Raw genomic sequence first — 288,358 nt, forward strand, 5'->3', positions numbered from 1 at the left:
TGGGAAATAATTCAACAAACAGTGGAATACAACACAATGTAATGAAACACAATGAAATGCAACACAGTGAAATGCAATGAAACATAGAAATGAAAAATGCAGTTAAACACAATGCAACACAACCAAGCACAGTGAAATTCACTGAAAGCCAGTGCAGGAAAAACATAGAAATACAAAATGCAGTTTAACACAATGCAACTCAACCAAGCATAGTGAAACCAAGCACAGTGAATGCAAATACAGTGAAATGCACGAAAAGCCAATGAAAAAAAAAAATAAAAAAATAAAAATAAGTTAAACACAATGCAAAATAACCAAGCACAGTGAAAGCAAATAAAGTAAAACGCATTTACAGTCAGTACAGAAAATCATCGAAATACAAAATACAGTTAAACACAATGAAACACAACAAGCACAGTGAAACCAAATAAAGTAAAATGCACTAAAAGTCAGTACAAAAAAATCATAGAAAAACAAAATACAGTCAAACACAATGAAACACAACAAGCACAGTGAAATCAAACACATTAAAATGCACTGAAAGCCAGTGGAAAAAAAATGAAATACAAAATGCAGTTAAGCACAATGCAACATAGCCAAGCACAGTGCAACCAAATACAGTGAAACAAGCAAATGGAGCACAAAGAAATGTGTTGATGTGCAATGCAACAAAAAAAGTACAGTAAAACGCAATAAAACAAAATGGAACACAAAAAATGCTACACAATCCAATAAAACACATCCCAACAAAACAGAATGCATAAAATGCAATGAAATTCAATACAAAATACAACACAATGAAACAAAACACAACAAAACGCTATGAAATGCATCAAAATGCAAACATACAAAAAACAAGACAGCGAAATACAACACAAAGCAATGTAACAAAATACAAATAATGGAACAGAACAGAAAGTAAAATTCAAATATTAGTTTTTTCTCTAACTGTATTTAAACGGTGTTACTTGTTCATACTGCCAATACTTAATCTGTCTAAACTCCTCCATAAATCTACAGCACTTAGGAAATTACTTTTATTCTGAAAGAAATATCCAGACAGTTAACCTTGTGTGTAAAATCTACTGCTGTCCCTGCCCTTACTCTGTCCTTACTCTACACACACAGTCAGTTCTGCTAATTAAAATGATAAATGGTTGATGTTGTTAGCCAGCAGAAACAGCTGCCTTTAAAAAAAACAGCTGCTCCCAAAACGTAAAAACGTCCTTTTTTCTCCCAATTTAATAATTTAATCAATGCCCCAATTGCCCTATTTCTTGGAGAGCTAGAAATTGATCGGTTATACTATTGTATGAATCATTGTTTTATTTGTGTGATGTATATCATATATCATATGTAACAATTTGATGAAAGCATTTGAGACACCATGACGAGCAAACAGTACAGCGGTATGGTGAAGTTTGTCATGCAGCAAGACACTTCTAACAGCAGGACCAGTCAGCTCACACCTCAGGGATTACCCACAGTGCCCCACAGACGCACAGAGCATGTAGATAAACTCTCCATTCTGATATACACTCCGCACCCTGCGCTCTAAACTTAGACCCTGAACTGGCTTTGACAGCTTTCATATCTCCCACAGGCCCTTTGTGGCATGCCATGCACTTTACTGAGCTTTCTGACAGAATCTGTTTTTTTTACAGGTCACATCTTTAACTTATAAACAGGCTCACTAATTCATTTTCCTCTGCCTAACCCGCTTGTCAGCACCCGGGCCGGCTGCTCGGCGGACTGTACAACACAGCTGGGAACGGTTAGCGTGTGATCAGAGGTTTAGGCTTGTTTTTTACGGGTGAAATTTACATTTTCCAGATTATCGCTAAAGCCTGATCAGCCGGCGAATGGGCCTGAATGGATTGACAATGGCGAGGGCAAAAGAGGATAAAAGATTGGGAGAATTTAAAGAGTGACAGATATCAATTAGTTTTTTATAATTATTTTTTTTTGTAATGAAATGTTACACTGTTTAAAAATGTTGTTTTTTACAGGCTTTTCCTAGTACGTTCTCTAGTATTTTCTCTGCTCTGGAAAATCATCTCAAAATAATTAAATCAATCAATCTTTATTTTTGGCTCTGAAGTACATTAAGGGCAACCCTCATTTTCAGGGCTTGACATGCCAATGAAAACGATAACTCCATTTAATTTAATTTAAATTAATAAAGAAAATTTTAAATAACAGTGAATAAAAGTGGCCACTGTTGTCTTTTCTATGTATGTGTTTTAACTGCTTATTAATGGTTTAAAGCCTAATTAAACCATAAATAAACTCCTTTATAAACCCTTTATGAAGGAGACTTATTTTAAAGTGGTACTGAAAAAATACATAAAAAATAAAACTTGAGGATTAATTGAAAAGAAATTAAGATTAAAAAGAAGAGCAACAAATTAAAATAAGTTTAAAAGTAATAATACACAACTACTACAAATACAACAATAAAAGAAAGAAAGAAAGAAGTAAAACAAGCTAAGAATAAATACCAACCAAATTTCACACACAGCTCATTAAATGTGTCATAAGATTTTATGAAAAAATAATCTTTATAAATGGATATGTGTAAAAAAATGATTGTTAAAAATGTTAATTGTTAATTAATGTCTCAACTACTATTCAATGACAGTAGTTAACACATTATCAAACATTACTAAGTTTGAATGTCTATGAATGCTGTAAATAATGAACTGTGGCATTAGTTAATAAATGTGGTGATGTGAAGGTTAGTAAGTGTTTTTCCTCCACAATCCCCTGATCTAAACCTGATCAACTGAGATGGTGATTTGAGGTGATTTGAGATGAGCTGGAGCTTCACAGTGTGAAGAAAAAACAGCAACTATTGTTCAGCACCTCCAGGAACTCCTGAAGGACCTCATAAACACACTGTGATTAAAATACCAAGAGTGTGCAGATCTGTCCTCAAAGCTAAATGTGAAAGAATATAAAATATAAAACATATTCCGGTTTGCTTAATACCTTTTTTTCTTACAAAATAATTCCATGTGTGTTCCTTTAGTATAGTCTTCCTTTAGTATAGTCTTCAATATAAAAATTATAAAGTAATTACAAGTAATTACAATCATTAAAAAAATAAACACATTGATTAAGAAGTATGTCCAAACTAGCTTATTTTAAAAGTGTGCTTTTAGCTTTTACAGCTCTGTTTCAGCCATTTTTCCATTGTTAATTCTTTAATAAAATGTTGTACATTTTAAATAACAGTTCTGACCTGATTTCTAGAACAATATATTAAAATACAGGATATAAAATTGTTGTTGTGTCATTTGTGTCAGATCAGGGTTTTAGTCTTTTAATATTTACACTTATGTACCCACAATAATGACAAAACATGAATGAACTGCTTTGAATTTGGTATCAATATTCAGAAATGTATCTGGGCTTCTATGAATTATGTATCACTGCCTACAAACTGAAGGGTTCCAGAAAAAAAAAGTTTTTTATTTATTTATTTTTTTTTTTTTACAAAAAGTGACCAAAAGTGACAAATTTAGAATGTAACATATTATTTAATTAAAATCTCATAAACATGGCAAATAAATAGTTACTATACATAGTCACAATAGTTACTATATGCTAAATTCTGAACAAAAGTCTGTCTATAAGACTTGAGTTATTATGTACAGAGTGCTGTTTGAATATTCTCCACCCTGTGGTTCTATATCCCCATCTAGTGGCAGCTTCACTTCAGAGCATCCCATTTTTTTCTCTCTTATTTCTAGGCCTGGTTTCTGTCACCTCAAGAGGGACTAAAAGAAGGGAAAGCCCCTGCCATTGGTATGTTCCACTGCATACATCCAATAAATATTTATATAAATAATGTCAGAATCTTAAGAGTTGGAGTTGTAGCCACCTCTCTCGGTTAGTTTGTCCTGCTCCATCACACAAATGTGGCAAAATATTTTCATCTCTGTTGGTTCTCTAGGTGGTGTGGGACACAATGGTGTTTGCCAGCATCTCTAATCTGGTATTAGCAGAGAGAGAGGACTTCTGGCAGATAACACCAGGGAGCAGAGCGGAGGAGAACCCAGCTGATCTCTGTTTTTCAACCATGATCTCTCACCATGATCCCTCTGATCCTCCACCATGGCCCACCAACTGTCGCTGTCTCAGTTCCAGCTGCTTACAATGAAAAAATGTCTTTCATCAGCATGGGCTGCAAATGGGGCCTTCTGCTACTATGGCATTAATACAGTCCCCTCCAAAAGTATTGGAACAGTGAGGCCCATTTCTTTATTCGTGCTGTAGCCTGAAAACATTTGGGTTTGACATTAAAAGATGAATATAAGACAAAAGATTTACGTTTTAATTTTAGGTTACATCTGGATCTGATACACATTTCAGAAGAAACCACCAATTTTTTTGTGTGAGCAAAACAGATAAATTATAATATTTGTTTGCAGTAACTGCATCATGTCTGTGACCCACTGATATCACCATCATTCTGCATTCTTCTTCTGTGATGTTTTTCCAGGCTGCAGTGGGTTCTGGGTCATTGTCTCGCTGCGTGAAGAAGAATCTTCCAATCAGTTTGGTTTTATCTTTCTTTAAATTCACAAACAAAATGTTCCTGTAGACTTCTGAGTTCACTTTACATCAATGAAGATTAACACTTAACCCTGGTCACTGTCCGAAAATTGTATTGTCCATCAAATCCAACTGATCAGCTAATAAACAATCTTTTATTGAGTTTACCTGTTAAAATCCCTTATCCTTCTATGGACCATAAATCAATCATTATGTATATTTAGCAGTGTATTAGACACATCATATAACCACTTACAGTTGCAAGAAAAAGTATGTGAACCCACTAAGATTGTCATGGTGAGCACAGAATTGCAGACACGTGCAGATACTGATAAAACAATACGTTTATTATAAAAATAAACATATGTAAGACATGGTTGATACAGAAAATGGGTAATCACCAGAAACGAGAGCAATGTAGACAAAACCATACCATAAACGAGAGACAGTCCAGAGTTCATACACGAGATATCCAATGTCAGAGGTAATCCAAGAGGCAGTAGTGAAAACACAGTCCAGGTAATACACAAGCAATCCAATATCAGAGGCAAAGGCAATAATCGGCGTCGAGAAAACAAAAGCAAGGTCATACACAAGATAAACTGAGACAAGAGATAAAGTAACGCTTTGTAAAGAGGAGAACCTACAATACGCGGCGTGGGTGTTTGTGTGGAGTGCTCTTTTATAGTGCCAGTAATCAGTATTCAGGACTTCCTGGAGGAAGCAGGTGAGGTGTCACGTGATCAGGTGAGTGCGTGATGTCAGCGGGTGGTGCATTCTGGGTAATGTAGTTGTTGACCTGAGAACCTCCGTTAGAGCTGGGTGTGGAAGGGACAGAGGAGCTAACAGCACCAGACGTGACAAAGATTACTTGGATTTCTGCATAAATTGGTTATTAAATGTGTCACAACAATAGACAAACACAGTCTGCTTAAACAAATACCACACAACAAATGGAAAAAAGTTCAGAACTGTTGCCACTCTCACTAGGCGTGGCCATCCTGTAAAGATGACTGCAAGAGCACAGCGCAGAATGATCAATGAGGTGAGGAAGAATCCTAGAGTGTCAGCTGAAGACTTACAGAAATCCCTGGCACATGCTAACATTTTTGTTGAGAAATCTACAATAAACTAGAATGGAGCTCATGGGAGGACACCAAGGAGGAAGCCTGCTGTTTAAAAAAAAAAACATTGCTGCAAGTTTGAAGTTTGCAAAAGAGCACCTGGATGTTCCACAGCAGTACTGGTTAAGTATACTGTGGACAGATGAAACCAAAATTGAGTTGTTTGAGAGGAACACACAACGCTATGTGTGGAGAAAAAAGGCACAGCACACCATCATCAAAACCTCATCCCAACTGTGAAACATGGTGGAGGGGACATTATGTTTTTGGGCTGCTTTGCTGCCTCAGGGCCTGGATGGATTGTAGTCATCAACAGAAAAATTAATTCCCAAGTTTTCCAAGACATTTTGCAGGAAAACTTAAGAACATTTGTCCACCAACTGAAGCTCAACGGAGGATGGATGATGCAACAGAACAATGACCCAAAACATAGAAGTAAATCAACAACCGAATGGCTTTAACAGAAGAAAATACGCCTTCTGGGTATTGAGTCCTGACCTCAACCAAAATGAGATGCTGTGGCATGACCTCAAGAGAGCGATTTACACCAGATATCCCAGTATATTGCTGAACTGAAACAGTTTTGTGAAGAGGAATGGTCCAAAATTCCTCCTGACCGTTATTGCAGGTCTGATCTGCAACTACAGGAAACGTTTGGTTGAGGTTATTGCTGCCAAAGGAGGGCCAACCAGTTATTAAATACAAAGGTGAATCTTAAAATATGGATCAAATAAAGTGGATCAAAAGGCCAGTAAACACTGGCTGTGTGTGATTGGATGCCTAGAAAAAAGTAATAGCAATATCTTGAAATCAGGTTTCTCAGATACTCAAATACAGAATATACTTTACATATGTTGGAGGCCTTACTGGAGCAACGCTGTCTCCTTTGTGGGAGTTAAAGGACTAATAAGAGGTTTCAGCGCAGGCTTTATTTATTGAACGTGAGCCGGAGCAGACAGGGTGAGGGTCTGTTCATTCATATGAGGCAGTGTGGTGGTGAAAGTGTTGGCGGCGGCTGGGCTATCTGCGGCCCACACATAAACAGAACGGGCTGAGGGGTTAAAATGGCTCAGTGGCTGGGCCTCTTGTGTCTGCCTCCACTCCCTCCCTCCCTCCCTCCCTCCCTCACTCCACCACCTCCTTTGCCTCCTCCTCTCTCCACCTTTGCTGTAATTCAGACTCCCTCCATCAACACGTCCTTAATGACTCCATTCTGCTTCACACTCGTTTATCTGCTCTCCATCTCTGCCTCCGCTAATGTGGTTCTCTCAACAGACATGGCATGCAAGTGGGGGAATGGAATAACAGAAGAAGAGGGGGAAAGCAAGAGAGAGAGAGAGAGAGAGAGAGAGAGAGAGAGAGAGAGAGGAAGATGGACCTATGTGACTGTGTTGGTGCCATGCCTGTGTTTGTCTATAGTCTGTGAGGGGACCATTAGGCTCTGGGGGTCTGTCTGTAAGGGGTAATGGAGTACGGTGGGAGGTGTCTGGGGTCTTAATGAAAGTTTAGTTTAGTTTTGTGAAGGAAATGGGGGCAGTGGATGGCGTGAATAATGAGAATAGGAAATCTGGCCACATTTAGAAAGCTGAAGAAGTCACACACATTCCTTCCTTCCTTTACATACATAGTGTGAATAAATTACACAATCAAATATACCTCCAACTTCATATCAACACTAAGGCACTTAAATGTGCTATATGTGCTTAGTTTAGCTTTATACACAATGTCATACTAACTAAAAACTACAATTTAATCTCTGACATGTCCACATAGTTTTACATTCATGAACACTTGAAAAGTATAAAACTTGTTAAAGTTGACCAACAAATTAAATTGAATTAAATTACATTTTATTTATATAGAGATTTTTACAACAAATGCTGTCGCAAATCAGCCTTACAGAGATACAGGTCCAATCCGCTTATGAGTAGGTAAACACTGATAATGGCAACAATGGCAAAAAAAAAAAAACCTCCCTCATACTAAGAGAGAGAAACCTTGGGAGGAACCAATTAAGTAAGACTCAGTAAGAGGAACCCATTTCCAGAGAGCACCAACAAACAACATAACCAAAAAATTGTACAGAGAGTTAATGGGGAACTATAGCTGTATGTAGAAATGAACTATGTATGAGTAGATGATGGGCACATACTCAGTGTTAAAGTCCATAAAGTTTAAACATCCATAAATGGGCCATTCCACCAAATGGGTGCCATTTGCTTGTTGTAACTCTTCCACATTAAACTTATTTATTTATTTATTTAACTCTGAATTTAATAACACATGTATTTAATTATTCAAAACATTTACTGGTCAATCTCAATCTCTTAAAAAACTTTTAAAAGGTTTCTAAGCTAAAGACAGTTAAAAATAACTTATGTGTAAATTAAAAAGCCTGTTTAAAAGCAAGTCCACTAATTCATTTAATTTTCTCTCAAGAATGTCTTTATTTTAAAGAAATTGTTGACTGCATGTTCAAAAAATGTATATTTATGATAAAATAATTTCTGTTTTTATGTTTTGAGTAACAGGAATGAAAGTGACAGGAATTAGTTTTTAGCATATAATTAACAAAAACATGAAAAGCTAATACTAATAGCATGAGGACACATTGTAGCACATTCTAATGTTTTCCCCAAAATTTGGATTTTTAAAAATAAACAAATAAGATCTAAGAATTAATTTAGATAACAGGAAAGAGTATCAAAATTAACATCCTCAGATAAGATCACATATACAGAAAAACAGAGCGAATTTAGGTCTTTCCATGATCTTCAGAAGAAACAACCGATGTAACTTCCTGTTGTAGATGTGACTTGGAGAATGTTTCAGATGGGGTAATTTGTTACGGTAGCAGGAATGAGTGAAACCCAGGGACATCCATCCATCCATCCATCCATCCATCCATCCATCCATCCATCCATCCATCCATCCATCCATCCATCCATCCCTCCCCAAGTGAAAATGTGTGGAATGCAACTATTTTGCCAACTATTTGCTTGAAAATGAGTGCATACTGAATTTTCCCAATTCCATCTCCCTCACACTAGAAAAGGCAATGGGTAAACCTATCCTATCCTTTTCCCACTGTGCCACTGCTCTCACAACCCAGCCAAGAATGGCAGTTTAATGAGGTTATGAAAACATGGCTAATGACCCCAGCGACTCCTCCCTCAGCACCTCCGCACAGCTGGCTGACATGTCCACATCCATGTCATTACCATCCGCCTCATCACTCATGTTATGATGAAGAGTGTCAGTAATTAGCCGTTGATGTAGTCCGAGCAGTAGCTTAGAGAATAATGTAGTGGTCTCAGAGGAAAGGCCTGAGGACAACTGAGGACTCAGTGAGAGATCCTGCCCAGCCAGCGGTGGAGTCAAGAGAGGTGACGAGAGTGACACTGATTATCCCAGTTACTGACGGGGTAGCCTGTGTGACTGACACAGTAATAAGTGTTTATATTAATATATTATATTATTACTTCCTCTCACATCAAGAGTATTAAAAAGGGTATTAAAAATCCTGCGTTTGTTGGAGTAAATGTCCCTATAGTCCAGGGAAAATTTCTACTAGACTTTGGGTGGCTTAATGGTTAGCAAGTTTGCGTTCCAGTGCTGGGGTCTTGGGTTCAAGTCCGGGTGAAATCTGGGTGAAATTTCCATCTCCCTGTGTCTGGATGGGTTTTCTTCAATTTGAAAACTGGTAAATTGGATACTCAAGAAGATACTCAAAATTATCCTGGTGTGTGCAAGTATGTATGTGTGTGACTGTAGTGATGCACACTGCCTGGCCAAAAAAAAGTCGCTATCAAAAATAGGTGACACACACTGCACAAAGCCTTCTCCAGCACATCCCAAACATTCTCAATGAGGTTAAGATCTGGACTCTGTGGTGAACAATCTATGTGTGAAAATGATGATCTCATGCTCCCTGAATCACTCTTTCATAATTCCAGCCCCATGAATCCTGCCATTATCATCTTGGAATATGTCTGTGCCATCAGGGAAGAAAAAATCCATTGATGGAATAACCTGGTCTGAATTCAATATATTCAGGTAGCCAGCTGACCTCATTCTTTCAGCACATACTGTTGCTGAACCTAAACCTGCAGACCAACTGCAGCATCAACCTCACATTGTTTGCTTAGTTAAACACAGGTGGCGACTTTTTTTATCCAGGCAGTGTATGTTGTGTATGTGATGTATGTATGACTGTCTGCCCAGATACGGATTGGCACTCTGTCCTGGCTCAGCTCTTCAGTGCCCATCGCAGTCCTCCAAGTTGACGGTTGTTTCTGGTTGGGAGTGTGTGCAATTGGTTGCCACGTCTGACCGATGTGCTTGTAAAATAATTGGATTTGTAAAGCGTCCTTGGGTTTCTAGAAAGGTACTATATACGAGTAACTTTCTGTGAGTATTTGATTGCATTTAGTGACAATAGTGTTTGTGAGGTCAGGATTTTGGATGATCACCAACCAGACTCATCAACAACTCCCCAAAAGTACTGGATAAAACACCATTATGCCAGAGAACACTGTTCCACTGCAAATCCAAGCAAATTGCAGTATAATGAAGTAAATGTTAACCATGCGGGATGTACACAGCAGTTTATAGCTTACTTTTTACAATGGTCAAACTGACCGGGACAGTTTGTGTGTAATATTAACATAATTAACATATATAATATAAACACATTTTATGTTTATGTTTATTACACTGAGTTTGACACATAACAGAAGGGTTACATAAAGTCAAACAGGCAATAAAATATTTGCTCTTTATCCATTGCAGGAAAATGCAGTAATGCAGAGAGATAGATACAGCTCTGGAAAGGATTGTTATTTCAGCCATTTTTCATTTTATGCAAATAAATGCTCCAAATGACAATATTCTTTTTTTTTTGGAATTTGGAAGAAATATTGTCTGTAGTTTATAGAATAAAACAACAATGTTCATTTTACTCAAACATATACCTATAAATAGCAAAATCAGAGAAACTGACTCAGAAACTAAAGTGGTCTCTTCAATTTTTTCCAGAGCTTTATTCTACTTTCTCTACACCAGCGTTCTCTAATTTTGGGGGGAAATTTATCAGCATTCAGAGGGACTTTTATCTAAATTGAGAGTATTAAGATTTTCTAGCATTATAATGAATAAAATTTGAATGCATTGTTTTTATTAAACATCACAACTGCCCATGGATATGTTGGGTTTGGACATGTTTGGGTAAAGACCAAAATTGCCCATTAGTCACTATATCACACACTCTTTCATCACACAAATCTGAAAAAAAAGAAAAACATTTAAATCTGAAATTCTTATTCACTTGAGCACAGTTTCTCTGTATGTTTTTTTCACTCCTGCCTGTGTGCATTCTATGTAATGACTGTGCATGTGTCCCCTGTAAGTCAGCCCCTGATTACCATTGCCAAAACAGCTATCCATCACATTCATTGTTTTCTAGACCCCGTAAACTGAGCACGTTTAACTAATTGCTCAGCTTTCACAGGTGGAACTAATAACTCACTTTGGCAGAATAGGAAGTCTTCTTAAAACATAATAAAATAAATAAATACATTAATTAAGTATTTAGTTTGTTATAGCACCACTAGATTCCAGCTAAACAATTACTGTTTATACCATTATACAATCTTAAACTGGACCTATATAATATAAAATCAAGAAAATTTGCAATGCTATTCTGAAGGATGATAAAGGTCACCAAAAACAACACATGATAAGAAAGGACAGCAGAAAAGTTACTTCCTAATTATGTTCTCCGATAATCCATCCCATGCAGCTTGAACAGTGGACACAGATTCCACACACAAATTTGTTGGTTGTCTCCACAAAGACAATAGCAGCTTGGCTTCTGGCAAACTGCAAACGGGACTTTTTCTAGATTTCTTTTAACATTGGCCCTTTTCTTGCCACTCTTCCATAAAGACCACATTTGTACAGAACACGACTAATAGTTGTCCTGTGGACAGATTTCCCCACCTGAGCTGTGGATCTCTGCATTTCGTCCAGAGTCACCATGGGCCTCTTGGCTGCATCTCTGATCAGTGCTCTCCTTGTTCGGCCTGTAAGTTTAGGTGGACGACCTTGTCGTGGTAGGTATACAGTTGTTCCATACTCTTTCCATGTCCGGATAATGGATTGAACAGTGCTGAGTGAGATGTTCAAAGCTTGGGAAATCTTTTGGCCTGCTTTAAACTTCTCCACAACCTTATTCCTGATCTGTCTGGTGTGTTCTTTAGACTTCATGATGTTGTTTACTCCCTAATATTCTCTTAACCAACCTTTGAGGCCATCATGGAGCAGCTGTATTTGTACTGAGATTAGATTACACACGGGTGGACTCTTTAGGCAACTTCTGAATGCAATTGGTCGAACTCTACTTTTGCACATCACACTTTTAAGTTTTTTTCATTTTTAAAAAATGTTTTGAATCATGCATAATTTTCTTTCCACTTCACAACTGTATGCCACTTTGTGTTGGTCTTTCACATTAAATTCAAATAAAATATATTTGTTTGTGGTTGTAATGTGACAAAATATGGAAAAGTTCAAGAAGTATGAATACTTTTGCAAGTCACTGTATAGGAACTGTTCTGCTTCAAATCATGCAGAGAGAATGTGTCTTTGAAAAGTGACTCAAAGTCACTTCAACTATTTTCTCTTGGACTCAACTCAATAGGACTGCATATGATGGACTACACTGTCCTCTAGTGGGTGATGTGTGAACAGAACAGTTAGAATGAACAGTTAGAATGCACTAGGCATGCCAGTGGGACATATTCCAGCAGTGTCTAGACAGAGACAGAGATGATGAGCACTATCAGAATGCAGAAGGTTTATAGGTTCATTCATTCAGTTAATGGTGTGCACTTTGACTATGTGGATCTGGCACTGGCGGTGTGAACATGGAACATTTTTAGGAACAGAGATTAGCACACGAGCATAAGGTTATCATGCCCAACATTGGCCAGAGGGCTACAAAACTCCCCCCAGCACTGTTACTGTGTTCTATAGTGTGATGATGCTCCATACAGTATCCCTGAGATGGGCTGAGTGGCATTTGTGAACCAGAATTAACTGCCCAACATCTGTGCATGATGCGTTTGCGGATGAAGGCTATCAAATTTTTACAGCAGTGTTCTGAACAGCATAGAGGATGTTACTGCAGCAAATGAAGAGACAAATCAGATTGGAATGTGCAAACACTTGCCCGAGGTAGTTATGGGCACATTGTGGCCATATGGCAAGTAAGTAAGAACGCACACAATGCTTGATTCCAAATGATAATCTGGAACAGATGTTATTTAACAAACATAACGAATAATTGCTCCAACTGCACTTAAATATAATATTAATTATGTCAAGAGCTGTTGTTATTCCAAATGAATGTACATTTCTTTCTAAGATAAGATAAAATAAATAAACCTTTTTAATCCAACTGTATGGAAAATTGAAATGTTACAGCAGTGCAGAGGACAGAACAGAAAAAAGTGGAAATTGTACAGCAATTTCAAATAAAATCTATATATACAAAACCACATAAAGACACTTTAGATACAGAAAAAACTAAGATTGATGGAAGCATAGTTCCCTAGAGCATATATGTCTCATGGTAAGCAGTAATCAATGTTATTGCACATAGGCTGAAAGTAAATACATAACAAATAAATAGTAAGCAAGTGGTGATATTGCAAATATTGTTGGTAAACTGAAGTATTTTAGTAAATCAAAGAATTTAATAGATTATAAACTACAAAAGAATTGAAAATAATCCGACCTGTTTTGGAACCAGATGCTGTGATAAGTATCACAATACTGGGGATAAAATAAAATATACTGCATAATAGGAACCAATGTCAAGGAATCACTTTGTTTTGCAATACCCACTTGTTTTTTACTTTTTGTTTTGGTTTGTTGGCTGAAATGATTCAAGGGAAAGCTGGCTTGGAAAAATGTGCTAATAATGTTAGATAAATATAAATAAACTGCTGGAAAGATCCATTACTACTCTAAATTCTTAAATAGTGGTGAAACTGCTGCTGTTGAGGTTTAAATCTGTAAATAATGGTTAAACAGGTGACTGATGACTAGTGTGTAGTAAAGCTGTTTAACGAATGCAGTCTGAAGTAGCTACTTCTGTTGACACTGATCAGGATACCTGATAGCCGTACACCCAACACCCTGAAGCTTTGTAACCGAACCATTTCTCTGGGTGAGGATGTTCTGGTATTGTTTTCACCTCCACAAAATGGTAAGCGCAACAACATATGGACGTTTGTGTGGATAACTTTAGCTTGTTTAACCAAAAGCCTTACCTGGGCACTGTGTGACAGATGTCTCTTTATATCAGATTAAAATGTTTTTTTTCCTAAGAGCTGCTAAAAAAAACTTTCTAATAGGAAACCAGTGTCTCGTTGACATTTTGAACATAGCTGTTGGGAATGTGATTATTGGAAAATGTGAAACAAATTAGTTAAATAATCAAAACCTCTGCTACTTTTATAAAGTTAACAAAGATGGCCACCTATTGCTGCCATGGAAAAAAAACATATGCATAAAAGTCTAAGTCAATTTTTTGCAGTCAGAAAAGAGCAGAGAGATAGTCGTGGCTCAGTGCTTGGAGCACCAGTTTATTGATAGCAGGATTGTGGGTTTTCAGCAAACTGCCACTGTTAAACCTTAGAGCAAGCCCCTTAACTCTACCTTATTTCTGGGCAAAACAACAATGGCTGTCCACTGTTCCAGGCAAACATGCTCACTCTATGCATATGGTGTGTGTATGTGTGTTCACTTCACTAATGACACCACAATCCATCTGAAGAGAAAGTTGGAAACACTGCTGTCTGTCCACAACCTATATTTTTATGTAATATTATAACTAAAAATATTAATAAAATATATATATTGAACTTAGTTCCATAAGTTCATCTTGAAGGATTATGGAGAAATATGGGATAATGCTCTTTAACTAAGCAATTGATGGTGAAGTTAAAAACCTACGAATACACGCTAATATAGCAGAACATTTAATACACTGTACCTTAGTGTGTAAATGCATGAGTAGAGAGAATCATGGATGTTCCTACTTTGCTTTCCATTGCAAGTCTTAGTACTTAATTTGATTTAAATTATCCCATAGCTTTAACCACTCCTGGCCATATGAGCTGTATTAATATCTACCATCTTGTATCAATAAGAGTCCTCATTAGCTCTTTTGAAAGTAGGAGAGAAATCATTTCTGAGCAGACCGCAACCTTGTCCTGTCAGGCTGCAGAGAGGAACCCAGAGAGAGACAGATTGCCCTTGTCCTTCTTTCTCCCTCTCCTCATCCTTCAGGGAAGAAGAAGAAGGAGAGCTTTGTCTGTTTTGGCTGTGCCTTTGGCAGAGCAGAGGTGCTGGAGTGAGAGGTCAACCACTGCCAGGAAGTCAGAGGGAGAGAGGGAGAGATACGGGAGGGGCTGGAGCTTGCTCAGGGCTGCATGCTGACAATACCATGTGTCCTGTGATGAAAACGTTCTCAATCTGTCGTTTTCTCTCTCTCTCTCTTCTCTTTTTTTATTTTTCTCTTGTATTGGGAAAGAGGCTACACAGATGAGCAGGAGCACAAGATATGGGAACAGCCTGGTCAGTGTGCTGACTCAATAGGCCACTCAGGCCACCACAATGCCCTCTTCACGCTCTCTGTGACTCGGCAGCCTTTAAGCAGCCCAACAGCGAGCAGAGCCATCCGCTTCTCTAACTCTCTGCACAGTCTTGGTCTGTATGACAAACACAATAGGCCCAACCGTTGGCATTTCCTGGCCTCTGAAAAGACACTGCCACGTTCTTCTCCTGACATGCCCGCTCACTACACAAGGCTGTTGTTTTGCGTGGTCAGACAACGCGGTGTCTTGCTCATTGTGCCTGGCGCCATCCTTGCTCAATTCTGATTAAAGTGACTGTGTTGGGAAAAACCCACATTTGGCCTGTGCATAGTATTTTCTCTCTGCTCATGGTACACAAAACTGAGAAAACCTTAGTTAGGGTTTCCACCATCCCCAACACAGGTCATGCAGGGAATTTAAGGTTTGAGGCTTTGACATTTCTATCAACTTCTACCAAGGTTTTGTTTCCCTAAACACCCAGGCAGGCCACACCTGTGCAGCACATGTTTTCAGCTTAATGGATCAGTGGAGTTCTTTCTCTCTGTGGTAGTAGGGAGGATAGCGAACCATGCCGGACACCAATCATCCAGGAGCACAATTGAATAGCTGTGGATTACAGTTTTGGCCCTTTACTTTCTCACTCCTCACCAAAAGCTATTCAGTTCACTTTTCAATTCAGTTTCACTTTTGGGGTTCTACAGTTATAAACGGTGGAGGTTTTACTTCTAAAAACCTGTTCCTACACAGCATCTAATTAATTTTAGCTTGATTTAATTCTTACTTTATTCATGTTGAGACTTTGCGCCTGCTTATTTTAAGAAATCTTAAAAATTAATCTTTCGCAATGTAAAGGTTTCTTAAACCACCCACAATTTCAAATTGAAGAACCACAAGTTTTTTTGTGAAACTTTCTCAGTTAAAAAAAATTAGTTTTTTATGAAAATTCATTTTTTTTTATGAATTCAGCTGTGCTTGAAAATCTCCAAAATGTGCTTGACACTGGACCTACCAAGTCTGACCTACTGAAGCAAAAGGATCACATCGCAACACATATTCAATGATTTCATTGTAAATAATTTGTATTGTATGCTTTACAATAAAATGATCTCCACAATAGAAATAGTATAGAAAAAAGTAAAAAATAAATAAATTAATTGATTAAAAAAAAAAACATTTTTTAATGTTTAATTGAATGCCCAAGTATGATTCGAGTAACTGGACTGCACAATCTGATTCATTAATCATGCAAAGCTCACACAATGAAAGGAGCAGCTGCTGTTTGCAAATGGAATAGGAAATATAAAAAACACACAGCACAACAGGGACCATGTGTCAACAAGGTTATTTTTGGCTACAGTGGTGCTAAATGTATATAAATATTACTATTTCTCTGCATATCTACCAATAATAAGGAAAAGACTAACAGGACAACACCATAAACATATTAGTCCTATAGGTGGGGCTAAACTCTTACTAGAGCTTTGTTTGTTGCCTACGTTTACAATGTGTGCCTTTTGTGTGCCTCTCCCCTTTCCTCCCATCTCTTTGGCTCCACCTTAATACTAAAATGTAATATCTAAGGATTTGCAGGTTTGCTAATTTATTTAGTTTTATATACAGTCAGTGGTGTGTAGTAATACACATATTCACAGAGTTCGTAATATGTGGGTAAAGGAAAGATAGAATAAGAGGAATCAGGATTTTTTTTAACCAATACTTAGTTTGCATTAAAACACACTTAACTTTAATACTCAGCGTATGTGCATTGCCTCTGGTTTGGAAGGTCATTAAAATGCTGAGGAAATGTATTATTTATTTGAAAAAAAAAGTTTTGTGGGGAAATACTGTCTTATAAAAAGAAATATAAGAAGGATTTACACCTGATTCATACCTCAAATTACAATACATATTTTTTTTAGAACTGGGTAAACTTTGCATGTATTTATTTGTATTATAAATGTTTTTTTATAAGGCATGTGCTGCGCTCTGCTGTGGCTCGCGCTCTAGTTAAAGCTATATCGCGCGCTCAGTTCAATTCAAAATTTAACGGAAAACCAGCGGACCGGCGGTCAGACAGAGCTCGCTAGCTGTTAACAGTAACGAATGTGGGGCATTTTTATACTTTTTGACAGTGTTATATTGTCGTTGTTTTTATTGTTTTAACAGACTTATACTGATGTATGTTGATTATCTTATTTGGGTAGTTAGTCAAATTGAACCCATTTTAAATTACCGTGGTTTACCGCGAATGGTAATTTACTTACAGTCCTTGAAAATGTAGCTAGTTAGGATACTGGTTAGCTTAGTTAACATAGCTAACCTAACCTAACCTAACCTAACCTAACGTTATCTCTCCTAGATAGCTAACGCTAACTAGCTACCTAGCAATGTCTTTTAATGGGCCAGCTTACAGTAAATGTAGCTAGAAACATGCAAATTTGTCGTTAGCTTGTGTCAGTAAATGTAACGGCATTAAAAGGCTTAGCGTTAGCTAAGTTAACTGGCTAATTAACGTACCCCACCACGCAAAGTGATAACCAGCTAACTAACTAAGCTAGCTTGCTAGATACTTAACACGCTTTAGCTCGTCTGTCGAGAAGATGGAATTGGTTGAACACTGGGTGGCTGGTTAGCTAACCATAGCTAAGAGTGTAATGCAACAAAGACCATTCAGTTTACTAGGTAACGTTAAGTTATGTTCTTCCTCAGATTAAAGCAGATGCTCAATGCAGATGCTGTTGCTGTTAAAAGACTGAAATCACATACTAAACACTGAACTGTTATAGTAAACGATCTGCTTTAACAATAAACCAGTAACTAAGTTAAATGATAGACAGTAGACGGTCAGTCCCTTTCAATAGTTATTCCACAGTAGCCAGTGATGCTAATAGAATATAGTTAAAATATGTAACGTCATAAAATATCACACAAATAATTTTTGTGGTGGCCCACAATTTTCCTTCAGCAAATGTCAAATATTAAACACCAGTTTATTGTCTTATCAGGAAGAAATACTTCTTCCCAAGATGTTATTAGAGTGGGCTTCACAAAATTATGAATGTATTTTTTTTTTCATTATTAATGTGAGCCTATTTCTTCCTGATAAATCCTGAGCCTAGTCTAAACATCATTTTTTCTATGATGTATAATGTGCATACATCAGCTTTTTTGAGAGAGAGGTTTTGAATTAGTCAATTTACATCTGTGAATGTGAGGTTTTGCTAGTATTATAAAAAAAATATTAATTTATTAATTATGTATTCATTTAATTATTTATATTTTAAACGCTAAAAGCCAAACAATGCATTAATTTAACAAAGGCTAAACTCACTGTCGGTATAATCAATGATATGTCTACTCAAATCTAACCAGAACTCATTTGTATAGATACAGTATAAAAAATAGGTGGAGCCAGGATTCTGGGTATTCATCACAAATCACAATTTAATTTTTAAATTTAAAAAGCTGTTGGTTTACAGGGTATCATATATGTATAATTTTATAAGATTTTGTTTGTTAAAATAGATTTCGAAGAGAAAAACGTCGCAAAGCTGTGAGGGACTTGTGATGAACTTGACTCAAGCTCGGCGCTCGAAGGGAAGCCGCATGTGCCAAATCAGGCGGAGTCGGAAACGCGAAAGCCAGAACGGTGAATCTCTGCTCCTCCTCCCTCCTCCCTGCATCCTCCACTCCTCCCTCCCTCCCCCTGACGGAGGCGGTTCACGGTCGTGGAGCTCAGGGAGCCGCCGTGATCCAGTGCCCCAGAAAAGCGCCGCGTCGTCCTGGACAGAGGCTGACCGCTGCTTGCCTGTCCTTGTCCTCCCCCTAAGGTCCCACAGAGAGAGACAGGGAAAGAGGAGTCGGCGTGAGAGCAAACAGCTAACTAATCCTATCCTCGCTCTGCTCATCAAGGCCCATTCCCTTCATTCTTCTTCTTCTTCTCCAGAGCAGAGACTCAACCAGACAGCAGCCAGGAATATCTCCCCTCGGTGTCTGCTCTGACAGCCCCAGCTCAGCCCCAGACATGGACGGTTTCGCCGGCAGTTTAGGTGAGTGTGTCCTCGGGCTAAGCTACTATTAATAGCAATGCAATAGCACACGGCTAATTCAGACAAGCAAAGCTGGTGCAGGAGCTGGGGACGGGAATGCGGGGAGCCCCAATGTATACACGTGTCAGAGGGATAGTAGTAAAGATTTGCACCACAACCCCTCTGACATTTTCACGTTCACATTAGGTCTTGTGGTATGGTGGTATGGCGGTATGGTTGCTGGAAAAGCACGTTTTTTGGTGTGTCAGGTTAGCTATCGAGCTACGACACCGCCGAATGTCTTTTAGGCTCTGTTTATTTCCGTCGTTACACACAGCTCTTGACAAGAGGCTGGTGGAAAATGCCACTGTGCCGCTACCTTGTGGAGCTCACAGCTGTGGTAAATAAGATATAAATCCAGAGCATATGGGGCTTTTATGTATGCTCAGTCATGTATGGCTTAGTTTTTTCCAAAGCTGAAGCCTGCAATGTGTTTTATTCGTTGAGTGTCCCTGACAAAGGGAGATGAGGGAGACCGGTTCATTTATTTATTTATTTTTGCTATACCACCGAGCTGCCTGCAGATCTGCACCACAGTAAAATAGGAGCAGAACCGCAGTGTGATGTGTATTTGTGTGTGTGTGTCAGCCAGTCTGACAGACAGGTGTCACATGCTTTAAGCAAAACAAGAAAGGCCTTGAAATAGTGATAGATATTGTGTGAGTAATAATAGACCACTTAAAAATTATGAGTTTCTTTGATTTTACCAAATTGAAAACCTCTGGAATATAATCAGGAAGAAGATGGATAATCACAGCCATCAAACCAAGCTGAACTTGCTTGAATTTTTGCACCAGGAGTGGCATAAAGTTATCCAAAAGCATTGTGTAAGACTGGTGGAGGAGAACATGCCAAGATGCATGAAAACTGTAATTAAAAACCAGGGTTATTCCACCAAATATTTATTTCTGAACTCTTAAAACGTAATAATTATGAACTTTCGTTGCAATATTTGAGGCCTGAAAGCTCAGTTTTTTTTTGTTATTTTTCAGCCATTTCTCCATTTCTGCAAATAAAAGCCCTAAATGATAATATTTTTATTTGGAATTTGGGAGAAATGTTGTCCGTAGTTTATATAATAAAACCACAATGTTCCTTTTACTTTAGAGAAACTGATTCAGAAACTGAAGTGGTCTCTTAGCTGTATTGACTTATTTATCCAAATCATTTAACTCAGGTTCCAACATTATTGAAAGAATTTCCAATGTGGTACTGTGATAGAATACCACCAGTCTTGAAATTTCCTCACTACTAATTTTTTTACAGTCAATTATTAGTGCTATTATAACAAAGTGGAAGCGATTGGGAATGACAGCAATTCGCTCTGTCAATGGAAACTGTTAGAGGGGGGTCATAGTCTGCAAAGGTTGCCAAATATCTGCAGTCGGTCATCACAGACCTACAAACTTTGTGGCCTTTCTCTGATTAGCTCAAAAACTTAAAGAGCTTAAATAAGGGCATATTTGCTTTATTATGCTATTGTATTATTATGTCAGTGACCTGTAGTGGTCCTAAAAAAATAATATCGTTTCTCGCAATAATTTCTGGGATGATATATTTGTTCACAAAAAATCCTTATCGTGACAGGCCTAGGAGTAGACCAAATAACAATGTCTCTGGTATACTTCTAAAATTATATATAAATGATTTTTGAGTGAATTGTTTTAAGCCACATGTTTTTGTATTATTGTATGGCTCATGTTTACTATTTTATTTAACAGTCTAATTGTTTAGTTGACACTAGGACTGCACATCTTCCCAGTATAATTTACTTTAATTTATCTTTGCTACACAGTTTGGATTATTGCAATCAAAACATGTTGCACCATTGACATCTAGTGAACAATACTGTACTTATTATGTGACAATATATGCTATAAAAATATTGTAATTATGTTTATTTTCTATATTTATGCAGTAATTTTCCCTCACCTTCCCAACGCAATTGCCTTATAATATCACTTTTTGCTTCTAAAAACTGACTGTGATTTAAATATCAAGTCCGCCACATCACTTCCCTGTGTTATCTGCAGATCTAGAGAGTGCAGTGTTCATTACATAACTTCATTTCACCCTGTTGCTTGGTTACACTCAGAGATTGGTTGTGCATGCTGACAGTTTGCCTGTGCCCTTTTTCAAGTTGCCGTGGTGATGACATCCTGGCTTTTAGACTTGTGATATGAATCAGAGAGTGTGTGTGTGTATGTGTGCGTATGTGTATGCATGATTACAGGCTTCCCTGCACTGCCCTACATTGGGTCAGAAAATGCTGATTCAGTGGGTAAAGCAGTTCATTCTTTCTCGTTGCATCGTTTGCTTGCTGTCCCAGTTGACGCATCGCTCTTGCAGCTTTGTTGCGCTGCACTCTTTACACAGAAGCACACTTTCTCTATTGATATGGGTGCTGCAATTCTTTGTAGTTTGTGTCGTCATTTTTCCATTGAGGGGCAGCGTCTGTGTTGTTTGGCTTTTGACTTTTGGTTGCTAAGTGAAAAGGCCAGGTGAAAGGTACTCTGCCTGGCTGGAGATGCTGCTGACGCACATAGAAACTTGTATTAGGAACAATTTAGTGCAAAAAGGCCACATGCGTGACATAACGAAACCTGCTGTGGTATCATACGCACGCAACCTTCACTTAAACTTGAGCGTGTGTGTGACAGTGAGTCTACCACAAACTTACGTTCTGTGTAAGTGAAGGAAATGTCAAAGGTGCACATAATATTTTGTGGGCACTGAGTTCTGCATAGTGAGCATTCACTGTAAGGGATTCATATTGATCTTTCCTACTGAAGCTTAGGTGGTGATATTATATAGCATTCAAATAGAATTTTTAACCATGCAGCATAGTGACTTATACAACAATCTTAAAGGTATCCTGACTTAAAGCTGTAGTCACAAGCTAAAATGCAACCACAAAACGTCATAGTATCACAGTATACTGTAATAAATCTTACTGTGATATTTCATAGCAAGTTAAATCTTTACATTCGTGGCATTTACAGTTGTAATAAAGCTCAGTTCATGAGAGCTGTTTGCCTCTGCACTTTGGATAGAATTAAAGATAAACTGATCAAATTTGGTAATGTTTTATCATGCAGGGTTTGTAATGTGCCATGCACTGGCTCTCAAGATGAAATGTCCTTTAGTTTTTAAAATTAACCAGATTTAAAAGGCTGTGAAACACTTGAGCACCTGTGGAACTGTAAGCTCAAAGTAGAAACACAACTGAACTCGTTGCTTATATATTATTTTGAACAATATGTGTAGATAGCTATGCTTATTAGCTCTGCTGTAATGCATTTAATAAAAATTATTTGTTCTGTGTCCTCTATAAGACACATTAGTCTTACATATCTTATGAATATGAGTTTGAGTCAGCCCCCCCCCCCCACCTTGACAACTTTCATTATAAATAATGATTTATCCCCTATATCAGTAACAGACATCCTCTTCAGCCAGGTACAATCCCCACCTCTGCCTTTCTGTACCTACCAAAAACCCCTTTACTATGCATAAGTCAGTGTGGGTTACTGGAGTCACTTCTGTTGTTACAACACATTTATCTTAACAACTGTGTGCATTCTTATTTAATATTATAACAATGAAGAATGTTGCATCACTTTAAAGCAAAGCTATTCTTTTATTACACACATACTATCATTATATATTGAATTAAACAGCATGATGACTATGAAATATACTTTGCTCTGTATGTGTTGTTTTAGTCCCTGGCATAATGGTTATTTCTATCTTAATTTTGTGTGTATTTTTTGTGTTCAGTTCAGTCGCAGTTGGTGCTCTGTAATTTTATTTCTGTCTGTTTGTGTGTTTGTCTCTTCTGCTCTGTGAAAATTACAAAAACAATTTTACCTACTGCCTTTTGTGATGTCCTGATAATTGAAGCTCAGTTTGGATATACATCCCGATCAATTTCATTGCTGATGTTGCCTCTTATTAGAGGAAAAATTGTGTTTTATCTATACTATTACAACAAATTGGAGGAAGGATATGATAAAATCAAGCTTAAATATCTTCTCACTAGCTTGTCTTACAGAACCCTGGTTTGGATTGGAATTGATAGCCTGCTGCACATGCATTGATATCATGGTTCACACTGGCAGTCGACAAGTTGCTTGTGTTGCATTATGTTTGTCTCTTGTGAGTGTCTTCAAGGCTGTTTGCATTGCCACAAGTGGGTGTGTATTAGCTTGGCTGGTTAGCATGCTAGCTAGCTTCCTATGGAGCTATCCACTACTTTCTTCCATGCTTGAATATTTTCCAAACTGCCCCTGTATTAGTGAAAAATGCATCATAGAAAACAACTTCAAAAACAGCGGTTATAGATCTCTCTGTCGTGTTTAAAACCACACTGCTGGGGATATGATAGAAGTATGGTAGGAATCAGAAGTTCAAAAAGTAGAACTGCAGATCTCAAACCCCTGTGACTGTGATTGATCTGAAGAACTTGTTTGGCCAATCGGTATAGAATCAATAATTTTTATGCAATTGTTTGCATAAATTTGAGAACATATTAACTTCATTTTTGCTTTTCATTCTGTTGCTTTGTTGCTGTGTCACGGCTACAAATCATACAGGTGCTGGTCAACGAATTAGAATAATTTGAAATAGTGCAATCATGAAATTCTTTGAATGCATTTTTTGTGCAGAAAGCAAATCAGGTGTTCACCGCACCTGTCCTACTCGTTAGACTAATCACAGAACTCGTTACCTCGGAAAAAAATTTGCTCAGCTGAGCTTTCCAAAAGGCCCATTTAGGCCATTTAACTGTGACACTGTTGTTTTATTGAATTAGAATAATGGAGAAACCGTTTCATTGAATTAGAATAATTTTTATTATAATTACAATCATCACTTTCTCAGTATTTTGTGGCTGCCCCCTTGGCTTGTATGACTGCCTGAAGTCTCCGCGGCATCGATTTGACCAGCTTGTCACAAGTTTCCGCACTCACAGCTTCCCAGGCAGTGGCGATGTTCTGCTTCAGTTGGTCCAGCGTAGTAGGCTTTCTGTCGCGAATTTTCCGCTTGACGATGGCCCAAAGGTTTTCAATGACATTGAGGTCAGGCGAGTTGGCCGGCCATGCCAAAACTTCAAGCTGTTTTTTAGTGAACCAATCTTTGGTCGACTTTGCCGCATGAGCCGGTGCAAGATCCTGTTGAAATATGAAGTCTTCTTCGCCGAACTGTTCCTCAACAGTCGGAATCAGGAACGTTTCCAGAACATCTTGATATACGGCAGCATTGACAGTCTTCTTGAGGAAGCAGAGTTTCCCTACACCTCGAGTGGACATGCATTCCCCAGAAGTTTCTGGGGAAACTTGACGGATCTTTTCACGCACTCGTGGTTGTAGGTTTCGCCACCACGACGCCAGACACGAGGACCTTGGTCACCGAAGGAGATGCAGAAGCGTGATTCGTCACTGAAGACCACTTTCTGCCAGTCTTCAGCAGTCCACTCGCCGTGTTCTTTGGCCCACTTCAGCCGTTTCTCCATTTGTTTCTTGTTCAGCATCGGTTTTACTGCTGGAACGCGAGATTTGAAGCCGAGTTCGCGCAGACGACGGTAAGTGGTTGATCTGGAGACGTCAGCGCCGGTCTGCTTGTTCCACAAGTCGGTGAGCTCGGAAGTGGACTTGAACCGGTTGCTGACTGCGATCTTTCTCAGCTGCTTGTTGTCGCGAGCAGAAGTTTTTCGGACACCGGAACAGTTGGTGCGCTTGCTGCAGTTTTTCTTGAGAGCTTTGCAGACGGAAGACTGGCTGATGCCGAGCTGCTCAGCAATTTTAGTTTGGGTCAAGCCTTGTTGGCGAAGGGCTTGAATTTGAGCCACTATTCCGGTTGAGAGGTCGCGCTGCTTACCCATGATTGATTTTACAACTTAGAAATTCTACTCAACCCTGACTTTATACTGCACAGTGAACACTCTTCACAGAAAACAAAAATTCGAGCATTTATTCTAATTCAATGAAACGGTTTCTCCATTATTCTAATTCAATAAAACAACAGTGTCACAGTTAAATGGCCTAAATGGGCCTTTTGGAAAGCTCAGCTGAGCAAATTTTTTTCCAGGTAAAGAGTTCTGTGATTAGTCTAACGAGTAGGACAGGTGCGGTGAACACCTGATTTGCTTTCTGCACAAAAAATGCATTCAAAGAATTTCATGATTGCACTATTTCAAATTATTCTAATTCGTTGACCAGCACCTGTACTCTCCTGTAGAAAATAAATGGTCAACTTTAGCTCTGTCAAATGTCAGGTTAGTTCTTTTTTATGTGTTTTACATTAGAGGTGTCTGTGAAGTAAACAATTTAAAGGCTTATGGTTTACTGTGTTTGTAATGTTATGATTATTCTTTCATTTTGAATTGTATTGTTTGTCTTAATCAAGAATAAAATTAGATTAAATGTAAATAAATTATGTTGTGTTCTGCCTGTTGCTTAACATCTGGCTAATACAGATTGCCCAAAGAAAATTGCCTTCACTTGGGTGTAACGATGTTGGCATCAGAATTGACCATAAAAACACCTCTGTCTTCCAAGTGTTGGTCTTGTGACATTGATGTGACAATGCACAGTGTGTCTTTGGCATGTTGGCCTGGGAGTATATGTGCCATTTTCTCTCCATAAAGCTGAGTTGCATTATGAAGTACAAGCAAAAAATCAGGTTGCAAAATTGGAAATGAAAGCAGAGGAGAGAGAGAGAATGAGAAAGAGAGAGAAGGAAAAAATCTGGAAAGAGACGCACATGCGTTCGAGCACTTCCAGATGCAGGAATGTTTGCCTCCCAACTTTGCACATTCCTCAACCCGTTTTTCCCTCATAACAATGGATTACATTACATCTGGAATGAAGAGAAACAAGTGAGGGACAATGGGAGACAGAAGGATGAGAGAATAACAGAGTGTGTGAACAGTTTAGCATAGGATGACTATTAATTAAGGAGGGTTTAAAGCTAAAATGCCTGCAAATTGTTTACTCTTCTTCCACACAGTCAAAACAAACAAAAACAGCACTCCCAGATCAGGCTGACTGACCCTTTAACTGAAATTACATTACAGCTCTATTTGTCTATCTATCTAACAAACACAATAGCCCAATCCGGATAGAATTAGTTTCTCAGGGGGTCCTGGGGTAATTTTTTCTTTCATGGGGGTCCTCTGTGATTTTATTCCCATCCAGAGCAACCATGTATGTGTTTTTTTCTCAGACACCCTCTGAGAAAATTACAAGCTGAATTACCCACTGTTTTTTTTGCTGAACTTGTGGTAAGGAATTTTAGTCCCGTCCGGATGCAAATCTCAGAGTTTTGTATACTTGTGTTTAATAAAATAGCTATTTGTCCACTGCCATGTACTGTAATTACAGTTTGGGCGTGTGTTTCCATGGACATCCACGTAAACACCACAGCAAGTGGAAATGGAGGAGCTACTGAATGCAATGTCATGTGACCAAGAAAGACAAAAACTCCTGTTTTTTTCAATTGCAGTCTGAATGCGATAGTTTTATCCCCCTGAGAAACTTATCCCTTCCGGGCTAATGTTTTCTAGACAATACGTGTTGTAATATTTGACAACATGGTTATTTTTCTGGTATGTGCTAGTAGGGAGGAGCACAGTGTTTGAGGCCAGTGTTTGTAAACATTACAGCCAGATGGGGATCAGTGCCAAGCTTTGATTTGTGCAGTGTTTCAGCACAGCCCCCCCCCCCCCCCCCCCAATATGCTCAGTCTCTCAGAAAACCACTCTGCTGGTTTTGTTCTTTGTTTTTCCTTCTCTATCACTTGATTTATATCTCTATATGTCTCCTGCTGTGCCTCATCTTATTTTTCTGTTGACTTGTTCATAAAGTGCGCTGCATTTCCATGAGTCCTCAGTAGGGAAAGCAGGAAGTATAGTGGTTGAACTCAAGCCATGTCTGGTGTCAATTTCCTGACAAGCACACGCACACACACAACCACATAGGCACCTTATAAACAGTAAAACTAGGCATGTACTCATAATGCCTGTATTATCTGTTCTCAGTAGCAGTGTAGAGGAAGAGAGAGAGAGAGAGAAAGAGATGCAGAATGAAAAGCCATACTGTAATCAGGATTATTTAGGACGTGTTGCCTGTAAAGTGGGAGGAATTTAGTATGGGTGGGTGGATGAGTGGGTGGATATGTGTGTTTTAGCTATAATCTCTGGATGTCTGGGTCAGTAAGGGGTTAAATCCTTTCACAGCAGGAGGGACTGAAATTCAGTCAGCATGCAGAAACAATAAAGTGTATTTGTCATAAAACTGCCTATCTGAGAACTAATAATGTTGCATATATTTTTCTTGTATTTTTTGTGGTATATATTTTTTGGTTCTGACATTACGGGTGAATTTTACACTGCTATGTGAACCCTGATTTGCTTTAAATAAGCAGATCAAGACCCCCTCTGTGAAGCAGTCTTAGTCCACTCCCAAAAGAACTATGACGTGAGGAAGCAGTTCAGACGTGTAGACAGAATAAACGTAATTTAATTTTTTTGCAATGAATACATATTTGACACTGTTTTGCTCTTCATTAGTTCTGATTTAGATAAATATAAAGTTTTATTTTTAAAAGAGTACATTTATAAAACAATAAATATACAATTAAGTGACTGCATTTATTACTTGTATATCAGTAGGGGGAAACCAGAAAAATATTTTTGTCTGTAACTGAATTAAATAAAACATTTAAGAAGGCTGAATTTATTTTATACTTTTTTTTTTGAAAACTGAACATTTGTGCAGATACACCAATAATGCACAGTAATATCTAAAATATAATTAAACTTTAAATCTGCTGATATTTCCTGACTAATTCTGTAATCTATTGTATTTTGGAACTATGTTATCTGAATCATATCAATATCGGCATATCATTTCTTGGATTTCATTTAGAAAATTTGTGATACTATGCCAAATATCTCTATTCAGAGAACTGCATTTGGACCTGTAAATCTTTTCATTCTTTGTAATAAAAATCCAAGTTAGTTTATTTCACGCTTTAGATATTTGGAATAGCAGATGTGTACAAAAAAGATGAATTTTTAAGTTTTTCTCATTTAGTAAATGCTACTAATGTAATTTTACTCAACTTTATATTCAGTTTTATATGAAATGAATGTAGTATTTCAAAATAAAGTGTAATTTTCTTCATGAGAATTTTACCACAACTATTAATATTACCACAATGGATTAATTATCTAAAAGTATATACATATATGCACATGTGACAAATATATGTATAAATATTTTCGAATGCTGAATTCTTTGCTCTGAATGCTGAAATATTAAATTGTGCATCAGTCTTTAAAACGTAGTTAAGTGCTTTTGGAATAATATGCTCTTGGACACGCTGGTTGTCGTTCAGAGAGCAAACTTATTACTAAGCTGGTTGAAAAAGATGCGTTTGAATAGTGTGGCTTAAACAGATTATTGAATCATTTATTTTAAATTGAGTAATTCAATTATGTTGTGTTATCATGATGGCACATTACACACACCCTCACAAACACAGAAACACACAAACACTAAAATCAGACCATCAGAGTGAGGCAGAAATGTTTCTGCATTTAACTTTATGGCCAGATGAAGTGTGTGTGTGTGTGTGTGTGTGTGAGTGTGAGTGTGTGTGTGTGTGTGTGCGGCTTGGCTTGACTTGGATTCGCGTCCCACTGGAGGATGGGCATATGTCCACATTTTTGCACATCAAGTCTTTCATGAGCTGAGTCAGATAGTATGCACTGACTAAACTAACAATGCTGTGCAGTACTGCAGGCTTTACTGAACTGAAATTTAGACTCACTTTAAAAAACTTTCTCAGAAAAAAATGTATTGGTCCAACATTCTTTGTTTTTTTTTTTGTTTTTTGTATCTCCTACAGGCTTAACCTGATTAGCACTTTGTTATACATGATGAACATTTTATTTCTTATAACAAATAGTATGTTTCAGGGCAGTTCACAGTCCACTTCAAAAGAAATATGGTAAAATATCAGGCAGTATAAACGTTGTAAAAATGAAAGTGAATGACATAAGGAGAACATGGTAGTGGTATAAGGAGGATATGAAGGGTATGCAGAGGTTGTGGTGAGGATGTACATTATTATGCAGGCTTGCTGAAATTTATAGTGGATGGATGGGAGTCATGAATGTGTTACAGAGAGTCAAAAAAAAAGCTATGATAGTTCATAATTAAAATAACTAAATGTAATTTTCATGAGGTGAAGCTCATTTTAACTAGTTTATTTCTAGCTCATGTTTATTTCCATTATTCATTAATCTGTTGATTTCGTATAGTCATCTTTATTGTGTTTTTGACTCTGTAAACGCTAACAAGTTTGTGGAATCTCCCCATTATGGTATTTTGCAAATGAATTTAATGCTTTAATCTAATTTAAAATTTGAGAAAAATAATACTTTCATGTTCTGAACTCCTGTTATTCATGTTTGCCAAGAAAAACTGCAAAAAATGTTTTTTTTTTTTCCTGTTTGTACACCTTTAAGTTTTCATACATGCTTGTGTAATTGTGCTGTGAGATCGGTAGGTTTTATTGCTGTGACTAAATGAAGATGGCATATGTGGTATGTGAGTGCAGTGAAAGGTAGAGTATGTGAGTTTGCTAGTTATAGCTCTGTGTGGCTCTGCAGGCCTGTGCTGCAGCGACTTATTTTTAGATGTTTGTCACCTACAAATCATGAATGTGCAGTGTCGGCCATTTTCAAACGCCATGTGCCCCCACACTTTTCTTCTGAAATGTTAACCAATACTTCACGCTCTCTCTCTCTCTCTCTCTCTTTTTCTTATACATTCAACTCTTGAAAAAAATGAGACCACTTAAAAATGATGAGTTTCTTTAATTTTACCAAATTAAAAACCTCTGGAAAATAATCAAGAGAAAGATGGATAATAACAGTCATCAATACAAATTGAGCTGCTTGATTTTTTGTTATCCAAAAGCAGTGTGTAAGACTGGTGGAGGAGAACAGGCCAAGATGCATTAAAACTGTGATTAAAAACCAGGGTTATTCCACCAAATATTGATTTCTAAACTTTTAAAACTCTTTAAAAAATTAACTTGTTTTCTTTATATTATTTATTTTTTAAAGCATATTTTTTGATATTTCATCCATTTCTTATTTTCTACAAATAAATGCTCTAAATGACAATATTTATATTTGGAATTTGGGAGTAATGTTGTTTATAGTATGAAACAGCAATGTTAATTTCACTTAAATATATACCTATAAATAGCAAAATCAGAGAAAGTGATTCAGAAACTGAAGTGGTCTCTTAATTTTTTGCAGAGCAGTACACACATATACATGCACACACATACACATACAGTCTTACACTCTCAGTGTGATATAGTTAAAAAGCATGCTTCTTCTTCTTGTGATATATTAGTATGGCAAAATCCATCCAAAAACGTAGTTGCGCACAGGAAGAATCAATAGACAGAAATGAAACTTGGTGGGTAGCTGTGCTAGACTGTTATGGAGTGACTCAGAATTGAAATGGATGATCTTTAGTGACAAGCTTTTGTCTTTGTGAAGATGGCCAACAAATCTGCGTTTGGAGACACCGTGGTCAGCATCAAAATCTCTTTTCATTGCATACTGTTGGCCTTACAGTATTAATTACAGTAGTATTATTAAAGAATTGTTAATTATTAATTAATGTTCCATTCCAAGTGTTTTGAAAGGATCCTTAGTCTAACACACTAGAAGTTGAGGGGTTAGAGGTTGAATCTTCTGCAGCGGTCACAGATTTAGGATGGTGACACTGCAGAATGTACGCTTGGCAGAAACGTTAGTGTTTTTGCGTCGTGGGATGATGACCTCGTTCTGTCCCTGCAGTGCAGCAGCAGAGAGTGATGACTCTCCACCTTCAGCGCACTCCCAATCAGTGGCCTGGTACTTTTCCATGGCATCCAGCTCCAGCTTGGCCAGAGAAGCTGTTTCCATAACGACCAGGTTTACAGTAGCAGGGAAGGGTATGGCGTCCCGTTGATCACAGTTTTACATGAGGGGGAATGTAAAGGACAAGCAGGTGGCACTGTTTACATGGCTGTGGAGCAAATAGAATGGTTGCATGTAAAATCCATGTGATTCTTATGCTGAACATATGTTTTTTCCTGTATTATACTATCCTTTTACCTTGTTATTTAATGGTCAGGACCACTACAGAGCAGGTATTATTGGTGGATGAGAAACAGCAGTTCTGCTGGAGTTATTAAACACTTTGTTCACCAACTGCACCACTCCATTAGATACTCCTAGAGCTTTACATGAGGAGTGAATATAAATGACAGGCAGGTGGCACTGTTTACGTGGCTGAAGAATTCAAATTAAGTCTGCATGTGAAATCCTTGTGCTTCTTCTTCTCAAGTTACTTTTGCCCTATCTTTTGATTAAACACCTGGTGTTCTAATAATGTTCATACACTGTCCAAATCATATATCAGTTTGAGTGATTTGTAATACAGACAGATATTGCAGTTTAATCCCAGTCCTAGTTTTGCAAACATGATCCACCACATTCTCCAGTGTGTAGCTTTAACAGGCAAAGAAAGAGAGTGCAAAACTAAACCAAACGAGAAAAAAAGTCTATGTAAAGATATCTGCGAGGGAAAAAAATTAAAAGAGACAGAACGAAAGAACAGCTTTGAAAAAACATAGAAAGTAAAGAGACAAGACGGCCTCTGTTGAAGCCAGTCTTTCATTGGGTGTTTTTCTGATCTTCGGTCATCCATGCGACCTCAAACCCCCCCTCCTTCTTCCAAGCTTCAGGTCCAGATGCTTCTTTTCCGGGAATAATCTCTCTCTTTCTCTCCCACTTTCTCACTCTCTTACAGATACCTTTTGGCTTTCTTGTTTGTCTTTAAGAAGAGCTGAAGTATGACAAAAATCTAGCTTTTTGCTGCAAAGAGCGGGGGGGTGGGTGGCAGAGAGAATAAGATGACACTGATGGCAGCATTTCAGTTAGACGAGTGTCAGCATGTCTGTCAGGTTTGATGGGTACATTCCCCTGCAGCAAGTGGGCTGCCTGCTGCTTTTACAGGGCTGTAAGTCTCTGAGTCACAGTCTGCAGAGAGGGATCTGTGGAGATATATAGATACTTGCATATTTGCAGATCCCAAAGTTGGTGTTTTCTTCCAGCTGCTTACTGGTCTTTTTTTCTCTCTCTCTCTTCTTTTCTCTCTTATTATGCTCTCTTTTAGGGCTGCAACAAAGGACTGTTTTGGTAGTTAAATATTCTAAAGATTATCATAATGAACAATTGATTATTTGAATTATAAATAAATAAATAACTAAATAACCAACTTCTTATATATCGCTTAGCATTTGAATTTATCTTGGATTTCTCGCTTGTGTTAATAACTTGTACATTTTGAGGTGGCCTTTTTAAAATTGTATTAATCTCTTATTTTGACACAGTGATTGTATTAATGACTTTTATTCTGACATGGTTTGTTTTTGATTTAGGGTTGGAGTGGTGCAGTTGCTTCTCTCTTGCCCTTATTTGTTTTAATTCTCTCACATATTAAAGGTAGTTCCGTCATTGATAATGCTTTCACATGTTCGTTTAAACCATAATGTTTTTTTTATGTGAATGAATTATTGTAATAATTTACCAAGTGACATCTTAGCTATTTTATTTACTGATGTAAACACAAAGATGCTACTGACAAGTTCAGAGGGTAAAAAAGATTTTTGCTGAAATGCATTGCATTGGTAAATTAAATTAAATGACAATTTATACTTCTACCTCAATTAAACGGATGTGTATGGCATAGCCTGTGCGAGTGCCTTATGCAGTGTCTCACATTTATATTTCTCTGTGTGTGCGGGCATCTTTGTTGCTCTCAAGGTTCTTATAAAAAAAAAAAAAATCAAAACTACCTGAAATATTATGACGACAGTAAAATAGGTGAGTACCCTTTTTGCCAGACACCACATTGCACAATTATTTCTGTCTCCCTTCCAAAAAATACAGGGAATTAACATTTAATTGTTCACTTTATTGTGACTGATCACATAGTTTTTTAAATCATTTGACACTACCGGTAATTCAAAACATACTTCTGGGGTTGACTTACTGGAAGATTTTACAGTCATATGACACTTCTATGCCTCACACTAATATAACTCTGCTGTCCACTCACACCAGAAAGAAGGTGCTGCAGATGTGAGGCCGTGTTGCCTTGTGGTACTGCTTCGTTTACACTCTGCTCAATTCATGTAATAAGCAGCTGCTTAGTCTGTATGATTTCACTGCAGCTCTGCATTGAAAGGTATATTTTCTGGTCTATTTTCATACACAAGGCACAACGGATTATAAAGTGCTTTTTTTTAGTGTTTCTCTTCTAATTTAGCTAAGCTAAGTTAAGTAAACAAAACGAATTCTTATTAAACTACACAGATTGTTTCCTGAAAACTGTTTATTTGGGTAAGTAAAGCGCTCTGTTTATTTACAGTAAACTTTCCACTGATTTCCACTGAGGCAGGAGCATTAACATAAGCGGCTAACTGCTTGTGCTTAGCAGCCTATGCTGGTATTAAGAGCTACACTTAAAAACCCTGAGAACAGACTATAGGCCGATAATACTCACCTCTGTATGGCCAAATGGTTAGCGCTTAGTGGGTAATGCTAATATTGCTGGAGAACTAAACTAAAACTCCTGTATAACTGCACTTCAGCAGAGTGGCTTTACTGCTCCTTACAACCTGACTGGTAAAATTCCTACATAAGGCGCACCAGCTTAAAAGGCGCACAAGTATTTTAAGTGCGCCTTATAGCCAGAAAAATACGGTATTATTGTAAAAAATAAGCAGTGACAGAAAAGCTGTATGGAACTGTACAATCATAGTTACTGTGATGACTAACTGATAAAATTAAACTATAACATCAGTTGCCAATTAATGTATTATTAATTTATTTTTACTTGACTGGGTAGATTAAGCTGTTACACACCTACATTAATTAAGTATACATGCTGACACAGGCAAAGCGCAAAGCATTTAATCAGGACTTTTCTCCACATGCCCGCTAGCATTAAACAGCTTGCTCTTGTGTGTCATTTTGAGTGTGTGCATGTCTGTAATCAAGAGAAAGTGGAGTTGAGGAGTGATAGTTGAGTAGTGTGTTTGCATGGCAGTCTGCTGTGTGTCAACTGAAACTTTTACCAGATGCCAACCTGATCATTTGATATGCAGATGGTTTTTATTGCCTGCATTCATAATGCAGAATTGATTGATTTCTCCATTTCTTTGAAAACAAAAAAAAACTTGATAAAGTTTCTCTATGAATACAAAGTTGATTCATTCACGTTATAAAACCGACACACACAATCTGCTGCCCACGCATTGCTGCAATTTCCTGCTCAAAATGCCCTTCAGTCAACAGTACGAGTCCGCACAGTGCCTGTAAACCATGATACCACAAGGCCATAAACATTCAGGTCAGACAAACAACTTCTTCATGATCCATATTCCACTGAGAGGAGTTTTTTTTTTTTTTTAACCCAGTTATGCTCCACTCTAATTGGCCAACAGTATGCAATTTCAGATTTACAGACTAACCCATCATACACACACACATACACACACACAAACTCGCACACACAATGGCTGCACACCTGTGATTTCACTCAAACAGGGGTGTATGTAAGTAAGTACTGCCGTCAGCAGTTCCAATGAGCTCTTTGGCCATATGCCAGTCAGTTCTGTGGTGTGTGTGTGTGTGTGTGTGTGTGCGTTTGCAAGGTTGATCTGGATCTGCACAACTGGCAGTTAAGCGCATACAAGGACTTGTTCAAACACTAGTCCATCAGGTTTGCTTTTTTTCTATAACTGTATAATCATTAGCAATGCAGCAGAGGCTGGAGCAGCAGACCTGTTTGTTCTGCACAGAAACTACAGAAACATTTAAGCTATTGCTTAGTTTTCTTTTGCAATGTGTGTGCATGCAAAAGTTCAACACTCTTGACAGGCAGTCTCATTGCTGAAATTCTGTGCAGCATGTAGAATGCTGCAGTGCTCTGCTTCTAATGCATCTTTGTGTAAAAGGAGGCTTGAGGTACTGATGTCAGGATCATTGAGTGTGTTTACATGCCTGTGCATTATCAGATTACTGTAGCTATCTGAGTATTCAAGTAGAGTATTCTCTGATTAGTTTTTAGATCTGAGCAAAGTCAAAAATATGGTTAGGAAAAAAGTGCTGAATTTAGCTCATGCTTCTTAGTGCATTTATACTCTTAATTCAGATTTCTCCGATCATGATTAATTTTTTTAAATGCTGGTAGTTCAGTATTTTTGGAAGAGAGATGGTAATAATAGTGTACTGTGGTTAATTGTGGTCTGGCAGACTAGATGTAGACTATTTAGACTTGACTTTTTCACTTTTAAAACTAGTTTTAAAACTTTTTATATGAGAATAATGCGATATTCTCAGTTACTGAGGGTAACAGAGCTTTAATGGAGGAAATGAAATTAACGCTAGTGTAGCTGCATATATTACCTTATTTTTGTACATATTCCAGCTTGGAAAGAGGAAAAATGAAGAGTGGATAGTATGAAAGTACAGCAAGAGGTAAGAAGCACGCTTACAACATTAGAGACTGCCAGAGTCACTGCCAGTGTGAACGCAATATAGACATGCTCAATGTGTGCATGCAGCAAAGTCTATAGTGAACTTGTGGAGTGACGATTTAACATTATATCTTTTGAGATCTTTTCAATCTGATTTCGATCCTTTAAAAAATTGTGATCGGATATATGGATTATATCTACCTCTGCTAGTTGTGATGCGTGCATAGAGACTTCTGTTTGGCTCAGTCTGGCAAGTAATAGCCACTCTAACTGCATTTAGTAGCAAACGATCTCCACTTTTATTAGGTGTCGGTGAAATACCTACTGAGGTGCAGGCCTTTCCCCCTTTTAATGGAACAATAAATAGAGCTTGCAGTTCACACTTGATGAAATGTTAAGACAAAATTGTGTTCTTGAAATTAGTAGGTGCGGAATTTTAGCCCTTGCCAAACTCAGACTAAAATCTGTGAACTGAGGGAAACTTTTTCTTTGGGGTTAGGTCAAACATGTAGGTCAGTTCCTGTGTTACGTCATGATGCACATACTGAAACACTCCTTGTGGCTGGGCTTTCGACCAGCAGTGAGCCGGTAATATGTGACAGCAGTGGGACTCTCAGGTGAGATATGAAAGCTGTACTTATCGCTCCTTTAAGCACCACTGGTAATATAATTAAGTCTAATATAAATCAGATTTCACTTTACATCCAACATGTTGTGCATTGGGGAAGAACTTTGGGCATCCTACTTATTTCTCTTTTAAAACATTGCCTACATATAGACAGTCTGCTTTCACTCTTTTTTATTTTGAGCTCCCTATTAAAGTGCACTATATGGACAAAATGATTGGGACACCCCACCTCATTATCTGGAAAATCTGTTTTTATTTAGGTCTATGGTCCCAGGTGTATAGCCATGCATTCCTGGTGGATTAAAAAAGCTCACTGAATACTAGCATGATATTGTGTCAGGACATGTATAGGGCACTATGAAATTTGTTTAATTTGTATTTAATTTCTTTTTTTTTTTTTTTTCATTTTGTTTATCATAATTTCTTTTTCTTTACATTTCAGAATTTAAGTTTTTAGTAGTGCTGTCAGGTGAGTAAAAATTCTAATAAATTACATGTTGTGTGATTTTAATTAATCTAAACTAATCACAGTTAATGACATTCATCAATTAAGTATTTTAAACAATTCAATTACATTTTGGTTGAGGACCAAATTAATAAGTGAAATAATATCGGGCATAGACTTAAAACCTTCCTGTAATGAACATCAGTCAGAAACAGATGCTGTAAATACTGTTTGTCTTACTAGACCAGACCAATTTAACTAGAACAATTATTTATAGATGCACCTTTATTTACTTAAATATTTACAAAACTATTATAAAAGAAGGTTATTTTCAAGAGTTTCTAGGCTACTCAAATATGTATTTAAGAGTAATTACACTCTAGGATATTTTTTACAAATATGTTGCTCTATAATAAAAAAAACAGCCCTGCTTAAAATGCTTAAAAAAGATTTTTGACCATATTTTGATTAAATGTTATTTTCTGTTTAGTACATTTTAATATTATTTGCCATAAGACTTTTCATATGAAAACAAACTGTGGATTAATGGCTAAGGGCTAACTGACAATGCTAACTATTTTTGGAGCTGAATTGATGGCTGGTGTTTGAAAACAGATGGATTAATAGGTTCTGTGGTTTGATATGATGAGTGAACTATATTCATAATCCACATGAGTCATTAGATACAGAACTTAGAACAATGTTAGCTCAATGCTAGCTAACAGCTGAACTCAGGATTAGACTTGGAGCAAAAATAATTAATCGCTCATTTTTGTTATTAGAGCGATGTCCCAGTGCTGGTTAGATAAGTTCTGCTGTTTGATAAATGTGTATGATGTCTGTACATTACTCTGGTCTTCAGTTAAGTATTTTTTTTAATTGTCTGCTGTGTGAATTCTGGGTTTAAGACCCACAGCAGTTCAACCAAAAATGGGCATACCACTTCAGTTCCAAAGTGTGGTCACCTGATCCATATAATACAAAAAATGTCCACATCACTTAATAATTACATAGTTCAAAATTAACTCCATATTAATGTGTATGGTTTTAGAATTGGAAGTCATTGAAGCTCCTGTAGATATCCTAATAGTTTTGTTCATGTAGTGTACTTTGAAAGTCTAACACAGTTGCTTAGCAATACCGGTATTACAATAATGTATTACGTGCTAGTTTATGAAAATAATGGTATAATACACCATTACTGTTCTTATATACAGTTGCAAGAAAACGTATGTGAACCCTTTGGGATTACCTGGATTTCTGCATAAATACTTTTTCCACCCTGCACTATAAATGGTAACGTGTTGTGTTCAATAAAATCATGCAAATATAATTTTTTTGTGTGATATTAGTTATAGTAATTCCAAAGGGTTCACATACTTTTTCTTGCAACTGTAGATACATAAATATTAGAGAATAAAAAAATTGCTTACCATTTAGTCCCAACCCCCTCCATTTTTTCTGAACCAAACTAATATTTATTGCATTATATAAAATGATGAAATTATGAAATTAGCCCTTCTTTGCTGATTTTGCTAATGTTTGCTAAAGTTCTAAATGCTGAACTCTGCTCATGTCATTTTAAAAGACTGTACTGCCGGATATGGGGGTGTTTTAATGATTAGCTCTATGGGATCTATAGTATAAGGACGTATATCGTACCATAATTAGCAAGCTGCAAATGAGCCTGACCTACAATGATCCTAGTGGGACTTCCCAATAAAGACTGCAGTGCTGTATCTCATTAGGCATAGGTTAGATTTTATCTCAGGCTTGCATCGTCTAAAGACCTGAGATGCACGCATGCTCCTATAGTAGACCTCAGTAGATTAGTACTGTATGTAGCTGTGTAGAACTACTGATACTGTGACTCCAGCAGTGCTGGCTGTGTGGTGCTGTGTAGTAGTAGAGTTTCCACTCCAGTTCTGTGGCCCCTCGTCCTGCTGCTCTTTGCCAGGCTAATTGGAAGCAGAGACGGCAGGAATGTAGCCGACGCTGCCAAGGGGGGCAGCGGTGGGCGGCTCGTTGACTTGCTCGCCTGCCTGCCCACTCGCCCACCCGCCTGCCCGCTCGACCACTCACCCGGTCGGCTGCCTGGGTAGATCATTAAGCGTCTCTACTTGGATTCTCTAGCACTGAACTTGAAGTAGTTAATTGTGTAAAACATGAATGTTACATTCAATTTGATTTAATTTAATCTTACATTTCTCAACAAGCAAATACATGAATAGGACAAGATGTCACATCATATGTGTTTTGTTTCTAATTAAATAAATCAGTTTAAAACATTCAGAAAACTCTCTTACCCGTGTTTTTATTGTTTGTCAGCCTCTCTCATATGCCTATTTGAGAAACTGAATTTTGGGAGTGTAGTGGGAGCGTGTGGAACCAGAGATGATTTGCCTCAACAGTATTGAACAGAGTAAAACTGCTACTCGTTTCCTTAAATTAAATGACCATCTTTTCAAATGTCTGTGGTTGCATTTCATATTTAGCATCCATATGCAGAGATTACAAAATACTAAGGCATGTACAAAGATCTACATGTAGCTACCAAGTAATGGATGTTTATCCACTAATGGATCTTTGGCATAAAACTTGGCTTTATTGACTAGGGGTACACAATATGGACAAAAGATGCAATGTGCAATATTGCAGTTAAATATCCTAATATTGGTGTGAAATGCAATAAATTAAGATCCTAAATTAGTTTAAACTCCTTGAAGGTAGTTTGGTGCGTGAATGTTTATTGTGGCCTACCGTATTTTTGGAATTGTAGGACACTTAAAATCCTTTAATTTTTTTAAAAATCGTCAGTGCGCCTTTTAATCCAGTGCACCTTCTAAATACCAGTCAGGTATTTAGAAGCAGTGGAGCCACTCCACTAAAATACAACGTTATACAGGAGTTTCAGTTTAGTTCTCCAGCAACGGCTGGAGTAGCTTTAGCTTTAGCTGCTAACCACTATTTCCCCGTTCAGAGGTGAGTTTTATCGAACTGTAGCCTGCTGCATTAGCATTAGCCCCCCCACCAAACATCAGCTAGACCTTATAGCACCTTATAATTCGGTGCGGCTTACAGTGCGAAAAATACGGTAGTTATGGCACATAAGCACAGTCTGCAGTGTGAAAAAACTCCCTTTATTGCTGCATGTGGGTTATGCAGTTTGAGTTGCTGTGAGCAATTGCAGGACTTACGGGATCTGTTGCTATCCTGGTGCCAGATACTTTTTTAGTAATTCAACGCAGGACCAACAAAATATTAGGCAGACGGTTTTAATGATATGATATAAAATTTGAAAGAGTTTTCTTATGCTTTTTATGTATGTCAAATTCAGCAGCATCATGTGAACCTAGCAAAATCAGCGCAGCTTTCACAGCCCGTTAACATCACCTTTTGTACCACTAAAACTGTGCCTTTGTGCTTTTATTTCTGCAGGTTTTTACTACAGCTGTGCTACTGTCAGCTATTTGAATCCAGACACCTTTAATATAAGACTAGATTGCTTTTCAGCAACACATCGCTGCTTTATGGTTGTATTGAATCTGTGTAGAGGGACCTTGGAGGCATCCTATAACTGTGCTCTTCCTCTCCTCCGCTTTAGCTAGTCCTTTAGGGTTTAAGCTAGACTGAGTGCACACTTATTTCTCTCATAGGACCCACTGCATCTAGCTAGCATGTGGCGAGATCTGCATGTGTGCCTTTCCTATCTCCTTTTTCTGTCTCACAGTTATAATTAATGATAAACTTGATAAACCATTCAAAAAAACAAAAAAACTATCAGTTTCAGTAATTTTAGAGAAAGTTAGTTGTAGATAATTTTGAGAATGATTCTACATAGAGCTGCCACCGAGTAAAAACCTGCCACCAGACCAGCTCAGCCCTCCTGATCAGTTATATCAGCAAACACACGTCTATAATGACGGACATCACACCATGAGTGATGTGGGGAGGGAGCGCCTTCTACCCACCCTAAGTGAGCATGGCCAATTGTTCTCGCTCAGATCTCTGGCTGCTGATAGCAAGCATGATCTAGGCTTTGGATCATAGTGACAGCACTTTGGTGGACCACTTGTTGTTGCCCCTCATTGAATGCTCTTTTACCAAATATGTGATGTTTGAAAGCAACACTTTAGTTCTTAAAATGCACTGCAGTCCTGAAATCATTGTAAAATCAGATGGTGTTCAAGAAAAACGTATGTATCAAATCTGTGCCTGTCACAATAATTACAATATTGAAAAATTACACAATACATGTACATGACCTCATTTGTTTTTGCTGATGATTTAGTTTTCTTGCATGTTGTTTATTTCTGTGACACTTAGCAACTGGTGATAATGTTATCTTGACTGGCCTGGCTTTATGCTATTCATTGCATTGGTCATTAAATAACTAGAAAACATTAATAATGAATGTTTATTGATATTGTGTGCCTTGAAAGGGTTAAATGCTGATGTTATAAACCTTGATAAAAAGGCATATGCTTTAGGGACATCCGGATCCCATTTTTTGTGTCTGAGTTAGAGTTAATGCAGTATAAAAAAAAGAAAAAAAGAACACATGCAAGTTGTCCTTTTAAGGGTTTTTTATCATTTTTTTTATTATTATTGAAACAATCAAAACATGCCATTTTATCACTTTTGTCATTTTATAAGACGTATATTGCACTAGCCTACACTAATAGCTAAATTACAACGTTTCACTGAGAACTTTAATGATGAAAATTAATGCTTGTGTAGTTGCATATTCCACACCTTCAACAAGAGGAAACGTGCTAATCTTTTGTGCTAATCTGTATTGATAAAGTAAATCCCCCAGGATCAGACCCTGTGCAGTTTGACTTGGTTTGGGGCCATGCATTTGTCTGAGAGCCTGAGAGTGAGACCATGTGGTTTCAGTGCTGATATTTACTTCAGCCTGGCCTCTCAGCTCAGAATGGACTGATAACAGTGTGTCTCTACAACTGGTACCGTTTTTACTGTTGGCCAGAGAGCCGAGATGGCGGCAGAGCATTGTGTAACTCTCTTTACTACTAAATGCTGTCTTAGTCAGAGAGATTAGCAGAGAGTTGTCTGCACCTCAAGCAGGCCTGGACACATCCCATCAAAAACCATTATGCTGATTAAAACTCAGGAAGAGGAATCAGCCTGGCAGAGATGGAGAAGGAACAACATCAAACGCATGAGGGATAAGAGAAATCATAAGATGGCCATAAGTTTGGACAAATCTACAGATCTGCAGGGTGTTCAGTCTAACTTGTAGACCCTATACATGCAAATCTTTGCATTGCTCATAATTTAAGACCCTGAGTTTATGATCAAACTTGGATGTGTGCTTGAAATATTTATGGCTGCAAACATGTGCCAGGTTAGGCGAGTTATAATTATAATTATAAACTGTTGGTTTAGATTTTTGACTCACTCAAAACTGCGTCATCATTTAAGTCATATCTCATTGCACAACATGTAGGGTCATGCAGAAGTGCTTTTCCCCTCTTTTCTCCATCTCACTTTAACTGAGCTCTGAGCGCTTTGGGGGGCTGCCATTAAACAAGCTCAAACTCTTTTGGACTCCAATCAAAGGTCATTTCCAGGACATACTCGCTGATTCAGGCTGAGATGGATCATATGCAGTCTTTTATACTTTTATTAAGGAGAGCATGATTATAGACAAAAAATCTAATGTGGAATAAAACTGTTGGATATTAAGATATCAATGTGGAATGTAGAGTTCCCTCTGTTTCTGCACACAGGTAATGCAGTTTGAGTTAGCCCTTACTCACCATGTAATTGCATATTACAGATCATACCTTAATAACAATAAAAAAAACAATTTATATTACTTTTATTTTTATTGTCTTTGTTGTCTTCATGTTTTGTCTTCATGTTTATGTGAAGTATTTGAGTAAAAACTAAGACATGTCTGACATTGTTTAAATATTCCTTTAGCCCTACTTGCTTTACATTATTATTAACTATATTACTGGTTAAAAATTAGAACTGATCATTGTTTTGGGGATCATCTTTTAGCTCTTTGGGCTGATCACAGATCTAGATCTAAAGCAGAGCTAGATGCAACATTTACCTTATAAGTTAAACCTGGTAATGTCCTTCTGTAATGTTCTGTGCATCGTTTCTCAAGAAAAAAATATATATACTTTTTGCTATCAGCGACATTAACTGTGAGAGACCGTGAATTCTTATGCAGAACTACTCTCTGGAGCTCAGTGTCATTAGCCATCTTTGCTAGCTCTGCTGTTTTTTGATATACCATACTCACTGTACTAAGCGATGTAGTGATGTAGTCTCGAAAGGGGTATCCAGTTATTGATGTTACTGAAATCTTTACTATGCTTCCCCATAAGGAATGCTGCCTTTACAAATTCAACAAAATGTTTGAGTTTGGGTCAGATATGGTACAAAAAATCAGATCAGAACACAGAGGGGAGATTTCTCTACTGGCTTTAATGGTGTTCTTATTGATTGAAAGAGGATCTGCCGAGTGTGAACTATTAAATATTACTATTACAGGTAAACTATTGTTTTAAGAAAGAATAAAGCATTGCAAAACATAATTTTGACGTAATAATTTGATTGAAGTGTATGTGACTATCAATGAGAATGTGTACGTAATAATACATAAATCTTTATAAGGCCTGACTTTAAAATGGTGAATATTACTAAGTAATAAATAAAACGTTTGACATAATATCATGATTTTCTTTGCTATATATTGATATATATTTTCTTACACCCCTTACTGATACTGATTAATCTGCATGCTACACTAAATTTAAAAAGAGCCCAATGCTAATCTACTTCAGCATAAACAAACTCATGTTTGTACTTTAATTTACAGAATTGATGACCGAATTAGCAGTTGGAACCACACAGTGTACTTTAGCCTAGTTTCTAAGATCCCAAGTACTTCCTTGAATATAAAATAGTCTTGTTAGTTATTGCAGTATTTGTGTTTATTTGCATCTGTTCGAATGGAATCTGATGAAAGTTATATTTTTTCTCTTTTCACGTGTAACCGTGACTGTTCTAAAGTACCACAACGTGGCTTTGATGTCGCTATTGTTGCGTGTGACTGTGGTGAGTGTGTGTTTCGGGGAACGGGTTGGATGTTAATCTGAAAACATCTTTTGACTGTTTCTCGAACTGTCTCTCTTTTTCTCTGTATTTTTTATTGGTCCTCCCTGTCATGTCTTCTTGAGGAGTGTGGCACTCCTGCCCTGATGACTCTCTGTTTCGTCTCTGGATATGACTGTGCCCTCCGCTCTGTGGCCAGCCACTAAAGCAGTCTGTGATGCGGCCTGTCCCAGAGGCATGCTGGGATTCAGGGTGTGGCACATGCCTTGTGGCAGGAGCAGTCCAACACTAGGGGTTTTTTAGACCTGGCATTTTGAGTGTGTGTGAGAGAGAGGGGAAAGAACAAACGTCTGCCTGTAGACTGTCTTCCTCTCGTCATATATTCTTAGCTGAAATCATATGATACAAGGCAGCTACAACACTGCAGCTACTCATTAAACATTACATTGGCCATCAGTAAGTGTCTACACACAGAGGCTGATCACATGGGGAAAAAAGGCAGTTTTTACACATGAGCATGTGTGTGTGTGTGTGTCTGTGCATGTGTGTCTGAATACTATATTTCCCATTACAGTAAGACATTTTTTAAAATATGTATTACATGCACCAACAGCACTGAATATGTGTACTTATGTTACATGTCAAGTATTTGAATTAGTGCATCTGAGTGCGTGTGCTCTGCAGCTGAGAAAGTTCACTTCAACTCCACTTAAGCTTACCCTTAGGGCATCCTGCAGATCAGTGCACATACAGCACACTCACTCACCAAAACTGTGGGCTGAACTCACCTGACCAGATTATATCTGCTGTAAGTGGTCATGGCTGTTAAACCACAGTTTCAATTGTAACACATTTTAACAAGCCTTTATGGTGTCCTTCTTTAAAAATAGGGGGGTGCATGAGTACTAGGAGTGAGATTTTATTTACAATTATATTTTCCTTGTATAACTGCTTCTGTTTGTTTGTTTAAGCGTAAACAAAAAAAGGTACTGTTTTATTAACATGTTTACATGTTTATTAAGGCAATCTTGAGTGAAAGTATAATTCCCTAAGCAGACAGTAACAAATGATATATTTATTATTACTCTTCTTAAATAGTTTTTTGTATCTTTAATAAAGAATTTTTACTATAATTTTACTTTTCACTACACTACTTTTCTTGATCTCTTTTCTCTTCTGGCCCAGGAGAGTCAACACCTTGAAAGCCAAAACTTGTGCAGTGACCACGGTGGGACCCTAACCCCCCACCATAGCAGGGAAAAGTGCTTGCGTGATTGCGTGATATATCCTTCGCCCTTCGCTTACGCCCACTGGTTCACCCCTGGTGTTTCGAACTCGGAGCTCCAGTAGGACTCCCCTACTTATCACTAAGACCAGCACCAGGTCAGACCCGGTGAACCCAGAGTGGCGTTATTCCACCTTAAAGGTCCAATGGGAAATATCCACATGCAGTAAAAAACGAAAACAATAAGAAAAGTTAAATTTACTTAAAACACTGCTCGCTCTTTTTCCCTAAAAGTCTCATCCAATTGGCTGATGTGGTCCTGATGTCACATGATGATGCTGGGGAAATTAACATGCGTCCCTCAGAGGTTTGCCATATCGTGTCATACACAATAATATCGCCACAATATTATTCACACACACAAAAAAAAATCATATTGTGCCATCATGTGTTTCTTTCTGTTACTGTTTATGAAATCGATTTTTTAGTTTCTGCAAAATGTATAAAACTGGTATATTTATACTAAACACAACTTTAACATTTTGCTGCAGTAGTTTATTCTTTAAAGTAATATTTTTAAAATTTCAATGTTTTGTCATGTTGCCAAAAATATTGCTTTCGCAAAAACACGCTGAAATATTGTGATATTAATTTAGAGCCATTTCGCCCACACCTAACTTCCATAGAGTAAATCTAATCTCTATTATTTATCTAAGCTTGTTTTCTTAATTTATTTTAAATACCGTATTTTTCGGACTATAAGGCGCACCGTATTATAAGACGCACTATCAAAGAACGCCTATTTTCTGCTATTTTTCCATACATAGGGCGCATCGCATTATAAGGCGCGTTAAGTGACACTAGAAAGGGTGCCTATATCAAAGTGAACAGGGGTGGCGCCATGTTTCCCTTCCCCCACCGGGGGTGGTCGCTTGCCGGTGGAGCGTCTCAGCATATATAAATCTAGCTCTTTCAAAGTCAAACGAGTGCTGGATATTAATCTACACAGATTCCTCTCCTGAAAACTGTTTATTTGGGTGAGTAACGTGCTTCAGTTTATTTACAGTAAGCTTAGATTTCCAGATGTCCACTAAGGCTTGCTGCACCAGCGTTAGCATAGCTATCCGCTAGCACGCTAGCTAGTCACCTAAACTAGTAAAGTTAACCCAAACTTAAACGACAGCGTTACACTGAGTAATCCTGCGTGTTCTGGTAAGACAGTGAGATATTAGCTAGCGATTCGTCCCCCGTAGCTTGTTTTAACACTGTAAACAAGCAGATTACAGGCTGATAAAACTCACCTCTGAGAGAGTTAGCGCTTAGCATCTAGCTAATGCTAGCCAGGCAAAGCAGCACAGACTTACAGGCCGATAACTCACCTCTGAACGGTGAACGCTTAGCGATTAGCATCTAACTCTAATAATACTGCTCCAGCAGTATTAAAAGTGCTAAATTTAGAAAATACTGATCTCTGAACAGTGAAAAAGCTAGCTAGCTAAGCGGTTAGCACCTAGCTAATGCTATTGCTGCTCTGCACGGAGTGTGTGTTTACTGCTCCTTACACCTGACGGGTAAAATTTAGATAATACTGATCTCTGAACAGTGAATAAGCTAGCTAATGCTATTTGCTGCTCCAGCCTCGGAGCTGCACGGCTCTGGACTCTGTATAGCACTGAAACTCTGTATAACGCTGCACGGAGTGTGTGTTTACTGCTCCTTACAACCTGACGAGTAAAATTTAGATAATACTGATCTCAGTGAATAAGCTAGCTAGCTTAGCGGTTAGCATCTAGCTAATGCTATTGCTGCTCAGCCTCGGAGCTGCACGGCTCTGGACTCTGTATAGCACTGAAACTCTCTATAACGCTGCACGGAGTGTGTGTTTACTGCTCCTTACAACCTTTACGAGTAAAATCCATACAAAAGGCGCACCGTATTATAAGACGCACTGTCAATTTTTGTGAAAATTAAAAGTTTTTAAGTGCACCTTATAGTCCGAAAAATACGGTATGTTAATTCGGAAAAGTAATGTAAAAAAAAATTGTATAATAAAAATATAATACCTCATATAATAATAACTATAATAATAACTATAATAACTCAAAATTAACAAATTACCTACATTTACACTACATTTACTGCGTTGCACTACATTACACTAATAACTGCACTGTTACATAGTCACATCCTGAATATTTAATTCTAAGTAGGTAACAGTGAGTACACAAATTCATGTACACGTATTTAGATGGAAAAAAATGGTATTGGTGCATCCCTAATTAAAAGCATTCAATCTTTGAATTATTTAATTAGTTAATACATGTTTTTTCAGATATGCAGTCTCCTTTATTTAACACACATCATTTCATTCGCAGCCCAGACTGTTGACACAATTGCCAATTATACAGTGACTTTGAGATAATACAATAATCCCAAACAGGATAATACAATATAAACCTCCAATAATCTCCACCATAACATTCCCAAGGCCAGTCAACCATTTACATAGCTTAGTCAGCTTTAAATACGACCCAAGAATCCTCAGTGTAGTTGATCCCCCCTCAAAGCAAATCAGCAAGGCCTCAACTAGCTTATGCAAATCTCATACTTTTACTGTTACTTTAGGGAACTTCAGCAGGTCTCTGTTTTCTTTTGTTCTGATTATAAAGCAGTCCGTTGAAAACCCAGCTGTACGGCTCAAACACAGCCAAGCTGAAGAGCTAATTGTTAAGACTTAATGCTAAAATGAGGCGTAATACCAACATAAAATGATAAAAACACCCAAAACCATATACAATAATTTACCCAATTTACATCATATACCCAAGAAAATGTTATGTAGGTTAAAATGAACTCTCTTCAGACATGAGCTCTTCTAAGGCCTGTCTGAGCTTTACTGATGCCCCAAATACTGCCTGTTCATGCCCCCCTGTAATGTCAGGCCTGTTCTGCTCTAACCGTGCATTCAGACAAGCAAGAAAGAAAAATACACACCGCCAGTCATTTTGTATGGGAGTGCATGATTTTTAAATTGTGTTTTTTGTAACAAATGGAATGCAACAAAGTGACAGACATTTTTTTCCCCAATTGTCTTAATTCTAAACAGCTGGCTCCAGCAAATATATTGTACCACCCATACACACATTGGTTTATGGATCAACTGGAGCTGGGTAATATATCAATGTTTTCTCATATCATGATACATTTTCAGATTGTTTTAGCAATATGCTTTAATAAGCATGTCAGGCATATCATCAGTGCTGACATCAGGAACACTGACCCAGCTGTACACTTAATACAGAGAGTGTTAAAAATGCAATTAAATTGGATAATGTTTGGCAAAAATTAAGAACCTTACTCAAAAAAGCATCTAAATAACAAAATAGCAGAATGTTGATCAAAACATGAAATAGTCTGTATCATTAAAATGTCTTTGAATAAAAAACAGTAGCCCCACACAGTATTTGTTATTACAACTTTCTTGTCAGAAGCTGGACCTTGGAAGCTGTACATGCCCACACCCAACAAAATGTGCAGCCTTGAACACATCCACAAGACATATGTTGCCTGCTAGTGTAATAGTTAAGTTAGAAGGCACAGCTAACTCAAATTATTTTAGTTAAAAGGAAAAAAAAAAACATTTTCACTTCCGGACTGGTTTGCCTTATGCCAGTTTATACTTCTACGTTAAACCTATGCCGTAGCCTACACTTATCCAGCAGGCGTGAGCTTAGCAGCGGAGCACGATTATACTTAAATGTGTACACGTATCGGCGGCTCTGCACCGCTCTGCATTGGATGGTCACAAGCCAAGGTGGCCGAGGCCATAAATCCTTATTGAGGGGGTAACATCTGTGCGGGGTCTTTCCTGATTCACTCATTTTTCTGTCTTTTTTTCTTTTATTGGCTAATGCAGGCAATGAGGCTAGAAGAACAGTTTCATATACAGCATGCAAGTGAACTGTTGTATTTGTAAAAAGAGCAACAAGAAAAATAGTAGTGAAATGACACATTTAAGAAGTTTATACAGGTGTGTTAAACTAAAATATGCAGTCCAGGGGGGACTCAAATTTTAGACTTAAAGCACTGTTATTTTATACACCAGCTAAACCAGAATGTTTTTGTTTGTGTAGCTTTTATCCAACTGACAAGTCTGCATCATCAGCCATTTGTATATTGCTTAATTGCTTCATTGGCTCTGGGTGTGTTTCTAGCTCTGTCAGTTTGCACAGTCATTGTTTTTGCAAAAAAAAAAAAAAAACTTCTAACATCACACCTAATTTTCTTAATGTCTAATTCTTCACAAAATTGCTGTTGTGCTCACTGTGCTTATAAATATTGTTTTGTGTGAACAGCAGACATTAATTGGTGTGGGTGACAGTGTTTTGTGTGTGAGTGTGTATGTATGAGTGTGTACACTCAGTATCTGTGTCAGTGTGAGGGTGTCCATGCATGGCTTTTGACCTACTTTCAGTTTGTCCCCGCGCTGGAAGTGTATTGGTGTGACCCGCTCAGATCACACTGCAAGACATTCTCCCATAACCAATCCACATGCAGCTGTGCATTCCTTATGTAACAGAGGACCAGTCTACCGCTTGTGTGTGTAGCATTCCATGTTTTTATGTTTTATATGAAGGAGCACTTTGAGTGCATGCAGCTGTTTGCTATAATAATTAACCAATATCTCTGAAGCTGCTTGTAGAATTTGGAAATACATGATTATAAAGACTGCTGGGCTGGGAATATTTTTTTCAAATTGAATTGCATAAGAAAGAAGCTAATGTCTGTTACGTTCATGTAATAAAACCTTGCCGGTTACAGGCTAAATGACAGAGCATCAACTACAGATGGTCACATGCAAGTATTTGCTACTTAACCAACTCGTGAACTGTTTTGGTTTTATTGTCACTGTTTTTAGAGCTTGCCATCTGAAAGAGCTCCGTAACTCTCCTGTGTTTGCGCATTGTAGCATAAAGGCTAGTAAAGTTTCGCTAATTAAAATGAACACTGTGGAAATTAAATAGTTCTTAATAGTTCACTGGCGACCATAGTTTACTAAGCAGCTCCTCTTCTATACCTTCTGTTATATGTTTCTCAATGCTCTCGCTGCCTGCATGGGGAAGCAGTGGGAAAGTAAATTCATGTAGTGAGAGAGGTGGGGTGAGGTAAAGCTTAGCAGAGAGAATAGAAGCGAATTGACTGAGCTCACAGGAACCCAATATAGCCTACATAGATATAATGTGGATGTTTTATCCGTTTAAAGCTAATCCACTTCACCCACGTTTTGTTTTTTGCAACAAACCAGTAATTATACAGGTGTTAAACCACTCTGTAAAACAGACCTCTTAAATGTATTTTTAAGACAGTTACTGTATACATCCCAATCTGTTTAACTCTATAGACTGGAATCTCAGTTGCTAATTGCTTTTTGTTACTAGTTAGCATTTACACAAGCTGTAGTCTGACAAGTATGACTAATATAAAGTTAATAATACCCAACTCTGTTTTAAGGTTGATATAACTTTATTTGTAAATCAAAATTAGAACTTAAAATGTATCTTGTATATTATGTACATTCATTTAAAAATGAGTCTGCATTTAGACAAGCTGTTGCCAAAAACGCTAAAAACAGACCAGCTCCTTCCTACTTGATGGCAATGACAAAAGCCAGATCTGCACCAAGAGCCCTTAGAGCTTCCAGTACGGCTCGGCTTGATCCACCATCATTCAAGACCAACAGAAAACAAGCATCCCGACTCTTCTTTGTGCTATAGGGCCAAGGTGGTGGAACAAACATGGAGTCACTCACGGTCTTCAAACATCGACTGAAGACTCATCTTTTCAAAGAGTTCCTAAAATAATCTCCACAAAAAGAAACCGATTCTCATAGGGGTCTAAACTTTATGAGGCTTCATGAGTCTCTTGATCTTAGTCTCTACAAACTACCTGTGGATATTTTGAAATAAAAAAACATTGAAGCACTTTTTTAAAGCTCTGGTTAAGCGTGTCTGCTTAATACCTTAAATTGTAAATGGAAATGTAGTCTGATTGTTACGAATAACAAGCAGTTGCCACGTGTTACAATATGCACAGTCTTCACTTTTAATTGTGTAGAGATATTTGGAATGCCCATTCATAGTTTAAACAACCATTAGTAGTGTTGGGTCATTACAAAAACCCTCTTTTGCTCTCTTGCTCTCTCTTTCATGTCTCTCTCTCTTTTTCTCTCTCTCTCTCTCTCTCTCTCTGTCCTATTCCCACTCTATTCTCTGGCCTCCACTCCACACCAAGTCACTTTTGTTTTTGTTTTGCCTTTCAACTTGGCAATCTGTTATGCTGAAAGAATGCTTCTTTCTCTCTCTCTCTTTCTCGCTCTCTCTTTCTCTCTGTCTCTCTTTCTGTTTCTGTCTCTCTTTCACTCGTCACAGTCAAGTTCAGTAAAAATTGGTGTTGTTTTTGAACATGTTCCCACTAAGGCACAAGGCTAATGGCTCAGCTCAGAGGTCTGGTTTACACTGATATGCCAAAAATCATGGGATAGCAGCATGTAAACTAATCATGAAGTGTTTCCTCAGGCGATGGCTTGGGAATGCCCACACCTGTATAATTTTTTTGGTGTTATCTTGTGAGAGAGGTTAAACATTTGCCTGGTGTAGATGATGGTTTCCATGTAGATGGGGTGCCAGTGGGTGGTAATGATTGTGACTGGTGGCATCTGATTATAATTGTGTGTGTGTACAGACAAGTAACTCTGTCAGAAATCACATCCACATTTGGTAAAGGAGGCCCCCACATGCATGTACTGTGGTATGAGTGCAGCAGTATTTTGGGATGTGCAGTGGATATGTTTTCTCATCAGGGACTGGTGGTTATGGGGTTGTGGGGATCTGAGCAATTGCACTTAAATTTAAAGGCTGCAGAGTCAGGCAGCAGAGTGCCTGCATAGCACTAAAAAGTTTGACATTTCTGCAGCCTGAGCGGTAAACAGAGCTCAGAAAATAAAAAAAAGGGCTATTTTATTTGATGAAAGTTTATTTGATTCCCGGTGGGAGTTCCAGACTGCACAGTAGGTCTTGTTCTCTCTGGTCTTCTAGCTGATCTCACAAAACTGGTATTTAGCATTCTCCTCTCTGTTCACCTTGGAGCTGTGCAATGCTGGCGTTTAATAGTAATTTACTTGTTTTCTGGGCCATAACATTCTGCACAGTATAAAGAGACTTTGTAGCTTATATAATATAAAAAACTTGAAACTTCTGCATGTTTACACCCTTGCAGAATTTTGTGCTATGCCAGTGTGACCTCTGACATATATCAATATCGAGCATTTTTGACCGATGATGACAAACAGTTACAAACTGTGAAAATGGCCACAAATCATTAAAAGAAACACGTTCCATTTATCTTCTGACAAGTTAGAAAACTATGGATGTTCTGATCAGGTCATTTTGCCCAGATTAAATATGAGTCTCTTAATGCAAAATTTTAGCTGGTAACGATTCGTTTTTTTGTGTTTGTATTAATAATACAGCCACGCAGTTTAGATTATTTGTTTAATATCTTATTTGTAATTTGGTCTGAGTGACTTTCCTGACCATTAAGCTCCCAGGTGCTTAAAAACACTGCAGTCAGGACTTAGCGTGTGTTTATTAACATAGCGATAGCTTTCAATTGATTCTGAGAGCCCTGTTTAGGGTTAAGGGGTTTTCTATAGTGGCAGATATTACGCTGCCTGGCCAAAAAAAGCCAACACCTAGATTTCACTAAGTAAATGATCTGGGGTTGATGCTGCAGTTGTACAGGTCTTGGTTCTGTAACAGTATGTGCTGAAAGAATAGGTCAGTTGACTATCTGAATATACTGAATATAGACCAGGCTATTGCATCAATGGATTTTTTTCTTCCCTGATGACACGGGAATATTTCAAGATGTCAATGCCAGGATTCATGGGGCTGTAATTGTGAAAGAATGGTTCAGGGAGCATGAGATCATCATTTTCACACATGGATTGTTCATAGTCCAGACCTTGACCTCATTGAGAATCTTTGGGATGTGCTGGAGAAGACTTTGTGCAGCGGTCAGACTCATCAATGCTGCTGCAAGATCTTGGTGAAAAATTAATGGGAAACTGGATTGAATTAAATCTTGTGACATTGCAGAAGCTTTAAGAAACAATGCCAAATTGAATGTGTGCCACAATCAAAGCTAAAGGCCGCCCAAGAAATATTAAGATGTCTGACCTTTTTTTGGGGGGCAACTTTTTTTTTGACTGGCAAAGCAGTCTGTGTTATGTTTTCATGCTCAACTGTAAAATAGCTCCACTCTGCAGACTCTAAGCTAAACTTTTCTATTTAACTTCTGAGAACTCTTCTCAGCTGCTGGCTGGACAGTAATGTCCATTGATGTTTCTTAAGGACACCAGATTTCAGATTTTCAACTGGGAGAAAGAACTGGGAAATTGCGATTAACCCATTCCATTAAAATATTCCTTGATCAGCACAGATCCCGAATCACTGGATTGATTAAGGACATCCCTATGGACAACACAGACTTTACTATAAATAATATAGTGTAATCTGGTTTGCCTATGATTCATTTGATTTGATATGTGTGCTGAATCGTGTGATATGACTGAGAAACACAAGTTCATTCATAAGTCAACTTCATTAAATGCAGAGGAATCACATAAATCACATGCTACAAAAATCATGTTTCACACTGCAACGGAAACTCTTTCAAATCTCAAATAGATCTAGTTGATTTTTTTTTTTTTAACTGTGTCTGTGTGTGTGTTTTGTGGGAGTTTGACACCTACATGTGGTTTCCTCCTCTGTTCTATGTCTCCCCTCCCCCTCTTCCTCAAAGCACTATGTGTGTGTGTGTGCGCGTGTGTTTGTGTGTGGGGCGGGTTTCGGTGTATGTGTGCTCGAGTGTGTGTTCATATATACATGTATGTGGTGGAATGGCAGAGGTTAAAGATGTGTGAGCGCACAGCTTTGGCCACTCCCTGAGCCAGCCAATATTTTCTTTTTTTATCCTTTATCTCCTCCTCCGCCCGGCCCTCTGACTCGCTCCCTCTCTCACACACACTCTGTGGGCTTTGTGTGTGCGGGCAGACGTGTGCTGCGTTGAGAGAGAGAGAGAGCGTGCGAGAGAGAGAGAAAGGGCAGGATTAAGACACTGTCTGTGGAAGAGGAAAGAGACAGACACAGACGACCACAAAGGGGAGAAGACCATTTGCAAGTAGCAGAAAGAAAGAGGTAGAGAGAGATACACAGACAGACAGATTTCCGAGAAGAGGACGTGCAGCCGCAAGAAGACTGCACACACACATACACTTAAGCGTGTGCGCACACACTCTCCACACTCCACACACTGTGTAAGGAGAATGGAGGACAGCTCAGCGAGCGTGGCTCCAGCCTGCGCTTCTACAGCTGCACCCGTGCTGAACAACCATTGTGGAGGTAGGTAGATAGTAGAGGGTATGAGGAGGTGTGTGCATGTGTGTGGGTGTGTGTGTACCAGTTTGTAAGCGTGTGTGTGTGTTGTTATTCTCTTTGCCATTTGATATGTTACTGAGCAGGAAGAGGAAGAGTGTAGAACTGTAGATCTTGCACACCGGCATGGTCTGTGTGTGTGTATGATTGTGTGTGTGTGTGTGTGTGTGTGTGGTCAGCCCAATGGTGTTAAACAAAGTGCATCTTTCCAACAGGTAGTGCTTGTCCAATATCATTATATCGTCCTAATATTTATTAGTGATTCTGTACTGAATTCTGCATGCTGGCAGATGATTTCTATTGCACAGTGAATGTGCGTGTGTTTGTGTGTATGCGCGTGTGTGCCTGTGTGTTGTGGCTTCAGCGGGAAGCCACTTCTGCTCCCCATTGAAAGTCTGCTGATTGTGGTGTCTCATTCATAGCTATCTGGCCTGAGGCAACATGGGGGCCTGTCTGTGTTAAATTATGTGTGTGTGTGTATGGTTGTCTCGTTTAGGGGTGTGTGTGGGGCATGAGCTGTCTGAGTGACTTTCAGCACACAGGATATGAAACAGACACCAATATGTGTGTGCACGCACACACACACACACATACACACACTCATAAGAATGACTACAAGTTCATGATCTAGTGTGGACGAGGTCTTGTAGCCGGGTAGGGTGTTACTTCCTCTCTTTGTAATAGCATGGCGTGATATAGGAACTGCCGGTCAATGAGTAACCAGTGCAGCACGATCAGTTGAACGGAGAGATAGAGAAAGAGTGTGTGTGTGTGTGTGTGTGTGTGTCTGTGAGTTATGGCGGGAGTGTGTTTACCCTGCCAATATGTGTATGCTTTTGCAGTTCATTTGCATGCTACAGTAAACCAGCAGGTGACAAGTGAGTCGACTCATTCAGACGCATAGAATCATTCAGTAGCTTGTTTTCCATAGACCTAGGTTTTTTTTTTTTTTTACCATTCCAACTTTTTCCTCTTCTTTAATCCTCCCGTCTCTCCTCCCTCTCCACTCTCTCTCTTACTTTCATGTTCTCGCTCACTCCCCTCCCCCTCTCTGAGGTTTTTCCCGCCTCTCCTCCACCTCCCTCTTTAATTAAAAACAAACAAAAACACATGGAAGAAAACCAAACCTCACAGGCCATGTGGCGTGAGAGAAGAACGTCAGAGAGAAGCGGAGACTGTGCACTCAATGACAGTTTAATTCCAGAGGTTAGGGCTGTTCCGATACTCGTTGTTTGTATTGGCTCAGGTACTGAACTAAATAAAGTTATTATAAACCACAGAAATGAGCAGCGTTAAAGCAACATTATGTAGCAGCATTATTAACCTTAAAAGAAAAGATCATCACAGTCAGATCACAATCACTGTGAGGCACCACTACCTTGTAATACGGAGGAGACTAGCTTGTCTAACTACAGGCTACTCCAGATTTGTGCACTATGTAGCTTTGCTGAAGTGAGAAGGATATTTCTCACAAGAACTTTATTAGGCTGTATAGAGTTATTTGTGTAAAATCTTCTACAAATATTCTGCTGCTTCAATCCATATGGACTGTTTGCTTTCAGCAACAGTTCTATCTTTTCAGCTTGTCCAGAAATGCTTGTGTAAAGCATGTACTTGTCTCCACGCACAAATTAGCCTTCCTAAAGGTAAATTGTAAAGGAAGTTTACAAATGCTTTAAGCAAGGTGAAAATGCATGCATTTAGTAAAATACAAAATGCCTGACAATGGTAGCACCACCATAAACTCAGAATACAAGCAGAATATAAGCAAATTCACAATATTGCAGTGTTAATTATGTGCCAGCATTGAGCTATTTAGAATCAGGGGTTGCACATTATGTTGCTTTTCATTGTCATCACAAGGAAATATGGCAATATTTAGAGTTTTTATAAAAAATAAAAAAAAACTTTTAAATGGGTATTTTTTGGCTGAGAATAAGGCTCATATTTTACATGCAGAACATCAAAACAATGTTTCTGCCTTGTTTCGGATAATTAGCAATTGGATTTGTGGTGCTCTGGGTATTATCTATAGGTTATGTGTGAATGAGACCTATTAAATTTTTTATCTAGTATTATTATCTATGGGTAGTATCTGTAGACCTTCTGTGGATGAGGTAAATTATTTATGGATGAATCTTGTGTATTATCTGTGTGTATTATCTGCTCTCTTGCTTGTTACATTGTACAGTTTCTTGATTCCTTAGTTACAGTTAATACACAATTCGGGGGAATTGTTTTTCTTGTGTCTGTGTTTTAAGGTTTAAAAAAGTACCACTTTTGTCAGTCTGACACTGGTATCAGCATTTGGGAAAAGCTGTGGCTTCAGCTGTTTTTTTCCCCCTGACATCTGTCTCTCACACATCTTGTCATCACTCTTTATATGCATGCTGAAAAACACGACACAAAGATACCCATGGTGAAGGCAAGACACGGCACACATCTGCACAGAGGTGCTATATTGCATAAATCAGTTTGATACTATGGTTTTAATAGCAAGCCAAGATACAAATAAGGAGAATTCAGAAAACACTTGGCACGAATGCAAACAATATGGAGTGTTTGTGCGTTTGCGCACAAGCGTGAATGTTTATCTTCCTCGTACTGAAGGCCTTGTCTGTGTTGTGCAATAAAATTCTCCATCTTGTAGAACTGAGATGAAATCTTGCAACTTTGATGCTTCTTGCGTGTGATGCAATCTTTGCTTTGACATATGATACTAAATGGAGAATGCGTCTCCCTTTATTTACTAAACAGTACAATATAATGTAGCGTTAAATTACCCCTATGCTTGCCCTGTATGTATTGCACTGTAGGCTGTGTCTACAGTATGTAAGGCTAAGTATATATCTGTGGTGATGCTGTGTACTTTGGCAGTATGGCATGTGCTGTATTGTGTTATTTCTTCCTCTCAGATCTCAGGACTGATATATGCTTTATCTGCAGAGTCATCTCTTCTGCCTGTCTTTTAGATCACAGTGTTTACAGATCCATCTGCAGCACAGGTTTCTGTATATCCTTGTTTTTGTTGTAGTTGGCATTGCTTGATAGTCAATCAGATGATTAAATGCATTGTCCAGCAGATCCAGTCAAAGCAGGGATTTATCTTTATAGATCTTCACATGCTCCCGTGGGTTTGTTTTGAAAATGTATCTGCAGGCTTAGCGCTTGATCAGTAGGTTAAAACACAGTAAATGAAACTTAAGGAAAGCAGTGCTGAGGCTGGAGAAACTTTATGGTTTTAGAACTATTAAAAAAAAAGTAGAAATTCTTCTTGTTGTATTGAATTCATTTGTGTTACGGTAATTAAATTGCAAGAACCAATGGTGTGTTATAGGTGTGTTACATATCATATTATACACAATAATATCACCAACCTATCTGAAACAGCAAAAAAAAAAAATATCCATATCGTGATATTGCGGTATACTTGAAAGCAGTTCATTTGTTTATAAATTTGAGTGAGTGCAGCCTATTTAGTGCATATAAACTGCATAAAAACAAACATAAAAAAGTTTATACATTCATTGTATTTACTTTAAATAATTTGTTTGCAGTTTATATGCACTAAATATTCTGCACAGTTTTGTGGTAGATTTAATTTTTTTATTTTTTGTTTTGTTATGTTATGTTTGATAGTTTTTTTTATTTTGTTACACTATCACAATCTTGTCCTGTGCCTTGTCTGTCACCATTTTTTTCTATCCATGTGTCTCCTAGCTCATGACCCTCTCTGTTTTCTCATTGTCTCCACCCTTGTCTTCGGTGCTATCACGAGTGTCACGTGTGCCCCCTTGTTACCTGTCCCCAGGTGTTTTATGTTTCCTGTTACGCATATATATATATATATATATATATATATATATATATATATATATATATATATATATATGCATATATATATATATATATATATATATGCATATATAGTCAGTCAGGTTGCTGTTTCCTTATTTTCTTCTTTGTTGTTAAAGTTTTTGGTTTATTGATTGATTTGTTTTCGTTGTTTAATAGTAAATAACTCGCAATTGTGTCCGCCTCTGCGCCTCTCTTGCTGCAAACTATACATACTATTGTTATTTTTAACAGTAGTAACAAAATCAAGGTCTTGATAAGTTACTGTTTAGGAAATAGACAAACATATCGCCAGATCATGTTGCCTAGAATATTGTTCGGTAAAAAAAGAAATATCGTAATTTTTATTGTATTATGGATTTGCATATTATTTCTAACTTTCACCAAATTACAGTAAAAAAGTAGGGCTTAGGTATATTCTCATTGGCTTAGGTACATTTTTAAACTAAAAATACATTATTATAATTCACACTGAAATGCCACAATTTAAGGGACAGCAGTATGTACATTTATCCTGAAGTGTTAGGGGAAGGCTTGAAAACTGCCACAATTGTGCAAGTTGTGAGGTTGAACACTGGCCAGTGTGCTCAGGGCAAGGTGAAGGAATTTATTGGATTTTGAGCAACTATAAATGATTAGTGAATCTGCCATTACCACCCACAGTGGACAGTGCAGTGAGTGGTAACCATAATGACCAGTGGTGTATAGCTAAACTTGTCAAATAAAACAAATAAATTACGAACTCTGCAAAAATCATACCCATATTTTATGCCTGAGGGCAATCATGCATATCCTTCATGTCAGTTCAGGGTTCTTCAACTTTCATGGGACATTGCAAAAGTCATGGGATACTGTACAAGTAGTATATCAGCCCAAACAGGTGGTGTCTCTTACACTAAGGTATACCTACAGTAAATAACAAGCCTGCAAATGGTCTTACTTTAGTTTCACCCGTTTGTTTGGGAATGAGTAAGCTTCTATTATTTGTCAGAAGTATAGAGTGAAACTCCACACAAACATGTGTCTTACTGAGGAACTGCTTTAACTCAAACTATTCATCCACACAGGTCTCGTCCAAAACCAGTGTGGTGTTTGGAAGCTTTTGACAGAGACATTCACATTAATGTGGCATAGGAATTGTGACAAATCACACAGAGACAGCCTTTAACTGCCAGGCCGGGGTATGATGTAGCAGCAGTAAAGTGAAGCTCTGGCCTGTTCTGTGGGCTTGTGTGTGCTAATCCAGCTGATCCATCATAGGCTAGAACACTGTGACCCCCTCTCTCTTTTCCTGTCTCTCTCCACGTCTGTCTCTCTGTCTGTCTTGGCCCGGCTGTGCAGTCTAATGTCTTTAAGCGAACCTGTCGCCACACGCACTGAACAGTTTAAAGCTGCATGCGAGAGCCAGCCTGGAATCCGAGAGCCATGCTGTGATGATTAGCATGCCATGCTGACACACATTCACATATAACTTGCAGCACACACACACACACACACACACACACGTTCTTTTGCTTACAATCTTTAACATAAAGGCACAACTTGGGTTTATTTTAATGATGGCACTGAATAACTGTTCTGTATATTTTTTTTTGTAAGAGATGCAAGTTTATTTAGTAAATAATCTTTATATCAAGTATATGATTCTTAATGCATTGTTTAAGTTACCCTCTTTAGCAGAACTGGGCAATAGGAGGATATTTTATTGTATCATGGTCATTTTTCTTTTTTTTTAATTAACTTTTTATTTGTTTTACAAATGTTTTAACAGCAGGAAAGGGTTGGGAAAGAGGGAGCAGACAAAAGCATACAATAAGCTGAACACAGACAATATACAAATCCAAGATAAAATTTTACTAAAGAACAATAAAATGAGAAAATATCAAATAACTCAAATAACTTAGCATTTTTTAAAATTATTTTAGCTGTGAAATATTCCCTTCTGACTATAATTTGTAAACTAGAGATCCAGAAATTCATAACTGAAAGCTGAGGAGAAATCCAATGTTGCAGGATCATTGTCTTCGTGGCTGTAACATCTTTCTTTTTATTAAAGGTACCTTGAAGAGATAAATGTGGCGTGAGTGATATGCTTAGATATTTAGATATAATTTAGATATACTGTACTGTAAGAATCAATATATTCGCTACGCTTAGACATTCCTAAAACATGTGAATGAATGTCTCAGGTGCTAAATTACAGATATTACAAATATTACTAGAAATATGTTTTATTTAAATACCAGTTTTTAAGAATCTGCCATATAAATATTAGGTTGTACAAATATATTGAGATATATGTTTTACTGTATTGCCCAGCTCTCAGTGCATGATTGCATGCGTCATGGATGAAGACTTTTATATTGTGCATATTGACATTAAATAATTTGGTCCATATTGCCCAACTCTACCCTGTAGCTCACGTTGTTCTACGCGTTGTGCAAGGGGGGATGGGTGGCTAGTGCACAGGGCAGCCTTGGTACAGACGTAGTGTGAGTTTTGACGTCAGCCATCTAGCCTTCACAAGCCAAAAGGAGCAATAGATTTTAAATAATGTGTGGTTTTTCTAGTAATATTTTACTTTGAAATGCAGATGAATTGAAGCAAATGACAATCAACAAAAATCGAAATACGTCATTAAAAATACACAAAAAATCTATTTAAGAAGAGTATTTACATTTGCTTAATTACTGTTCACCACTGTTCAGCTTAGACATCTTATACAATGGTACTTCTACCCTATATCACTTAAAAAATAAGTTATTAAATATTATACCACAGTTCCGACCCTGCAATGTAATTGACTGAGTGCCATTATTAGCCAGTAATGCACAGCAGTATCAGTAATACACGTTATAGCACTCCCTCTTGTATATTATTGCTTAGTTATATAAAGTGCATTTGGCATTTACATTTGTTATATTTTATTATACAGTTAAGAAATATATATTTTTTAATGGGTGCATCCTTACACCCCTATTGTGTACACTTCTTATTTTACATATGTTTAAAATATTGTGAGAAAATCTAATCCTGAACTTATCAAGAACATAGTGTATTGATACACCCCTATTTTTATATGTGTATTTTTTGGCCTCATGTGTGTGCCAATTCTCACTTGTGGTTGCACTTGCGCACACACACACTTGAGTATGATCTTGTACAATTTTTGGTGTGTGTGTGTGTGAGAGAGAGAGAGAGAGAGAGAGAGAGAGAGAACGATGTGATGAAAAGGCTTGTCACAGGCATTTATTTTCTTCATTTTTCATTAAACAGTTTCAGAGACTTGAGGCAGACTTAGCTTTGTGTTCTCTGTGTGTGTGTGAATGTGTGGGAGTCTATTTTAGAGCTGAGTATTATCAAAACACTGTCAATGCAAGAAGTGTCATACAGTTCAATATAATTGTGATGTATTGTAAGACTATAAGCAATTATCAAAAGCAGTAGAGCTTTTGATAATTAACCATAGCTGTTAACCATAGCTGTTAACCATAGTGTTATTGCTCATGTGGTCATGTGTGCTGTTGGTTGCATTAACAATCACTAGAGTTGTACAAACTTTTCGGTGAGACTTATGTTAGCCCATGTTATCTTTGCCGTTAGCCAGTGAGCTAACATAAGTGTAGCTGGACATGCTGGGATGTATTTTTGATTGATCTTGGGCAGCTCTCTTGTCACTTGTCATTTACTTTGCAACATTGCAACATTTTTTATTAATTTCTTATCAAAGAATGTGCATGGAAGGTGCATGCTCACTCTTGAAAGCAGTTGAAAGGATAAATTGGACTGTACTAGAAACAAATTTGGCAAACAGAGTTGAGTCTAGTATTGTAATAACAGTAGTAAAATACATGAAATCCATTTTGAAACATTACACATAATGAACAAACTGCTTATCAAGTGGAAAAATCCTTTTGGACTGGGCTGATAACTCAGTAATGGTGGTCTGAGACACTTGTTTAGGGTAAAAGGGGCAGGCCTTCCAAATGAGTAGAGGAGTCTCTACTGTGTAGGCTTGGAAAAAAAATTGTGAACATTTTTGGCTTTAGTTTAGTGGAATGTATGGGAATGGAAACATTTTGTTGATATATTTTAAGATAGAATCACTATATGAAAGAATTTCATTGTACGAGGAAACTTGTTTCTTACTGTGCACATGACAATAAACTCTTTGAATCTTATGTATTGCAAACATTATATACTATATATTATATAATAATATAAAAAATAATAGTGCATACAATACTTCAACCTATCAATATTTGCTTACACACCTAGTCTATATGTATATTTGCATGCCCTAGGGCTGTAACAGTGAATCATTAACATGCAGTTTAAAAGCAACTTTCTCTTCCTTCTCTACTCTGAACTACCACTTCCTCTGTCACAGTGAGAGGAATGCCATTCATAAAGATACCCCATACATCCATATAAGGCCTCATTATGTTCCTTAACGTAACTTTTGTTGTGTTTGAGTAGGTCCTTCTAGATCTTCACTGAAAGCTCTGGTTGTGTTCTGGCTTTGCTGCAGCTTTAGATTTTGCTACGCTGTATTATACACAACTGGGACAGATTTGGCCATTCATAAGCAGGGCTTTCCTTTATCTTGTCAAACAGGCCGTTGGATCTCCCTGTAGTCCCCTTATGTCCCATGGCTGCATGCAAATATGTGCTTTCATATGTATGAGCGTATCAAGCCGTGTTTGTGTGAACACGCTCTCCCTTTCCTCCAATCCAGACTAATGCAGCCTGCCAAAGCCATGACCTGGAGCGATTTCGGCAGTCTCTAGAGTCCCGTCTATTGTCCGAGTGTGAGTCTTTACGGATGCGTGTGTGTATGTGTCTCTAGGACTAGAATATAAGTTGTAAATATCCATATACAAGATATAAAATATAATAATATTCAAATATCATATCTGCTACACAGTCTGTTTTAATTGGGAAAAATGGTTCACGATATTTAAAGACACACACAATAAAGCTAGTCCAATTCATGTTTTTGGGACCTTGGTCTTTCAGCTCAATTGGCTGATCGCTGATACTAATTTGGGCGTGGCCAAATGCCTCATTAATGCCACACAGATGCCAGGCAAACTTGGTACAGATTCCCCTAATTACCTCTAAGATATTTTACCTCTAAAATACTGTAAATCTAGGGAAGTGCTTTACTCACCAAAATAAACGGATTTCAGGAGACATATGCATACATACTTTTATTTTTATAATTATGTTTTTGTTTACTTACAAAACCAGCTTTAAGCTTTTGCACTGTTTATACTGATACTCTCAGTCCCTTTTAAACCACCCTATCATACGTAACTGGTACACTCTGGTACACAGTATTGCACTACTGTCTTGTCTCACTTGTCTTATGTATGTCTATATCTGTGACCTTGTTTAGGTCTATTTCATTCTTATATTATTTATAATTTTATTTAATTGTACTTTAGGCAACTATTGCTTTATGTTTTTTGTAGCTTTGGGTAGGAGAAAAACACAAATTCAATGATCTATTTGTCCTATAAATATCATCGCTGTCCAATGAAAAATAAGGGTCTCCAAAGGGGCAATTTTACAAGAGAGAGAAACAAACCTTCTAAACTTTCAATGGAAGAATGTAAAAATAATTTATTTCAGGTCATTTTAAAATATTTCTATTGGTCCGTTCATCAAGATTTTTTGACACAGTGTAAGGGACAGTTTGTCTGTTCAAATTATGTAGTAAACTAAAAATCGGCAAATATATAGGGACTTATTTTTCATTGGACAGTAATGATATGCAGTATTAACATAAAACGACTTGACCAATACCGCAGGAACGGGTATCCTTACATCAGCTGCCTCACTGCCTGTTTTATGGAGTCATCTTACATGCTTAACATAGCTTATATTTACTGTTAAAACACATAACTAAGTTATTATTTTAATAATAACAATAATTTTGCACTCAATCTAACACTCCAGCTGAGATAGTCTATTGATTATCTGTATAAAAAAAAACTGTACTGTAGAGCTTTAAGTGGAAACAACAGAAAATCCCTGCTTATCTAACACTAAAAAAAACACTGATTCTGACGTGATTCCTTTAGCTTTCTGACTGCATCTGCTACTTCTGTTCTTCTTGCAGTCTTTGGAAGTATGTGTGGTTCTTTAGCTCTTCTACTCACTGAATGGGCTGGAAAATGGTCTTTGGAGAACGGCATTATCCAGTTAGTGGGGTTTAAAAATAAAACACCCTGACTGGTTGAGCTTAGTTAGGCAAAGCTGAGCCGAGTTTGTAGCTGGTCTGGTTACTGATGAGCATCTCACTGCAGTCTGTAGGAATGTGTGTGGATTCCTGGAGCAAGTATTGGCACGTGTAGTCCGTTGCAATTAGTTCCATCTATCGGCTGGACAAGGAACTGCAGCTACCTATTATCAAACTGCTCCAACAGTGATCCACACAGCAGCACTGCTGTGGTAACGTTAGCTTCCAAATTGGATCGACTTAATCAGAGAAATATCTGTAAATTTTGCTGTATTTTTGCCAATAATTGGGTAATAGCGATACATAGCCGATTGATTTTTAAATACATGTGACCACAGTCAAAATGGATCACTGTTCAAATGCTGGCCCATAATACTTGCAGTTTCATGCAGTTGAATTGGATAAATTATACTATTACACAATATACAAAAGTAAATTGTCAATACAGTAAGAAAATGTATCACAATACAAAGAAATTTCGTCATATTGCCCACCTCTATTTTTAATTAATAAAATAATATGTGCAGTTTTTTGTGTGAAAACATCAGCTGTGATTTTCATTCGGCCGGGCTTTGAAATATGCAAATGCCCTTTTCCGTTTCGTTTACTTTTAGACCCTGCTTTTAAGAGAGAAAGGAAGGAACTGTAGACATGGTGGCATGACCCTTGCATTGCTATATCCGCCCTGTCCTCAGCTGACTGGGTACAAATGCTTTGGCTGTGCACCATTTATGCCTGATATATGCTAAATGCATGAGTGGATATACACAGATGGTCTTAATATACAGCCTAAACCTGACCCAGTATCACACATTAACACAGTTGAAAGACTAGAAAGCAGCGGGACTAGACAGCTGGTATCTGAGTGATGAAACGATGAGCTATATATAAGTGGAGTGTTATGCCCTTCATTATACCTGATGTAATTTGGTCTTTAGATTACGCAAGAATCTCTTAATGCAGTGTCACATTCTTAAGTGGTGTGATGTGCTGTGGTAATGGGTTTTCCAAAAGTAGCTACGTAGCTGCAGATCAGTGTGTGTGTGTGTGTGTGTGTGTGTGTGTGTGTGTGCGCTTAGAGATGTCCTCAGGTGGCATCCCTTGTCTAAGCTTGAAGCAGAGGCAGCGCTCGCTGTCGCAACTCATTAGTTCTGCTTCATTCTCGTCTTTTCTTGCTTACTACAAGTGTGGTGCACCATGTCTTCCTGTGTGACCTCAGCTCCCATCATATGTCCTACGACGAAGTGATTATTTAATTAGTGGTGGCACTGTTATCATTAGCTAGCAAAAGCACTGATCATGTCAGTTTATGTACCTAGAAACATGATTTAGTTCAATATTTCACTGTAACAGCTTTTGCTTTTTGTAACATGAATGTACAGGGGTTGAACAATGAAACTGAAACATGGCTAAATTGGAGCAGCCTGGTGGCCAATCTTCATTAATTGCACATTGCACCAATAAGAGGAGTGTGAAGGTTTAATTAGCAGGGGAAGAGCACAGTTTTGCTTAAAATATTGCAATGCACACAACATTATGGGTGACATACCAGAGTTCAAAAGAAGACAAATTGTTAATGAATGTCTTGCTGGTGCATCTGTGACCAGGCCAGCAAGTCTTTTTGATGTATGAAGAGCCACGGTATCCAGGGTAATGTCAGCATACCATCAAGAACAACAAACCACATCCAACAGGATAAACTGTGGACGCAAGAGGAAGCTGTTTGAAAGGGATGTTCGGGTGCTAACCCGGATTGTATCCAAAAAACATAAAACCACAGCTGCTCAAATCACGGCAGAATTCAGTGTGCACCAGCTCTCCTGTTTCCACCAGAACTGTCCATCGATACAATAAATTATTGTGCTCTAAGACCAGGTGTTTCAGTTTCATTGTCCAACCCTTGTACGTGAGACAGAAAAAAACAGGAAGCAAAATCTCCAATTTGGAATATAATTTGCTTAAGAAAATAATTGTAGTATTACAGATACACCAGTGAATCTATAAAAAAAGCATTACAAGAGAGGTGGGTAATCTCAAAACTTGAGGAAAAGTCTACCTTCTCTGTTTTTTGCATTAACAATTATACTCAAATTTGAACATGTAAATTAACATTATCAGAATACATGTTCTAATTGGTGCTGTTAAAATCATGTGTGTCAAAGTGACTTGACTGTTCCTAGGTTTGGTTATTCCAAACTTGTCCAACATTACCTAAAGCTGTTGGTCCATATCTGTGTGATTTTATGCATTGCATGGTTTCCACATAATTGGCAAATTAGACATAATTAGAGATTCTATTAAAGTGCTGGTGAGTTTGTAGTTGGAGACTCTGAAAGAAAAAAAATACTTTTATATTGTAGTTCTTACTCAATACACTCGGTGCAGAGAGTACACTGTATTGTGCAGAGGGTATATGCACAAGTATATGCATTGAATACATGCTACTCTGGCCACCTACTCGAAGCATATCTTGCAAGTCGTTACAGTCTTTCTTCCTGCATTGTACATTGGACAGATCAACTGTTACCAATCTCTGTGCTGCATTATGTTGTTATGTTGGTTTTTTTCACTCTCTACATAGACTTTTAACCACCATCTGCCCTCAGTAATGCAAAATCCATCTTTTTTTGCTTAGTCATAGCCTTTCTAGTTTGTTTTTAAACCATGCCATTTCTCCAGCCTCCCAGCACATCTTGGATTGTGTTGCATGGTTCCCTTGTGTCTGTGTTTTTATTCAGCAGATGTTTGCTCTTACATTTGGGTCATACGAGGCCCCCAGGTTTCCTGTACAGCGGATACATACCCTCTACCACACACATAGTGGTAAAATGAGGATGTGTGTGTGTGTGTGTGTGTGTTTTGTGAGAGTTTGTTTGTGTATATGTATGTGTGGTGCAGTTTGGGACACAGAGGAAGGATTAACACTACTCTTGGGAGGGCGTAACACACACACACACACTTACACACACACACACACACACTTATACACACGCTCAAATTGGCGATCCTGCACACACAACCAGTCGAGACATGTGCCGCCTCTTGCTCTATGTGTCTTTACAAGTGCGCAGAGTGTTATAATGAGCACCGAGCCTCAACAAAGAGACTTGATTATTTTTCTAGCTAAGAGGCAACAATGAAAGCCACCTCCTCCACTGGCTTTTATCTACAGTTCAGTTAGCATGTAGCTGGCTAACCTGGATACAGGTCTTCTATGCTCTGAGCAGATCTGGGTTGAAAGTTATTTGGTTATCTGTTTGCCTTTTATTAATGTTCATAGCAATTGATTGAACATTAACGAGGCATGTCTGTTAAATACTATCAGGATGTTTGACTGTGTGTGTGTGTGTGTGTGTGTGTGTGTGTGTGTTGTAGCAAGCACAAGACTGGAAGGTTGATTGCACCACTCTTTCAGCAGAGCTCTTATCTGGCCCATATATCTTCTCTCTCCTCCTGAGGACTTCCTTCATAGACCTACAGGCAAAATGAAGCGCCATGAAAACAAGCCATACTCTAAAACACACACTCACACACACATACACTGTATTCTCTAAAGCACACACACAAACACTTGCACACACACTCCATGGCCGTGTGCCAAGGGATGGTTCCACAGCAGGGGCTGCAATGTTTCAGCCTCACACTGGCTTTGTGTGCGAGCTTGAGGTGCCCCCTAATTACGGGGTAAGGAATGCTTGTGGGTCTTCATCCGCATGAACATGTGTTTGAGAAACTGTGTGTGTGTGTGTGTGTGTAATTAACTGTTGTGAGTGTGTGTGTCTTTAGGTGTGTATGTGTGTCTGAGTGTCTACGTGCAGAAGGGGCTGAGGAAGAGAAAGCCCAGGAATGTAGCGGAATATTGTGAAATATGACAAGTGCAGAAGCCTTCCCTTCCTTCCTCTTCGCCTGCAAGTGCTTATGGCTAGAAATGGACTAAGAATTTGATTTTACTTGCTTGAAAACTGGCCTCCTGTTCCCTGACACCTGGGTCATCTGGGGAAACGCACAAACAGATATAGAGCAGAAACTCACAATACATGCTGCTTCCGCTCTGTTCTTTGTTCTGAATTCTCTGCCCTCTTTCTCGTTTACTCTGCCTCTTTTTTTCCTCTCCCCATACTTTACTTTACTGCCAGGATCAACCGTACCTCTCCTGAAATTATTTCCTCCTGTTTGAAAGCATTGTATAGTGTTTGCTCCGTTCGCACTACTGCTCCCTGGCACACAAAACGCACTGCAGATAAGGCGGCTTAAAGGAAATACCTGCAACTAAGGGAGGAAACTGCGGGTGGAGAGGCTAGAAGGTGAATCGAGGTATTGAGCAGCCAGCTAGACTTTGGTTTTACAGCCCTGCCTTCCTGCAACCTTGAAAAGTTTCTTTTGTTTGTTTGATTTATGATGAAGATAAAAGCCAGTTGATCTATGCATGGTTTTATATATATGTGTGTGTGTGTGTAGTTGTCTGTGTGTGCCTACTTTCACATGAACTCTATCCAGGGTTGCCAGGTTCAACAAAAATATCCAGCCCAAACTCAGTCTAAAACCCGCCCTTAAGAAGCTTAAACTAGCCCAAAATATCTGTCTGTTACACGTTTGAAGCAAAGGGCAAAGCAACTATGAGTGTACAACGTAGTATTTAGTTTCTAAGTGATTCTAACTGATTTATTGTCAGTATTGCTATTTATCTTAGTCATTAATAATATTGTAACATTAGTGATGTATTAGTTCTTTTATAACATTTTTATATCCCAGTCAAGAACATTTAATAGCAATATAATTAGGAAAAAAAAAGACTTTTACTTACTTTTTTCTCTTTTTGCCCCTCCTGAACTCTCTTCTCTCCTCTTTAACATTTTTTAATTGCCTGGTGATTTCTGTTTACATTGTGATTTCTTTCTTTTCTCTCTCTCTCTTTCTCTCTCTCTTTTTCTCTCTCTCTTTTTCCTTTGTTTTTAATTTTTCAAACCTGGCAACTCTGACTCTATCAGCCTTTCTGAGCTTGAACTCTTTCATCCCTTTCTTTTTTATCTACTGTCTGAGCTTGGTTCTTGCTCAAATGATAAAAAGAGAGCACAGTTGCTCTCTTTCATTTTAGTTACTGACAGTCACATGCCATGCTGACCTTGAAGTTATTAAATAAAAATTAACAATTTACCATCATACCAACCTATGTGCATGTGTGTAAAACGTTCCTGTTTTTGTTCTGTGAGTGACGAGAGCAGGTAAAATAGTGAAAGCTGCTGTAACTTATGGTTATAATGAACAGTCTTGTTTCAGACCAGCAAAATGTTTGAAAGGCATTTATTTGGCTGGCTTCTCTCTTTTGGTCTTCCTTCAGCTGCCAGGCTGGACTGGTTGATCTAAGTTGGCTAGGCTGTGGCTATAAAGCAGTTTAGTGCTTGGCTCTGACAGCTGAATTTGTTGGGGTTTAATAATGGACTCTGGGCTAAGGGGTACAAAGTTTGAGAGTTTTAAAGTTTTTGCTAAATCTGATCTGTTATTTAAGCAAGAAGACACAAGAGGGAATGCTATAATGTAGAAATAGGTGCTGCGGTCGTAGGCATGAGGCCTCATGCCCAGTGATGGTATAGTTACTTTGAAAAAGTAATCTGATTGCTGATTACTCCTTTAAAAAGTAACTCAGTTACTTTATGGATTACTTGATTTTAAAAGTACAAGTTACTGTACAAGTTACTTTATTAGTTACTTTCAGCAGCTGCAGACACCACCTCCCGCCGCGGCGCCGCCTTAACATAAAAACTATAACCAGTTTTGCCAATACTCCCTTTACTGGAAAATGCATTTTTAACAGCAACAATGTATCTCTAGACATTTAAAGTTGAACTATTTCCTGAAAAAATAAGTTTTTTAATAAAAAGACCATTTCTCTTGAATTAACTTAACATAAATTATTTTTTTTATAAAAAATAAAATATGGTCTTTCTTAATTTTATTTAACATAAATACTAATACTAAGAAAGCCTTTCTTGACCTGAAATATTTAACACTGTAAATCTTAACATTGAACCTGTTGTTCACTGCAGGGCAGCAAAGAGTGGTTTTATAAAACAAAACCGTGTATATGGTCTAGGCCAGGGATCACATATATGCGGACTGCGGTCCGGGTCCGGACCCAGACATTGTCCAGTGCGGACCCAAACCAGTAAAAGAACTTTTCTTGTCTTTACGGTATACGTGCTCTGCGGCACAAAATCTTCAAACGCTCTCCTCTGCCAATCAGATCTGTGCAGACCGCTGCCCTGGCTAGTGAATTGGGACGCGGCCGGGAAAAAACGCCTTTATAAAGAGATAGGGTGCCCGAGAACTGGCGGAAAAATGAGAACAGGCGTAAATTAAAGACAAGCCGAGCGCGAGAGAGAGACGGGAGGATTGTAAAGGTGACGGGAAAGGGAGCGGTGTGTGTGTCTGTGTGTGTGTGTGAGAGAGAGTGAGGTGGAGAGAGAGAGAGTAACGCACAGTGACTTGGATAAGTAACTTTAATCTGATTACTGGATTGGAAATAGTAACGCGTTAGATTACTCGTTACTGAAAAAAAGGGTCAGATTAGAGTAACGCGTTACTAAGTAACGCGTTACTGACATCACTGCTCATGCCAAGTGCTGTAGATGAGCACATCTACAGTGCCAGTATTACATGAACCTCGAGTAAATATTATTGCGATTATACCACAGTTTCTTTATCTCTGTTTTTTAAAAGATTTTGAGTTTAAGAGGACGAGAACGTACGATGTTTGGTTTAGTTCCATTGCTGCTCTGTTTGTAGCTGCTGTGCTGTTTGGTTTGTAAGCGCTGCATCGTTGCTAGGTTAACTGTAAGTGGCGGAGTAATACATGGAGAGCTTTGGTTACAGTGCATTACCGACTGATAATGGCACTCACAGAATGTCTTAAAGCCAATCACATTGCATGGTCGGACCTAATGTATCAGACACAGCAATGCTGTGCAATGCAAAACACTGTTCCCACTTACTGTCCATTCTATTACACATTCCTTCCTAGCTAGTCCACCTGGTAGATGTAAAGTCTAAGATAGAATATTATCTATTGCTGCACATTTTGTGTTGTTCATCCTCTAGTACATTGTTTCTCATATCCAGCTCATTTCAGAAGATTGCTTGCTGGAACACAATCATTGCAACTATGAAAGGGCATGTTAATTAGCTGATTAGTTGGATCTAGTATGATGGGAGAAGGGAAAACCTTACATTTGCAGGGCAGCGGGTCACCGGGACACACACTAACACACCTTCAGCATGTCAGTGTCACTGCTGATAAACAAGGATGTGGTCATAATGTGTTATGCTTGATTTGCACACACACAAATGTGTATAAATAGGCTGTAAGTTGTATGCAGCTGTATTTGTACTTGTACTCTAGCATAGGTGTGTGTGTGTGTGTGTGTGTGTGTGTGGCTTTTTTCTGCCACTTCTTGTTCTTTGCCTCCCACTCATGATGCTGCCATAACCACTGCAACTGGCTTTCTGCTTTCCTGATCTGCAGTGCCGATCTGCAGTTGTTCCAATAAGCTTTTTAGTATAGGAATGCTGATGTTCTTTAGTCATCTCTTGATCTTTTGTCAAGGTCAGGAGTTTGTGTGTGTGTGTGTATTTTAAAAAGTGGCAGGGCTTACTCAGTGCCCCTCTAACTAGCTAACCGCAGTTGAGAATGTAGGACCTCTTTTTTTGCTTGGCCTGCTTTGCCAAGAGAGTGTGGGCTACTTTAGCAGTCCAAGCTCTAACCACAGAAACGTCAGGCAGCCCGCCGCAGCTCTGAAAAACAAGATACCCCCCCAGTCAGCCATGCGCATCAATACCCCCTCGGAGTACCACACTATCCTGCTTACCCCTGCATACCTAAAAATTGCACTGCGAGACAGACCCTTACATAGCTCACGTACTGCAGTTTATCTGTTATTAAGGTCGTCTGCATGTTAAACCTCTTCTTACCATTTGTTCTGTTTCTCATTTTTTATGTAATAAAAACAAATGGAGACATTCTGGCAAGTACAGACTATATGCCGTATTTTTAGGACTATAAGGTGCACTTAAAATACTTTAATTTTCCCAAAAATCAACAGTGCAGCAATCCTTATGTATGAATTCTACCAGTCGGGTATTAAGGAGCCATAAATTACAATGGGTTACAATGGGTGAGTTTTCAGTGAAGTTCTTCCAGCACTAAGCAGCATTAGCATTAGCCCCTAACCGCAGCGCTAGCTGTACTTTTGCCGTTCCGAGGAGAGTATATTGGACTGTAGTCTGCGTGTTTGCTGTGTTAAAACAAGCTATGTGAGACGAACCGGCAGCTGATATTGCCCTGGGTTACCTGAACACTCAGCTAATGCTAACTGCTGCACCCAGCCTTAGTGCTAGAGAAACTTTACTGAAAACTCATTCTTAGACAAAATATTGGAAATCTATACTTCCTGTAAATAAACAGAAGCACTTTACTTATATAGAAATTCATATAGAATTTCAGAAGAGAAATCTGTGTAGATTAACATCCAGTGCTCATTTGACTTTGAAAGAAAACATTTTTGAAATGTGTTCACCTTAATCTAGGCATCCTTACTAATGTTGCCTAATGCGCCAATCCGGTGTGTTTTATGTCTGGAAATAGACCGGAAAACGCTCATTGATAATGCACCTTATAGTCCGATACCGTACCGAGTATGGTAGTATGTTCTAAATGTATTGCTAGGGATAATTAGGGAGGTCCCGATAACTTTTGAAGTCATTTGATTTTGATTTATCTGCTGATACAGAGTCCTTATACAATAAAGTAAAGAAAGAACAATCCAAAATTTACATTTTTACATTTATAGCCATATAAATGTTTTTATATAAATGAACTAAAAAATGTCACACAACATTCTGTAATCATAATTAAGATTATGATGAATTTGATTCATGCTGGTAATTTTACTGTATTATATAATTAAAATGTTAATAGTACGTTTTAAAAAATATATATTGAAATGTGCCGAGTTATTAAGTTTAACAGAGCTTTGCTGCATATATTGCTTTTTTTGGAATAAGTAAAAGCTGTGTGTGTGTGTGAGAGAGAGAGAGAGAGAGAGAGAGAGGGCCTGAGAGTCTTCTGCACAGTGATGCAGAAAAAAAAAGTGTGTGAGCGAAGCATGGATATACTTTATGTGTGCTTGCAGCAGAGTCTATAGTGAACTTGTGGAACATTACATTTTTGATAAATCAGTGATCCGAATCTTTTCCGGTTCTTTGAAAATGACTTGATCTGTCTCAATTTTCAATCATGTGATCGAATCGGGAACATCCCTATCTATAATAGACTAAATTAATTGTAATTGCGTTTAAGTGTATAAGGGTATAAGGGTGTGTTAATAATGGGGTATTTTTTTTCTCTCTCCCAGATGACAGCATTTCTGCGGCTAGTGCATCAGATGTGCAGGACCGGCTCTCGTCTCTGGAGCTGCGGGTCCAGCAGCAGGAGGATGAGCTGACTGTTATGAAGGCGGCGCTGGCCGATGTTCTCCGACGCCTTGCGCAGTCTGAGGACTCGGCTGCCAAGAAACAGCAAAGCACCAAAGGTAGGACAGCGCTGTGTGTGTGTTGCATACAGGGAATGAGATCAGTATCAACATGTAGAAACACACACTTGCAAGAACAATGTCTTGTTTTATTGACTTGTCCAAATCTAATGGACAGGTGTTTTAATTAACTAATGAATGAATGAATGTCTTTGTCAGTGCTTTGTCTAATACATAAAGGCACACAAAGACTTGTTGCTGACAAACCTGCTACATTGCTACATTCTTCAATGTACATCAAACCACAGTTAGATTAGTTAAATTGTCTACAGATGGTGGTAATTTAGGACACTTGACACTCTCTGGAAGATTAAATGTCCAGTAGCATCACTCCAAGTGCTCAACAGTCAATCCTAAAACTGTTCAAGGTAATAGCAATACAAGATAACTAGTAAAAATAGAATTTGTTTAGACAGGGGTGATAAAAGTGTTACTAACACAAATACGAAATTTTTTCCCAACTCAAGTGGAAGGTGTTATGTTTGGGGCTTTTGAGGCTCCATTCACACTATCAGGCTAAAGTGACACAAATCTTATGTTTTTGCTTTAATGTGTTTTTTTTTTTTTTTTTTTTTTTTTTTCAGAACTGTTTTAGGGCTGCACGATATTGTAAAAAATTGTCATTGTAATGTTTTTATTAGTTGTTTTTTATTATTATTATTATTATTATTATATATATTGCAATATTAAACAATGCAGGGCCCCCGATGTCATCAGCCCCGCCACTATCCACGCACTCCACTATCCACGTCTCTCATCAGAGATCCGGAATGACCAGAGTCAGCGCTTTATAGTCGGCTGATCACTCATGGAAAGCAGCCAAACAACAATAATCAGCCCTTTAATCGAGAATTAAAAGCATGATTTCAGTTGTAAATGGAAAAATCTGAGCAAAACTGTGCCTAACTGAGGTGCCTAGTGGAGCCTAATGGAGACCATGCAGTGTTTACACCTGCTCCCCCTCCCCATTGTGCTTTTCAGGCAGCAGCAGTTTTTTTCTCACAGAGAGACAGAGACAGCGCTGCTCACTCAGAACACTGTGTATCTACTTCTTGTGCAAAGAATCAAAACATTGCAACATGACATGTTTGATTTAATTGCCTCAGGTGACAATTGTGTATGTGCACATCGCGATGACTATGCTCAAACCATCCTGCATTACTAGACCCAGTGTATTCAAATCAGATGGGTATGTGCATGCATTTCATGGAATGATTCATTGAAATTGCAGACAGATACAGATCACTTACATGTATGAATGTGAAATCTAAATATCCAAATTCAATTTGAGCAAAAAATTCAGAACTATTCAATGAGGCTTGTAATGTGAATGTAGCCTTTCTTGCTTCAGTGCCTTGACTTTTCTAGACTGCAATTCAGATGTTAACTCAATGTGCACAAAAAAGACATTAACAGTACAACTGTTTGTGTTAAGTTAGTTTTGTTAGTTTGTGTTTGTCTATTTGTTTTTTTTTTTCGATTATAATCACAGCACAGTTTATTATTAATCAGTTGAAAATATAGATAATTCACCTATTTTTTGCAGCTGTATGAGAATAGGTAAAAAACATTTTTAAACATTAAAGTCTGATGTGTGAATGTGGATATGAAAGTGGAGAAGTGTGGGTGGAGTACCAGTATCTGTTTTAATCAATACCGGTAATAATGTTGTACACTGTGTTACATATTTTTTATTGTGTTTTTAAGGATGTGCACACATTCTGTGTTAAGTTATTGTTGCAAAAGCAACACTGTGGGTTCTAGCCAGCACCCGTATTACAGCCGTCTTAATGTTAACCCTGGGCTTTGGTCACTTTTTGATATTCTCATACAACGCCCTGTACATATTTCAACCTTTCTTTTTTCCCCCCTTTCTCCCTGCATAGTTCCTTTCACTGTCACTCTTTATCTCTCTCTCTCTCTTTCTCTCTCTCACACACACTTAGTCCAAAACACTTGATGAAGCTGGTCAGTAAAAAGATCTGAGAGAGAAATTGAGAAATGTAAAATTGTGGAAGTATGTTAAAAACAAAGCGGAAGAGTTGCAGAATGGAGAGACGTTTCCTGACAAAACCTCTGGCACAGTCTTAGCCCTTATCCGCGCACCACCCCCTCCTTTCCCGTTCCCACTGCACTCAGTCTACTTACAGCTATTCTTGAAGTGTGTGTGTGTGTGTGTGTGTGTGCAATGTTTAGGCATGTGTATATGTGTATCCCACCTATGGATGCTGGGGAACACTTTTGTTCTAGACTTTTGCTTTACATTTCTCAGCCATTGCTGTTTAAGCTAACAGTGTTTGTGTGTGTGTGTGTGTGTGTATAAATGCCACAAGGGAGAGAAAGTGAGTGGGAGTCTTCTGAAAGTTTTGGAGGTCTCTGCAAAAGTGTGAAGTGTTTTCTTTCCTGCAGAGGAAACAGATGGGAATGGTTCCGAATCTAGGGTTTGGAGTTCTTTTTAAATTCGTATTTTCGAATTTTAAAATTCTTTTAAAACTGTATTGTGACAAGGTATTTCTGTCTGCTATTTAACAGTTTATTTTGTGACAAAAATATTAAGGTTTGATAACCACTGTTTCAGTAATAATCAAAGATCTAAAAAAAAAAACAACTTGGATGCATTCTTTCTTTTTTCTTTTTCTTTTTTTTTTTTTACTGCACTGCCGAAGTATCAGATTGGGACTCAGTATCGGTGTCAAATGACTCCAAAATGTAAAAAATGCAAAATGTAATCGGGACATCCCTACATTGGGTCTACAACTACATGCCAAGGTGTCTAGCATGTTGCGTTACACGTAAATTACACACATTAGATCTGTATGTGTAGCTTAATAAAAAATTTATCAGTCTAAATGTTATCATGTTACCCATATCATTCTAAATGTTTAATTTATTATTTTATTATTTCTGATATTTCTAATACTTTCTTCTTGGTGCAACTACTTGTTGAAGGTAAGCATATGAGATTGAAAAGGAGGAATTGAGAAGAAGAACTACTGTTAGCCATGACTCCTGATTGAACTCGGAAATGATCTGGACTAAGAGTGTGTGATTGTGTCATTTACTGCCCTGTCCTCAGTCCTTTTCCTGTTTTTCTAGAGAGATGAGAAATTATTGGTCCCCAGTAACAGGCACAACCCTCTTCTCAGCCTCTATACTGTTCCTCCTCTCTCTTTTCTTCCTGGTTTGTGTGTAAATGTCAAGGCTGACTCACAACTCTTATCATAATCCATTCCTTTATCTGTCTATTCCCTTTTATTTCCCATAAAGTTTCTACACACAGAGCAGTGTCTCCTCTCTCTCATGGTTTTCTTTCCTAAATCTGTATTTTGTTCTCAGATCCGTTGCTATTAATGTCATCTGTATACTTCTGTTCATTTGGTTATTTGATATATATGATATGTCTTATTAAAATGTTTTATACCTTTATTATTATTGTTATTACCTCTGAGGATGTCTGCCTGAGTTTGCCACTATTGGGAAGGCAGTATTTGGGTGTTTTTGGGGGCAGGGTGAGAGGAAGCCAGTGACATGCAGTGGATAGAAGACAGGGATTTCCTTGGTTTCCTGTGGGCGTTAGGAGGTCACATGTGGGCTCTGTCTGAGACTGTACAGGCCCACACACATGCAGAGACACACACAGTAACACCGGAGGTCACCTTGTGCCTGGGTGGCTGTGCTCTCCTTTAAAACACACTCCAGCATCTGTGAGCATCAGTGTAATGCATTGAAAGTTAAACATCACCATATTTACAAGTGACCTACATTGTCATACATCTAAGTGCTATAATTTGAATCCAACAATGCAAAATGTGATGTTGAAAAAATTAGTGCAGTGCAGTTGTCAATTTATGTTTTGTCCATTTATTTTGCACAGACCGAAATTTCTTGGTACTACCGAGTACCAAAAGGTCTAAAAATTCGGTGCCTGTTTTCGATACTTTGCATAAAAAAGCAGAGAGAGCGGAGATTGGAGATCATTCAAATTGTCCACACTGCCGCTGCGCTAAAATCTCTGACGCGCTTTCTCTCTCTCTCTCTCTCTCTTTTTACTTGGAAATTCCAGCATTAAAAAACATGTTTTAATTCATTTTTAAGTGATTGACACCACTAATATAATTTATTTTTGCCATCTATTGCGGATATTTCTTAAATAGAACTCTTAAAAACTGAAATGCAGCCAGCATTATGCTTTGGGGAAAGTATTTGTAGTTTAAGCAGTTAAAGTAATGCTGTTGTTTTTGTTCTTAATAAAGCACCACAAATTTTATCGTTGTTTGTTTGTTCCAACAAAATCGAAAAGAAATGTAGCCTCTCAGAATGACTATGAGAATGAGATTACTCATGTTGACTGTTAAATAAATTCGTGGTGTGAGAATTATAATCATTTTTTGTATTTTTTTGGTCGCAATTAAAAAAATCGAAAAAAATATTGTTTGGGTATCAGTACTGAATTCAAGATATTGCAGCCCAGCCCTACAAATAATGTGGATTTTAGACTTTTAATAATTTATATGTGTACAATTAGAATTAGATTTACGCAAAATTAAATTATTTTCATATTAGTGGTGTCAGTCTTAAAAATGTATTGTATTAATCACAGCAATATTAAAATCATTATTCATATTTAATAAATGCTGGTACCTGATTATTGAAATGTTCTGACTTACTAAGTTTAACTGAGAGCTTTAATGGAAAAATATACGCTAGTGTAGTTGCATATTGTGTGTTTGTGTGAGAGAGAGAGAGAGAAAGAGAGAGCAAGTGGGTAAGAAAGAGAGTCTTTTTGGACATTTTGGTGGAAAATGAAGTGTGGATCCAAGTAAAATATGGCTTGATAGGTAGCTAGCTTGCTGAATTGCTCAATAACAGATATATAAATTGCAGGCTTGCTTTCCTACCTTACCAGCCACCAGCTCACTGCCACTCACTCTGCCTAAACGGTACACACATCCATAAAAATATGATCTCTTCCACCCGATTTTGATCCTTTGGGAATTTCATCAGATCGAGAACATCCCTAGTAATAGGTAGAAAATGAGGAAAAAAACACACTTTGCTTACTCTGGTGTCTCATTAAATTGATATAATATTTCAGAATATATTTTTAGTAAGATATGTAGGTGATTTGATTTGTTCATTAAATCAGTACATAATTCAAATTCCTTCCACATCAGTTGACTTGTATTAGAAAAGCAGCCTTGGTTTGTTTTTGCCTTGGCTGTAAAACTACTGCAGATGGCTTGAATAGGAAAGGCGCCAGCAGCACTGTGTGAACAGAATTGGAGAATTCAAAGCTGCTTTCAAAAACTGTACAGTAGAAATAAATCTACAGTACAAAGCAGTCTTTTATACCCTGCAGGTTTTTAACACTGTTTTGTATTCATAATTTTGGAACTTGATACTAAGTCACCTTGAAATTAAATGCATGAGTACATTTGCAAATATATATTGTGGCTCAGTATTCACATTAAATACAGAGAAAAGTGTGTGCTGAGACATTGTGTACTCCACAAGACATAACCAGTATCATGCTTTGTAGCAGTTTGTGCTACAGTAACCATTCTGTGGAATTCATCCAGACAGGCTAGCCTTCACTGCGCTCACCCATCAGTAAAGCACCCATGGGCATCTATGACCCTGTTGCCGGTTCACTAGTTGTCCTTGAATCACTTTTACAAAAGATGACTGCATACCAGGAACAATGAACCAGCCCTGCAATGCCTGTTATTGAGATGTCTCTTGTGAAAGTGGCTCAAACCCCATTTACCCCCTGGTCTCTTTATGTGACTTGGATTTCAGATGTCACATCCTGCCAGGACTCATCTCAGTAAGATAGCATCAAGACCCCACATATTATTTATCATCCTTCAATATGTTTTTCACCTCACCATCACCTGTTAGCGATTTTATTGTTATGGGAGAAGCTGGGTTAAAAATAAAAGGCACATATTTTAATGTAGTTGTTTAGTGGCATTAAAACATTCTGCTATGATTCTGTTATTATTGTGATCCTTAGTACTAGGGAGTCACTGGATTTTCTGCAACTGAAAAGGGATTCAGCAGCAAGAGATGGCAAACAACATGTTTAAGTTCATTTTTACACTCTACTATGTCTTGATGTAGCTTTAGTTAATAATTTAATGTAGCACTGATTTGTATGCTGTGTAGTGCATTGTAGCACACCGCAAAATATAAACAGGGCCTGTAATCTGTTTGTCAGTGTGCAATGCTGGTGTTCTCTTGATTTGTTCTACCCATCGATTTGTGCTATTTAATAACCATGATGCCCATTCACCTACCCAGAATTTAGAATTTTATTGATCGTAATTCTGTTTTCTTTGGCTGCATTATACAGCCTGAGCTTACTGTTATTATTTGCTGTAGTGCTACACAAGTGTACATTGCCATTCAAATAAAAATTTATCACAGAACTGTTCATTTTTGTGCATTACTACACTAGTAATAGGGCTGCACAATACAGCTCTGGGAAAAAAATTAAGAGACCTCCTCAGTGTCTGAATCAGTTTCTCTGTTTTTGCTATTTATAGGTATATTTGAGTAAAATAAACATTGTTGTTTTATTCTATAAACTACAGACATTTCTCCCAAATTCCAAATAAAAATATTGTAATTTAGAGCATTTATATGCAACAAATGAGAAATGACTAAAATAAAAAAGATGTAGACCTCAAATAATGCAAAGAAAACAAGTTTATATTAATACATTTTTAAGAATTTATGTATTTTCAGTATTTGGTGCAATAACCCTGGTTTATAATCACAGTTTTCATGAATATTGGCATGCTCTCCTCCACCAGTCTTACACACTGCTTTTGGACAACTTTATGCCACTCCTGCTGCAAGAACGGAGAAATTAAAGAAACTCATTTTTTCCAGAGCTGTATACGGTTTAAGCTTTGCCATCAACAAATTTAATGAAATGTTACAATTAAATGATACAAATTCCCATTCTTCCCAATTTCCACTGCAAATCTACCACAGGCAGATTACATCTGATTACATCTGGCTTGTTGGATCCCTGACATTTGGGTGAAATCTGGTGAAAAATCCTGTGTATATTTTAATATATCAATATATATCACAGGGAAAAAACTATTGCAAGGTCAGCATTTTTCCAATATTGTGCAGCCTACCTCATAGTGTACTGTACTCGGTAACCTCAGTCCAGATCCACACATGCATTCTCACACACAAACACTGAGGTCTGATGAGGCCGGCCACATGCTGTTTATGTTTTTGTTGGGAGCTAATGGAGCATTAAACTGGGCCATGTGGCACTGACTTCAGATCACCAACCACAATGCACACACACACACACACACACACACACACACACAGGCTCATCCTCCCAGGAAGAAGTCATTTATCAGGCCTACTTCACAAAGGTTACAGTCTGCCGTTATATAATACTGCTTTGATCTGACCAGTGGCTAGTGCAATTAAATTAGACCTTTACAAAGGCATGTCATTCAGAGAGAGATTTAAATAGCTTGGCTGATGCAAACTGCTGCAATGACATCAAAGTTTAACATAGCATGTTACTGTATGGTCAGCTTACACTCTCTCAGTAATATATAAATGGTCTAGCACAGTCACTGCAGGCCATGATTTTTTAAGAGCTATGTCTTACCTATCTGTCAGTACTGAGTGGACATGATCGCAGTCATTTTTTTTTCTAGCCTGTTTAATGTCTTTATGTCTTTCTTAGCAAGGAACGGCTATTAAAGGGAGTGAATTGGCGTGTTGACTGTTTCAGAATAGTGGATTAATTATTTGTATCATTTATTTAGAACATTAGGTAGGGATCTCCCTGATCCATTCACATATTTTTTAAAGGTTTACAATCTCTTTCTCTTACACACACACACACACACACACAGCATTTCAATATTTGCAGCTGCACTAGCGTTTATTTCCGTTTATATCATCATTTAGATATTATAATACAGTAAAAAAAAGTCTAGCCTAATCTAGTCTGCTAGGCCTAAACCACTCTGCAATATTATTACTGTCTACCTTTAAAAAAAAAAAACAGAACAAACAGCATTTAAAAATTTATAGTTGTCAGAGAATGGTTATATTGTTTTTCCCAAATTTTTAGGAAAATAAATAGTACAAACTTAAATAATAGTTATTTTGACGGATGCACCTGTATATTATCCCAGTTATTAAATAATTTTAAGTTATATTACAGTAATATTAAACATTGCATGTAATAATAATAATAATAATAATAATTGATGAATATAGTAATACAATAAAAATTAAGATTTTTTCATTTCTACGACATAAAACTCTGAAAGCTCTAAAGTGCATACTTTTAAGTTTTTTTTTTAGGAAAAGATTATTAAAGAAAGTATTGAAATATTGATACAAATATATGATCATACATTTTGGCTATACTATGTATTGAATAACCAATACAATTTTAGATTAATTGACTAATAAGGTTAGAAATATTAGATTAAGGTATTTAACACAAAAAAAAAATCATTAGGTCCCACATTACCATACTTAGATGTCTAGGGTTAAATATTTATCTATACATATTAGTCATGATTGGTGTGTGGTGTTGTCAGATCTGGGCCATCTGTGTGCTTTGGGTGGGTATTTCTCTGTGTCATTCAAGGTGACTCTTCTGGTTTCATTGCATGTTAGCTGCCATGTTGTTTTTCTTTAAGGAGTGGTAGGGCTCTACTTAAGTAGTCCAACTTGTCTGTCTTAATCCCTTCCTCTTTGATCCAATTATCTTGTCTGCATCCTGTCTTCGTTAAGCTACCCTTTATTCTGCTTCTGTTCTCGGCCTCCCCTCCTTCTATCTGCCTTCTGCATCTACACCTGTAAATCACATTACAGTCACTGTCCTCATTCATCTTCCCGTTTTTTTTGTTGCTTCCTGAAGCTGGTATAACACAAGACGTCAACGATCAAACGTCTGAGATTCTGCATGCTGAGATAATTTAGTGAGCAGTGTTTGATTAATTTGATTAAGCTATAAAGCATCTGTAGAGAGACAAACCTGCAGAAACACTTGACCTCATATTATTGTACTGATCTCAGGTGTCAGCTGATTTTTCCTTATTGCAGAGGTATAGAAGTGCTCACTGATCCTCGTTCTTTTATGCAGGTCAGACCCCGCTGCGCGAGGCCTTCTCCATGTCCTGTATTGCTAACGGAAGCTCCAGCGGCCGCAAGTCTCACAGAGACAGCTCCACAGTTTCTGTAGCCAGGAAAGAAACGCTGTCCTCTGCAGCCAAGAGGTAACAAACACTCTCCTGCATTCTCACAAAATGAGCACAGACAAATTTAGGACATTGTTTCTGTACTTATTACATAACACATTTTTTTATATATATATAAATAATGTAAATAGTGGCTCTTCAGAAAAATGCATAATAAAAGAATCAGAAGAATATCTCAGAAATTACTTGTAATTAATTAATTTTTTATTTAAATAGTTCTTTGACTCCCCAAAAAAAGGTTTTTCAGAGATTTCGAGATTTCACAACCTTATTGTCCATTATTTAGTAAGGTTGCACTAATATGAAAAAACAAATAATGAACGTGAAGGTTGTTCACAGGTTTTCATTATACAAGCAATTTATATTACATTTACCTGTGTTCTGGAGTGTACACCCTCTGTCTCTGCTGAAAGTAATCCATATTGTTAGAGAAAACACTGCAATAGGACGTAATAAATAAATTATTATCCAGTGTAATTTATTCTGTCTTTTTACTTATTCAGCTGAATGCATCAGCCATTTTTTAGTGTATGTCTAGTATTTACACAATTGCAAATGTTTAACTGGGATTTTGAACTTAACAAAATCTTGCTTAAACTTTAATGTTTAATGTTTTTCACTTTTCAGTGATTCAGTGCTCACAAAGCTCATAATTCTGACTGGGCTTAAACAGTCCGGTTTGATTGGTATTAAGTGCCAAAGTGTCAAAGGGTATAAACTCTCTAACAGAACAGTACTTCCTTGTTCCTAGTTTGTGGAGTTATAGTAGATATTTGTCATTCGTGCTTGCTGAAATTGAGCCAGTCCTCTGTTCACCGTAAGTGAACTGCTGCTACATTAAAAGTGGTCAGTTGACCTGGAAGTCTTGTGCTGAGAGTCTCTTCCTTTCTGTCATGCTGTTTGCCATTAGTGCTCTGTGTTGAATGCCAAAAATGAATTGAGTGTTTGTTTGTGAACTGACTGAACTGTTAAATCTTTAAATGTTTGTACAGTTGCCCTCAATACTGACCATTTATTCTGTCCCACGGCCTGCTCTGTATCTGGTTGATCGGCTGCTGTTCTGCAGTGGTGGAGAGAAGAAAAAAGACAAGCCTCCGATGGAGGGGATTAAGGAGAAAGAGGAGCCACCACAGGCTAACGATAAACCCCCTTCAACACCCAGCACCCCTCAGGCACCATCCCCCTCCAGCAACCCCCCTTCCCCACACCCCCTACAGCCCCAGAGACCGACCCCGGAGAGCAAGGGGTCCGCCCCGGCAAAAAGGTTCCTCCCAACATCCACGCAATGTTTCCGCAGCGTTCTGCAATGCTCTGGCAAAACTCTCACAATGCACTTTACCTGTGGCTAATGGGCAGGACTGGCATGCTTCCCATCAGTATCTTTCTATTTTCTCCACACCCTTATTAAGTTGCTTCTCTGTTACAATGCAATTATCTGCTTGTAGTCTTTGTGGACTTTCACAAACAAAGACACCACACTTTATAAAAACGTGTCAGGGATTAAAGAGTGGGTTAACGCCCAACATAGATCTCTGTGTGAGTTTCATTGGTATTAAACCAATAAAGATAATGAAAAAGTATATACCATGTTCTTTCACACTATAAGATGCACTATTTCTTCGCACTATAAGATTAAAAGAGCTCTGGATGTTAATCTACACAGATTTCTCTCTTGAAAACTGTTTATTTGGTTGAGTAAAGTGCTTCCATTCATTTACAGTAAGCTTAGATTTCCAGATTTCCACTAAAGCTGGAGCATTAGCATTAGCGTCTAACCGCTAATGCTGCCTAACTGCCACCTGACAGCAATACCCTAAGGAACCCTGGAGTGTCCCGGTAAACCAGGGCAATATTAGATAGCTGTTCGTCTCATGTAGCTTGTTTTAACATGGTGAACGTGCAGGGTACAGTCCGATATCCTCACCTGGGTACGATCAAATGCTAGCACGGTTAGCGGGTAATGCTAATGCTGCTCCAACAGTGCTAGCCGGGGTTAGCAGCAGACTACAGGCTGATAATTCTCACCTCTGAACGGCTGAATGGCTAATGCTTAGTGGTTAATTACTAATGCTGCTCCTGCAGTGCTAGCTGGGGTTAGAAGCAGACTACAGGCTGGACGGATGAATGGCTGGTGCTTAGCGGGTAATGCTAATACTGCTGGCGAACTAAACTGAAACTCCTGTATAACGCTGCACTTCAGCAGAGTGGCTTTACTGCTCCTTACAACCTGACATCATACATGAGACGCACCGGATTAAAAGGTGCACTGACAATTTTTGGAAAAATTAAAGTACTTTAAGTGCGTCTTATAGTGTGAAAAATATGGTACAGAAATAAATATACTAAGCTTTAAGGATAAAGATCCTACAGACCTACAGAAGAAAGAAAAACAAGTTTGATGAGCTGTCACAATTACACAAAGTGTCATTTAGCTACGTCATGCTCTCCATTTTGTCATTCTGACCTTTGAAGCAGGTCTAGAAATCAGTGGATCTGAGGGCCGCTCAGAAATAAGTGTTCTGATCTCAGACCAGTCTAAGAACTAGTCTGTTCTTATCTGTCCACCCAAAGAACGATGAGTAATGAAAAGCAGATATCCTTGCTGCCTTCATCAGTATTGAAGCGTTAGGTCTCCTGCTATATTGTTTTTTATGTAGCCCTACCTGAAGTCAGCAAACTGGCTTACTGATTAGCACAAGTACGCTTTAACACCACAAGTAATCATTCCAGCCTTCCGTTAATAAGCTTAGGCAGTTCGTTAAGGTATTCATTTTAGCCGTGCAAGCTGTCCAATCCAATTAGCTTAAGAGGCACTGCAGGCCAATTAGCCTTTTTCAGATATCCTTCAAATTTGAACCAGGTGGTTAGGCTTTGTGTAAGAAATTATAGGTCAGGGCCCAGGCATGGACAGGAGAATTAGCCAGACAAGGCATCTGCAAACAATTGCATTAGTGTAGGGACACGAATGATGAGTGTTCCACTCCCGTTAATGTAAGTGCATAGCCACTACACAACTGATTGGCTTCAAGGACATGCTGGAAGATCACATAACACTTACAAGCTACTTAAACTCTGTACTGTTTCCATGTGTTAGGATCATTTCAAGATAAAATCACACAGTTTCCTATTAATGCATGTGATAAAGCAATCATGATTGGACCTGAAGAGGGTCTAAACAGCTGGTAAAATGAGCTGGCATTTATGATATGCCATGATTGACTACCAGTCTTTTAAAGATCTGTACTGAAAGATGTGGGTTTGAGTTAGCTAACACATATTTTAATGTGAAAGGATCCCAATGTAACACACATGGAGCTTTTATGGAACTGTAATCAGGCATTTGGGGGCCCCACCACATACCATCAGACCCCCCACGCAGCTCGCAAAACCAGACAGAGTGTAGCTACAAATATAACCATACAAAACTCAGTTCATTCAAATACACTTAAGGTCAGTAAAAACATGTAAAGGTAGTCAAATATTATTAAATATAAAGGATAGGCGTATCTAGTGTTATTGACAGTGAACAGCTGGCATATACTGCTGGATACTGCTGAACATGTTCCAGTTTGATTATATTCTACTGTCAGCAACTAGTATGAGCCGTAATAAAGGGTTGTTGTAGTTTCCTGTATTGAACGTCACAGAAATTAAACGGCCTCTCACACAGTTTGTCATTGCATTTAATTCATAACCGTCTGTCGTTGTCTGGGGGCCCCAGGCAATTGCTTGGTTTCCCTGTCCTGTTGCAATGGGCCTGACTGTAATTCTCTCAGTGCTTTAAAATCAAACATTTTTAAGGCTGTTTTTGTGGCTGGGAAGCATGTCTGCTCTGCTGGACCTGAAGCAATTCTGCTGTTGCTCCTACTTCTCCCAAGGGAAATGGGATAGGGGCTGGGAGTTGTTTGTATGATGATATTCCCTGCTGTGGGCCATTAATGAACTCTCTTTTGTGTGTGTCTGTGTGTGTGTGAGACATCTGTGCAAGGGGATCACTCATGCACGTACTGAGACTTTCTAAATGACAGCTATGCTTACATATTCTACATGTTCAGATAAAACACAAGAAAAACAGCTTGCGTTGTTCCTGTAAACTACTATTACCAATAGAATACCAATTGAGCTGATAAACATGAAACTATAGGTACCATGCCCAATGCCATGCACACTATAAAGGGCTATTAAGCTTTGGAGCAGTGGAACTGTGTTGTTTGTAATGATGGTGCCCCACCCAGAACTTTTAGGCTGTGTTGGGAAATTGGGGGTGAGGTGTGGTGGTGGACTTCCAACATGTTTACCTCACTAATGCTCTCATTACTGAATGCAGTCAAATCCTCAAAGCAATCCTCCACATCCTAGTAGGAAGCTTAAGAGTGTGGAGCTAATTCTCATTAATTCTCTATTTCATACAATGTAACCTTAATGGCCCATATGCTTCTTTTAGTCCTTTATTTTTACGTAAATATTAAGTAATGCCTCCACTGGAGGGCTGTATAGAGTAAAAAACCAAACAGCAGCCAGTGATGGAGTTGAATCTAAAATCAGAAAATGGAAAAACAAAAAAATGTTTGTTTTTTTTTTTTCTGATTTTAGATTCTCAGTTGAAAATCAAAAGAACGAATAATACATAGATTGAGGAGGAAGTGGTCATTAGTTTACACTAAAAGAGAAAAACGATGCTGTAAAAATGTCCCAATGTCTCTTTTGTACCAGAGAACTATTGCCTACACTGCCCCCTACAATTTCTACTGGTACTGCTTCATTCTGTTTGCCCCTCAGAGAATGAACACAGAGTATGGACAGAGGTATTTGTCCATATCTGTATTGGTGTTTGGCTTTAAACATAAATGAGACTTTACTCCAACAAAGGAAGAGAAGAAACAACCATTTTTAATACCTTAGATTAAAATACTTTTGTCCAAATACTGCATGTTCTGTATATAAAAAACAAAGGCCATAGAAGTATCCTCTAATTTACTGTACGTACAGTTTAAGCACCCATAACAGTATCAGTGTTGACGTGATCCCCAGCACGCAATTGTTTCCATGCAATTAACAGTTTTCTCTTTACATAGCTCCGCATGAGGATTGCTCTCCTTCTCACTTTCCCCTTATTAAATAATTTTCCTTCTCTTTCTTCTTTCTCCTCCCTTAGCTTTTTTATGTGCTTTCAATGTCTCGTCCTTGACTCTTCCATTTGTCTTTTTGCTGTTTTATCTGCAATATCAAATGACTTGGGTTCAGGTTTTCAGCTGGCCTGCGTGTGCAATAACAACTGAGTGGGGTGTGCTTTCTCTCATGAGTCTGACCTACTGCATGCATGGACCCTTTCCAGAGGGATGCGTATACTCATGCGTGTCACCGTCCCTTTCATAATGAAGGCTCCGGGATTGAGATTAACCAAAGAGCAGGAAAGACATGTGCATGTGGAGGAATGCTACCCTATAGCCTTGGTAAATAGTAAATTCCAATGTCAGTGAGGGCTAATCACTAAGTAATACACTCATCGTCAAAGAAATAGTTGCACTCTTGGTCATGTTTATTGAGCTAGACATACAGATGTAGTGTGAAACACATGAGATTGTAGAGTTTCCCTATGGTGTGGATAGCTCGATTATTCATGCAGATTTTGCAGTATGATTTTGCATTAGTGCTGGTCGGTATGACCAAAAATGCATATCACAGTGCTTTGCAAGATTCTGACCGTTTTACGATATATCACAGTATTTTTTATTATTATTATTTATATATATTTTTATTTGCACAACTGGGCTTTAACATAGGTTTGTGACTTTCTGTACTGATAATATCAAACATTAAGGCTTTAAATTAAGGCTTTCATCACGATTGGGTTTACATTGTTCTGAAAAATTACACAAATTATAAAAAAATCAGACATCATTCTTTTGCTGAAGAAACAATAGACCTTAAAAAGCGATACACCAACAACTTTAACACTGCTTAAACACTGTACTTAACATTTTAAATAATTTCATAAACACTATAAATGGACCTAAAATACTAAAAATATAAGTATTTAAAGAGATATTTGTTCTACTGCACAAATTAGACACACGTTTAATATCAATTTATAATAAGTTAATATTAAATCCATTAGAGGCTATGAAGTATTTAATAGCCGTTTATCAGTTTCCTTGGTTCTCCAGTTAACAAATACATTCAATTCAATGTGCACTAGTATTATTATTATTTAAGCTACAGTATTCATATATTTAGACAGGGCTATAGTTGCTCATATTGCAAGGAGCAGCAGCAGAAGCTCCAGGAGTTCTGTTCTCTGTTTTTTCAGTGCTGTTCTAACACAGTGCTCGGCAGCACCTCTAGCGGTATTGCGGTATGTTAAAAATTGCATACCCTTTCTAAATTCCCCTACTACATACCGCATGAACCGCCCAGCACTACACTGGAGTGTGTATTCAGAAAAAAAAGGACTGCTGGTTGCAGAATATGTGAGACGTGATAACAAACTAGCATGACTACCCACCTAAATTCATTCCTGTCGCCTGATTTCTTCTGGGTGTAACTATTTTATTGACGATAAAACGTTTAATTGACATTAATTTCATGTAGCTTAAGATAAAGCATTCCTCCAGTCTTGCCATGCTTCTCCACTGAGTTTATAACACTGCTTTCTCACCTTCCCAACCTGTGTTCAGTACCTGAACGCTTCTTCTTCCTTCTGTTTCTCCACAAATGGAAGTCTAGTACAATGTTTAATTCTCTTCTCCTCGTCAGCAGGGGCCACAGTGCAAAGCGTGGTGGAGGAATTGAACGCTCTCAGAGCAGCACATGGGAAAGTGGGGAGGACAGCAGGAACAAGCTGGTCAAAGCCGCCTCCACCTCTAAATTGTTGGCCAAAGTTGTGAAGAACGCAGATAAGTTAGTAATATATGAGTACTCTTCGATCTACAGAGTTAAAAAAAATAAATAAATCTGCTCTCCTAAATGTTTCCTTTAATAATCTGTTTGCCTTTTTCTATCTTTAGACACAGAGATCCAGTTATCAGCCAAGGTAAAGGTCATTTGCTTTTTTTCTTTTCTTCCATCACCACCAACCCCACCTCTTTGGCCCTACCTGTTTTATAATAACTGTTGTCAGTCTTGTGGTTTGTCTGTATCATCCTTTGTTTGTTTTGAGTGCTGTTATTTCTGTCCCATAACCAGCCAAAATGTCAACCCGTGAGAAAAACAGTCAAGGTAAGCAGGGCCCAGGCAACCGTGAACACCAGTATGCTCACCGTCTCCTGCTTCTGGCTGGGCTATACGCACCTCCTGCTTAGATATCTTACTAAGAACTTTGCTTATCTGGCATGGCTTAATATAATGTGCAAAAATTAGAACACATAATAACCTTCCTTTAGTAACGCGTTGATCAAGGATGAAGATCAATGAACCTCCCTCTGTTTATTTTCTGTCTGTCTTTCCATCCTGACATGGTTCAGTACAGTTTCTCTACCTACCCATCTTTCTCTGGTAACTTGATTGATTGTACAGGGATTTCCCTTTCTCTTTTAAGTGATATGACAAAATGAAAGCACACACACATACACAATTCTCTGGTAAATAATAGTCTAAAAGGGGTTGTTAGCTAATAGAAGTTGACATATAATTAAAAGCTTTAGCCCCTGACTACTTGTTTTTCATGATTTCTTTCCCAACTGCAATATAGTTGAAAATAGAATTTTTATGAAATTGGTGTTTTCTGTATTAAAATTATCTTCTATTGGATTCAATTTAACCTACCTCAAGAAAGAGAATGCCTTCCTATGCATTCAGTCTGTTGGCCTAAGCTTCAAATGTGGTTCAGCAATCATCTGTAACTACACTAAATCATCTAGCCTGCTTCCCCCAGCACACAGCAACTAAAACATACCAGCACCTGTGTTAATCAACTCAAAGCTGCAGATTATACCGACCACACACTTGTTTTAGCACAAGCTCCATAGATTTTTTTTATAGTAAATATACACACCTGTGTTGTCTTTCTCTTGTTATTCGCTAAAACAGGGTGGAAATGTTTCCATTTTTCACATTACTTCAGTGTGATTTATGGTACTTTTCTGTTCCACCTTAAATGGTTAAGAACTAACAGGAGGCAGATTGTGGCTGTAATGCTGTTGTAAGATGGAATTTTAGCTCTGTGTAAAAAGTATTTCTTTGGAGATTGCCGGTTCGAATCCTGTTTATGTAGCTCTCTCCTCACATCACCCCAATGGGTGATGTCGATTAAGCACAAGGCATCTGATGTATCTGGACCGAGTCGTTACGTTTTCCTCCAAGCGTGCTGTAATGGTACTCAGCAATGCTGCTCAGCAGCAGTTTGAAAAGAGGCGGTGGCTGGCTTCACATGTGTCGGAGGAGGCATGTGCTAGTCGTCACCCTTCTGGTGTTGGGCCATTGCTAGTGAGAGGGTGGGGTATAGCTAAATTGGGGATTAAAAAATATATATATAATAAAATGTTGGAAGGACCAAAGGACCTCACTCTGGGTAGACTGGTATAAAGATCCTGAACTCACTAGTAAAAAACAGAAACCCAGAAAATTTAGTATTAATATAGTAGTAACCAATATTACCATAGTTTAACATGGGGTTTCAAGGGTTTATGGCCATTTTCTTCATAACAAGCTAGCTAGCTACCCAGCTAACTCTCTGGTGCAACCTTAATAGGTGCAACAGACTATAGTTAAAGATGTATAGAGATCCAGAACTCACCAGTGAAACATCTCTTTCACAACACTGGCAATGCTCCTGACCTACAGGAGATGTGTTTATGTTCCAATAAAATGAATAAAATAAATATGTTAATTTCACTGTCAATCATTATTGCATTTAACCATGATTAAACTGCATTATCATATGGGTTGATTTGGTAAATGCTTATTCTGTGGCATAGCTAGTATACACCAGTAGACAGGGGCTTTAAGGACAGTCTGGGTAGATTGCAACTTTACCATTAACCCTTAATAAAAGTCAATACACTTCTAAAACAGGGCTTTCTGGGATATTACTAAGAAAAAAATGTGCTGATATTCATACAAATGCTTTTTACAAGTGTAAGTTGTGCAGTCTAGAGACCTTTACTTGTGTAAATGGCTTTAAAATAGAAACAATGTTTACTTAAGAACTGTTTACTTAAGACTGTTTACTTCTTAGAAGCATAAATCTGCTGTTTCAGACTAAAAAGAAGAAAGCCCACATAACTGAAAGAAATGGGAGAGAAGAGAAAAACCATCAAACATCCCCAAACTCTCACAACCTCACTCCTCCTTCCTGCCTCAGTGTGTCGTTTTGTTTTTCTCTCCTCATGCTTCTGCCTTCCTGACTCTTTAATCCCAGTCTAGTTTATGACGTTCAAACACTCTTTTGCACCTTTTGCCCTTTTGCACGTCACTAAATTTCTCTGCCTCTTTTTAGTTGCTTGGATTTAGAATGAGTTAAGGGCATGCAAACTTAACTTACTTACTCAAGAGTTTAGATTAGGGACTATTTAAAGAACTGTTGCTCTTTTAAGAATTGAAGAATGGGAAAATATTTAAAGCCTTATTTAATCTATTAACTTACAAAAGTATTATAAATTATTATTTATAAGTATTATAAATATTTTATTTATTAGGTTTTGATCTAGGTTTGTCTTATACTGATAGATATAATGCACCAGTTTATCAGCTGTAAAACGGCAAAGGCCACCCTGACCTTAAACTCTTTTATTTCTTTGCAGAGGGAGACTATATCAAAATGTTTATGCGAGGACGACCCATCACTATGTTCATCCCGTCTGATGTAGAGAACTACGATGACGTCCGAACTGAACTTCCCCCAGAGAGACTTAAACTGGAGTGGGTGTATCCTTTCTGGAGTCCTCTGCTGCAGATTTACAGTCATCTCTATTAACCCTTAATCAACAATGACCCATATTTCTCACTGCCTCCATATTAAAGTAGAGTTTTATTATAGCTCTGAAATAATCTATTGTAATAACTGTCTATATTTACATTTTTTACTTCTATTGTTTTATGTTACTGCAATTTTCTTTTCCTTGACTCAGTAGGGCAGATATGGCTATAGGGGTCGAGACTGCAGAGCGAACGTGTATCTGTTGCCTACAGGGGAGATAGTCTACTTCATTGCCTCAGTCGTCGTGCTCTTCAACTATGATGAACGGACACAGCGGCACTATTTAGGACACACTGACTGTGTCAAATGGTGAGAGTATTCTCTTTCTTGCATAATCCACACTCGTCTTTTTAATGGCAGCACTATTGGCAGACGGCTGCACGATGCAGGACTACATGTAAAATAAAATATTCAGAAAAACAAGTCGTTTAGGAAAAGCGCCGTGTCTACGTCAACCATTGAATTCATGGTCTCGCCTACCTTGGCTCGCTGAAGCCATCCAGGCACGTCTTGTTAGACAGGAGCTAATAGCGCTGGGAACAGCATGGCAGTTCATTCCTGTGTTATTTGTGCAAATATCGCATTAGTATTATATCATTTGCCCATTCAGAGCTAAGGAACAAATGGTTAGAATAAGTCTATGGAACACCACCAGTGAAGTACAATTAAGATTGGTAGGTGTATAATGAGAACCGTTCTGTTTACATTAGTTTAAAGTAAAAATCCACCCAGGGCTTCTGTTTGTGGATTTTTTTACTTTCTGGACCTGGACTACCCACCTGTGTGTTTACGTAAGTTTAAGTAGGATCTCCGGTGGATTTTGCTTTGAACAGAGACTCTAAGATTAGGTTAGTGGCTGAACTACACTTGGCAGGGCATTACACATGTTGTAAAGTAACATGCCATTGTAAAGACTGTTATTAGCGTAAAAATGTCTTTATTATAAAACATTTCTAACTGTTGTCCATTTCGCTGCCTCAGAGGCCATATGTTTGCTGTATAAATATTCATGTGAAAGAGCCGAAATCCTATTGTCGTTCCCCCAGAGAGACCACAACTAGACATTTTAAAATGAATGAAAAAAACGATGATATGAGACATTTAAAGTTTAAGTAAGGGTTTTTAATACCATTTAACTAGATTTAATACATTTTGTTTATGATCTGTTTTGTTAATCTGTTTTGGATATGCTCTGTTCTTCTCTCTATCAGTCTTGCAGTTCATCCAGATAAGATACGCATTGCCACAGGACAGATTGCAGGAGTGGACAAAGATGGCAGGGTAATGCATACAAACACAAACACACACACTTTACAAATACAAAGAAAACAAAGCTATATTCTGTGCTGAGCTTCTGTGTATTATGTATTTAGGTACACTATATGATCAAAAGTATGAGATCATGGGTGTTGAAAAGAAAATCCACAGAGTACAGTTTCACTGCTCCACAGCTCAATGCTTGGGACTTTATACCTGTCTGACCCATGCCTGGCATTAAGCATGGGGCCAATTTTTCATATTTATCTGCTCCAAAGATTATTACATAGACTACTGTATTGGCAATACCTCTTTACAGGGGCTAAACCATCTGTGTTAGCAACAGGTGCAACTTAAAAGTATCTGAATGTATTAATGTGTATTAATGTATTAATATATTAATTAGGAGTTCCCCAAACATTTTAACCAGTGTTCATTTTGTTAATGAATGTTAAAGAAGTAAATAAAAAGGAATACTTGAAAACAAAAACTAAAGGGGCACTAGGGGTCCAGCAGTCTAAAGCTCTTCCACTATGATCGTGAGATTGCTGGTTTGAACCTCGGTCATGCAGCTTGCCATCAGCTGCTGGAGTCTGAGAGAGCACAATTGGCCTTGCTATTTCTGGGTGGGTAGATGGCGCTCTTTCCACTAGTCACAGCTATGGTGATGTGGATCAGCACAAGGCGTCTGTGAGCTGGTTTATCAGAACCTATTCGCTGTGCTTTTCTCTGAATGCTACTTGGCAATGCTACATCAGCAGCAGCAAAAAGTGCGAGAAAATTTGAAATAAATGTTTGAAAAAATATATGACTGAATGTATTCCACTTTTATCAACTAATAAAACTAAATGAAAATGTCAAAGATGGATGAGTTTAAAAAATATAGTTAAGTAATGAAAGTCTAGGCTGTAGATTGGGTGTTGTAAAACATGATTAAAAAGCACTTACCTTTGTTGAAAAGCCCACCACCGCTGTCCTACAGCTTTCTGAGAGCCAGTAATTTTCTGTCTGTCTGTTTGTCTATATATATATATATATATATATATATATATATATATATATATATATATATATATATATATATATATATATATATATATAATTATATAAATATATAGGCTTTTTCTTTATATTGCTCAGTTGCCTTAAACATTTTAATGTTAGCATACATGTTTTAATGTTAGAATGCAACAAAACTTAAAGGGTATTATTTTTAATAATAATGAATAATCGCAATATAATTACAAATCTAAAATAGTAAAACCATAAAAATATAATTAATTAGACTAAAATGTATTGGAATTAAACTAGACTAAAATATTGTTTGTTTTCTTCAACTAAAACTAATAATAACTAAATGACTAAAATGTGACTAAAGCTATTGTAAATTTTACTCAAAAGACTAAGACTAAAAACTAAGCTGTCACATATTTGATCGTCTAGTGTATGTTTTACACTCTGCTTTCAGTTGTGAAAACCACCTTTATTTTTGTATACCTTTGACTACTCTAGCTTCCTTCCCATTTTAAAAAAGTAACTCCATACTCACAGTATTATAGTGAAGAGTTACACAAGTATACCAAACAAAGCTTACAATTAGCAGCCTCCTCCAACTCCCACTGCACTGGTTATAGTTTTTTAAAATATTTTTCTTTTTACTTCTTTTACTTAGACCATCTGAACATGGAAGCATGTGATTGCAGTTCTGCACACCCATCACCTGAAACTGAAAACGTTGACCGGACACTGATTAATTCCCATTTTCTCTTTCTCACTCTCACTTTTTCTCTCTCTCACAGCCACTGCAGCCACATGTAAGAGTGTGGGACTCCGTCACTCTGACCACACTGCAGGTCATTGGTCTGGGCACCTTTGAGAGAGGAGTGGGGTCTCTTGCCTTTTCTAAAGCTGTGAGTTTTTGTTCATCATCCCTTCATATTTGTGGGTTTTTAAACTCTAAGCTTCTACACATGATCAATCTGCAAAGAGCACATATAACTTTAGCTTCTAGACACAGTTCTGTTTGTCTAGTTATAGTCTAGACCTGTTTGTGTGTGATGTGTGTAAACTAGGCCTGTGGGCCATAGTGCACTGGTGGCATGGAGGTGTAAAATGCCTTATAGAGATTCTAATCAGGCAGATATTATCATTCTTTATCTTTCTTTTTTAACCACATACCTGATTTCATTTTAAAGCTAGGATACACGTCTCTGCTTACACATTAAGATTCCCTGCATTTGACAATACTTCAGGATTAGTATTGTAAGTTTAAAAAGTTCAACCTTTTACTCTTCTAGAGTAAAAATGATGGAAAGGGAACTAAAAAAAGATAGAAAGAATTACCACAACTGTTAAGACTATTAACTGATACTGATCTGACCTTTGGGTTTGGGTTTGTAAATTACACAGGCACACTTTTAAGATAAAATATGTAACCTATGCATTCAGAAGTAAAATACATTAACCAGTTCACATTATTGTTGTTACTTTTTTAATTTCTGTTTTACTGTAGGTTCAATATCTAATAGTATAATGAGCTGACTTCAGCTTTCAGCATCCAGTTTTAATAAAACTCTGCAGTGAATCACATCAATCACTGAAAATATCTGTGTGTGTATGTTTGTTTTCTGCTGAGGTGAAATAATTTTTACAGGGAATTCTGATCACAGAGTAAAAAGAAAGAGTTGGGACTGGATTGGGCTAAAATAGCCACTCCATTTAAATGATTATTATTATTTTTTTTTATTATTTAGTTTTTTTTTTTAGAAACCCAATTAAATTGCTACCTCGCAGATTTTTTAAGCTGTCACATTTATTAAAAAGGAGTTATCTCTGAGCACATGACTGCATTTAATACTAGTTGCACTTCTGCTGTGATTTTTTTATTTTTCATACATAATTACATATTTGGCATATGACTAACTGATTTATCTAGAGCATTAGAAGTCATGGCCAAGCACTCTTCCTGGTGTTATAACATTGTGTGATTTTCTGTATGTGAAATCAACCTATCATGGGAAAGGTAGTGATGTTTCCCACTACACTACAGCAGTTTCATTCTTTGCTTTTCTATAGAATTCCTAAAACTTAGCTTTTCCTTCAAATATGTGCTGGCGAGTTTTGAAAAAAAAAAAACAGTCAGATTTTGACACAGAGAGCAAGAATTTGAATGTTGAGAATGCTGTTGTTATTGTTGTAAATGTATAATACTTTTAACAGTTTCAAGTGGAACATGCTTAACTTTTTTGTAATGTTTTTACTGCTTTTTGCTGAATTCTTCACAGAAGTAGTAAAATTAAAATAATGCTACTAACCACTTTCACAAAAACAAAAATGGTTACGTCTCATTAGTGGTATATAAAAAATACTGGTATATTTTTAGTAAAATTTACATTTACAGCTTTTGGTGCTAAAAAAAGCTGAAAATACTTGATTATCTTTACAGTGAAGACTCGCATCATAATCATTAATACACTAATGCCTGGTGATGTTTAGACATACCAAACCCTCAGCAGTGTGTGGATTTTTATAGTCTGGTTTAGGGCAGACATTTGTCAGTAAGGAGAGTGAGAGTGAAGTCCAAAACAAATTGCGTCTGATGTGTGCTTTGTGCATATTCAGGACTCCGGCACACACCTCAGCGTGATTGACGACTCCAATGAGCACATGCTGACTGTCTGGGACTGGCAGAAGAAGTCGAAAATTGCTGAGATTAAGGTATGATATTTTATACTGCCTGTGTATTAGTCTGCACCCTGCAGCTACTTCTCATATGTATTCATTGAAAACCTCGATGGGTGTCATCTTGCCCTTACTCTTCCCAGTACCTTTTTTTTCTCCAAGGCTTTACCCGTGGTTTCCTTGTTATTCTGCCGCTCTCATGTTGCTGTGTGACATCAACATGACCTTTTCCCCTCACCCATTCATCCACTTCAATTAGTCTCTTCCTTCCTCCCTTCCTCTGCCCAACCCGGCTCCAAGTTTAGCCCATTCTCTTCAGTGCTGTGTGTAATATGTATCTCTCTCTTTCTCATTCTCTCAGACAACCAATGAAGTGGTCTTAGCGGTTGAGTTCCACCCCACTGACGCCAATACCATCGTCACCTGTGGCAAATCCCACATCTTTTTCTGGACGTGGAGTGGCAACTCTCTGGCTCGCAAACAGGGCATCTTCGGGGTGAGGACACAAACACACATAACTACACTTGTCGCAACTGCACACTATGCAGATTCATGCTTTTTTTTAATACATTAAAGAACGTGGCAAAGCATTTCCCTCAATATTTTTTGGACAGTTTAACTAAACAATTAATAATATTAAACTAAACTAAACTAAATTAAACCATTAATCTGCATAAAGAGAGAGCCAGCCTCAGACAAGCAGTTTCAACTGTCATAGTTTCGGAGAAGCCACTGCTCGCGACAAAGTAATTTACTCTTACAAACTGTTATGTAAGCCTTTTAGACTAGATAAATAAGATTTCGCTCGTTTTTTGTTCATTTACGTTTGCATAATCTAATTTAAAGAACAATTAACCATTTAGCCAAATGTATCTTTTTTTTTTAATAAAATTATCCTGATTATAAGTTACTGGCTAGGAAAGAAATAGAGCCTTACATCTTACATCCTGTGCAAGGGCGTGTTGTGTGTGTTCAGGTAAATTTCTGGCGTATTGCTATCTTGGTAGTGAAAAACACAGGTGCACCACTGACTGATTAAAACCCTGACAACAGTCAACCGCCACATGTCCATATCTATCTTTGCTACACAGGTGCGCCAAGCACGCTGCTCATACACTGCCACTCATAACACACACACAGGGATGCACAGCAGCAAAAACCCAACTTTTACATAAATGATAAAAAAAATAAAATAAAATATCACTGCTGTTCCTGTAAATGCCTAAAGATCCCTAAGATAGGGCCCATTACTGGCCAGGAAATGTTTTGCTTATAAGTTTGTCTATATTAAACCAATTAAATTTGAAGTTTGTAAATATTTCCACATATTTTTTTCTTCTTGTATATGTAAATGAAAGACCAATTAATAATTAAATCTAATTAAAAATGTATATACTGACATTGGAGTTATTGGAGTTATTGGTGTCTCACTTGTCTAAAGAAGGAATTTTGCCTATGATTCTTTTTCTCTCAGAGAAATTGCAATATCTTTACCGAGCTCTTGTACGGGTTGCTGGTCTAGAACTGTGTCTGTTAGCATGAGAGTATCCATCTGCAGAGCTGGAGAGCCAGCTGCAGATGCCCTGATATTTTGAAATGATTGCAATTCTTGCGATTAATCTCGTTCTGAACTCTGTGACACGCAGTAGGAGAGGAGCAGGGTATGAGAGCTCATAAGAAAGCCCTGAGGGAGCCAGGCCTCAGCAACCCACACACTAACAGACATTCTCAAGCTCCAGTTTAGCACTTAGTAGACACTTTTCACTTATATCCAGATTTATTTCACTTTACTTTTCTTATCAGACATGATTTATTATAGATCTCTTCAGGCACACCTCTACAGAAACCATCCACAGAACAGGTTTTTAGCAGTGAATGTTCATAACATTAATGCCACCTACTAGAACCTGCTTAATATAAAATCACAACAGACCTGACAGATCCTCTGAGACATTCAGTCCACAAGGCCCCTGTTTACACCCTATAGTAGCTGGCACTAGTAGATCTTTAAAGTCAAGATCTGTAAGATGTGAAGTGGGGCCTCCATGAATCTTATTAATGTGCCTTAGTTGGTTAAAAAATGTTAAAAATGTTATATGTTCAATACATGTTAATAATAAAATGCTTTTGTGATTGATTGACTGGAAAAAGCAAAGAAAATACCTTTAGTCAATTTTTAAAATGCAGCAAAATGAATGAAAAACTGGAAAATTCATTATTCTGCATTTGGCCTAATATTTCAATATAATTTTTTTTTTATTTAAAGTCTTTGGGAAAGGCCCCATTGTTGGTTCAGGTCTATAGAGACCTTGCTATGTAAGAACGATGTTTCTTTTGTCAGTTTAAAAGACTGCTAAATTGGTGGCTCAGGTTTTAAAGAGTACTTATTACTCAAATATCACACAGCTTCCTATTCATCTGGTAGATTAGGCTAAATATATGGGAGAAACCCATCATGACCCTGTGTATTGTGTGTTTGTGTGTTAGAAATATGAGAAGCCCAAGTTCGTCCAGTGTTTGGCCTTCCTCAATAATGGAGACATCCTGACGGGAGACTCGGGAGGTGTCTTGCTGATCTGGACCCGCAGCACAGTGGAACCAGCCCCAGGCAAAGGACCTAAAGGTAAGACTGTCTCACTCTCTCACTCTCATTATCATTCTCACTCTTTTCTCTTCTTGCCCTCTCCCCAACACACATTTTCTTTCTCTTACACAACCCTTTAGTCATGCTTGCTCCCTCCAGCATTGTCATGCTGCAACTTTTGTCTGAGAAATATGAAGAACACACGGGCTGATGAACCGAGTTGTTTACTTGAGCATGGGATTATATGTGGGTGTGAGTGCACTGGCAGCTCTCTGTCTTTTCTCTAAAAGTGATAATAGTTTTCAGTGACATGCTGCAGAACTGGATCATCAAAGCCGGTGTGATGAATGTTGGCAGTTCTTAAACACTAATCAATTATTTAACCTCCATTATCCTCCTCTTTAGCACAGTGACACCTACAGGGCAAAAGTACAACCTGCATTCCCGGTCATGGGACCCTGAATCAGCATCTTCAATATTTTTGCTCTAGTATTAATGTTGTTGCAGACTTGACCAGATACAATTCAATAACATGTGCAAACTCTTTTATGTGTGTTCATGCATGTGTTTGTACTGTTTGCATTAGGGTCAATGCTAGGGTTGCAACAGAATGTTTATGATATGATAATAGTTTCAGAAAAAAAATCACGGTATGACATAGCGCTCTGGGAAAAAAATCAAGAGACCACTTCAGTTTCTGAATCAGTTTCTCTGATTTTGCTATTTATATGTACATGTTTGAGTAAAATGAACATTGTTGTTTTATTCTATAAAATGCAGAAATCATTTTACCCATATTTCAAATAAGAATATTGTCATTTAGAGCATTTATTTGCAGAAAATGAGAAATTGCTGAAATAGCAAAAAAGATGCAGAGCTTTCAGACCTCAAATAATAGTACATAATAAATAGTTCAGAAATAGTTCAGAAGTCAATATTTGGTGGAACAGTTTTTGTGCATCTTGGCATGTTCTTCTCCACCAGTCTTACACACTGCTTTGGATAATTTTATGCCTTTACTCCTGGTGTAAAAATTCAAACCGTTCAGCTTGGTTTGATTGCTTGTGATCATCCATCTTCCTCTTGATTATGTTTCAGAGGTTTTCAGTTTAGTAAAATCAAAGAAACTCTTAATTTTTAAAGTGGTATCTTCTTTTCCAGAGCTTTGAGTCCCACACTGGGGACATTTACAGTGTTACAGCAAAAAATGTTTTTTTTTAAATTACAATTACAATTTTATATTTTTTAACATACAATAATAATGTGTAATATATACATGCTCAGATATTACACATTAGTATGATATGTTAAAAATATAAAATTCTGCATCCTGCAATCCTAGTTAAGGCAATTACAAGCCCTGTACTGGTTGAAAATTATTTGTTTAAATATCAGTCATCTTTTGTGTTATACAAAAGATGTGTGTCTATGTGTGTGTCTGTGTGTGACTATGCAAATCCTGCAAAGTGTAACTGTACTCTATATTAAAATCTGTCTGCGCTCTGCCACATAGACCAGCTCACAACAGTCTGCAATGGATTTCAGGTTCACTCAGTGATGGAGATTTTCTCTTTGCTTTCTCTGTGTATAAGTACCCAAGACCACCCTCTGTCTACCTTACATCCTGACTGTTGTTTGTGTGTGACCCGTATGTTTGTGTGTGTGTAAAAAGTGGATGACATGGTCAGGTATTTTCTGCTTGGGTGATGTGTTTCTGTAAGTGGTTTTAGTGTTATTATAGAGAGGGAGTGATAATTGAGAAGAATGTTGAGAATGTAGATTTGCTAAGTTTCACACAGACACACACACAAACGCAAGCATCTACACTCGCCCTCGCTACCCCCTCAGAGATCCCTACTGGCAAGACTAAGAGCTAAGAGCATGTCAGTGCCAAACCACATTAGCCATGAGAAGTATTTGTGGTATTCTCTTCCCAGAAATCACTGCCTGAGCAGTCTCCATCTTTCTTTTGTATTTTCTGTCTGCTTTTTTTCCCTCTGTTCCTTCTCTGATTTCTCTCCATGTAGGCTGCTTTTCTCATTGTCAGCCTGTATTTAGTCTCCCTCGCCAGTACCATTTAACGTTTCCTCCATGGTGTAACTGCCTCTCTCACTTTAAGCTGTACTTATACTGTTGAATATTTACATTAGACTGAAACTACAAACATTTTAACTGCCTAAGAAATCTCCTGTAATATTCTCTCCATCCCTCTCGCTCTCATCCCTCCCATAGGAGCATTTCAGATCACTCGTCAGATCAAGGCCCATGACGGCAGTGTGTTCACGCTATGTCAGATGAGGAATGGCACACTGCTGACAGGAGGAGGCAAAGACCACAAGATCATCCTGTGGGACCATGACCTTAACCCAGAGCGAGACATAGAGGTAGGATAGAGAACCCCTCCACACATACAGGTCCCTTTAGGCTGGACTAAGTAATTGAAACTCAGTATACTGTATATCGTCACTGTCCTATGAAAGACAAGTATCTCCATTTTTGATCATTTTTAGTTTACTACATAATTTGAACCCACAAAATGTCTCTTACACTGTGTCAAAATTTCTTGATGAATGGACCAATAGACATTCTCCAAAAGTATCTGAAATAAACTGTTTTTACATTGGCTTCCATTGAAAGTTAATAACGTTTTATCTCTCACCTGTAAAGTTGCTGTTATGAAGATGCATGTTTTTCATTGGACAGCGACGATATTTATTTCAGGGCACATTGCATTAATTGACATTAATTGATTCATTTGTTTTCAGACGTTTAAAGGTACAGTCATCCATTTGTGGATTGTATGATGTTTATAATCAGATGTATGCCATATACACTGAAATGAATTAATAAACTTACATTAAGATAGAGCCCAACCTATTTTTGAATATTGATGCCAAATTCAGTGAGCAGCTCATTCATGTTTTTTTTTATTATTGGGGGCACATGATTTAATATTTTAAGATTAAAACCCTGATGTAACAACAATTTCATAAGTTGTATTTTAACATTTTGTTTTAGAAACATATCTAATTTATCTAAATATTAAATTGAAGCATATAAATAGTTAAACTGTTTGTAACAGATCTACAAACGCAAAAACTACACTTTTTAAATGAGCTATTTTTATCTTAAGGACTAATCCAGTACACTTACATTCTGTAAATAAGGTGAGATGAACAAACACATTCACACTTTGTGCTGTATGAAACATACCGAGTCCCTGTAGAAATCCCATGCAGACATGGACAGAACATGAAAACTCCACTTAGATAGGGACTTGATCCCAAACACCAACACGGAGAAGCGAAGGTGCCTACCAGAATTTTGGCCATATTGTCTACTCTGACCCCCACACACACACAAATGTATAAACCCATGCATAAATACACAAACAGCTACATAGAAACACAACAAACGTGCATAATCTAAGAGACTGGAAACCTGAATAAATTTACTGGCAAAGCTCATTAACATCTTCACCAGTAAGAACGGGCTCTACAATTTCTAACCACATGTCTCTGTTCTTTCACACTCACACATACCCACCACATAATAAAACCCTCACACAGTCTCCAATTGAACATGTGGTCTTCTGATCCCCCTTTCATTCTACATTTAGCTTTTAAAGCCAATGGCTGGTCTTTAAGCAGAAATCATTAAGAACCCTTGTTAATCCTCCTCCTTTTTTTTTTCTTTTCTTTTCTCTAGGTTCCAGATCAGTATGGAACAATCCGAGCCGTGGCTGAGGGTAAGGGGGAGCAGTTTCTTGTGGGCACATCGCGCAATTTTGTCCTGAGGGGAACCTTTAATGATGGGTTTCAAGTAGAGGTGCAGGTAAGACATTTATCTCCGTGCATTACAGTGTAATGAGTGTAGTACAGCAGGGGAAAAAAATAAGATTATCCCAGTTTTTTTTTTTTTTTTTCCCTAGTTAATTACGAAATTCATTACCAAAAAAGCACCGTCTGAAATGTTGCTGTACTATAGAGTACCGAAAGGTCTAAAGAAATCTTCTTTTTGATACTTAACTTGGAGTGTGTGGTAAATATGTCGAAGTGTCTGACTCTACTTCTAAATATGTGCACAAAAAATTAGATATTTTCTATCTCTATATTGGGTAATCAGTTATTATAACACAGTTAGTTCTGACCCTTCAATGTGATTGGCTGAGAGGTGTTTTATGAGTGCCGTTATCAGCCAGTATTGCACTTTAACCAAAGCTCTCCATGTATTACTCCGCCACATACAGGTAACCTAGCAACGATGCAGCGCTTACCAACCAAACAGCGCAGCTACAAACAGAGCAGTAATGGAACTATTTTAATCAAACAGATTGTTTATAACCAAACAGATAGTATTTGCTCATCCTCTTTAATTCAAACTCTTTTAATAAACAGTGATAATGGAACTGTGGTATAATCACAATAATACACTCGAGAGGTTATGCTATAACATGTAATATTGGCGCTGCTGTGCTGATCTTAGCCTGCATCCTAGTGCCTACAACCACAGCACTAAACCTTGCCCCTGTACTGAGATGGTTACACCCCTATTGGCTAGATTTTAGAATATAAACTGAAATACCTAATAAAATGAGATGTCTTTTAAAACTTCTAAATGTAAATAATGCAGCTTATATTTCTAATAGTGAGATTGTTGTACAGATATTACAAAATAGAGCTCACTTTTAGATGTGTTGCTTGTCATATTTGTAAAGTGTTAAGATACTACTGCTTTATGTAAAACAACGAGAACGCAGTGTGATTATTTCTGCATGACAGAAGTTAAATATGTAGAAATATTATTTTAAGATTATTTCACCTGCTAATATGTCATACTTTACAGCCCACAAATCAGTAGTGACCTCAGTTGTGTCATATCCGGCCTGGAGTGGATTGTGATTTTCCAGAGCTCTCTGGCCACCCTTTAACTCGTGCAGATTTTTTCCAGCCTTCTGTCCCAGTGTAAACAGACTGGAGAAAGCATTCCACACACTCTTTCAATGCGAGCCAACTCTTGCTCCTACCCCTTCCTGTTGCTTTAAATGTGTATACATACTCTCGTTTTTACTCACATTTAAGTTATGTAAGCCATATGCAAGCCTTTTGTAGTGTTCAGATTAAAATTCTGTGATAATGGGTTTCGTATCTTCATACACAGGGATTTACTTAAGCCTTGAGGATCTATTTGTTATTCGTTTCACAAAGAAATACAAACATGAAGATTCTAAATAACATTATCTCTTTTTCCTGTGTTTTTTTTTTTTTTTTTGCACCGCAGGGTCACACAGATGAGCTGTGGGGTCTGGCCACTCACCCGTTTAAGGACCTATTCCTCACCTGTGCCCAGGACAGGCAAGTGTGTCTGTGGAATTCAGTGGACCACTCGCTGGAATGGACCAGATTGCTGGATGTAAGAGCCAGCACACCTCCCACATATCAACATACCTAGTGGCATACCTAACACACTATGCAACATAAAATGTTTGTATATGTCAGCTTAAAGGAGAACTCCGGTGTAGTAAAACGTGATAAAGAGTACTAACCTTTGTTAAATAGCCCACCTCCATTCAAGATCCAGTAATATGGGGCATATTTTGCCCTGTTATCCAGGTTCAAAGTAGCTCCACACCTAATTGATAGAATCTGGAATTTTTAAATAATCTTGGTGATTATTTTGCAGTAGTTGATGATGATAATGACTTTTTTTTTTTAATCACACAGGAGCATGGTCACTGTGCAGACTTCCATCCTAGCGGTGCTGTGGTTGCCATTGGTACTCACTCAGGGAAGTAAGTCACTGTCATTTTTTTTCTTAATATTTTTTCTTTTTTTTTTTTTATTTGCTTGTGATTTCGTTCAGTTCTGGTGCAAGCCATTCGTGTTTTTGTGTGTTTCTGCAGGTGGTATGCTCTGGATGCTGAGACTAGGGACCTGGTGGCCATTCACACAGACGGGAACGAGCAGCTGTCGGTAATGCGCTACACTGTAGGTGAGTGTATGAGTAAATCTGTGAGTGTATGAGTGTGTGATTGGTTCGGAGTGTAGTAGGGGTAATAGTATGCTCATAAACTCCCCTCCCTTTTCTCTCTCCTCTTTCTGTTGTCTCTCTCAGATGGCACACTGCTGGCAGTGGGATCACATGATAACTTCATTTACCTCTACACAGTGTCGGATAAAGGACGCAAGTACAGCAGATACGGGAAATGCACTGTGAGTTTCTCGCTAATGGCTAATGTGTGTGTTGAAGTTTATGAATGAATTAAATCAGCCAAATGCAGCTGAAATGATTGTTAAATATGACTAAACATTTGTAATGTTTAACATGGACACATTTATTTCAAGTCATATTGCAGTGTTTCCTCTAACGCTAGGATTTAAGCAGTGGCAGCAGCCCCACATGTTAACCTGCCTTGAAAGATTGATAGAATATTTACATTAGGTTAGATAGCCTTAGCATTTGTTTGTTTGTTAAATGACTGGTTGGCATTTGTTGTGTGGTAAATGTTTGATTAGAATTGCACTGTTGAGTAGAGATTGAAAAATCAAACTGCTATGTATTAGTATCAGCCGATTTTCAGCTAAAAAAAACAATTGGCTGATATTTCTTAGCTGATCAGAATCGTGAGCTAAGATTACCACTGCACTACTGATGTGTAGGTCACCGTTGGAGCAGTTTTAAAGTCGATTGAACTTGGCCACAAACAAAGAAAAACGGATCGATCCATCTCTATCGATCAAGTAGCTTTGCTGTAGTACATTTATGATTAGAATAGTGCTGCTTAAGTATGGTAAATTAAAGTATGGTAGAGTAACACAGCTTTCTAAGTAAACTTTTTGTGCTTTGTCGGCTTGTCTGCTGGGGTGTTAAAAAGTGTTCAGCAAATTGTTTAAATTGTAGTTTTGTTATAGTTTTTTTCTTTAAAAAGCAGGACAAAAATAAGTTTCTTAATATCATAACTCTTAGCTTGAGGTCTGTCTGAAAGAGCCTTTATATGAGTGTTTTCTTTGTCCCTGGCTGTGGGGAACTTTAGCTGTGCAAGGCTTAATTTCCCTCACGAGTATTGTAATGTCTGACTTCTTAATGCGGATCTGTGCATGTGGTGTGTGAGTCTGAGAGAAAGACAGAGTCAGATTCTTATTCCTCTCGTGAAGGATCAAGAGAACCAAATGTTAAATATAGTGGTGGTGTTGAGGTCAGTGTTGGTATGTTAGATCTAAGCCATACATTTAGGCCATGCTTAGTGGTCTCTGAAGCAGCGTAATATCAGAGCTCTTGTCTGTATGAAGTGAAGAGATCAGTAGAGGCAGTGGAGAGGTGAGTGTTTATGGAGTGTGACGCTGGACTGACTGTGACCTGTTGCAGGTCTCACTGGACTGGAACCTACTGAGACGCTATGAATTCCACCCCTGTTTTCTTTTCCCTCCTCAAGCCAACCTCTCGAGCTTTCAATCTTTCTTTATTTTTCTCGCTTTCTTTCTGTTAGTCATTCTCTCTCTCTCTAATCCTGCTTCTTTGTTTGATCAAAAGGGGGGTTAGAGAATCTGGCCAGAGGTGGCCAGGTCCAGGCTCAGGTTCAGAACTTGCCTGGATGTGGATTGGCCACCACACAGGTTAATTAGAATTTGGCTTTCAGTCTGTGTGAATAGGTCTCAATCAGGCTGCTAAACACTCTAAACACTTATTTCAAGTTAATTCATAAGGCTTTATTGTCTTTCTTTCTGAGTACACATGTACACAGCGAAACTTTTAAATTCCTCCAGAACTATTGTGCAACATGGGACTATGATACAATATAGTGCAAACGTGCAAAGAATTGTGCAACATAGAACTAGAACACTACTATAAATACAATAAATACAGCAGACATGAGACAGTTAAACAGACAGGGCAGTGCAGTATCGACACAGTACAATCTAAAAGTGTTTGGTGAGATTAAGGTGCAGAAATATGTAACATACTGTAACACGTCAGATATGACCCGCAAGCATGAAACATCTGGCCTGTGAGATTTGAACTATAATGAACGATAATAAAAAAAATGATTTGCTCCCGTCTCTCAGACTTTAATTTCCGCCCGTTCTCGTTTTTCCACCCGTACTTGGGCTCCCTATCTCCCAATTCACTATAATACAATATACTATACAATATACTGGGACTATAATACAATTCACTAGCCGGGGCAGTGGTAGTGTATAGGACCGCGACCCTGATGACACGGGTTCGATCCCACGTGAGGAGCGGTGTGTTTATCTATTTTTTCCTTTCTTCTTGGGTTTACCTGCTTTGAGATCAACTGTTCTGCAATTGGGTTCAACAACCTTCTGTAGCACTCCATCTTATGACACGTAATTTTCCAAAATAGATTTTTTTTGTGGCCTCCATGTAATGGCTTGGAAAATATCTGGCCCGTGGCCAAACTTAATTGCCAACCCAACTCAATTGACTTTGAGAAACTGTTAAAGTTCTTTTCAGGTTTCAGAGTTAGATTGAGGTCTGGACTAACTGGATGGTCTGGATGGTTTTGTGGTGATTTGCAGTTGGTGTCCAGCAGCTCTCACATTAAGCTTGGACTGTTGAAGAACCTGGGTGGTTAAATTGTTGTATGCGGATTCTGTCCCTTTCAAGCTGCTGTAGCTTTTAACTGGAGTTTAGTTTTTTTTATTGATCCTGTGTATAAAAGGGAAAATTGGAGAATTGAAATTTTTACAGCATTCAAGCATTATATCTGGTGTGAAATGGACTTGAGGTGTAGTAAAACACGATAACAAGTACAAACTTTTGTCGAATAGCCCACCTCTATTTTTCCCCAGCATTCTGAAATGCAGTGCTTTTAGCCAATGCTCCCAACATGCTTACAATGCTAGCATATTTCAGAACAAAACAAAAGTTTGTACTATGTTTCACTACACTGCAAGTCCATTTCATACCAGAATTCTCCTTTAATGACAAGTTTATTTAAAACAGTGTTGTCTTTAAATATTGGTGTTGATACATTTTATACACTACTGTCTACATTTTACACAATACTGAGGACCAGTGATTTGGATTACCAGCAAAACACTGTAGTTACAATCATGTTGTATAGACATTAGATCTCTTCTAGTTTAAATATGGATGTGGCTGTGTGTATATGTTTAGCTCAGCTCAATCAAGAAGAATCCTGAATGTGAATTTGGCTAATCCACCACAGAGGCCGTGACTGAGCAGGCAAAGCAGCAGCTATGTACACACATCAAACTGTGCGTACATTGTACGTATGCAGGGGACTGGAAGGGAATGCACAGCTGCATAATAAAATGTGTTGTCTCAGAGGAAAGACCCTGTTTGTGTATGTGTGTGTTAGAGAGAGAGAGATGGGAGCCAGACAGGGGAAATGACGACACAGCAAGATGTTGCGATGTTCTCTTGAACAACTGGCTATATAATTGTTTTGCAGTGGGGTGTTGTAGCAGTATATCTCAGAATATTGTTATGTTACATACCGGTACATACAGTTTGATTCTTCTGCTGTCTGTGGATGTGTGTATAAATGACTGTGTGCACATTTGTGTTTGTGTGAGTCCAGCAGCTGTAGAGTGTCTGGCCCCAGGCTTGGCAAGATGTTACAGACATTCCTCTCAGTGTGTGAGAGTGCTCGAATCTGCATGTGTGTATATGGGAGGGAAGCCTGTTGACTCCAAATGACTCTAGCAGTATGCCAAGAGAGGCAAATTGAGGTTCCCTCCCTGAACTATATGGAGAGAAAGAGAGGCTCCACTTCAGAGCTGGGAAACCTCTTACAGGCCTAAAACAGAGATATTGGGATGATATAGAGTATGAATGAATGCCATGTGAGCTGTTTTTTGTGACAAAAATTGCTCCGGTGATCTGGTATAACAGTGCTGTAGTCACATGGAGGAGTTTTAAAATAAAGACATTTTTACACTAATAACAGTCTTTGCAATGTCATATGTTACTTTACAACATGTGTAATGCTCTGCTAAGTGCAGTTCAGGCACTGACCTAGTCTTAGAGTCTCTGTAAAACGTGAAAATCCACCGGAGATCCTATTTAAACCTGTGTAGTCACACAGAGGTGGGTAGTCCAGGTCTAGAAAGTAAAAATTCACTTCAGCTCTCAGACAGTTGGGACAAAACCCTGGGTTGTAAACAGAACTGTTTTAAAAAATATACCTACCTATCCTAATTGTACTTCACTTGTGGTGTTCCATAGACAAATTCTAACCATTTTTCCTTAGCTCTGAAAAGCTCTGAAAAGCATAAAACACTGATGAGTTATTTGCACAAATAACACAGGAATGAACAGCCATGCTTTACCTAGCGCTGTTAGATCCTGTCTGATGGTGAGACGGTGTCGAGGCCATAAATACTAATTCACAGGTTGACGTAGACATGGGTACTTTTCCTGATCGACTTGTTTTCTGAATATTTTCTTTTACTAGCTACTGCAGACAATGGAGCTGGAGGAACAGTTTCATGTGCAGCATCATATACAACTATTGTATTTCACAAAGAAAAAGAAAAAGTGCATTTTAGCGAAAGGACACCTTTAAGAAACTGAAAAGGAACATGACAGCTACGTGTATAAAAGTTAAGACAATTAAAATTAAATATTAAAACTGCACAAAATAAATAAGGCCATGAAATTCTAAATTTTACTTCTCTGCATATCTCTTCTTTCGGAATACATTAGCAAGAATGTGTCTCTGTCTCTTTTTCTTAATATAAAAATGAGTACATCAGATAAGCATTATTTATCTTGTGAGTGAGGTTGAACACTGGCTAGCATTCTCATGGCATGGTGACATAAGTTTAAGCGAGTCCTGATAGTAGGTGCCAGATGCATAAAACTTGAGTTAAATTTGTTCTGTAATAATGTTCTCTAATGGTAAAACAGTTATAGTGTGGGTGGCTCTGATGTCTTGTAATCAAATCGGATTACTGAGCACAGAAAACACCCAATCATCAACCACACCTAAACAGTTTAAAATAAGCTTTTTCATCATCAGCCGCAGCTTTTAGTTTAGGTTTTAGGGAAGTAGCATCAAGATGTTTTTAGCCACAGTTTACATGAAAATGCTGTTTGTTTCCTTGACCAACAGCGCTGACTGTATTTACTACAATAAAACTGAGCTGATAAGCAGATGACATGATATTTTTAACACTTCACTACACTTTTAACAGAAGTTACTCAGAAGTATCTGATGTGATGGTTTAGGCAAGATATTCGTTTAAAATAATGTTTAAGTGAAGCCTTTCCATATTTTGACATTTTTGCTCCGTGCAGAAACCCCTTTCAGTTATGTGATGAAATACAACGATTGCCAAGCAAACTAGTCAATAACTAACTTCTATTATCAGTGGTAATTATCAGCTGTATCAGTGGTATTTAATGCAGATTCAATATTGCAGTCCTAATAGGAAGGTTACCAGACATTGGACAAGAAGCACAGTTGTATCACAAAACTTGAGTTAAAGAACAAGCTTAAAATAAGTTATATTTAAAGAAACAATTTTAGTTCAATTTCAAACCACCAGAAAGTGTTGCCCTGCCCACTCCTCCACAGACGCAAAGCTTAATCGGGTTGCCAAACTAAGGGCACTGAACCAACAGTAACTTCTACCATGGCAAGCAATGTTGTAAATCAGCTCATGTGGATTCTTAATGACTTTGTCCACAGTTAGTATTCTAGGTGCGTTAGCCTAAGCCAAGTCAGATATACTGCTGTTGTGTTCTTAAACCTGGCATCCTCAGGTGGCAAATGTGTGTAGGGTTAGAAAATACTGGCTGAGGCTCTGCTGACAAGAGATGACATGTTTCCTTAGCCCATAGCCTGCCCTAAGAAGTTTAGCTCTGAGCACAGGGTGTGAGTGTGGCGACTCAAAACAGTGCACTGGAGAGTGGAAAAGACACACAAGAGCTAGAGCACCCGCCTGCTGCTTTTAAATCAACTGTGTGGGAATACTGTGGGTTCCCTGTGAACTACAGCAGGGCTGAAGAGCGAGTGGTGGAGAGAAAAAAGATGGTGTGTTGGCGCTGTGTGGCGGGTGTAGGGTATTTTTGTGGAAACACTGTGTTGTGTGATGCAGACAGCCACAGCTGTGATTGGTCCGCCGGGCCTCGCGTTTCTACCTACTACTTATCCCCACTGCTTTTACATAGCCTCTAGATGTGAGATCAGACAGGTCCAAAACCATTACTGAAGTATTGATTTTTTTGTATTTTTTTTTTTATTATTATAATTCTTTTTTCCAGTTTGGAGCCTTTTATAAACATACAGAGGATTGTAATACAAAACATGGTTATAGTGGAGTTCTATTGTTATTATGAAGTTAATAAAGGTGAGGCTATACAGAATGCTCAGCCTCTTTATTGTTTCTACCAACCGTAACGAAAAAGTACTTAACCATGCAGTTTATACAGAGGTGTGAACAAACCATGAATTTTCTGTACCATTACACCCCTACTTAATATCATTTTTTATGGTCTGGGTTTAATATAGAACAGTTACTACAAGATGTGTTTATCTGTAATGAATTCAGGACACTCAATGGGAAATGATTGCATACTTTCAATTTGGTTCTTTAGTATTAAGCCTGCTGTCACAAGTTTTGATCTAAGCGCAGAATAAGCCTTACATGAAGCCTTTGAATACACTAACCTTTCTGCACTGTAAAAGAGCTAATCTTTTAGAGTTCATCATTGTTTGGGTGCTTCTAGGGCTGGAAATGTCTTATCAGCTCCCCGTGTCTAATGAGCAGGAAGGAGAGGAAATAGCCTTTAAATCCTGCAGACCAGACTTGGCTTAATAATGACTGGTAATATGAATTTGTAGTGACAGATTTTTTTCTGTGTGATTTCTCTTCTGCACAGGGACATTCCAGCTACATTACACATCTTGACTGGTCCCCCGACAACAAGTTCATCATGTCCAACTCAGGAGACTATGAAATCCTTTACTGTGAGTGAAAGCTAATGAAAACTGCACTGGCACACATAGATTCAAATTTGTTTATTTTACTGCGTTAGTGACCATTTTGCTTAGTAATGCTACACTTATACTAAACCTAAACTCTATATTAACCATAGTAACATACAGCTTAAGTTTGACTCTATACCTTAGTATCCAAATGTTAATCTCTCGTCTTCTAGTTAATCCAGTCTGTTAAGAAGTGATGATCAGCTATTTTAGCTCATTTTTCATGTTGGTGCAGAGAAATAGTACATAAACATTTAAATACATGTTCTTACATGAACATGTTTTTGTTACTTTTGTTGTTGCGTTAACTGTTTTTCTCTCTCATTATGTTTGATCATTAATATTTTATTTAATTTCCTGCAGGGGACATTCCAAATGGCTGTAAGCTGATTCGTAACCGCTCTGAATGTAAGGACATTGACTGGGCATCTTATACCTGTGTGCTGGGATTCCATGTCTTTGGTTAGTACGAACTGATGCATTATTTACTACTTTCTACACTCACATCCTTATTGTGTTGTATGGCAGTGTACCTCTAGCTCCTTAAATTCATTATTGTAATGGTCACAGTCTTCTCCAATTGGCAGGGAATAAAATAAAAAAAAGAAAAGACAACCATTAAAAAAATAACAGTATTAACAATATTCTGTAACTAAATCATGGATAATATCATGATTAAATTTTTTAAATGCTGGTTCTTTACTGACAAAAATAATGGTGTAGTGTGATTTCTACCTGTGTAGCACCATATTTCACATTTAACAGCTTGAAAAGAGGAAATGTGTCATAGGCTGTGTGTGCTTGTGTGTGAGAGAAAAAGAACATACACTTCAGCATAAAAAAGGTACTCTACCTTCTAAACTCAACAGTTAGCGTTGCTGTGTTATATCTAGACAAAAAATATAGTATGTAGCTAAATAAAACTGCTAATGCATCACCAGGCTCTGTCAATTTTGAATTTGACTTGTAAGAAGTTGCATCTTCGGAGCCTTGAGGTGTTAACAGCTATCATTGCCCACACACCAGATCAAAAGGAAACCACTGTTTTTTTTTTTTTCTTATTCTCTGTGGAAGCTACTTTAGCTTGGTCAGGGGTGTCCAGTCTCATTTGAAAAGGACCAGGTAATCAGGTAATCATTCCAGGCAAGCAGGCAGTGAAATCTTTTGCTATCATCAGCAGGTATGCGAAAGATTATTAAAAGTTTCTGCTTTTTGGTCATTTCCAATAATCTCTTTTGGTTTGTTTAGTTGAACATACCTGTTGAAAGTTCATCTTAATGTTATTAATTTTTTCTGTCTTACCCAAGATTTCTCAAAATCAGTTCACACAAGACTGTAAAAACAGCACACCGTTTGGGAATTACAGCCCAGCAGAGGGCGATGGCACATCACTAAGTGTGATGCCATTGGTAGAATGCATAATGGCCAAACTAAATAAAAAATAAATTAAATGAAACAGCTTTCAATCTTACCGTCCTTCTTGTCAGTAAAAAAAACAAAAACATTTTTTCTACATATTTTGTGAGCAAAGTATGTACTGACACATTTTAATTAAAAAAGTAACATGGATTATGTTGTCAGTATTTTATTTTTAAAGCTGTACTTTGCCCATCCACATCAGAAAATTGGCAGGTCCAGCTGATATAGTTCATGGACATCTCCATCTTATCTGTATAGAATAAGATCAAAATAGAAATCTTGTAGAAATAGAAGCTTGCAAAGCTGATCATACATTTTATGGTAAACTGTGAACCCAGTAATGTCTCTTTTTTGTTTTGTTTTGTTTTGTTTTGTTTGTTTTAATGAATAAAATGAATAATGAATTAAGATTAGGACCGAGCGATATGGAGCAAAAATAATATCTTAATATTTTTTTGCTGAATTACAATATTTGATATATATCTTAATTTTCTATAAATTTGGGCTTAAACAGTATCAGGTCTATTCTCATACACATGGAGAGATACACAGTTCACCAATATTTAGACGTACTTTGTTTAAACTGGTTATGTCGTTCTGTGTCAGTTACAGGATGTGGAGGTTTCCATTTCAGCCCAAATTAAATATTTGTCTGTGATAGTAGTAAAGTAGTAAGATGATCTTAATGACACAAAGCTGTACAGAATGGTTCTCTGTCTCTTACTGTTGGTATTGGTTTCACTGGCGTCATGTTGGGTTATATCCTGTCACTGCAGACAAAGGAGATTTTTGACCTGAGTTTTCAGCAGAGACTCTCTTACACATGTTCACAAGATATCCTGGCTGTGAATGTTTTTCTGCATTACATTTATAAAAAAAATATTTATACATATTTATGAATGAGCCACATGCACTGTGTATTCTCTGTGGGACCACACACACACTAAACCATGATTGATGTACCATTATGTTCCTAGAATTTGGTCATTATTTCAGGATTAATTGGGCATAAGAGACAAACTTCTCTGCTTACCATTTCATTTTGAAAAAAAATGTCAATTGTGTGCTGGGAGGAGTTTATCTGACAATATAGAGACTGTTTGTCTCACAATAAGACCAATATAATAGCTTGAAGTTAAACAGAACTTTAGGCTGTGAACTTAATCCTGGTTCTCGTTCTGATAATGTGGGAAAGGTATTGCATTATACTGTAATTATACTGTATATATTACACACTCCTTTGTCTGAAGCTTTTACAGATAAAAAAAACAGCACCTTCCTGATGACTCCTATCCCATAGGGGCTGGTGTATTGAAATAGAAGCCTTTGAGAATTACAGGGTGGGTGGCGCCCTTGGAAAGAGAAATATAAGATGATATCAGAGAACTGGTGTTACCTAATCTAATTTTTTTATATAAAAGATTAAAAAGTGTTTATTCTTCTTTTGTTGGAGTAACTGTCTCTGCGGACCCTTTCGTTAGAGGGGGTGTCTACACGAACATTAGGACATATTATGCAAGTTAATCAGGATATATCACAGTGTCTGTGTCTGCAATACTTAAGCAGTAGTTTTCTACCCCTTACACGTAGTTGTAAACCCCTTTTTTACTTTTATACTGTGTGTTTATGTTGTGTATTTTCTGTTTTTGCTGTAAAACAGGAGTGTGGCCAGAAGGATCAGACGGAACTGATATCAATGCATTGGTCAGATCTCACAATAGAAAGGTGATCGCTCTGGCTGATGATTTCTGCAAGGTGCATCTCTTCCAGTACCCCTGCTCCAGACCTAAGGTCAGTCCCCTTTAAAATGAATAAATAAATTCAGTAATATAAATATTGTTTACTGCAGTTGTCATTTTTATGAAAACGAATGTATGTAGCATTTGAATATACAGTTAGGCCTATAAATATTTAGACTCTTAAACACTCTTCATGATATGGAGGGTCACATTGGATTTAAAATGAAACGGATGAGTTGCAGTTGAGTTTAATTCAATGGGTTGAAAAAAAATATCTTATGACATGTTTAGTTTGCATTGTGGCTACATTTTCAAAACTGAACCCTAAATATTAAACATACAAATCCTTAAATATTAAACATACCACTGGGTCCAGGAGTCACATGTAAGTGCTACATACCTTGGGTCGAGCGTATTCATACCATAAGTTTAAACCCCTTTTCTTTGACTGAGCTGTGGGTTCGTAAATCCTTTTTGTGATATATCAGGCGATGGAGTGAGAAATCTTCACATTTTGTTGTATTGCTCCAGAGTTCGCTGGTCTGATGCTTTTGGCCACTTTTCAGTTTTTTTTTTTTTTTCTTTTTTTTTTTTTTTAGCTCAGGGTGATTGTCGTATTTCTGAACTACCTCAGTTTCATTTGACACTGCTTGCAAACAATTGTGCTCATGTCAAACTCTCTCTTCCCTGGTACATTGCAAAATCCAAATTGTGCCCAAACACTGGCTTTCAGCGACAACGGGGTGGTTTGGGTTGCGCTCTTCTCCTGCTCCGTGCTAGGGGACTCCATTCAGATAAATGGAGCTGGCTAACTAACTAGATTGCTGTGCGGTGGCCTAGACGGCCTTCTTCTACGGTGGCCAAGTGGACACATAATGCGGTATGCAGTACTGTCAGGAGTAGGAGCGGCAACAAATAAAACCTAAACATTTTTTTAAATAGATTTTGGGACGTTTTGAATTTATTCAGAATCGCCAGTACTAGGAATCACGATTCTTTAAAGTTTTTTTTTTTTTTTTTTTTAGCACCCCTAATGTTTATTAACTACAACCATTTTTCCACAAAGCCTTCTCATTTCAGGGGCTCAAAAGTAATTGGACAAATTAACTTTACCGTAAATACAAAAAGCCTTTTTTAATACCTAGTTGGTTTGTGGGTCTTTTTGCCCTTACTTTTTTCTTAAGCAGGTGAAATGCTGCTCAGTCAGGTTTAGATCTGGTGACTAAATAGGCCACTGCAGAATATTCCACTTCTTTTCTTTAAAAAACTTCTGCGTTGCTTTCACAGTATGTTTTGGGTCATTGTCCATCTGTATTTGTGAAGCACTGTCCAATCAACCTTGCTGCATTTGGTTGAATCTGAGCAGCCTTCTACTTCTCTCTTTTGTCACATGTTCAGTAAACACCATTGCCACTGTGCCACTAATTGACTTGCCCATCCACCACCATGTTTTACAGAGGATGTGAAGAGCTTTGTATCGAGCCGGTCTAAGCCTTTTCCATAGTTTCTTCTTCCCATTATTCTGGTACAGCTTGGTCTTAGTTTTACTTGTCCTAAGAATGCTGATCCAGAACTGGACTGGCTTCTTTAGATTTTTTTTTCTTTTCAATGTCTAATTTGGCCTTTCTGATAATGATTTGCACATTGTGGTGAAATTTACTCTCATAAAATCAAAAGTCTAAAACTTCAAAAGTCTACGCTTTAATTTCATCTTATTTGTTTCATTTCAAATGCAGTGTAGAGTCATGCAGACCCCAAACCATGAATGTTGTGTCTGTATTTAATATTTGTCACACAAGTTGACAGCCCTCCTATAAAGCAAATAATACATTCAGTACATAATACATTCGAAATGTTTTTAATTGTTAAGAAACTCACTAGAACTGTATTGTTCCTTCATCGTTTGCTTCCATTCTTTACTTGCAGGCACCAAGCCATAAGTACAGCGCCCACAGCAGTCACGTGACCAACGTGAGCTTCATGTACAGAGACAGTCATCTTGTGTCGACGGGCGGTAAAGACACCAGCATCATGCAGTGGCGTCTGGTAGAAAAGACTCCCACCCTGGTTCCCAGTGACTCCAGCATCAGTCTGAGCGACTCCCTGATGCAGAACTCAACCCCCCGGACCCTGGCCTCCGTTCCTACCACACCCCAGACCCCGTCTGAGCCCGTGGTGGTGCCTAACTCCCTGCCCATCAACAGAACAGAGCCAGACGCCAACACTCCGCCCATGACGCCCACCGAGACCCTGGAGCCTACCCCCAACGGACAGCAGGACGGCTCACCTGAGACCCCACCTCCTACTGACGAGGCAACACCCACCTCTGACAGCACCCTGAGCCCCAAGGACAGCCTGGAGCCTAGCGACGATACGGCCACGCCCAGCGACGAGGGCATGCCCTTTAGCCCACCATCGTAAAGCTTGTCAGTGAGGTGATGGTGGCCTGGTGGTCTTCCGACCCTCCTCCTCCTCATTTTGAGTTCCCATGCGTACTCTGTACTCTGCGCTCCTCCTGGAGGCACTAGTGTGTCACTGCGCCTTTGCTGCGGCGGGATGGAGCTAAGAAGCAGAGGCTCTTTCAGTTTTTACCATTTTCTTTTTCTGTTTCTTTCATCGTGTGTGTTGTTTTTTTTTCTTCAGAGAGGGAAAAAAAGATAAATAAATAGTAAAGTATGGTTATGTGCTGCCCAGGAGGAATCATACTTGGAGTGTGTAGATGGAAGCCATCAGAGATATGGAAATGGACACTAACATGCCTGTATACACTGATGCACACAAACACTACCACGACACCGTTTCACTCCACCAACTTACTCCATCTTTCTTTCTTTCTCTCTCTCTCTGTCTCATTCTTTATCTCTTCCTTTCTTTCTCTTACAAATGCACACACACACTTCTCCAACTGTGATCCTCTACATACCCTCTGACATATAGAGGTTCCAAATGTTCTTTCTTTCTTTTCTCTCCTCAAAACCAGGAACAAATTTCCAGATATAAGCCTCATATCAAGACAGACACATAAAACAAAACAAAAAAACTACACACACAGACAATGGCACATAATAATAATAATAAGCAGAAAGTGACTCGTATAACCAGATAAACCAACCAGCCAATATATTAGCTAAAGAAATATGCATTTTTTGTTGGAATTGCAATAAGTGAAATTAAGTGTATGCTCATTGAAAACTATAAATTAATCATGTTTTGAAAATGTTTGTGTGAATGCCATGGCATAGCATGTGTACCTGAGCCTTGAATTGTTTTAAAAAAAAAAGAAGAAGAAGAAGAAAAAAAGAAGAAAAAAGCCAGGCAGGTATCCCTGGCTCATTGGTTGAACTCGACTCGCTCACTGGGTCATTTTGGCTTCCTTTGCATAGATGGCTGTGCATTGCAAGAAGCTGATAATTGGCATTTAACAGCAGAGCATATTTATCACCAAAACTACACTCCCTCTCTTTCTTTCTCTCTCTTCTTTTTACTCTTTCTCACACACACACAAGCAAACGCATTTACACACACACATACACTCAAAGGGTCACTACACACAGGTGTGTAGGCCTGACCTTCTCCATATACAGTTCTCCACAGGCAATAGTTTGTTCCAAGTCATTCAATTTATTTCTGCTGGACTCCTCTGTCTCCTCGGCTCAAATCAGCTCAGATCAGATCAGACTGTCCAAAGCTCATCTGCGTGCTCCAGAGACGGCCAATCACCCAAACCTCAAACCGCTTCAGTTTTCTCATACTGACTTGATCTGTGCTCCTCATATTCATTCATTCACTGCATTTTAAGGCTGTATCCTTTTCTTCCCTTGGGACTGAATTGCTTCAGGTTGCGCTTGGAGACTGTCTTTGCCGCTCTATTCATTGGACTGATTTTTAATTTTTTATTTGTCATTTTTGAGAGAAACAAGATGAAATGAGTCTTAAATGTGTTTAGTAGTGTGAGTGTGTGAGTGTGAGTGTGTGTGTGTGTGTGTGTGCGCGTGCGTGGGGGCAGATGCCCTGAAGTTTTTCTTGTCTTTCATTCCACAAATGAGTGTTCACCCTTCCTGCCTCCTCCTTCTCTCCCTCCCACAGCATCTCAGGATCACTCACCTTGCCTGCAAGATCATCCGAGCGCTTGAGAGAGAGAGAGAGAGAGAGAGAGAGAGAGAGAGAGGACATCTCTTGTTTCTCTGTTTCTTGCTTTATTTTTCACTCTCTCTCTCACACACTCTTGCAAGCATCCCCCTCTCTAAACCACCCCACACCCTGCAGCTGCCACCACCACTTCAGCAGAATATTGCTTCGAAAAGAGATTGGACTGAATGATTAACAAATTAAAGAACAATATTTTCTATCGAACCTTAAACATCTGATGCAGTAGTAGCTTGAGGTCAAGCTAAGGTTGTGTGCATCCTAAGCAATACTTGATCAATATTCACCGTTTTGTCAGACTACAAGAGTGCTCTAAAGTGCTCTTTTGGTGGCATTTTCTGTGCAACTGCAGCATTGCAAGGTATTGAGTGGGATTGTAGTGGTTAAGCTGAATGTGTAAAAAGGCATGATGAGATCTGGTGTTAAAGCATGTTTTATCTTCAGATCTTCAGTAGGATTTTCATGCAGTATTGAGATGCCTGGATAAAATACATGTGTGCACTCACTCAGTATGCAACATTGAGTATTTGCTGGTGATTCTTAAAGCAGCAGTATCCCAAATTTGTTAGGAGCCGAAATAATTGAATTAATGGTATCAGTATCCTGGCATGAGTATGTCTGGGGGAAAAAAGAGTTTATTTGATTTTACCAAATTGAAAACCTCTGGAACATTATCATAAGGATGCTGGGTGATCAAAAGCCATCAAACCAAGCTGAACTGAATTTTTTCCCCAAGAGTGGCATAAAAGCAGTGTGTACGACTGGTGGAGGTGAACATGCCAAGAGGCAAAAAAACTGTGATTAAAACCAGAGATATTCCACCAAATATTGATTGCTGAACTCTTAAAACTTTATGAATATTAAATTGTTTTCTTTGCATTATTTGAGGTCTGAAAGCTCTGCATCTTTTTTGTTATGTCTGCCATTTCTCATTTTCTGCAAATTAATTCTCTGAATTATTTGGAATTTGTGAGAAATGTTCGTAGTTTATAGAATAAAATAACAATGTTCATTTCACTCAAACATAAACCTAGAAATATAAAAATCAGAGAAACTGATTCAGAAACTGAAATGGTCTCTTATTTTTTTCCAGAGCTGTATTGATATTAAAATCAGAGTGGTCTGGTAGGTTTCTGCAATTTCAATTCTCTACTGTATTTGAAAGTATTTCATAAATCCTCTACACATTCTCACCAATGATGTCTCTAAATCCTTAAAGCTTACAGACTGTTGCTTTAACGAAACTGTAACGTGTCAAATGCTCTGTGTATGTGTGTGTGTGTATGTATTTTATCCAGGCATAGTTAGTTGTAGGTTGAAGTTCATGTTTGAGAAGGTTGTTTCTGGTTGTCTTTCCACGTCTTGTACAGTGTGGTGTATCACTGCTCCAGCTGGTCTGCCGTTCAAATATTTTCTAGTCCTTATTTTGTATGGCCTTTTTGGATTGCTCCCGTTTTTCAAATGTGAGTGTTTCCGTGATTGCGGAGAATGTTGTTGTCGGATTTCTACAGATTGATTTGTATCGTTCCCACTTTTCGCCGTCCATGTATAGCTTTAGTGCAGAAACTGGCACTGTACGCTTACTCAGGGTCTGACCTTGTCACTCTCCTCCCTCTTGCGTTCCCTGTCTACTCTACTACTGTGACTCCCTTAATAGCCACACACACATACACACAAACTCACAGACAAGAGAGCACACACCAACGAAAAGGTAGTATTATCTTGGGTCTCGCATGGACGTCCCTCATGAGCTTTGAGCTTTAAGCTGACTTCAGGAGAGGTTTTCCAAGCAGCCGTTTCCAGATGCCATGTGTGCATTCATGTCTGGCTACTTTGTGTATATAATAGTTCTTCTGTATGTATATAACTTAGCAGGAATGCTTCGTTTTCAATGCCTTGGCCATAATGAAGAGCATGTTTGGTTATTAACTTTGGGGCAGGGTAGTTAGTTCAGGGATCAGTGGTGCTGTGGCACGGAGTGTTATTAGAAAAAGATCAGTTTTAAATCAGCAAGTAGAATGGAGGGTTTGGGTTGGTGAAGGCTCTTTTTGGATGTTGTTTGGTTAAAAAGAAAAAAGAAAAAAAAAAAGCTTTTGATATGTTTGATACAACCCAGTGTGTGCCTCTAGGACCTGTACAGGTGAAATTGTCATAACTGAATCCAGTTAAGGTGGACATATGACAGTGCAGTGACCTGATGTGGGTTTGTCAAAGGGGCTTTCAACAGGAATGTTTCTTGAATGTCACCAAGTTGAGTGGCCTTGCCATGTGTCTTTTGAACGAATACGGAGTATTTTTGAGGTTTTTTGTGGCTTATTAAATCTAAAAAGATTTAAAGTGAAAAGAACCTGGTTTATAACTGAAGATGTGATTTTTTTAAGATAACAGTTGGATGGGATGTTGGGTGTTTATGTAATGAAGTTATACCTACATACAGTTGAAAAGGACAGTGCTGTAAACGCACCCAAAGCAAAGACACGGGCATCTGTAGGCCTGTGTCCAACCTCTCAGTGACCGGACTGTTTGATCTCTAAGGGTCTGTATTTCTGAAGGGCTTCTACAGTCTCCCATCTTCATGTGAGATGGCTCGTATCCAAAACACACAGGGGGAGAGAGAAGAGGAGAGAGAGGGAGGCAATGCAAACTGGTGTGGAAAAGTACAACTCTCCTGGAATGGTCTGGATTCCCAGCCAACGATTGTTTCCACACTAAAGAACCCTGGACACAACTTCTCAGAATGCTTTGCAAAATTGCCAGGATCGAATAGTCATTGGATAAATAGGTGGGGAGGGAGCCAGCTAACATACAGAAAATAACTTTTGTGACAAAACAGCATGAAGACGGTGATAAAAATCATATCAATAATGATCATGATGCTAAAAATGATATGTCAGTAAATATGAACCTTTTTTTTTTTTCTTGTAACAATGTTTGAGCCAATCTGTCTCTCATGCATTCCTGTCTATGGGCAGAAAAATACTGAAGATTTTAGAAAATAAACAGTCATTTTAAACTGAGGTGCTGTGTTTCATTTACTTTTAAAAATGTGATACAAAAAAAAAAAAAAATACTGTATGGTGTGTCATACATTTTTAATACCGCAAAACAGGGGTTAAAAGTGTCTGAAAATTCCTGTTTTTTAGTTTATTTATTTCAGTGGTTCGTAATAAAACAGATGGGTAAAGGCCTGTTTTATAGTGCCCTAATATGTTGCCATTAAGACAAAACACTAGTAAAAAGCCAATTTTTTATCATAAAAAGTACAGTGTGATGCACATATAGACTGAGACTTTATATTTTCTAAAAAAGATTAAAATTCTCAAGATGCCAATTTGTAATTTTGTCAACAGTCCATAAAACTATAGTAAGTAGTGTGTAAGTATTTTGTTTCTGTTGTCCTAAACATATGGTAAAATGTACATTACTGTTCGAACGTTTTAGAACACCCCTATTTTTTTAAGCAAATTTAAAATCCTTAAATTTTACCAAAAATCATCAGGTGCGCCTTATGTATGAATTCTACCAGTCAGGTATTAAGTCTCACATTATAAAAACCTGCTTAACAGCGGGCCAAGTTTCATTCTATTTCTAAAATACCTCGCAGACCACTCCAAAAAAGGAAACGGGCCGCAAATGGCCCGCGGGCCTTAGATTGCACCCCTGGTCTAATGTATGTCCCAGTGCTGTATGTTAATGTCTCATGTCTCTAATGATCACAAAATAGATATGTGCATTTGTTCACATGTGTACCATGCTGATGAATCATTGACTGTAGAGCAGGGGTATTTAATTAGAATCCAGTTCGGTCCAGTGAGAGAAAAATACGCCAGGCTGAGGTCCGGACCGTCGCCATTTTTAACTTGTGTTATAATTCAGTATTATATACTGTATACTGAAGAAGCCTAGTACTTCTGTCAGTGTTTTATGTCATCAACAACTGAAAGACAAAACAAATTACACATACGAGTATATTTCAACAATATGTATTGTTTTAAATAGACCTGTCACAATAATTATATTATCAACCTATCATAAAATAAATGGAAACACCCTAAACTTATCGAGTCTATTAATGTGAATCTGTATGTTAACTTTGTTTAAAAATGCTATATTTATTCTATTTGATTTTATTTATATTAGATTTAGGCCTGCCTGTCAGGATAATGTATTTAATGTATTTTGTACATAACAAAATGTATTTAATATTATTACTGTATCAGACTTTATTATGTTGTGGGTAAAACTGATGGGGGAAGTTGCCAATGCTTTTTGTCCCCTGGGGGTTGCCGTAGTTTTGAGGTAGGGTTGTTTTGGGAGTGGGTGTTTTGGGAGTTTGGGAGTTCTGATCAGGTGGAGTAAAGTGGAATATTTTGGACTCTTGTCTCGGTTGTTTCTCTTTAATTCCTCCAAGTAACACCGCGAGGTTACATTACTGTTAGTATGTTTTATAAAGGTAGTATCTTAATTTATTTTTCTGGTGCGCACCATCTGTATTCTCATATTTTCTCGCTTTATTCTCCGACTGCAGCTTCTCACTGCCTGCTTCGCCTGTGTGGCTCCGCGCTCTCGCATCTGCACAGATCTGATTGGCAAAGGAGAGCGTTTTTTACAGCACACGTGATTGGTCAGTAAGTTTACTGCGCTGTCGTTCCGCCGCTTTTAGTAGTTTATCGGTCTGGGTCCGGATCCGGACCGCGGTCCGCCTATTAGTGACCCCTGTACTACAGCATACATTAGACTGTGCTGAGGTGTTACAGCTAACACCAACATGGCAACACAGTACTGAGACAGCGTGTGTTAGGATAATGCTGAAGTGAAACCATACGTTTCTGTGTCTGTGGATGCATCAACTGACTTACTGGAGCCGCAAAAGCCATAATACTACAGTATGTACAGCACTGACCAAGTAACGGTCTCATCTGAAGTTCCATTCAGTTATAAGTGTCCTTTCCAGACAAGAGCTCACCAGCCACACTGTGCACAATTGTATTGTATTAATTACTCCCAGAAATGTGCACCTCTTTCCATTTCTAATGAGCTTGAATCTTAAAATATTCTAAAAGTACAAAGGAACTCGAGATATATAGTTTGTGAGCTGTGGATTGTGTGTGTTTATGTGAAGCTGCTAATTTAGAAACAGTATGCATCACATAAGGAAAAGATGCTAAATCATAATCAGGGCACTGTCCAAAATGAAGCGAATGATACAGAAAAAATTAGCTACAGTTCTGTGCAAAATTCTGATTCGCTGAACTGTGTTTGTCCAAAAAATATATATATTACAATGCAATTAATGAAAAAAGCAATATCTTTTAATCTTTTAATGTTTTTTTTTTATTCAGTATATGTTTAAAAGCTTGTAGACACAAACTCATTCACTGTCTCGCTTAAAATAGTTTAAATTACACATTAAATCAGAAAAATGCAATTTAAGAAAGCAGCAATTCAATTTGTCATTTACATCAGTCCCTGCAGTTCAGGCCTACAAATTTACAAACTTCATGTTTTTGCAACAAGATAATGCAAAACCACTATCTATTTATATACCTATCTATCTATCTATCTATCTATCTATCTATCTATCTATATATCTATATATCGTATATCTTTATTTCTATCATATATCTATATATGTATGTATGTATCTATCTATGTATGTTTATTACTATCATATATCTATCTATCATATATCTATATCTATCTATCATATATCTTTATTTCTATCATATATCTATATATGTATCTATATATCTATGTATCTATCCATATATATCTTTTTATCTATCATATATCTATCTATCTATCTATCTATCTATATATCTGTCATATCTATATATATCTATCTATGTTTATTTCTATCATATATCTATATATATATCTATGTATCTATCTATCATATATATATATATATATATATATATATATATATATATATATATATGTATACATATATATCATATATCTATATATGTATGTATGTATCTATCTATCTATATATGTATGTATCTATCTATCTATTTACCACATTTCTATATATCTATGTGTCTATCTATATATCTTTTTATCTATCATATATCTATCTATCTATCTATCTATCATATATATATATATGAAAGATATATATGTATATATATATATATATATATATATATACATATATATCTTTCATATATATATATGTATATATATATATATATATATATATATATATATATATATATATCTTTATTTCTATCATATATCTATATATCTATATATATATCTATATACTATATACTGATCAGCTAAGTTACTTTGGTTGTTTATGGTCAACCCCTCCAACCCCTCATACATAGCTAGCTATCTAGCTAGCTAGCTATGTATGTATCTATCTATGTATCTATCTATCTAGCTATGTATGTATGTATCTATCTATCTATGTATCTATCTAGCTATGTATCTATCTATCTAGCTATGTATCTATCTATCTATCTAGCTATGTATCAAGCTAGCTAGCTATGTATCTAACTAGCTATCTATCTATCTATCTATCTATCTATCTATCTATCTATCTATCTAACTATGTATCTATCTAGCTATGTATGTATCTATCTATCTATGTAAGTTATCTAGCTAGCTATGTATCTATCTATCTAGCTATGTATGTATGTATCTATCTATCTAGCTATGTATCTAGCTAGTTAGCTATGTATCTATCTATCTAGGTAGCTATGTATCTATCTATCTAGCTAGCTATGTGTCTATCTATCTAGCTAGTTATGTATCTAGCTAGCTATGTATCTAGCTAGCTATGTATCTATCTAGCTAGGTACGTATCTATGTATCTAGCTAGCTACGTATCTATCTAGCTAGCCATGTATGTATCTAGCTAGCTATGTAGCTATCTATCTAGCTAGCTATGTATCTAGCTAGCTATGTATCTACCTATCTATCTATCTAGCTGTGTATCTATGTATCTCTATCTATATATATATATATATGTATCTATCTATATAGCTATGTATGTATGTATCTAGCTATGTATGTATGTATCTATCTAGCTATGTATGTATGTATCTATCTAGCTAGCTATGTATCTATCTATCTAGCTAGCTATGTATCTATCTATCTAGCTAGCTATGTATCTATCTCTATCTATCTATCTAGCTAGCTATGTATCTATCTATCTCTTTATCTAGCTACGTATCTATCTATGTATCTATCTATCTATCTATTTATCTAGCTACGTATCTATCTATCTAGCTATGTATCTAGCTAGCTATGTATCTATCTATCTATCTATCTATCTATCTATCTACGTATCTATCTAGCTAGCTAGCTATGTATGTATCTATCTGTTTATCTATCTAGCTATGTATGTATGTATGTATCTATCTAGCTATGTATCTAGCTAGCTATGTATCTATATATCTATGTATCTAGCTAGCTAGCTATGTATCTATCTATCTAGGTAGCTATGTATGTATCTAGCTAGCTATGTATGTATCTATCTATCTATCTATCTAGCTATGTATCTATCTATCTAGCTATGTATGTATGTATCTATCTAGCTAGCTATGTATCTATCTCTATCTATCTATCTATCTAGCTAGCTAGCTACGTATCTATCTAGCTAGCTATGTATGTATCTATTTATGTATCTATTTAGCTAGCTATGTATGTATCAATCTATCTATCTATGTGTTTATCTATCTAGCTATGTATGTATGTATCTATCTATCTAGCTATGTATCTAGCTAGCTATGTATCTATCTATCTAGCTAGCTATGTATCTAGCTAGCTATTTATCTAGCTACGTAGCTATCTATCTATCTAGCTATGTATCTAGCTAGCTAGCTATGTATCTATCTATCTAGGTAGCTATGTATGTATCTAGCTAGCTATGTATGTATCTATCTAGCTATGTATCTATCTATCTAGCTATGTATGTATGTATCTATCTAGCTAGCTATGTATCTATCTCTATCTATCTATCTATCTATCTATCTATCTAGCTAGCTACGTATCTATCTAGCTAGCTATGTATGTATCTATTTATGTATCTATCTAGCTAGCTATGTATGTATCAATCTATCTATCTAGCTATGTATCTAGCTAGCTATGTATCTAGCTAGCTATGTATCTATCTAGCTAGCTATGTATCTATCTATCTAGCTAGCTATGTATCTAGCTAGCTACGTATCTCTATCGAGCTAGCTATGTATCTATCTAGCTATCTGTCTGTGTATCTATCTATCTAGCTATGTGTGTATCTATCTATCTATCTAGCTATGTATCTAGCTAGCTACGTATCTATCTATCTATCTATCTATCTATGTATCTCTAGCTAGCTAGCTATGTATCTAGCTAGCTACGTATCTATCTATCTATCTATGTATCTCTAGCTAGCTAGCTATGTATCTAGCTAGCTACGTATCTATCTATCGAGCTAGCTATGTATCTATCTAGCTAGCTATGTATCTATCTATCTATCTAGCTATCTATCTAGCTAGCTATGTATGTATCTATCTATTTATGTATCTATCTAGCTAGCTATGTATGTATCAATCTATCTATCTAGCTATGTATCTAGCTAGCTATGTATCTATCTATCTAGCTAGCTATGTATCTAGCTAGCTACGTATCTATCTATCGAGCTAGCTATGTATCTAGCTAGCTATCTATCTATGTATCTATCTATATAGCTATGTGTGTATCTATCTATCTATCTAGCTATGTATCTAGCTAGCTATGTATATAGCTAGCTACGTATCTATCTATCTATCTAGCTAGCTATGTATCTCTATCTAGCTAGCTAGCTATGTATCTAGCTAGCTACGTATCTATCTATCGAGCTAGCTATGTATCTATCTAGCTAGCTATGAATCTATCTATCTAGCTATCTATCTATCTATCTAGCTATGTATCTATCTAGCTAGCTATGTATGTATCAATCTATCTATCTAGCTATGTATCTAGCTAGCTATGTATCTATCTATCTATTTATCTAGCTACGAATCTATCTAGCTAGCTGTGTATCTATCTCTCTAGGTAGCTATGTATGTATCTATCTATCTAGCTAGCTAGCTATGTATGTATCTATCTATCTATGTATCTATGTATCTATCTAGCTATGTATGTATCTAGCTATGTATCTAGCTAGCTATATATCTATCTATCTATCGAGCTAGCTATGTATCTATCTAGCTATCTATCTATGTATCTATCTATCTAGCTATGTGTGTATCTATCTATCTATCTATCTAGCTATGTATCTAGCTAGCTATGTATCTAGCTAGCTATGTATCTATATCTATCTATCTATCTATCTATCTATCTAGCTAGCTATGTATCTAGCTAGCTACGTATCTATCTATCGAGCTAGCTATGTATCTATCTAGCTAGCTATGTATCTATCTAGCTAGCTATCTATCTAGCTAGCTATGTATCTATCTAGCTAGCGATGTATGTATCTATCTATTTATGTATCTATCTAGCTAGCTATGTATGTATCAATCTATCTGTCTAGCTATGTATCTAGCTAGCTATGTATCTAGCTAGCTAGCTATGTATCTAGCTAGCTAGCTATGTATCTATCTATCTAGGTAGCTATGTATGTATCTAGCTAGCTATGTATGTATCTATCTAGCTAGCTAGCTATGTATGTATCTATCTATCTATGTATCTATCTATCTATCTATGTATGTATCTAGCTATGTATGTATCTAGCTATGTATGTATCTAGCTATGTATCTAGCTATCTATCTACCTATCTATCTATCTATCTATCTATCTATCTATCTATCTACGTATCTATCTAGCTAGCTATGTATCTATCTATCTATCTAGCTATGTATCTATCTATCTAGCTAGCTATGTATCTATCTATCTAGCTAGCTATGTATCTAGCTAGCTATCTATCTATCTATCTAGCTATGTATCTATCTAGCTAGCTATGTATGTATCTAGCTAGCTAGCTATGTATCTATCTATCTAGCTAGCTATGTATCTATCTATCTAGCTAGCTATGTATCTAGCTAGCTATGTATCTATCTAGCTAGCTATGTATCTAGCTAGCTAGCTAGCTATGTATCTAGCTAGCTAGCTATGTATCTCTATCTAGCTAGCTAGCTATGTATCTATCTATTTAGCTAGCTAGCGATGTATCTATTTAGATAGCTATGTATCTATCTAGCTAGCTACCTATGTATCTATCTATGTATCTATTTAGCTAGCTAGCCATGTATCTAGCTAGCTAGCTATGTATCTAGCTAGCTATGTATCTATCTATCTATCTAGCTATGTATCTAGCTAGCTAGCTATGTATCTAGCTAGTTAGCTAGCTATGTATCTAGCTACTTAGCTAGCTATGTATCTATCTAGCTAGCTATGTATCTATTTATCTTACTATAATTTTGTGCTTGCACTGATCAGCTAAGTTACTTTGCTTGTTTATGGTCAGATCAGTAATATTCATCAAACATCTAATCTTTACCCATCAAACACTAATCACCCTTTATGCAGCAAGCTCTTCACAGGGGTCATCAGGTAGGCACCTCCCTTCATCAGAGTTTCTCTGAATTAAGCCTACAACCCCTCCGGAAGGCTCAGCAGTGAAGTCTGGCGTCCCAGACTCACTCCCCTCCAAGCTCGCTACATAAGATATCCCCTATAGTTCACTACCTACACCTGCCAACAACAATCGTCCAATCAACAACCAATCACTACTGATATTTAAACCCTGCACTTGCTCTACACTGTACACAATGCATCTATTTATTTCTGTTTGTTTGTGTCTGTTATAATACAGGAGGATGACCTAATCCTGTACCTAACAACTGAAGTTATACATAGGGCCCAGTCCAGTCCTTTTCCTGTATACTGTACACTCCCATTCATTTAACTTTAACTACACAAAAATGACGAGCACCTACACCTGACAACTAAGTTGCTGTGGCCGTTTATGATCCAATTAGCAACATTTAACCCAACCATCAAATATCTTACCCTCCCTTTACCCATACAATAAATCACTAATCACTATGCTGCAAGCTCTTCACAGGGGTCATCAGGTAGGCACCTCCCTTCATCAGTGTTTTGCTGAATTAGGCCTACGACACCTCCAGAAGGCTCAGCAGTGAATTCTGGCGTCCCAGACTCACTCCCCTCCAAGCTCACTACACCCAACTATACCACTATCCCAACATCATGTGCACCAGGCACTTTATGTCTACACACTGGGCCCTTCCCCAACTAACCTCAACCCTCTGAATGCATAACCTTAACACATTGCCTCTGAACCAAAATTCAGTCAACACAGATGTGACCGACTTTGCCCCAAACCCCTAACACCTAATGCCTGCCACCTCTCTACCTTTGTAAGTATGTATGTATGTATGTATTTATCTCTCTACCTGTATATGTATCTGTATGTATGTATGTATGTATGTATGTATGCTGAATGAATGAATGAATGTATGTAGTGTATGTATGCCCCAAGATGTTGTATGGGCAGTCTTTTCACCCCTTCCTAGACGTCCTCCTGAAGCGACGCAGGAAGCGCTGTAGCCATCCTCTCTGCAGGAAAAGGGTTACAAGAAAACAGAATAAAATAAGACATGGTGTAATACAGGAGCTTCTGCACACTGTAGATGCCTCCTCTAAACTTGAAATCAGGATTTATTGCGAACTTTTACCTTTGCAGCAGGCACTGGCTCAGAATCAGGCTTCGGGTTGTTGATGTCCAGCCAGTGAAGTGTGTCCGCCTCGCCGCCCAGCGCCACGACCCGGTCACGTGACCTGAAACAACTAAACATCCTGCTAAAGATGTTAGTGAGGCGTTTACCAGATCTGCCACGGGTCGATGAGGGGAGTCCAGTGTCGTCCTGCTGGGATGTCTCTAGGTAGGTGGTGGTGGTGGTGGGCAGGTGTGCAATCGGCGCTTCCTGGCACTGTTCAAGAGAAACCATACAAATATTCAATTCTAAACAAACAGTGGCAAAAAGACTATTCTGAATTCTGATACTGACATTGCAAAAGCCTTAATGTTAATATGCAGAACATTTTAATGGTTATTTGTATTTAAGTCAGCAACAACCTGAAAGAAAAAATTGTTGCAATGTGGACTAATAATCTATTCAAATTTAGGCTGCTCAACAATAACAATCTGATAGAGTCTTACACAAAACGGCAGAAGAACGTCAACGTGCTGTGGGCTGATCTCCGGATCAGAAACCACCTGTAATTGAAACATAGGAAAATGTATACTAACCATTTTCTAATACAAACACCCAAAAACTATTAACATATACAAGAGTTTACATCCAAGCTGGTGTGTGTTGTTTTAAATAATACTGAACACTGACTTCTAGGAGAGGGACTTTACCATATTATATATACTGTATGACTCTAATTAATACTATATACGGTACTGTAATGTTTTGGATGCAGCTGTGTGACAGTGATGCTTCACTGTAATTTAATCTTTAATTGTGTTTTTCTCACCTCCATGCAGGCATTCGGTTCCACCCAGGAGATTGGCACTTCACCCAGCGAGAGAACGCTGCAGTCATCTGAAACGTCCATCGCAGAATCCACCTGCAATTGACACAAATGATAATTGTATTCCAACCATTTTTTTTGTTTTAAATGTACTCTAAATATACTTTACGTAGTTAGTTTACTATATATTTAACAATATGTGTTATAAAACTCCCACTGTGTTCTTATGTAAAAAAAAATAAAAATAAAATTACAAGACAAAGTAAAAACCTTTTATGTCAAGTCAGTTTGAAGTATTTCTATTGGCCTGTCTATTATCAAATGTAACAACTGTAAATGCAATTTAATTTATTTGCAATGTAAAATGTAATTTTTATGCAAAGCTGGGTATGACCCTGCTAACACTGATGTTTTGAATAGCCCAGTAGATATTTTATGAGCTTATTTGATGATGTTTGTGCACATAAACCGACCTGTATAAAGCCAAATAGGGACAATTACACAGTCTTCTACCGTTATTAAATAAAATAAATGCTAAATAATGTGTTACACTAGTCAGCTCCACTTAGTGCACACTGCTTACTGAGATAAACCGCTATGACCCTGCAGCTAAACTATCACAACTCAATAACAACCCGTTTAGGTTTAATGGTTTATAATTCATCCATATCAGTAAATCTGTCGTTCTGATACTAATAAATTGAGCTGAATTCTATAAGCGAGTCTGAAAGAGTTAAAGTGAGGTTATACTGGGTCTGATAGAGGTGTAGCAGTTTAATAGAGACTCACAGAAAGAGGCGGAGTGTGAGGAGATGAAGCCTCTGGAGCACCAGACTCCGCCTGTAGAACAGATCCTCACTTTAATTCATGCTGATCCATCTCCAGCTTTATTTCTGACTTTTATTCAGTTTAGTTCCTGATGGTGAATTTGGTCTAAAACGCGGGAAATTTCGAGCTTACTGACCTCAGGTGGATGGACGCTAGAAGTCCGCTGGCAGTCCATATCCGACCGCGGGGCGTCGGTCCTCACAACGATCCGGTTACCTGAAAAAAGAAAAAAAAACACAACAAAAAAACAACAACAACAACACAGAAAACACAACAATAACAGAATAATTAAAAGAGCAATCCAAAACAATCCAAAGGATAAATCAGGCGGTAAGTCTGTAGTAAAAGTGGAAATCTCTCTCCGGAGTGGAAAAACTGCTCCTGCGGCCGTAAAGCTTAGAAACAGTTTAAATAAAAACAAATAAATCGAATCTTATACACCGTGCGCGCTCCCGCGGCTAAAAGACCCGTATGCTTTTTTACCCAATAATATTATTACTAATAATAACAATGATAATAACAAAAATAACATTATGTATTGTCATTATAGAAGATATAACTATAATATTCATATGAAAATAGTTTATAGCCTTAAAAAAATATTGTGACGCCACGCGCTTTAACGTCACTAAAGTCCCGTATGTTTATTTTAATGGAAGATATAAACACATTGTTTAGTAAGAAATATAGTTTATAGCCTTATATATTACTCCTACTACTTCTACTCCTACTACTACTAATAATAATCTAATAATAATAATAATAATAATAATAATAATAATAATAATAATAATAATAATAATAATAATATGATGAAGAAGAACATTGTTAATAATATCCCACTAATGATAATATTAATCTATAATATTATAATATATTATTAATAATATAATATAATATATATATATATATATATATATATATATATATATATATATATATATATATATATATATATATATATATATATATATAATTATTATTAATAATAATAGTAATAATAGTAACATGGCATTAATATAATAGCTTTAAAAGTCAGATTCTGAGAGTCTGATTTTATACTTTAAAATTAACTGGCAACATGGCCTACCGATCCATAATGCACAAAAAAATTGAATATAAAGCTGATGTTCTAGTGTGATTTTGAAGGACTTTTTAATCTTGGGCCAGACCAAATACACATGATCTAAAGAGAACTAGTCTTCTACTTTAAGGAAAGCCTGGAAATAGCCTGGCCCAAGCTGATTTTATACTTTAAAATGAACTGGCAACATGGAATACCGATCCATAATGCAAATTTTTTTTATGTAAAGCTGATGTTCCAGTGTGATTTTGAAGGACTTTTTCATATTGGGCCAGACCAAATACACATGATCTAAAGAGTACTAGTCTTCTACTTTAGGGAAAGCCTGGAATTAGCCTGGCCCAAGCTGATTTTATACTTTAAAATTAACTGGCAACATGGCATACCGATCCATAAGGCAGAAAAAAGTTTAATTTAAAGCTGATGTTCTAGTGTGATTTTGAAGGACTTTTTAATCTTGGGCCAGAACAAATACACATGATCTGAAGAGTACTAGTCTTCTACTTTAAGGAAAACCTGGAAATAGCTTGGCCCAAGCTGATTTTATACTTTAAAATGAACTGGCAACATGGCATACCGATCCATAAGGCACAAAAAAGTTTAATTTAAAGCTGATGTTCTAGTGTGATTTTGAAGGACTTTTTAATCTTGGGCCAGACCAAATACACATGATCTGAAGAGTACTAGTCTTCTACTTTAAGAAAAACCTGGAATTAGCCTGGCCCGAGCTGATTTTATACGTTAAAATGAACTGGCAACATGTAATAACGATCCATAATGCACAAAGAAATTGAATATAAAGCTGATGTTCTAGTGTAATTTTGAAGGACTTTTTAATCTTGGGCCAGACCAAATACACATGATCTGAAGAGTTCTAGTCTTCTACTTTAAGGAAAACCTGGAATTAGCCTGGCCCAAGCTGATTTTATACTTTAAAATGAACTGGCAACATAGCATACCGATCCATAATGCACAATTTTTTTTATGTAAAGCTGATGTTCCAGTGTGATTTTGAAGGACTTTTTCATATTGGGCCAGACCAAATACACATGATCTAAAGAGTACTAGTCTTTTACTTTAGGGAAAGCCTGGAATTAGCCTGGCCCAAGCTGATTTTATACTTTAAAATTAACTGGCAACATGGCCTACAGATCCATAATGCACAAAAAAATTGAATTTAAAGCTGATGTTCTAGTGTGATTTTGAAGGACTTTTTAATCTTGGGCCAGACCAAATAGACATGATCTAAAGAGTACTAGTCTTCTACTTTAAGAAAAACCTGGAATTAGCCTGGCCCAAGCTGATTTTATACTTTAAAATGAATTGGCAACATGGTATAACGAGCCAATTTGCACAAAAAAGCCACTGTTCCAGTACAATTTTGAAGATTTTTTTAATCTTGGGCCAGAACAAATACACATGATCTGAAGAGAACTAGTCTTCTACTTTAAGGAAAACCTGGAAATAGCCTGGCCCAAGCTGATTTTATACTTTAAAATGAACTGGCAATATGGAATACCGATCCATAATGCACAATTTTTCTTTATGTAAAGCTGATGTTCTAGTGTGATTTTGAGTCAGGCTGCTCCCAGAGTGAACTCAGATCCCCTCCTACAGACACACTATACTCTACAGCAGGGGTCACAAATAGGCGGACCGCGGTCCGGATCAAGTACCCCTCGCTGCAGAATCACAAGTCCAGGGGGTGGGGCTGGATCTGATCCAAGGGGTGGAGCCTGACCTCCTGACCACTCATATCTTCTTTTAGGTTAGGGTTAGGGCAGAGCCATAGAGAGAGCTGATTTTATACTTTAAAATGAACTGGCAACATAGCATACCAATCCATAATGCACAATTTTTTTTATGTAAAGCTGATGTTCCAGTGTGATTTTGAAGGACTTTTTCATCTTGGGCCAGACAAAATACACATGATCTGAAGAGTACTAGTCTTCTACTTTAAGGAAAACCTGGAAATAGCCTGGCCCAAGCTGATTTTATACTTTAAAATGAACTGGCAACATGGAATACCGATCCATAAGGCACAAAAAAGTTTAATTTAAAGCTGATGTTCTAGTGTGATTTTGAAGGACTTTTTAATCTTGGGCCAGACCAAATACACATGATCTGAAGAGTACTAGTCTTCTACTTTAAGAAAAACCTGGAATTAGCCTGTTGCCATGTTGCCAGTTCATTTTAAAGTATAAAATCAGCTTGGGCCAGGCTATTTCCAGGCTTTCCTTAAAGTAGAAGACTAGTTCTCTTCAGATCATGTGTATTTGGCCTGGCCCAAGACGAAAAAGTCCTTCAAAATCACACTGGAACATCAGCTTTACATAAAAAATTGTGCTTTATGGATCGGTATTCCATGTTGCCAGTTCATTTTAAAGTATAAAATCAGCTTGGGCCAGGCTATTTCCAGGTTTTCCTTAAAGTAGAAGACTAGTACTCTTCAGATCATGTGTATTTTGTCTGGCCCAAGATGAAAAAGTCCTTCAAAATCACACTGGAACATCAGCTTTACATAAAAAAAATTGTGCATTATGGATTGGTATGCTATGTTGCCAGTTCATTTTAAAGTATAAAATCAGCTCTCTCTATGGCTCTGCCCTAACCCTAACCTAAAAGAAGATATGAGTGGTCAGGAGGTCAGGCTCCACCCCTTGGATCAGATCCAGCCCCACCCCCTGGACTTGTGATTCTGCAGCGAGGGGTACTTGATCCGGACCGCGGTCCGCCTATTTGTGACCCCTGCTGTAGAGTATAGTGTGTCTGTAGGAGGGGATCTGAGTTCACTCTGGGAGCATCCTGACTCAGCAAGCGCTGCTCAAATAAACAGGTCGAAGTCTGGATGAAGGCAGGATGAGGTCAGCCAGTACATCCTCCACCATGGTTTAGGACACACAGATCTGTATGTTTTCTTTTTCTCACACTCACTAATCGAAATCTGTGTGTGTAATCTGATAAATACACTGTTAAATTTATTATGTGCTACACGTTTATCACTGTCCATCCACTTACAGTGTGGTAGCTGTTATGGTGACCTTGAATTAAGTAATTTAATCATTTAGATTTTCTTTTATTATTTTATTTTTATTATTTCTAAATGTTCCCAATTTTCTTCCGATTTACACGGCCAATTTCCCAACTCACATCACCCTTTGGAGTGATGTGGAGAGAGCGTGCAATCTACCCACCCAGAGAGAGCAAGACCAATTGTACTCACTCAGGGCTCCGACAGCTAATGGGAAGCTACATGAACAGGATTCGAACCGGCAATCTCCTGATCATAGTGGAAGTGCTTTAGACTGCTGGACCATTTGGAGCCCTTATGATTTTCTGCAAATATTTTAAGTAGCCTACCTTGATATTTTATCATGAGAGGGTAGATAGTAAAAGTAGCAGCAAAGTATGGAGACAAAATGAGCAATTTAAATTTAAATCTTTCACAATATTAATTACTGAACATTTAGAAATTACCTTAAGTCACTTGAAAAGTAAACAGAATGGAGGTAGTAAGGTCACTGATATTAAAGGTTACTTTCTTAAAGGGGTGGGGTTACCCCAAGATGATAGAATAGGGGATCATTAGGCATATTTAAAAGTGAAAAAATCCTGTTTCTTGGACTATATTATTTATATTTATTATTTATTTATGTTTGAGTAACTACTGACAACAGTTCACCCAAATTCTAAAAACAATTAATTAGAGGATTTGTTTAACAATACTGATGTGTGTAATACTCAGGAAGAGTTCAGAAATCAGTATTTGGTGGGATAATCCTGATTTTTAATGTGTCTTGGCATGCTCTCCACCAGTCTTTCACACTGCTTTTGGTTAACTTTATGCCACTCCTGGTGCAAAAATTCAAGCAGTTCAGCTTTGTTTGTTTGCTTGCGACCTTGCATTTTACTGTTGGTTACTTTTCAGAGGTTTCGATGGGGTTTAGGTAAGACGATTGACAATCAACTAGCCACAGGATGATATCAAGTGACCTACAAAAAGAATGGCAAATGGCAGCTTTTTTTTTTCTTAACCATTTTGCTTAACCAGGCAGCATGGTTTAAAGAATAGAAAACTGTATGAAATGTACAGAAAATTATTTTAGGTGAAGTTAACACTCCTTTGTATTTGTAATAATGTTTTCAATCAGAGTACATGTTGAAAAATGTTTTGTTGCATAGTGTTTGTATGAATTTTTAGCAACTATACTATAATGGCAGTTATATTGATATTGACCATGTTGTAAAATTGTACGTTTCCATCTTATCTCATACCTCGGTTTGGTGCATTAGAGATTCAGGACTCATGTGGGTGGTTGTAGGAAAATTGTTTATTTTGCTATATCACATTTTTACAGTTTAAAAAAATGAAACAGAACAAAGTGATGGAAAATGTAAGTAGTAAGAAGTAAGAATTGCTTTTCTTTTAGAGTTTAAATACTCCTGACTGTTAGTCTCTAGCTCCCCCTGGTGTTGAATTAGGCATTGCACAGGTCTGTGTTGCAGCATTTCCATCCTGGTCTCTGACAGAACTCTTGTCTAGCACAGCCCTTCTCTCCAGAAGCTGAAAGACAGAAACAATGAGTATTTTATATATTTATATATCACATTTATACACAATATACTGACATTTGATAAAGGTAACATCATTTCTACCAAATCTGATACTGTAATCTGAAAACTCTATAATTAAAATCTCTAGTTTTAACAGCTCTTACACAATTATATACTCAGTTCAGTTCATTTCACAATCATTTTTACACACCGCTGATACAAACCAAGACATAGACTCAGTGTACAAGTGTTCAGGTTAAAAGTTTAATTAAAAGTGTAGGGCAGGGCTGCTTACATCTGGTGTAGCACGACTGCGGCACTTTGCTTGAGCATTGCAGAACCTGGTTCCTCACCATCAGGAAATCCTCCCCATAGCACTTGATTTTAAAGTCCGCTGCAAGACAGTGGTAAATGTCATTAATTATATTTTATTATAACAGCATGTGGTCTGGTCTGTTTAAGTCTTATATTATCAGTGTTTTTAGTTTTTGAAATGAGATGAAAATGTGACTTGACTGTATTGTAATCTGTCTGGGTTGAAATGTATTTTATTAGCAGGTTAGCCTATGGCATTTTAGCTGTAGCTATTGTGCTACGAACAACAAAAACTTGGCCCCATATTCCCCCAAATGTTTCCTTCTTTCTTGATTTAACTTAGAACATACTGTTGCTCAGATATTTGTTCAGGCTTATAGCCAATAGTTGTTACACTTTGCAGTTTAGGAGAAAGAGAAAAATCTCTGTGTGGAAGTCAGTGTAAAAAAGATTAAAAGATTCCATTTAGGTCATTTTGCTGCATTCTATTAGTCCATTCATCAAGAAATTATGATACAATGTAATAAACAATTGCCAGATTCAAACTCATACTAAATTAAGTTACAAAGATTTTGTAAGCGGTGATTTGTTACAAGATAAATCAAACTATTATTATGCTGTATTCACTTATTAACTGGAAAAGGAAACATTGACATATTTAGTACATAAGTTTAGTAACGTCCTTGTCAGACAGAAACCTCATATCTGCATTTTTATGTTTTGTTTTTGCTATTATCTTAATCTAACAATTAATCTTTTCATTGTGTCCAAATTTCACGACAAATGAATGACTAGAAATGTTCCAAAATGTACTTGAATTAAATTATTTTTAATTTAAGTGTTTTTTTCTTTTGCTTTTTTCCTGTGAAGCTGCTGTTTTGGATGCACGTTATTGTCTAAATATACATAAATTGAGTATAAATAATTTACCCCAAATATTTAACTAAGAACACACTGTTGCTCAGGTATTTGTTCAGACTTATAGCCAATATTCATTTAAACTTTACAGTGTATAAGAAAGGGAGTGAGATTAATGTTACAAGATGAATCATACTGTTATGTTGAATTCTATAATAAAATGGAAAAGGAAACATTGACATTTAGTAAATAAGTAAATTTCCAGCTAATTCTTATTTTAATATGATTAAAAAGTTAAGTTAAATTCTAAAATGGTACAATTATAGTTAATATTTTTTAGTTAATAGATAATTGTAATTAATAGATTTTAAAAATCTATTCCTTCTTTTAATAAATTCACTGTCGGTCAAAAACCTCATATCTCCATTTCATGTTTGTTTTTTGCTATTATCTAAATCCGGTTGTCCATCTTTTCATTGTCAAAATTTCAGGATGAATAGATGATTAGAAATGTTCCAAAATGTCCTTAAAAAAATATTTTCCATTGACAAAACAAAACAAAAAAAAAAAGTTACATTACAGTTTTAAAAAGTTTTTTTTCTTTTTCCTCTAAAGCTGCTGTTTTGGATGCACAATATTGTCCAAAAATACATGGATTAATTATAAAATAACTGCTGACAGTTTTTGTACTGTTCAAAAACATAGAATTCTCTATACTGAAATCAATTACCTCAAATGTTTCCTTGTTGATTTGACTTAGAACATACTGTTGCTCAGATATTTGTTCAGGCTTATAGCCAATAGTCGTTACACTTTACAATGTAGGAGACATGGAAAAATCTGTGTGGAAGTCAGTGTGAAAAAACAATTAAAATATTTATTTCAGGTAATTTTGCTGCATTCCTATTTGTCCATTTATCTAGAAATTGTGATATAATGTAATGAACAACTGCCAGATTCAAAGTCTCAAAAGTTTTCTAGCAATGATTTGTTACAAGATGATTCATACTATTACTATGTTGAATTGACTAATTAACATGAAAAGGAAACATTGACATATTTAGTATATAAGTAAATGCCCATCTAATTCTTATTTTTGCTTATTATGATTATTATTTTTTTATTCTCATATCTCCATTTTTATGTTTTGTTTTTGCTATTATCTAAACCTGCCGTTTGATATTTGATCATTGTGTCAAATTTCAGAATGACTGTATGACTAGTTAAGTTAAAAACAGCAGCTTTTTTTCGATGCACGTTTTATTCCAAATGTAGATGAGTTAATTATAAATTTATAAAAATGATAAAATAACTGCTGGACATTCCTGTACTGTTCAAAAACATAGAATTCTTTATACTGAAATCAATTACCCCAAATGTTTCCTTGTTGACTTAACTTAGAACATACTGTCGCTCAGATATTTGTTCAGGCTTATAGCCAATAGTCGTTACACTTTGCAGTTTAGGAGAAAGAGAAAAATCTCTGTGTAATAAACAATAGCCAGATTCAAATTATCAAAAAAAGCAAATATAAAAAAACTAAATTAAGTTACAAATATTTTGTTAGCGATGGTTTGTTACAAGATGAATCATACTATTTTTATGTTGAATTCTCTAATTAACTGAAATGGAAACATTGAAATATTCAGTAAAGTTCCAGCTACTTCTTTTTTGTCCTTATAATGATTGTTTTTATTCTAAATTGTTACACTCCTAATTAATGTTTTTTTTAAAAAGCTTTTTTCTTTGTATTTTAGTAACTTCACTGTCAGACAGAAACTATTTTTTATTCACTATTATCTAAATAATTTCATTGTCATCTTAACCCTAATAATTTCATTGTCATCTTAAAAAAATTACTTTAAAGTTTAAAAAAAAAAAAAATCCTTTTTTTATTTTCCTGTAAAGCTGCTGTTTTGGAACACATTATTGTCTGAATATACATGAGTTAAGTATAAATACATTTAAAATTATGAAACAACTGCTGACAGTTTCTGTACTGTTCAAAAACATTTCAGTTTAAAAAGTTGTTAAATGTCAGACATACCCAAGCAGAGAGGCAGCAGCACGAACAGCAGGAACCAGGCCTTCATTGTGGTTTTATGTTCAGAGTTCTTGTAGCTTGAAAATCAGTGTTCTGAAATGTATAAAGAGCAGTGAGCACATTCACTTTTATACTGTCTCAGAGAGGCTGAACGACATGTACCCAAACACAACGCACAGTGAGTAAACATCCTTATCTCTAACGGCACATTTACATGGTTCATGTGTTCTGCTGGGCGGAACGATGTTGAAACTTGTATTGTTGCTAAAGACTGGAAATTGCAGTGAATGTGGGAATGAAACTGTTGGATGACATGCTGCAAAACGTCAGAGTCATTGTAAATAAAACAAAAGAAAAGGTGAATCAGCACATTTGAAAATATGTTAGTCTTTGGATTTTAAAGTGTTTTAATTGGTTTGTTTTGTGTTTTTTTTTTTTACCATTTTTTGAGCAGTGAATTTGATTGATTTCAGTCCATTGAGTTTCAGTAAGGCCATGTACTGGAGCAGCTGATCAGTAGTTGTTGGATGCTGTTGGCTGGCTATTTGTAGTTGGTGGAGTTTTCACAGTATAACACTGATGTGTTTAAAAACTCCAGCAGCACTGCTGTGTCTGATCTTTGGTGTTCTTGTGGGGTCCTGACAGAGTTGCCAGGTTCGCAGGTTTCTCACCCTATTGGGATGGTTTGAAAATCCAATCGCAGGAAAAATTCAGGGGTGGCGGGGTGCGAGAAATTACAGAGTAAAAGTCTATTTTTTTTGCTAATTATGTTACTATTAAACTATTCAATTATAAAATAACTAATGTTACAATATTATTAATGACTTTAAAAAGAGCAATACTGATAATAAATCCCTAATAAAAAATACTAAGTTCTACACTCATAGTTGTTTTGCCATTTGCTTCAAACGTATGACAGACAGATATTTTGGACTAGTTTAAGATTCTGAAGCGCAGGTTTTAGACTAAGTTGGGCTGGATATTTTTGTTGGACCTGGCAACCATGGGTCCTGATCATTGAAGAACAGGGTGAAAAGAGTAAAGAGAATAAAGTATGCAGAGAAACAGAAGAACTGTCATCTGTATACAACTACAAAGTACTGAAAAAATGAATAATCACTATAAAAACAAAAGAGTGGTCATATTATTCTGACTTTGACTGTATTGTATGTAACTTGTATTTGAATCTGTGTTGGGTAAGAGGTATTCCTGTTCAGTTTCCAGTAGTTGTGTCTTTATTTTGACATTCTTTGATGTAATATTTGTCAGTACAAAGGTTCATGTTTTGAACTTTCTAACGGATTTAACAGACAGACTCTGATAAGCTGTTTGTGTGATAGGGAATGGGTTTGTGATGGTAGCAGGGTTTCTTTTTTAATGTGTGTAAAATGCTTGCTCATAGTTCTGCTTTGTGGACATATAGGTTGTCCATGAACAAATGCAGCCGAGTAATGCTTTGTCTGATAGAGGCTCACATGTGCTGAGTCACGGTGCTGGTTTGTGTTTAAAGCTAGCAGAATAGATTGAAGTGTTTCCAAACTATCAAACCACCACCACCATGCTTGACAGTAAAAAAAATTGCTTTATAACAAATATTACAGTGGGGAAAAATACTATTTAGTCAGTTACCAATTGTGCAAATTCTCCCACTTACAAAGATGACAGAGGCCTATAATTTACATCATAGGTAGACCTCAAATATGAGAGACAAAATGAGAAAAAAAAATCTGAAAATCACATTGTCTGATTTTGAAAGAATTGCAAATAATGGTGGAAAATAAGTATTTGGTCAATAACAAAAGTTCAAAGAGTGTTGGCCCTTTCCTCCATGCAGATCTCCTGTAGAGCAGTGATGTTTTGGGGCGAGTTGAAAGCCTGTGTTGCTGTCGCTTGGCAACACAGGCTTTCAACTCCCTCCAAAGGTTTTCTATGGGGTTGAGATCTGGAGACTGGCTAGGCCACTCCAGGACCTTGAAATGCTTCTTACGAAGCCACTCCTTTATTGCCCTGGCAGTATGCTTGGGATCATTTTCATGCTGAAAGACCCAGACACATTTCATCTTCAAAGCCCTTGCTGATGGAAAGAATTCACTCAAAATCTCACAATACATGGCCCCATTCATTCATTCATTCATGTACATGGAATAGTCATCCTGGACCCTTTGCAGAGAAACAGCCCCAAAGCATGATGTCCCCACCCCCATGCTTCACAGTGGGTATTGTGTGTTCTTTGGTTGCAACATTCACGCTCAGCATTCTCTCTACTCCAAAAACGACGAGTTGTGTTTATACCAACTCAACTGTTCTACTTTGGTTTCCTCTGACCATATGTCATTCTCCTAATACTCTTCCGGAACATCCAAATGCTCTCTCGCAAACTTCAGACGTTTTGCAGATATGTACTGGCTTAAGCAGGAGGACACATCTGGCACTGCAGGATCTGAGTCCCTGGCGGCGTAGTGTGTAACTAACGGTAGCCTTTGTAACACTGGTCCCAGCTTTCTGCAGGTCATTCACTAGGTCCCCCTGTGTCGTTGTGAGATTTTTGCTCACCATTCTTGTGATCATTTTGACCCCACGGGCTGAGATCTTGCGTGGAGCCCCTGATCGAAGGAGATTAGCAGTGGTCTTATATGTCTTCTATTTTCTGATTATTGCTCCCACAGTAGATTTCTTCACACTGAGCTGCTGCCTATTGCAGATTCAGTCTTCCCAGCCTGGTGCAGGTCTACAGTTTCGTTTCTGGTGTCCATAGTGGAGTTTCGAGTGTAACTGTTGTGTGAGGTTGTGGGCAGGTGTCTTTTTATACAGATAATGAGGTCAAACAGGTGCCATTAATACAGGTAATGAGTGGAGGAGAGAGGAGCCTCTTAAAGAAGAAGCTACAGGTCTGGGACAGCCAGAAATCTTGCTTGCTTGTAGGTGACCAAATACTTATTTTCCACCATTATTTGCAAATAAATTCTTTTAAAATCAGACAATGTAATTTTCAATTTTTTTTTTCTCATTTTGTCTCTCATGTCAATTATCTTTTTAAGGGGGAGAACGTGCACAATTGGTGACTGAATAAATACTTTTTCCCCACAGTATATTTAATGTTAATAAGTATGCATATGTGTGCTACAAACTATTTAATATGTGCCCCATGACCTACGGTTGTTCATGTTTAGTGTATTCTTTCATGTCTGCTAAGTTCATGCTGATGTAAAACTGGCTCTCACCAGGACTGCTTTAGGAAAGGACGACTACAAGTTTCCTCTGTTGTACAATATAAGTTCATCAGAGTTAACAGCCTCAGAAGTTAACAGAACCCCAGATAAGAGCACCTAAATGCTTCATAGAGTATTTTCTTTTGTTTAACACTTTTAAGTTTGTAATTCTGTTTTATTGTTACAATAAAACTGTTTTAATGTTATTGTTTCATGTATTGACCTGAAAATTGTCCTTCATCAGGATTTACAAGCTTGAAGATCCAATCACATACAAGGCAAGGATTTTAAGGAACAGTGTGATTTATAAAATTTAAGCCGTTCCAACAAATAACCTTAAATTGTCATTTTTTTCATTTGGGAGAAGTAAGTAAATATTACCAACTAAACAACTAAAACGACAAAAAAACTAAAAAAATGATTTACACTTAAAGTAAAATACCTTACAATAGTAAAGAAAATAACTCCAGAAAGAGACAAATGGCTGATACATATGTACAGTATGTATGATTATTGTTTGGAAGGGCTCCTTTAGTGTATCAATTGATCATAATCAATGAATGAGAATCCTGTTGGAATGTAATAATTAGAATTATACTCACAAAATTGTTGTGTCCTCTCTCCAGATGGATCTTTTGTCACTTATGTGCACAAAGTGTGATAACCCACACCTTATATATAGCCTGCAGACTTTGTTTGCACAGCAGGCTGTGATGCTCACTTCCGATTTTCTGGTTCCGTCTGTTTACAGCCCTCTTTCAGAGTGATGCATTGACGGTAGCTTTGTTTATGCCAACATTCAATGTGATCCACATGCAGACTCCCTGTAATAGAATAGATTATGAGAAACCTCTAAAAGTCCTTCACTTCTTGTTTATGTTTAGATGGATCTGTCTAAGAAAATTAACACATTACAAAAACATATCTGCATTACATTTAAGGGCGGAGAATAGAATTAGTTGACTGTGTATCATTGTGTGAACATTTTTAAGATTTATTGTAAAAACTGGCACTTTACAAGTTGAATTTACAATTTATTACTGATATGCAATTCATATTATTCTTTTTCTTATTTTTCTTCTTATCTCATCCCACACTTTTATAGATATAGATATTTCCTATTGGAATAAATGGGGTGAAAAGGTTTTGACACACTTCCAATGTCATGATAATACAAATATGCTAGTAGCACCCAACCAACCACATGGAGTACCACAGCAACCATTAACAGGCCTTGGCATGTATACGGGCCACAAGTGTAGGTGATACAAAACATTTTTTCTGTGCAGTAATTTAAGTTATTTACACTCTGAAAACTTTGAGCATTTTGGAGACTCTTACAGGAATTAACCCAACATTCTGCATGTTTGAAAATAGACCAAAAAAATCTAGTCTATAGACAAGTTTGGAGGACACTGAATGTTTAATTTGTATTAAGGAAAATATGGATTTTAAACTAAAATTTAGGAAAGTGTACATTTTATGATTTTTGTTTATTATATTTTGCAGATTTGGCAGATTTACTTATTTTTTTTTAAATAACTTTTATTACAATTACAATTTAGGATTTTACAATTAGGAGTTTCTTTTCAAACATAAAACTATCATATGTAATGTTTAAACAGAAATTCTCAAGCTATATGCATGTAATATCATGCAAAAAAAGACAAAAATGGTCTACCTGTTAAGGGGTTAAATCCACCAGGGACACCAGCTGCCTAGTAACCTCCTACTAAAACATTGTGGAAACCACCTGATATACCATAGCAATTGCCTAGTTTCCCTATAGCAACCAAACCAGTTAGCCACATCATTGAAACTAGTGGTACATCATATATATATATATATAGCTAGCTCTGGACAAGACCACCTCCAGTTTCTCTGATTTTGCTATTTATAGGTATGTTTGAGTAAAATGAACATTGTTATTTTATTCTATCAATAGATTATTGTCTAATATAAATAGAATAGTCTATCTACAAATAGAATATTGTCATTAAGAGCATTTATTTATAGAAAATGAGAAATGACTGAAATAACAAAAAAGATGCAGAGCTGTCAGACCTCAAATAATGCAAAGAAAATCAATATTTGGTGGAATAACCCTGTTTTTTTTTTTTTTATATAACAGTTTTCATGCATCTTGGCATGTTCTCCTCCACCAGTCTTACACACTGCTTTTGGGTACCTTTATGCCTTTACTCCTGGTGCAAAAATTCAAGCAGTTCAGCTTGGTTTAATGGCTTGTGATCATCCATCTTCCTCTTGATTAAATTATATAGTTTTTAGTTGCTCAAACATTGATGCTTTTTTGGTTTTCTCCATTGATAATAAATTAAGTGTTTAGGACAAACCCTCATCACACAGTGTGTTAATGTCATCTTGACATCCTGATCTTTATCTGTATTTTGTTGTACTTTACACATATTTATCATACAAGTTCCTAGAGCAGTAGACAGCCATCTCTGTGGTGCCAGAGCAACAGTGAAGGTTAAAAATCTTGTACAAGGGCCCAACAGTAGAGTGGCAGCTCACCAAACCGAGTAGAAGCCTATCAGGTTTCATTGTTCTGAATCAACTTGGAACGAATGTTCTGTAACAAGGACATACTGAGCTACTATCTACTATCTACTATCTGGTGGTATCAGCAGTACAGCATGCATGCTTAAATCTGGTTTTAAAAAGATGATGTCATTCTTAATAAACATGTTTTTATAAGAGAAGTGTTCATACAGAAATGTAGATGGTATAAACAAGATCTTATGTAATTATATAATACTTTTAAATAACATTTATAGTACAATGTGTATCAACTTAATCAAAGTTTTTATACAATATTTAGCATTTAACCTTAGCACTGGACTAATAAATAATAGCTACCATTGTCTAAAAATAGTATATAGTAACTACTATTGTCTACTTAAATCTCCCATAAGCACAACAAGGTTTACATTTATTTCACTTCTAAATAAGAGTTTATTATTTACATTGAATGAGTGAATTCTTCCTCATCAGCAGCCTTAAAAATGATCACGGTCAACTTTAATGGATAAATTGATGCTTTAAAACTGTACCTTTTACTTGCTTGTCCTCTTTTAGTCTGCTCCTGTGTTTCTCATTCCTTGTCCTTCCAAATGACCATTCATTTAAGCCATACATTGTTGTTCTTCTGTTCCTGTAGCTATTGTTTCCTGTATAAGTAGCATTCTAGTTTAATCATACATTGTCTGACCAACATTATCAATCCCTTACTGTAAGCTTTCACAAAAAAAACACACAAAGCCACAAGAGGGAACCTAAGGGAACCTAAGTTCTGAACCTGAGTTCTCATATTAAGTTAAACTGACTCTTCAGGCCCCTGGTGTAAATACGCAAAGCATGTCTTATTAATATCTTCCCAAAATCGATTAAATATCTGCTATATTTTGCAAGTATCACACTTCTGGTAAGTTGAAGCTAAAGCTAAACTTAGAAAGCTAAAGCTTAGGCTGAACCCAGAGAGCTAAAGTTATAGTTAAACCTGGGGAGCTAACGCTAAACCTGGAGAGCTAAAGCTAAACCCAGAGCACTAAAGCTAAGGCCGAACCCACAGAGTTAAAAGTATAGTTAAACCTGGAGAGCTAACGCTAAACCTGGGGAGCTAAGGCTAAACCCAGAGCACTAAAGCTAAACCCAGAGCACTTAAGCTTAGGCTGAACCCAGAGAGCTAAAGTTATAGTTAAACCTGGGGAGCTAACGCTAAACCTGGAGAGCACTAAAGCTTAGGCTGAACCCAGAGAGCTAAAGTTATTGTTAAACCTGGAGAGCTAACGCTAAACCCAGACAGCTAAAGCTAAACTCAAAGCACTAAAGCTAAGGCTAAAACCAGAGAGCTAAAGTTAAACTCGAAGCAGTAAAGCTAAGGCTAAATCCAGTGAGCTTAAGTTAAACTCAAATCAGTAAAGCTAAGGCTAAAACCAGAGAGCTTTAGTTAAACTTGAAGCACCAAAGATAAGGCTAAAGCCAGAGAGCTTAAGTTAAAGCTAAACCTGGAGAGCTAAAGCTGCATTTTCCTTAGAATATTAGGATTCTTAGGGAGCTTTGATAATATTTTTACCTTCCACTATCTCTTTAAGTGTTGCTAATCGCTATATGAAAAAAACAAACTTATTATTATTATTATTATTATTATTATTATTATTATTATTATTATTATTATTATTATTATTATTGTATTAAAAAAACTATACATTAAAACATATTTCTAAGGGCATTAACTTTGAGTGGTTGTTTTAGAAATATTTTATTCCATTTCATTATGGAGAATTTCTATTGGTCCATTCATTATGAAAGTTTGACACAATGAAAAGAGCAACTGCAGATTCCCCTGGTGTTTATGAATTCCCTGCACCAACTGCATAAACATGAGACCCAAATCCATGCTGTAAATTAGCCTCATTATTGCTAATATATGCAAGGCGAATACACATTGGACGATATGAAATGAGAAATATATTAGAAGCATGTGTAAAAACACAAGAAAACAGCATGTTTATAGCTTTTCTCTGTGTTCATTATAAATTTTTATGACTTTTATATCCCTGGGCAGGGAAAAAATATAGAAGAAATTCATCATGGAGGAATATTAAACATGCTATAATTTAAATTCAGGAGAAAGACGCAGATGCTGCTTCTCACAGTCAAAATCTTTCTTCCTTGATGTTATCTTCTCATGGTTGAAGAGAAGACTGGAATGAGAATTTCAGTTATGAAATAACTGAAGTTGAATGCATGAAGGAGTAGATAAGAGTCATGTCCTCTAGCTTTAAAAAAGAACATCTTTTCAGCAGTGACAGTAGATCTGCTATCTTAGCGTCCAGTCTCCATTGTTAGAACTGACCTTCCGAATGCCTTCATGATCTGTACTCTCTATCACTACCCCAAGCTCCTGTGTAGTCTTTCCCACTGTGTTCACCTCCCACCAGTATGTGCCTGCCCCAGAGCTTCTAAATATCACACTGGACAGGGCTTTAGAAAAGTTGACCCATGCTACTGTAGTGTCTGTATTCATTATTGCAGGGCTTGAATGAAATATTGCATCACTCTTTCAGACAAATAGATTTCATTCTCTCATATGACAGCATGAACATAACATTTCATTACTGTCCTAAGAAAAACATCTATGGACTCTATCTTACACCCTGCCCAAAGCACATCAAGATGCTCCATTACTATCTTACACCCCACAATCAGTTTATTTTTTACTTCTTATGCCTGCATTGTTTAAACAGCACAGTTGCTTACGGATATATCTACGCAAATGGGCATGATGGTCTAGAAGTGAGGTGTGTTCAGGTAAATTTCTTGTGTATTGCTATCTTGGCAACAGAAAACACAGGTGCACCACTGACTGATTTTAACCCTGACAACAGTCAACCATCAGACAGACATACAGCAGTGCACAAGCACAACTGAACAAAACTCAGTTTTCTTCTGCTGAGAAGTGCAAAAGCTAAAAAAAATGCCCAAAACACGAGTAATTAAGAAAATTAGTGCAAGCCTTTTGCACGTTTAGAGCCGCACAAGGTGTACTTTTCCCATTGTTATGATAAAGACACTGACACGCTCTAAATCATGGTACTCTTCTGTATCTATCTTGCATTTGTTATTCCAGTCTAGAGTGAAAAATTACTGTAAAAAATTACAGAAATGAACTACTAAATAAATGCTTTCGAAAACTAAGCGGACAAAAAAATAAAATTCTCCAATGTAAATTATAGCTTCCAGACAAAAAACTTTCTCAACATCAAAAGACCAGTTCAAATTTAAAGAAAGCTAAAGAAATCTACAAAAGATTTCTGTCCCTCACGTTATTCACTATGTCAGATTAGGTAAGTATCATATTATAAATTTGTGCAGAGTCTTGCTCTGGAAACTGGCAGCACTATATGTTTGACAGAGACCATTTATTGTCCTTGGGTGTGTTTGTCAACAACTGTTGTAGTTTCTTTGGTCTACCTGTTTGACATCTGTTGCTTAGTACACCAGTGACGACTTTCTTCTTCAGGACATTCCAAACAGTTGTGCTGTTAGGAGTCAGTCATGTCAAGTTAATGCTATTTGACTATGTCATACTACACAAACCTTTGTTGTTTGTGAAGCTGAAATTCAGATCCAGCACAATTTGTCAGCTCTGACAAAATTGGGCTGAAATTGTGTCATTTAATTGGAGAATGAAACATATTTTTGCCTGTTTTTGCAAAAGAACATTTCAAACTGTGTGTAGGGGAGGTAGAAATTCTGTATAATTAGTGAACTGCTGGATGCTGTGTTGTCTAAATCTTTCTTTCTCACTTAATCAAGTGTGCATGTGTGTTTCTGTGTAATATTGTAGTGTTAATAGTAATGTACATGACATTAAGTTGTAAAAAAAAAAATTATACATCATTGCTGAAATACATTGCTACAAAACACAGAATACACCAGTAAAGCAGTCCTGCGTCAGACCAGTATAAACTGGTTTGGAACCTTTTAGGTGAAAATGGAATTCATGCTTGTTTAAGTTGTTTGTTTAAGCCCGATATTTGAACATCTATTGATAAACAGACCATTAAGAACTGCTGCCTAAAATGAACCTAAACTGTATTGGACGTTTTTATAACCTGTCCGTTATATAACCTTCACACAAGGTGAACAGCAACTGATGAATAAAAATAACATGATAAATGCCTACATGCATAGTTCTTACAATAAAAGAAAGGTGCTTTTAAAAACAGCCAATATTCTACAATATAAGGACCATTACACCATGTTGCATTTTCCCTGCATTGTCTATCACAATTTGTACTTCATGTTCTTCGTGTGTTATTGTATTCCCTACATCCACTGCAGAAATATGAGACCATACCAGGCCGGTATGCTATAAATTTGCCTCATTACTGGTAATATATCCACAGGGAATGTACATTGGATAAATGATAAATATGTTAGGAGCATGTATGAGATACATGTAATTGTGATGTATAGTCATTTCTCAGTGTTCATTACATCCTGAGGTCATAAAAGGAAAATAAACTCCAGAAAAAAAATCAACATGACAAAATACAAAAGGACAATCATTCATATTTAAGAGTAAATAACTTATTCCTTTTCTGTTGCATGAATGCTCTGCAAATTCATAGTCCTGCTTTACAAACTTAACATGTGTTTTTACATTGAGGTGAAAGCTAAAACACTACGTATGAAATTGCCTCAACTGGAATGATAATATCAAACTGGAGATTTCTTAGGACCTCAGAAAAAGAGTTGTTGATGCCTATCACATTGAATAAGGTTACAAAACCATCTCTAAAGTGTTTGGACACCAATCCACAGTCAGATAGATTGTATACAAATGTAGGAAATTCTTTAGAAAAAGTATTTTAGAAACAAAATGCACTTCAACATAAGAACATTGTGCAATCTGTAAAACATGGTGGTGACAGTATTATGGTTGGGTCTTGTTTTGCTGCATTTGGGCCAGGAAGACTTTCCATCACTGATGGAAATATGAATTCTGAATTATATTAGAACAATTTAAAGGAAAATATCAGGACATTTGTCCATAAACTAAATCTCAGGAGAAGGTGGGTCATGCAGCAAGACAATGACTCTAAGCACAAATTATGTATTACCATAGAATGGTTAAAGAAGAATAACATTGTTGATGACATGACTCTCTCCAAACCACAATAGACCTCAAGCAGCTTGGACTGTGCATCTCTTCACTCTTCCTCCAGACTCTGCTTCCTTACTATACAAATAAAATGCAAAATTTACTGAAATTTAGTGACGGTTTGGAGAGACATGTCATCTGCTGGTGTTGATCCACTGTGTAAAATAGTCCAAAGTCAGTGCAGTGTTTTTTCTAGAAAATCTTACCTCTGTTGACAACTATTTTGTAGATGCGGATTTAATTTTCCAGCAGGACTTGGCAAACTACCCACACTGCTAAAAATATCAATTAGTCTTATATAATATTCTATATTTTCTGAGATATTGATTTTTGGGTTTTTTATTGGCATCAACAATTAAAAAAAAAAAAAAAAAAAAAAACGCTTAAGATAAATTACTCTATGTTAAATACATCTATAGAATATATGAGTTTTACATTTTGAATTGGAATTTAACTAAAATAGAGTAACTTTTATTTTTTAGATGCACCTGTTTGTAATATTTGATCACTTTCCTCACTAAATAAATGATCAAATATAATATTTTGTCTTATTTATTTAATTAGGGTCTCTAGTCTACTTTTAGGATGGGTAAAAATCTAAAAGAATTGTTAGTTCATATTTATATAGAAATATTGAAAATTGTAAGGGGGTCACAAACTTTTAAGCAGCACTGTAATGTGAAGTTCTCTTTGGTGCTTATGTTTCTTTTATAGTGAATTTAAGGAGGCTTGTTTTATGACCAAAGTACAAATGTTCCAGTAGACACAGTGTCCCGGCACTATGAGCTGTTTTAAAAAGCTACAGGTTTAGAATAAAAAACTTTATAAGCTTATTAAATCGTTGCAGACGGTTTGTTTGTTTTTGTCTTGAGAAAGTCTGTAGTTTCAGTTTTTGCCACTAGAGAGTGCACTCACCATAAAAGTGGTTAGTTCAACAACTACAAAGGGAAAAAAAGGACTATAAATGTCTCAGTTTTAATATCAGCACACAAAATTAATCAACAAAGGCAAACACAAGCCAACGTCGTTTGAATTACATACATTAAATGGTGTTTTAATGCAGAAAGTTAGAATAATAATGCCTCTCTCCTTTTGCACTCAAAATACTGGAGCTCATGTTATCATACTGTAAACAGATTATCAGTGGTTCAATTTCCATTCTCAATTGATTAAGCCTATATAAATATATGCTGGAAAGTAAACTAAAGAATCTAAAGAAGGATGAAATAAGGTAACATGTTCTAAGTTCTCTGTCCATACAGCCAGCACTGTTGTGTATTCGAGAAAGAACCTTTCAGCCTGGTTCTCCAGAGAGAGAAGAACACAGTGTTATCCTCAGTTCCCATCCAATCAGCACGACCTTGAAGAAAAAGAATAGCCAGATCTCACCGGCTCTGACCTGAATAGATACATGTTAAAATAAGGTATATCTGCTGAAAATATCCGCTTCAGTCACTGGACCTGTTACATGGCTTTTACCGGCACCGACTTTCATCTGTTTTTTGTTTTTTTTTCTTTTTCCCCTCCACAGGATGATGACCTTCTGTGACCTCTTTTGCCATTTTCACTGCTGGATACTGCATGAGCTCCACACTTTGTGCTAATCTTGTGAAGCGTGCTGGAGTTCCACAGCCCTAGGTACATTTGTGAAATGTGAATAATTAGATTATGTTAAGACTCTGGGGACTAAACTATAGTAGAAGACTTAAGCCTAGCTCAGTGTGACCTCCTGTTTTAAGTGGAACTAATCTGTTTGCTTCTCATTTCACTCTGTTTTTAACTGGACTGGATTTAAAAACCTTATGGATTGATATTCTAATATTCTGAGACGTCTTTGAATACATTCTGGCATGTTATTCAGTCGCCCCTTTCACATGCTTGGTCTCTTCATTTCTAAGCTTTTTTTTTATTGTTTGATACTGAAGATTTTGCTCATTTGACTGTTTTTTTAAATAAATTGTTGTGACACAAATCTTCTTATTTAGATTGTACAAAGAAATCACCAAATTTGTTAGTTGTAGACTTTTATACAGTTACAAGAAAAAGTATGTGAACCCTTTGGAATTACTTGGATTTTCGCATTAATTGGTCATTAAATGTGTTCTGATCTTTATCAAGTATAAGTCACAACAATAGACAAACACAGTCTGAATTTAATAACTGGTTGACCCTCTTTTGGCAGCAAAAACCTCAACCAAACGTTTCCTGTAGTTGCAGATCAGATCTGCACAACAGTGAGGAGGAATTTTGGACCATTCCTCTTCACAAAACTGTTTCAGTTCAGCTATAATATTCTTGGGATATCTGGTGTGAATCGCTCTCTTGGGGTCATGATGCCACAGCATCTCAATTGGGTTGAGGACAGGACTCTTTAGAAGGCTTATTTTTTCTACTGTTGAAGTCATTCAGTTGTTGATTTACTTCTATGTTTTGGGTCATTGTTCTGTTGCATCATCCATCCTCTGTTGAGCTTCAGTTGGTGGACAGATGGGCTTAAGTTTTCCTGCAAAATGTCTTGATTAACTTGGGAATTATTTTTTCCGTTGATGACGGCAAGCCGTCCAGGACCTGAGGCAGCAAAGCAGCCCCAAACCACGATTTCACAGTTTCACAGTTGGGATGAGGTTTTAATGATGGTGTGCTGTGCCTTTTTTTCTCCACATATAGCGTTGTGTTGTCCTCTCAAACAACTCAATTTTCGTTTCATCTATCTATATATAGTATATTTTGCCAGTGCTGCTGTGAAACATCCAGGTTGTTTTTTTGGGCTGCAGTGGCTTCCTCTGTAATGTCCTCCCATTAGCATACTTGTTTAATGTTTTCCTTTTTGTATAGTTGTCAACAAAAATGAAAGCATGTGCCTGTGCAGATTTCTGTAACTCTTCAGCTAACACTCTACCTCCTCACCTCATTGATCATTCTGCACTGTGCTCTTGCAGTCATCTTTACAGGATCACGCCTAGAGAGAGTAGCAACATAACCCCCCCCCCCCCCCCCACTGTGAATTTTAACATGTCATGTTCAATAAAACCATGCAAACAGATAATGTTTTGTGTAGTATTAGTTTAAGCAGAATGTGTTTGTCTATTGTTGTGACATAGATGAAGACCAGGACACATTATTTATGCACAGTTTATGCAGAAATCCAAGTAACCCCAAAGGGTTTACATACTTTTTCTTGCAACTGTATGTGCATGACTTGATATATTTCAGGTGAAAACATGTATCTTTTTGTCCATATAGTGGTGTTTAGTCTTTTCCACTTTACACTCTCTGTTTAAAATTTGCCTTTTGGCTCCTTTGGCTGTTTTCTTTAAAAACATGGTTGCAACAAGAGTCTTCTAAATTAGAATGTACAGAGACATAACCCAAAATAATTGAGGTTTATTATTTAATGATTCTGCCACTGAAAACTTTCCTCAATGCTGTCATCCATTTTCCCTTGCCCACTTACCTTCATTCTCCCTTCTTTTAAAGGTAAAAGAATTATGCTTAGCTCAGTGTGACCTCCTGTTTTAAGGAGGTCAAAATCTGTTTGATCCTGTCTGTTTTTGACTGGACTCAATTTAAAAAAACTTTATGGATTAATATTCTAATATTCTGAGACGACTTTGATTTCATCACATTCTAGTCTATAAGAAAAAAGACACATTCAAAATGTTCAGATTGTGACCTTTGATGTTAGACCTTTATATGCTCCTGACTTTTTCAGATGATAACATGTTTCTCTTTGTCTATGTAGTGTTGTCACTGTTGAAATTTGATCTATTGTGTAGCGCAAAACAGTCATGGTCCATTATAGATAAAGGGAGATGCAGGTTTCTTGACCTAGACCAAGTTAGCTAAAGGACATGCCCTTCGGCCTAATTTCTATAGAATACAAGGGAATGAAAACACAATGTCAATGTTTTGTACAGTTATTGGTTCAAACTAGTCTGTACCTTTAACCTGAGTGTGTGTTTAGTACAGGAGACTTTAACACAGCCTGGGGGCAAGTGTCTGGTTGCATAAAACACCTTAAGTGAATTGTTTCCCTTAAGTGTTATCTACAGGTTTTTTTTTTTTTTCCCAAGTATTAAAGATCTCTAAGGCCCAATCCCATTTCACCCCTTGGCCCTACCACTTACCCCTACCCCTTGTTTTCAAGTGTAACCCTTCCCCTTGGAACAGAGTTATAAGTGGAAAGGGTGAAGTCCTCCTCCTAAGAATTAGGGAAACCCTTTAAGCCCCTGATACGTCATCAGGAGCACTAAAGTTCAGTAATCTAGCTGCTGGTTAACTAGTTAAATTTGGGGTTTATTGAATGTCTTCAGAAATGGGGGAGATGGTGCAGCAATTCATTATTATTGTGCATTTCTTAATTTTTCTGTTAATAGGAGCTGAAATTACCTTTTAATTTATTTTATTTTTTCGGTTCTGCCTTAAAAGCTGCAGCCCCTGCCGTCTGTTGCACCATTTAAGGTAGGGGTAAGGGGTAGGGTGAAGGGGTGAAATGGGTTTGGGCTTAAGTGTTGCATTAAGTCCCTTAACAGTCTATTCCATTGGAATTATTAAGGGACACAAAACCTTTTCTTTTTAATGAGCTATATAGCCTACAGTTATTAACTCATCAAGCAAAACTGAACAAATATGTTCAATTCAGTTCAGAAACAAGAATAAACTAAAGGTAAAGTATATACATAGACAAGTTTTTTTTTGAGGATAGATTTTTTTCTTACATTAAATTGTTCTCAAAAGTCACTAAATCTAGTGACCATATCAATTAATTAACAACACAGGCTCTCAGTGAACAGTTGTTACCCATACTTTACTGGAGTAATTATATTTTAGACAGCTTTGTACTTCTACTCCTTACATTTTCACACAGTTATCTGTAGTGATAAAATGTGTAGCTAAACCAGCAAGAAAATAGCAGTAAAGGACACACTATATGAGTAGTGTTGGGCAAATAGTCTGGAACACTGGAAAAAAGGCAGCAGAAGTAGAGCAGAAGTTTCTCTTTTTCCTGTCACCTTTATTTTGGCCACAACAGTGCAGAATATCTACAACCACGAAGTAAAAAAAAAAAAAGAATAAAGAAAAAAATTGATGGCCTCATAACAGAGGTATAAGACCGTGACTATAAAGTGTCATTAAGTCAAATCTCATATCCCTTAAACCCCTTCAAACAGGTGTTGCTAGCTTCAACAATCTCCAGGGAAGAAGGTCCCTATACCCCTAGGAAGGTAACTCCTCCCCTGGAACAAACCAAACCTAATTCCAAGTGCGACAACAATATCACAAATTATTGCAATTTACTGAAAACAGTAAGTATGGCAAATAATATGAGCTATTAAGTAAAGCCACATACATACAATTGCCAGAATTCAGTAAAATGTACAGTTTGCACACATTTAACATATTTCTCTTTTCAGGTTTTCTCCCCTCCTCTTCTACAGAAGATAGACACACCCAGGTAAGCATAGTTTAGGAGTTATGCCACTATTGCTCTTTTTGGACCATGAAGATAAGAGACTGAAGAGAACTCGAGCCAAATGTCAGAACTAAGGTTCTTCAATATATTTTCATTGTACTAAAATGCATTTATTTTTAATGAGCATATTTGAAAAAGGGAGTCTAGTTCATCCCACATTTATCAACATTAACATTTTAATATAACATAAAACTCATTACGGAGGGGGTAGTTTACTATAGGTCTGTGTGGTATGGCCTAAACTTTTGTTTTAGTAGTTTTAAAGAACTTTTTCAGCTTAAATTGTATATAAATTGTATAATGCTTTAACTTCTAAAGAAGTATTTTAAACTCTAATATTTATACTTCTAACTGAGTAATAAATGTGAATACTCCTGACACCTTTGTTGATAAGTGATTGTCATGGTTATAGTGGAACTTCACTTAGTTAAGTGAAAGAAGAATTTTATGCAACAACCTTAAATGAGCCCCTTAAGGTTTCTATTTAAAGGGATCATTAGAACAAATTCATGCTGCATGTTAAACTGTTCTTAAAAAAAACAGTAGTCAATAATAAAAGAAAATAGACAGAAAAACAAGTGATATAAGAAAAGCCCCTGGATTGATGTCAACCTGTGAATTAGGATTTATGGCCTTCTTACACATAAACCTGCTCACAGGGCATTCATTCATACAAGAGACTATTGCAAAATGAATGAAAAAAGTATTAAATAAGACTTTTAAGGAAAAATCTTAAGGTGTTTTATGCAACCGGTAACAATGCTCTTTAATCATAAGAATGGTGGGTTGTAATGAAATGAATCACGAGCTGCCACATAACAGTGTTCACAAAATACTGTATATGTGGTTTATAACTTGGCTCTAATTTCCACTTCATATTCCCACTCAGACTCATCTGAGGCCTGTAATGAGATTATATAAATAGGCCATCAGCAGGTTCAGCTCAGTGCTCAATGCCTCTTCCTACTTTCTGCTTTAGAAAGAAGATTCTCTATTGTAGAAGAATGAGAGAGAAAGAGTGTCAAACACATTTTAAATAAAGAAGTATACACAGCTCTGGAAAAAAAAGAAACCACTTTAGTTTCTGAATCGTTTTTTTTTCTGATTTTGCTATTTATAGGTATATGTTAGAGTAAAATGAACATTGTTTAATTCAATAAACTATGGACATTTTTCACAAATTTCAAATAAAAATATTGTCATTTACAGCATTTATTTGCAGAAATAACAAAAAAAGATACAGATCTTTCAGACCTCAAATAATGCAAAGAAAACAAGTTCATATTCATAAAGTTTTAAGAGTTCAGAAATCAGTATTTGGTGCAATAACCCTGTTTTTTATTCACAGGTTTCATGCATCTTGGCATGTTCTCCACCCCCAGTCTTACACACTGCTTTTGGATAACTTTATGGCACTCCTAGTGCAAAGATTCCAGCAGTTCAGCTTGGTTTGATGGCTTGTGGTCATTCATCTTCCTCTTGTTTATATTGCAGAATTTTTTAATTTGGTAAAATCAAAAGAAACTCTCTTATTTTTTCCAGAGCTGTATGTTTTAATTTCTTTTAACATACTCACCATTATTTAAAAGCCCATCGTTCTCCTCACTTTTCCCAGTCATTCTGTTGCTGTAGTATATTTTATTCATATATAACACGGTTGCTTGATTTCACAGAGGGGTCTGGTTAACGAGTGTAAAGGACAGCTAGCTGTCAGTCAGTCTGCAGGTGCTGTGTGCTCTCTCTGATGTTTGAGAAGAATGGAAGCAGAGTGGGTGGCACAGAGCTGCTGCCTGAGTGATTCCCCTAACAACTACTGCTCACATCCCACTGCAAACACTGGCTGTTCTCAACACTAAAGGAAACCTCTGCATCCTTTTTTGCATCTGCTCTGTATGTTTTAAGCTCCCTAATTAAAATGCTCAGTTTTTTTCTCTCTTTATTTGGCTGGTTCAGAGGAAAGCTTGCTGTAGAATTCACAGTGCATTAAATGGTCAGGGAATATATCTTTTAATAGCATCAAAAGTCCAATATTTTAAGTGTCCAAGCTAGTTTGTGTTATATAATGTTATTCTAATTTATCATACATTTAGGAATGAAGTGGCTGACAGCCTCGTCTGGAACAGACTGCAGAACCTTTCTCTGTTTATTACATGGAGTAGCTGAGTTGTAGTCGAGCCGCCAGGCAACTGTAGCCAGTTAATCATACCACTAGTAGCTAGCTGTAAAATTGACTGCATTAAAATTTTTGAAAATATACTATTTAATAGCATCAAAAGTACATTTTTTTATTATTTTTATTTTTATCCCGCTTTTCTCCCCACCCACTCATCTGTACTCTCTCTATCTCATCTGATGCATGTGAAGTCAGCATCTGCTTCTTTTCGAACTGCTGTGAATGCATCATTGCTAAATTGCCAGTCCGCTCAGAGGAAAGCACAGCGACTCGGTTCTGATACATAAGCTCACAGACGCCTCAAGCTGACCGACATCAGCTTTTTGGGAGTGATGTTGTTAGAGAGCGCCATCTACACATCCAGAGAGAGAGAGAGAGAGAGAGAGAGCAAGGCCAATTGTGCTCTCTTGGACTCTGGCAGCTGCATGACCGGGATTCAAACTAGTGATCTTCTGATTAAAGTGGCAGCACCCTAATCCATGGCATGACTTAGAGCCAAAAGGTTCTACCTTTATATATATAATACATGAATACAAAAAATAAATGAATTATTATCCATTAATAAAAAAGAAAAAATATTTTTAGCTATTTCTAGTTTGCTGTAATTATGCTGTATTTTTGTTATTTTTTTATAACAATAAACACATGCAAACAAATATTTTTCAGTTTACAGTTCTATTTTGAGCTTAGATTTGTCAAAAAAAGTCTATCCTTGTGACTTTAATGATTTACGATTGCATAGAACATCTGTGCTATTAGAAGGAAATGCATGTAAGCATATTTAAATGGATAGCTATGAAACTGCGTAAAAAATGTATTTCTATTGTTTTGTAAGCTACTCTCTTTTTCTCTCTTTCTCTCACTCACTCATGGTTGATAATATTGGTGAAAATTAGTGAAACCTGTAGAGTTTGAGTTTTTGAGTTTGTTTGTGTGTTTCTCAGATTGAGCTCTCTGATATGATGTGTAAAAACTAATAAAAACTCGCAAACCCACTCTAAAAACTAACTAAAACTAACTGAATTGGAGAAAAAACAAAACAAAATAAAATTAAACTATAATAAAAATTCAAAACAATAATATCCTTATAAACTGTTTAAAGAAAGTTGCACCAGTTAGAATGTGAGCTCCTCGACTTGTTCGTGTTTGACTTGCAGCTAGCAAGTCAAACACGAACAGCAGTTTAGCTAGCATCTATTAGAGCACTATATGAACCCTGCAGTGCTGAAACAACCGTGATCACTGCATGCAGAGTTGAAAATAAGTGTCAGAGGAAGGCATCATTTGTTAATCAGTCAGTTACTCTTTTACTAGCAACACACATTAGACAAACCGTGACAAACTGAAAGACCCTTCATTTGCTATTAGTTAACTTCCCACAGTGTGAGGTTTTCTAATAGAATTCAGTCCAGCCCTCTTGAAATTAGATTGTAATATGTGTGTAATTTGCCCGCTCTTTGGTTTAAGTCATTCATTTACAGTATTACTTGCTCTCAGTACAATGTTAAGCAAATCTCTGCTGCCCTATTTGCATAAAACAGTATGATATGAGGTGATATTCCTAATGATAGTTTTCATATTAGCATTATCATTAGCCACATGTTCTTCCAAAGCGTGACTAAATTGAAATCCCATACATTTTAAACAGCATATTATATTATAATGATATTATATTATATTATGTTATAATTATCTCTGAAGTATAACTATATGTCTTTGCACACATGAGAAAAGTAACACACTGAAGCAGACTCAAAAATGACACTTATTTCTCTCATATCTGTCTAACATATGCAATCAAATTTTCATTTGTGGTTTGGAGTGTTTCATTTCTTTATGTGTTTAAAAAGAACTTGATCAACAGCTTGGCAGGACATCATTAATGGATGGCCTAATTAAAAGGTGAGAGAGTGAAAGAAAATGAGAGGGAAGGAGAAAAAGAGTGTGAGAGACACTGAGAGATTGAATTGAATTATACCCATAGATTCATATAAGTGTATGAATTATTCACTGTGAAATATTAAATCACGCTTTATTGAAAAATCTCCGGTTTAGCTTCACTTTACAATTTCTGGTATTTCCTCCACAGTGATGCAGCACTGAAGTTCTGTCTGGTCTCAGATTTTACAGCCACTGTGATATAAATCATTTATTTAACTACATAAATATGTCATTAAATATTCCACTTCATATTATTACTCAGAGCTTCACTGTTGTTCCCATCACATCGTGTCCTGTGGACTAAAAAAATCTAGTGCAGCCCATTCTGATGGAAATTTCAGCTTCATGATATTCACAATAATCCAGAACAAATGACTCAGTGGTGCATTAAAAACCAGAAGAAATGAGTCATTAAAACAGCAGGGGTCAGGAGTCAAATTGAGGCTGCCCAGGGGGTCCACCTGCATTTACAGCTCATTCCACCTTTCCTTAAAAGACCTCAAATTTCTGCAGAGAATTTTGACCTTTTGAATTCAGACCAGTGTCCAAATGAACTCAACTGACTAACAAACTTATAATGTATCAGAAATATGAAGCAAATATAAAGTACACTCACTAAAGCCCTATTTGAGTGGGCTATGAATGGTCCAGCGGACTAAGACGCTGCCGCTATGATCTGGTTCGAATTCCGGTCATGCAGCTTGCCATCAGCTGCCGGAGCCCTGAGAGAGCACAACTGGTCTTGCTCTCTCTCTGGGTGGGTAGATTGCACTTTTTCCCCTCATTATTCCTATAGTGATGTTGATTCTACAATATCCCTGATTGAAAATGTATTGGATATCATTTGATATGCCATCAGTACTCCACCTACACCGCAAAAGCAGCAGGAACTGTGTAAAAATATTTAAGCTGCATATAATGGATTATCACAGGAAATGTATGATGTTTTACAAAATGTGTTACACGTGCTAGACACTACTTCTATAAATGTAGCTCAATAAATATGACCAAGAGTTCCTCATATCAATCAATATTTTCAACTATTTTTCGTTCCTGAATAGTATTGCAATCCAACCCATGTCTTTAAGGATAAGTGTACAGTATGTAAAAGTGATTATTAATTATAAAGGTCTAACTTAAAGCAGCACTATGTAGGATTACCTTGATTTTTTAAAATCTTTTTAAAGAAGTAAAATTACAGCTTAAAAAAACTCACTGCAGCGCTCCATTGAGGTGTAATAGGAGGAATAGCGGTCCTCTCGTGTCTGTGCCGGGCTCCTCTGAGCTCAAACCAGACTCTGTAAGTTTTCCCAGGCGGCCGCGGCCAACGCTCGCGAGAACTGCGACCTGCTTTCAGACCTTTAGTTCTAACAGTTCTACAAGGACTACTGGTTAATTCTGTACAAACTAACATACAGACACTCTGGCAGAAGCTGGAAAGAGACCGAATATGTCTGTGAAAACCAGAAAACGGGAAAGAGAAACTAATCCACCTGAAACATTTATTACACTCTACAACTGTAGGGGGAGCCTGTGAGCACCAAATCTCAATCCAACCTAGTGGAGCTTTAAAACTGTCCCTTTGCTAAAATCCACTTTTTCTTGTTTTTTTTTTTTTTTTTTTAATACAATAGGTCTCTCAGAGCTGTATATGCATGCTGCACATGCACTCTTCCTCAGCCTTTATTGACTGCAGTAGCTAGTAAAAAAAAAAAAAAAGAACTGAGCATACTGAGCATTGGAAATGAGTTTCTCCCATTGCCAATCTCTCCCATATTACTCCTGAGGTGATATCGGTCAGCACAAGGCATCTGTGAGCTGATAGATCAGAACTGAGTCGCTGCGCTTTTCTCCAAGGGTGCAATGATGCTACTCGGTAATCAGCAGAAGTTTGAAAAGAAAGAGTGACTGACTTTCACATGTGTCGTAGGAGGCATGTGCTAGTCTTCATCCTCCTGGTGTTGGGATATTACTAGTGATAGGGGGAGTCCAGCGAAATTCAGATGAAGCCAAAGAGCGGTGAGTACTGTTTCCAAAACATTCAAAAGACTGTTGGAAACTGGAGAAAACAGGAGGTTACTGCAAAAGGTCTGGCTGACCCACATGACAATGATTGAGTCTCAGTGTCAGCAATAAGGAGAGAAGATGAGAGGTGAAATGCAGTAATAAATTCATTGCTAAGATGAGAAAATAAAAAAACAGCTTGTCTGGGCCATACAACACTGCAACTGGAAAACATTACCCATTGAGAATCTTTGGGATGTGCTGAAGAAGGCTTTGTGCAGTGGTCAGACTCTACCATCATCAATGCTGCAAGATCTTGGTGAAAATTAACACAACACTGGACTGAATCTTCTGAAGTCTTGTGACATTGCAGAAGCTTATCGAAACAATGCCACAGTGAATGCATGCTGCAATCAAAGCTAAAGACGGTCCAACCAAATACTTGAGTGTGTGAACTTTTTTTGCTGTTGACTTTTTTATGGCCAAGCTGTGTATAATCAAATAAATCTTTATTATTATAGATATTTACATTTTCATTCATATTTGATTATTTACCTAGTAGTGTTGAATGTTTAATGTGGGACCAATGACTGTGTAAGTGGGACCATAGACAGTGTAAGCTCTGTGGAGGCAGCCCTCAGGGGCGGGGTTATTTAAATGAGTAGGCTGTATCTCCACAGTTTTTCTCCCTCCTCTGGTCTCTACTGCGCAGACTCGGGTTGTAGGATCTCCAACATGGCGGAAGCTTTTGGCTTCATTATCACTGAATCAATGTGAACAACGACACGCCGTCCATCTTTTTTACAGTCTCTGGGTTGCACTAATTGGCTAGTTTTTGGCAATGTTACATGTTTGTTTTTAATGGTGTTCCAAAAACCCACTGTAATGATATAATTTTGTAATAATTTGTAAGCTTACCAGAGTGTTGCTGTCCTTTTGGTGCATTTTTGGATTAGCTAGGAGTAGAGTTATCTTTCTGGCTCTTTCACTTTCTTTCCACTTTTGAGCTCCTCCTCTGTGGACACCTGCACACGTCCTACTACGTGTCCGCTTGACCCAATTCCCTCAAACTTACTACAAACCATCGCACCTGCAATCATTCCGGCTATCACTCACACCATCAATGCCTCTTTAACTTCTGGTGTTTTCCCAACTGCTTTCAAACAAGCACATGTGACACCACTGCTTAAAAAGCCTTCTCTCAACCCCGCCCAGGTTGATAACTACAGACCGGTCTCACTACTACCCTTTCTCTCTAAAACACTCGAGAGAGCAGTTGATGCTCACATCAAATTCAAAACTCTTACAATCGCCTACAAGGTGATGACAGAACAGGCTCCTTCCTACCTGCACTCACTCCTGAAGGCTTACGCTACCTCCCGGCCGCTGCGCTCCTCCAATGAACGTCGCCTCGCTTTGCCAAACACTCACACAAAGCAATCCAGACTGTTCTCATACAGAGTTCCCCAATGGTGGAACAAACTACCTTCCACTACCAGATCAGGAGAATCTCTCGCTATCTTTAAGAGACTCCTGAAGACAGAGCTCTTCAAAGAGCACTTACTCTCCTAACACCTCTAACACACTTCTACAACTTCTTCTACACACCTCTAAACTACTTCTAACCCCATTTCCTTCTTCCCCTCCTTCACTTCTCTATCCCTTTATTTCCCTTCGACCTCCTTTAAGCCCTATCTAAAAATGGGTTATCTAAATTCCTATTACTTTGTACTTCATTATTGTAAGTCGCTTTGGACAAAAGCGTCTGCCAAATGAAATGTAATGTAATGTAATGTAAAGGAAAGGTTTAGAGGGCTGACTGGTGCAGCAACCCATGTTCATTTAACCAGTAGAGCCTGGAGGTGATGTGCTGGTTGTCTCAACAGTATATTTTCTTCAATAATGATACCTGGTGGGGAGGCATTGTGATGTGTCTGTGTTGCACAGCTCCAGAGACGTGGGGCTGTGGGTTCAATCCCTTATAAAGGTCAGTGTCTATGAGAAGTACGGTGGGTTGTTTTTGTGTCTGGGTACTCTGGTTTTCTTCCTTACCCAAAAATACGCATGATAAATTGACCATGAAAAATTACCCTGTACACTCTTCAAAAAAAGTAAATTAACAGCTGAAAATATTATAGTATAAATAAAATATTGTAAAATAACAGTAAAATGTTTGGAGGTTTTATTTTCCAATCAAGTACTCATAAATAAAATTTTAGATATAGCCAAAGGCTGTAAAGAATATTACTGTAAATTAGCACTAACTTTTTTTTTTACCCAATCACGTGTGTAAAAGAGAGGAAGAGGGAGAGAAAGGCGCTCCCCTCATGTACATATTCATGAAGTGCCTGCCAAACAGAGAGGGTTCTGATTGGCATGTTTGCTGCAAAGAGTCTGTGAGTCAGCCAATCAGTTTTTAGTGTGGGCGAGTATTGTTTTTCCCCTCCTGTATGGGATGCATTCAGGAGCATCATGGCTCCCATCAAAACTCATTTCACCCCTGGCTACTCTGAAGTATATCCATGTCTGGTAAAAGTTAAAAACAATGAAAGTCTTGCCTGCTGAAGCAGATAAAACAAGCAGATAAAAAAAGATGAATGGGTGATAGTGTGTGTAGTACTACACTGCTCAATGTAAAAGATAATACAGAAAAAAAAAAAAAAAAAATCAAAACACAATGCTAACATTATGCCCATTTAAATACGTATGTACTTAAAGTTAGCCTATTTATTTAGCTGTTTACTAAATTCCGATATTCAATCCATAACCAAACATTTAATTTATGATTTATTGTAGAACTCCTAGATACCTAGATTGAAAGAACAGAGAAGCGTTCACCAGCATGATCTCAAGATGTAAACCTGCCTTTAACTTCTGGAACAGAAAGGTTACTTATAGATAGATAAGACTGACCTGCACCAGAGTGATGGAACGAGGAAACGAATGAAGGAAAAAAATAAACTGCTTGTGATTCAAAGCAGCATCTCTTGGTGGCATGGCCATGTGTGGGTGCGAGGGAAACTGGCGCTCTTGTCTTTTTTGATCTGACTGCCAGCAGAAACAGCAGCAGAAGCAGGATGAATTATGGAGTGTATAGAAGTACCTTAACTGCTCTTATGTGCTTAAAACTCAGCAGTAGGCACTTCACCTCACAGCAAAATGATGAGCTGAAACATAAAGCTGAAGCATTACGGCTACTTCACCTAACCTGAACCCTGTCGAGAATGCGTTTCACTGACTGAATATAAAAAAACTCCCAAAAGAAACGGAACTAAAAACGTCTGCTTCACCTGGGAGGATAATCGGTCTCGGATGATGCCTATTCTTTTCAGATTTCAGCAGAGTACATGCAGCCAAATACTAATCCATGTTCTTTGGATCCTATAAAATGTAGAAATTTACAGATTTTAGGAAAATCATTATCACCATGTCCTTGTTTCTACATCTATTACCAATTTTCAGCTCCACTAATCTAGTTTTTATTATAATTAAAGACTGTAGTCCTGTATCTGTTTCTCTGCATACTTTGTTCTCTTGCATATTATCCTTCTTTCATCCTGTTCTTAAGTGGTCAGAACCCAGCCAGACCCCCACAGAGCAGCTTTTATTTGGGTGTGTGTTGTGTTAGTACAAATTGGATCAGATATCTAATTTGTGCTTCTGGAGTACTGGAACAAATGAACTATTTAAGATTATTGAGAAAAACAAAATGCTATTATAATGCCTTGGATGTCAAAGAATACCTAAGGATGTAATCCAGGATCTGTGTTCATAGTGGAGATAATTTTGTTTCACACAGATATTTATTTTCATAAATACTAAAGTTAACTGAAGAATTTAACTGACAGCTTTGGCCTTATGTAAGATAGTGCCTGGCTAGTGGTAATTTAAGTTTGAGACACCTGAGGTCATGCGCAAGGTGCGTCGCGATGCTCATTGCTATCTTACACCCAGCCAACAGTCTGTTTTCATGTCTCCCCCCTGCATTTGTTGAACAGCAACAGTGCCTGTGAATATATCTACACCAATTGGTGTGTTGCTCTTGAAGTGAGCTATGTTCAGGTAAATTTCTGGTGTATTGGTATATTAGCAAAGAAAAACACAGTTAGGCTACTGACTGAGTACAACCTAGGCAGACACTGCCACATGCCCAACACAAATAATCCCCTGATTGTTACGCACACATAGCATGCAGCCATGCACAAACCCATAGGATATCGGTACGATACCAAAGACACACTGACACGCCCTAAATCAAAAAGCTGCATGGTGCTGGGTGGGGTTGGGTGAGATTGCAGCGCTGTTATTTAAGGGGGGAGATCACTGTGTTCGCTGTTTGTTGACAGGGGGTTTTCCGAGTTATTAGTTAATGGGGGGAGGGGCTGAGAGATTGTGGCGCTATTTGTTGGGGGTGTGGAGGACGAATTGCAGTATTTCCATGTTATTGTTTATAATTTGCCGGCAGCAGCAAAATGTGGGGGCTCCTGTCCTTAAGGAATAGGAAGGACCCCTGCATACATAAACTTAGTTCACAAAACCCAGTATTAGAAGGGCAGAGGAATAGGAGACTGCAAAGCCCCTCTCATTGGGCTGTAGAGCTGGGGAAAGATGAAGCTTTGTTCACTACCTGTTGGATGAGTTGTGGTGGACTTTGTGATCTAGAACTAATTATCCAACATCAGTACATGATTTAACTAATGTCCTTTTTTAGTTTTTCTATTTGTAATTTTTCCCATTTTCTCCCCAATCTTGGCCAGTTACCCAACCCACTCACTACGACTCCCCCTATCACTAGTGATGCCAGGAGGGTGAAGACTAAAACATGCCTCCTCCGATACATGCGAAGCCAGTCACCTCCTCTTTTCGAGCTGCTGCTGATGCAGCATTGGAGTAGCCAGCGCGATTGGAGGAACGGTTCCAGTACATCAGCTCACAGGCACCCTGTGCTGTGGACATCACCCTAGGAGTGATGTGGGGAGAGAGCGCCATCTACCCACCTGGAGGTAGCAGGGCCAATTGTGCTCCCTCTGAGCGCCGGCAGCTTGATGGCAAAGCTGCATGAGCGGGGGTTCGAACCTGCGACCTCCCGCTCATAGTGGCAACGCTTTAGACCGCTGGACCACTTGACGCCCCAACTAATGTTCTTTTGGCTAAATGCAATCAATTAGGCTAGGCAATGTGATTGGCCAACGTCCTGCCACTATAAACAATGACGTCGACCCAACATTGAGTCAACATATACTTGCTATCTGGGTAGGTTCATGTGGCACAACGTACAAGTGTCTAGACATCGGACTGGAAGTGATGTTTACAGCAAAGTCCCCTCTTTCCCTCCACCGTGGTTTCTTTCGTGAGGTTCAGAGATCCAAAAGGGGAAAGGGTTTCTTTTGAGGCTCGTTTTCAAAAGCCTCTGCCTCAGTTGATGGACTTTTGAAAGCAATGCCTGAAAGCAGCTTTGTCTGAAAAACTGTTTTCTGTCAGACAGCAAGGCCGTGTAGAGCAGCATCTGTGTAACTCAACCAGTCCCATTCAGGACAAGCTCTGATATGAGGTGAATCTATTCATATGGTTTCAATGAAGACCCCTTTTAAAAAGACTCTGTCTGTGGCGTTCAGAGAGAGCGCTCCTGAAGTGTCTCACAATCAAACTGCAGGCTAGGAGCTTCTGACAAGTAAATGTATTCAGTCTGACGAACATCACAGGAATAAAATTGCGATTTTTCTGGCTGTACCAACAACGCTTGCCTTTGTGAGTGCAAGGTGAAGCCCTGCAAACTAAAAAAAAAAAAAAAAAAAAAAGAAGAAAACCATCACCAGCACAGAACACCGCTGATAGAAATAGCATGACTAGAGCAGATGTCGTTTCATATGTCTTGCTTTAGAAAAGCTTGAACTCTGAAAAGTGTTTACCGGAACGTCGTGCTGAATTTGACCCAGTTAAAACTCTTTTCTCTCCAAACTGCTGGAAAATCACTAGCGTATGGAATGCTGATGCTTGGTTTGTCTAAGGGAAATGAACTTCCCTTCCACTTGTTTCCTCATCAGTCTAGCTTTCAGCTGCTCTTGTATTTTCATCAGTCATGCAGAGATTTATTTTAGGTTGTTATGCACCTACCAGATTTCTGACTTGTTTGTTAGTTAGTCTGACATTAGAGGAGAACTTTTCTGCTTAGTCATGAGTTCAGGCTGTGGAGGTCACTCCTCTGATGTGGTTGTGTGATCAGCACAGAGTAGGGGGATGAATATGATTCAGAAGGGCAGAGTAATCAGCTCTGTTAGTCTGTAGTTTGTATAAGTTTGTATGGATTTGTGCTGCTGAACTTTAAACGGACTGCATTTTCATTTTAAAACCAGAGGAGCTCTGTCTCAGAGCTGTTGCTGTATTATTAATTGTCTGATTTATGTTCAAAGTACCATTTTGAACACTATGCTTCCACTCATGGTTTCCTAAAAAAAAAGAAGACCAGTAGTGGCTTTTTCTATTAAAAAATAAGAATAATAATAAACAAAGTGGAAAAAGGTAAAGATTATCACTAAATGTGTGAAATGGAGTAATAGAACAGGATTTAATCTAGGGCTGTCAATGTCAATTAAGGCTCGTGATTAATATGGAATTAGTAGGGGTATGACGAGATCTCGTGACGATATTTCTCGTCAAGCTTAAACCTGTCTCGCGGGAAGAAAAAACAGTTTAGTGTGGACTTTGTACGAGGGATCTGGCAACACAGTGAGAGCAGCTCTCAGCAGAAGAGAAAATTCGGGTATTTGCATAGAACAGAGGTCACTTATGGGCGGGCCGCGGCCCGGGTCCGGACCCAAACGTTGTCCAATGCGGACCCAAACCTACTGAGAAGGATTTAATTGTATGCGTGCTTTGCGGTGCAGTAAATCACAGACCAATCACGTGTGGGGTAAGATCACCAAACGCTCTCTTCCAGCAATCAGATCTGTGCATGTCACGGATGACCCAGGCAGGGAGACGAGGAGGCGGACACAAGTGCAGGTAGGGTGAAAATAAATAATAATTTAATAAATAAATAACAAGAAAACAAGGAACAAGTAACATGAAACAAAGATACACAAATAACCAATAACCAAAACAAATAAGGGGTTAACGATAACAAAACAGGGAGACTAAAGAAACAAACGAGTAACTGAAACAAGACTAAAATAACTAAACAGAACAAGGATAACCAAATAATAAAATAAACCAAATACTAACAAACAAGGAACTAAAACAAGACAGGATTAACTAAACTGGGCAAGGGAGAAAAGAAGCAAAATAAACAAGGAGCTAGAAGTAAAACGAGATAAACACTGAACTAGGAAACGGGATATGAAAACACAGAGAAACGCTGAGAGACAAAACGACATGGGAAGGTGCAAAGACCGACAGAGGACAAGGTGGCAGAGGAGGGCTATTTATAGTAACATAAAACACACTAGAATTGGAAACACCTGGGGAAGGGGCGGAGCTACAAATGAGAAACACATGGTGGAAATCTACTGACAGGAGACACAGAGAGGCACAGGTCACGTGGGGAAGACACACAGAGACATGAGACAGGGCTAAGAAGTGACAGTGCAGACGCGGTAAGGAAATAATAAATGCACTATATTTGTATTTACCTAATATAACTATTAATTTAACTAATATAAATATAATTGCATTTTATATTGCATTTTGAGAGAAATGTTGTCTAAGTTTATTGAATAAAACAACTACATTTATTTTTACTCAAACATATACCTATAAATAGCAAAATTAGAGAAACTGATTCAGAAACTGAAGTGGTCTTTTAATTTTTTTTTTTCCAGAGCTGTATATCTGTATCGATACATGTATCAAGTGCTTGGAGGTTTTGTCCCTCCTATTCTTAGAAGAAATATTCCATCTAAGAGTTGCACTAGAAAACGAGGGGTGGGGGTACAAAAGAGAAATGGGACTGGGCTTTGAATTTGCCAAAATGAGTTCTCTGATAAACAGCACAGATTGCTTACAAAAAACAACAACAAACTTTTCATCATGTTTGGAAACAGATTCCACTGACCTCTTCAACTCCTCTGCAGATCCCTGATCGATTAATCCAGATCGTGTCCAGGTTGTATCTGGTGACTGGTTAGATGCGTAAGCAGGATCTTGACTTTGGAAAAGAGGATTTGCATTTAGATAAAATGGCTCTTTATTCAAGCCAGCCTTCTGTTTCATTGAGCAGGCTGAGGCACGAGCTCAGCAGCTTTCTGTGACAGAACTGTACAGGAGGAGGGAAAGGTGGAGGACGTGCCAGCAGCCTTTCTGCTCTTCCTAATAAAAGAGCGTTCGTGAAAAGACTGAATTTCCTGTTACGTATTGTGGAGGTTATTCGGTAATTGTACATAATCTCAGGGTAAGTCGATTGGGTACTTATTTTCCTATACAAGGTTATGTAGGGTTTATATGCCATTCATTGCCAACAGGCAAAGGTTGAAATCAAGCTATTCATAGTTTGATGAGTCCAAGGCATTGTGAACTATTATATACAAACCCACATCACTGATACAGCTCATAGACTAACTCTCATTCAGCACTGTTCCAGCCAGCCTTTAGCTTCTTCTCAAATGACTGTTCTGTAAATGACTTTCAAGGTTTAAAAGGCTGTCAACTCAATTTCAGTGTTCAATGTTAAAAGACTTAGCCTTAGATTTTTCATCCACATGTACACAGCAGGGGGTAGCCATAGGAAGCCTTGCACCCCAGATTTTTTACTGCCTGTGAAAATGTGACAAACTATGTTTCAGCTGGTGCATGACCTACAAAACATTTAAAGAAATAAGATGACAACCCTTTAAAGCCATGGAACCAAAAGAGAATGTTTTGTAGACCCTGTGGCCCAAAATACATGAAAAAAAAAAACTTTAGTGTAAGTTGAAACGTTAAGAATTTGATGGCAAGCAATATTTGAAGTTAAAGTCTTCAAAAACTTGAAGCAAACAGACACTTGTAGATCCTGCCATACTTTATACATAGGCAAGAAAAAGTATGTGAACCTTTTGGAATTACTTAGATTTCTGCATAAATTGGTAATTAAATGTGTTTAAAAGTCACAACAATAGACAAACACAGTCTGCTTAAACTAATACCACACAAAAAAATGACATGTTTGCATGGCTTTATTGAACAAAACATGTTAACATTCACAGTAAGGGTGGTAAAAGTATGTGAACCTTTGAATTTAACAGCTGGTTGACCCTCCTTTGGCAGAAATAACCTCAAACAAACGTTTCTTGTAACTGCAGATCAGACCTGCACAACAATCAGGAGGAATTTTGGACCATTCCTCTTCTCAAAACTGTTTCAGTTCAGCAATATTCTTGAGATATCTGGTGTGAATCGCTCTCTTGAGGTCGTGCAACAGCATCTCAGGTCAGGACTCCAACCATTAAGTTGTTGATTTACTTCTATGTTTTGGGTCGTTGTCCTGTTGCATCATCCATCCTCTTTTGAGCTTCAGTTGGGGGACAGATTGTTTAAGTTTTCCTGCAAAATGTCTTGGTAAATTTAGGAATGCATTTGTCCGTTGATGACGCCAATCCGTTCAGACCCTGATGCAGCAAAACAGCCCCAAACCATGATGCCCCCTCCACCATGTTTCACAGTTGGGATGAGGTTTTGATGATGGTGTGCTGTGCCTTTTTTCTCCAAATATAGCGTTGTGTGTTTCTCTCAAACAACTTAATTTTGGTTTCATCTGTTCACAGTATATTTAGCCAGTACTGCTGTGGATCATCCAGGTGCTCTTTTGCAAACTTCAAATGTGCAGCAATGTTTTTTTTAAACAGCAGTGACTTCCTTTGTGGTGTCCTCCCATGAACTCCATTCTTGTTTCATGTTTTTCTTATTGTAGATTTGTCAACAAAAATGTTAGCATGTGTCAGAGTTTTCTGTAAGTCTTTAGCTGACACTTCAGGATTCTTCCTCACCTCATTGATCATTCTGAGCTGTGCTCTTGCAGTCATCTTTACAGGATGACCACGCCTAGGGAGAGTAGCAACAGTGCTGAACTTTTGTAGACCATCTATCTTACTGTGGACACATAAACATCAAGGCTTTTAGAGATACTTTTGTAACCTTTTCCAGCTTCAAGTGAATTCTTGAACATAGGTCTTCTGAGAGCTTTTTTGTGTGAGGCATGATTCACATCAAGCAATGCTTCTTAAGAACAGCAAACTGTTGTGTTCAATCAAAACAATGCAAACATATCATTTTTGTGTGGTATTAGTTTAAGCAGACTGTGTTTTTCTATTGCTGTGACTTAGATAAAGATCAAAACCCATTTCATGACCAATTTATGCAGAAATCTAAGTAATCCCAAAGGGTTCACATACTATTTCTTGCAACTGTATGCTGTCTTCTCCAGACCAAAGCTCATTTAAAATGGACTGAGGCAAAAAATAAAACTGTTAGATGAATAAAAAAAAATAACAGCCCAGAGAAGATGGCAGCATTGGGTGTTGCTGGTGTTGATGTATGCTTTTTTTTGCATGATACAGCGAATCTGTTCACAGACAGTGAATTCTGGAAGAGCCTATGCAGTAATGTCCAATACAGAATCATGTCTGTTTTTAATGCATTGATACCTGAGGGTCCAAAGATCACCAGCATCCAGTACTAACCGACACTCTTGTCCCTAGCAAACAGGGATTTCTACAAATTCTCTGAATCTTATGATGATATTGTGAACTATGGTGGGGAATCTGAAGTGTTAACAATTGTATATCAAGCAACATTTTTTCTTAAATTGTTCCAGAATTTTAAAGCTGCAGTTTTTCCATATTGGTGAACTTCTGGCTATTTTATTTTATATAGCCAGTCATGCAAATTGATTCTATTAAAGTTGTTTTCTTTATCAGCACCACTTACTTTTCCAGCCTTTTGTGGCCTGTCCCACAAAAGAGAGTTTGAGAGTTGTGTTGCTGCCATCAAGTTCTAAACGAGTTAATCTTAATCTTTTTCATGAAATGTTAAAATGTCAACATCTGATAACATCAAAATTATTTTTTGTAGTGAATAAAATGTGGGTATATGAGATTAGCATATCATTGCCTTCGGTTCTTATTTATAATTATTTATATTAAACAGTATTTTCAGTGCATCTCCGATCTCAAAAACGTCCTTAGTATCTGTCTGTATAGTGTCTGTAAGTAAGAATAAAAGATGGTTTCAAAAGTCTTAAGCTTTATGTCCCAACAGAATATTTATCTATGTATTTTATTATTTTCAATTCAAATTATGAATACTTTCAGCTTATTTTGGCTTAAAAATCTTACCCTATAATTAAGGGCATGTCATATGCCTTGCGTGGCTCAAATTGTGCAAAATGGATGTACTTATTCTCTTAATTAATCACTGTATTTCTGTATTTACACTGTTTTCGGGGGTAACATAAAACACTCCCTTTAAAAGCCAGTTGCACTCTGACTTTGGCGGATTGCTATTTCAGAGGTGCAGCTCCCTGGATGTGTCCAGCGCTTCTCAGCAGAGAAAACTGACCTGCTCATTCACATTCCTCTACTCCGTTTATTGTTGATGTAAAAACTTGTATATTTGTATTCAGGCATGCGCTATGTGCTTGTGCACTGCAGCATGTCCATATGTGTGTGAAAACAGGTGTACACACTTGTGTTGAGAATTCACTGCCAAGATAGCAATGAACATCTGACTGTGGACGTCTGCCTAGGCTGTATTCAGTCAGTGGCTCACTTGTGTTTTTTGTTGCCAAAATAGCAATATGCCTGAAATTTACCTAAAAAAATGGACCTTACGTCGAGACCATTGGCACAGATATTTAAGTGACACACAGGTAGAAGGCATGTAAATAGACAATTTGTGGGGTGTCAGCTAGCAATGAGCATCGCAATGAGCCTTGTGCAGAGTGTAAGATAGGGCCCATAGAAAGATGGGTTGTTAGCACAAGATTAATCTTATCTTAAGCTTAAAACAAGCATGTTTGATGACTGATGTGTGTATTTATTTAGCTTTTTGCTTTCTTCACAGTAGTCTATTTTACTTTTATTCAGTGTCACATATGATGTATGAGATGCAGATGGTTTAGGTATAAGCTGGCAGAAGTTTTCTGTTGCCATGGTGAATACTGATAATACTTTTTGTGACTGTCAGAGCACTAGCGAGAGTGACTGCTGCAGAAATCTCCACACTCCAAGCAGCACCTTCTGTGATTGACAGTTGCTTCTGCCTAGCCGATAAGGACCACGGACAGTGACCATAGTACTACAGGGAGCGTCCGGAAAATGAATAAATGGTAACCCAGGGATGGTCCTTTTTTGACCTTTGGTGCAATGATACATTTAATTGACCACATCTAAGGGCACACAGGGTCCCTGCCTAGGGGCATTAGAAGATAAAAATGCTAAATTCATTTTATGATTCATTTTATATCTGGTGATATAAAACTAGTAGTCGGCAGCACTGATCTCCACGTGAAGGGAAATGAAGGCAAAGTAAATGTCTTGAACTTAAATGGTTTGACATCTCATTTCGTGTGATAATGTGATGACCTTTTAAAGCAGTTCCGTGGCCTTAACTGAGGAACTAGTATATAAAAAAGTGTATTCAAAAGGTGAATAAAGAGCAGTTGAGCACTTCAGCAACTGGGCCTGTATGAATAAAACTTCTGTGTATAACGTGACTGTAGTCTCTACAGCATAGGTGTTTAAATCTATTTTTTAAGATTTCATAAACACATTATTGCAAATATAGAGGAATTTTAATATTATTATGTAATTATGTATTTTTTTAACTTACATTTTCTCAAATTGTCTCATTTTTTTTTTACAAATGTAGACATTTCAATTATTTGTTTTACAAATTTACTATTTTTATAAAAATGTCAAGCTATTTAGAAATGTCCAAGAATCCGCAGTCCACCCTGTCATCTTGGGATAACTCAGTCCCTTTAAGAAAGAAAACCTTTACAATAGTTTTATTTTCAAGGGACTTAAGACACTTGCTGCATGTTCAGCAATTAATAATATTAATTTCAACCCATTTTTTAATTTTAATTTAATTTTTTATTGTCTCAGTACTTACCTGAGGTAAAACATAAGCTGTATACACTGCTGTGGTAAAAAAAAAAATCACAATAATTACAATTTTGTTTCAAAATCTAAATTAACATATTAAAATGATTGTAACTGTAGGTCAACAATGTTTTTATATGACAACTTTCTCTAAAATGTTCCAAGCTGTCATTGTCCATCCTGTTCTGTAGATTGCTATGACAGGACGGATGCATACATGCTAGAAAATAAAAAGTGAAAATAAAAAGTAATTAAGCTGAGAAAATATTATTTGAAGTCTTATAAATGTGATTGTCACCCATTACTTGTAGGTGAGGGTAGTTGTGGCGAAAAAGGTTGTGGGTTGTGGGTTGTAGGACAAAAATGATGGCAACTGCAGTAGCACATCCAGTGCAAGTGAGTTTATTTGTGAAGGTGCACAAAAGTGGCCAAATACCAAAAGAAAAACAAAATAAATCTATTTACAAAAAGGTACACAAGGAATCAACATATTCTTCAAGTCCATAACATTGGTTCATACAACAACCAACCAACCATCCTATATCATCTTAACCATCCACTAACCAACATGAAATGAGGCCTTAAATAGGTCACCACTGGTCTACCCAACCCAGCCAAAACTAACAGATTTTTCACTACAGGGGGGTACAATTATAAACACAACAAACAATAAATCAAATGAACATACAATGCAAAATCAAAATATTCAAAATCGTCATTATTCATATCACAGGCCACAATCCAATAAAAATAAACACAAAAATAAGAAAAGGAAAGAATAATTAAATATTTTGAAACCTCAAAGAACCCCTTCAAAATGGTATAGCCCAAAATGGGCCCAGAGAGCATGCCCCAATTTTGCTCAGGCCCTATATAAGGGCACCTAAAACAATGGGTGGGCCCTTTGCCAGACCAGGAATAGAGTACAGGTGAGTGTATTAATGCATGTGACCAAGCTAGCAAAATGTAAAACTTTTTAAAGTGGGAATTAGTATTAAATGGAAAAAAAAAAATAGCTGTGTATGTGTATGCACTGAGAAAAATACAGCAGGGACAGAACAGGGCTGAAAACTAATTTGTTTGTTCTGTCACAGTGATGAATAGTAAAAATAATGTAAACAGGCCAAAAGGGACAGTATTCTTATAATAACCCAACCATTTAATGAAAACATGAAAGAATGCAGATTCTCTCAAAAGCAGATATTTACCAATCTGTGGAAAAACTGCATCTAAAAACTGAAATTATTCAGTAATTGTGAAGACTGTGGATATCCCACCACCTACATAATATTACATACTATTATCACTAGTTTCAGAGAATCTGGAGAAATCCTTGTGTATAAGAGACAAAGGTGGAAGTCAAAACTAGATGCTAGTGCTCTTCGAGCCCCCAGGTGGCAATGTACTGGTTCTGTACTGAAAATTACTGCATGGTATAAATAACATTTCCAGAAATCACTTTCTGTAAACGAGGTTCACCAGAAAGTCACCAATGCAAGTTAAGGCTGTATCTTGCAAGGAAGACACAATAGGTCAACACCATCGGAAAACGTTTGAATTATCTGACCATACAGTAGAGTTTTTTTTTTTTTTTTTTTTTTTTTGCCTCAGTCTATTTATAAATGGCCCACTGCCCAGAGAAGTTAGCAGTGCTTCTGGTTCATTTTGACATATGGATTTTTTTTGTTTTGCATGACTGATGCAAAAAAGATGGAATTCCATTAATCTAAAGCACAAGGCCACCAGACAATCTTATTCTGACCCTGCCTGTACCATTCATTATAGCCGCCATTTTCATTGATTTTCATTGAGAAGTGCACCATTGAGGTTAACAGTTGTCAGCAATGTGCACCTCTGTCCTTGGAGCAGATTAAAATTGCCTGGCAAGCCCTTGGACAAAACTTCTTATTCTACACTCAGCCTCAGGTGTAACATGAATCGAACACAAGTCACTTATTACTAGAGCTTCAGCCAAATTCTAGAAATGTAAATATGGTCAATATAATAGATTCAAAACAAATTGCCTGTTTAATACAAAAGTTTAATGATGTTTCAACATGTTTGGTTTCTTTCTGATAGTAGACGCTGTATTTTAACCTCAACTGTAGAATAAGCTACCTGTAGGTCTTGTAATGTAATTTTAACATTGTTGAAGACTTCTTTACTTTTTTGTGGTCTGCTCTTGGACTGAACTTGATTGGATGGTCTGACTTGCGGCACGGTGGCTTAGTGTTTATCACGTGCGCCTCCCAGCACTGGGGTCTTGGGTTCAAGTCCCTATCTGGGTGGAGTTTCCATGTTCTCTCTGTGTCATGATTTGTTACAGTCTTTAGAATTTAGAACTCCAGAGATCAGTTTGGATTCCACCATGGTGATCCACTCATTTAAAATATTTTAGATCAAATTACACTCATACAAAATTTTCTCGAATTAAGTGCGAATCATCTGTAGCAGATGTGATTTGAGACATCTAACACTTTTGGGAGCAGAAACATCCTGGAATCACCTCCACTTTCCAATATAACATCCTCTAAAAATCCCCTGTACTTCTCTTACGTGTCATGAAATGTTTTCAAATTTGGTCACCTTACAACAACAAACTTAGATGTACTTTATGAATAGGACATGACCGTGAATTGAAATGAAAATAAAAAAATTTAGTCAAATAAAAATCTGAAAAGTGTGACATGCAAAAGTATTCACCCTATATCAATACTTTGTAGAGCCACCTTTTACTGCATTAATGCTTTAAAGTCTTTTGTGGTTTGTCTCTACCAGCTTTGCGCATCTAGAGACTGACATTTTTGCTGATTTTTCTTTACAAAACAGTTCAAGCTCAGCCAGGTTGAATAGAGAGCATCTCTGAACAGCAGTTTTCATATCTTGCCACAGAAGCTCAGTGGTATTTAATAATAATACTTTATTTTTATATAGCGCTTTTCTAAAACCCAAAGACGCTTACAATTATTGGTACAAAGATACAGATATACAATACACAGACAATACAGGTACAACATTTACAGTGGAGCTCCAACTCAGCAGTACTATAGTATGTGAGATCAAACATAATGTTAAGCAGAAGAGAGACCATAAGCAAGAGAGAATAGATGAGTTTTAAGATTTGATTTAAATATGGGAAGAGTGGGAGATAGCTTAACTGCAGTTGGAAGAGAATTCCATAGTCAGGGAGCGATCCTGGAGAAAGCCCGATCACCGAAACTACGACGATTGGATGGCGGGACATTTAGAAGCCCAGCAGTAGAGGATCTGAGAGAGCGGGAAGGTTTGTAGGGATGAAGAAGGTCAGAGAGATAGGGAGGTGCCAGGTTATTTAAGGCTTTATAGGTAAGTAGGAGAATCTTAAAGTGAATCCGGTGTTTAACAGGAAGCCAGTGAAGATCTTGAAGAACAGGTGTGATGTGATCGTGAGTGCGAGTGTAGGTGAGCAACCGAGCAGCAGAGTTTTGAATCATTTGGAGTTTGTGGACAGAAGAAGAGGTAATGCCAGCCAATAGGGCGTTGCAGTAGTCTACCCTGCTGGAGATGAATGCGTGAATGAGGAGCTCAGCAGCTGATTGAGAGAGGGACCGTCTAATCTTAGCTATGTTACGCAGATGGAAGAAGGCTGTTTTTACGACAGTGCTTACATTTAGATCAGGACTTTGACTGGGCCGCTCTAACACATCAGTATTCTTTGATTCAATCCATTAAACCATTGTCTTAATTCTCCATCTCAGTCTCAGTCTTTTGCAGCCTCCTCCAATGTTTTCTTTCAGGATTGACCTGTGTTAAGCCCCATCCATATTTTCATCATCTCTGACCAACTTTCCGGTCCCTGCTGCAGAAAGACTTTGTATTTAGTCCAAAAACTTAAACTTTTGTCTCCTCTGACCATCGAATCTTCTTCCACAGTCACAGATTCTCCAACCTGAGTTGTGGATTTCTGCAGCTCCTCCAGAGTGACCATGGGCCTCTTGGCTGCTTCTCTGACCAGTGCTCTCCTTGCTTGATCTATCAGTTTGGGTGAATGGCAATGACTTGGTAGGTTTGCAGTTATAGAATACTTTTTCTGATAGATTGATCTGAGTTCTTTGGGATGCTTAAAAACTTGTGTGGGATGTGTTTTTATATCCTAACCCTGCTTTAAACTTCTCCACAACTTTATCTCTGACCTGTCTGAGTTTCTAGGCCTCCTTTTTGTTCACTAGTGTTCTCTAGCAAACCGCTGAGGCCTTCACAGAACAGGTGATTATATTTATACTGAGACTAAATTACACACAGCTGGACTCTATTAACTGATTAAGTGACGTCTGAAGGCAGTGGATTGCTCTGGATTTTATTTAGTGGTTCTACAGTAAAGGGGGCTGATTACTTTTGCACTTCACACTTTTCAGATTTTTTATTTGATAAAAAATATGAAAGACATGTATAATTTTCCTTTCCACTTTACACTTATGCAATATTTTGTTTGTCTATCACTTAAAATCTCTATAAAATTCATTTAAGTTTGTGGTTTAAAGGTGTCAAAATGTGGAAAATTTCAAGGGGTATGAATACTTTTCCAAGCAACTGTATGTTTGTTCAATTGTACCTTTTTTTAACCTCGAATCCAGTCAACATCCATGCAAAATATGAAAAAGAGAGAATAAAAGATGAGTGAATATTTGAAAAAAAAAACAAAGTTTATCCATTTGAACGTTAAATATCTTGTCTTTATAGTGCATTCAATTGAATATAGGATGAAAAGAATTTGCAAATCATGGTATTCTGTTTTTTATTTATGTTTTACACAATGTCCTGCACTGTAAGCCTGGATAAGTTGAATTTACTTAAAAAATTTGAGGAATCCAGTTGCCTTAAAAAAAGTGAAGTAATGGGAAATGAAAACTTAAGTTAGCATAACTTAGAACATCAAGTTATTACAACTAAAGGGGAAGTTGATTTATTTCTAAGGTAGCTCAGGGGGAATGACTACACATTGATGGTGAGTGTTAGTCAGAAACTGTTGGACACACCCAGTATGTAAATAGATTGTGACAGAAGCCAATGGAAAAGAAGCTGCCAATGGCAACAAAATAAACTCAGTTATTGGTTCAGTTAAGTTGGTTCAACTCAAAGATCTCAGTTTGAATGTTTATATGTGCCCACAAATGTTCAACTAACTCAAAATAGTTGAGTATTGTAACATTACATTAATAGGTTGAATTTGATTCATCATTTGATTTATACAGTATATCTTCTCTATGGCAACAGCAAGAGATTCCTGTCTGTTTGATTCAGTATTTCAGTGCAAACTTCAACATGAATTCTCCGCTCTTTAGAAAAGCAGTCATACCGTGTCACTCTGTGGTAACAGAGGATTTATTTACTGTTGGATGACGGGTACAAAGGCTGTTTTGCTGAGCCTTGCCTTGACCTGCGAGGGTTTGTGTAACTGAGCACGTTGAATGAAGCTTGAACTGTGAGGTTGTGTGTGGGAGAGGTGGACACTGCATCACATGAAACATCGGCCCTGAAACATGCTAGACTGTATTACCTCAGGAAGACACACACACACACACACACATACAGTTACAGCTTGACTATTATATTCAGCGCAATAGAATTTCCTTACCTCTGTAAGAGACAGGGTTGAATAAAAGGGAGCTTCTTTCATTTGCGAATGAAGGCTAATTAAAACAGTAATTACTGCATCTTCCCAGCAATGCCTTTGCCAAGCATATCCTTGTCTTTTTTGTCAGCATTTCCCAGATTGCTTCAATGCCCTTACACCGCTCTAAACTGTGAAGATTTGGGGTGTTTTTCACACCTGCATGCCTTTTTAATCTTTTAAAACTGGACGCTGACTCATTTTCACTCTTAGTGTGATTCATTTGGGCAGGTGTGAAAACCATAATCACACTCAGATGCGAAACAAAACATCCCAATTAAGACTCTTAAGAGCTGGCGGTCTGGGTTCCTTGTAAAAACAACTCTGGAGCAGTTTGTTAGGGGTGAGAATGAGATGTGACCTCCTTTTAATCCAAATATAAGCTGTGCTCTACTGGTTTCAGCCAAAAATAGCTTGTGTAGAATTATACTATTCACTAGTCCAGAGCACAGAACCTTCTTTCTGTATTTACTTTCTTGCTTCCACCTCAGACAGGATTAACCAGTAAGAGGAGATGATGGTCTCATATGGTTTGTTTCCCTGTGTGAAAACAAACCAAACCAAACAAACACTTGTTAACAAACTTGAGCCTTCAGATAAAACTATCCCTCTCTCAGGCCTCCTATCTGCTTCCACGCTCTTTATGGACTCCATTTCCCAAAGTCCACCTTCCCCTGAACCTCCTATCATGTGTTCTCCTTCAGCCAATCAATTTTTTTTCCTCCCCATATAGCGCATTTAGGCCAGAAAATTCAACATTGGCCTTATCTGACCACAGCAGCTTCTTCCACATGTTTGCTGGAACTGCAAACAGCAATTGATATGTTTCTTTTAACAATGGTTTTCTTCTTGACACTCTTCCATAAAGGCTATATTTGTGGAGCTCATGACTTATGATAGTTCTGTCCTGTATACAGATTCTTCCACCTGTGCTGTGGATTTCTGCAGCTCCTCCAGAGTGACCATGAGCCTCTTGGTTGCTTCTCTGTCCAGTGCTCCTTGCTTGATTGGTCAGTTTGGGTGTATGGTCATGACTTGTTAGGTTTGCAGGTGTAGAATACTTTTTCTATATTTGAATACTTTTGCAAGCCACTGTAAATACATGTAAATACTCTGTACTTTGCGAAGTATTGCCAACATTTTTATTGGACAGCATGCATATTGCCAGGTTTTTTTTGCCCCTTTTCTTAATACTTTACTTGCTTTTGACTCTGCTATGTGTTATCTCTATCCATGTCTCTTTCAGTTGCTGTAGCTTTGTTACTCACAATATCTGGTTGATTAATTAACATCTTGTTTCCTTATACAATCATATCAGGCCAGTGTGGAAGATAATACAGACATTATTTAATGCAGGCAAACTTAAACATTTCTGCTCTTTCTAGACTTTCTACACATTTTTTTCTTTCAAACCCTTCCTGACTCTTTTCTCAATATATTTTGCTCGGCCATGCATTAATATTTCCATAATATGGGGACCCCAGCGCACAGCTCCATGCAGAATGGGAAAAGACCGAATTATCTCTGATCCACCTCCGTTAGCGCTTTCTTTGTCCCAATTGGCCTCTGCTGATCAGGATCCGGAAAGGGTCTTGTTAAGGAGAACCGTGTTTGAATCGATCCTAATGACAAAAGGGGTGAGAAAGCCTGACCATGATTTTATCATGACTTCCAACCATGTGTGATGTGCTACAGGGACACTCTCACCAGTTCAGATAAGCAGCGGATGTTCTATCGAAGTATAGGAGACAGAGTGTCTGTGGTAAATTGATCGATTTGAATAATATCAAAGGTTCCATCAGCTGTGCAGGGGAGGAGGGACTGTGCATGTTTGTGTTTGGGAGTGAGATAAAGGAGTGTGGGAAGGAGGGATGGAGGGAGAAGGGAAAGGAAGGTCCTAAGGGAACTGAAGAACACCTGAGACGTTGGACAGGAGCCTAGGAAGGTCAGGGGCTTTGAAATGTTCTTAGCATCAGTCAATTACCTGATCCTCAGCATGCCCACATGCATTTACATCAACTTAATTAAATTCTTACACTGTTTATCCTTTATACAAAACAGTGCTGAACTCCGCTTGGCAGCAGCGGAGAAGAAGAGCATTGTTTCAGGTGCTATCTTGTCATTTCAGTCAGCATGAATAATGCTCTCATCAAAATGGATACCTAAAGAATAGGCCCTAGATAAATGGCCCTGCTACAGAACCTTAAGCAACCTGTGATGTTTCTCATGAATTGCTTTAGAACAAGCCATATATATGCAAGCCACTGTGGCCAAAAGTATCGGGACACATATTCATTCATTGTTTTCTTTAAATTCCAAGTTATTATAAAAGGGGTTTATTCAAATTTTGTTGGATACTTTGTTGGTGACTGTGTCTACTGTCCAGGGAAGGCTTTATCCTAAATTTCATAGCATTGCTGTGAGAGGTTGATTGCACCCAAGAGTGGTGCCTCTGCCCACACCTACCACAGTTGTTTAATTCAATTTAAAATGTAAATCTTCGTCATCTCTATCTTACTTTGCACGTATATAGCTAGCTAGCCAAAGCACTTCATTTTATATTTGAACTGATATTAGCTGCTAGCTGTTTTCATTTGATTTGATGGACAATAAAAATGCAAATGTAAAGAAGCCACTGGGAAACGCTGAGCAGTATTTGGTTAATATTAATTTTAAAAGTTTCATCAGATGGTTTAAAAGTGTGCAATTACACATTCTCACCAAAAACGTACAGATTGTCACTTTGATTAAGATCACTCTGGAGAAACTCAGCTCAAATGAGCTAAAATGAGCTAGTTCAGTTTGCAGTGCAGAATACCCTAATGACTGTAAACATCTTATTTGATGGTAAAACATAGCTAAATACCTATGTATAGCACCGTATTGTTACTCTTGTTATTCTGTGAACTTTAGAATAAAGATTAATCATATACATTTTTTAAAATGTCAGTTATATAAAAGAAAATCTAATATTTCGTAAGTAGGTAATATTTAGTTTAGTAAGTAAGTAAAAGAGGGAATCTAGGAGTAGGGTGAGGTGGGGGGTTGAGGTTGGGGGATTCAATTGGTGGGGGGGGATTGAATTCATGTTTAATATGTATTTTCTGAATTTCTCTGATATAACAGCTCAATTCTAATTCTTCAGGTGAAAGGTGCTTCCTCCTTGAAACAGCTATAACATGTATTTGTATCAGGCTACAAACAGGGCTGCTTTATGAATTCATGCAACGCAACTAAGTCTTAAAAGCATTTGACACTGTTTTCTCTTATTCAGTGTGGGCATACCTTTTGCTAATATTACTTTTATATTTTAAACACTTACTTTTTAAGTTAATTGATCATTTATCAGTTTTAAAATGTGTTATTTCACTTGTTTTAGTGCTTTTTAAAACATGTTGATGCACAGCATTGAGGCTACAAAGCTTAAACTATGCAGCATTTCAACACACCTTTAACCTAAATATCAAAAATAAAATGATGTAGCCTAAAATACACACTTGCTTCTCATCCAACACTTCTCATTCTTGACTGTTTGCTATCAGCCATTGCTCATCAGTCTCATGTAATAGAGCTGAAGTTACCTCCATCACTCAAGTCCCTGTGTTATCCTAACTTTACTAACCTTACTACCTGCTGACGTGCTACACATTCCTGCTCAGTCTTTCCCTCGGTTTCTCCGTCACAAGCCTGCTCTCCCGGTCTGCTGCTGCTGCTGTCTTCACCTATGAAGGACGCGGAGGCTACAGCAGCAAACATGTCTGTGATGTTTACACATTTTGTAGCAGCCACAGTGAGTTTATCTGCGCGTAATTTGTCCGCACAACTATTTTTGCCGCTTTCGTTTCTCCGTACTGCCTCTCCTTTTACATACGCGCTCAACACTGAACATACCCCGCAGAGAAAAGGTGTAAAACCGGTGGACACACACGTGCTTTCGCTTGTAAACCTCGGGGGTAGAGTGGCAAGCCCACGCTTTCTTCACACACACAATGCAAAATAGATAGATTTGAGAAGAAGGGTGTGACTAATTTGCGATACAGAGAAACCTGGAATGGAGTGGAATGGAACGGCGTGGCAATTCTAATTACAATGCACTGTACAGGTATTATATTTGAGGCAGTCAAACTAAATCCTGGACGATTTTGAAATTCCCCCCGGACGTTTTTTTAGGTCTCAAAATTAGAACATGTCCGGGAAAAAGAGGACGTCTGGTCACCCTAGGTCTGACCCCCTAGATCTGCAGCTTTTTTAAAGGGGAAACATTAGTTACCAAAAGCTAAACTAAACAATGCTCACCTGCAGCTATTTGGCTCTGCTCATCCACAACAGGGCTGTTCTCCCAGCACGTTTCCCACCATTACTGCGCTGCTGATATGGATCACCCTCATTCCACGCATCATTTACCACTGTAAACAACCCCATGCAGGACACTGATGCCTTAAGTGCTTCACTTCAGGAAAGAACCCAGTGACCATGAGCTCAGCACCACAGGACTAACTGTCAGGAACACAGCAGATCAGCCACCTTTCACCCCTAAATCCCCACCCGCAACAATTACACCACGGCAGCAGCAACAGCAGACGGAGGGTAATGCGCTTGGCTGTAATTTGGCAGGGGGGAAAGTGTGCGACTGTGTCTGTTTAATCAGACTGGATTGCTGAAGAATACACAAATGAGCAATTAGCATAGTGATGAGGCCGCCTGCCTGCTGAGAGGGGAGTGCTGAGTGGGGGTCTGATATTTCTCTGGGAATTCTCTGTATCGTTGAATGGCAGGGCAGTGTGGGTGGAAGTTATGATGCGTTAAAGAGATGACATCTACAGTGTATGCTACATGTCTAATACGGTATGACCTCATTATATCACTTCAAATTGTACCAACTCTTTAATACTCTTTATTTAACTACTGGTCGCTGAAACGACACAGATTCTAGTGGATGCTCATGAACTTATATGAGCTTTTCTTTTCTCTTCAGGTACTTATATGGAGCTTTCCATATAACCAGGTGCAGAAGTCAGAACACGTCTCAGAGCACTGCTCATATCAGACCCAGGTTATTCACCCTCCCTACCCAGACAGTGTTTCCAGCATCGGTTAAACATTAGCCCTGATCCCAGAGGAAGGCTTATTGAAGCAGCTCTCACTCAGAGATTAAATTGCCCCTGTATTGTTGCTGATGTCTCCAGAGGGAGGCTGGAGTAGCATGCACTGTTCTTACTGATTCAGATTCAAAAGCAGAGCAAGAGCAAAGCTATTCAGAGGATGGATTAAGAGGTGTCAAGTAACTGTTGAATTTCTTCATCTACTTCTTTAATTTTACAGTTATCTGTACTTCCTAACTAATCCTTACATTTGTTTAAAAAATTGCTTTTTTTTTTTTTAGCTTGTTTTAATTTCAGCTTGCCATATTTAAAAAACAAAATCCCTTCCAGATAAATCTCCATCAGGATAGAGTGAATTTGATTGTGGTTGATATACTGATAGAGAAGTAAACGAGTCATAACACTTGCACACGTTCCATCACGATCCAGCAAGGAGATAACAGGCGTATGTAGCCTAGTATGAAGATGATCTGTAGCTCTGAGACTCAAGACAACTCAAGCTCCCCAAATGTCTCAACTAAGCTCCTTTAATATATTTACATTGTACTAAAATACATTAATTTTCAATGGGCATATATGCAGCTTACTATACAGTAGGTATACCTAATTTTTTTCCTGTACATTACTTTTACATTACTTCTACAGAAGTATTTTAAACTTTAGTATCTATACTTCTATCTGAGTAATGAAAGTGAATACTTTTGACAAATTTGGACAAATTTGGTTAAAAAGTAATTTTTTTGATGTTGCTTTTTTTTAAAGTAGGGTTGTCAAAATTAACACGTTAATGCATGCAGTTAATCTGTAAACTTTAACGTTAGTTCAGAAAGTACAATACCTTTTATTTATGCTGAAGTTTACGCTCTCTATCTCTCTCTCTCTCTCTCTCTCTCTCTCTCTCTTTCTTTCTCTCACACACTCACATGGTCATGCACACACAAACACACACACACACACACACACTGCTGATGCTTTTTGTTTCTCGTTTCCTCTTCTTTGAGCTGTTGGGTGTGGAATATGGAGCTACACTAGTGTTTATTTTCTCCATTAAAACTTTCAGTTAAACTCTATAACTCAGTACATAACAATATTCATCAAAACTACCCTGAGATTTAATAATACATTAAAAGAAGATCTAGTCTGCATGGTGTAAACCATACTACAGCATCATGACTGTCCCCTTCCCAAAAATACAGTTAAGTATCAGCATTTAAAAGAATGAATTATCACAGAATATTGTTGTGATTAATGTAGTTTTTTTTTTATAATTAGCACCAATAATACAAATCTAATGGTTTCTTAAACTGATTTTATTCATATTCAAATATTTATTTAAATGATCAAATTTCAATGATTAAAAGCAAGAATAATCATTTGGTTAATCACAGATCTACATTGTGATTGTGAATTAGTTTTTTTTTTTTTTTTTATCAATTGACACCACTAATTTTAGGTACATGAAAGTTATGCATTTATTATTTTGCTCCTAAACTAAAATGAAGAAATTGGAATTAATACAGTTTAAACTTTCTTAGTAAAATGTGATGAATGGAATTAATTTGGATTACTTATCACAGGCAATGTTGTTAATTAGATTACTTTTTATTTGACAGCACCAGTAATATGAATAAGTATATAGTAAAAGTAATATAATCTGTATAATGTAGAATAAATATTGACAAATAAATTACATTTTAATTGCATATATTTTAGGAACTATTATGCATAAACAAAAAGCACAATATTGATATTGATATGTTTTATAATAAAAGAATGTCAATTTTCATATCAGCCTACAGTGTGTATACTGTTTGTTACATCACCATCTGTAACAGATATGGTTGACTATAATTACAGCTCTATATACTTTGGTTTTCATGCACAGAGTAATAGAGAGTAGAGTAATAACACACATTTAACATGTTTTCTCCCAGGTCTTCTATAGCCGACAGGCTATTTCTGCTCATTACATGCTACACATACAGCCCACATGTAGGCTGTGTGTGCTTTCCGCTTATGCAAACCACTCCAGGAGTCATGGAGCATGTAATTGTGGTGCTGGTGGAGGTGTTTTTGTGTGTGTTCCTCGTATGAATTGATTAGTTATGTTATAGTTAGAGCACTGAGGCAGGATAAATGTGCTGAACAGCTTTATTTGGGGGGCAACTCAATACTTGTAGGGGTCAGTCCACTCGCAGGCATGAATAATACATGTCTAATTCATGTTTAGAACATCATTCAAATATAAGCTCAGATTCAAGCACCTATTCTGTTATCACAACTCTTTGTTAACCCTTTGAACCCTAGGCTGTTTTGGTGTTTTTTTATCTTTGTTTTTGTCAGTTCCTCTTTATAACACAGTAATTATATCAGACAGCCACATGCCCTAAGCTATTTAACTCCAGAAGCCACATGGCTGCTTAAAAATATAATCATTTAAAATGTAAAAGATTTTTTTTGTAACAGCACATGGCTGTAGACAATTTTCTGCCAATATAGCAATAAACGCCTGACTGCTGACCTCTGTTTCAGTCAGTGCCCTTCATTTCAGTCAGTGGCACACCTGTGCTTTCCATTGGCAAAATAGCTCAGTCTTTCACTTTTTAGTTTTAAGTACTGAATGTGTGTTCATGCGAGGTCATTTAAATGTAAATTTTTAAATATTTTAAATATTTAAATATTTTACATTCCATATAACTAGTTTTGTTTCTAGAACAAAATTTTATGAAAGGTCGGGGTTTTACCATCTTCTTCAAACCTCTAAATTGACTCTATGGTTAAAATGTGTGTAAATAATGTATATAATTAAAATAAGCCTGTGCATCATTTTAAATCTTAAACTCAAAGTTGATTCACAAAAGAAAAAATCAAAAACATCCAGTAAAAGTCTGCAAGTGCCATTTCAATCAGTGTTTGGTCCGTTTAGAGATTTTTGGTTTATGTCGTATTCATCAGAACACAGCAGAGTCCATCTGGATATGGGCCGAGTCTAGGCCACACTAGGGTTTGCTTGGCAGAATTCTCAAATCTTCTAATGAGACAATGAGAGCAATCAGGGAAATCACACCAGAGTACTCTGTTCCTGCTCTGTTTGAATGCTTTTGGCTGCTAGACCTTCTATGTTAATCTGAAATCGGGAATTACAAAACAGAAAAACAGATGCTTGATCATACAATCACCAACCATGAAATTGCTACACCTGTGCCGAAAGGCGATCCCATTACTCCTACACCTGTGTCTACCAGTAACATCCCAGCTCCGAACTACATTGCCCAGAATGCACCACACACTTACATCACTCATTCACTCCCTCACATGACTAATCACACGACACCTCCCAGACTACAAACACCTGAGTATTGATTTCAACTGTTCCCCACACTATATATACCCCTGCACTTCACTCACATCTGCTGAGTATTAGATCTGGTTCTGTCTGTCTATACAAAGTGTAGTAACACTTTATAATAACTTTCATTAATATATTGTTAACTAATGATCAGTAGATGTGAACAAAGCAGTAGTTAATCAGAATTTGAATGTTAACAAATGCTCACACATGACACCTATTTATCAGCATGGATTTTTATATAAAAAATGTTAGCAAATTTGAACAATAAATAAATGCAGTTCTAAATGCAGTCCTATATTATTATGCAAAAAATAAAACTGCAGTTCATGTTGCCAATGCATTCAATACTATTTACAATCATGATAGCTGCTTTTTAGTTTCTAAAAATGTGAAAAATAACAGTTATTAATCATTAGTTAATGGTATATTAATGAAAGATATTATAAAGTGTAACCCAAGTGTTTATCTTGACCATGTATTCTTTATTTTGTTTGACCCATTTTTATATTTTCCAATGCGATTTTGTCTTGCCTTTCTATACAGCATACCTTATCATCAACCTGGACTGTCTCACCATTCGTATATTATGGTATGTTCTCTGCCCTTCATGTTTGTTTTCTGGTTTTGACCTTTCCTGATTTTTTTACCACAATTTTAGATTACCTTAATTTAATAAAGACCTTGTATCCATGCTTGCCTCATCCCTGCCTGGCTCAGAAATTCCGTTTCAGACTTTAAATTGGTCTTCTACAAACATTTAGCAACATTTGGGCTTTATAAAAGCATATATAAAGAGCAATTACACAACTGTTCCCGCGTGTTACCACATGGCTGTTTGGGTCTTCTTCAAGGACTTCTTTCATTTATAGTACTGAAGCCAGAAAACTCCAGCTTGGAAGTAATATCAGCATATAACTCCAAGATTTACTACATCTTTAAGTCCTGCCATTGTTCTGTTTGAATAAGCAGCAGAAGACTGGCAGATTATGAACCTACAGTAAACATTGGAGCTGTTAGCTCTGCCTTACTGCAATCCTTTTTATTTTACTAAGTTAACTTTAGGAATCTTCTTTAGCAGAATGCTGCAGTATTTAAAGTGGAAAGAAATGTTGGGCACATTTGTTAATGTTTGAAAGAGCCAGTCAAACATATAGTAAAAAATAAAATGAAACATGGGAACTTTTATAACATAGGTGAGTAGTTTAGTTAAAATGTGATTCACAATAAACTCCAAGCTTTTAAAGAGGCATTAGAAATAGACAACTAATCATTTTGCTCGTACTTAAAGGGGACGTTCCTCCTCTTCCATGCACAATGGAATCTGCACCCAGGATTAAGTGTTTATTGCTCTGTATAAAATTAGTCCAGTATGTTTTAGATTCACAATGCAGTCTAGTGACTAACTGCATTAATGAATTTCCCCTATGTTTCCTGTCATCATTGGAATCTTCCTATACTTCACATTCATTGGTTTGTAGAATTTTTGTCAGTTTGTGTTATCAGGACTATCAGGACTCGCTCACTTAAACTCTGATCTTTCATGTTGCCTTGCCATGAGCACAATACAGGTTACATACTGCTCTAACTTGACTTTAGGCCAGAGATTTATAGTAAAAAAGTAGATCTAGTTCACTACTGTGAAGCCCTACATACTAAAATGTAGGGCTGTGAATCTTTGGGAATCCCACAATTCGATTCAGAATCGATTCTTGGGGTTAGGATTAGATTTTTCCCAATTCTTTCAAATCGGTTGGATTTGTTTTTCTTCATCCTCCATACTTTAGCGGTGCAACAACAAACACCGTAACACGACACTAAACGCCTCTCTGTAGCCTAATAGGGAGAGTCAGTATGAGCAAAAACTTTCCCTGTCCTATTGCTACCTACTGTTCCTTGGAGCTCAGCTACTGTCACGCGGAGCTTTTTAACTGTCCTGCGGAGCTCAGCTACTGTCCTGCGGAACCCTTTAACTGTCCTGCGGAGCTCTTTAACTGTTAAAGAGCTCCGCAAGACAGTAGCTGTGCTCCCCAGGACAGTTAAAGAGCTCCGCGGTACAGTTAAAAGCTCTGCAGGACAGTAGCTGAGCTCTGCAGGACAGTAGCTGAGCTCTGCAGGACAGTAGCTGAGCTCTGCAGGACAGGTAAAGAGCTCCGCAGGACAGGTAAAGAGCTCCGCAAGACAGTAGCTGAGCTCCCCAGGACAGGTAAAGAGCTCTGCAGGACAGGTAAAGAGCTCCGCAAGACAGTAGCTGAGCTCCCCAGGACAGTTAAAGAGCTCCGCGGTACAGTTAAAAGCTCCACAGGACAGTAGTTGAGCTTCACGCGACAGTAGCAGAGCTCCGCGTTACAGTTAAAAAGCTCCGCGCGACAGTAGCCGCACCCACAAAAAAAAAAAAAAAAAACCTGCACCCCTACTAAAATGCAGTATCTGTATCTACTGGTGTTTCATTTCTTCTCCTACTTCCAGTTGTACTTCACTACTCGTTACTAATAAAAAAACGTATTTTTTTATACAACTACTACTACTGTTCCAAACCCACATCACTACTAGAGCAGTAGATGCTCTGTACTGCCACTGAGTTTGATGAAGCTATCATTGATGTCATTGTTATCAAGCTATTATCATTATCACTGAATGAATCAAGCTTCTTATAAAAGACCACGCTGCTCCCGTTCTGCCTTTTGCTCTGCAAACTGTCCACTGTTTTATGTAATAACTACATAACACAGTACTGTACTTTTACCTTTATTACTTGAGTAGTAACTTTTAAAACAGACTACTTGCAATACCTAAGTACAACAAATGTACTTAATACTTTATTACTTCTACTTAAGGGTGAAGCTTAAAGAACACTTCCCCTTCTACTCAAGTCACTTTTTTGATAGAGAACTTGTACTTTTACTCAAGTCTGTGTCTCTAGTACTTTATGCATCTCTGCTTTTGGTATGTCAGTGCTTATCAGATAATATAAAAGATTATTACAAAGTGTATCATATATTTCCAGCCAGACTTAAATAATAAATGTCCTATAGTTGTAAGACTTTTAATTGCATACAGGTTATAAAATAAAAAGTCTTGTAAGAAGAGTAATAGAAGAATCTTTACTTATTGAATTATGAAAGAGACTAAGAAGGAAATATTTTCTGCTATCTCTACTGGATAGAACTGATAATGAAACAGGACTAGCCTCTAAACGCTGCTGAACCATCAGTGGTTTTGGGCCTTTTTTTTCTCACTGCTACAACTGTAGCAATTACTCTGCCTGGTTGCATTGCTTTGCATGAAGTCACCAATGTGTAATCTTAAGGTGCAATAAAAAAAAAAACAGAGAATAAGGGGTTAAAAAGAGGATCTGCTCTTTGTACTGTCTCTGTGACTTCAGTGTGTCTGAACTCCTCTGTTCATGACAGCGGGTTATACAGTATGATGGGAACAGAATGCACGTGTCCCGGCCTCAGTTCAGATTTACGGCTGATTAGAGAGAGAGAGCTCTGACATGCCTCAAGAGCATCCTCACAGCATCTTACACAACAAAGCTCTGTGGCTGCTTTAGTGTAAGTGCATTAATGTGTGTGTGTGCGTGTGCTTATTTCACAGGGCTGAAGGATGATGAAATCTTCCCATATTTTTCTCAACACCAAGTGTTCAAGTGCTTCATTTCCTTCTCCTTTATTAGGCTGTTAAGCTGAACAGCAGTGCATTTCATCTTTGCATCTGTCATTTAAAGACATAAGCAAGTACATAAAATTGCTTTTTGTAATGTTTTATCATTGTCTTTCATTGTCTTTCTATGGTGCATCATTACAATAATGACAGAGATAAATATTAATGGAGCCCATTTCCTATATTCTTGTATTTTCTACTGCACACGATCACTCAGGTTTGTGGACGGTGGAGTAGGTTGATGCCAGTGTTTCTGGGTGCCTCCATGTCTGTGTAACCTTCTGGCATTCTCCCTCAATTTATGCTGTCGAAACTAATTCCTTCTGCGGCGCCGAGTGGTCCAGCGGTCCAAAGTGCTGCCACTATGAGTGGGAGGTTGCAGGTTCGAACCCCCACTCTCATGCAGCTTTGACATCAAGCTGCCGATGCTCAGAGGCAGCACAATCGGCCCTGCTCCCTCCGGGTGGGAAGATGGCGCTCTCTCCCCACATCACTCCTAGGGTGATGTCCACAGCACAGGGCGTCTGTGAGCTGATGTATCAGAACCGAGCCGCTGCGCTTTCCTCCAAGCGTGCTGTGATGCTGCTCGGCAATGCTGCATCAGCAGCAGCTCGAAAAGAAGCGGTATTTGGCTTCACATGTATCGGAGGAGGCATGTGTTAGTCTTCACCCTCCTGGTGTGTTGGGGCATTAGTAGTGATAGGGGGAGTCCTAATGAGTGGGTTGGGTAATTGGCCGTGTAAATTGGGGAGAAAATGAAAAAAAATAGAGATAAAAAAAAAAAAAAAAATCTTTCTTTTAATGTTACCTCTCCATCCAGACTGATGAAAGTCTCTGGAAGTCAGACTTCTATGTCACTCACCACAGATCAGCTGCCCACCGTCCAGTTTATTCCACCTGCCTCATACTAGTTGCTCACTTTCCACTATCAATTACATCAAAGTTTATATGAGCTCTAACTAGAAATTTTCTATATTTTTTTATGTAACGTATGTAAAGTAAATTTGTATTTTTTTTTTTTTTGATTTTGTAAATTCGCCTACTGACAAAGACATGAACAGTCTATAATTTTAATGGTAGGTTTATTTTAACAGTGAGAAATAACATATCAAATACAAAATCCAGCAAAAAATCCAGAAAATCACGTTGTATTAATGATATACATTTATTTGCATTTTGCATAAAGAAATAAATATTTGATCCCTTTGGCAAACAAGACTTAATACTTGGTGGCAAAACCCTTGTTGTCACAGCAGTCAGACATTTTTGTATTAGTTGATGATGAGGTTTGTGCACATGTCAGGAGGGATTTTGGTCCACCCTTCTTTGCAGATCATCTCTAAATCATTAAGATTGTGAGGCTGTCACTTGGCAACTCAGATCTTCAGCTCCCTCCATAAAATTTATATAGGATTAAAGTCTTGAAACTGCTAGGCCACTCCATGAACTTAATGTGCTTCTTTTTGAGCCACTCCTTTGTTGCTTTGGCCGTATGTTTTGGGTCATTGTCATGCTGGAAGACCCAGCCACAACCTGTCTTACTTATGGTTTTGTATCCCATTCCAGCTTTGTGCAGGTCTAGGATCTTGTTCCTGATATTTTTATAAAGCTCTTTGGTCTTGCCCATGTTGTAGATGTTAGAGTTTGACTGATTAATTGAGTCTGAGGACAGGAGTCTTTTATACAGGTAACAATTTAAGACGGCCGTCTTCATTCCCCCTAATGCGTTGATTAGGAGCATTGGTAACATTGGTAACTTTCATTAATATATTTTTTAACTAATGAGCAGTTGATGTGAACAAAGCAGTGGTTCATCAGAATTTGAATATTAACAAATGCTCACACATGACACTTATTTATCAGCATGGATATTCATATTAAAATGCTAACAAATCATTAAACCGGGCAAATGTTTATCAATTGCAGTTCATGTTGCCAATGCATTTATTAGTATTTACAAATGTGATAGCAACTTTTTCATTTTTTTTATGTGAAAAATAAGTTATTAATATTTAATGAATGAAAGTTATTATAAAGTGTTACCAGAGCATCTAACTAGTCTGTTGAAACCAGAACTCTTATTGATTCGTAGGGAATCAAATACTTATTTCTCTCTGCAAAATGCAAATAAATTTTATAGAATTTATAAAGGGTGATTTTTGGATTTTATTTTTGATATTCTAAAAATAAACCTATCCTTAAAATTATAGACTCTTTGTCAGTAGAATTTATTAACTTTCCTTTTTTCTCTTTTTTCTCATTCATTATGAAAACCTGTAAACGTGGAATGCCTATTACCAGTAATGGATGCATGTTTACAAAAATAAACTGATTCATTGTATTACTGGACACATCTGGTTCTGTGTAAAAATAACAGCCTAATTGCATGTTATTCCCTGAAGGGCTGCATGACAAATGCCATTCTAATACTAGTTCATTAAAAAGGGGTCATGAAGCCGCGCGTGACAGCGAGAATGGCATTTTAACTGCTGCCAATCACAGGGCGCTATAACCTGTGGTTGTGGTGGTGTTTGCGAGTAAGGTGGGGGGTATTTCAAAGTTCACTTTCATTTGTCATTCATTTGTCACATTGCTAAGTCTTTACAACACCCATAAAGGACTTCAAACTGAACACAGGACTTCCAGTTAAACCCTATGACTCTTAAATATCAAACGCAAAAGACATATCCAGTCCTTACCATTTAAAATATGTGGTGTAGTCATGTCAGTGAAAGTAATCAGTGCACTGGTCTCTTTTTACCTTTGCAATATCTTTTTTTTTTTTTTTTTTTTTTTACTAATGTTGTTAATAAAATCAGCCAAAATCTGTTGACTGTTGATATATGAATGATGCACACATCAAACTTTTGTTTGGGTGCCCAAACAAAGAACAAATATTATTTTTTCACAATCAGAAATATGCATTCAAAGAAAAGAGAATAATTACTGTAAAAAAAATACAGCAAGAAATTTACAATGGAAAATATATATGTTTTTTTTCAGCGAATGGGTCCCATTTGCATGTTGTATCTTTTTTCAACACTGAATCTAATAACACATATATTTAACTATTCAAAACATGTACTGATCAATCTCAGGCAGCTTTACTTAATTTTTTACAAATTTACAAATCTGAAGATGGTTATAAAACTGTTATGTGACATTTAAAAAGCATGTTTAAAAGTCCACTAACTCCTTTGATTTTTTCTCAAGAAAGTCTTTATTTTAAAGAAATAGTTGACTGCATGTTCGAATAGCTGATGTTTATTTATAGTTGAAAGCTATTTTTCAGTGTTCTAATTAGTTTTAATAATGTATTTAATCAGATATCTTTCTTTTGCAATGAGGTAAATGTACAAGACACTATGCTTGTAATGTGTAATGCAATACACACAGTGAAAATCTGCCCCTTATGTTTGGTATAATCTGATAAAAATAAATGGATTTCAAAATATTACAAGCCAGTCATTTCTGAATTTATTAATATGTGATGCCAATTTAAATCTGGAGGTGTCTTTAAATAGCCGTAACAGTTATTTAATCCTTTCAGACCCTGCATCCATTAAAATGGACATCATGTATTTTCTTAGATTCTTAGATCAAATAAAAACGAGCCAATAAAAAATTGTATGAGCCAATGAAGCAATATCTTAAGAGGTATAATGATATCACATTACCTAAGGTGCTAACAAAGTATGTCATTTTTATAGACAAGTCATGTATTTAGTGTTGTTTAATACATTTTAATGACAACAGTGTGCAGGTACGTTTTTATGACACACCACTGTCCATTAAATCAGTGGTCAGTGGTGAGTGATTTGATGGAATGTACCTTAACTACTCAAACATCGATTTAGAATAAAAGTAAGAAACTAATTGCTTCTCAAAATCCTGATTTAATGACTCACAGTGATCAGTGATACCAGATGGTTTGATTAAAACGCTTACACACTTTTTTTCCACTTGTTTCCTTTGATGAAAATATCAGCACTGTCAGTTTTGTGCTCAGGAGCTTTCATGTTTGAATGAGTTTCCCGCTTGCAGCAATCTCCACCCACAGCGTGTTCCATTTATTTCGTTTTTTGGATATCAAAAAGTCTTGTAAACACAACTAAGACGATTGAATTTTTAGAAAATCTATAATTTTATTTATTTAATTCTCTCAAATTTGGAAGGACAATTAGCAACAAGATTAGCACATGCCTCCTCCAACACATACAAATCCAGCTGCTAGCTGCTGCCTCCTTTTGAGAGTAGAACTTGGTTTGCTGGAGTACTGGACCGCTCGAAAGTCCCATGAAAATTGTATTTCTTTGTGTCACTTCAACAGTTTGCTTCAACATATTGCATGGTCTTCTCAAAAGTCAGCAGACATGCAGCCAAAAGGCCAAGAAACCAGGGCTGTCTGTGTTCACTGGCCTTTAAACATGGCCATGAAAACGACCCTGAAAGCCTCAGATAACTTCCAGAACCCTACAACCTTGAGTAAACTTTGCATTTGACCCAGGTGATTTCCCCCGGTGGTCCAGAGGACTGTCCAGTCCTGTCGTTTTTGTTTACTGAGATGCTGATAGGTGAGAGGACTGCAGGGTCCCAGTGGATTGGTTGTTCGATTAGCCATCGTCCAGTGCAAATTCAATCTGCTCTCTCTGCCTAATTCCACAACATCCATTGATCTCCCCTTCAGAGAAGATGTACTGTACGACTCTGATGGGCGAGTACTTGTGGAGTGTGACCAGGAGCTGAGGACAGAGATCGACAGAGCTAGAGATCGACAGAACCCGATCAGAGGTTGAATTGCAGCTTGTTAACTGTGCAGTTTAAAAGAGCAGAGGCTACCAGGGTTGAAGAAAAGTTGGAGAAAAGAACAAAGAAATCTATAGTGGTTCCCTTTATCTCTGTTTGTGATTCTGGTGTTTTTTTTTTTATTGAAACGCTCAGTCAATATATAAGTATACAAAAAAAGACGTAAATGATACCCCACGCTTTTGAATGGTAAGACATTCTAACAACACTCTGTATTATATTCAGTGTTTTGTTCTTGCTGGGATGGAATCCTTTTGTTGTTTTGTTTTTGTGTTCTGCCTTTTTTAAAAAGCCTGAAAAGTATTCATTTCAGTTTCCTTGGCAAGTTTTATTTCCTGCATTCTCAAACTGTGACCTTGAATATGCTAAAAGCAGTGTGTGGGTTTTTTTTTTTTACTAAAAGCTTAAATACGTCTTTAAGAAAAATAGTGGATCACTCACTTTATGCCATATATCAGGTGAGACCAGGTTCTCAACTGGTCTCAGCCCTGGACCCACATTTTCTCATGGTCATTAAGTCATGACCCACTTTTATAGAATACAAAGCAAACAAATGTATTTTTCAAAAATAGTCTTTAAAAACCTATTTGAACATACACATATGGAGGGCTCCGAGTGGTCCAGCGGGCTAAGCGCTGCCACTATGATTGTGAGACTGCTGGTTAGAATCCCGGTCATGCAGCTTGCATGCAGTTGGCCTTGCTCTCTCTGGGTGGGTAGATGGTGCTCTTTCCCCTCATCACTCCAAAGGGTGATGTCGATCAGCACAGGGCATCTGTGTGCTGATGTATGAGAACCAATCATACATGTGCCACAAAGACAGAGGGAGTTCTTTTTTTATTCGTCCAACATTATGCTGAGACCCTCATATTTACACGTGTCTGTGTATTCAAGGTTTGTGTATTCAAGACAAAGAGCCTTTGTGTATTCAAGACAAAGAGCCTTTGTGTATTCAAGGTCTCCAAGCTCACTCGAGGTGTTTATTTGATGCTGTGATTTTGTAAGAATTTGTTTTTTGCTTTCAAAATACAGTGTCAGAGGGGCCTTTTTTCACACAATCACCTCAGCATTAAAGAGCGAGACAACAATTTAATTAACGACCAAAACTGAATTAAAACAAAAAGATGCCTTGAAACACTAAAATACCGTATTTTTCGGACTATAAGGCGCACTTAAAAACTTTTAATTTTCACAAAAATTGACAGTGCGTCTTATAATACGGTGCGCCTTTTGTATGGATTTTACTCGTCAGGTTGTAAGGAGCAGTAAACACACACTCCGTGCAGCGTTATAGAGAGTTTCAGTGCTATACAGAGTCCAGAGCCGTGCAGCTCCGAGGCTGAGCAGCAATAGCATTAGCTAGATGCTAACCGCTAAGCTAGCTAGCTTATTCACTGAGATCAGTATTATCTAAATTTTACTCGTCAGGTTGTAAGGAGCAGTAAACACACACTCCGTGCAGCGTTATACAGAGTTTCAGTGCTATACAGAGTCCAGAGCCGTGCAGCTCCGAGGCTGGAGCAGCAAATAGCATTAGCTAGCTTATTCACTGAGATCAGTATTATCTAAATTTTACCCGTCAGGTGTAAGGAGCAGTAAACACACACTCCGTGCAGAGCAGCAATAGCATTAGCTAGATGCTAACCGCTTAGCTAGCTAGCTTTTTCACTGTTCAGAGATCAGTATTTTCTAAATTTAGCACTTTTAATACTGCTGGAGCAGTATTATTAGAGTTAGATGCTAATCGCTAAGCGTTCACCGTTCAGAGGTGAGTTATCGGCCTGTAAGTCTGTGCTGCTTTGCCTGGCTAGCATTAGCTAGATGCTAAGCGCTAACTCTCTCAGAGGTCAGTTTTATCAGCCTGTAATCTGCTTGTTTACAGTGTTAAAACAAGCTACGGGGGACGAATCGCTAGCTAATATCTCACTGTCTTACCAGAACACGCAGGATTACTCAGTGTAACGCTGTCGTTTAAGTTTGGGTTAACTTTACTAGTTTAGGTGACTAGCTAGCGTGCTAGCGGATAGCTATGCTAACGCTGGTGCAGCAAGCCTTAGTGGACATCTGGAAATCTAAGCTTACTGTAAATAAACTGAAGCACGTTACTCACCCAAATAAACAGTTTTCAGGAGAGGAATCTGTGTAGATTAATATCCAGCACTCGTTTGACTTTGAAAGAGCTAGATTTATATATACTGAGACGCTCCACCGGCAAGCGACCACCCCCGGTGGGGGAAGGGAAACATGGCGCCACCCCTGTTCACTTTGATATAGGCACCCTTTCTAGTGTCACTTAACGCGCCTTATAATGCGATGCGCCCTATGTATGGAAAAATAGCAGAAAATAGGCGTTCTTTGATAGTGCGTCTTATAATACGGTGCGCCTTATAGTCCGAAAAATACGGTACATTGAGAAACTAACAAAAATATTCTCTGAAAGGCTTGTGAAATATGAAGCATCATGTTTTTCAGGAAGATGAATCTTGGCAAAATTACACAACTATTTCTGAACTGTTTCTCATCTGCCGCAGATGGTTGTCAGTGCAAATTAATTGTACATTTTATATGGCGACAAATGTCATTATGGAAGTGTTCTACTGCCAGGATTCCTTTTGTTTAATAACGTATTTGTAATGCACTGAGATATGATGTGAGATATAAAGTGATGGTCACTTTGAACAGGTTATTTGTTAAAACTTGGCCTTCACTCATCAGCTCAATCATGACCCCGACCCTGAGAGTTAATTTACTGAGCCCATGATGGATAAAGACATATCCTGATGTTTACACAGCTGTCAGATGTTGCCTGGCCCTGAGACCAGGTGTCCAGTGTAACCCACTTTAATATCATACATTTTTTGATTAAGATTTAAGTGGCTATTATCGAAGTCCCTGAAAGTGATTTACTGTGTCTCATGTATTCAGAGGAGACAGCTTGGAACGGCTCAGCAGGTGCTGATTGCGTGAGCCTCATCAGCATGGATGCAAATTATCTTGCATGATCCGGAGGGCATGATTAGTTTGGTAAAGTGTTTTTTTTTTGCAGGAAAACTTTATTTCTTCGTGGGCAAATTTCTGTTTTTTTTTTTTTTTTCTGAGAGAAAATGCATTTTCTTTTTATACCAATTGCTCAGAAAAAAGTGATTTTTGTTTGTTTTGTTTGACCCAGAATAAAGTGTTGGACTGCAATACTATTCTGAAGGGAGATAAAGGTTTCCATAAACAATACATGATTTAGTAGTCTGACATGGGCTTTGAGCTACACATACAGAAGTAGATTGTAAAGCATGTGTATAACGACATACCATGTAGTTGTAGAGGTTCCTAACAGTGTCTTATTATAATCCATCCCATGCAGCTTGAATTTTCCATTTCAGATTTTGCAGTAGGGATGAAGTGTTGATACCATGCCCTATACCATCCCACAAATTTTATATCAGGAGATATAATGGCACAGCATGTATGTTTTCAAGGAAAGCTCTTGAGACAGTATGCGTAGTATGTGGATAAGTATTGTAATAGAGTGAGTGTACTTTCATGTGTCTTAGTGTGTGTAATTAGTCAAACAGCCCCCTGTCTGGTACATAATTTAGATTTTATCATAGGAGGAATATATATTTTATGTCTAACTCACACAGATATCTATGTGTAATTACATAAGCTGCAGAACCTTAATCATTCTGTAACAATGCACAATTCAACAGTAGTTACACTGGATTGTTAACGTGTAACTACACAGTTATAAGAGACACATTATAAAGTAGAACCAATTAACTGTTATTCAGCTTCTATAACACAAACAATATTATTAAACCTATATTTTGTTACTTCTGTATAACAACAGTTTCAAATTCTTTAGTCTAGAGTCACTCAAAGAAGCATCACTGCACTTGCTTTCTATTAAAATCCTTATCTGCATCTGAATATCAACATTTAAATAATTGTTGACTAAGAATAGTCAGTGACTGTCTGACTTATTGACAGCCCATACTTGAAACAGAACCTGTAGGAGGTTTTAAGGGAAAACACTCAGTGTAGGTGGAGCTATTTTCTGAATCAATAATATCGCTTGTTTGCTGAAGGTGCAACAATTGCAGCAAAAAAAAAAAAAAAAGATTTTTTTTTTCAGGTTTCAGTCCTGTGTGCAGTTTTAAGGGACTTGCTGTGTTAAGAAGTGACCCAAACATCTCAGTATCCACAGCCTCGGCACAGATGTGATGTTTCAGTCATGTTCAGGAATAAAGAGTTTTTAACAATATTACATGTACTTTGCAAGTGTGACACCCACTTAAATGTGCTCGCATAATTGTTTAAATATCAGTATTATATCGTATTATATATATGAGCAAATATTTTCTTTTATTTGAAAGATTTGAGGTTTGTTGTTATTGGACTTGTAAAATATATGGCAATTTTACTTTCACTGAGATCAGAGCTGTCTGTTTAGTTTATTTCTCTTCTGTTTTAAAGGTTTGTGGAATTCAAAATAAATAAAACTTAATGACAGTACACAATACCAGTTGCAGTGCAGACTTTATCAAGTTATGTGCACTAAAAAGGTAGTTTTGTAGAACATCTGGGGATGTTTTGTGTGTTTTTTGTTTTATATACAGCCTGCAGTATATTAGTTTTGTCAGATTGTGTAAATGTGAAGGTTTAGTATTAAGAGCTACATTCTCCAAACATATTATCCTTACCAACTTATAGCTATTATTCATAAATGTAGATATTATATATTATACAATAAAACTACCCAAACTACTTAAATTAAATACACTTAACATGTAATGTGAATTTAGTTTTTTTTTACAGCTCTGTGAATGTGCAAATTACAATTGAATGAAATACATTGTATATGCAATCACTGAAAGAGAGACAGAGATATTTGGTGCAAAAATGATTGTTTAACAAATCAGAACTGCAGAGGACTTGTTTAGAGCTGTCTGTTATTTTCTCTTCTGTTTAACAGGAATATATCTGACCACAGCTACTGTTATACGGTACCTGTTACACAAGCACAAATTGGTTTTATTAGTAGTCATATCGAAAAACAAACAAAGTAACAAATAACACTAAGACTAGATAAAAAAATATATATAAATTATTTGCTAACAAAAAACATAAATCAGTAATACAGATAGCCAACGATACCAGAATCACAGAGAGTCAAACAAAGCATGACAGAGAAAAAAGGAAAACATGGGGTATATGCACACAGACACAGACAAAGAGCACCTGGGGTAGATAACGAAAAGGCTGGCTTACAAACAACCCAAGTGAGAACACTGATGACAGAACATGACTAGGGCGGGGCTAGGGCAGAGATAAGACAGCAACAAAACAGGGCCATGTACTAAAAGAGCACATGGGGAAGAAGACAAAATTGGTTGGGGAATAACAAAAAAAAAAAAAAAAACAAGACAGGAACAAGGACCAAGGAAGGAGGAAAACGACAACAGTTGGTTGTTGGCCAAAACATCAGTCCTTTATTTTCTGTTTTGCAAAAGTAAAATTCCTTCCAGTGCATAATTTTAAATGACAAATATATAAGCAAATGTCACCTAAGATCTGACAATTATTTGCTTGTTTATCTTGTGTATCATTTGTTGGGTTGTGGCATTTATAACATTTTGGTGGCTCCACTGACCTGAATACCTTCACTGTAAATGATTGTAAATTATTGTGACTGAATTTTATTTCTAAATTTACTTCAGATTTCTTCATGCAATAAGAAATGTAGGCAACTATCTTGCTCCAAGCACAGTGTGTGTATTGAGTGTTTGTACTGTCAAATGATGGTTTGATATTCCAGAGGCATGAAGCAGCTCCTCTCGACGGGCTCCAGAGAGCTCATTTGATCTCGACGTGATCCCTCAGGTCACATCTGAAAGGTTAATACCAAACCAGATTATCTGGTTCTTCTTATCGTGTTGCAAGGCAGAGCTTTTCAAGCTACTCGTTAATGGTCTTCTGTCAGGTGTACGAATCTGATGCACTTTTTTCTGGGTCTGGAAATTGAATTTTCTGTTGTTTTTGTTGCTGTTGAATAATTGCGAGGTGTAAAGTACTTCAGTGTTGCCTTTAGTGTTAGTTTATTTATTTTCTTCAGTAAGGCTGAGGAAGTGAATACGCCTCAGATAAGACAGATGCGCTTCCTTGTTCGTACTGTTTTACGGACACATCGTTTGTCAGGTTAGCGCATGTTTATGCTCAGGAGCTTTCAGCAGGTATTTGTTGTTCTATTGTCTGTTCCTTTATCAATATCTCATTGATTTCGCTTTGTTACTTCATTCTTTTGTGTGTCGCACAAAAGCAGACTTTGATCGCTTGGAAACAACCTAGACGATTTGATGTTTTTGATGGAGAAAATATGAAATCCATTGCATTTAACTGAACAAAAGACGTGCACTAAACAACTCTCGCATAAAAAAAACAGAACGACTCTCCCCTTCCCCGGTGAAAATCTGCACTATGTTCCATGCCACCAAACTTGTTATCTTGTTGAGTCATCTGCAGGCTGATGATTGTACCACACACTGGTGTAAAAAGCCAGTGTGGTTTTGTTGTCCGTGTAAGAACAGCGCGATCCTCTGACTTTTTACAACAGAACAAACTCTCTCACTTCAGCAGTTGTTAGAAAATATGAGAATCACACTGTAGAGCGTGAGAGCGAGAGAAAAAAAAAGAGAGAGAGAGAGGGAAAGAGTACTGACATGTTCCTAGTGTTTCTCTGAAGTGCCGTTATATTTCTGCCATGTAAATGCACTTACCTACTGAAGCATAGTAGCAACAAGTGCTTTGTGTGTGTGTGTGTGTGTGTGTGTAGCTTTAGTCATGACAGCTGTAGGCAAACAGAGAGCAGAATATGTCAGATTTTCAAACGCATTCCTCTTTAGCCTGTGATTTTTATTTTATTTTATTTTAACTGCTGCAGTGCAGTCAAGGCCAAAGCTTTCTGAACGCTGGCAGGAATGTTGTTTATTTTATTAAGGTAGAAATACTGACTGTACTACAAAGCCAGATAATACAGCGGGGATCAATAAAATAAAACTGAACTGAAAATATGAGATTTTGTGTAATAAACACCAAATCAAATCAGATGTAGTGCCACATCACATAAAAATAGGTGGGTGAAAAACTGAGAGGGTTGGTGCACGATCCTACTTAGTATGTAGAAAACACAATATATACAACATAAAATAAAATAAAAATAGAAAAAACACGCTTAACTTATGCTATACACATTAACTTACACTACGGACATACAATATTATACTGCTAAATGTACAGGTGTAATATCTTCTTCTTCTTCGGCATCACAGCCTCGAAAGACCATTTGATTTCTTGTGCCTGGATTTAGGATTTCATGCAGTGTCTGCTGTGACTGAAGAGACCAATCTGCGAGAGGCAGACCCGGCCGCAAATGTCACATTTGTAAGACTGTGTTGCTGGTGGTGTGATGGTGTCCTGTTTTTGCTTCCTCCTGGTCCTCTTTGCTTCCTGATGACAAGCCAGGGTGAAATCATGCTGTAGCAGTCCACTGTGGAGCGCCTGCTGCCACTGATGGCGGTCTTGAGCTACATTTTCCCATGTGACAGGGTTGATGTTGAAACACTTCAGCTCTCGCTTGCAGACGTCCTTATAGCGAAGCTGAGGACGTCCAGTATGCCTCTTGCCAGATGACAGTTCAGCATAGAGGATGTCCTTCGGCATTCGTCCATCGTCCATTCGCCGGACGTGGCCCAACCAGCGGAGACGTCGCTGCTTCAGAAGAGAGTACATGCTGGGAAGTTGCGCTTTATCCAAGACTGCTGTGTTGGTGATCCCATCCCTCCAGGTGATACCCAGTATGCGCCTCAGGCAACGAAGATGGAAGCTGTTTAGCCTTCTCTCTTGGTATGAGTATGTTGCCCACGCTTCACAACCATACAAAAGTGTGCTCATAACACAGGCTCTATACACCTGCACTTTTGTATGAACAGTAAGTTTTCCATTTTCCCATACTCTCCCCGTGAGCTTCCCAAAGGCAAAGGCAGCTTTACCGATGCGGCCACTGAGTTCAGCATCCAATGACAGGTTGTCTGTAATGGTGGATCCAAGGTAGGTAAAGGTGTTTACAGCTTCCAGAGTGTGGTTTTTGATGGTGATAATGGGAGGTTTTACAGTGACTTGTCCCATTGTCTTAGTTTTAGTCAGGCTGATGGTCAAACTGAAGTCCTTGCAGGCTTGAGTAAACCGGTCTATGAGGGTTTGTAAGTGATCCTGGGAGTGTGCTACCAGTGCTGCATCATCTGCAAATAGCATGTCCCTGATGACGAGTGACCTAACCTTCGTTTTGGCTTTCAGGCGGGCAGGGTTGAAGAGGTTACCATCTGTTCTTGTGTGAAGGTAGACTCCCTCAGTTGAGGTTCCGAAAGCTTGCCGGAGGAGGAGGGAGAAAAAGATCCCGAATAAGGTGGTAAAGAGTAACGGTTTATTTTACCTTGAGTGTATTGACAAATATCTTTCAGTAATGATTACTTATCTTAGTATCTATAATTACATAATTATTGTGTGAAACCTTGTATTTTATAGGCATTAACCAATACTCACATTATATTTGATCATTTTTACTCACAGTGTATTTTACACGCATTTATATAAAAGATTAACCAATAATCACAATATATCCTTTACACATATAGTAAAACATTGTTTGATATGGCATGTGACTAACACAGACTTTATTATATGACAGATTAACCCACATTAACATATAACATATGAGATGTAGCTCAGGCTTGAAGTATTTTGTTTTACTGCATGACCCTAACTAACGGTCATCAATTCGACTGGTACGGGGCTAATTTGCTACAAAAAGGCTATTAGATCAAAGCAGCCTTTTGGTGAGTGAGTGCCTCCCTAAAAAACCTCTGCTTCAAAGCGGGGGGTGACGCACACACACAGATAGTGCCAGGATGGAAGAACACAGTCAAGGTCAAACACTAGTGGTCCAGTCAGACACGTGCATGCTAACATGAGATGATTTTAACAACGCCTCATCAACAGGCTTACGTCATTTTGGGTATAAAACATGGAGTCAGATCAGAGGGGGTCAGAACTCTTACTGAGACGGCTGTAACACTGTCTTATATGTATTGGTTCTCCTGAATATTCAGTACTTTGTAATAAATACTTGGTTGCTTTCAGCTTCACTCCACCTGTCTGACTCTCTCTATCAAACGAACACGCAGGGGAGTTGTACCCCGGACGAGAGGTGGGAGTAGCCCACCTTTCATTTTCTTTTCTACAACAGTGGGTGCCATCACGCACCCCTGTTTGACACCACAGCAGATTTTGAAGGGGTCTGGACCCGTCGAACTGTATGGTACCATGCATGTCTGTGTGAAAAGACTCAAGGATGCGTAAGAGTTTTGGGGGGCAACCTATCCGTTCAACCAGCTGGAAAAGGCCACTCCTGCTCACCAGGTCAAAAGCCTTAGTCAGGTCAATGAATGCCATGTAGAGTGGTTTATTTTGCTCCCTACACTTCTCTTGCAGCTGTCTTAAAGTAAAGATCAGTGGTGGACCTTCCTGCTCTGAATCCTGCTTGCGATTCTGGGTAGATCTTATCCGCAAGGACTTGGAGTCTGTTCAGCAAAACTCTTGCAAAGAGTTTACCGGTGGTGCTAAGAAGAGAGACACCACGGTAGTTGTTGCAGTCACTCCTGTCTCCCTTGTTTTTATACAGGGTGACTATGGTGGCATCTCGCATATCTTGTGGTACCACACCTTCCCTCCAGCACAGACAGAAGAGCTTGTGTAGTTTATCAAGAAGAGCAGGCTTTCCACATTTTATGACCTCAGCTGTTATTCCATCCCTGCCTGGAGCTTTACCACAGCCTAGGCTGTCGATTGCTTTACTCACTTCAGCAATTGTTGGATCCATATCCAGCTCTTCCATTACAGCTTGGCGCTGTAATATATAGCTGTATATATACAGTGTCATGCCGTGAAAAAGTATTTGCCCTTACAGATTTATTTTGTTTTTTGGCTTTTTAAGATTTTTTACATTTTTTACATGATCAAATAAACTTTAATATCAGACAAACTATAAAAACCTGTCTCTATGTGAAAAAGTAATTGCCGCCCCATGAATTAACTGTAATTAATCACACTTTTTGGAAAGCGGAGTCTAAAATTCACTAACCACAACAAGGCTTGATTACTGCCAGACCTCCAGAATCAAGAAATCACTTAAATAGAACCTGTCTGACAACAGGAAGCAGGACAATGCAGAAAACATGGGACACTGGTGAACCTTCCCAAGAGTGACTAGTCTACCGAAGTTACCTCAAAAGGGCATGGTCAGCTCCATCCATGAGGTCTCAAAAGAGCCTGGAAAAACTAGAAAGAAAGAAAGATGAATCGAAATAAATGCAGGTCTCACTTGCCTCAGTTTAAATCAGTGTTAATGATTCAATAAAAAGAAAGAGACTGTTAAAAAAAACATTGTAATGGTCCGCATGACTTTAGGAAAATATTTGGTGGACTGAAATGACAAAAGTGGAACTTTTTGGAAGGTGTGTGTCCTGTTACATCTGGTGTAAAACTAACACAGCATTTCAGAAAAAGAACACCATACTAAAAGTCAAACATAGTAGTGGTAGTGTGATGATCTGAGGCTGCTTTGCTGCTTCAGGACCTGGACAACAGAAGTGTGTCTCTGATAAGATAAAAATCTTAAAATCTTAGATACTAGATAATTAACAAAATGTAAAAACAAAAATACGGCATTTTCTCCTCATCATATGAATAATATGATCCACATTCTGTTTGTGCTATTGTCAGATAATGCTCCCACAGCTAGTGTGGGAGGGATATTTAACCCTCCTGTTATGTTGCGGGTCAGTTTGACCCATTTTAAGGTTTGAAGATCTAGGAAAGATAGTTAAAAGTATATTTTTTTAGTATGAAACTTCTTTTGCTTGCCTTAATTAGTTTAATCAACATATAATATGAAACTGGTTCATCTCACATATTTGCAACCATCCCCTGCAAAAACAAAAACTAAAACAAAAAAAATGTTTAGTTTCAATGTTCTGTAAAACTATTGTTTAATATGTTGGTCTTTTAAAAGCAGAGGTGGAAAGTAATGAATTACATGTACTCAAGTTACTGTAATTGAGTAGATTTTATGAGTAATTTTTAAAGTAGGTTTTAAAATAAGTAATTTTACTTTTACTTAAGTACATTTTAACACAAGTAATTTACTTTGCTACATTGGAAAACTCCCAATTACTGACTTACTTACTTTTTAATAGTAAAGAAAAAAAATCATAGAAACCTATGCCACTTGTTTTATGGGGTGGTCTGAACAAATACTGCCTGAAAGGTCCAAATTGTTATGTGGAATAATAGTTCAAATGAATTTATTAAATTTGATTTGTTTTTACTTTTTTACATCAAATAATTAAAAGTAACTATGTAACTTTAACTCAAAGTACATTTTAAATTGAGTACTTTTTACTTTTACTTGACTAGATTTTTAGATGGGTACTTTTACTTTTACTTAAGTAGAATTTTAGCAAAGTAAAGGTACTTTTACTTAATTACAGTTTTTCAGTACTTCTTCCACCTCTGTTTAAAAGTAATAAAGTGTTAAAACATCAAAAAAGAGTTTTTTGAGTCTTTATGAAAAAAAACGAGTGTATTCTCCTAATTGAACCATTACCTGTTAGAGGTAAGGAACACCACTCCACTAAATATTGATAAAATAATTAGCAATAGAGTTAGTAATGAAATATTTACACTGCTTGTAAGGATTTTTTGGATAATTAAACATGCACTGGGTCAAATTAACCTCGGAACACCATTGCTGTTCCTGACAAATTAACATAATAGGAGGGTTAAAAAAATATATATGCAAAAATGTGCTTTCAACAGTTTTATCTTTTTATCTGCTAAAAAGGTGTTTAAAATTAAATTAACATCGGTCCCCTGTTTTTTTTTCCTCTGATTTGAATCTAAATGATTCTATGTCTTTACAGACTATACTTGTTTTGGGAGTGGGAGTCTGGGTATGTTGGGTGCTCAGCACCCCTAAAACTCTGATCCTAGAAACCCCCATATATGCAAAATTCACAATGTCATCACACATAAAAACATATTACATGTTACAATATAAATTTGAATGCGTTGTCTTCATTAAAATTTGTCTTTTAATAACTTCTTATTGTTCCTTCATTGAACATTCTTGTAAAGTGTCCAAATGCAGAACTGTACACCAGTCTCTGTGCCTCTCAGCCTGAGGTTAACACAGGGATCACCTTCTGAAAGAAGTAGGATGTTCCTAAGTGGTACCCTGTCCAGAGACGGTGCTTTATAGTTGGCTGAGTGGTCAGGCTGCTGTCGGTATAGATAAGGCATGTAATTTCTGGATGCTTTTTAGCCTGATCCTAGATAATGGAAACTCTCTGAACTATGGAAGAGGTTAAGACTACTTCTTTCCTTTTTTGGAAAATGGTTTTAGGACCTGGGTCTCTCATACAGGTCTCAAGATTCAACAGGACAGACATAAGCAGAAAATATATTACATATTTAATAGTTAACCCAGTAAAGTTTTGAAATTCTGATTAAAATATGAAAACATTTTATTTAAAAACAATTTTGCAGAAGCCATTTAATCAGATATAATGCAAACTATTATTTAGGACACCAACCAGATGTTGGAATTTAAACATTGGACAGATATTGACATCACAATCTAGTATTTTACAGACAAAAAATGTTGGTTGAACCATGACTTAACACTATTAATACACATTATCAACATCTCCAAACATTAGAAATTTACATTGTGTGTAAGTTAACAATATGGGCCCTATTTTAGTGATTTATAGCATGCAAGTCAATTGTGCACCACGCAGCTTGATTGTGTCTTTGGTATTCTGAAAGCACAATAAATACGCCTTGCATGGCTCAAAAAGTGCAAAAGGCATGTACTAATTCTCCTAATTAATCAGGGGTGTGTTTTGGGCGTAATGTGAAATATACCAAAAATAAAATCAGTGTACCAGTAGGTCATTCTCTTTAAGAGCCAGGTATACAGACCTGTGTCAAACGTTATGGCATATGAGTGTGTAAATTAAATTGATGATTAAGTGTTTCCTTAGGGGACAGCTCAGGAATGCTACACCTGTATAAGTTGTGAGGTGTCATCTTGTGTGAGTGAGGCAACACTAGCAAGCGTACTCATGGCAAGGATTTTGAGCGGTGAGTTATCGTGAGGTGTGACAATGGCTGCCAGATGAATGGGGACATAACATTTCTGACATTGTGTGGGAATTTTACATTACGCAATCCACATTATCACATGTGGATAGTGCAGTTGTTGTTCATTATTGTGTCCGGCAGTGTTTGGTCAAAATTGTCCATGTGAGAAATTACTATATATCCTCATTCAATGCAGAAGGACTCACATGCATATCCTGCAAGTCGGTGCAGTATTCTTTAGCTTCCTTGGGACTTGACACAAGCTGTCATGTCAGTGTATCATTTTAATTTGTTTCATCTGTTTTTCATCAGGTTTAATCATGATGTCACAATAACAGTACCAGTCAAAAGTTTAAACATACCTTCTCATCAAAGTTTTTTTTATTCCTTTATGGAATTTATTTTCTACATTTTAAATTAATATTAAATACATAAAACAATTAAGGGACACACGTGGAATTCTGTAGTAAACAGTAAAAAAGAGGTTTGCCACAATCTCCTGAACTAAACCCAACTGAGATGGTGATTTGAGGTGATTTGGGATGAGCTGGAGCTTCACAGCCTGAAGAAAAAGCAGCAACTATTGTTCAGCACCTCCAGGAACTCCTTCAACACGCTGAGAAAGCTATTTCCCTCATGAAGACACTGAGATTAAAATACTAAGTGTCACGTCCTTGTCCTGTTTCTTGTCTGTTCTCATGTCTCTGTGTGTTTTCCCCTACGTGACCTGTGCTCCTCTGTGTCTCTTCCCCAGTACTTTTCCACCTGTGTTCATTTGTAGCTCCGCCCCCTAGCCCAAGGTGTTTTCACTTCCCATGTGTGTTATATAGTCCTCCTGTGTCAGTGTTTGCTTGTCGGTCTTTGCACCTTCACCTGTTGTTTGTCATTCATCAGTTTTCTTGTTTATTCCTGCGCTCCTTAGTTCCCTGCTTTGTGTTTATCTTTGTTTATCTCTTGTTTATCCTTTGTTATTTTCTAGTTCCCTGTTTTTTTTCTTGTATATATCCCTGCCCTGTTTAGTTTTGTTTTGTTTCTGTTCCTCGTTTGCTTCTTCGTTCATTACTCCCGGTTTGTTTGTTATTTTTATCTCTCGTTTGTTCCTTGTTTATTTCTTGGTTATTCCTTTGTTTGTTATCGTTACCCCTCATTTGTTTTGGTTTATTCCATTTGTTTCTTTGTCTTTGTTAATTTAATAAATTTCCCCTTACCTGCATTTACGTCCGCCACCACGTCTTTCTGCCTGGCCAACCTGACACCAAGAGTGTTCAGATCTGTTCTCAAAGCTTAATGTGGTCCTTAGAATAATCTAAAGTATAAAACATATTCTGATTAGTTTACATAATTTAATAATTATAATTTCATGTGTTTCTGTATAGTTTTAATATATATAAAACTGAATTTACAATGTAAAAAAAATATTAACAGGAAAAAAAAAAACACATTAAATGAGAATGAGAAGAGGTGTGTCCAGAGTAACGTTTTACTGGTACTAAATATAGCGCCTTTCAGGCAACCCAAGGGCATTCAGCCCTCACACACAACAGGAAACAGCGGTAGCCAATCACACAACCAGAAACAACTGTCAACCTGGAGGACTACATCAGACACTAGGGTATTGACCCAGGACAGAGTGCTGATCCATATCTGAGCACACAGTACTTTCATACAGTCAGAGGAACCCTTGCTGACTCTAAGTTGAACATGGAAATTTCACTCAGATTGGGACTTGATCCCAAGATCCCAGCGCTGAGGTACGAACATGTTCACCACAAATGATGCTGTTTGTTATGTAAGCTGTAACCCACAGTATGTCTGTCACACCTGGATGAACTCGGAGTGTTAAAAACATTAAACCCAAACAAAACTGGCTTTTAAAAGCCTCGCCTCATTAAAACGTAGGGAAGGGTCCAGCATGTGAGAAACCCCAGCCGAGGCTAATCACAAACCCCACTATTCTCTTTGGTGCTTCCTTTCCAAACTCCGCAGTCTTTGATGTTTGAACTGTGTGTTTGTGTGTGTGTAAATGCAAGAGAGAGCAGGGGGAGGGGGTTGAGGGTGAGAGATAGAGGGGATAACAGGTGCGCTCCGCTACTTCCATCTGTCTTTCTCCCCACACCTCTAATCCACGCATCCCTGCACTTCTCACTCTCTGTTTGTTCCATCGCTGGAATCATGCCTCCCTCGTTTGTATTGATTTGGTGAATAATTTATGCGGAAACAGGCATGAGAGCAGTGGGTAATGTGTGTGCGCAGATTTACATGCATCTGCCGCAATACATGATGCTGGACTTTAACATGTATAGATACAGTATATAGGCGACATCCATAAAGCATTAATACACAAAACACAAGTGTGAAAGTGTTTACCCCTTTACAGATTTTTTTCGTTTTTGTCATACATTTTTCATGAAAGCATATGAGAAAACAAATTCATTGACATCTATTAGTCTGGAAAAAGTTTACAAATTCGTTTCTAAGGCTTTGGGACTCCAGTGGACCACAGTGAGAGCTATCATTCACAAATAGAAAAACATGGAAAAGTTGTGGACATTTCCCAACCAAAATTACTCCAAAAGGGCATGGACAATTCATCCAGGAGGTCACCAAAGAACCCAGAACAATATTTAAAGAACTGCAGGTCTTACATGCCTCAGTTAAGGTTATTAATACAAAATACTGCTGACCAAAAAGAACACAACAGCGTAATGGGTAAACATTCTTTGGACTGACGTGACAAAAGTGAAACTTTTTGGAAGGTGTGTGTTTCATTACCTCTGGTCTAAAACAAAACACATTATTTCAGAAAAAGAGCATCATACTGAATGTAAAACATGGTGGTGGTAGTGTGAATATCTGAGGCTGCTTTTCTGCTTCAGGACCTGAACAACTTGCTGTAATAGATGGAACCAGGAATTCTGCTGTTTACCAGACAATCCTGAAGGAGAATGTCAGTCCATCAGTTCATGACCTCAAGCTCAGGTGTACTTGGGTTCTGCAGCAGGACAATGATCCAAAGCACACAAACAAGTTCACCTCTGAATGACTTAAATAAAATCAAAATGAAGGTGTGGCCTAGTCAAAGTCTAATTAAGATGGTGTGGTGTGATCTTAAAAAGACAGTTCATAATAAATAAAATATTACTTTAAAAAGTGCTTTTTATATTTACTCAGGTTATCTTTGTCTGATATTAAAGGTATTTTGATATTCAGAAAAAATAGTAGTATGTGTGAAGCTGAAGTCCCAAAATTGGTCATGTTAAAAGAAGCAAAGTGAGCAGTAAGGAGATCCTGTGAGTGAGTTCTTATGTATCTACACTGAAAAAAAATGATGAGTAAAATTTACTTTTAAAAAGTTTCGCAACTTTCTGCATTTGCTTTTTATAAGTAAATTTAATGTCATGTAAATTTAAGTAACTTCAACTTCAAGACTTAAATGTTGCACAGAGTAAATAAGTGAACTGAACTTCACTCAATCCTTTCTTTTAGTAAACTTTACTTCATTTATTTTTGCTTAATCAATTCTTTATTTTAGTAAACTTTATTTTTGCTGAATCAATCCTTTCTTTTAGTATCCTTTACTTAATTTCTGCAGACAATATTACCTAATTACAATTACTTAATTTATACAATATTATTATATATATTTTAGTTAAAACACACATTCAAATATTTACATAATTTACATAATCCCACCCAAGATGGCGGCGCGTTAACACGTGCTTTTGTGTTACTATTTGTGTTTTTTTCCATTTGTTTCCTGCAAATATGTGCATCGGAACACCCGTGCACATGTTCTACCACCGCCAGACCCTGCTACAGTGGAGAAATCAGTCAGAAAACACGCTACCGGATGTGGTTCTGCAGGCGCTACTTGAGCTTAGCCTGCTAAGAGACCCAGGCCGCCAGCCCGCGGTGTTTCCTGACGCCGGAGCCCAGTGGAAGTGCCATCGCAAGCGGTGCGAGCGTAAGCGTAAGCGCAGAAAGAGAGCCGGGATCCGCGACTCCGCCTTCACAGTGGGTGACAAGGTGGCCCTGAGGAAAGCGAGAGCCGACCTGTCAAGAGCTATCAGAGAGCCAAAGCGCGCACACGCCCAGAGAATCCACAGCCACTTCAAGGACACGGGTGACACGCAGCGTATGTGGCAGGGCAACCAGGCAATCACCAACTACAGGACAATGCCACCGTCCTGTGAACATGATGCCTCCCTCCCTGATGCCCTGAACAACTTTTATGCACGGTTTGAGGCAAAAAAAAAAAACACGATGGCGAGAAAGACCATGCCCAAGCCGGACGAGCAGGTGTTGTGCCTGACTGCAGTGGATGTGAGGAGCACTCTGCGCAGAGTCAACCCACGAAAAGCTGCAGGACCAGACAACATCCCCGGCAGAGTGCTCAGGGAGTGCGCAGACCAGCTGACAGATGTTCTCACGGACATCTTCAACATCTCCCTGTGCAGCGCCACTGTCCCAACGTGCCTCAAGTCCACCACCATCGTTCCCGTGCCAAAGAAGTCCACAGTGTCCTGCCTCAATGACTACCGTCCCGTTGCACTTACACCCATCATCATGAAGTGCTTCGAGAGGCTAGTCATGAGGAACATCAAGACACAACTGCCCTCTTCACTGGACCCCCTGCAGTTTGCGTATCGTCCCAATCGCTCCACGGACGGTGCCATCACCACCACCCTTCATCTCTCCCTCACCCACCTGGAGAAGAAGGACACTTACATCAGAATGTTGTTTATAGGCTTCAGTTCAGCATTCAACACCATCATCCCACAGAACCTCATCAGGAAGCTAAGCTCGCTCGGCCTCAACACCCCCCTCTGCAACTGGATCCTGGACTTTCTGACGGGGAGACCCCAGTCAGTCCGGTTCGGGGGCAGCACCTCCAGCACTGAACACTGGGGCCCCCCAGGGCAGTGTCCTGAGTCCTCTGCTGTTCACCCTGCTGACTCATGACTGTACTGCAAAACACAGTTCTAACAGCTTTATCAAGTTCGCCGATGATACAGCCGTGCTGGGTCTCGTCACCAAAGGCGACGAGTCAGCATACAGAGAGGAGGTGCAGCGGCTGACAGACTGGAGTACAGTCAACAACCTTCACCTGAATGTGGACAAGACAAAGGAAATGGTTGTTGACTTCAGGAGAGCACAACACACCCACTCTCCACTCAACATCGACGGGTCCTCTGTGGAGATTATTAAGAGCACCAAGTTCCTTGGTGTCCACTTAGCAGATAACCTCACCTGGACCCTGAACACCAGCTCTACAGCCAAGAAAGCCCAGCAGCGTCTCTACTTCCTCCGGAAGCTGAGAAAGGCCCGTCTCCCTCCACCCATCCTCACACTCTTCTATAGAGGGACCATTGACAGCATCCTGAGCAGCTGCATCACTGCCTGGTTTGGGACCTGCACCGTCTCTGGCCGCAAGACCCTCCAGCGTATTGTGAGGACAGCTGAGAGGATCATCGGCGTCTCTCTCCCCTCCATCACGGACATTTACACCACCCGCAGCATCCGCAAAGCAACCAGCATTGTGAATGACCCCACCCAAGAAGAAGGTACCGCAGCATCCGGTCCAGCACGACCAGATTCTGCAACAGCTTCTACCCCCAAACCATCAGACTCCTCAACTGCAGAGACTGAACTGATGGTTTTTCCGTACATGCACACACACTCTTACCCCACTTACCCCAGAAAATGGAAAGCACTAAAAACCCTACTACCTCACTGGACTCTATTGCACACTGTGTAATAGAGGTAATTACTACCTCACTGGTCTTTTTTGCACACTGCATAATTTGCACACTGTCTTGTTATTTATTATTCTTTGTCTGTATGGTGTTGTATTGTCTGTCTGCACTTTTGTACTGTTGCACTATTGTTCTGTATACACTGTGTTTATGTGCACCATGGTCCCTGGAGGAACGTTGTTTCGTTTCACTGTGTACTCTGTATATAGCTGAAATGACAATAAAAACCACTTTGACTTTGACTTTGACTTGAAGATTTATTTTGTAAACAGACCAAGTCTCACTGTCTCAACACATGGTTGGCATGCAATACATTCTTTTTAGTATACTAATGTACTAATGAATTACATGCCATCCATGTGTTGAGACAGTGTAATATGTGTGTTTTAACTAAATATATAAAAATTTCAGGAATTATAATATATTATGTATCATACATTATTTGAGTAATATTGTATAAATTAAGTAATTGTAATTAGGTAATATTGTATGCAGAAATTAAGTAAAGTTTACTAAAAGAAAGGACTGACTAAAGTTCAGTTCACGTATTTACTCCATGTAACATTTAAGTCTTGAAATCGATTTGAAGTTACTTAAATTGATCTGAAATTAAATTTACGTGAAAAAAGCAAATGCAGAAAGTTGCAAAAGTTTTTAAAGTAAATTTCCTCATACTTTTTATCAGTGTATTTCAGGCTTTGGGATGTCCAGCACCTCAGGGTTTGGACTGTATGGTCGGGCAGTCATTGATGCAAGGCAGTGGAGGCCGCGTTGATTCTGAAAGATTGACCAGAAAAATAAGAAGGATTGAAACCAGTGAGAGATTTGTTTTTTTTTTTATTTGATGGTGGAACTAGTGGCGAGTGACTGGTGATTTGGTTTCTGTGGTGAAAAGTGTGAGCAAAGTTGTTCGACATGCAGGTAGAGAGGAATTGAGGGTTTTATACATAACTCCACTAATCAAAAAAACTGTTTGTTTTAAAGATTTGATATTATAATTATTAAAATGATCGTTTGTTGCAGTCTTAGTTGCGTTAAATATGGAGGAGTCATGGTAAACACTCTACACTAATTGTCAAAAAAAAAAGTTGTACCCAGACGAGTTTCAAAATCAATCAATAAACCCATAAAGGAGGATGTGTGCTTAATTGAAGTACACAGTCTTTTTATTTTGTTTTCTGAAGACTGACCTTTTGAAGATTCACTCCTTTATCTCTCTTTGATTGTGTCTCTCAGTGTGAGACAGGTCAGACTTCTGACATTTTACTTGTTCTTGTTGAGCTTGTGGGGTGGAGTGTGAACCTGCCACAAATATGCAACAGTGACCCAATAAACTCCTTATTGTGGCGAGTGTGTTGGTGGCTTGACAGATAAGGGTGGATAAGTCTGGAGATGACATTTTTTGGGAACACAGAGCTGCTGCTTCTGTCTGGCTGTAATTTACTCTCCATTGTTTATGACTCGGGCTATTGTGGGGGGAAATGTCAGACGGATATATTTCAATATATGAGATGAAACCACACTGCACACACTCACAGAACCATTAGTCTTTGCCACATGGGCTTTGAAACTACAGATTTTCCAATTTGCATTACAGCCATCAGAGTGAACAATAACAGTCTGCATCTCTGCAGTCGGCGAGCCGTTTTAATGAACATTGCAGCTCGTGAACCTAAATTGACCTCTCTAGACAGACAACACACTTCAAAGACCTAATAACTTTAGCAAATCACATGCTGGCAGAAACAGTGCAGAGTGGAGCATTTTTCCACCCTTTGCACCCTCACACACACATCTGCCTTCATTAGCCGCTGCTCGATTTTATGAGAGGGATAAAAATTGAGGCAACAGGCACGAAGATTATAGCCCTTGAAGATGAAATTTGTGTGAGATATGACAGAAGCTGACACCATGCAGGTGCTCTTTCCACTGTGTTCATTGAGATTAGCAGCTAAATTACAGCGCTTCTGTGATTTTCAGAGCCGATAATGCCACATGCCATTAAGCATTGTTTGTGATAACCCATTAATACAGGAGAATGGCAGCTTGTGTTTGTGTGCAGTATTCTCTTTTAATCCATCTGCATACTGTCTGATAATAATATGTCATTATTTCTTGCATGCCACACTGCACTAGATTTAAATTACTGTACTGGAATATTGACCAAAGTCCACTCAAAGTCCAGTTATGTCCACAATTTCCACTTAACTGAGTTTTGTTATTTATTCACGATGAAACTAACATTTGTAACACCAATATGACTATGTTATGTAAAATCAGCCTGTCTGTATTATGTAAAAGCATCATGATTCCATTATTTATAATGAACATTCATAATGTTACTGTATTATGGTTAGCCATCGTTTAATTAATAGGTTTGTGTCTAGCTGTGTAAACCCGACAACAGAAACTCTACAAAATCACGTCACGCATCTAAATGTAACATAACTGCTAGAACATCCAAGTATTTTTAGTAAAACCTATTAGGGATGCACCGATATGGGAATTCTGGCCTGATGTCCAATGTTACACATAAAGAGTGGTATATAAATGTTTGGGCACCCCTGAAAATGTTCATGATTTTTTTTTAATAATTTGTTGTTTGGATCAGCAGCTTCAGTTAAATATATCATTTAGCTTAGCAGATGAACACAGTGATATTTTAGACGTAAAATATAGTTATGAAGAAATAACAGCCTCTAAACTCTTCCTATAGCTTCCAAAGAGAGTCTGGCTTCTGGCTGAAGGTATTTTGGATCATTTTTTTTTTACAAAACATCTCCAGTTCAGTCAGGTTTGATGGTTTCTGAGCATAACCGGCCCATTAAATCACACCTCAGAATATCAATAATATTCAGGTCTAGGGACTGAGATGGTCATTGCAGAACATTGTAATTGTTCCTCTGCATGAACGCTTTTTTAGATTTTGAGCAGTGTTTAGTGTTTAGGGTCGTTGTCTTGTTGAAGTATCTAGGCCTGGCGCAACTTCAACTTTCTCACTGATTCTTCAACATTGTTTTTTAAGAATTTTTAAAGCTCACCTTCCGTCGTTTTTTCTTTCATTTTAAAATGTCTAGTTGTGGTCTCTAGTATGAATGAATGACATGTGAGCCGTTTTTGTAAAAAAAAAGTGCTCAGGTGTCTCTGTATAGCTCTTTTTTAATGGACTGTTTTAGGGGTGTGTCCAAAATGACCGGATTCCAGCTTTGCTCATGAATATTCATACATGCAAACAGCATGCAAATATCTCTCCTCTGATTGGCTAGGAGCACTGCGACGCCCCTCCACCGCTCTGCCGCTCACTGCCTCCCACCTCCTAACTGATGAGCGGTGATGTTGCGTCGCTTCAGCTCCGCCTCTGGGAGTTTCTCGAGCCAAGGTGGGCTGGTCTGTGAGTTTCTGCCTACATAGGCAGAAAGATAATTCAAAATTCACCCGTTTTTCGGAGGGGGGGAGGGGGGATTTCTTTGCTTAGCTCCTGCAGACAATGGGGGCTGCAAAACAGTTTAATGTGCAGGTGTACACATTCAACTCGGAGAGACCTACTGTATTCCACAAAAAACAAGAAAAATCGGATTTTCGCGGAAGGTGAGCTTTAACATAGCCCCACAGCATGATGAACCACCACCAAATTTTACTGTGGGGAGCAGTAAAGTGTTTGTCTTGGAATGCGGTGTTCTTTTCCCTCCATGCATACCGCCCTTCAAATAACTCAATTTTAGTTTCACCAGTCCACAGCACCTTATTCCAAAATGAAGCTGACTTGTTTAAATGTGCTTTAGCTTTAGCATACTTTAAGTGACTCTGTTTGTGGCGTGTGCTCAGAAAAGGCTTCTTCTGCATTACTCTCCCGTACAGCCTTTCCTTGTGTGAAGTGCACTGAATAGCTGAACGATGCTCAGTGACTCCGTCTGCAGCAAGATGATGATGTAGGTCTTTGGATATGGTCTGTGGGTTGACTATGACTGTTCTCATCATCCTTCTCCTCTGATTATCTGAGATTTTTCTTGTTCTGCCACTTCGTGCCTTTAATAGAACTGTGCCTGTGCTCTTCCATTTCCTCACTATGTTCCTCACAGTGGAAACTGACATCTGAAATCTCTGAGATAGCTTTTTGTATCCTTCCCCTAAACCATGATGTTGATCAATCTTTGTTTGTAGGTAATTTGAGAGTTTTGTTTTGAGGCTTCCATGTTGCCACTCTTCAGAGAAGATGCAAAGAAGAGAAAAAACTTGGACACCTTAACAATTTTTCACAATTGGATTTAACTGTGTATGTAGGTCAAGAGTCAGTAAGCTTCCCAAACAAATGTTGTGTTCCAGTAATTAGTGCTGAAGGTATTCAAATCAATAAAATGACAAGGGTTCCCCTTATTTATGAACGTGCCTTATTTTGTTTAAATAATTATTGTGCTGTAAATCCTATAAACTTAATTTCACTTCTCAAATATCCCTGCATTTTTCTGCTGTATGATATATTTAACAGTAATTATTTATAAAGGAAAATCATGAAAATGGTCAGGGGTGCCCAAACTTTTTCATACCACTGTACATGCACTGGTGAAATAAAAAAATGAAGGAAAAGTGTCACTGATATAAGTTAAGGTCCTTAGTTTTGACATAACACTGTGAGGATGTAATAATGGACTAATAATGGTGTAACATCATGATTTACTTTTTCATCTGTGACAACAATATTGTGACAAAAATTGCAGTGTAAACCTGCCATGAGTCCATTTGGCTCATTCAGACCGTACACTGTGTAATAAGGGCAGACTGGATATGACTGTATGAGGGGAAAATAATTGGATGGCGTCTGTTTTAAGCTAGAAAGCCAGAGCCTTATCTCTGATGAGGTAAGACTGAAAGACAGGACTGAAGACAAGTGAGGACAAGGGGTAGTGGTGTGAATATGGCGTTACATCTTACCAAGCTATAATTATTTCATGACTCCATGTTGATGCAACATGATAGGGACTGGGCTTATGTTTTCTTTATGGTCTCTACACTTTTTTATGAACGTGATCAATTATTAACATCAGATTTATCAGATGTGTTATTCATGAGACATGGCCAGGCTTTTTACAGTCAGACCCTGGTCAAATCAGTTCATTTTCTCAAGCAAGTGTTATGTCTATTCTCTTTGTCATGCAGCTCTACTAACACATTGTATGAGATCTGCCAAGGCTTACTTTGGACAGGCCTTCCCCTTTGAATCTCCAGAATGGCTGGAGCTCCAGGCATGTGGTCTTGTTCAAAGTCTAGCAGGCTTTTGTAGACTGAGTCTCAGTCAGTGGGGCACAGACAGAGCCAGAAAGATGTGAAGGGTGGACTGGCCATCTCCAGAGCTTCAAGCTCTAGTGTGGGTCATGTGTCTTTGTGCCGGAATCTAGAACAACAGAACAACAGCTCTTGCTGTTCTCTCTGGAGACTCGCCCCCCACCTCAAACCCTCTGAAGGTTAACAAAGCCTGACTGAGCACATGCTGCTGAAAACAGGGAACTGGAGCCACACTAACAAAGCTTATTTCATCAACCTGCTTGTGATGAAACTGTAAAGACCTAGGCCTGTCCAAAGAACAGATAACTGAATAACATGCGGAAATGTGATGGCATCCTCAAACAAAATTTTCAGGCATCCATAAAACCTGTGCAGTTCTTAATAAATCATGTATTTGCTATTGGCAGTCAATTTTGCTTAATATTATCTTTAAAAAACTTTCGACTTATGGCTATGTAAAAATTAGCATTGGTTTAAGAGGATAGTTTATTATACAGTCAAGCAGCAGAAACAAACAAAATCAATCCTAATTAAACTTTTTTTGGGAACCAATGATTGAAGTTGGCTCTGAGTGGTCCAGCGGGCTAGGGTAGATGTCGCTCCCTCCCCACATCACTCCAAAGGGTGATGTCGATCAGCACAAGGAGTCTGTGAGCTGATGTATCAGAGCATAGTCACTGCACTTTCCTCCGAGCGCACTGTGATGCTACTCAGCAATGCTGCATCATCAGCAGCTGGAAAAGAGGCGGTGGCTGACTTCACATGTGTCAGAGGAGGCATGTGCTAGTCTTCACCCTCTTGGTGTGTTGGGGCATCACTAGTAATAGGGGGAGTCCTAATGACTGTGTTGGGTAATTGGCTGTATAAATTGGTGAGAAAATTGGAAACAAATTAGAAATAAAATTTTAAATAAGTAATAATAATTGAAAAGAGAGAAAGCATTAGAAGTCACATTTTAGACATTCAGACTAAAACTCAATAAGACTAAACAACTATGCAATATTTATAGCCTATAGCCTTTATTAATAAGAAGTACACTTTATATTATAGTAAAAATGTCATCATTTACCAATTTGGGATGAGCTATAAATCATGGAAATTAGTTTAGTGAAGGAGCCTAAATCACATTTTATTTTGACTCATATATTTTAAACTAGCTTAAGTCACACTCTTGATATAGGCTGTTCATCTTATTTGGTAGAATCAAATGATCTGGTCAACTGAGGGTGTAGGAGATTTTAGCACAGTTGACCGTACAGCATCAATTATCAGGAGATGATTTAAGAAAATAAGACAGACAATTATTTTCTGATGGGTAGACAGAGATTTAGTGGTTTCGGATACAGATACAGTATTTTAATACTTAAGTACAGAAGTAAAGTAATTCTACTGTGTTACTTTTCATTTCTGATGGCAAACTTATTGGGCACATATTTCTTTTAAGAGTATAAGGTAGGTAAAACAGTACTAGTAACAGCAGCAGAATTACAGTTTAACGTGTGTAGTGCAATGAAGTAGATTCATGTATTATGTATTAATGTACTATGTCACAGTGTGTATTGAGTACTATGTGTGCTAAAATTCAGCTTTTTTCACTAAACAAAATAAGTGATAAAGTATATAATACTAACTCAAGGTAAACTCAACGTTTACTTTTTATTTATATTATTTCTTTAGATGAGGTTAAATAAGATTAATGACCCCTTTCAACGAATAACTCTAAACTATTTGTTGAGAGTTTTAGAAGAAATCTGATTTTCTTTACTACTATGAGTTGTACAAGCCTTCTTTGTGAATGAATACATTATTAGTTCTTTTGCAAAAACAGATAAACTCAGTTCACTCTATCGGTTTTAAAGCTATCTAAAAAGTTGTCCAAATTAACAAAAAGAAAGATTATTAGATTTCTCCCAAAGGGAAGAAATGGTTCATATATGCCTTTATGCTCAAATAAAGAAACAGCACTTGATGTAATGCATTTTTATACACTGACTGAACAAATATGTTAAGTCATGATTTATTAACAAACATGAACATGCAATGTAATAAGCATTACCCACCATATCCCCCTCTCCCTGCACCTCCCTTCATCCCTTTATACCTGCCTGCTCTGACTGCTAGCCTGTGGACACTGTGTCTCTCAGTGTCCTTTGCAAGTCCAAAGGGGAATGCCAGATAATGTGAGGTGGGGGCGCTGGTGCTGGTGGGGTGGGAGAGGAAAATAGAGGTGTGGGTCAGCTGTGTGTGTTCTCAAAACAAACCCTTCTTTGGAATCTCTTACACAAGCCCATTACTGCTCCAGCTCAGCCCATTTAGCCAGGGACTGGCAGCGGAGCCAGGGAAATGGGGAGCAGTGACCTCCCATTACACCCTAACTGGCCCCTCAATGCCTTGGTCATCCAGATGGGGTGGAAAAGTGAAGTAAAATGGAATAAAAGGGGTTAGGGGAAAATAATAGGCAGGAGATTACAGCTTGGTGTGTTATTTTCTTTTCACTCACTATATTAAGGTTGTTACTGTGTGGGTATATAGATTTAGAATGAGACCACGGACAGAAATCACAATTACAGTGGCATGAAAAAGTATATCTTGCTTTTGCTTTTTTGTCATACTGATACTTCTCAGATTATTAAACAAACTTTAATATCAGACGAAGATAGTGTACTCAGACGAGTACATATAAAAAGCCCTTTTAAAGGATAATTTTATTTATTAAAGGAAAAAAAATCTAGCCCTGTGTGAAAATGTATCGGTCCAAAGAATATTTCCCAATGTCATGGGGATCATTAAGATATTTTTGGACCAGTGTCTATCTTATTATTAATTCATTAACACTGACCTTAACTGAGGCAAGTGAGACCTGCAGTTCTTTAATGTTGTTCTGGGTTCTTTTGTGACCTCCTGGGTGAGTTGTCCATGCCCTTTTGGAATAAATTTGGTCAACCGGCCACTTCTGGGAAGGTTCACCAATGTTTTTATAAACAACAGTTCTCACTGTGGTCTGCTGGAGTCCAAAAGCCTTAAAAATGTCTTTGTTACCTTTTCCAGACTGATAGTCGATCAATGACTTTGTTTTCTCATCTGTTTTTGAGTTTCTTCTGATCGCAGCATAATGTGTTGCTTTTTTGAGATCTTTTAGCTGCTTCATGTTGTCAGACAGGTTCTATTTAAGGGATTTCTTGGTTCTACAGTTCTGGTAGTAATCAGGCCTAGTTGTGGTTTGTGAAATTGAACTTAGCTTTCCAAAAAGTGTAATTAATCACAGGGGGGGTGGAAGTCAAACACTGGGCTAGATTGGTTTGGATAGCTCTGTTAATAAATAAAATAGTATTTTAAAAAGTGCTTTTATTGTTTGTTTGTTTGTTTGTTTGTTTTTTCATTTTGTGAAATCTGCATGGGGCAAATAATTTTCACGCAACTGTATATGCCTTGTGCGCTTCTTCTATTTTTTTATTTTTATTTTTTTAAAGAGAAACAAAGGCAGAGATATGTGACTAATGACATCAGGCAGCTATTAATGGTTATGCTAACTTGCATTATTAATAAACAAAAATGCAGTTAAAACTGTTTTACTTTAGTCTCTCAGAAAAGCCCTCATGTTGTACTTTTCAACTGCATGATGCCCATATTACTCAACTTGCTTTTTTGCTTTTCCTTTAGGCAAATTTGGAATTATATTTTTCTAGTACCTGCTCAACCTGCATCCAAGCAAGCGAGTGGGGACTAGGACCCCATCCAAACGAATCCAGATACTTTTAAAAATTAAGAATTTTGTCTGTATTTTAAAATATCTTTGTCCACAGCAGTAGTGTTTTGAAAAATATCCTTATCCACACAGAAATGTAATTCCACTTAACTTACCTGAACCTGCAAAACAAAGGGGTGGAGCTAAGTGGTAGGGACAAGAGGTGAGTTAGGATCCCTAACACTTATATGGTTAAATCAAGAGTTGCAACTGACACTGAATGTAGGTCAGTCTGAATATTGGCAAAACATAGATGTACTCACTCTTACTGACACATATAAACACACTCACCATGTATTTTAGTGTGGTGGGATTCCTTGGCCCAGATACGTCATTTATCAGAGCTAAAAAGTATGTCTAATTGATCATATCCCCCTCCATGCCCCCTCCATCACTGCTGCTCAGAGAGCATGTTTTTGGCCACAGCTCTGAAGCTTTCCTCACACGATTACTGTAACTTTCCAGCACCCGCTAACACTTCAGCAGTCGGCAGCCACTGGGGAGCTATGATTGGCTCTTTCTTTAATTAATTCAGCGAATTCTGGAGCCAGTTTTCTGTGTGAGACTACAGGGGGAAATCAGCTCTTTCCTTCAGGAGATTCACAGCCTGGAAAGCATTGGCTTTTTTGTGTCAGGCTGAACAGTGGAGAGGGACACAGACTTATTAAAGGTCATGCATGCACTAACAGGCCATGATCACATCAATGGGTGGTCGTGTTTAATAACTTTAAAGCATCAGCGCTGTTTTTGGAGTAAATGAAGAATTCAACAAGCATTGGAAACATGTTCTACCAAAAGAAGATTTTGAAGGTACACAATTTTAGCACACAATTTGATGGGAAACATTTTCTTAAAGGAGAACTTAAGATTATTGATTATTGGTTACCTAATTGATAGAAAACACCTGATTCTAATTTCACATTTAAACTAACTGCTAATCATAGATTTCAGATACTTTTGTCACTCATAATTTTGCAACTCACAATATTGGATCTACTTTTAAAACTTGTGGTAAAATCTTTTAGCTCATATTTATACAGAAAGACAGACAAATTCACAAACTTTCAAGCACCACTGTAGAATTTACACTTGAGATTTTAGGCAGTTGAACAAAACCCCTTTCTCCTAAATCCTAAATAATCAATAATAGACAGCCAGAGAGGCAGGAGAATGCACGAGAGTCATTAGATCTGTAGCATAGTCAACAAGACCAGAGATGCTGGACCAATAAAACTCTTGGTTCACTCTCTTGGTGTTGCAACTGAGATAAAACAGTGAATATTCCCATCTTGTGAGCTTGTGGCCTACCCCCAACACTGCTCAGCTATTGTTGCCCCTAGCAAGTTTATTTCACAGCAACAGCAACCATAGCTCCAGCAGGGCAGGGTTTGTGATGGACTGACTTGTTGGGAAGGCTTGGGGTTAAGGCTAGACTTTCCTCATTTATTTATGTAGCATTATAATTCATCGTCATCTGTGCCATTAAAAGTATTACATTTTTGCACACTGCCACCACTATAGCTTATGGGCAGTTAATCAAGTGAACATAAAACCTATTGAAACAAGAAAAATGCTTACATTCAGTTTTGAAATTTGTTGAAATAATCCAGTGTTTCATTTACCTGGAAAGTTGGATGTTGGAACTTGGGAATGAAGTCAAACCCAAGTCTATGGAATTTCAGTTAATCATTCAGATAATTCTACATTTTACATTTCAAACCATTTAATTCATTCAAACCAGTTAGCTAAAAACTTTTTTTTTTCTGTTTACAACAACTAGTTTAACAATCTTTTAAGTGTAGGTCCTTTTTTAATTACATTACACTGTGACATTTATCGATGTCTATGAAATTTGGCCAGCTTTCTAGACACAGTTAAGGACACGTGTCTCTGGGTATCCCTTAGATAGTGGCCCAGTTAAAGCAGTGCTGAAAATGGCACTCTCTCAACATGACCTCACCTACTGGGAATTTAAGGGTTTGAGAGTGTACACTTTATCACTAAAAAACAGGTTTCCAGCCATCCACAAACATACCAATGGCATATGGTACAAAAATGAACATAGCAAACATTCGAGTGTAGTTTATTTATATATAAATATATATATATATATGTGTGTATATATATATATATATATATATATATATATATATATATATATATATATATATATATATATACATATATATACATATACATATATACATATATACATATATATATATATATTAGTTTTTTCCCCAGGGAGATGTGTGTAGCTCAGAAGACTCTAAAGGTAAGTGCAAAGAGCCCCTAAGTTCTAAATCCAGAAAATAACTGAAATTTGTTCTGGCAAGGTCTCTGTAACCTCATTTTGTGAGCAATAAACGTGTCACTCAGTGGCACACTATTGGGTTCTACAGCAATTTCTGCTGTTCTTCATTCCCTTCTCCAGTGCCAAGCTCAGACTACACAAAATTTATGTCCCTCACGATGTTCACTATGTCAGATTAAGCAGTTATCTTTGTTTCGTGTCGTACTCAGGGAACCGACCAATCATCGTCCACGTCCTTGCGTGAGTTCGTAGGTCATTGCGGCAGAGGAGAATAGAGTCTGACAATCATGGTTACAGAAGAGCTTTGTGTGAAGGAAGCACTTTTGCGCTCATAAAAACGCAAAAAGAAGAGGAAGAAGCGACTGTGGGCTCGTTATGTACTTCAGAGAGAACATAACATAAGAGTAGTTGTTGTGAGACTGAAAAAAAGATTAGCAGGACCAAATATATTAATTGTAAATTTAATATTAAATTCATTCAATCTAATCAGGAAAACTAGCAAAACTATTCTGTGAACAAAAAATGTTAAACAAACCAGAATATGTTTTATACTAACATATTTTAATCTCAGTGTCTTCATGATGTAGAGTCACCTGGAATAGTTTTCTCAGTGTCTTGAAGGAGTTCCTAGAAGTGCTGAACAACAGTTGCTGTTTTTCCTTCATGCTATGAAGTTCCAGCTCATCCCAAATCACCTCAAACCTCAGTTGATCAGGTTTAGGTCAGGGGATTGTGGAGGACAAACACTTTTTCTTTTGTTTACTATGTAATTCCATATGTGTCCCTTAATTTGATTTTTTTTATATTACTCTACAATATATAAGATAAATTAAATAAATAAAACATTGAATAAGAAGGTGTGTCCACACTTTTTACTGGTACTGTAATTCCCTGCTCAAGTCTGATTATCCTCCAACACAATCTGCAGCTTTTAGTGTTTATATGTGTATTTATCTGTATAAGAGACAGGCGGCCTATATAGTATGAAGAAGGATTATGCAGGAGACCTGGGACAGTTGTAACACCTTGATTTCCCCTAATTAGGGGAAAGAGCCACATCTGAAACTCCCAGAGAAAGTTATCACCAACAGTGTTTCTATCAGATCTATTTATTTGGATACTGGCCTGATATCAAATGTGTATGGAGTAATTATTAGTGCACTATAAGGCACACCAGATTACATAAGGCACTTTTTTCCAAAACTGGACGCAAATTAGTAACGAAACTAGTAACGAAACAAATTCCAAATTAAAATAGTCGTTTAGAGCATTTATATGCAGAAAATAAGAAATTACTGAAATAAAAAAAAAGATGCAGAGCTTTCAGACCTCAAATAATGGAAAGAAAACAAGTTCATATTCATAAGTTTTAAGAGTTCAGAAATCAATATTTGATGGAATAAACCTGGTTTTTAAACACAGTTTTCATGCGTCTTGGCATGTTCTTCTCCACCAGTCTTACACACTGCTTTTGGATAACTCAAGCAGTTCAGCTTGGTTTGGTTTGGTTATAATTAAGAAGTTTAAATTTGAAAATGAGAGGATTATTATTAATATAAATTTTGAAATCATTTGACTCTATTTTGACGCCATACAAATAGGCCCACATAAAAGAAGGAAGAGGGCATGCAGTCAATTATCAGTTTATAATAATAATAATAATAATAATAATAATAATAATAATAATAATAATAATAATAATATCAAGTATATTGGCTGCACCAATTTTTGTTTATTTATTGTAAAAATCACAAAACATTTGCAATCATTCCTGGTCTTCCCAATCACATTATATCACAAGAATCTGCAGCTCAGAGGTTTTACTTTTTTACTCAGTACACAATGTTTTAACTTTAAAGCTGCTAGTATAACTTGTAATAGAAAAAGTATTCAAATATATTTAATGATATGGTAATATAAAATGCAGTCATTTCCACTGGTAGCCTCAGACTTTCAGACTGTTCTGTATGTCTTTAAATGTTCTTTCTGCACATACTTTTTTATTAGATCTCTCTCTCTCTCTCATTCTTTTCTCCTTTGCTTTCAGGAGCGAGGCTTCAATCTTTCATTATGAAGTGGAGCAGACAGCCGGTGTGAGTAAATAAACTCAGAGAAGAGGTGAGAGAGGGGATCCTCAGCTTTTCTGAAAGGATCTCTGATGAGTTTCTATAAGCGGTTCATTTAGATCATTCAGATTCTTTATTTGCATGCAATCACACACAGTCTCACTTACACACAGTCCTTTTACGCTCGAGGTCACAGCTACAGGAAGGAGAAGAGACGAATATAACTAATACATAATTCAAACCTCCACACCGCCCTGACGTTATACTGCAAATATATTTGTGTCCTAATGAAGCTGGACTTCTTTAAACAACTTCAAATAGCCTGTGATGGAGCTCATAAGAGCAGAAGGACATTGCAGCAGTGTGTGAATACATAATCACGATTCACTCCATTTTTTAACTGGACTGACAATTATTCCCAATGTCACTCACATTAGCAGACAATGGATATGTAAATGTGACGCAAGTACACACACACACACACACACACACACACTGTGTTATCATGAACCAGGTTCCTCATGTTCTCATGATCACACACTCCCACAGATTTGCAGGGGGGCCAAACGCAAACGCTCAGTCGCGAGGCTCGCCGTTTTGGAACATCTAATGCACAAGGGTGAGTGTGAGTGGGTTTAAATTGAATACGATCGAGAGAAAAAGAGAGGGAGAGAGACAGGGAAAGAGGTAAAACCTACATAAGGGGGAGTAGGAGGATTGGAAAGTAAAAGGATGTTGAGTGGAAGAGAAAAACTGAAGAGATGAAATAAAGATGGTTGCTTTTAACTTTTGGCCCCAGGACATTTTGGCTGGGAAAACATTGTAAAATATTGAAATGAGGAGAAAACATTAAACACTGTATCATACAGATTCTAGCTACGCCTGAATACACATCCACTTCAGAGTATACATATGTATGTACAGAGACGTGAAAAAGTATTTGCCCCCTGCAGATTTTATTTTGTTTTTGAATTTGTCATACTTACGTTTTTCATAGTATCAAACAAACGTTAATAACAGAAAAATATAACCTGAGTAAATATAAAAAATAAATAAATTTAAATTATGATTTTATTTATTAAGGGGAAAAAAAATCCTAACCAATCTAGACCTTTGTGGACAAAAAGTGTTTGCCACCTATAAATTAACTGTGATTAATGACGCTTTTAGGAAAGCTTCAAAAGTTCAATGTCACTAACCACAATCAGACCTGAAGAATCAAGAAATCACTTGATAACATAAAGCAACTAAAAGATCTCAAAAAGCAACACATTATGCCTCAATCTGAAAAAATAAATCTATCAGTCTGGAAAAGGTTACAAATGTGAGAGCTATTATTTGCAAATGGAAAAAAAAAAAACATGGAACAGTGGTGGACCGTCCCAGGAGTGGCTGGCCGACAGAAATTCTTCCAAAAGGTTATGGACAACTCATCCAGGAGGTCACAAAAGAACTGCAGGTTTTGGTTGCATCAGTTAAATTCAGTGTTAATGATTTAATAATAGGAAAGATACTGGTCAATAAGAGTTCCAAGGCAAAAAAAAAAAAATTAGCAGCCCATCTCAAATTTGCTTCAAAAACAATAGAAATCAGTTGGGGGCAAATACTTTTTCCCACACCACTGTATATATACAAAGTTTGTGCTTGTTCTAAGCCTGAATCTCTCATTCCTGCATTCTTACTACTCCCACATGCATATTGTTCTTCCAGCGACAGGATAACTTCCTCTGGCTCTCATTGGCAAAGCCAATAACAATTAATCTTGTTTATCTTATAGAGGAATTAATTTGCTCACACTTAATTGAACTACGAATATTATATTGAACTGGGTGGATGACATGATGTCTTATTTTTTCAAGTAAAGATAATCCCTCTGATATCTGAAAGTGATGTGAATATTTACTGCATGTTCTGTCAAACACTTAAAATGTTCATTTTTGTTAGTCCAGCAGTGTGACAGCTCTACTTTCAGCATTTTTAACATTTTCTACTTAGCATATTAATACAAAAGTCATCCAGACTATTAAAAAAAAACATAAAATATGTTTTATATATTAGATTCTTTAAAAAAGTAGACACCTTTTGCTTAAATGGCAGCTTTGCATTTCTTGGCATTTTTGTATTGAGCTTCATGAGTTAGAGTCAGCTGGAATGTCTTTTAGTTAACAGCTGTGCCTCATCAAAAGTTAATTACTTGGATTTCTTGCCCTTTTAATGTCTTTAAGATCATCAGTTGCATTGTGTCCTATTTGAGTAATGTTCTAATCTATATTATGTCAAGAACTACTCAACTAAGTAAAACAATACTTTAAACAGGTCAGTCAATCTGACAAATTTCAAGGACTTTGAAAGTATCCTTAAGTGCAGTGTTGTGACCCCTGGTCGTATTGGTTTTTCTTTGTGTGTCCTCTGTGCTGTTTGTGTTTGGTTTTTGGTTGTAGGACCATGATTGGCCACCGGGGGCACACTCTATAAAAGGGCAAGAGGAAACCTGACCTGGGAGGACTCCTCCCCTTTCCTGACCTGGAACAACTTCCTGCTCAGACCAACCCGGCACCTCCATTTTGCATTCTGTGTGTTGCTTTTGTTTTTGCTTCAATATAGATTTTTCTTTGGGTAAAGTAGGGTATGAATGCCATTTTGTTTTGCTACCTTTTTCTTCTGTTTTGGTGACAGAGAGTCAGGGTAGTTTATGTATTTTGTAGGTTTAGTTAGTTATCTTTGTTTGTTAGTTGGTTTTATTTGTCATTTTGGCCTATGCTCACTCCTGAAGTCGTATTCCTTTATTTTTATCAATAAATTCATCCTCTTTTAATTCATTTTCAGTGTCTGGTGTTTGGACTGGCAGAGGGTCTGGGGAGAGAGCCCACTCTCATTTTCTGTTATGGCCTGACCCTAGACTGGGTCGTAACAGCAGTCACAAAGACCAGTACAATAACATTATGATGAAACTGGCTCTCATCAGGAACGCTCCAGGTAAGGAAGAAAAGTGTTTACTCTGTTGCACAGAATAAGTTCATCAGAGTTACCAGCCTCAGAAACCAATAATTTAAAAGATTAGAGCCCACCTAAATGCTTCACAGATATTTTGGTTTGTTTAACACTTTTATGTTTATTACATGATTCTGTATGTGTTACCTTATAGCCTGGATGACTTTATTACTTACAAAATAGAAAAAAAGAAAATAAACATGAATAAAAAGGTTTGTTCATTCTTTTTTTTTGTAATATTGTGTTGGTAATATTGTAAATAGTTCTAAAAACAAATGGTTAAATGATGTTAAACAGTGTATTCACTCAGTTAGCAAGAAAGGTAAGGTAGATTTAATACAGCAGGCATCAAATTTGACATTGTTTTGCATTTTTAATTTTATTGTAATGTAATGTCACATAGCAGGACAATGTCCAAATGCTGGTGTATATGTTTAACCTTAAAAAGATACTTAATGCTATAACAAATTGATTTATTGATTATTCATTGAGGAAGGACAGGGACATAAGAAAACATGAAACTCACAAGAAAAAGAGAAAAAAGAGGAAGAAAATACTAAAGAGGAAGATAAATGGAAGGTACAAATTAAAATATGTAAGGATAGAAAAGAAAAGTAAGATTAAATGTTTGTAGAGAGTGATTTAGTAATTAATGGTAGAGAAGGAAAAAAGTAATAATAGATATTTGATGGAAATCGAAATAATAGGTTCCTAAAAAAGCTTTTATGCTTTTATGTGTCTTTTTTTCTAGGTGTTAATGGATGTGTGTGTGTGTGTGTGTGTGTGTGTGTGTGTGTGTGTGTGTGTGTCAATGTGTGTGGATGTGTGTGTATTAGTGTGTGTGCATAAATATAGGGAGATTTATTTGTTCCATAGACAGTTGTTGTGTTGAATTGATGTCAGATTTAGCTGTTTTCATGTTGGGATTGATTTTGTGGGGTGATTACTGTGATTACTATTGAAGGAAGGTAATGATGGGTGTCCAAACTGAATTGTGATACATGTCTCTTAGGTTACTACAATGTCTTGCTTTATCTTACAGTCACTGACAGAAATAGTTCAAGTACAAATACTCTTTTAAATATTTCTTTAAAAATATGCAATTTAATGATTATATATGTGGTATACATTTCCTGACCCAGTCTGCATAAAGACTGAAAGAAATAGACATTAAACCTGGATTATATATATCTTATATATATCATATGCAGTATGCATTATTATTCCTTTAAAGCTAATTGAATTTCAAATTGGATTTGTTAGTGAAGTAATAGAACAGTTAGTCTAGTTGTTTGGCATGAAAAGCATAAGTAAAACACTTTAGAGTGTTCTCTCTCTCTCTACTGGAGTGCCGCTCATTTTTGACTGAACTGAACCAGTACATGTAAGTGAAATGCTATGGATAAATAGATGACAGACTGCTATGAAGAGCAGAGATGGGACTAAGATCTGTAATCAAAGCTCTGAGCTCATCAGTCAGCTGAAGATGCAGGACTCAAAGGGATCTCAATGCACAAAATACATTCATTAGCCAACACCGTACCCAATGATTCATCTCTCTGTTCTTCATCCCTGTCAGTCCATGAGGCGTTATTGCTCCCTGGGAGCGCATGTAGGCCGTGAATTAACTCCACAGGTTGAGGTTCCTGAGGGAAGCCTTGAGTTCTTTTCTCCCTGACTGTAAAAGTGTCAGTAAGCTTGTGCAAGAGGCAAATAAAAGATCAGCTTCTCTGAGAACCAAGACAATAAATAGATTATTCACTCAGCGTCAGAGTCAGATTTCACCTTATGGGTTTCGTTCCGAGAACTGTCATGGTAAGACCTTTGCTTCTTATAGCCTATTCATCCAACCCTGGCTGTTGTTATGCGAACTCTGGAAGTGAGAGAGCTTTTAAAATTCTCAGTGTGGCTGCAAACAAACCTTTTTCTCAAATGCATGAATTTGGTTTGCTTTGTTAGGTCAGTTCCATGCTCATATTAACCACAATCCATTGTGTCCATCACTTTAAAGACTAAACACTTGTTTTTCTCTAACTTTTGATTGAAATCTCTGAAAGCTTTCTGACGTTTGGCTAAGTGATTGCTATGGAAATCATTCCCTACCTGAAATTCACTTAGTTTTTAAAACAATTTGCACACTTTTGAATGGCGTTCTTTCAGATTAAAGCATTTTTTTTTTATAAAACATTACATTGCATTGTATTTAGCGGACGATTTTATCCAAAGCGACTTACAAATAATGATGTGCATTCGCAATAGAGGACATAGAAGTCCAAGGCAAATGGTGCATGCTGTAAATCTATTGTAATATGTAACATTATAGGTGAAAAGGATATAGAAATATTTTGATTCACCCCTGTAAAAAAAGAGGGATTAATTTGCTCACTCTTAATGGAACTATAAATATTATTCTGAACTGGGTGGATCAAGTAAAAATATGTATTAAGATCCCTCTGATACCTAGAAGTGATGTGAATATTTAACTGCACGTTCTGTCAAACACTTAAAATGTCAATTTTTGTTAGTCCTGCAGTGTGACAGCTCTACTTTCATCATTTTTAACATTTTCTGTTTTGTATAAGTCATCCAGACTATGAAAAAAAAACATGGAATGTGTTTTATATTTTAGATTCTCCAAAAAAGTAGACACCTCTTGCTTAGACGACAGCTTTACACATCTTGGCTGGATTTTCTCAGCAAGCTTTATGAGGTAGAGTCACCTGGAATGGCTTTCAGGTAACAGCTGTGCCTCATCAAAAATTAATTACTTGAATTTCTTGCCTTCTTAAGGTGTTTAAAAACCATTAGTTGTGTTGTGTCCTATTTGAGTAATGTTCTAATCCATATTATGGCAAGAGCTACTCAACTAAGCATGCTGTAAATCTATTGTAATATAAAACATTATAGGTGAAAAGGATATAGAAATATTTTGATTCACCCCCATAAAAAATATTGTTCAAGTCTTAATTAGGGGGGTCTAAACCCACCAAAACCCCTTGTAATTCATGTCCTGGATTTAAGAAATAATGTACACTGGTCAATCTTACCAGATGCTTAGGTGCAAATGATTACTAAGGTCAAGCAGAACTGTTTGCACTGATGCCACTGACCGTCTCAGGGGGGGTTGGAGGGCAGTAGAAAAAAAGGGTGATGCGATGCTGTTTAGAATTCTCCTACAGTTGTACATAAGGAGGCACCAGGTTGTACTGTATGCTCCTCTAATAGAGAGGTGCTCTTCCATTTGATTAAATGTGATGTAGTGCTGTAAAGGGTGTACCTACATGATTAAGAATGAGTGGTTTCCTAATGGATGCCACTTCAGTAGAGAGAATAGGATGTGATGTACTGCCTTGTAAGTGCCTTTATAATAGGATATGACTTGACATTTCCTGTACCAAGACAACATGTCCACGTGGGGCTTGTATGGGAACTAGGAGCAAGAACGTTTTGTTCACAGGTTCCAAGTTGGCCCTACATTTGCTGGATTGCTTAATCAGTATCTGGAAGGGTATGTTGTCTCCACCGTCGGTGGCTGCTGTTAGATGTGTACCAGAGTATAGCGATTGGTCAGTTCTGCATACAGAGCATACTAACTCTGTAATGCAAAACGGAGATCTGTAACATCTCACCAGGCTTGTCCCACATCACTAAAGCAGCATTAGCATGCTGGCTCTGGGTCTTAACCCACAGTGTTACCACGATGTTGGCACAGCCCAGCTAGTCAATAGGCAGATCCCTCTGTGTTTAAGCCCTTATTCTACATGCTCTCAATCATTTGGCTTTGCAGTGGAAGGGCAGTCATGTATTCTCCTCTTTAAGCCTTATAAAAGTATAAAAATGTATAAAAGCTCAAAATCAGCGAAAGAGTTTATTTCCCTCAAAGTAAAAATATGGTAAATACAGAAAACACATTTCACTATGTTTTATTTGATTCAATGAGTTTGGATAATTTTATTACTGGAAAACCGATATTGATAAATTTAATACATGTGGTCTGTTTAACGTCAGCTTTAAAGAACCTGCATTAATTTATTTCCCAATTTATTTATTTCGGTTTTTCCTCGTCCTTATATGATAATGAAGGGGGCGTGTTTTTCACGTACAGGCTTTGCAATCAAGCCCAGAGAGAGAGGAGCTGAAATGTCAGGGTGAATTTCAGTATTGGATCTGCTCAGAGAAGCAGCTGCTCTTCTCAAAGAAATGGATTATAGTCTGTATTACGATCTAAATGATCTTTATTATATAATCTCCCACGTTACCAAAGTAACCGCAAAATGGGCAAAACATGTACAATCGATATATGGTATCTGAAATCGATTAACCAATAGGAATGCTGAGACACCCTGACATTGCTGGACAGCTCACAGACGCCCTGTGCTGCAGACATCACCCTAGGAGTGATGTGGGGAGAGAGCGCCATCTACCCACCCATAGGGAGCAGGGCCAATTTTGCTCCCTCTGAGTGCCGGCAGCCGGCAGGGTTTGAACCTGTGACCTCCTGCTCATAATGGTAGTGCTTTAGACCGCTGGACCACTCGACGTCCCCTGGCAGAATATTTAAGTTGAGAAGGGTGGGCGGGGTTGATGTGGTGGTGCTGGCGGAATAGTTGGGGGGGGGCACTTTTGGGGCAGTAAGGGCACTAAAACCCTCATGCATCCTCTGCCCCTCAGTCTGCCTCTCTAGGAGTGTGTGTATTTCTTAGTGTGTTTATTTCTTTCTTGGTGTGTATATCAGTTTGTGTATTTTTCAGTGTGTGTATTCCTCAGTGTGCATGTGTGTGTTTATTAGTGTATGTATTTCTCAATGTGTGTGTGTGTGTGTGTGTGTGTGTGTGTTCAGCAGTCACTGGACATCAGCTGAAACAACTCCAGCAGCGTCTCCAGGAGCTCCCTGACCAGGCATGTCAGCTCCGCTCACTGGATTACAAAAATAATTACAAAAATAGATTAGAGCTCATATTAATTTACATCAAGTAAATATCATCAGTTTCTCCAGCTGTTGGTTTCTTTTACTCACCTAGAGGTGTCTGCACAGCTGCTTCATCAGTCTCGTCCAGCTGGATGTCCATGAGAATGGCTTCAACCTCTGTCTCATCATAGTCCATGTCTGTTGTAATCATCTCCATGCCTTTAAAGGTCAGTTTTCCAACTGTGTAATATTTACATCATCATTTATTCATTCTTTTATCATAACACAATTTAAAAAAATACAACCAATCAAGTAATTTTAGCTCCACCCATTTGGCCTACACAACTATAACCACACCCTTCTAGTTTACAATAGTTTTGTTCCACCCTACAGCAATTTAACCCCAACACTTTCAGTCCACAACAATTAAGCTCCTCCCACCGAGCTTACAGCTGTTTAACTCCACCCATTCTTTATCATTCTTTAGCTTAACTCTGCCCACCCATCCATTCTAAAAAAAAATGTGTTTATTAACAAGTGAGCTTAGCCCCTCCCACTCAAGCTACAGCATTTTAGCACCACCCATTTTTACCTTTGGCGGTTAACACACCTATTAATTAATACACAGTTTTGCTCCGCCCACCCAATCTACAGCTGTTAAGTTCCTCCCATTTACACTAAAGTTATATGCAAAGTTTAGCCGGCACAATACAGGCCAGCCAATCACATCAAACCTCATTTGCATAGACAGTATCTCTTCAAGGTACAGTAAGAGATAGATGTTGTTTAAATCTCTATCATTTTACTCACTGAGGAGAGTCTCGCTGATCTCGGCTTCATCCATCGAAGTCTTCTGAAGATAATCTAGGTCCCTCTGAACCACTTTTCTCCACGGCAGCTTCCACTTTCTAAACGTCTCCTTTACCTTTGCCCATATACATTTCTTCTTCTGCTTCTCCTTCTCCACAACTTTCATTCTGTTCTCACAGTCTAACTCTGTTTGGGGGAGCGAAATACACCACAGCCAAACACACAACATTTGGGAACCTCTGCACTTACAGTTACCTCTAACCTTTACAGCACTCAAGCAGAGAATGAGCACAACTGACTCTGATCATAGATCTTATGCAGCCTTCTCGCTGTGACATCATCATTTAGAACTCTGACATCACAGTAGAAAAGCACACAGCAGTAGCAACACACAACATTCTAAATTCTATCTCTCTCTCTCTCTTTCTCAGATATATATATATATATGAGAAAGAGAGAGAGAGAGAGAGAGTGAGATAGAATTTAGAATGTTGTGTGTTGCTACTGCTGTGTGCTTTTCTACTGTGATGTCAGAGTTCTAAATGATGATGTCACAGCGAGAAGGCTAAAATTATCATATGGTGTAACATGAACTTTATTGTGTATTAAATTAAAAATGGGTTTAATGTGATAATGTAAGTCAATTTATCCTGATTCTTTATTATTACTATATAAAAATATGTCATTGCATACGTGCAAATATGTTATCTTTTGCATTGATTTTCATTATCTACACACATAGGAAAACTTTCAATCAAATTCTTTCAATATACTTCAAATAATTTTGGGAATACCTTTTTATAAAAGTACCAAAATTATTATTATTACTACAACATTTGCTGGCACTAATCCTCATATGTCACATTGAAGAGTTTATAACCAAATATATGGAGCTTTTACCATTTATGGAGCTAATAACCAAAATTCTCATCCTTATTTTTTTTTTAAACTCTGAATGTCACACCATACGATGAATCACGCCACACAACAATCTGTTTGCAAAAATCTGTATTAGCTGCATTTAGCTAACAAACAAACTCGGTTTGGCAAGTGACTGAAATACTTTTCAGTTACAGCAGGATCACAAAATTGTAGAAGAACAAGTGAATTCTACTCAACGTAGTGAAGAATGTTTATAAGACATTAACTTATCCACTTACTGTATTCATTAGATGTTGCACTTTTTATTTATATCTGTCGAATGTTAGCTACTGAAATTCTTATAATCTTTAGTAAATCATTGAACATTTTTATATCTAACACATCATTTATTTTTAAAATGAGAAAGAGGAAAACATTGATGGATCAGAAAGCTGTTGATGTATTGTTAAAAACAGAGTGCCAATAAACATTGTGACACATTTTGCATTTGTGTAGCAACGTGCAAACAACTTTTTAGTCTCATGTACGCATATAAATTACCTAGTACCCACCTAGCAACACGATAACAACCACCACAGATACCATAGCAACACCTTGGCAACCACCTAGCAACTGCTTAGCAACGACCTAGCAAACACTTAGCAACAGCATAGCAACCACGACGGATACCACAACAACACCTTAGCAACCACCTAGCAGCACCTTAGCAACCACCTAGCAACACTATAGCAACGACCACCCTGGAGACCATAGCAACACCTTAGTTAGCAACCACCTAGCAACCACTTATCAACACCTTAGCAAACACCCCAGATACCATAGCAACACCTTAGAAACCACTTAGCAACACCTTAGCACCACCCAACATACCATAGCAATACCTTAGCAACCACCTAGCAACACCTTAGCAACCACCAAGCAACACCTTAGCAACCACCCCACATACCATAGCAAAACCTTAGCAACCACCTAGCAAAACCTTAGCAACCACCTAGCAACACCTTAGCAACCACTTAGCAACACCTTAGCAACCACCCAGGGTACCATAGCAACACCTTAGCAACCAACTAGCAACACCATAGCAACCTCCCCAGATACCATAGCAACACCTTAGCAACCACCATAGCAACCACCATAGCAACCACCCCGGATACCATAGCAACACCTTAGCAACCACCTAGCAACACCTTAGCAACCACCCCACGTACCATAGCAATACCGTGGCAACCTCCTAGCAACACCTTAGCAACCACCTAGCAACACCTTAGCAACCACGATGGATACCTTAGCAACACCTTAGCAACCACCTAGCAACACCTTAGCAACCGCCTAGCAACCACTTAGCAACACCATAGTAACCACCACAGACACCATAGCAATGCCTTAGCAACACCTTATCAACCACTTAGCAACACCCTAGCAACCACCACAGATACCAGCTGTCTGGAGCTGAACTAGGGCTGGGTGAACTGAGATGCTCCCTCCCACCAGCAGCAGCAGCAGTACGTATCGTGGGTGATGGGCTGATGAGAGCGGGGGTAAGCTGTGCGATTACCCAGCAGGCTTCAATCACTCACCGTGACAGCTATGTTGAACAGCACCTTTCAGTGCACTCTGACTCAGAGATTAATTCTATGAATTACCTCCTGCCAAATCACTCAGCTGCTGCTATTCAATTTCTGAGTTTGCAAGCCTATGGAAAAGCTTTATATGTTTATAGTACATAATTCATTGGTTCTCCTTCCTATTCCTGGAAGCCTCATTCGCTGCACACTTCAACGTTTTCTCAGCCCTAGAACACCAGATTTGACTCATCAGTGGATGAACTGTGTAAGGATTTTAAGAAGGAAGGCCACAGTGGGCTTAATGTGGGGTGGGACTGCACTGAATATTTACTATATATATGGGAACCCATGTTACATAGGAATTAACCCCTTCCAACCCTGTGTCCAATAAATTGGACATCATGTATTTTCCTTTAGCCCCACCCACTGCACAGAAAAAGTCCCCGGCATGACAGCATTAGAGCCTGTGAAGCAAAGTAAGAGCTCATCTTTATAAATTTTTTATTACTAATTTTATGTGATTTGTATTTTTTTTAAATATTATTTGGGAATGATTTGTGAAACACAGCCTTCCAATGCAATCAATATTTTTTATATACATTTTATAATTGTATAATAGAATATTAGTATCTTATTTTGTCTACATTAGAAACACAGAAAACAGCATTCTTTCCATCACTGCAAAATAATCCAGGTCTGAAAAGATTGAGGATCCTACTTCCATTAAATGGAAAACATATTTTGTGACTTGGCCTAATCCCTGTCCAGAAAACTGACCTGTAGATTTTATTTAAAAAAAAAAAAAAACATTGTTACAATTTGCACCATACTGTTTAAAATAAAAGCAAGTAAAATTTACTTACCCATAACATTTTTGGAAAATATTTAGTAAATGTTGCTTAATTATTTTTAATTCTAAATTTAGTTGAGTTATTTAAGTAAAGTAAAATTGTTATTTTCTTAGGCTGTCATATTAGTTACATATTTTCAATGGTTTATGAACTAAAACAAATTTACTATATATCTTTTTAGTTCATGAAGTTCATTAAAAAAAAGGGCCCAAAACATTATCTCCAAGTTTCATTTCTATACTGCTGTTCCATTAAAAAATTGTGAAATATTTGCAGAAATATGATGGGTGTTCTCACTTTAGTTGTATACTGTATATTGTAAATAGGTGCATCTCAAAAAATTGAATATCATTGAAAAGTTACTTCATTTCAGTTATTCAGTTCAAAATGTGAAACTTTTGTATTATATAGATGTTTTACATACAGAGTGATCTATTTTAAGAGTTTTTTTTTTATTGTTGATGATTATGGCTTACAGCTAATGAAAACTCAAAAAGCTGTGTCTCAGGAAATTTGATTATTATATAAGACCAATTGGTACTTTTGACTGTGGGCAGTGTGCAAAGTCCTGCTGGAAAATGAAATCCACATCTCCATAAAAGTTTGCAGCAGAGGGAGGCATGAAGTGCTGTAAGATTTTCTGATAAAACACTGCACTGACTTTGGGCTTGATATAACACAGTGGATCAACACCAGCAGATGACATGTCTCTCCAAACCATCACTGATCATCAGTAAATTTTACATTTCATTTGGAAATAAAGGGAGCAGAGTCTGGAGGAAGAGTGGAGAGACAAAGTTCAAGCTGCTTGAGGTCTAGTGTGAAGTTTCCACAATCAGTGCTGGTTTGGTTTATTTAGATTTTGCTGCACATAATCCAATTATTCTAATGTAATGAAATGTACATTTGTGTCTGTGTTCTTTAAGTACTAATATCCTCCATATGCATATTGTCCAGCTCTAATTTCAACTACATATGCTGTAGCATTCTGTGTTTGTGTGTCATGATCTTAAGACTGTACCTATTCATCATAGTTATAAGACATTTGTCTATACATAAATTATAATATGCCAGCTGAATCACTTTATATTTACACTTGCATGCATTTGATATTGACAGGGTAGACAATTTTAGCAAAAAATAGCTTTTGGATGATGTGGTTTGGCCTTAATTTTTTTTTTTTTACCATACTTTCATCTCCTGTACCCCTGAATTTAGCTCTGCTCACCAGATCTTCAGCTTTCATTTACAGAGTCAGTTGTGCTTGGGTAAAATAGATACAAAGATCTAAAGTACCTGGGCCCTGTTTAAGAACCCCTGTAGCTGAGAAACAAATATGATGGCTGCAATGATAGGCATTGTCCTATTTTCTGCAGCTCAGGCCGCTGTCAGATTTTTCATTTGAATTTGAATTGAAACCTCCCACAAGGGCACTGAGAAAGAGGCTTCACATCCTATTTCAGGTCCTCCTGCAAAGAATGAGAACAGTTTTATTTTTACACAGACACACACACACTTTCTAGTCTTCTAGCCTCATTCACAAAAAAGACATCTACGTATTATATTTTCTGAATGTCTAAGATTATTGGGATGCATAATTAGATATTGCAAAAAAAAAATGCTAAATCTAAGAACTAGCATCCCTTGACAGCAGGGCCTCAGTCAGTATGTTCTTCTTTGAATTGTCTGTTACAGAGCAAAAATCTGATTGCGTTTACCCACTGATCCCACCAACTGCCCATTCTCCAGTCCTATTTCCTCACCCAGGCTGCCAGGTATGATACACAGTAACTGGCAAATGCAGCATGTTGCAGCAACCATAGAGAATATGTGATCTGGTTTAGCAGAAACAGCGTTACCTTAATGCTACCCAAAATGAAAAGCCTCTGCATTCTTTTGAAAACTCCATGATCAGAGATGTTGTAAAATGCGAGGACACATTGGCAATACGTTTGATAGATAGAGACAGCTCAGAGCCCAGAAGGACTACAAGAAGGATGATGATGATGAGCTGGTTTATTTTTATCTGAACAGGAAAGCACTAAGCTTTAGAAGAAGTTTAAAATATGTATTTTCAGATCAGTAGGGTTTTTTTTTTCAGAATAACAGAAATAGCTTTGGCTAATGCAGCCAGTAGTGCATCAAGCTAACGTTAGCTTAAGAGTAGTCATTTATATTCCACATGAGGTGGTTTATAAGGTGCAAATAATACAAACATTACAAATGGTAAATATTATCTAGTTAACTTATATAGTATATATAGTATAATTTACCATCGCATCTGGGCGGGGCAGACAACTCTTTTCAATGTTTGGAAATTAGACTGCAGTAGCCATATTACATGCTTGCTGGGATTTAGTACCCGTACATATTTTTCTTTAATGCAATTCATACAAACTTCTTCTTCTTGGAAGCACATTAGCCAGCCCAAACAAAGAAACATAATACTGTTCACATCCTGCTCTGAGGCAAGGCCATATCCCTCTCAAATGTCAAACATCAATTCTGTGCTAATTATCTGCTCCCCTGACACACATGCGCATCCAAATGTGACTGATAATCCAGTATTCAGTCAGGCTAATCTAATCACATCAAACAATGGGGCCAAAATGCTTTTATGTGTTCATAATTACCGCCAACACGCACACTCCCATTCGAGCTACATCCCGTGTGATGAAACTGTATCTGATTACAAGATTGTTTTCAGTTGGCTTACACACGACACCAAAGAGCCACATCTGCAAAAGTATGATTAAATGGAGATAACCACAGTGATGTTTTACAGCAGTAGAAGGGTTTAAATTTCAGTGATCTGAGGACGGGGTAGGTTTAAATCTTCTGTTTCTGCTAATGCCAACTGACTTACCATATTTGCTTTGACTCATCAGAAGCTTGGAAATATAAAAATGTTCAGGCCAGGACAATCGTCAGGGTTAAACCCAGAAACACGGGAAAATGTTAAGTTGTAGTTGACAAAACAATGGACAAACAATGGGATGTATCCAGAAAAATAGGAAAAACAAAGAAAATGCTCAGTAGGCAGATAAAACGGTTGGCAAAACTTTGCAAACAGAGGCTGAAACAGGCAGGGCTTAAATACAGAATAAGTAAAAGAGATGTGTGAAATCAGTCAGTACTCAGGTGAATCAGATCTTGTTAACTGATTCTAATTAGCTGTAGGCATGTGCTATCCTCAAGAAAGCTTTAGGTTTTTTTTTTCACCTGAAAGTCCAGACCAGAGTCTGTGCCAAGGTTCATGTCTTTGTTAGATGTGTACTTTTCATCCAGTTAGTTTGGTTTCACACTGCAGTTCAGTAAGTGGACTAAAGAACTTTACTACATCCTGTAATCATCAGTTTCTCCGACTCCCTTTTGTGTACACGCACCCATGGCCGGAGTAGCAGAATGAATGTAAAAGATTATACTCAGATTCACTATGATCAGGAGATCGTTGGTGCGAATTTTGTTCATGTAACTTGCAATTGGCCACTGGAGCCCTGCGAGAGCACAATTGGCCTTGCTCTCTCTGGGTGGGTAGATGGCGCTAGTTATAACTTCTAAATTAAACTAGGTTAGCTAGTCATAGCAAATAAATTAAAGCTAGGTTAGCTAGTTATAATTTCTAAATACCTTCTTAGGCATGGTCTTGGATCGCGTCGCATGCTGGCCACCCTACCTCCAGCCCGCGCCGCAGATATATTATCGGCTATTCACAGCCTCAGACGAGGCGCCAAGGTGCAATACTTGAGGCTTCTGAGACTGCAGGGACTTCTCACAGCTGCTGCACAGGTTGTCGCGTTGGGAAAGCTCCACATCCGACCGTTCCAGATGTGGCTCATCAGCTTAAGGCTGGACGCTGTATGGCACAGGCGCACACTCGTTCGCATTTCCAGCGAATGTTTGACTGCCCTCGATGTCTGGAAATCTACACCCTTCCTGCTGTCTGGGGTGACGATGGGTCAGATTCCTTCTCGCAGAGAGGTGATCACTACAGACGCTTCAGCCACCGGTTGGGGGGCCGTTTGGAACCACAGAGCTGTACAAGGAACTTGGTCCAGGCGGCAAGCATGGGACCACATCAACATCCTGGAGTTACGAGCGATAGCGCTCGCTCTGAGACATTTTCTCCCGGTGCTCCGCGGCAGACATGTCTTAGTGAGATCAGACAATATCTCAGCAGTTTATCATGTGAATCACTTCGGCGGAACGAGGTCCCGCAGGCTACTGGCACTTGCACAGGAGCTCTGGACGTGGGTTCACCCCAGAGTGTTGTCTCTAAGAGCATCTCATGTGACGGGCACCACCAATGTCACGGCGGATGCACTATCTCGCCATTCCCTCCACCCAGGGCAATGGATACTGCACACAGGTGTAGTGCAGCTGGTGTGGGAACGGTTCGGAGAAGCCCAGGTGGACCTGTTTGCCTCACTGGACACAACACACTGCCCTCTCTGGTTTTCGGAGACAGCGCTGCACAGCCCGTTGGGCCAGGATGCCCTGGCTCACAGCTGGCCAAGAACCCTGCTCTATGCTTTTCCCCCTTTACCACTGATCCCGGCTGTCCTGGACAGAGTGCGTCTGGAACAGCATCGGGTACTCTTGGTGGCCCCGAGGTGGCCGTATCAACCATGGTTTCCGACTCTGCTGTCCTTACTCCGCGGGATTCCATGGGAATTCCCGCGTCGAGCGGAACTGCTTTTACAACTGAACGGACAAGTGTGGCACCCACGGCCGGAGCAACTCCAGCTGTGGCCCTTAGGCCCACAATTGAGCTAGACTCGTGTACGGCCCAAGTCAAAAACACAATTGATAATGCTAGAGCTCGTTCTACGCGCGCTCTATATAAGGGCAGATGGAAGGTGTTTGCTGCTTGGTGCGCTAACAAGGGTGTGGACCCACATCTCTGCACGCTACAGACAGTTTTATCCTTTCTTCAAACATTACTGGAGGAAGGCAGGACTGCTTCAACGCTCAGGGTTCTGATACCAGGAGACTGAAATTGTGCCCTGTGAGGGCTCTACGGGCTTATGTGTCGGCTACGACGGCTGTTCGTCAGACGGATCAGCTGTTTGTTTGTTTCTCTGCTGCAAAGTTGGGAAAACCACTTTCGAAGCAGCGTTTATCCCACTGGCTGGTGGAGGTTATTCAAGGGGCCTACAGGGCTGCGGATCGTCCCCTGTCTGCCCCGACTACAGGACATTCTGTTCGAGGTATCGCCACATCTTGGGCTGCGCTTCAAGGAGTGTCTCTATTGGAGATTTGTGCAGCGGCCACATGGTCGTCACCATGCACATTTTCTCGTTTCTACAGTATGAATGTGGCAGCCGCCGAGGGCTTATCTACGGCGGTTCTGTCCGGAGTCTCCTCGTGACATCGCTGGTATGCTTCATCCACATTTAAGCACCGCCCTGGCGGTCAAGAACTATGAAACACAGCGCTAGTTACGTATGTAACTGTGGTTATGTGAATAGTGGATGACCGCCAGGGTTCTTGGTCACTCGGGTTGCGAGAAGAACCAGGACTTGAGGAGGAGCAGCGAGTGCCAGGGGGTATTATACCCCTTCATGCAACACACGCTGTGTCACTTGAGTGACTTCGTTGGTATACTACTCTCGGTTCGCCGTGGGCACGGCAGTGATACATTCACATTTAAGCACCGCCCTGGCGGTCATCCACTATTCACATAACCACAGTTACATACGTAACTAGCGTTAGGTTAGCTGGTTATAAATTATAAATTAAATCTAGGTTAGCTAGTTATAAATTAAAAAATAAAGCTAGGTTAGCTAGTTAACTTAAAGCTGGATTAGCTAGTCACAACATAAATTAAAGCTAGATTAGATAGTTATAATTTATAAATTAAAGCTAGGTTAGCTAGTTAACTTAAAGCTAGGTTAGCTAGTCATAACTAAAGCTAGTTATAACTTTAACAATTTAACTTTAATAATTTAAATAAAATTATAGAAAAAAAAAGATTCCTTTTATTTCTGGTTATAAGTAAGGGTTACTGTAATGGTACAGTATGTTTGTGTACATACTGCTGCATGACGTGCCTGCACAACACCAACTATTTTGTCTTTTTTTTTTTTTAGGCTGCCAAAAAAGTTAGAATCATCTACAAAAGTGTTTTACACTGCAGGAAAATTGCATCATGGTTCAGTAGATCTGGACAAACCTCTTTCGGTTGGACAAAACTCGGTCTGTGATTCACGACCCTTTTTACACATGCTACTTTAGTTCAGAACAAACTGAAAATCTGAAAGTATGGACTAAATAAAGCAGACGTGAAAGCACCTTTACAGAGCCCTGGATGACATCACATAGACTTTATTTTCATAAACTTTTGTGTTTACCACAATATCTTTCTAACCAGACAGCCTTTTCCCTTAAGGAAGATACGGATAAAAGAGAGATGTAATCAGGATAAAAATTATCATTAAAAAAAAAAAAAAAAAACTAATATCAGGCTTGTATTATTGCCATTGATTTGCAGACTCAGATCTTTGACCTAACAGAGATCAGTATTGTATTAAACACAGGATTTTCATACTACTTCACAAGTGAAATTAGATAAATGATAGATAAATCCTGCAATTATACAGAATAGACTCAGCCCCATAATCAGTGGGGTTACACACAGGGCCTATATAATTCCCTCTACCTCCGTTTTAATCATCATCAACCTTGCAAGCTCTTCACCTGCAGAACACTCAACGGGGAGATCTGGCATCCCAGACCCACCCTCTCCAAGCTCAATTCACAGACCTATCATTTATATAACCTCATACCTGAAGAATCATATCAACCTTGCCTTGGTCTAAGGCCATACTTACTGTACTAGCAGGATGTATCCTCCTTGCACCTCATAAATGTTTTCTGAACAAATTCGCTTTTTGAGTAAATTTAGGATAGCATTCTACCTAAAGTGTTTACCTAGAAACATAGTATTTAATACTGGTTCCAGAATTCTAAAAGAGGAATAACAATACAGCTCAGAAAACACTTAGAAATTATGAGTTTCTTTGATTTTTACCTAATTGAAAACCTCTGGAATATAATCAAGAGGAAGATGGATGATCACAAGCCATCAAACCAAGCTGAACTGCTTAAATATTTGCACCAGGAGTGTGCAAGACTGGCAGGGGAAGAACATGCCAAGATTAATGAAAACTGTGATTAAAATCCAGGGTTATTCCACCAAATATTGATTTCTGAAGAAGCTCTGCATCTTTTTTGTTATTTCAGCCATTTCTTATTTTCTGCTAATAAATGCTCTAAATTACAATATTTTTGTTTGGAATTTGGGACAAATGTCCGTAGTTTATAGATTTAATGCCATAGCAAAAAAATAACAGAAAAGGTTTAGATGTGCATTATAGATGTTTAAGTGTTTAAATGTTTGAATTGGAGAACATTTCCATCAACTGAAGCTTCCGCAGACCTTTAAAATATTTGTTGTGAAAGTTTTATATCAGTGTGGTATATTTTATGCATTTTTATTATTGACTTTTTTTTTTTAATGTTTTTGCGTAATTTACACAGAAAAACATGCACATTATTGTCAGACCTGCTGTAAACTTATGTGGATGAGGAATGACCACGAATCTCCATCCTCAGGACCCAAACACAGCACTTCTACCTTGCCATGTAAACAAATAAACCAATAAATAAATAAATATATTTTAATTTTAAAAAATGGATACGGTCATTTTATTAATGCAACTGAGATTTAAGAAGATGCACTTTCAAATCTCTTCCTACATTCATAAGGCAAGTAGTTTGAGGTTTTTATATTAATAAGAAGAAACCTTTTTCAACCAGCACTCATCACACACATCCAAAGTGTTTTCTATTGCATTGCTCAAAGAACCATTTTAGTACCAAGGACAACCTAACTATTGTGTTGAATATTCACAACACAAGACACGTTTACTTGCTTTTTAGAAACAAAATATATTTATTCTCAAGAATAATCACAAGAACATCATTTACAGTCAAACATGTAGACGTGTAGTTACAGATTCTTGGCCATGTAAATTTCAAACACTGTTAGTGTACCAAATAACTGGATATTTTTTGTTCTGGACATCAGCTGGACTGCAAGCATAACCACACAGAAGCTGTGAAGTCTCCAGCTGATGGAACAAGAGAACAAGCCTTGCCAAGTATGAAAACTCACTAAATGTGCCAGCTGTGTGTGAAGTTCGCATTAATTTTAATGTCCTTTTCATCAAAAAGTGTTAAAACAAGTCTGTGTGCCCACAAGCCTCTGTTTCACCAGCTGGAGGTTTGGTTGTAAAGGCAATAGAACATTAAACCTTGTCCAAACCACCAAAGTTAGTCAGACAGAGAGACCTGACAGGTATTTCACATGTTTTAAAAAGATGTACTTGCAAGACTTCTTGAGGTGACAACACCAGACCTCTGGTTATAAATATGTGTTATGGGGGAAGTGAAAGAGCATGGCAGGAATAAAGCAATTATTCATCTGTCTTTGGGAGTACAGTCTTAATTGTCCACTTTGCTGCTCCCACCTGTACACTCCATTAAATCCAGATGGGGAAGATGACTGAGGTCACTGAGGTTTTCTGGGCTGGGCAGCAATGTACAGGGCCATTAGACAGTAGAGGGTTCCGCCAATTGTCAAACCCATCGTCGTCCTGTACAGCAGTCGGTCCATGACTCCACGCTTCAGGTGAATGGGCACGCCATCAGCTTTCTGTGAAAGAAAAATACAAAGATTTTAATAAATCAGCATACTGTTTTATGCAGATTGATTTCTACATTCGTGACTTTTTCAGTGTTCCTCTAATGGAGGTTTTTGAAACTTTAAATTTCAGTGTATCGCTACTGTGCACCAATTCTCAAACAAGTGTCTCCTAGGTATATACATAAATATTTAGTTGATTATTTAGGTAATCAAAATTAGGCACTAGAGATGAAATGAAATACAACTACTATGTATCACTCCCTGCACAAATATGTAATTAAATCAGTTCAAACGATATCCATTTCGCAAGTTGACGCTATATTTCACAAGTTCACATTTAACCACATGACAACATACCAAACTTTACTCACGGCAGCAGACCCATATTCAAGCCAGTGTGGAAATACCTAATCGAAGTACTAAATTATTTTATGGTACCTGACTCAAAGCAAAGGATATTTATACAATGTGCAAAATGAATGTCTTATAAGACTCTTAACACCAATAACCAGATAATCCTATCAAGAGTACATTAGCTCAGTACAGTAAGTATAAGAACATAGCAAAGCTACAAAACAACAAACATAGCTAATACTACAGTACAGAAAATTCATACAGAATTCACAGATACAGTGTTTGTCAGTGCTTTAAAATGAGGTTGATTTTAAAAAGTAAAGTACATTTCATCTTTAGACACTAGCATGTAGCTGTATCACAAGTTTGCCTAGAAATATTTTTGTTAAAGATGCACCAAAATGAAAAAAAATGACTGAAATATAAAATAATTAAAGGCTAAATTCTGGACAGGTCAAGTCAAGTCAAGTCAAGTCATTATCAACCGCTTCATCCATTAAGGGTCGCGGGGGGGTGCTGGAGCCTATCCCAGCCGGCATCGGGCGGAAGGCAGGATACACCCTGGACAGGCCGCCAATCCATCGCAGGGCAGACAGACACAGACAGACACACAGACACATTCACTCACACACTCACACCTAGGGGGCAATTTTGTATCCGACGTCCAATTAGCCTGAACGTGCCGTCTTTGGACTGTGGGAGGAAACCGGAGCACCCGGAGGAAACCCACGCAGACACGGGGAGAACGTGCAAACTCCACACAGAAAGACCAGGGTCGCCCCAGCCGGGAATCGAACCCAGGCCGTCTTGCTGTGAGGCGGAAGTGCTACCCACTGCGCCACCGTGCCGCCTATTCTGGACAGGTATTTAGTTTTTTTTTTTTTTATTATTAATTGTGCTACTTCCCCATCACTGCCTAAATTCATCAATTAAATAATCACAAGGGTACATGATTACATCAACCCTTGTCAACCTGTGACTGAGTTTGAAGCTTGTACCACACAAGAGATGTAAAACACAATACAGGACAATTCGATTCGATTCGATTAGTCAATATAATCTTTTACACAGGACATACATGTAGCACTACAACAGTACCACTGATGTCAAGTGCAAATATATGTTTGTGTGTTTCTAATGTTTGCTACTATATTCTACAAGCTTATGCCTTAAACATTACAGGTCGCAGTTACAGCAAAAGTTTCCTAACAGCCAATTTAAAATGAATGCTCAAAGTTAGTAAACATAAAAGGTACGTACTAAAAATGTGTCTTTTTTCACACGAAAACCAGGCATCTGGAACTCTATGCCACTAATAAAAACTGAAAAGAAACCATCTGTAAAGGACATCTAGCATGATAAGTGATAAGGGCTCTGGAACTGCAGTCGTCAAGGTGCTTTTTAGCACATGTGAGAAAAATAGTAATCAAAGCATTGTTTTTTTTTAAAGCCTTAATGTTTTATAATATATGTACTTCTAACAGTAGAGTAAGTTGCCAACCTATATAAAAAAAAGCAAAAAAATAAAATAAAATAAATAAATAAATAAAAACAAGATAAAGTAAAAATACTGTTATATACCGTAAAACCATCAGAATACTGTGATATACATTTTGGTCATACTGCCCACAACTAGTACATAGTAATAAAGAACATTTACTGCTCCAAAAAGCTCTAAATACATTGATTACAGATCATGACTGCTGTTAATTACATATACATATTATGGAACTACTATATGACAACAAAATCCTCTTCTTAAAAAAAAAAAAAAAGCATTTAAAAAAAAAAGCATTTAAAAAAAAAAAAAAAAAGTCAAATAGACAGTGGAATACCTGAAAGATCTTCTGCAGTTCAGGGACCTTGTTGGATCCCATATACTCTACAGTGCCTGCTTCTGAGGCAATCTTGGTGGGAGAAGCAAAGATCATTGGAGGGGCTGGAGGGGGCACATTTGCCTTTAATCCCTGTTTAAAAAACAAAATAAATGACAGCCACTTAATACAAATATATATTATATATATTTTATACCATCAAAACATTAAATACATAAGAAAACAGAAGATGTAAAGGATATAGGACTACTCGGGAGAAAACAAGGTCATCATGGCAGCCACCTGAACGGTGTAACTACTATAGCTAAACTAAATGTGAAAAAGAACCGCAGGTTTATAGGAACACTGGAACCTCTGCCTGCACGTATCTTTTAATGAGCTTCAGTTGTTCAGTAGTAAGTCGTGTATAGCTATTACATTGAGACAGTGTATGTGTGTGTGTGTGTGTGCACCATAAAGGTTACTGACTTTCAAGAACACAGTAAGGTTACTGTTCGTCTATCAACCTTAAAACACAATCAGTATATCCTGTTCATTGTTATTGATCTTAAATCACTGATTGTAGTGCAGAAATACAATTTTGTTAACAGTCACAGGTACAAGGCAAACAAACATCTGTAAGGAAGTAGCTAGCCAGATTACTTATGTTAGCTAAGATAGCTACCTAAAGCTAGGTTAGCTGGCTAGCTAGAACACTAGCTAGTTAAATAACGCTATCTTGTTAAGATGGAGTAAGAGGAGCACAGGCTAATAAAAAGCGCATTGAATGAATTTATGTGTTTATGTTTACAGATAATCAGGCACGCAAGCAGCTGTAAGGAAGAAGGCTAGCTATCCAAGCTAAGCTAACTGGCTACACTACTTAGCTTAGCTAGGTCAGCAACAGAGCCAGCTAGAACACTAGGCAAGATAAACTAAAGCTAAGCTATGCTTCTTTATCTGGAGTAACTGCAGCAGGACACAGACAGTATAAATAACCGCGGTGTTGATAAACGGGTTGTTCTTAAATGAATCTCGTCGCTCAACTGGGTTAGCTGCTCCGCAGCGCTCAGTCTGAGGGAGGAGAATCGTGTGAAGGTCACTGCGGCTGAACTCGCCGCTGTATCTCAGGGATAATCCGCGGGCCGGGTTACCTGCGGGCAGTAGGCGCTGGCCGGGGTTGATCCGGTGAGTCTGCCGGTCACTCCGCTGACTTTGTAGTACATGTCGAGTCTCTGCGGGTCTTTAATCAACACAGACCACAGCGATCCGCCGCCCTGCCGCCGCTCTCCTGTAACCCCGAGAACCAGGACCCGTCCGGCGCCGCACAATGACGTCAGAGCGGAGCCCACGCGCCTGAGCGAAAAGGTAACTTAAACATGTGCAAACGAATGGAGGATTGGATGGTTTATAATCACGTTAATTCTGTCCTGCAACTTCCCTCCTACCTAAATTCCCTTAAAACTTTACAAAAATCATGGAAGGCTCTCTTAGCATTGAAGCTTTGCTTTCTACACAGTTTTTCCCCTCACAAACCAAAGTTATGGAATAATGAATTAATCCTTACAAGATGTAAATCACTTTTTCTTGAGAAACTGTTATAGTAGAGAAAAAAAATCAGCTTTCAAGGACAAGGGGAATCTTTATATCTACTGTAACGTTCTGAGTAAACACAGTTTCCCTGTTGTTCATAAGGAATTTAAACCTGTTATAAAAGCAATCCTAAATTGACATATACACCTTATGAAAAATCACATCTCATATGAAAAGGTGGTGTTAGATAAACAACAGGAAACAACAGGACAGGTATGTTTTATTACTTCAAAGGAACACATTTCAACTATTAATAGAAAAATATGGTTTAGGGTTTAGTGCCTCTTAAACCCATTTAATCCCGAACATTTTCAAATAGTGAAATCACGTGTCATTAGCAACCATTAGAAATATTAAATTATTGTTTTATAGATGAAAAAGTGAGTTTTAGAATCGGTCAGTAGGGGGATTATGTAGAGCATACCAATTAAAAAACAAATCTTCTATGCATGCAGTTATCAGTATCTTTACATATCCCAGACTAGTTTTCCTCTATTTTGAAAAAAAAGAAGAATTCCATAAAACGCATGATGATCATCTTTCCCTTTCAAAATAGATTTTTTAAATATAATAATACTATACTTGGTATATATGCGCAATGATTAAAGTATATATTACAAATGACAGTACCTGTAAAATTAATGTATATGACTTAAAGTATATTAAATATATTAAATTAAGTATATTAAAAATATAACATTTTAAATGTGTATTTAAAAATGTAATGTATAATTTATTTTTTAAAAAGTATATATGTTTTTAAAAAGTGTATACGCTAAACCCTTGTAGGTTTACTTGTAGTCAAACACAGGTTTACAAAAGTGTTTTAATAATTTAGATATTCTTTAAACCATAACATGCATCAAAATAAACACTCAGACAATCACATTGGGTCCTCAGAAATTTATTTAATACTTTAGTTCTCATAGAACTGCTGAAACCTTTACAGGAACAACTTTTTGCTACTTTATATAAAATAGACTTTCTATTTTAGAAAGATAGGGAACGCTAAAAACAATCATAAAATTTTGCATTGTTGGCATTTTAAACATAGGCTTATCTATATTTTTACAAATAAATCCATTTTATCTAGAAGTCTATTACAAAACATTTAAACCCACAACACCTTCTGATTAAAATTCCCCACAAAAGCTAAAGCCATTTACAGAAATCTAAGTAGCTGTGTGCTGAAATAAACTTTAATACAATCTTATGCAAAACATTGTGCATCCTTGGCCAAATGATATTTTATTGTTCGTCTATGTAAAACATGAAGAGTTAACAAACCCCAAATTCATATTTATTTTTTTGACATTTAACATAAAATCATGACATTTTAATGTGCCATTACTTGTACACTTAACACTTTTTTTTTTTACAGTATTTTAAATTGAAGAAATGTGCATCAAGTCTGCATTAAAATGTATTGTAAATGTATAAAGTGTCTAATTAAGTAGTCAACCAATGAATTCACTAGTCAGTTTTGTAAGCCGTAGTCGAATAGTGGAATGCAATGTGTGAAATTACAGAGGTAGAAATTACAGTACAATCAGGGGGAGAGAAGCACAAATTCTAAACATCAGCATAGCATAACAACATAAACAAACATATTAAATTACAAACATATGAATAGGGGGATGGATGAAGTCAAATCATATTTTCTTTCTTAGTTCATATCATCTAACACCACTAAAATAACTTTTGAATAACTGTTTTCTTTGATTGCATCTTACCATGAAAGGCCTATAGATCATGTTTACACTCTCTGGGAGGATCCAGTTTAAAATCTGAGAGGATCCAGTTTATATTCTCTGAAAATAGCCAGTTTACACTCTCTAAGAGGATCCAGTTTAAATTCTCTGAAAGGATCCAGTTTCTCTCTAAATGGATAGAGGTTTTACTCTCTAAGAAGATCCAGTTTCAATTATCTGAGATGATCCAGTTTTTAATTAAAGATTTGATCAAAATTGACAATATTATACCTCTTATTATGGTCAATATGATAAAATGTTTTATATAAACTACCACTAAAGAATGTGTTTCTCTCCTCCTTGTAAAGTACATACAAAAAAAATCTAAATGTGACAGATGGCATCTGAAAACAGAATTACTTATAATGTAGATGTATGGCATTCTATTTCTTCATGATTGGTAGTAAATGGGGGTTGTTACCTAAAATTGTCACATAAAAATTATATAACATAGTAACACAGTTGGTTGGCAGCAAAATCATCACACTTAGTAAAGCATTATCATAACATTGTTCATAACATACCTTTTCTTCAATTATTAAAATGTTTCTATTTTGTTCAAAGCTTTGCTTTAACATATTAATCAGATCATTATAATTTCCATTGGGATCAAGCTGTTCCAAGAACAACACAAAGCTATTCTCCAGGATATTAAAATATGGCATTCATTAATGAGGCACATTCTTCAGCTGCGGCGAGGAGAGGACTCAGGAAATAAAAGTAATTAATATTCAACCCCACTGGTGAAGCTATCCTGCTTATGAGCTTTGATGGCCTTTAGCGCACATGCTAAGGTCTGTGTTCTTTTTCATGGAATTCTTAAGCTCTTCATTATAGCTCCTTCATTATATTCATCCTGACGGGTAAAGTAAATGAAAATCATGTTTACAGTGGTTATTGAAATGGGCCGAGTAGAAAAGCACTGAGATTAAATCAATTTACCATGAAGTGACTGACAGCTTGAGTAAAAAACTTGGCTTCACACTCTCACTTCTCTGTCTCCACTGGAGAGGCCAAGAGAGACAAGCATAAGTATAATGGAGTTAATGTTAGGTGGAGCAGACCTCTCTGAATAATCAGAGGTTTAATTAGCCAGGGGGGAAATGCTGCAGCACACCAGACACATCTTCATTGCTGTCATCAGCCTCAAAATGGATCATCTTCCAATCAGTCTTGTATACACTCAAAGACACACGGTGCACTCTGCATCTCATGAGGAAAGCACTTAACCATGACAGCAATGAATGAATAAAGATGCTCATTAGTGACAATAACAGCCATAACGGGGAGGTGTATCAGCTCGCCTCCACAGCTGAGGGAAACATCACAGCGTGTGGGAGAAATCTGTGATCTTAACTTCCTTTTTTCTGAGTGTGATCTTCAGGAGTGCTGGAGATGCTCCCATCCCCTGACTCTCTGTGTGAGATGACGACTCCTATTGTTCTGAAATAAGATGAATCTAAGTGATACGAACAGATGTAGAACTTTTAATAGACCTGTAGACGTGTTGGTTTTCCAATCCAAAAAAAAGGACAGTTAGGATATCTTTGTGTGTGTGTGTATATATATATATATATATATATATATATATATATATATATATATATATATATATATATATATATATATATATATACACACACACAAAGAGATCCTAACCCTAGTCCTGAACTACCCCTTACCCAGCACTGTAGAGCTTAGCATTTTCTACATTTGGTCCGATATAATATATAATATAATAATATTTTTGGTTTCGCAGTGCAGTTTAGTGAACAGACTAAAGAACTTTATTATGGCTGTTGAATAATCCTAGCTGATTTGTTTTATTTCTGTTCTGTGTATAAATAAGGGTTAATAAGGGTTAATCTACAGTTACAGTAGATACTGGAATCACCTGCATACGTTTTTGGATCATTCATACGGCAGCTTTGCCTGTGTGCACACAAAAGGGCAGTAGCATTTCGCCACATCACTGCAAACTACACTGTGGTTTGTGGCACCTTTTACACCAGCTATTTTTGTTTGGAACAAAACAAAAAGTCTGAACGTTTAGGCACACCAACTCTGATTCATGTAATCTACTATATCTGGCAAAGAGTGAGAAGGTAAGATAGAACAAAAAAACTATTTGCAAGGCAGAAGTATAGTTCAGGACCAGAATTAGGAACCAATCACTGCTGTCCAAGTGTTTTTCCATTTAAACACACCAGTTGCTATTTACACTGTGTGACCATTACACACTAAATGGGTCAATGGGTAAATGACAATGTCACCAAGAGCATCCATTCATTCCTTTTTGGAAATACATGGCTGTTTTTGGACAGAGACAACATGTTTATGCAGCAATACTAAAGATGTATCTATGAATACAGACCCCACTTTGAATTTCCCATCAGTACCTGCTCTTTGCTGTCTAATATGCATATTAATGCAGATTTAAATTATCCTCCAGTAGCAAAGCAAACAAACTATCATGAAATAAAGCAATCAAAATTCCAATATCCAAACAGAGTGAAAGCCAAAAATGACACAAAAGAGAGCAGATGGAGCCACACTATATAGTGAACAAAATCCCCTGACTGCAACTGGGAAACGCAGGGGAATAGAAAATATTGGAATCAACAGGGTCAGCATTATCACAGTTGGGTAAGAATCTATTAGCAATGTTGTTTTCGCCAAAGACTTTTCTCAGACTGGAAATAATATTGCATACTAATTTAAAATGAAAACAGCCTGCCTGTGATAAATATCATTCTCCTTCTGGATAATCCCCTCCTCAGAAAAATGTTCCACAAAGGGTGTTTGATCACTGGCATAGAAGAACTTCTATTGGTTCTCTAAAGAACCATGTTTTTAAGGTGTAAAGAACCAATTTTGTTAATTAGGATTAATACCATTGACATTTTGTTTGACTGAAATAATATTATAATAGCATAATAATGCAATTACACCCTTTTAGTAGCTTTAAATAGCTATGAACTTTTAATTATTAAACAAAAACACTGGAATATTTTTATATCCGCAATAAATAAAACAGAAATAAAATAAAGTCAGCTGTGGCTTATTCTCATTAATGTGCTCTCCTTACACAATGGTCAATAATAAATATTTCAGGAAAAAAAAATGGTTCAGCAATAAATATTGAGGTGGTGTCACTATATTGTATGATAATATGATAACTTAAAAAAGAAAAACAAATTCCTAATAAATATAAATAAGTTATCCTAAAGGGCTTAACCAAAAATAGTTAATCTGTAACACTGAATGAAGGCTTTTTCTGTAACTTTTATTTTGAATAGTATAGGATAGATTTAAACTGAGCCCCTCTAACCATATATATGATCATATATCAACAGTTTTTCACCTTTGGGAGAATTGAGAATTATTTATTAATTAGTAAATTATAGTAAATTTTCTTTACTATTATAATTCATTTTATTTTACGTACATCAAAAAATAGGAAAATATGAGTAAATAAAGCACATTTTAAAAACTGATTTTGATATATTTTATATTTATAATTGATATATGGTTGATATATGGTTGTTCTTTGGGAAGGCTTAACTATAGCAAAATAAATAAATACATCAATAAACAAATAAGCATTTCATCTGTAAAAAATGCTTAAAAACAGTGTGTAAGCCTAAAAGCATAAGCCTAAAAACTGTTGACAGTGTTTTCATTTAACAAGGAAATCTGCTTTCTATATGTGTACACACCAACAGTATAAAAAGTAGGTCACGGATATTTACAAGGCAACATGGTTCCCAAGTTTCATTGATTTTTTTTAACTGCATTTTCCTTCATCCCTCATTTCTGCTTTAGTCATGTGAAAGGAAAAAGCAGAGCATACAATACTATCGCTGAACGCCTCCTATGTCCGGCTCACAGATGGCAGAACAAATACAAAGCCACCACATATATATATATATATGGTGAGTTAAAGGGAAGAAGATGAGATGGAGGACATTGTGGAGAGTAGAGAGGGTGCCTTTGGGCATTACTGTGTTTTATGATCTTTTCTTAACATCGTGGTCTGACAAAAAATTTATAACTTTTCTGTGCAGTGAAAAAACATGTGTCTCCAAAATAATAGCTTTACAGGCATAAAAATTCTTATCTTTGAAGTAGTGCTGGGAGATTAATCAAATAGAATGTTTTAAAATAGGATAGATGAGATTGTACATTTTTACATTTTGAGCTTGCCAGAGGAAACCTCAGTGGATTGACTTCTGTTTGCACTTTGCATTTTGTTTAATATAAAAGCCCCTTGTAATGTTAAAGAGAGACGATTGCTAGTCTTAAAAAAATGCTAAGCTAAACATTTGTTTTAATATTGGTTTCATTTAAGTTTGAGTGTGCTTACAAAGTTTTGACTCTAAATGGTGCTGTTATTATTAAGAAAAACAGTAATTATTAAAAAGAACTAAAAACATCTAAATAAGAAATCTGTAAAAAGTATATTTAGAGCATTTCTATTGGTCTATTCATCTGTTTTTAATTATTTGTACAGTACAAGGTACAGAGCAGCTACAGAGTTAAAAAAGTGGAGCTTTTTTTGAAGATTCATGTTTTTTTTTTTTTTATTGGACAGGAACAAGAGAGTGGAGAGCTAGGATTGGTTTGTTGGTTGCTTGCGCCTCCTCGGTGCTAACAGCGTAAAGCTGTACAGATATGCTGAGGAACCTCGCAGGTAGAGAATTGTTAGGAGCTCTCTACAGTATGTGCTCTCCATGGTACCATCATCCAAAACCATCAAACAGCACTCTTTGACAACACTCACGCTTCTTGGCCCACCATGTTCCACTTTACATATACGCACGAGGCTGCATGGCTGCCTACACAGCTCGGCTCTTTCTCTCTCTCCCTTATTCAAGGATTCAAGGAGATTTTATAGTCATTCGCATCACATGTGGTACATGAGGTGGAACGAAATTGTGATCTCACGATCAATGTGTGATCTCACGATCAATGATGCTCCCTCCATCTCTCATTATCCCTGAAGGATTCCTGTCACACTCAATTGGATTGTACAGAATCATTTCGATTGCTGGTTTGAGCGAAAATGCCTGTTCTGTTTACAGTCCTCACCTTTTGTCTAGGGATGCACCGAATATTTTGCACCCAAAATATATGAGAAAAGACTGAACAATTACCGTATTTTTCACACTATAAGGCGCACTTAAAATCCTTTAATTTTCCCAAAAATCTTTACTGCACCTTATACAGGAGTTTCAGTTAGCACTAGCCGCTAACCGTAACACTCTTTCGCCATTCAGAGATAAGAATATCTGACTGTACTCTACGTGTTTACTGTGTTAAAACAAGCTATGTTCGACAAACCGCTAGCTGATAGCACCCTGGACACTCAGTGTTGCCGGAATACTCAGTGTTCCTCAGTGTAGTGCGGTCGGGTGGCATTTTCTAGGGCTTAAATGCTGATAACTGCAGCTAGCACTGCTGCTAATTGCGCTGTTAAAAATATTGGAAATCTAAGCTGCAAAAAAAAACAGAAGCGCTTTACTCACCCAAATAAACAGTTTTCAGGAGAGAAATCTGTGTAGATTAACATCCACCGCTGGTATGACTTCTCATGTGTGAAAATAGACCTTTATTGATAGTGAACCTTATAATATAGTTCGCCTTATAGTTTGTAAAATACGGTACTTGTTTATTTTAGCCAGGTTATTATTTAAGTGTTATTATTAAAGTTTTTTTTTAATAAGCAGCAGTGGCTAAAACTCCGCCTCCCTCCCCTCGACACCAGCAGCACTAAGAGCTATGAAGTGAAAAAGGGAGACTCCCGAGAACAGAAAAAACAAGGTTTATCTTTAGTTTTACTCTCTATTCACAATAACAAAATGAAATAAAATGTCCTGTATTAATTTCTCCTTACAAACAGGCCATGTTTTAGCTAAAAGGACCTGTAATACAGGGCTAGCTAGGATAGTAATGGTAGCTAAGTTAAATTAGAATTAGCATTTGTTTGTTTACCAAACGTCTGGCTGCTTTTCTCTGTGTAAATTGCAAGCACATTTGTCTTGATAACCCCTAACAATTTAAGTTTTGATTAATATAGCAGTTCTTAGATACATTTATGACTGGAATAGCACTGATTAAGTATATTCCTGATTATAATTGCACTGCTGAGGTAAATGTATTATTGGTTTGTCTGCTGTAGTATTAAAAAAACTATATTTCTAAATTGTAAATAACAAAAAAGTAAAAAAAATAAAAAGTTATTCAATTTATTCAGTAGTTACAATCTATTCAGAGGCAAAATGGGTAACACTTTACAATACATTAAACATAATAATTAACAGTACTTATGACAGAATGTCTCAAATAATTAAATGGCCTGTTAGGACATTATTAATACGAAAATGTTTAATTAATGTCTTAGTTTATTATTATTTACAACATTCTTAAATATTACTGTTTAGAAATTTTAATAATGTCCTAACTAGCGATGACTAATAATTAGCTGAAACTAGGCCTGTCAAAATTAACACATTAATGCATGCTGTTAATATGGAAACATTAATGTGTTAATGTTTTTAACGCAAATTAATTATGTGACACAACTGACAGAGCCTGGTGACGCATTAGCAGTTCCATTTAGCAATATAATACTGAACACTTGCTGTTGAGTTCAAAATGTAGATTGAACAGCTGATGGCATATTATTTGAATGTGGAATATGGAACTACATTACTGTCTATTTTCTCAAATTAAACTATCCGTTAAACTCAGTGATTCAAAACATTATAATATTCTAGTTTAAAAAGCATCAACACTACCCTGAGATATTATAATACCGTAGAAAAGGATAAAGTCTGCCATATACATATATCTTCCCAAAAATGCAGTACCAGCATAAAAAAATATATATCATGATTTTATCCATGATTTATTCACAGAATATTGCTGTGATTTAATACAATTAATATTTTTAAGTGACTGGCACCAGTATCACAAAGCTACGTGTTTCTAACACTAACACTTTTATTCACATTTAATTACTAATAACAAAAAAAACTGTAAATATATTGTGATTAATTTGATTCTTTTTAAAATTGGTTTTCACCACTAGTTGAAACATTACTTAACTTTTTAAAAATGTTTTATTCGGTCATAAGTACTGTTAATTGATGTACCCTTGTTGTTAAGTGTTGCCTTTTTTATATATTTGGTTTTGTTTTTTAGACAAAACAGTAATTTCGGTGCATCCCAGCTTTTGTTACAATTATATAACTCCCCAACTCTGTTTCTTTGAATTATCTTAAAAAAAATAACTTTTAGTTCAGTGTGACAGATGCAGGTATTTGAGAAGAACTTTGTGGCAGAAAAAAAACAAGTTGAATTCTGTTTCACCCGCATGATTCTGCCAAGACTGTGGGCTGACTAGATGGCATTCAGAAGCTAAATTCCCTTCGGTGGCTGTGAGCCACATCTCGAGGCTGAGGCGCATGTCTGTTGGGCTGTGAGAGAGAAGCTTTTCAGCCTGTGTCTGTGTGTGTCGAGTGCTTTCAAGGCCTCTAGGTTGACATGACAAAGCTGCCCTCCACCAGCGTGCCCCTGACAGGGACATCTGGCCTGAAAGCCACTGTAGCCATGGTAGCCTCCCCCACCGCTCTGGAAGCTCAGTTACAACAGCAGATACTGTAAAATAAAAAAAATGAAGTAACAAAAAAACAAAAACAAAAGCTGAGCAAAATGGGACATGCATCACTTAATCCTGTTACCTCCCAAAAATAAACTGTAAAATGTTCAGGGGAAAGCCAGCTGTATAAACCATAGTGGGCTCTCGGCTCAGACCATGAAGGGGCACGGAGCCCACAGGTATACGTTCCAACTGTGCACCACAAAGACTGACTTGACTAAAGGTTCCAATATTTATTTAACCCCCAAAACTCTGAGGTCCTCTAACTAAGACTATACCATAGATGCACAATAAAATAATGGTACCTAAATAGTTCCTGACTTTATTATACTGAATTTCTTCAACTCTTTACAAAATATTTTTTAAAGGGTTAATATTACTACAATTTAAAATATAAAACAAAATGCTTTTTAAACTACTCTTTATTCAAACTAAAAAACTACGAACTCTCTTTATTACAATTTCACAGGCGTTTTACACTGCCATTGAGCAAGAACTGGTATCGTGTCCCATGATTTTTGTGTGGAGGATGTTCTGCGCTGAAGGCGGATTAGATTTCAGAGTCACTTATATTTTGCATGGACAATTCTAGCCAAACACAATCAGCCACGAGCATTACCACCCACTATGCTGTCCACTGTGGGTGCTAAGGCCTTCTATGAAGTATTCCTGATACCACATGACACTGTGGCCTGAGAAATGTTGAATTTCGAATTTTGACACCCACTATTGAAAAACTTTGGTTTTAACAGTTTTTACATCATAATATACTCTTTAATTAAAAGAAGTGTGAATACATAAAACTGCATGTTTCATTTCATTACCAGGTTTTTTTTTTGGACAAACAATCATTCCAAGGAATCATTTTTAGCACCTTTATGTTAAGAGTGTAGAAGTGAACGATTATGAATTTTGTTTTAGATTTAATATTTGAATAATAAGCCTAGAGTTTAAGGGGTTAGGCAGGGATCTCCTTAGTGAAATCAGATGATGTGGAGCTGGGCTGAAACTAATACCTGTAGATACTTGGCTCCTCAATGGCCTGAGCCTGAGAATCATAAAGGATATGACCAAGTTCCCAAAGCTCTACCTGAGACCAGAGATTTGACTGAGATCAGAGCAGTCATTAGGCCAAGAGGACCAGCTGAATGTGTGAGTCTGTGTCAAGAAGCCGGTCCACAATAAAGTTTCCATCGTTTTCAGGCAGAGATTTTGGTCAGTTGAGGAACTCGGCGGATAGGCTTCTGGTGCAGCGGGCAGAGCGGAACTTGAGTTCATGGTAGCACTGCACAAAGCTGTGGTAGATAAAGGTGATGGGCAACGCCAGAAGCACAATTCCGCTCACGACGCACAGACCGCCCAGCACGCGCCCCGGCACGGTGATGGGGTACATGTCTCCATAGCCGACAGTCGTCATGGAGATAATAACCCACCAGCAGGCGGCGGGGATGCTGGCATACTCCTCGTTCCCAGACTTAAGGTCCAGTCCGTGCTCCAGCAGCTGAGCCAGGGCACCGAAGATGGCCATGGCCACGCAGATGAAGACCAGCAGCATGACCATTTCGCGGTAGCACCGTCGCAACGTCAGTCCCAGAGTCTGCAGTCCCAAGAAGTGGCGTGCCAACTTGATGACCCAGAAGATGCGCATCATGCGCAGAACACGCAGGGTCACGCCGGCCCGCTGCAGCTGAGAGTTCTCCCCGGTCAGGACTGTCATGGTCACCGAGACGTAGTATGGGGCTATGGCCAGCAGATCGATGATGTTCAGCGGCCGCTTGACAAACTTGCACTTGTCACGGGAGATGATAAAGCGCACGAGGCACTCCGCCGTGAACCAGCCGATGCACACCGCCTCGATGATCCTGAGTAGACGCATAGTTATGGGGGGAAAGTGAAGAGAGCCATTAAAAGAGAGCGAGGCATTGATTTAGCTCAGCATGAATTTGCTCTGACAAGCAGCATGATCTATGTCAAACAATAAGTGGAGCAAAATTAATCAAATCACAATCAGCAGTCCAATTAAAAGGGCCTGCCTCTCGGGAGCAGTAAATAAAAGCATCTTTGTGAGTGGCTATGGATCAACCTTCTGCGTTGCTTCAAAGTAGCACAGCAATAATAATTAGTTAGCAAAATTGCACTCCAAATTACCAATTACTAATCCGCACTTAGCACAGACCTTATTATTAACATGATAAACAAAGCACGTCCATTTAGGCAGGAAACTGAGTTACGCTGATCTATCTAGTGTGAGGACTCTACAACGTTAACCATGCAAGCGCCTAAGGACCCTGTGAGGCCTAGCAACATCTATGGCTTAAGGAGAGCCCTTTACTTGTTTATTTCAAGATACAATGGTTTCTAGACCTACAGTCATATGCAAAAGTTTGAAGACCACTGGTAAACAGCTTGTTTTGTTGATTTTCAAAGTGTAAATTCAAATAATTTAACAAATTTCTTCTGCAACTTTTACAACATATAATGTTTTATATAAAATTGTTTTGTGCACACAGTTATTACGTATCAACATGTGCAGAGTTGTGTCCTTTGTACATATTTCTACTTCAAAAATGAACATAGCTTTTTACCAGGAGATTCCGCATTATTGTATGTGACTGTATAGCACTAAAGTTAACTGAGGAAATTCAATGAAATTTGTCAGCCCACAGATTTCTACGCTTCAGCATTAAAATCTTTTTGCAATACCCATATTGTATTGTACAAGAGGTTGCCCTTTTTCTTTTGACACAGTGGCCAATTTAACACCATTGTAAAATTCTTACACATAAGTGGTAATGTTGCTAGGCCTGAGAGTTTTAGGAAAAAGTACAAAGTAAAAATCAAAAGTTTAATCCAGTCCAATTCAGAGCCCAGACACAGCTGAAGATTTTAGTCTACCTTATTAATATATTATGTCGTATATTATATTTAAGATATGCAGTGTGTAAGCTGAATTCATACAGTTATTTTACATGTATATGCTGTTATTTATATGTTATTTTTATAACTTTACATTAAATGAAAATGGGGATGAAAATCTAAGGATGCATAAAATATATGGCAACTAAAATTATTTGGCCACAAACTACAAAAAGGGACAAAAATGAATGTCTTATAATAAACAAAGACAGTACTCAACAATGATTTATTTTAAGTCATATTTCAGTGTTTCCTCTAATGTTAGGATTTTTTAGGCAGGGGTAGAAGGCCCTCATTTCTTCCCCTGGTACCCCCTGGAAGTAAATTTATCACTAGAATGGCACTGATAAGGTTGATTTATGGCTAGAACAGCACTGCTGAAGTAAATTAAAGACTAGAATAGCACAATTCTTCAAATTTCAAGGACAGTAATGATTTTATTTAAGAAAAATGCTGCAGGTGGTAGGCTAATAAAAATGCAGAGGTAATACAATTTTGCAGTTTAATACAATACAATTTTCCCAAGAAACTTTATAGGCTACAATTTTTAATATGAGCTATTAATAATATTTATATACAGTTATATGTTTATATATATATATATGCTTTTTAATATGGTCACAGCTCTGTTGGGCATCCTGAATAGGAGTCAGACAGCAAAGGTTGGCAACAAAAGAGACAGGTAAAGCTGAGGTGTGCAGAGATTCATTTCTAGAAATGAGCAACTGCAGAGCTACTGTTTCACATCCACTTGTATTGAAATATGCTGTATGAATAGCATTAGTTGCCTTAATCCTGTGACAGGGATAAATGTCATTTTGAAAATAAAAGCTGGCACATATGTACAGTAACATTTTGATTTCAAGTGGTGTGGAACTAATGACGACATCAAAGAGACAGATTGTTCATATTTGATCAATAAAAATGCTTACTGTGAAGACACTGAACTGCAATTAAAAGCTTTTACAGAGATCAAAGCTGCTGGAAAATGTTGAGAACATCTTTGTAACCTGTCATATATTAATTACATGACAAACCTGTTGCTTCCCCAAAACAGACCTTTCTTAGAACACACACATACATACAAAACACACACACACATAAAAATGGCTGTCCGCTCCTCAGGTACCAGTACCTTCAGAACAGTCCACGTGGCAATATAGATACAAGACAGACAGAAACAGAGGTTAAAAAGACATGGAAACACCATGGCAGAGATGATAAAGGAAAGGGAATCAATAGTTAACACAAGTCATTATTCATGACCCCCCACCCCCACCCCTCAGTAGTCTACGGTTAGTTAACATCTTAATAGAATATGCTGTTTACCTTACTGTGCAATAAGACAAAGATTTTCTGTACCTTCAGTGCCCATTGAGTCTGAATTAATCACTGTACCGGTATGAAAATAATGGCAAGGGAAGATGGAGCTCATTGACAATTCAGCACCTTGGAGAGAGATCATTTCCACATGATTTACTTTGTGAGCAAGTATTTGCCCAGGCAACAGGGGGACAGTCTAAACTTAGCACAACTATACAACAGAGACCACTGACATCTTGTCTTTTGTTCTTTATTCTAGAGCTACATTATCTTACAAACGTACACCCCTCACATTTTGTAAATTGTACATATTTTATTATGTCCTTTAATGGGACAACACTGAAGATATGATGCTTTGATACAATGTAAAGTAGTCAGTGTATATCTTGTATAACAGTCATTAATGTCTAAATGGCCAAATCGTGCCCCAAATGTCAATATTTTTTGTGGCCACCATTATTTTCCACCACTGCCTTAATTCTCTTGGTCATAAAGGTCACTAGAGCTTCACAAGTTGCCATTGGAATCCTTTTGATGGACCCATAGTTTATCCTATAATTTAAAGCCAACCTCTGGATATTACGCTGAACAGGTGGACTTATTTTTCGGTCCACCCTGGGGAAGTCTGTTTCGAGTGGAAACTGTCCTGTGCAACCTAGGCCATATTTTGTGGAGACCCACATTTCTTACCCACATCTTTAGAGAGTTTTCTTGCTTAAAGTGCCATGTTGAATAGCCAGTGGCCAGTAGGGGTGGGCGATATGGGCCTAAAATTATATCAAAATATTATTTCATGCACTTCAAATATCTCCTTATATTTATATTTTATGGAAAATGAATGGCTAATTTGTGTGCATTCTCTTTCTTTCCAGGAGATTAGACATTCAGCCACTTCTCTGTGTGTTGATTTATCTTGATGGCACCACAAATTTATACTGTTATACAAACTTTACATTTAGTGCTTAGTGCTGGACGGTGTGGCCAAAATGCATATCATTGTATTTTTCAAGATTCTGACGGTTTCATGGTATATCACAGTACTTTTATAATTTGTTTTTTATTATCATTTTTTGCATGACTGGGCTTTAATATAGGTTTTTGAGTTTCTGTCTTGTTAGGAGTACATTTAATATTAAACACTAAGGCTTTAAATTAAGGCTTTGATTAGTATTGGGTTTACTCTGCCTCACAAAATTACACAATTAATGAAGAAATCAAACAATAGACCTTAAAAATCGATACACTAACAAGTTTAACACTGCTAACAAAATTAAATATTTAAATAAATAGTTCCACAAACACTATAAACAAACCTAAAATACTTAATGCTTACGAATTCAAATAGATATTTCTCAAAAGTGCTATTGCACAAGTTAGATACAATTTTAATATAAATTTACTATATGTTATTCCTGAAGCCATTATAGGTATTACAGTATTTAAATCAGCTACAATTCCCTTCTTTCTCCAGTTAACAAATACATTTAAATCATTCTTCAAGCTACAGTATTAATATATTTAAAAGGGCTATAGGTACTGCTCTATTTTACTGGGATAAAAACACTGGGACAGAAACAGCAGCAGGAGGTGCTCTGATTTCTCTCCAGGAAGAAGCTAGACCAGCCTGTGACTCTCTTCTTTGATGGTTCTGTTCCGCACGGCGCTCCGCAGCTCCCTCTAGCGGTGTGGCGGTATGACAGAAGCGCATACCGGTTCAAGTTCACCCTGCAGTACCGAATGAACCGGTGTACTGCCCAGCACTTCACTGACTACTTTGTATCAAAGTCATATCTTCAGTGCTGTTCCATGAAAAAATATAATAAAATATTTACACATTTGTGAGGGGTATATTCACTTTTGTGAGATGCTGTATCTAACAGTTTTATTCTATTTGGGCAGATGATTTTGCTTAGCTCTAACAAATGATTCTTCACACCAATAAAATAAAACCTAATTTCCTAAATGTGACTGAGTGAAAAAATGTCTAGAAATAAGATATACAATAACTTAAAACAATATAATATTCTTACCACTCATAATATACAACATGTCCAACTTGCCAACACTATTTTTGTCTGTGACAAGACAAGACATCCAAAAACATAACACAAGACATTATGCAGAGATGGATTATTAGATCATGCAAATCACTTTTCACAAGTTCTGCCATTGAATTCTGTTCTAATATTCCCATTCACTGATTTAGACAGAATACTCTAAATGCTTACTAACTTTATTGTGTTTCCTGATGGGCATATTCTGTACTCATTGTGTACACCATAAACTCATTCTGATTACCTGGGCTCTTCTCTTAAAACTCTACTCTTGCTGTCAAGATTATGGCTTTTAACCTCCTTTTTAAACACTATATGCTTATATATTGTCCCCTTTTAAAAATAATTTGCTCCTCCACTAAAGACTCCAAAGTAATTCTCTTACAAACACTTGGTAGTCATCTTTAAACGCTCTCTCTAAACACGAATTCTCAGTAAAATACTTTGAACACTCTCCATTCCTTTAATCACACTGTACTCTTCCTTTAAACACTCTACATACCCCTTCTAAATACATGACACTTGTCAAATCTTATCCATCAAGGGACAGTTGACTACAGGTTTTTCTTCTAAACAACCAGCAGCACACCTGGTTCCACTTTGATCAATTGCTCAGTCTTCAAATAGCTGATGACATGTGCTTCTGCTTGGCTGGAATAATCACCTGCAGCCACACCGACCCTTAAGTTAAGACTGAGCACTTCATATGTTCATATTTTACATTCCTCCTCTAACCCCTCTGTGCACTTCCCCATAAGACTTTTTAAACAATCAACGCTCCTCTAGACATTATGTAGCCCTTGTCTTTAAAAACACTCTTCACTATTCCTCTACGCATTTTGTACTTCTCTTCTAAACACTCCACACTGCTCCACTAAATGTTCTACACTCCTCTAAATACTGTACACCATTCCTATACTTCTCCTCTAAACACATTTCTTCCTCCAAACATTCAACACTCCTCCTCTGAACAATGCACACTTCCTGCAAACACTTCACACTGCTCCTCTAAACACTCTACTCTCCTCCTCTAAATACTCTACACCATTCCTTTAAAAATTGTATATTTTTTCTCTAAACACTACAATTTATTCCTCCAAACACTCAACCCTCCTCCTCTACACAATGCACTCTTCCTGCAAACACTCCACACTTCTCCTCCAAGCCCTCCTCTAAATCCTCCAAGTACACTTCCCCTTTTAACACTCAACCAAATCAAATACTACATGTACACTCCTCCTGTAAACACTTAACGCTTCTCCTGAAAACACTCCACTCTCCTCCTGTAAACACTCTACACTCCTGTAAACATTCTACAGTTCTCCTGAAAACACTCTGCTCTCCTCCTGTAAACACTCCTCACTCTTCCTGTAAACACTGTATGCTCCTCCTGTAAACACCCCACACTACTCCTCTAAACACTCCACATACACTCCTACTGTAAACACTGTATGCTTCTCCTGTAAACACATCCCACACTGCTCCCATCATCATTCCACACTACTTCTTTAAGCACTACTTTTAGCACTCCATGTACACTCCTCCTGTAAACAGCTATGCTCATCCTGTAAACACTCTACAGTCCTTCTGTAAACACTCCATGTTCACTCTTCTTTCAAACATTGCATGTCTACACTCCTCTTCTAAACACTCCTTGCACCTGAAATCCTCCAGTAAACTCTTAAGTTATTTGTTCCATATACACTCCTTACTTTTCTAGACACTTTATTTACACCCCTCCTCTAAATATTACACCCCTAAACACTACACGTACACTCCTTTTTTAAACACTGCATCCCTCTAAACATCCCCTGTACACTTTAAACACTCTCCTCTCCTCCGCTAAACACTCCTTGTACCTGAACTCTTCCAGTAAACAGAACAGAACTCTTCTGAAATCCGTTTTTCAAGTCATGCCGTGCACCAGTACCCCTCCACACTGCTGTAAACAGTCCATGTACCTGTACTCGTCCTTTTCTAAATACTCCGTGTACCTGTGCTCCTCCACCTCGTTGCTCTCGGCCGTCTTCCAGTCGGGCAGCGTGCTCGCGCACAGCATGACCATGGACACGATCACAAAGATGACGGAGACGGAGGCGAGGATCTGCGCGGCCACGGACGAGGTGGGCTCCTCGAAGGTGCGGCGCATCCGCTCGAGCCACTTGGCGTCGCGGTGGGCGTGCGGCCCCTCGGCTTCGGAGCGCCGGTCCTCGTCGCCGTAGCGCGTGTAGGTCTCGGACATGCGCTCGTCCAGGCGCCGCTGGCAGCAGAACTCGAGGTGCGCGCTCTCCAGCCCCCAGTACAGCATCTCGTTGTAGAAGGAGAGCTCGCACATGTGCGGCGCCACGCGCAGGGTGCCGTGCTGCGCGTACACCATGAGGAAGCCGAACGCCTCCGCGTGCCGGTCGAAGAAGAACTCGTTGCTCTCGCGGTCGTAGTCGTCGCACACCTCCAGCACCTCGCGCTCGGACGCGCAGCTGTGCAGGCGGCTGAGTCTCCGCAGGGGAAAGTCCTTCATCACGTCCTGAGGAAACGCGTACCGTGCGCCGCCCACGTTGATGATACACGCGCGCTTACCGAACTTCATCACTGCTGCTGCTGCTGCGCGCTCCTCGCGGCCACGCTCGGCGGTTGGGTGCGCGCGGGCGCGGACTGGAGCTGGAGCGCGAGGTGCATGGCTCAGCCTGGCTCAGCTCCAGCTAGGGTTCAGCTCGAGAGTGCAGTGCTGGGAATACTGGGGCTGCTGTTAGTGGAGGAGGAGAGGTTGCGCGCGGACATGGCGAGAGGAAAAGTTCAGTGGTGGAGCTCCAGAGAGAGTGAGTGAGTGAGTGAGAGAAAGAGAGAGAGGAGTGATGTCACGCGCGCAAACACATCCACACAGACAAACACACACAAACACAAAGACACAAACATACTAATGGGTCATTAAAAAATGGAAGGGGGTTGCATTTTATTATTATCATTGCAAAAAACTAATATATTGTGTTATTTTCGATTAAAAAAATCTATATTTTCTTAATCAATATTTTGCACCATCAATATGTTATCCAGTTGTATTTTATGATTAATGGTTATTTTTTTTTTGAGTAATTCATATGTAACCATGGGTAAAAATAAATATATGCTGTGTTTACCTTGGCCAAGGCAGGCTTCAAGGCCTCTTCTTGGAGTTGGTACGAAATGTGTACATTTAATCAGTATTTTGTGGACTAATATGAGATATGTGTAAGCTTCACAAGTGTTGTCTATGAATTTTAAAAACAGACAGAAACCTATGGCAACTGTTTTAGGATTAGAACAGGCTAGTCAGTCAAATTGAGAGCAGTGATCATTTTAGGCCTGGTCAACCTCAAGAATGTTCCTTCGTTATTGGTGGAACAGCATGGGATGAGGTCTGTTAGACAAGGCATAAAGACTTGGCCAAAACAGAGTAAAGTTCAGGCCCCGTCCACACGAATCCGGATATTTTTAAAAAACTAGGTTTTTGTTTGCCTTCATTTTGGTGCCTACTATGTGTTAGATAATGTGAGAGTAACATTAATTTAAGTTGTAAACATGTTTTTAATTCTGCAAATCGCAGAGAGAACCGAACTAGTCCAGGTGATGTCCATGTTTCAGGTTCATTCTGAACGGGCTAAGCTAATGTAAACAAAAGTAAACACCTGCAGACTTGCTGTGTAATATCAGCATTTTCAGAAAGCTCAGTTTTGTAGCGGAGTTTTCAAAAATCTCCACCTGTTTTCGAAAAGCTCTGTTTTCAGTGACCGAAAACGCAGTTTTCATGTGGATGAGAGGCCAAACCGGAGACAAAAACCTCAGTTTTTAAAAATATCTGGATTCTCAGACTGGAGGAGGCTGAGATATGCTGACTGAGAGCATCAAAGCACTTAGAGCAGTATAGGCCCTGGTAACTCTGACTAAGAAGAGCAGATAGTTTTTTGACCAAAGTCAAGGCAGGAAGTTCAGTCTGGTTATCTTGCATAGTCAAAACTCTGAAGCCTCACTGTTTGGATGTCTTTTTTCCTTAAAATTTGATTAATGTTCCTTTATTTTTCAGTATTCATTGGATTAAAAAAAACAGTTTGTACAGAAGATGCTTTGAATGAATTGGCAAAGCACTTTTTGGACAGAGATTCTCTTGTTGCCTATACAGCATAAATCAGGATCTCATTTGACTAAATCTTTCACTTGGCATTTAATTATATTGTATAACAATACAACTTACTACATTATTGTTCCACTATTAATAATGCTTATAACCCATTTTAAAACTCAATTGACATGAAATAATTGTAATTTTTTATGTTGCAGTCTTTTTTGCAGTTTTTATTCTATTAAAAGTTATCTGTTAAACAGAATATCTATTGTGGCAACCAGAACTGCAGACTGTGAGTAACTGCAGCATGTGTGCGTGTTTGTTCAGAGATCACAGGGAGGAGGGGTGGCATGGCATGGTGTCTTCCCAATCACATCATGCCCTTCTGGCCCACTTACTGAGCTTTAGAACTGTAAATACTGTTCTGAATTTAATAAGAGTGTGTTAATGTTGACAGAGACACCATGTTTTTTGTGGCTATTTACATTGTTGAGTTGAAATTGTCACTTACCTACCATGAAGCTGGTTGGTTCTTAGTCATTTCAGGAACCTCCTGGTAAATTCCACTATTCAAGTGTAGTTGGTTTCATTCGTCATCTGCTGTTAAGTGCAGAATGTGTGCAATAAGCCAGTTAAATAAAAGGCTGATTAAAAAAATAAATCAATCAAAGACCAATAAAAATTCCAATAAAAAAAAGCTGGGTACAGCGCACACATGCTCACACACTGACAGCTCTCTCCTTCACTAGGCTACAGACTGTAACAACAGTCAAAGTCCAATTTCCACCAAACTGAACAGCTCTGTATACAGCAGTGAAGCAAAGACGAGGTGATAAAGAACTGAAGAAGCACTGAGAGGAGAGCAAACCATGTTCCAGTTGGTCATTATGTATACAATGGGGTTGCCAGGGTTGTAGAAAGCACTTTCATGGCATTTGGAAAATAGCAGGCTGGTAAAATTTGCTCTGAACTGTAGATCAGCCAGAGGGTGCCTGATGCCTTTCTTCTCTGCTTGGCTTAGTCTGTGGAAAAAAATGAATTTGCCCCTTTATATTTGTACTCTGGGGTAATAAGAAATAGCTGTTAGCAGGGACAATGGAGATTAAGTTGAGGTGTGGAAGACAGAAAAGTCTATAAAAGAGGCTTCATTGTAAAAGGTGCACTTTAGAGTGGTGGTGCACTGTTCTACTGTGCAGCCAATCACAAAACTATCTCACAACCAAAACCTTGCTGGATGTTGATAGAACAAAATAGGTGCCTACAAGTCAGAGACCTCAAGGATTAAACGATTGATGCCTATGCATGCAGATCTTGCCTGTGTAAAGACATATACATGGCTAAGGGCATTTTCACAGCAGCTCTATTTGGTCCGGTTAAAACGAACAATTGTCCATTTATAACTTTAGTGCGGTTCAATTGAGCAGGTGTGAAAACAGTAATCACACTCGGATGCGGATCCTGGTCCCTGCAAAACTTTGGAGCGGTTTGCTTGTGGTGAGAACATCTGACCCAGCTATTAAATATAGTCCATTTATTTGAGCTAAACTGCTGAGAAGGTGCTGTTTAAACTGATATATTAGCCAGATAATGCTAATTACCACGGCTATAACCAAACGCTGTGTCCATGCACGAGCGGTCTGTGCTGCGTTCACTGCTCACAGCCATGTGACTTGGTTTACTTTGTGTACATCTGCGCTACAAGTCTAAACACTGTGTTTAAAAGCGCAGCATTTCAGCGCTCAGTCTAAAAGCACAGATATACACACTGGAACACAAAATCTTCTCGCTAAATGTACTTTTTCCCTATATTTGTATTTACTTCCACACCAGACAGCTCTGACCAATCAGAGGACACAGCCTGCTGACATGGTTTATTGGTGTGCATTTTGGTGCATTTAGGTGACATGACTTTAGGTCAGATGTGCAACACAAGATGTTATATGACAAAGTGAAACTTTATATTCTGCCAACTTTGCATCATAATACTGCTTATTGACGTAATGGATTTAAATACAACCAGAAAAGCCAGAAACCACATGAAAAAAAGAATCTGAACTACATCTGGAGGTGGTTTGATATGAAATTACAATCAGATTTGTACAGATGTGTCTCAGTCTGGATGCTCTGACCATTTAAATCAGATATGCACATCTATGCACATCTAATGAATAGTGATTAAATGCAGGGGTTCAGGAAGATATTTCAACAGATTTGATTTGAGAAACAAATCCGATTTGCCTGCATTATTAGATCTTTTTTTTGCAAAAATCAGATTTCATGTGGTTTCTGACCTGGAAATCTGAACATAGTCTTAGAGTCACACCAAGGATTAGGAAGTCTATTGGACACTGGATTTACAGTCCAGATTTAAATAACATATCATGGTCAGGATGTATAATCAGATATTAGGGGTATTAGCTTGCTGATAAACACTGGCAGTTCTTCTCAGCAGATCTTTAACTAGTATTTTTTATTTGAACTCTATGGTATGTCACAAAAATCTGGCTATTTTTAGTTGAACAGGTAATCACCAATATTCAGTAAGGTTGCTAACCATAGCTGGGTAATTTTCCGCCACCACTAGCGCAGTAGACACACACATTTCTCTACTACTGTCTAAAATTAAGAGACCACTCCAGTTTCTAAATCAATTATTATTATTTTTTTTGCGATTTATAGGTGTATGTTTGAGTAAAATGAACATTGTTGTTTTATTCTATAAACTATGGAACTTTCTTCCAAATTCTAAATTAAAATATTGTCATTTAGAGCATTTATTTGCAGAAAATGAGAAATTAACAAAAAATTTGCTAAGCTTTCAGACCTCAAATAATGCAAAGAAAACAAGTTCATATTCATAAAGTTTTAAGAGTTTGGAAATCAATATTTGGTGCAATTACCCTGGTTTTTAATCAAAAAATGTTATGCATCTTGGCATGTTCTCCTCCACCAGTCACACACACTGCTTTTGAAAAAATTTAAGCAGTTCAGCTTGATTTGATGGCTTGTGATCATCCATCTTCCTCTAGATTATATTCTAAAGGTTTTCAATTTGGTAAAATTGAAGAAACATTTTAAAGTGGTCTCTTAAGTGGTATTCTTTTCCAGAGCTGTATATATTTACTGATCACCACAGATTTCTATGAAACTGGAAAACTGATCAGCATTGGCGTAACTACAAATACTCTGATACTTCATCCACAATTCAACAGCCCAGATAGAATACTTTTTTGCTCAGGGCTAAGCTAATACAGTCTAATACAAGCAGCATTGTGTAGGTTGCTCTTAATGGCTTCTGCCTTTTGGCAGGATGTGTAAGTGGACATCAGTCTATTGCATATTGCATTGTGAACCTGGACATCACTTAATTTCAGCTCTGGCCTGAATTATGATAACAGACTCTTTGCAATTTGAAAGAGAAGATTATTAAAGGCCAATAAGTGGCCTTTGAGTGAATTCCTGACAGTGACATTCATTTACCACTGACACATAAAAACATCCTGTTTGCTAACCTAATTTAATTAAAAAGCGATTTAATTCTGGAGTGCATTAAACAACAGGTATGCAGAGTAGCTTCCTGGGCCCACTCTTCCACTGATGAAGTACTTTATGTAGACAGAATTAAATGTAGGCCTAACTAACACAGTGCCTGCTCTCCACCAATGCCAGCTTCAAAACACTTGAGTGTGGAGAGAGTTTGACAAATGGTTTATAAATCAACGGGATAAAAAGCTGTTTGGCAGCATGTTGTGTGAAGCCCTGCGGCTGTTATGCGATTCATTGATTGAATGACTGGAAACTAAAATGCATCTTAGGAAACTGTCCATGAAATAAACAACACTGCTGCTATGCCTACTTTCGGGGTTTTAGAAGTACTAGTGCATTTGTGCTTTAAAAAGATAAATACATAAATCTTGCTGTTCCTGATGAAACCACAGGAAACATAAGCACAGTCTTTTCAGGTGTCCAAACTCAGATGTCTATAAAAAACTGGGAAACTGTCCAGATCGCAGAATTGCATGCGACTGCCTCGGAGAAATGTTCATAAAATATTATTTGATATCTTGACGTGAGTGAATGTAAGATTAAGAAATTAAAGTATTAAATTAGACCCATATAAAATAAGACTACATCTACCATCTGAGCATTGGCCATCCTTTATAATAAAGTATCTAAAAGAAAGTATTTATCTTGCACCTTGATGTAGTTGTGAATTTTGCTTCCATTTACCTTCATTGTCAAAGAAATGGTTGCAAAAAAATAGTTGTTGCACCCAATAGAAAATTATAATATGGTTATAAAAACATATCCCAAGCTTTAAGCGTCCCAAGGAGTACTGTTTAATCCATCATCAAAAAATGGAAAACTGAAAAACCTACCAAGACATGGCTGTCCACCCAAAATGACAGATCGAAGCACTAGTCAGAGACGCAGTCAAGAGGCCCATGGTCACTCTGGAGGAGCTGCAGAAATCCACTGCTCTGAAAGGAAAATCTGTCCATCTCCAACTATTAGTTGTGCACGTCACAAGTCTGGCCTTTATGGAAGAGTGTCAATAAGAAAACCATTGTTGAAAGAAAGACATACGAAGTGCTGTTTGCAGTTTGCCACAAGCCATGTAGGTGACACAGCAAACATGCATAAGAAGGTGGTGTGGTCAGATGAGACCAAAGTCGAACTTTCTGGCCTTAATGCAAAGCTCTGTGTGTGGCAGATAATTAATGCTGATGATGACCCTGAACACAGCATCCCCACTGTAAAACATGGTGGTGGCAGCATCATGCTGTAGAGATGATTTTCTTTAGCAGGGACAGGATAGCTGGTCAGTATTGGTGAGAAGATGGATGGAGCTAAATACAGGGCAATTCTGAAAAAGAACATGTTAGAGGCTGCAAAAGACTTGAATCTGGGAAGGAGATTCACCTTCCAGCAAGACAATGACCCTGAACATACAGCCAGAGCTACAGTGGAATGGTTTGGATCCAAGAAAATGCATTAGAAAAGATCAGTCTAAATCCTGACCTAAATCTCATTGAGCTTGTGTGGCAAGACATGAAAATTGCTGTTCACAGATGCTCTACATCCACCTTGACTGTGCCTGAGCTATTTGAAGAATGGGCAAAAGAAGAATAGGCAAAAGAAGAATGGGCAAAAATCTCAGTCTCTAGATGTGCAAAGCTGGTAGTCATTCATAATTGCTGGCTCTACTTTGTATTGATATCGGGGGCTGAATACTTTTGCATGTCACCCTTTTTTATATTTTTTAATAAAATTTTTGAAAATCATGTATCATTTTCGTTCAACTTCACAATAATGTGCAACTTTGTGTTGATTTTATTACTTAAAATCTTAATATAATCTTTTCATTAAGTTATAGAGGTTACTAATGGTGTTTTCTGATTATTCATCTCATTCAGCTTGACTATTTACAGTTTCTGCTGATATTGTGGTGTGGGTGGAGTACTGATGTAGTGTCCAATAGCACTTCAAACATTTTCAATTGGGCATAGGTGTAGCAATGTAGCTCGCCATAATGATATGTGAATGAGCATTGTCCTGTTGGAAAATCACAGTGGAGAAAAGTTTGTGCCACTGGTGTCAGGACCTAATTAACATAATGTGGCAGTAAAAAATATCAAAGTTGATCTGGCATCGCACAGCCACACAAATTGTTGATCACGGTGTTGACCACAGTGCCTCCACACACAGATTTGTTGGTCATGTCCACTCAGACAAAAGTGGAACTGATCACTGAAGACGATCCAATGACATTTTGAGTAACTTCATGACAGTCTGGTCACCAAGTTACATTCCTGTCTGATGATTCCTTTTGTGTGGAACTTTTTCTTCTGATGATGAGTGTAATAACCAAACATTGCAATGTACAATTTAATCTGCCCACTTAAACAAGGCAGCTTCGCAATATCAGGGTAAAAAGCATCAAAGACTTTAATCCATCCCAGCATTTTGAGGAAATAAATGGAAGTTTTTAAAAAAAGTAATACTTTTTAAAGCAAAGTCAATGCATCCGAAAAAAAAAAATACAACTGTCCAAATTACTTTTATCTGTGTAGGCTAACCAATGAGAGTCTTATTGTTATTAATCGGGTAAAAAGAACAGAAGCTTATCGTTCCTTATTTAAAAACTTTTCTTTTTTTTTTCGTCTTCATCATACTGTATAAGTATTTGTGACCCAAATCCTTGTAAACACTTATATTTTAAATTGAAGTGCCCAATTAAACTCTACAGCACTTTTGCCCTGTTCCAGCACAACTCCCCTTAAAGCTGTGGAGTGGAATCAGGTGTGCTAGAGTATGAAGAACGCTGATCGCTGTCTGTCTGATAAATTATGTTTCAAACAAAGGGGATTAAAGCATCAACTTTGAGAAGATAAAACATGATGGATATACTAAACAGTATCTATGAGCTTGGTTTGTGAGTTTTGAGAGGCAGTGATTCAAACCTGTCTGCTGCTGTTATCAGTCACACTCTACCTTATCCATCAATGGAAGACCACCATAAGACCCCCCACCCCTTTTCCATTTGTCCCTCTACCAAGGGTCAAGGGTTTCCTGTGCAACTGGCTACAACATCCATCCATCAACCACTGTGCAGCTGAAGAAAAAACGCACCAAAAAGGAGTAGTCAGAATCAAATTAATCAAATACAAATAAAAAGTTGCGTTATTTTCAATAACATCCTTTAAATTCTACAACTAATGTTGTAATGGGCTCAATTTAGGCCAAATGAATGCTGCCCTTTGAAAATATCACACATAGAATGTTGACATATAATAGTTTTTTTTTTGTTTTCATTTGTGCAGGTATTGCTGAACAGTAGAACAGTGCACCTAAAGCTTCCTGAAGGTCTTTTGCAAACAAATTGGATTAAATAGAACCAATGCACATTTTCAAAGGAAATGGTCATCTTTTCTACTCGTCCAAGGAAGACTAGAATGCTTGGGAAACATGTACACTAATACAATGTTTAGACATGTGTAGACGTGTACGTTTGAAGGTCAATGTCTGCACACATAAAATGAAAGCAGCAATGCATATATGGATGTATACAGCAAGCGGCCACTTTAAAGGTGCTGTATATGATTCTGGAGAATGACTGTAGATTTTTTTAAATACAAAATATAAAAGAGTAAAAACTAACACTCTTAATACAAAATCAAAGTGACAAACAGCATTTGTATTAGCTAAGCTGTAAAGGAAGAAATATATACCTGCCATAGCATTTCAAATGTTCAATTAATCCTAAATAAATCCACTTTGTTAGAAAACATATGTTTAGATCTATTTGGCCATTAAACTCTTAAAAAATGTGATGTAAATCACTTGATCATATATGATGAGTCCAATATAACCAGTTGTGATTATCTTTCACAAGCATTTGCAAACAGGTCAATTCTATACTGATGTAATTCCCTGAAACAGCAAAAAATAAATCAGTATTAAGCCCTATCCGGACAGAATTAGTTTTTTTCAGGGGGTCCTGTGGTAATTTTCTCTTTTATGGGAGGTCCTCTGTGATTTTATTCCTGTCCATAATGACCATGTCTGTGTTTTTCTCAGACAAAATACAGGCTGAATTACCTACTCCGTGGTCCTACAGTATTTTTTACAGTATTCTCACATCTCTGAGTTTTATCACCTCACATTTATTAAATTAGCTATTTGTCACTGCCAGAAGCTACTGAACGCGATGTCATGTGACCGAGAAATTCCAAAAACTCACTTTCCAAACTCCTCTTGTTTTTTCAATTGCAGTCCAGATGCACAAGTTTTATCACTAGGTAGAAGTATGAAATATTTTTCACAGACATCCTCCTGAGAAACTAATCTTGTGCAGATAGGGCTTATGTAAGAAAAAACATGTTTATGTGATGTAAATTCCTTAATTTTATATAATGGTTCCATTGTGATTATCTTTCACGCGCATTTGCATACGGGAAAATCCTATACTGACCTAATTCCCTAAACTGGAAAAAATAAATGAGTATTACTCAGCTATCGAGCAGGAACAGCGCAGTGTCCCTCATCCCTTTTAAAGCCTTTTAAAGTTTTAAAGTCACTCCACTGTCCAACCGTCTTTCTAATGTCTAAACATCTATTTTTGTTTAGATATAGCTCATCAGATTTCTTTCCTGTTCTGATTCTTGTCCTGTTATGTTCTCTTCTTGACATTGTGTATAGATTATTGCATAGCATGTGACACAAACTGTTTTGCCTGGTCCTCCCCTCTCCCTAAATATTCATACCCCTTGTGCTGATTGGCTGGCATGTTTACATGGAATTTTACAAAAGATGCACTGGATTAGAAACGTATACAGCACCTTTAAATCTGGCACTTGTACTGGCCATGGCATTATTTCAGCTTTCTAAACAAATGTTAAGATTTTTTTTAATAACAGTGAATTCTGTATATCATGATTATATTCTGAATTTAAAGCATCTGATTAAACCCTGCCTTTAACCTCCATTGCTCCAGCACTGTGGGTGGCTGTATCCTGCCTACGCTGTCCTTTCACTTGACCAGAGCATAAAAGAAAAAGAAATCTCACTATTTTAAAATGCCATCCATAGCGTGAGCGAACGCGCGAATGTGGGATGATGCTCTCTTTGGCCTTCTTTCCAAGGCCTTTCTTTAGCTGATGATGAAGAGGTCATGTGTGTGGTCAGCCAGCCTGGTGCCACGAGTGCTAATTAGGCTCATAATGGAAATCCACGAGGGCTCGTCATGCCTTTAATTATCTTCTCATGGTGCCTGGTGCTCCTCAGTCTCGCTGCCGTCTCCTGTTAATGAGCTGCGTTTCTGTAAGAGCTTGCTCCAGATCACCACGATTAAGGCGTTAATCATGGCTGGAAGTGTCCCTCTGTGCTCTGGGGCTGACCGGCCTGTGGAGACGACCAAAAAGGCAAACTCACCTCAGTCACCCTGGTTTGTATCTTTGCCCTATGAGTTAATGACTTGACAAGAGACCTCTCCATCATGGGTAAAGGTCTGACCCCATTTAGAAAAGTTTTGAACATTTGCTTTCATGGTGTTCTCTAGGTGATTCAGTAAAAAGTAGGGTGAAAAGCAATTCGTTTAAGTCTGGGATTTAAACATATAGACCTTTAGTCATTTAGTCATAGACCTATAGTCATTAAGGAGTTTTCAGTGAAGTTTCTCCAGCACTTAGGCTGGGTGCAGCAGCATTAGCATTAGCCGCTAACCACAGCGCTAGCTTTTCGGAGGCATTCATAGGCGAATATATTGGACTGTAGTTTGCGTGTTTGCTGTGTTAAAACAAGCTACCTGGGTACCTGGGATTACCGAAACACTCAGGTTTTTTTCAGTGTAGCACTGTTGGGTGGCATTTACGTCCGACTAGTGCTGAGGTAAGCGGCTAATGCTGCTGCACCAAGCCTTAGAGCTGGAGAAACTTTACTGAAAACTCACCCTTAGACAAAATATTGGAGGTCTAAACTTACTGTAAATAAACAGAAAAACCAAAAAAAAAACAGAAAAACCAAATAAACAGTTTTCAGGAGAGAAATCTGTGTAGATAAACATTTTTTTGAGAATTACAGTTTTGTTTACTTAGGTGCTTCCCCCAGTTACCCTAATTAGAAGGGAAACATGCACCACCCTTGCTCACTTCAATGTAGGCATCCTTAGTAGTGTCACTGATGCACCTTATAATAAAAATGGTTTTGTAATGACTAAAGGACAGACGAAACATTTGCT

General features: G+C 37.7%; 4 protein-coding genes and 1 long non-coding RNA gene across 11 annotated transcripts; 2 read left to right on the forward strand and 3 right to left on the reverse strand.

Annotated features, from left to right (window-relative positions):
• The first annotated feature begins 1,670 nt into the window (after positions 1-1,670).
• On the forward strand, positions 1,671-4,324 carry LOC107197196 (uncharacterized). Of its 2 annotated transcripts, none has more exons than XR_002651929.2 (3): positions 1,671-1,774; positions 3,756-3,810; positions 3,959-4,324. It is a non-coding gene; the product is annotated as an uncharacterized LOC107197196 (long non-coding RNA). The 2 variants fall into 2 exon arrangements; XR_002651930.2 differs by having other exon boundaries at positions 1,689-1,792.
• Positions 4,325-19,289: 14,965 nt separating this feature from the next.
• Positions 19,290-124,634, forward strand: LOC103041533 (echinoderm microtubule-associated protein-like 4). Of its 6 annotated transcripts, none has more exons than XM_049481719.1 (24): positions 19,290-19,398; positions 74,454-74,630; positions 83,779-83,911; positions 84,960-85,157; positions 90,650-90,793; positions 90,901-90,926; positions 91,079-91,111; positions 93,634-93,757; positions 93,969-94,118; positions 95,021-95,090; positions 96,866-96,976; positions 98,688-98,783; positions 99,109-99,243; positions 101,235-101,370; positions 103,564-103,715; positions 105,040-105,165; positions 106,612-106,743; positions 107,055-107,122; positions 107,234-107,322; positions 107,446-107,543; positions 114,208-114,295; positions 114,677-114,775; positions 117,393-117,523; positions 119,398-124,634. In XM_049481719.1, exons 1-24 carry the CDS (start codon positions 19,374-19,376, stop codon positions 119,890-119,892), a joined length of 3,036 nt encoding a protein of 1,011 aa, XP_049337676.1. In that variant the 5' UTR covers positions 19,290-19,373; the 3' UTR covers positions 119,893-124,634. The 6 variants fall into 6 exon arrangements, with proteins under 6 accessions (XP_049337676.1, XP_049337674.1, XP_007239694.3 ...); XM_049481717.1 differs by lacking the exon at positions 19,290-19,398 and adding an exon at positions 54,532-54,911; XM_007239632.4 differs by lacking the exon at positions 19,290-19,398 and adding an exon at positions 54,532-54,911 and having other exon boundaries at positions 90,653-90,793.
• A 15,688-nt stretch (positions 124,635-140,322) lies between these two features.
• Positions 140,323-143,893, reverse strand: wu:fj16a03 (uncharacterized protein LOC335475 homolog). The gene is made up of 3 exons (XM_049481723.1): positions 143,784-143,893; positions 140,859-140,957; positions 140,323-140,573 (listed from the first exon to the last, which is right to left on the reverse strand). The coding sequence occupies exons 1-3, from the start codon at positions 143,827-143,829 to the stop codon at positions 140,488-140,490; spliced, it is 231 nt and encodes a 76-aa protein (XP_049337680.1). The 5' UTR covers positions 143,830-143,893; the 3' UTR covers positions 140,323-140,487.
• A 110,380-nt stretch (positions 143,894-254,273) lies between these two features.
• On the reverse strand, positions 254,274-258,566 carry LOC103047316 (cytochrome c oxidase subunit 7A-related protein, mitochondrial). The gene is made up of 3 exons (XM_049481505.1): positions 258,378-258,566; positions 257,245-257,376; positions 254,274-255,064 (listed from the first exon to the last, which is right to left on the reverse strand). Exons 1-3 carry the CDS (start codon positions 258,447-258,449, stop codon positions 254,921-254,923), a joined length of 348 nt encoding a protein of 115 aa, XP_049337462.1. The 5' UTR covers positions 258,450-258,566; the 3' UTR covers positions 254,274-254,920.
• Positions 258,567-259,704: 1,138 nt separating this feature from the next.
• On the reverse strand, positions 259,705-277,364 carry LOC103047633 (potassium voltage-gated channel subfamily G member 3). Its single transcript, XM_007235267.3, has 2 exons — positions 276,485-277,364; positions 259,705-270,092 (listed from the first exon to the last, which is right to left on the reverse strand). The coding sequence occupies exons 1-2, from the start codon at positions 277,108-277,110 to the stop codon at positions 269,447-269,449; spliced, it is 1,272 nt and encodes a 423-aa protein (XP_007235329.3). The 5' UTR covers positions 277,111-277,364; the 3' UTR covers positions 259,705-269,446.
• Between the last annotated feature and the right edge of the window lie 10,994 nt (positions 277,365-288,358).

Source organism: Astyanax mexicanus, chromosome 7 (assembly GCF_023375975.1).
Source record: "Astyanax mexicanus isolate ESR-SI-001 chromosome 7, AstMex3_surface, whole genome shotgun sequence".
NCBI classification, from domain to species: Eukaryota; Metazoa; Chordata; class Actinopteri; order Characiformes; family Acestrorhamphidae; genus Astyanax; species Astyanax mexicanus.

Bases quoted from the DNA above. Each gene is read 5' to 3' on its own strand.
- LOC103047316 (XM_049481505.1), bottom strand. From the start codon at position 258,449: ATGTACTACAAAGTCAGCGGAGTGACCGGCAGACTCACCGGATCAACC. The intron at 257,377-258,377 runs GTAACCCGGCCC...TTTTTTAAACAG, and splicing joins CCAGCGCCTACTGCCCGCAG to GGATTAAAGGCAAATGTGCC. The intron at 255,065-257,244 runs GTATTCCACTGT...TTTCTTTCACAG, and splicing joins AACTGCAGAAGATCTTTCAG to AAAGCTGATGGCGTGCCCAT.
- LOC103047633 (XM_007235267.3), bottom strand. From the start codon at position 277,110: ATGAAGTTCGGTAAGCGCGCGTGTATCATCAACGTGGGCGGCGCACGG. The intron at 270,093-276,484 runs GTACATGGACTG...GCGTCTACTCAG, and splicing joins TTAGAAAAGGACGAGTACAG to GATCATCGAGGCGGTGTGCA.
- wu:fj16a03 (XM_049481723.1), bottom strand. From the start codon at position 143,829: ATGAAGGCCTGGTTCCTGCTGTTCGTGCTGCTGCCTCTCTGCTTGG. The intron at 140,958-143,783 runs GTATGTCTGACA...ACTGTCTTGCAG, and splicing joins GCTGCTGCCTCTCTGCTTGG to CGGACTTTAAAATCAAGTGC. The intron at 140,574-140,858 runs GTAAGCAGCCCT...TCTGTCTTTCAG, and splicing joins GCAGTCGTGCTACACCAGAT to CTTCTGGAGAGAAGGGCTGT.
- LOC103041533 (XM_049481717.1), top strand. From the start codon at position 54,836: ATGGAGGACAGCTCAGCGAGCGTGGCTCCAGCCTGCGCTTCTACAGCT. The intron at 95,091-96,865 runs GTAATGCATACA...TCTCTCTCACAG, and splicing joins GAGTGGACAAAGATGGCAGG to CCACTGCAGCCACATGTAAG. The intron at 107,544-114,207 runs GTGAGTTTCTCG...TCTTCTGCACAG, and splicing joins GCAGATACGGGAAATGCACT to GGACATTCCAGCTACATTAC.